Source organism: Cryptomeria japonica, chromosome 2 (assembly GCF_030272615.1).
Source record: "Cryptomeria japonica chromosome 2, Sugi_1.0, whole genome shotgun sequence".
NCBI classification, from domain to species: domain Eukaryota; kingdom Viridiplantae; phylum Streptophyta; class Pinopsida; order Cupressales; family Cupressaceae; genus Cryptomeria; species Cryptomeria japonica.
In genome coordinates, this window is record NC_081406.1 from 77,046,031 (window position 1) to 77,300,485 (window position 254,455).

Sequence of the window (254,455 nt, forward strand, 5' to 3'; positions counted from 1 at the left end):
CGGTTTTCTTGGTGGTGTAGTGTGTTGCGGTTGATCTTGGTGTGATTTTCGGTGTTGATGGAATTTGGATATTTGGTTTAGGACCATGTTATGCCACTTAAATCATTATTTTGGTCCAGTGGTCGATCTTTGTATCATGTGATATAATTTTGTAATTGTGAGTTGAGGGTTTAGCTGACCTTGTTGTCAAGGTTGATGATCGATATATATAGGTGATATTGTCATGTAATTTATGTATAGTGATGGTGTCTGCATTATTAGAGAGTGTTATTTGTGCAAATAAGGATTCATCTTTTGGTGTGGTGCATTGAGTAGAGATTGGTGTTGTAGAGAAGACAATTGTGCTTAACCAGAACTATCATCAGGCATTTGCAGATGCTATTATTGTAGTTCATTCATTCCAGATTATAGTTTGAATCTTGTTGTAATTCAGTGAGACTTCCCTGAGGGTTGTAGCCTTTCGGGTCATTATCTTTTGAGCAGAGAGCTCTAGGTAGTGTTCTTGAATGCATGCACATTCCCCATTGTAATATTTTTGCATACTACTGCAGAGTATCATCTTATTGTGGGTAGGTTCCCATCATGGTTTTTTCCTTAACCGAGTTTTCCATGTCAAAATTTTGGTGTTGTGCTATCAATTTACTTATCTCCGTTATTGCTGCAGTTTATCAGATCTGTTTTTGTGGTTAAGTTTGTTGATTTGGTGAAAACTGATTCACCCCCCCTCTCACTTTTCCCATTGTTGTTGCCAACAGATCCACTCTCTATATTTTTGTTATTCTCTAAAAAACAAGTCATGAAAATTGTCTTAGATTCTCATACTTCTCTTGAACGCCTCAAAAAAGTACCATGCCAATGATCATGCATTTCATATTCTCCTAGTTTACCTTAATGTTTCTCTTGTTATTAGAAAAACTTAAAAGAACATGAAGCAACATGAAATAGAAGTAAAATTGAACAAAAAAGGCCTCCCATTTACCTGTAATATCTTGTCAACATTATTTGCCCTCTTTTTAGGTCTCTGTGGAAGTTTGCTTCCCTTCATAGAAAAAAAAGTCATGTTGTTTCTCCTTTCATGAGTGCGAGATATAAATTCTAGGCCATTCAAACATCTCTTGGTTTACCTTCTCTGTATGAGAAAAGGCCTACATTTCTAAGGGTGTAGACTCGCCAGCCATGCCAACAACAAGTCCACAGTTCATTTGTAGAGATCAAGGAACAACTTTTTCTACTTTATTTGGAGATTTTGGGGCATGTATATCAGCCCTCCAGTTGAAGAAATTACTATCACTTGAAAATCCACTGATTCCTAGATTTACACAATTTCCAAAGGGAGATGGGTCTTTTGAGTTTCAGTAAATCACCAAAGAAAATGATAATTGCAAAATAAATTAGCACTGGATTTAAACAAACATGATTATCTATAGGCCTAAATTGGAACATATGTGCTGACTATGTCTGCAAATAGTTTTGCACATGAGAATCATACCATATGTAAACTTGGACAATGAATGGAACTACATATGGCCACTAGACGATTGAGACTATCCAAGGTAGAAATTGTAGGTGCAAACTGAAACTATCGAAGGGAGAAACAAAGTAACTGCAACACATGGGTATCGATTGGCATGGTGCAATTTTCTACCCCAATAATCACTTGTTGGCCAGATTTGCATACACAAAATTGTACGCGGCTAGACTAGATTCCAACATATTCATAACATTTTAGTCTCTGGATAGTCGTTGCCCTAATCACATAGCTATGTCCACTACCCTAATTAAACAACTATGAAACAAATTTTAAACTAAACCAAAAAAAAAGGCTATATACAAAATCATAACCACAGACCTATGAATAAAACCAAAAGTAGAAGGGTCATGGACAAAAGTACAGGGCCACAATGGTGTGCGCTTTGTGAATGAACTGCCGATGGGTTTTGAGCAGATGCAAAGTGCTTTTCATGCCTCTAACTTTGCCTATCAATGCGAATAATCTTCCTTCACAAACATTGGGGTTGTTGTAAGCCTGCACATGGGGCTCATTATTTTCCATGGTAGCAGGGCACTAGGGCAGAGAGAAATGTGCATATAACATTCATCCCTAACTAGCATGCAAAATACATGACGATAAAATTGAGTGCCACAAGAAAATATCACAAAGGACAAGAAAATTGGGAGAAGCCAATTGTTTGTCTATACCAGCTCCTACAACATACTAACAAAGACCTCATGGGTAATGTGTTCTCTCGCATTGGTATCGACAAACCCATCTACATGCCTCTGCCAGGCGTGTGAAATTCTAATTAGAGATTGCCAAATATATTGCACAAAAATTTTGACTAAAAATGAGCAACTTTTTGATAGCACATAACTGAAAATAAAAGTATTCAAATTTTCGTGCAAGTTGATTGGCTAGAAGGAAATAGATTAATCATTGTTTACTGTTGGAAGCCTCCACTATAGTTTCCTGCATGCAAGAACTAATAAAGATTATGCCTTTTGTAGTGAAAAGTATGCATCACTTAGAGTTGAATGAATTCAAAGGCAAGAGATTATAAAGAAAAAAGTATGCGTCACTTAGAATTGAGTGAATTCAAAGGCAAGAGATTATAAAGAATATCTATTTGTGCATTGGTTTACTCTATTGGTGATGCAAGTTTTCACTCTAGTTTGACTCTCAATTATTTTTTCCTTACAAATGTTGATAAATGATGGAAGGGCTTTAACATGTAGTCAATCCATCTATTGTTATAAAATCACCGCAACTGATATGAAGGAAGTTGTATCAATGGGTGATACATAGGCTAAAGGCTAAAGGTAAAATAGGCTATTGAAATTATATGATGAGAGAAAAGTATGAGTGAAATAGAACATGTTGATGATCTATCAAGTTTTGTAAAATTGAAAACTAGTGATGAGAATTGTGGAGAATTTGAAATGACGACGAGACACATAGTTGAAGTTATCAACAATAACCATCTTGGTATACTCAAAATAAATTATTTATTCCTAAGATTAATAAACAAATTGTAATCTTCTTATTGTAACTATTCACACATATTATGGTAGAGGAATGACCTCCATCGTGTTCCCTTCCAATGGTTTATATCTTTCTAGAAATATATATTTAGCTCTCTAAAAACCAAATTTTTATTCGAGTATTGTCAAAGAAAAAAATAACAACAAATCAAGCAATTGAAGCATGTAGATATAACATACACTCACACAACTACTTTAAATAGATTAACATATAAAATAAGTGAAATATGGAGAAAATATTGAATAACAAAAATTAAGATCTAAAGCAAATATTTTACTAACATAATCTCAAAGCCAAAAGGAAAAACTAAAATCTACTTAAAAAATAGAGAAAATACTCCATCAATACAAACTTTAAGATTCTTTGTTCTTCTATTAATAATCCCTCTTTAAATAAACTTAAACCTCAAATTGACAAACAAGAGCTACACTGCAACATAGTTCCTGCCAACTGCCAAATGCCAGCAGGATAGGTATGGCATGATGTTGTTTGTATGTATCGGATTGTATGAAACTTGAAGCAATATGAGAGGAAACTTGAAACAATGTCAGATACACATGGATTCAACAACCTAATCAATTGTGCCATGCACAAGTCTGTTAAAATAAAAATTCTGAACCCTAAAACATAAAAGGAATTTTTTTAATTTATTTTTTGCATAAATCTAATTGCAAGCAAATATATGCTCTGATGCATTTCCCATTTTCCATGTTTGTTTTTTGTTTTCCCTATTGATTTTAATTTCCATTCTCCCATTCTCAGTAGCCTATAGAAGCCAAAAAAATCTGATGCATATTGTGTCTATACAGGTCGCCCTATTGGTCTAGCTGAATTTCTTATAGCTATTTTGTATTTTATGAAATGTTTCTAAAATGGAACATGAAGCGTTTAATGTTGGGTATATGACTAACTATGTGTAGATATTTCTTGTGCACTCCATAAGCCCTAATTTGGATAAATGTTGTCATCTATATAGCTCCAGGCATTAAAAGGAACTCATCACAAGAATGCAAAATAGTCCATATACCTTTTCGGTGCTTCCAAATTTTTTATACACATCTAACATGGAGAATAGTAATAGTGACTTTACTAATGGAAATTAAAATGCCCAAATGGACACACACAAATTTCAACTATGATTTCGAGTCAAAAGGCAATACACCAAGAAATAAAATTCAAAACAAACAATGCTGGAGAAATGTGATTTCGTTTCTATTAAAACTGAAAAAGACTTTTACAAAAAGACATAAAACTGACTACAAACTAGTCATTACAAATTTTCCTCAACGTAAAAGAAATATTTGAGCTTATGCAACAACCCTTTTTGGATGTAAAAACCTTCATGAATTTGAGAGGAAGCATTTGAAATGGCTATATTTACATATGCATCATTTTTATGCATTTTAACATATATGTTCTAGTCACTAAAGAGTATCTATCTCATAGTAGATTGAAAACAACTGCTCCATTACAAAAGTATAGCTCTTTATATAAGAGTATGCATATGTATGGTTAGCTAAAATTCATTCCATTCATTCACAATATTACAAAATGATTGACCGGCAATACCATAGCATGAAGCTTTTCTGATGTACTTCTTTAGGTCACAATATCAACTCATGCATTGACAACAATTCCACCTGAAACCACAAGAGCTTCATGGTTATTAAAAAAAAGAATTGAGAAAAAGATACCAGTGGTATACAAATCTTTAAAAAAGTGTATCGTTAGGATGAAGCACTGGATAAAATTCAAAACTAAATCATTAAAGAGTGCCCTAATACACCTTCGGAAATGGTTAATGCATTTAGTATTTACAATGAACTGTTCGAGATCCTATTGGACATTGGTGTTGCTAGGATATGTTGTTGTCATTGATGTCAACATATTCCTGCTCCGGTGATTGCAGATTGATTTGTTGGGATTATGGTTTGGTGCATGGAATATTTCTAGTATCATTATATTCTTTTGTATTGGTCTTGGTGATTTGGGAAGCCTAATTGGTCATATCATATGATTCAGTTTTGCAGTTTGTTTTTATGATCAGTGCTTTGTAGAGTTCAGTATTTCCTCTGGTATATTCTGGTGTGATCAGATATTGATCTGAGATTTTGGGATATTGTTTGGGATGGTCTTGTGTATCTTCATCGCAGATGGTTCATGATTTGGTGCTTTGCAAGTTATCTTTCTTCATGATAGTTGTTGTTGTTTGTGTGTTCTTGAGTTTCAGATGTTGATCGATGAAGATTGGATAAGTGGTGTTGGTGCAACTGTTACTGATGATCCTAACATTCTTGCTAGTTTTTCCTAATTGTGTCCTATTTGTTTTGGTGATCCCCATTGATCATTGTGCAAGTTTTTGGTGATTTTGTTGAATCGGTAATGATCTTCGTGTTATGCAGTTTCCGTGGTCGTGTAGCATGTTGCGGTGGATCTTGGTGTGATTTTCGATGGTGATGAGCATTTGGATATTTGGTTTAGAACTATGTTATATCATGTAAATCATTATATTAGTTTGGTGGTCAATCTTTGTATCATGTGATGTAATTTTGTAATTGTGAGTTGAGGGTTTAGCCGACCTTGTTGTCAAGGTTGATGATCGATATATATGTGTGTGTGTGTGTGATATTGTCATGTAATTGATGTATAGTGATAGTGTCTAGATTATCAGAGAGTGTTATATGTGCGAATAAGGATTCATAATTTGGTGTGGTGCATTGAGCAAAGATTGGTGTTGCAGAGCAGACAATTGTGCTTAACCGGAACTGTCATCAAGCATTTGTAGATGCTATTATTGTAGTTCATTCATTTTGGATTGTAGTCTAAATCTTGTTGTAGTTCAGTGAGACTTCCCTGAGGGTTGTAGCCTTCCAAGTCATTATCTTTTGAGCAGTGAGCTCTTGGCAGTGTGCTTGAATGCATGTGCATTCCCCATTGTAATATTTTCACATACTACTGCAGAGTATCATCTTATTATGGGTAGGTTCCCACCATGGTTTTTCCCTTAATCAAGTTTTCCACGTCAAAATCTTGGTGTTGTGTGTTGTGTTATCAATTTACTTATCTTTGTTATTGTTGCAGTTTATCGAATATGTTTTCGTGGTTAAGTTTGTTGATCCGGTGAAAACTAATTCACCCCCCTCTCAGTTTTCCCTTATCGTTGTTGCCAACAAATCCATTCTCTATATTGTTGTTATTATCTAAAAAACAAGTCATGAAAATTGTCATAGATTCCCATACTTTTCTTGAACGCCTCGAAAAGGTACCATGCCAATGATCATGTATTTCATATTCTCCTAGTTTACCTTAATGTTTCTCTTGTTATTAGCAAAACTTTAAAGAACATGAAATAAAAGTAAAATTGAACAAAAAAAGGCCTCCCATTTACCTGTAATATCTTCTCAACATTATTTGCCCTCTTTTTAGATCTCTATTGAAGTTTGCTTCCCTTCATAGCAAAAAAAGTCATGTCGTTTCTCCTTCTGTGAGTGCGAGATATAAATCCTCGACCATTCAAACATCTGCAGGTTTACCTTCTCTGTATGAGAAAAGGCCTTTGTTTCTAAGGGTGTAGACTCGACAGCCATGCCAACAACAAGTCCACAGTTCATTTGTAGAGATCAAGGAACAACTTTTTCTACTTTATTTGGAGATTTTGGGGCATGTATATCAACCCTCCGGTTGAAGAAATGACTATCACTTGAAAATCAATTCATTCCCAGATTTACACAGTTTCCAAGGGGAGATGGGTCTTTTGAGTTTTTGTAAATCACCAAAGAAAATGACAATTTCAAAATAAATTAGCACCGGATTTAAACAAACATGATTATCTATAGGCCTAAATTGGAACAAATGTGTTGACTATGTTCGCAAATAGTTCCACACATGAGAATCATACCATATGTGAACTTGGACAATGAATGGAACTACATATGACCACTAGATGACTGAGACTATCCAAGGTATAAATTGCAAGTGCAGACTAAAACCATCGAAGGGAGAAACAAAGTAACTGCAATACATGGGTATCGATTGGCATGGTTCAATTTTCTACTCCAATAATTACTCCTTGGCCAGATTTGCATACACAAAATTGTATGCGGCTAGACTAGATTCCAACATATTCATAGCATTTAAGTCTTTGGATAATCATTGCCCTAATCACATAGCTATGTCCGCTACCCTAGTTAAATAGCTTTGAAACAAATTTGAAACTAAACAAAAAAATAAGGTTATATACAAAACCATAACCACTGACCTATGAATAAAACCAAAAGTAGAAGGGTCGTGGACAAAAGTGCAAGGCCACAATGGTGTGCGCTTTGTGAATAAACTGTCGATAGGGTTTGAGCAGATGCAAAGTGCTTTTCATGCCTTCAACTTTGCCTATTAATGCGAATAATCTTCCTTCAGGGTACCTGCAAGAAGTTGTGTCCACTTTTTGGCCAAAAAATGGAAGTTTTTTCCCATTTTTTTCAATTTCATCCTGTTTGACCTAAATATTTGAGGCACTTAGATAATGAATCTTGAAAAAATTTAGAAATAGAAAATGTAGTGCTCGAAGTCTACTTTCCAAATATGGAATTTATTTTAATACCCAGATCTTAAAAATGAAGTTTTAATAGGCATTACTAAAACCTATAGTTTAAAAGTCACTTTTCAGGACCATACCATGCCCGTGTACGACAAGCATAATTTGACCTAAATGAAATTATCTTTATAAATCCTTTTGGGAAAAGATCTATAATTCACTCACCTTTGATGAGAATATTTTTTTGTAATTTTTTCTGCATTTTTTTTTTGTTAATTTTTTATTGGGCATAATCATTGTTTTGAAAAATTCTTGTGTACGGCAAGCATAATTTGACCTAAACTTAACATTTTTTGGTTTTTTTTTAAAACTGTATAGAATTGTCTCTAGTTTGATGCCATATTTTTTTTTTTTCAAAAACCTTAGAGACAAAAAAGTTATTAAAAAACTAAAAAACCATGTTATTTTGAGTTTATAGACCTCTTTCATTAGTAATTATTTTAAAAATAAAAATATTGATCAATTTTTTTAAAAAATTACATATTTTGAATCTAGACAGTCTCTACTATAATGGGTTTTCATTGTTTAATTTTTTTTGAAAATTTGGTGTTTAGATATATTTTTGAAGTCATTATTTTATATGAAGATTTATTTGGCCTTCAAGTTGCAGGTCAAACCAGGTTCGAGGCAAAGGGTCGACTCTCCAAGTCATTTGCCAAGCCAAAACCGAAGCTACAACCGAACCAAAGTTTGAAATTTTAAAAAACGGGATCTCGTTTCATTTTTTTAAATAATTAAAAAAATATTTAGCAAACAGGATCTCGTTTCCCTTTCTTTTTTTTAATTTAATTTTTAAAAAAAAAACTATATATACATTCTTTTAAAAAAATTTTTTTTTTTTTTTTTTAAACAAACTATATATACATAAAATATAACATTTAAGTTTAAGTCACATTTCCCTTTGTTTTTTTCCTTTCTTATACTTTAAGTTATATTTCATGTATATATTGGCAGGATGTTTGAGAGTGGTTCCAGATCTCTAGGAGTTATAATACAGATTCTAGATTTTAGAAGATCTTATAAATTATGACGTAATAGGACCTATAATGTCATAATACAATCCATTATGTCATAATAAGTTCCATTGTGACATAATAGGTCCTAATGTGTCTTAATAGGTCTTATTGTGACATAATAGGTCCTATTGTGTCGTAATAGGTCTTGTTGTGTCATAATACGATCTATTGAGTCATAATAGGTCCTAGTATGTCATAAGACCCCTCAAAAGGACCTATTATAACATTATACCTCTTAATAAGAACTATTATGACTTCAGACACCTTAGTAGGACCTATTATGTCATAATAGGTCCTATAATGTCATAAGACCCCTTAAGAGGACATGTCATGTCATAATAGGTCCTGTTGTGTCATAAGACCCTTTGAGAGGACATATTATGACAATATACCCCTTAGTAGGACCTATTGAAGGGTATTATGTCATAATAGAACTGGTTATGACATAATAGGACCTGTGATGGCATAATAGGTTATATTATGTCATCATAGGTTCTATTATGACATCATAGGTCATATTATGTCATAAAATCCCTTAAGAGGACCTATTATGACTTTATACCCCTTAGTAGGTCTTGTTAAGGGGTATTATGTCATAATGCGACCTATTATGTCATAATAGGTCTCATTGTGACATAAAAGGTCCTTTTGTGTCATAATAGGTCTCATTGTGACATAATAGGTCCTTTTGTGTCATAATAGGTCCTTTTGTGTCATAATAGGTCCTTTTGTGTCATAATACCCATTAAGAGGACCTATTGTGACATTATACCTCTTACTAGGACCTATTATGACATGAGACCCCTTAGTAGGACCTATTATGACATAATAGGATCGATTATCATATAATAAGACCTATTATGTCATATAGCTCGTATGATGCCATAAGACCCCTTAAGAGAACTTGTCATGTCATAATTAGTCCTATTATGTTATGAGACCCCTTAAGAGGACCTATTATAACATTATGCCCCTTAGTTGAACCCGTTAAAGGGTATTATGTCATAAAATGACCAATTATGACATAATAGGATCTATGATGATGTAATAGGTCCTATTATGTCATCGTAGGTCCTATTATGACATCATAGGTCACATTATGTCATAAAAAGACCAATTATGACATAATAGGATCTATGATGATGTAATAGGTCCTATTATGTCATCGTAGGTCCTATTGTGACATCATAGGTCATATTATGTCATAAAACCCTTTAAGAGGACCTATTATGACTTTATACCCCTTACTAGGATATGTTAAAGGGTATTATGTCATAATAGGACCTAATGCGACATAATAGGACCTATAATGTCACAATACGACCTATTATGTCATAATAGGTCCCATTGTGACATAACAGGTCCTATTATGTCACAATAGGTGCCATTGTGACATAATGGGTCCTATTATGTCATAATATGACTTATTATGTCATAATACGACCTATTATGTCATAATACAACCTATTATATCATAAGGCCCCTTAAGAGGACCTATTATGACATAAGACCCCTTGGTAGGACCTATTATGACATATGTAGAGAAAGATAAGTTGTTTGGAAGAGAGAGATGGTATGTTTAGAGAGAGTTGAGGGGTATTATGTCATAACAGGACCTATTGTGACATAATGAGACTTATAATGTCATAATATGACCTATTATATAGGTCCTATTATGACATAATAGGTCCTGTTGTGACATAATAGGTCCTGTTATGTCATGATAGGTCCTATTGTGACATAATACGACCTATTATGTCATGAGACCCCTTAAGAGGACCTATTGTGGCATTATAGCTCTTACTAGGACTTATTATGACATAAGACCCCTTAGTAGGACCTATTATGTCATAATAGGTCCTATTATGTCATAAGACCCCTTAAGAGAGCCTATTATGACATTATACCTCTTACTAGGACCTATTGTGACACAAGACAAACCTTAATAGGATCTATTATGACATAATAGGGTTTATTGTCACATAATATAACCTATCATGTCATAACAGGTCCTTTAATGTCATAAGATCCCTTAAGAGGACCTATCATGTCATAATAGGTCCTATTATGTCATAAGACCCCTTAAGAGGACCTATTATGACATTATACCCCTTACTAGGGCCTGTTAAAGGGTATTATGTCATAATAGGACTAATAATGACATAATAGAATCTACAATGATGTAATAGGTCCTATTATGTCATTGTAGGTCCTATTATGACACCATAGGTCCTATTATGTCATAAAACCCCTTAAGAGGACCTATTATGACTTTATACCCCTTACTAGGACTTGTTAAGGGGTATTATGTCATAATAGGACCTATTGTGACATAATAGGACCTATAATGTCATAATATGACCTATTATGTCATAATAGGTCCCATTGTGACATAGTAGGTCCTATTATGACATAATACGACCTATTATGTCATAAGACCCCTTAAGAAGACCTATTATGACATTATACCTCTTACTAGGACCTATTATGACACAAGACCCCTTAGTAGGACCTATTATGACATATGTAGAGAAAGATAAGTTGGTTGAAAGAGATAGATGGTACTTTTAGAGAGAGAGTTAAGGGGTATTATGTCATAACAAGACCTATTATGACATAATAGGACCTATAATGTCATAATACAACCTATTATGTCATAACAGGTCACATTGTGACATAATAGGACCTATAATGTCATAATACATCCTATTATGTAATAATAGGTCACATTGTGACATAATAGGACCTATAATATCATAATACGACCCATTGTGTCACAATAGGTCACATTGTGACATAATAGGACCTATTGTGACATAAAAGGACCTATTGTGACATAATAGGTCCTATTATGTCATAATACGACCTATTATGTCATAATAGTGTCCTATTATGTCATAAGACCCCTTAATAGGACCTATTATGACATAAGACCCCATAGTAGGATTTATTATGACATAATAAGACTGATTATCACATAATAGGTCCTATAATGTCATAAGACCCCTTAAGAGGACCTATTATGACATTATACCCTTTAGTAGGACCTGTTAAAGGGTATTATGTCATAATAAGATTAATAATGACATAATAAGATCTATGATGATGTAATAGGTCCTATTATGACATCATAGGTCATATTATGTCATAAAACCCCTTAAGAAGACCTATTGTGACTTTATACCCCTTACTAGGACTTGTTAAGGGGTATTATGTCATAATAGGACCTATTGTGACATAATAGGACCTATAATGTCATAATGTGACCTATTATGTCATAATAGGCCCCATTGTGACATAATAGGTCCTATTATGACATAATACGACCTATTATGTCACAAGACCCCTTAAGAGGATCTATTAAGACATTATACCTCTTACTAGGACCTATTATGACATAAGACCCCTTAGTAGGACCTATTATGACATATGCAGAGAAAGATAAGTTGGTTGGGAGGGAGAGATGGTATGTTAAGAGAGAGGTAGAGATGTATATATAGAGAAATATAGGTAGGTAGGGGGTAAGGGGAGGTGTATATAGATAGAGAAGATAAAGAGTAAAGAGTTAAGGACGTGAGAGAGATGTAGAGACATAGTTTTAGATTTTGGGAGAGGGGACAAAGTGAGATAGAAAGGAAAAAAAAGACAAAGAGAAATGTGACTTACATATAAAATTTATATTTCATGTATATATAGCTTGTATTTTTTATTAAAAAAATTAAAAATATAAATAAATAAATAAACAAATAAAAATTAAAAAAAAGGAAATAGGATCCCGTTTCTTAGATCTAGGCTCGGGATCCTGTTTCAAATTTTGGCTCGGGATCCCAACATGAAATGGGATCCCGTTTCGTTTCTCATGTGCTCCGTGAGATTTGCCATTTTTTTTCTAAGTGTTAAACTTCCACACTAAGTGGACACAACTTTGTGCACTTACCCTTCACAAACATTGGGATTGTTGTAAGCTTGCACATGAGGCTCATTATTTTCCATGGTAGCAGGGCACTAGGACAGAGAGAAATGTGTAGATAACATTCATCCCTAACCATCATGCAAAAGACATGTCGATAAAATTGAATGCCACAAGAAAAGATCACAAAGGACAAGAAAATCGGGAGAAGCCAACTGTTTGTCTATACCAACTCCTGCAATGTACTGACAGAGACCTCTTGGGTAATGCGTTTTGATGCTCTGCAAAAAGGATTAGAAAATCTGTTTGATGGCAACACACACAAGAGCACAAGAAACAAACATTAGTGTTAGCAACAAAAGATTATCCTAAACAGGCATATCAAGAGAGATATTAAGCATGGAATAGAAATCATATAAACATAGAATAAAATAGCTAATCAAGATGCTCATAGTTGCTCCTCCCTTGTTCCTCTCCTCTCCAAGTCCCAAATGAGTGTAGCTCTCAGCTTTTAGCACTAGCCATGGATGCCATATGGAGATTCAAGATGGTTGAATATGATAAGCAAATGCTATGCAAGTGTAGATAGTGATGCTATGAGAAAGCTCTATGCTAATGCCAGTATAACAACAATACTCTAATGCTTCCCTTTTTTGCTTAAGGAGAAGGGTTCTATTTATAGAAGAAATGGGGAAATGAAGGGTTAAGATTGAGTAATCTTAACAAGGGTTAGGATTGAAAGATATTCAATCCATGTGAGACTTTCAACCCAATCCCATGTTGACAAGTGTCACCATGAGGAGGCTTGAGAGGAGAGATAAGGAGCATTAAAGGCCTGAGAAGACCTCATGGTTATCTAGAGGCTAAGGGTCAAGTCCAAATTAAGATTACCCACTGGATTAAGAGTTAATCCAAGGATAAACCTTTGTGCAAATGTTTAAGAGATAATCATGGTCAAAGCATCAATGGCCTGATGAGACCTTTGGGTTGGGTAGAGGTTGAGTCAAAACAAATGTTTTAACCAAGTGGGAGGGTTTGAGGTAACCATTAATGGTTATTGGAGACTTTGGGGATTAAGTGGTTGAAGGTTGAAAGCCTTCAATGGTTATCAAAGACTTTGAGCCATTTAGTGGTTGAAGGTTGAAAGCCTTTAATGGTTATCAAAGACTTTGAGGGTTTGAGAAGTGACTTCCCTTTTGCTTAGGAATGTGACAAAATTTAGAGAAGGGGTTAGGTTATTTAGAAGTGATTAGAAAATTGTAAAAGGGGTTTAGGCATGCAAGTGGATTTTGTAGGAAAATGCAAGTGGGAGAAATTTTAGTATTTTCAATTAAAATAAAATTATTTATTTCAATTAAATGGTGTAATTTGCATTTGGATAAATATTCAAATAAATATTAATTTATTTAAATGAGAAAAATGAAGATAAAGCATTAAAATGCTTGAAGACTTTGAGGGAAACCATTAAAGGCTTGAAGACTTTAAGGAAAACCATTAAATTCTTAAGAAGACTTTAAGGGAAGCCATTAAGTTTGAAGACTTTAAAGCCATCAAGTTTGAAGACTTTAAGGGAAACCATTAAAGGCTTAAGAAGACTATAGAAGGAAGCCATCAAGTTTGAAGACTTTAAAGCCATCAAGTTTGAATACTTTAAGGGAAACCATTAAAGGTTTCAAGTGGGTGAGGATAAATAGGATTTTAAATAAATAATTTATTTAAAATAGTTGTGCAACTTGCTTTTGTAGGAAAATACAAGTGGGTGGAGGATAAAGGTGATTTAAATAAATTATTTATTTAAAATAATTGTGCAACTTGTTTTTGTAGGAAAATACAAGTGGGTGGAGGATAAAGGTGATTTAAATAAATTATTTATTTAAAATAATTGTGCAACTTGCTTTTGTAGGAAAATACAAGTGGGTGGAGGATAAAGGTGATTTAAATAAATAATTTATTTATTTAAATAAATGGTTGAGAGATGGGACTTTGGGGGAATTTAAATAAATATTAATTTATTTAAATGTGAGAAAAGATTTAATTAAATAAATATGATTTATTTATTTAATTAATGATTTGAATTTGGTTAAGTGAATTAAATCAAATAAATTGAATAATTTATTTAATTAATAGGAGAAGAGGGTTAAGATGAATTAATTAAATATTAATTGATGGTTAAATAATCAAATAAATATTAAATATTCATTTAATTAAGTGGACAGATTTATGTGACTACACGTTCTCTCGCATCGGTATCTACAGACCCATCTACATGCCTTTGCCAACCGTGTGAAATTCTAATAAGAGATTGCCAAAATATATTGCACAAAAATTTCGACTAAAAAATGAGCAACTTTTTGATAGCACATAATTGAAAATAAAAGTATTCAAATTTTTGTGCAAGTTGATTGGCTAGAAGGAAAAAGATTAATCATTGTTTACTGTTGGAAGCCTCCACTATAGTTTCCTGCACACAGGAACTAATAAAGATTATGCCTTTTGCAGTGAAAAGTATGCATCACTTAGAGTTGAATGAATTCAAAGGTAAGAGATTATAAATAAAAAGTATGTGTCACTTAGAGTTGAGTGAATTCAAAGGAAAGAGATTATAAATAATATCTATTTGTGCATTGGTTTACTCTATTGGTGATGTACAAGTTTTCAATCTAGTTCGAATCTTAATTAGTTTTTCCTTACAAATGTTGATGCCTTGATTATGCATTTTTTTCTAAACCTTGATTTCTCCTTTTTTAAGGAAATTCTTCCCCATGTCGTGTAGAACAAATGAGAAGGCTCTGAATCCTTTATGTCCAAAGAATATTGATAATAATCACCATGAAAAACCAAGATTTAGTGAGGAAAATAATTTAAACATTGCACGAGCCTTATTTTGCTTTGTGTACGTCAGGTATTTAAAAAAAATGCAAAATAATGATTAAACACTTTGTGGCAATTCATTCGACATAACCTTAAACAATAAGACATGGATTTATTGATATTATTTATTTCTTCTACCATATTTATTTTACTTCATATCATTTCGGGTGGATATGGATATATTGATATTATTTTATTTTTATCATTGACTTTTGCACCACTCAAATTGATTTGATTTGATTTTTGATAAAGAACATGCTCATTTGCTTTAACTTTAAATATGGTTGATATCAATAATACTTAGATTCACGCAAAGCTTATAATAAAAGGAAAAACTTTAATAAACAATCAATTTGTTTTTCCAACATTCAAAATTATAGAGACGAAAATATTTACCTAAACTCAATAAACAAAATAAACAAAATTGCATACTAAACATTATAATATCACTAAATAAATACTAACAACATGGAAGGAACCTAAATATTAACTAGCACTTGCAACTGTAGGAGGTACAAGGACACACTTTTAAAATATTCAAGGGAATGCCAATCATCATCTTCTCCTAACATCCAACTATTATTATCCCCATCCTTAATTACTCTAATATAAATAGTAATAATGACATGATATAAATAGTGACTTGTAATTTACTTATGATAGTTGCAAAGACATCATTGCCAAGCATGCCATTAAAAAAAGTATTTTTTAGATAATAAAAAATAAATTAAGATACTAATAAAATGTTATAAAAACATCCCTAAGATCAAGGATGAAGTTTTTCATCACACTTAGCAATAGTATAGACGCAATTTGTAAAGGGGCATTCAATGAGGGGATCAATGCATGTAGGAGGAGTGGTTTGGTGCAAAGGATACTCAAACATATTTACTGAGAAGGCAACAAACCATGAAATAAGAATGGGGGATAAAATAAAGAGAGGAATGCTTTTTAATAAGAAAAGTAAATGAAACGTAAAGGAATACATTCGTTGTAAATGCAAACTTTGATTGCAAAAACTCATTGCCTAAGATTTGTAGAAGATGAAAACAAAGGAATACCCAAATAGTGACTTGTAATAACTGTTTGGTTGTGGATATAGGATTCACAAGTTTATGCATGCAAATTGGAATAAGACCTATTTCCAAACGTTACATTAAAGGAAGGATGAACTCAATTGGCTCATCCTCCAATTTGATGGGAAAGGGGCTAAAGCTCAAAGTGACTTAAGTTGTCCTTGATTGAGTTAAAAAGGAACTATAAAAATATTGCGAATTAAATGTAAGATCTAGGGTTAAAGATATGAAATTGATAGAAACCAACACACACAAACAATTTTATATTAGATATGCAGCCCCAATGTATGAATTTAGAAATACAAAGCGAAGAAGAACCTAAGTTTGAAATTTGTACTCAAAAGTGCGAGACAATGTGCACCCTTGTCCATGAGCTTGGATGCAAACACAAATACACTTTCTGGATCAAGATGTTGTTCTAAATCTTTCCTTGAAGTTTCACCAAAAAAGTGTCTGACAATGATGCTAGGGCAACCTTGTCCTCTAATTTTTGCCTCTACAAAAGTTGGTTCTTTATGCATATGTTTTCTCTTCCTAAATCTATGTTTTTTGTCTCCTGGATCTATCACCTACCCACAATAAAGGGAAAATTGTTGTTGAGTTGATAAGAGTTTTCCTAAGTTAGACCTTGGGTTTGGAAATTAATCCCATAATTAAATTAAAATTGAAATAGAAAGTGTGCCTTGAAAGGGCAAAGGCTAGATCTAATTTTGAAGTGCTAAATTAGAATGTTATACATTCGCGGATCTTGCTTTGAAGTCTTCATGGAAAGGTTGATGATGTCATGTAGGAATGCATAGATGTCTTCATTAAAAATTGATCATGGATGCGATCTTGAATGCTTGACCTCTCCTTCATTGCCTCGATAATGCTTGATCGCTTGTTCACTTGAATTCAAATTAATGTAATTGGAAACTTGTGGAGAGATGTAAGATGGATGTGGATGTATCAAACGAGGGGTGAGGCTTACTTTAATACCCCACCTCATGAAAAATATTTGAAATTATGAAGCGGGTTGACACATGAAGGGAATTCTAGATTACATTTTTCAACCATTGAAGGGTCCAAAATTGGGTCCTCTTAGCCTTAACAAGGGTGCTTGGGCACCCTTAGCCAACACATTAAGGCTGAATAAAGGACCAAACAACAAGGTAGAAGATGAGGATCGCCAATTTTAAACTTGTGTGAGAAAAATCAGGCACAATCAATGCATGGAAGGCTGAAATGCTAAGGTGAGGCCTAAGTGAGTATGGAGTTATACAAGGATACAATTTACAATGCTACAAGAACAAAAATCCATTAACTAGATGCAATGATATAGAGTTGTAAATAATTGAATAATTGCTTTATTTATCCTTTTTTATTTTTATTGTAGGAATCAGGTAGCCCCTCTATAACTAGCAATGTTCTTGAAAAACTTTTTATCGTGATCGATGATGTTGGCACAACATGGCCTCTGGTACCACCTAGACTGGGGGAGAATGAAACTCATGATCTCATGCTTTACCACAACTCGATTATTGCTTTATTAAATAGTACGTAATTAACTTATCAAATACTACATATAACAATTGTAAGCCTTAAGATCTATTTGTAGATTAACTCCATTTTTCAATAGTGATCTATCTAATCTAACAAATATCTAGCACTAACTACTTTTGGAATAATCCTTGTCTAGTTATTGCCTCACCCTAAATGGTGCAAAAGTTGAATGCATTAATGAATGACAATTATACAAAGGTAAGCCACCTATGCATATGAGCACTACTATATTTCATGGCAAAAGCAAATTTAGGCAATGGAAAAGACATATTCACGAGCTCATAGCTAAAGTTCATTTTGTTCCTAGATTTACAAAGTTGATAATGTGCAAGAAATCAATATTGTAACTGTTGAAAGATATCATTGAGAAACACTAAATAAAAGGTCAAGAAAATGTCAAACAATAATGACAAAGCATAGGACAATATTGCAAAACAAACAATACATGCTAGAAAACCATGCAATGAAATAGTAATTCAATATGATAACACTACAAAAAAGTTGTATAAACTACATACTCAATGCAAGTCTAGTTTGTAAATTGTACCTATCCTTATCGAGATGTGATATGCATTTGTTGAGATTTCAAATGTTTTTAGTGATATTGGAAAAAGGGTCAGTTATCTAAACATATTAATGTACATGTATAGTTAAATGAAAAATCCTTCCATTTAAAATTTGAATGTTATTGATTTGATTCGTAGCTTTAAAAGATTAAAAATCTACATACTCATCTTCTATGATTTATCTACTTGAACATAAGGACAAATAATTGTAAAAAAGTTGTAAACTCATACTCATCTTCTATGATTTATCGCCTTGAACATAAGGATGAATAATTGTGAAAAAATTGTAAACTCATCTACTGTCCAAAAAATCACTTTTATAATGACCTAAAAATCAGTTAATAGAGAGAAAAAGATATAACAGAAAAACAGATTAAGTAGTCAATCATGAGCTCAAAAAAACAAAAAACATATTGACTAATTAAAAACAAAACAATTATAAAGTTAAAATATTTAAATAAAATTACAAATTCAATTTTATTAAGAACAAAAAATCTTTCTTAAATTGATGGGCTCGCAAATAAAAAAAATTATTGAGACAAAAACAAATATAAACACAAAATACTTAAAGAAAAATACAAATTCAAAACGACTGATCCCAATTTTACTACACCCATAAATGTTGAACGTCAATTTTGTTTGGTGCAGAAGTTCTTTGTTAGACTTAGTTATATGAATCGACGAATAAAATCTTATGATTCTTCTTTCTTGTTCTACGCCTAGACACCTGCCAATTTCTCAGACTCGTGGTCCTGCGCGGGCCCTACAAGCGCGAATCTTCTCTGTTTCCTTTTGAAATTCTTATTTTGTACCACAATATTTTCCCAACACGGAAGTCTTTTCACAAATTTTAAATAAAAAAACGAAAGTTGGGTATTCTGCTTTTAACAGATTTACAATAATCGTTAGAAGCGTAAGCTGATGCAGTCGTTGTCCAGGTTTAACACATTTTCCGCCAAGGCAGTAACAGGAGTCTTTCGTCCTATTGCAAGGCAACCTCTCGTCGCCATTGTAAGTTTTTTTTAATAGATTAATCCTTCTCTGTTTTCCTCAATCCTTTTTAGTGCTTCTGTCTTGCAGATTGAGTAGAGCAGCGAGACCCCAGTTTGAAATGGCTCCATTGTGTATTTCTCTACCTGAAGGCACCGGACGTGTCCTAAGCATTCAGTCTCATACTGTGCAGGTACGCAATTTATGTTTGTAAAATAAATCCAATGCTTTTTTTAGGGTTCATGCTTTTTTTATTGATTTCGTTGACTTTGGGAGAAATCCTACAGATATTGTTTATATTGTTTTGTCAGTTGTATTTCATTGGATTATCTATGCGATATTAGTGTTTATACGTTTATTTGTGTTCTTTTTCAATCCGGGGTTTTAAAATTTCAAGGACGGGTTTTCATGACTCTGGTCTTAATTCCCACAGTAATCAAAAGATCTGTTGAATTTCTCTCTGGACTGTGCATATTGTAGTGGTAAATATTTACTAATTTGATGTGTTTTTTCTTGGCCATTTTTGATTTTTGTTTTATATATTTGCTATTTTGAATATCAGGATTCGTTTTGACTTTTTTTTTTGACTTTCATAACGTTTTAAGTTTATGTAAGACATACATAATCTTCGTGTAACTGAACAATATTTTTGACTAATGCAATTTTGATAATTTATAATTGAAAATGATTAGTCAAGATTTCCGACATTTTGGACAGAGCAATAATTCTAGACTATTGCTAATTAAAAGTTCAAGATTGAAAATCATTAGCCAAGATTTTTTTATATTGACGAAAGAGAGCAACTTTTTTAGATTATTTCTAAATTGAGAATGTAGATTGAAAATGATTATCCAAGATTTCTTATCTCGAGAAAACAGAGCAACAGTAGTAGACTAATTTTAGATATAAGTTGAAAAAATGATTACCATAGATTTCTAATCTTGTGGAAATAGAACAATATTTTTACTTTATTGCTAACTTGAGAGTTTAGAGACTAGAGTTGAAAATTATCAGTCAAGATTTCTGATCTCGAGCAAACAGAAGGATATGTTTTTGATTATTGCTCGTTTGGGAGTTGAAAACATGAAATGATTAGCCAATATTTTTGATCTTGGGAAAATACAACAATATTCTTAGATTTTTCTTGATTTGGAAATTAAAAATCGACAATAACAAGTCAGGTTTTCCGTGAAAACACAGAGCATTAACTTTTAAACTATTGTTTATTTGAGAGTTCAAGATTAAAATTGATTAGCCAAGATTTCTGATATTGATGAAAGTGAGCAACATTTTTAGAAAATTGTGATCTCGAGAAAGCAGAGAAATACTTTCGGAGTATTTACTAAGCAACTTAAAATAACAACTTTTTGAAACAGAAATGGAAATTAAACTTGCAACATCTATATATATTTTCTTACAACAGTGAAACTGAAATCATAAACTTTTGATTGAAACCGTAATCTAATCTAGGAAGATGTATTCTAGAGCATATGAAAACAATACAATTAAAGGAAGAAGAGAGGTTGAGAGATTGCAGTTTTTCTTGAAGTACATTCTGATCTTTTAAATAACTTTACCAATGATTTGGAGGGAAAGTATCATTAGGGTGCTTTTCCGCTCAACCTCGGACTTATTAGTCCCTCGTGCCGTTTCCAATTGGAAAGGCCTGACCCTACGTAGGGAGGTAACGAGAAGTTGAACTCATGCCATCTGAGATTGGTGTTTAACCCTATACAATTTCTAGTTGGTCACACACTATAGGCTACCCCTGACTAGTATGACCTTTGACTGGGTTGTATAACTGGATTAATGAATTGACTGACGCTCATAGATAGAAGCATCGCCTTGGCCAAAGGTTTTAATATAATTGCAATCATGCTAATGCATGAAGTCAATGTTCATCACCCTACTCAGCTGCAACTTGAACTTTTAGGACATAGGTTCTTGTCTAAGAAACTTAATTAACGGATGACCGCTTGACAATCACTTGGTAGCCAATTACAATATACATAATTTGAGTATAAGCACTATTCCTCCACAAAGTTTCATAGCTTATTTTGAAATTTAAGATTCAGCCTTACTGTTTTGAGTGTAACTTTGTCCCTCTTTGGTTCATTACTCCATGGTCTTAGTCTAAAAATATTACCTTAGTATGGAAAAGGTAAGATAGGCAACAGGGCTGCTAGCTCTCAAGTTCGTACTGAGTTTATGCATGCATTATGTGAATATGCTGTCACTGTACCATCCAAGTGAACTGGATGTTTTAATATAAACCAATCTGCATTTAAGGAGCACTAAAGAGCTCCCTTATGTCTATCTAGTCTTTTTCACACTAAGCTTTATTTTGCATTCTCCTCTAGAGGGGTTGCTTATTAATTCATTTAAAGAACAAAATTAAATCAAGAGATGTCACTAATGAATTGTGTCTCTTAGCACTTCTGTGAAATCAATATATATCCTAGCCACACTCTACAAATTTCACTTATTTTTTGAGTTTTGTTTCTACCATAAGCAAACTACCTAAATGTTTCCTTGGTTACAATTCTGCAATTCGTATGAACCATAGCTAATAGGGTAGATACATTTCAAGCTTAGTTCCGCTATACTAAGCTATGCTAGCTGTGTAGATACGTTATATTCCCTTCTTATAGCTATTCAGAGCTTTAACAAGCTACAACTCAACAAGAGACACATACATGATTCAAGAAACGCAAATTCTTTCTTTTCATAATTTAAAAGCAACGTGCAACTAGGATTTAACACTAGAAAACAAAAATAAATATTTGACTTTGATGGCACCAAAAATGGCAAAGATTACATAAATTTCATATGCGGGCATCTGAGATTCTGCAACATGGGCATTTGAGCTATAGGAAAAGTTCAGGTTTCGAGCAGGCAGGAACATGCAACGAGGCAGATGCACAAGATTTGAGGGTTTTGTGGGGCCTTTGCTTGGCTTGGTGGAGCAGTGGGGTCAAAAATAGTGCTGTAGCCAAAAATTTAAAGGGAGTGGGTTGGACCCACAGTTCAAGCCTTTTTCATTCCTTCCAGGTGCTTTTTCTCTAGCTTTTTCTGCATTGTTTTGCATTTTATTTTGAGACTATTTTGTTTGTATCTGCAAATGAAATATGAACTAAAACAGTCAAACTTGCATAAACTGGAGAACTCTTTAAACTCAATATTCTAATGCATGGGAAGTAGACAAGACATAATGGGGGAAAACCTAGTTCTGGCAGGTCAGGGTTTCAAAGCAGAAGGGTCACAGATGGTAGATACGGCTGGTCAGGGTTTCATTACACAAGGATTGCAAATATAAAAAATAGACATACCCCCAAAATATTTGGGAGTAATGGATTACATATTGAACAACAAAATAGCAAATGAATCTCACATACAACTGAAAGATCTGTTAAACTTTCTAAGTAAAGAGGGTTTAGCAGGATTTTGGGACTCTTTGTTAACAGGATCCATTCAAGAAAATGCACCGAGGCACACAAACACAGAGGCAAGTCTGATTTTCGTAAATGCACAACAATACAAGGGGATATTAAGGCGCAGACAATCCTGGAAACTGAGGCCAAATCAAAAGAAAAAATTTACTATGCTTTTGCCAAAGTTAAATATCAGTAATACAGAGATATCTAATAAGATATTGCAAAAAGGTGAACAAGTTGATCGAGCTGAGTATAAAGGAAAGGGAAAGCTTATAGGTGAATTAGATGTTGTCTAGTCAAATATGGGCAAGATGGAAGGGATTGTGGGCAAGATGGAAGGGATTGTGGTCAAAATGGAAGAGCTTATAGCAAGCAAGAAGGGCACCAAAAAGTGCCTTAGGAACTTTATAGTCCTACATCCTCACCACTTATATGGTCATCTGAGTTGTATGTAGAAGAGCTCATAAGGCTGAAAAACAGACTTCAAGTTCTAGAAGCAAAGGGGTTGTATGAAGACAACAAGATAAAAATAGTTATAGAGACCAACAACAATCTTGAAAAATAAAATAAAATATTGAAAGAACAAATTTTAAATCTTCAAATTAACATGGCAAGAGGACAACAAGATTTGGTTACTATAAATCAAGAGATGGAACGACTAAAATCGGCTGGAACCAACAACGGAGGGAGGAGAAAACTTAATGCAAATAAAGGAGATTCAATCAGCATTAGCAGATATGGAGTCAAAAGAAAATCAGTTAAGAGAACGGATAGAAGAGGCCCAAGTCATGGACACAAGTGGTAAGTGGACCATCTAGTGAGCAAAAAGGAATCATTGAAAAACAAATCAAAAGACAACTAAGGGAAGAAAAAGATAAACAAAGCAAGGCTGCAAACATTATAATTAAAGGCTTAAGGGACTTTGGTGAGAAGGAGAGAACTGACGTCCTAACAAGGGACTTCCTTTAAGACAAGTTGAAGTGGACAGGGTTTATCCAGCAAGCCAACAGGATTGGAAAGAAGATAGATGGAGGAAGAGATAGGCATGTAAGAGTCACCTTGAGAAGCTTAGAGGATAAGAACATGACTCTAAAAAATAGAGGGTTACTTAGAGGCACACCCATTTACTTAGATGAAGATTTGACCTTTGATCAACAAGAAGAACAAAGGAAAGAATGGGAGAAAGTGAAGACAACAAGAAATGAGGGAAAGTGGACATGGTTAAAGAATGGGAAAGCCCAAATCAGCGATCGTTTTTCAAACAAGAAATAGGGAATAGGGCCCCCAAAGGAATACTTGCAAATTGTAAGTTGGAATTGTAGAGGATATCCTTGGAGGAGAGAACCTGGATTGGGGCCCATAGCAAAAGGAAAAGACATTATCATTCTTACAGAAACATATGAACATGATGGTTGTAAAGTTCCAGATTTTGAAGGATTTAAGAAAGTTTCAGTTTGGAACAAAGGGGGTGAAACAGGCAAAGGTCATGGGGGAGTTACAGTGCTAATAGATGAGAAATGGCAGGGAATTGTTAAAGTTGAAAAAGAAGACACTAATAAACAATACATATGGCTGCAAATAACAAAGAATGGGGTAACTTTCAGATTGGCTGCTTGCTACTTTGCTCCAAAAAATTCAGAGTTTTATAAGAAGAGAAATTTAGACAGCGAAGACCCGTATGCCTCACTAAAAAAAGATATCTCTATTTTCAGCACACTTGGAGACATAGTGCTAATGGGTGATTTTAATGCAAGGACAACTAATAATCAGTCCCTTCAGTTGAGCAATGAGGAAAGAGGGAAAACAATCCTTTATGGTTGGAGGAAGGTGGAAGTCAATACTGGGAAAGAACTTCTCAAGATGGTAATGGCAATGTGACACAGTTTGGGGCAGAATTACTTGGTCTTTGTAGTTTGTTAGGCATGATCATTTGCAATGGCATGAGAGATTGGCCAAGATCGGGAGGTATCACATGCAATACTTATAATGCTAAAAGTGTGGTGGACTACGTGATTTGTTCACAAAATTTTATTTCTAGATTGGAGGAGTTTGATATTGGGGAATGTCTTATGGAGATGAAATCAGATCACTCACCTCTTCTTGTCAAGATAGACATTTCTTCAAGCAACCAATGCATTGGGCAGGTTCATCACATGCAGAAGAAAATTCTTCCCAAGTGCAAAATCTTCATAAATCAAGAGAATAAAGAAATCTTTAGTGCTAAACTTAAGCAACACTTCAAGATCTAAAGAAGAACAAAGTGGATAATGCATGCAGCCAGATAGGGGTCCACAGTCATAGCGGTTTGCTGATTCCACTCATTCACAAGGCTTTGAATGCATGCAAAAGGTCTCACACCAAGTTGGGGGCTGCAAACACTTTTCCGGCAAACTCATGGTATGACAAGGAATGTAAGGCAGCCAAGAGATCACTAAAAGAGAGAGGTATAGACAAAGAATATAAGAAACAATATGAAAAATTGGTGCAATAAAAAAAAGCAAAATATGTAACAAAAAGAAGGAATGAACTAATCTCTCTTGGAAAGCATAATCCCAAAGTTTTTTGGAAGGAAATGCAGCAAAATAAAAAGAAGACTGAATTGTATCACAAATGCACAATGGTTAGAATATGCCAGGCTTCTTTATGAACGGATTCACGAGAAGGACTACCCACTTGTTGTTAACACATTAATAGAACTCTTCACAATGGATGATATTAAACAAGGAATAAAGAATCTAGCAAGTGATAAATCACAGGACATAGATGGGTTACAAGCTGAATTCTTAAAGTGGGGGATTGAGACTCTTGCTCCTCACATAATGAGAATTTTCAATAACGTCAATCCGAAAGGTTTTTCGGTGGAGTGGACAACTAGTGTGGTCATCCCTCTTTAAAAATGGAGATATCAATAATCCATCTAACTATCGCACGATTATGGTAAATCCTCTCTTTGGGAGCATGGTAGAACGAAGGATCAACAGTTGGGCAGAAAAGGAAGGTAAGAGGGCAAAAGGGCAGGCATGCTTTAGATCAAAGCACTCTACCATTGATCACTGCATCACTCTTAAGACACTTGATTGAAGTTTTTTGGAATACTCAAGGTGAGGAAGCTTATTGTTGTTTTGTGGACTTCAAGAAGGCTTTTGACATGGTCCCTAGAGACAAACTATGGCACAGAATGGAGGAACTGGACATACTAGATGTGTATAGAGCTGCTGTCCATAGACTGTATGAGAAGGTTACAGCTAAAATCGGAACAAGTGAAGGTATGTTAGAATGTTTTTGCAGCGATATTGGAGTTAAGTAGAGCTGCCCTCTATCTCCCACACTTTTTGGTCTATACATTGATAAATTAGAAGCATAGTTAAGCAAGACAGAAGGAGATGGTGTTCAGTTAGCTGGGTATGTGGTGAAACTACTTTTATATGTCGATGATCTTATCCTAATTTCAAAATCAGCTCATAGGTTAAGGGAACATCTCAAAGCCTTAGAGGATTTTTGTGAGGAGGTTGGGATGCAAGTGAACATCACGAAGACCAAAATAATGATTTTCTCATTAAAAAGAAAAGATAAACAAATCACCTTTCTTTTTGAAGGCAATCCATTAGAAATAGTGAAAGAATACAAATATCTTGGGATTGACTTTCACTATAGTCTTAGTTGGGAGACATGCAATACAAAACGGATACAGGGAGGTTGGAAAGCTTCATACTTCAAAATAGGTGCAAAAAAGCAGAACTTTGGGATTGGAAAACATGGAAAACTCTCTTTGGTTTATTGGTCACACTAGTTGTCCTTTATGGGTGTGAAGTGTGGGGAAATAGCATGTCAAATTGCAGGTGGAGACAACTAGAAAGGATCCAAAAACATCTTATAACAAGCAACCTCAAAGTTAAAACCACAGTTCCATATGAAATTTTGTTAGCTGAAATAGGTATTTTCCCATTGGAAGCATTGACGTTAATCCTATTGATATGCTATTTAAAGAAGGTTGATAACATGGACAAACATCGTTGGCCTAAAGTAGTTGTGGGAGAGATGCTAGTCAGGAGGAAGGAAACTTGGATGAATTAGAATAACAATTGGATGAACAAGTGGGACATCAAGTTGCATGAGTATCCTAGCACCAATAGTGAAATAAAAAGTTATGTTATTGAAAGATTTCGAAATGCCATGTGGTCAAAACAAATTGGGCGGAAAAAAGCTTACTACATCAAAGAGTTTAACTCAACAAAGGCCCATGGTGAAAAAACGTATTTAGGGGCTATTAAAGGGAAAGTGAGGATGCTAGTTGCACAATTGAGAACGGGATCGCATCACATTAGATGTGAGACCGGTAGGTGGAAGATACCCAAGGAAACATGGGAAGAAAGAACTTGCATATTTTGCAATAAGGGGGCAGTGGAAATAGAATGACACTTCATCATGGAGTGCACAACGTATGAGGATATCCGCAAAGAGTACGAAAATGGGTTAAAGGTTGACAACATGCATTAGTTATTTGAGGAAGATAGAATTAACCAAACCACTAGCCTCTTGATCAAAATTAATAGTAGGAGATCCGACATCGAAAAGAGTTTGAAGTCAAATTAAGGATGCTATCTTTGGTCCCATAGACTGTTTAGTCTCGTGGATGTTATTAAAATCTTTCATTCATTTAGGACAAGGAATGTACAATGCCATTCTAGAATTAAAAAAACATGACCTGGTTAAGTGGTTGCAAATGCGAATTCCCTGTGGCTCCCTTTACAGATTTCTTGGCACCTACGGTTCTTCCTAGCCAAAGCTACTTTAGCTCACGTTGCAAGAGAACAACCAAACAAAATGTAGTGTATGATTTTGGAAAATGGAAGGCTTTGATATTATTTCCTCCAAAACTACATTCTTCCTGTGAACGAGAAGAATGATATATATCATAGTACCTTTTTCATTTCAAGAAAAGACTCTATATCTCCCGTAGGAAAACAATTTGGCAAATTTGGCTAATTCCAATTCCAATTTCATTTCATTTCATACTAATTTGAGAAACATGCCACAAAATTCACCCAACCACTATGGCGGTGCCCATCTCAAACATAGGTTCGAGTATTGCTTAATCCAGTGAAAAGAATTCTTTCCAACCCATTGGCTTATGCATAATTTAAGCGGTGCTTGATAAAAAGTATTAATTTTATACAAGTCCAATTCACTTGAAAGTAAGGCCAATGCCATATCATGGCTAGTATTAATAATTTTAAAATAACTTTGAGTTGCACGTATATGTATATATATTTATATACATACTGTTGGCCATTTGGAGGAATTGATTATGTGTTGCATTTATGTTTTGTCATTGATGCCAACACTAGCTGTTTGGATGCTTTACCGACACCCTTCTGGTCCCGGTAGGTTGAGTGGTTTCTAGTTGGTTTGGATCCGGCATGATCCGGTAGGCTCCGATATGATTTGGTTATGGAATTGGCTTGTTCATGATACTCATGTTCATATTCAACAAGTTGGTTTTGGTCTGGTAATCGGATGCTATCCTGTTTGCTTCGAAGCTTGGTTTCTGGTTCCGACGAGGGTTTCACCGGCAAAGCTTTTAATGAAGATCTTTGATGAATTACATAAGTGGTGTTGGTGTAGCTTCTAGTGGAGTTTCAGGATTCTGACGGTGATCATGTTCGAGACTTGGCAGATGGAGATCATTGCTTTAGCGTGTGGACCTATATTGGGTCCCGGTTGGTCTAGGTTATGGACCGGTTTAATGAAGCGTGTGGATTGGACATCTCGATACGTTTCCGGGATATCTTATGTGTTGGATATTATTTGTTTGGTCTAAGGCCGACATGTTTTGTAATTATGTAATTGGTTTATTGTCTGGTGGCCAACCTGATTGTTTATGGTCAAGGGTTTGTATATATAATGTAAGATCTTATTGTAGATCAATATGGTAATGGTAATGTTCAAGGTCAAGGAATGTAATGTGCGAATAATGTAATGTCATTCAGGCAGAGGATCTGGTCGATCATTGGAGATCGAATTGGGTTTATGTAAGAGCATTTAGTCCTCCGATATTGAGCTTAACCGGAACTATACTCAGGCATAGGAGATGCTATCTTTTGCAGTTCAACACTTCTCCGGATTGTAGTCTGGATTTCTATGTAGTCAGTGAGACTCCTTTTGTGATGAGCAGTGCGCTCTAGGCTGTTGGCCTTCCTGCAAGTGCAAGCCCCTCAATTGTAATTCACATACTTACTGTAGAAGTATTATCTGACTGTGGGTAGGCTTTCCATCGTGGCTTTTCCCTTTATCGGGTTTTCCACGTATAAATCTTGGTGTCATGTGGATGGTATTTATTCTATGATTATTGTTTATGCTTAATTGGTTTAACTGCTATTTTGGCATTTGGTTTAAGCATTCCGGTATTAATATTTTGGGTTTCGGTATTAAAGTTTTAATTGCTAATGGTTCTGGTAATCTGTGACAACTGATTCACCCCCCCCTCTCAGTTGTCTTCTGGTTATTTGAACTGTCTAACACATACAATATGTATACTTATCTATATACTCATGTATCTCTCAATGTCTTGACTACATACATATACTTACGTGTGTATATATATGTATGCATATAATATATATTTAAACATATATATACATATGCATGAATTGAGTTTTTTTTAAATAAAAATAAATAATTAACACCAAGGAGTTCCATTACTATAGGAACTTAAGGAGTCAAGATTAGGATCTCAAAAAAGTTTGGTCGCAAGAAAAGAATAGCAACTCCAATACTAGGATGGTAAAACCCTAATCATCTATACTGACCAAAATAGAATTACCTGGCACGCACTGGTTAATGGTAACAAGGTTAACGTGAATCAACTCGACTCAACTTGCGGTTAGGGTTACAGATGGCATTGAGCCCTTCTTTTCGTTATCTCCCGACTTGATGATACTTCCCCTCCCTTCTCGGAGAATGACAATCTCCTGCACACACTAGGTCAATTCAAATAGTTAGTCTGAAATCCTGACATATCTCTGTCATTTCATTTATTGATAACAAAAACAAACATCTCATATTCCATCATGATTAATACTAAATCATCAACATATATGTTGCGAATCATCATTCCATTGTATTGAGCACAAGTATCAAAGCATAAACTAACATCAGAATATCTAGGGCACAAGTGGGATGTAACATGCATAATATAGAACCATATCAGGATTAGTTTTGTTCATTGGATTTCAGTGGCAATTTTGTTTACTGTTTTTTAATGAAACAGGGATATGTTGGAAATAAAGCTGCTGTATTTCCTCTGCAACTTCTTGGTTTTGATGTGGACCCTATCAATTCAGTCCAGTTATCCAATCACACAGGCAAGCTACACAAGACTTCCTTTTTTATCCATGCAACTTGAGAGGTTCAATACTTAATGTAGCATTAGGATTTTCACACACTTTAGGAAATTTGAAGTTTTAACAGAGGATTAGGCTTACAGACTGAAGGAGCAGAAGGGGCTTGTAGGGTGCAGGATATCCAACGGTTCGAGGGCAGGTACTAAATGGGGAGCAGCTCTGGACATTGATAGAAGGTCTTGAAGCAAATGACCTTCTGTGTTATACACACCTATTAACAGGTATGGCTTAGAATTTGCATCCTTTATCCGAAGATTGTTGAATTTTGAAACCAGTGAATCTTTTGCTTAATGTGAAACATCTTATGGTTTTCTTTTGTACCATGCATGAAAGGTTCTAGTTTTTAGTTTGAATATTATGTCAGGAAGTAGCAAGAGAACTATCTGGAAAAGAAGATGTCTTGTTTCACTTGTGTAATTTATATGGATTATTTTGTGGTTCTTACATTTTTTTCGTATAGTTCTCATCAAAGCATTATATAATATTTGGAATATAGAAGTTACAAATTCCTTTACTTGGGTTTTCCAGGTTATATTGGTTCTGTTTCGTTTTTGGATACAATCTTGCAGGTTGTTCAGAAGTTGCGTTCTGTTAATCCAGACCTGATATATGGTAAATCATATTAGTAGTACATTTACATGTGAGGAATCACAGTGTTGCAAACTGAAGATGTTGTGTTGTTTTTGAGTTCAATTAATGTGGATAATCACGTCTTACTTTCCTACCCATTCATACTTGATTATTGTCTGGAATTCTAGTCATACTTGTCATGTTTACATATGGATCCGTGTTCACCAGTATGTGATCCAGTTATGGGCGATGAGGGCAAGCTTTACATTCCTCCAGAGCTCGTCTCTGTTTATCGTGAAAAGGTATGCCTATGGAATGTAGTAAATTTGTCATGATTCAGAGTTGAATGCTAAGGCTGTAATTTTATAAAGCAAAGCCTAGTTCGTTTTTGCATTTAGACTTGTGGTATCAATTGCAAAATGCTCTTTTTATGTAATGACTTGATCTGTCCAACTGTTTGTTATATATAAGATCCCTATGCATCACAACTACGTATACAAACACTTATTCATTTATTTATGGCATTAAAATTTAATATTTGTTTTGGAGTATTATTGAAGTATTAAAACTATGCAGCCTTTTAATTTCACAAGTGTTGGGAGTTTTGTCATCTTAGATAATTCAAAATGATATTATGATCCCATCATCCCACCTTGTTGGGCTCCTAGATCACATGCTGTGGGTGTTGTTTAGATGCTTACAACTTTTGTATTTATCCATCGAAACATTAACGTACAGCATTACATGGGCTGTATTATAGTGGACCAAATTAGGTACAAGTATGTGGTACCTTGGGATCCATAATTTATAGACTTGTGTTGCAAACTTGCATGACATTTTCGAGATGGGGATGGTGGGATGTGTTTTGGGAATTAAACTTATGGGAACGACAGGGGAGAACAACATAGCAATTATATAGAAGATTTTTTTTTACAATTTTAGCTGTATATGACTTCAAGATTCATGTTTATTTTTTCACATAAAACACCAAATTGGAGATTGAATGTTTATTCTTCATTTACTTATGCATACTTCAGACCCAAATTTGGTAGGCCAGAATTTTTCAACTTGGCAAAAACCGGCAACTTAAGATAGTACTTAAATTTCTTTTAAAAAACAATTCTTTTTGCAAAATTAAGTTACAAAGTCCAAGGGGTTAAGCTGATGACACACTCCTTCACATCACACGTTCTGATACCAAATTGTTAGGCAAAAATGCTCTCACATAGACTTACTGTCAAAACAGGGGCAGGAACTTCACAGTTCAAAAGACAGCTTTTCAGATTATTGATACACAGTCATAAATCTGCAACAGAAATTACAGTAATTCAACTGAACCATCAATAATCAGCAAACAACATGGACAATCATTAACTCAGACAATGAATACCCAAATGTTTATTTATTCCTTCAACACTTACATTGATGACTACAATTAAATGAAAAGCCTCTTTACTCAGCAATGCTGGCCATAAGCCTGTTCGGTCAATCTTCTTCCTGCCGCTTCTGTCACCACATCATCTACTCTCAATCTCTCCCTTCTTAAACCTCAAACTGCTTACCTCTCTTTTCTTACTTTCTGCTGCTCTCTCTTTGTTCTGTTCTTCTTTATTCGCTCCAAAGCTATATTCATTTTCCGCGCTTCTGGGAGCAATTTCCTTTCTCTTGTCTTCAATCTATATGCTCTATCTTCTGAATCTTTGCCTATGCAAGGTAAACCTCCTTAGCTTTAAGCTTTACCAATTCCTCTTTACCTCATGCCTCAAGGGAGTACCAACCTGTCATGCATTTGGACTGCCCTCTACACCCACGCCTCATTGTTGCATTCTTCTGACCAGCCTCTCTCTGTTCGGCTTCCCCTTGACTGATCGATTCTCTCTTACCGCTCGCCTGGTCTCCTCCCACAGACCTTTCATTAACCTCAACCCTGACATGGCCAATTACTTTCTCTACAGATTCATCTTCTGATCACTAAGGAATCGATTTCTTTCCCTACTCCACCCTGTCCTTCTTCTTCCAACCCTTGAATACTGGTCTTCATCACCTATCTCTCTCTCTCTCTCAGTCTCAACCATTCCACACCAAACTCCCACACTCATAACTGTCAACAAGCCAAACTTTAAACTAATTCACCATACCACACAACAACAAGAAGACCAAAAAAAAAAAATGTTTGAATGATGCTCCTGCATCATGAGCTTATTTTGTTGAAAGTATTGAGTTGTCAATGTGGAGACCCAAGTTCAAATCCCAATGGGACATTTTATATGGAATTTTCAGTTGTGACTCTTGGTCTTCCATGGTTTCTAATGTGGCTGTCATTGCTAAATAAGTAGACATCTAAGTTGTGATTCATGGTCTTCGGTAGGTAGTTTCTAGTGTGGTTGCTCAATAGGAGCTGATATTTATCTAACGGTTGTGTTGCAAGGTCTTGTAATAGTCTCCTATTGATGCTCATATGAGCAAAATATTTGTATCGATTAGCAATATAAAAAAAATTCAGTTACAAAATGTAATAAGTGAGTCTACTAAACCACAGGGAAGTGTTTTCTATTAGATTTGAATAAAAATAGAGTACAAAATTGCATCATCATGCATATAGAATGGTTAGCTGATAACTATTATGAATGTATAATGGTTGTATTTGAAGATCATCATCATAAATTGCATATGTATGCAAGTTAAAAATGACCAATTTTTACAATTTCTTTTCCCTATTCTAGTGTAATTGGGAGGGTAGAGAGGGATTAGTCCTTGCACTCGATTGTGGCTCCCCACTTGGCCTAGAAGTATTTGCTTGTGGCTACACTATGCTACTAGATGGCAATGATTTCTCCTCTATCACATTAATGTTATCCACTGACAATCCAATCTCTCTTTACTTCTATTACAGCCACGCTCTTCATAGCTTGCCTCTTTAAATCAACAATGTAATTCTCTATGAACAAGCATGGCTCGTCACCTTGCACTGTTCGATCATTATAGGAATCGAACTCATCCAAATCAATAAGCTGCACTGATTTGTCCTCCACTTTTCTTGTGCAAAGCCAAAGATTGTATTGCACAAAAACTAGGTCATCAAGGCGTAATTGAGTCAACTTATTATGCTTCTTCGTGTGAATGGTGTCAAACAAACTCCAATTGCCCTCATATCTAGAAGCACTACAAGGTTGAGACAAAATTTGGAGGTCTAGCTTTTGGAGATTTGTGGTATTTCCAACCCAATCTTCCCACCAGGAACTTGCAAATAAGATATTCTAGAGTTTATAAACAAACAATACTTTATTGATAGTTGTAATTTGTAGTTTGCAAGATATGATATCACTTTTTCTTACTTGGTGTTTGGGTGGGTCTTCCTTGGATAGCTAGTGGCAAAGAACAAAGTCTCTCCTTATCTTGCTTATAATTCTGCAACTCTAAAATGGTGAGGTTTCCGTTGTCACAAAAGCTTGCACCCTTGTTGAGCTATCAACTCAACAACCTTGTGAAACATGGAATCAACCCCGAAGTGTGGGACCTTGCGCAAGGGGGTTGAATCTCCGGAGAAGGGCGACTTCCTTCTCAATCCAAGTGCAGGTGTCAAACCAACTTAACACTCCAAATCTTACTTCTAAACCTATCCTAACAACTTGCAGAGGAAAAGGGAAGAGAGAAATGCTTAAAATGAAAGGAGGTGATGCACCAAGATAAGAGATATTTCTCTCCCCACCCGAAATGGCACAAAGAATCAATTGAAATACCCAAGAGATGCACAAACTTCAATTGCATGAATGTCCTCAACACATCTATGGAGGGTAGAACTTGCTGAATGTCAAGAGGTGAGAAGGTTTCCCACAAGTCACACCTAGAAACAGGTTAACACAACATATATGTGAAAGAAAGCCACAAACATACTCTTACAATGAAGGTAAGAACACATACACAACATACATAAGTTGAAGTAAGGCAAGAATGATGATTTCAATTCATTATAAGGCCAATGGCCAAACTTATAGTTGCAAAAATGCAAGATAAATACAAGTCTTTAAGAGAAGTGAAAGAGCATAGAATAACTCAAGCCAACAGGGAGAGAACCCTTTACAATGAGGCTTAACATCCTTTATATAGAAAACTGGTTGCAAAGCAGAGACCATTGGTCAAGGAAGAGAAGCCTTGACCCTTGTGTGTAGGGAAATGTCAGTCAGGGAATGCAGGGAAGTGCATGCACCTGACATTGTGCACATGCAAGCAACCTGACCATACCCTGGCAACGCAATCCCAAGAAGAAAGGGACTTCCAGAAGGTGGATTGTCTGACATTCTAAAGTCAGAGCATGCATGCATGACATAAGAAACCACAAATAAGCATGACCTTGTACTCCACCTGATGGAAATCTTGCAAAAATCATTAAATGCGCCCCTGTAGCTCCACGAAAGAAAGTGTACAAGTCGCAAGAGTTGTTGGAGCATTAAGAGCTTTGAGTGTTGATTACGCCATCTGGAAGTGTTGCAAGCCGGAAGGAAGTCAAAAGACTTGGGAAACCTGGGTTTCCGAAGTTTGGAAGACTTCGGAAACACAGGTTCCCGAAGTTTGGAAGACTTTGGAAACTTGGGTTGCCAAAGTTGGGAAGACTAAGGACTTGGAGATTTCGGGATTCCAGGATTTCGAAGGAGGGAAAGGCAAGGACTTGGCCATTTTGGGATTTCGGGGTCAAGGAAGGGAAGACTTAGGAATTTCGGGGTTCTGGAGTTCCGGGGTCAAGGAAGGGAAGACTTAGGAACTTCCTTCTGACAAGATAACACTTCACACTTCACAATTCCATTGTTTCCTCTTTGATCAAACCTGGGGCAGCGCTGGTCCATGGAACATATCTCTGGTCGGTTCTCACTGATGGACCAAGGGTGTCGTAAAATGACAACAGTTTCTCACCTCAACCTTGGGTGTCATCCTCTTATGCAATTTGAGAGGCCCTCCATAACCTCCCCTTTAGAATTCGTGAAGTTATTGAAGAAGAAAAGTTTGGGGTTGAGGAAGTAATCACTCCACTGATGGGTGGAGTTGATTGTCCACTTCCAATCAATGATCTCCCAAGTAGGGGCAAATATACTTGCACCCCTTGTAATAGTTTTTGGATGGCCTCATAAATGTATCCCATTGGGTTTTGCTCCCCATCCACCAAATACAAAACCCTCACCAACAACTCGGATATCTACAAATTACAAACAATTTAAAATTGCAATGGAACTAAATACTTTAAAGTTGAAAATAAAGAATTCAATTTAAAATCAAAATTGAAGTTTGAAGTTACCTTGACAATTTAAGGCAAATACATCATAAATTTTTTCGTTTGTGGTTCTCTCTCCATCAACATTCTTTGAATATGTTGAGTATAGCCATGCTTGAATCACAAACATCTGTATCAAGGATGTCAATAAATGAGAGATACTTTGCAATGTTAGAAAAAGTAGTTGCATATTTGCGAGCTCTTTCCCCTTTGTGTGATCTCTCATCAAGTTGAGAATCCAAGGGTGATTATAAATAATTTGGTTAAGTTCCTTGCATTTTCTACAATCAGTCTCACCCAAATTGCTTATGTTTTCCAAATAAAGGTCAAGGTAATGTGTTGCAAAAGTGGTCCAAAAGAGTGCCATATGCCTCTCTTGGAACAATCTTCTACCCGCCATGTATGTAGTTGTATTGTTCGTGAAAATTTGGACTTTGTATGCCCACCTCTAAAACAACCTCCCACAACATGAAGCTCAAAGTTTTTGTGTTCTTTATTTTTTTTGGAGGCATCAATTGACTTCAAGAATATCAACTCACAATTTGAAGCCACTAAAAAAATGATGAGGGTGCAGTTCCTTCTATTTGCCTAGGCCTGCCTAGGCATTTGAAAGAATCTTGCATTCCAACTTACTACTTTTGATTTTCCCCAATCGTTTCAATGTTTTTGCATTTGCAATAGCATCTTGGAGGAACCTCCCACTTAACTCTTTTAGAGAGAGTGCTTTGTTCCCTTTCCTTGTAACTATCAATATTGTCACCAAATACTCCCAATATGGATACTTTGCCCCCCTCGAAGGGAATTTGGTTGTAATACCCAACATTTGTGCATGCCTTATTTGCTTCTTTGTGTGCCTCTTTGTTCCACCTTGTACCTTGCAATGAAGGTTGTGTTCCATGTAAGTTTCTAGGCAACAAAGCCCTTGTGATTGACCTCTACTTGAGCTAGATGAGGTGGATGTGCCATGCATTCATGGTTTGTGACTAGAGCCCACAATGCCTATCGTATTTACATCGGATTTTGTTGGTAAATTAGTTGCTTGTGCCTTTGCCCTCTATGATTTCTTCTCATCTAGTAGTGCAAGAAGTGCTATCATATTTCATTTCACCTCTTCTAGGGCCTCTGTTCACATCTTGGAATTGTGATTAGGTATGTGCAAGATGGTTTTTGAAATGATTGATGCTTTCACTAAGCTTTTTTGTGCATTAGGTATGAATCAAAGTCCATCCTACCGCTCCCATTATGGCATGTTTCTAAGAGAGGTCATGTCTTCTAGGGGGTTTAGTTCCAATGGTATGGCTTCCGCTTGTTGAATCTGAACTTGATGTAGAGCTAGATGCCATTGTATATTAACTTGCAACATTAATTAAAAAAAGTGTTTAAAAAAAATTCAGCAATTTGAACACAAATTAAAAAAATAATCATGTAAAATTTAAATGCATTTGGAAATTTGAAATGTAATATGGTGATATGCTAATTGAATTAATGATTTTGACACAAATATAACATGTTTTAATCTTAAAATATAAACCCTATATTCAGAAAAAATGAATTGAAAAATATTGATTCAAATAATTTGTGTAATTGTAAATCAACAAACAAATTTAAATTGAATTCAATGCAATAGTATTTGTAAATTTTTGTTATTAAAAAATTTAGAAATGATATATAAATGTTATGCTTGAAAACAAAGGAAAAAAATAAGGAGATCCCTAATGCTGTTTAGATTGATCACTGGGGGTAACTTCAATGTTTCGACCGTCAGATCATGAATGCAGGATAACTCAACGGTCTGATGTGTTTTGTTGGAAACACAAAGGGGACTTACGATTAGGTAGAATTGGTTTTGTTCGTACGGGTTCTCTAAGACTCTTTTTTATATGAACTGGCGAACCTTCCCTAAGGCTGTCCAATATTGTGTCTCTTACCTCAGCAACCTTCATTAGTTCCGCAAGCGACAAACTAATTTTGACCTTCTTGAATTCTTCTGCGACCAATTGGCTTAGCCTATTGATTTCTGATTTATTGGAGAGCTGGTCTGCTTGAGATGGTTGAGCCCTTGTATTTTGGTTTGGGACAGCAGTTTGCAAGTTTGGGAAGCCTTGTGCTTTAAGGGGAGCCTGTGCTTTCTGAGGTGGGCCTCGGTTCACATATTGCTGTGGCACTTGTGGGTAGCCTGGGTTATTACTTGCATTCTAGTCCGGAGGGACTTGGATGTCTTTTGGAGGTGTGGATGTGGTATACGGGCCACTGTTGTTGTTCTGATTGTTGTTATAATACCCTCGGTTGCCCCGTTGGTACTGTTGGAAGGCATTCACCTCTACGGGCTGACTTGGATTTGCTACTTCATTTTCATCCTGATTGGGGAAAAAGGGAGGAATGTAGGTTTCTAGATTCAAGGCCGTATCATACCTAGGTGACAAAACTATCTCATATACCGTAGGGGGAGGTGTAGACTAAGACGCCGTGTTTTCAACCTCCCGTTGAAATATGTTGGCTGCCACTTGAAATTCATTGCACTATAATTCCGAATGCTGGTTGGTGTTATGCAGCGTGCACCAGTTGGATAGAGTGGCCTCTGCCAGAAATGCCTTGTCTGTTGGCCTATTTTCAGATGCAGGTGGGTTATCTAATGGCGTAGGAACTCCACCATGGTTAGGACGGGTATTCCATGTCCTATTTGGCCGCTGATAATTCTGTTTTTGGTGTTGGCCTTGATGCTGGTTTCTCTGGTTATTCTGCAACTGATTATTCTGGTTGCGCAAATAAGTGACCTCAGAAGAGAGCTTCCTCATCTGGTCAGTTAACTCATGCATTTCATCCTTCTCTTCCTGCGTCCTGGTAGATATTGCAGTATTTTGCAGATAAACAGGCTGGCTAGGAGGTATTTGAGATATGGGTGGTCCAGGGTGGAGCACCAATTGGTTTGCGGGCTGCGGGGGTTCATATGCCGGTTGCGGGATTTGATTCATGACGGGTACTTGGCGAGCTAATGCTTGGCTGATTCCCCGAATCTGGTTGGGCATAGCAGGCAGTCCTAGTTGAAGTAAGGGTCCCACAACACTTTGGTCCAAGTTCTTACTGATCTCCATGGCCTTGGCATAAGATTCTGTCAATGTGGTTGGGGTAGGCTGTGATTGTTGGACAAACATTGTAGTTAGGTAATCTAGGGTAGAATAATAAATTTCCCTTGCTGAAGCGTCACTCACCACATAAGGATCTTGTAACCGGGTAAAGGCCTTGTGGAACCTTTTGTTAAAGGAGCTGATCGGTTCATGTTCCCGCCTTTTTACTTCTACGAACTGTCTGTATAGCTCTGTGGGCATGATGAGGATCCCATATTTGCCGGTGAAGGTTGTTTTCAGCCCTTCCTAGGAGTCATTAGAAGATATGAGTAGATGAATAAACCATTAAAAAGCGTCTTCTCCTAAGGAGTAAGGGAAAAGCCTACATGCAACATCTGCATATTCAATCTGCCTGTTGCGGAGAGCATCCTCAAATATCTTTATATGTTCCTCCGCAGTTCTGTTTAAGTCATTTGGATGAAATACATAACCTAATTTTTCTAGGCTCTTAGGCATATCATGGTAATCTGCGTGAAGACCAATGGGGATGGGTTGTCAACCAACCAAGTCGCACCATTTGAAGCAGGTTGATGTTGGGCCATTTGTGGCTGAATTAGTGGAATTAGAGGGGCTGTCTGAGCGGTAACAACTGGGACTGTGTGAACAACGCTCATTGGGACAAAAAATTGCTGGTTTGACGAACTGGGTTCGTTCGGGTTTGCAACTCTGCGATAATTTTTACGCTTGTAGAACTGAAATCCAGCAAATCTTTCTTGTTCAAGGGTAGATCTTAGAACCCTTTCAAACCTTTATGGAGAGAAGGATCTGATTCTATCTAGCTTGGGCCCTCCTTCTAGCGCCAATTCTGTTGACGTGGCTAAAGTTGTATCGCTACAACTCTATCTGGCCAACATAGAATAGAATTTACTAGCTGAGTATCGTATTCTCTCTTGAAATAAGGAGATCCCTAATGCTATTTAGATTTATCACTGGGGATAACCTCAATGTTTCGACTGTCAGATCATGACTGTAGGATAACTCGATGGTCTAATGTGTTTTTCTGGAAACACAAAGGGGACTTACGATTAGGTAGAATCAGTTCTGTTCGTACGGGTTCTCTAAGACTCTACGGTCTTGATTCCATCAGATTTTATCTTTGACATGATGCTATTTAGGCTTCAACTTTGATAAAAAAAGAAAAAGAAGGAAAGGGAAATAGAGAAAATATCTAATTAATCTACCTAAGATAGCATATTCTAAAAAATAGACAGAAACCTTAAAAAAAACCAGATTTAACATTATCAGCTAATAAAGCACAATGTTGTAAAATCTAGTGCAATCTTCGAAAGGAGTTAGATTTTCATGTTATTAAACATAAATGTAGAATCAAACATCCATTCATTTGATGTTTAACAACTGAACAAAAGCATATAAATTGGTTCAGAGTAACCATGCAGGAGGAAATGGCAATCAGCCAATCCTCAATGGTATGAACACTAAGGTTTCAATCAAATATGATCCTAAAAATACTATCCGAAATCAAAATACATAACAGGAAAATTAAGGGGTGAAGAAGGAGACCATGCACTCACAAGGAAACAAGACAACTTTAATATCCATTAATTTTGCACAAATTTCGCGAGAGTTTCAGCAACAATCTTAAACTTCTTACAAAAGGAGGGAGAAACCATCCCTTATATAGACTTTCAAAAATGGATGAATGACCAAGATTTAATCTTACGAGTGGCCCAGATTCATCCTACAAAGTATGTCTGCCCATACCTATTAATAAGGAACACAATATCCCCTACCAACTACCAACTACCTAATAACTACCAACTACCCAACATAAAGTTGCTCCCAAAAGTGCACCTGCACGAAGCTCAAAATCTGCAATGACTTTGGGTAGTTGAAAAGAAGTTTAACTTGAAAAAGTGCATTTAGAATTTAAAAGAAACAAATACTTTTTTTTTCTAAGAAAGCACTTTTTCCTTTCCCGAGGCAGATTCCTTCACCAAAAATTCATTCTCCTCGCGCAAGTACTCTTTCCAGATGCCACGGTTTGCCACGTGCTCTTCCCGAACATATTCTTGAAACCTCATGCAAACCGGGAACAATTCCTTATTAGAGGGAATAGGAGGATTGTGCATTTTGAACCGCGTGCCCTCCAGATGAGTGTCCACTATCCTCAGCCGCTCGCACCAATCTGATTGATGATCCTCAAAATGCAGTATATTTGCATGTAGCCTACTGATGCATTCTATGTCTTCCGCAGAGTATGTTGTCTTATCAGCCCTCGACCTACTATTCCATCGTGATACTACATCGTCATCTCCCATGCTATCCTTCCATTTAGTAACCAATGCCTTAAGGATATCTTCACTGGTGCTCTCAAAAATAGACAAGTCCTCCTCGCACTCCTCTTGAGTTTTTTTGACGATGTCCGCCATGTCCACCTTCATGTAGATAATCCAATACCATTCCTTGAAAGTGTTGATGTCATGGGGATCCAAGATAGTATGCAGTGTGGGAATCTGAGCGTGAGTCCAGAAGAGAGCCCTCATGAGTGGTTGAGCTATGCCAATTGTCTCTTGGATTTTGGCGTACTCTTTCTCTACCTCCACCATCTTTAGCCGGGTTGAATGTATTTTGAGTGTTACTTCAAATACATCATCAATGACTCTCTTTCCTCTTGCTTTAATGCCCCGGATCCATTCTCTGATGGCTTTGGCGGTGTGACGCACTCTTCGAATTCAGCTGTAGTCTTTTGTGCCAACGCCAATGGAAGAATATGGGACTTAGCAGTGTGTTGCAGTGGTCTTAACAGGTGATCTATGTATCCCTCGGCTTGCTTAGCACAGGTCGATAGATATCCCTTTCACGGGTTCTTTCATCTAGCTTCTTGAGCATATTCTGCACAAAATCCTTGAATTCTTCTCTCTCTTGCTCTTTGGTTGGTCTCCCTATTGGGATGGATGAGATGCTATAGTCGGCTAATGCAACCTGATCTGCTGGTTTGTCTGTAGGTGGGGCAGCAATATGAATCGTCTAATTCTTTTGCTCATCCTTGGTGATCCTGGAGTAAGTTCTTGGCTTTTTCTTTCCTTTAGTTTTTATTTCTCCTATCCGAGAGAAGATGTCCTCCAGGTTAATCGGTGACTTGACAGTCGCTTTCCATTGTGCTCGAGCTATCAACCAGTCATGGGGGATGGTCTGTCCCGACGTGACTACCAAATCCCCATTTTGTTCTTTGGATGCCTCAATTGACTCACTGCCTATCCGTAACTGATCAGACATAGAAGGAGGATTGGGTGCAGTATCCGGTCCTTTACTCACCATTGAGTTTTCTCCCACCTCACCGAGCAACTGATGTGTAGCTTGTAGTAGTGGCTGCTCCTTAGTTCTATTGGGTTCTATCTTTTTCTTTTTCTCCCTCAACCGTGGTGTCATCCTTGTTGCCACCTTCCATTTGTTGCAACTCATGTCTGCTCCCTTGCGTGGGCTCTTGTTTGTCAATCCCTTGATCTGGTGCAATCTCTCCATCTTCGACTTGTTTTTCAGGTCTCTCCAAACCAATGATTCGTGTCTCCATTTCATGCTCACTTTGCGTTTGTGGATCATTCGCGTCTGATGCAATTGGATCATTTTGTGAAGGTGGAGTTGGTAGATGATCAAGCTCGACCAGATCATCATCCGAATTGGGATCCTTGGATGAGGTAGTAAGTTTTGGTTGCCTGATTGGTATCTTTTCCCTTCTTGTCCTTTTTGATGTCCGAGTTCCTCTACTGGCCCTTGCCTTCTTTCTTTTCTTTTCAGGTTTTTCAACCTCCTCCCTCGGCGCGCTTGATGTTCCCTTGTCTTTTGAAGACTGGGAATCTAGACTACCCATCATATTATAGGTAAATTGGGTTCCCTCATGGGTTAGCCTCTCTATTTGCTGGGCTAGCCAGTTGTCTGTGTATCTCCTTGGACCCTCCATGACGGCCTCAAAGTCCGTGATTGGGTCCGGAGCCCAATCAATGGTTGGCAGGAGGTCTTTGATTGCCTCATACTCCTGAAATTGCAAGCAAGCAGTTCCCATAGTTTGTTACGTGATCTAGGACCTGGCGGTACTCATAAAGTTGCATTTGTTGAGCACTCAATCTTGAGTATTCCTGCCGACGGACCTCAAAGTCATTTGAACAATTTCTCCAGTAGTCCTCTATGGGTGCCTTAGCCCCGTAATACCTGCCATAGGCCTTCTTTCCCAATCCAGCAGGATCAAAGTACTTCTTGGGGAAGTGCTCCTCCAAGCAATATGATGCTAGCTCGTCGAATGATTCCTTGACTTGCACAAAATTCTTGAAGTGCACATCAAGGTTGCCTATGATCATTGGGAATGTAAATCCCGACTGCTTTTTGTCCTTGAGTATGTCGCCTACTGGGTGTACCTGTCTTGCAACCTCCATGAGGACCAATCTGTCTGATGAGTAATGGGGAAGCCGATACAGTGTTCCCTCAAAGCCTAATATTCTGATGTAGGAGAATCTGGGGAACTGAATGAACCATGCACCGTACTTCTGAACCAGTGTGGTAGCCTGCTTTGATAATCTTATGTGCAACCCCCCTTGCATTAGTCTGACCATGCGCATTGTAAAAGAGTCATTTACATGCTCATATCGACCAATTGCATATGCAATGTTGTTCTTCTCTCTCTGAGCTATGTTATAGTAATGCAGCTGACGGTAGCAGTCATACACTTTCACTTGACTTGGCCTGTTCCCAATCTCACCCTTTTTGATTATTCCTGGTAGTAGCTGGTGCCGAGCAAACATATAGACTAAGTAGGAGGTCATGGTGAAGTACCTCTTCTCCTCGAGCTCAACTAGCTGTGTATGAATGCTGTCGCTGATGATTTGAGCGTTGTCAAACTTAGCCTTCCCACTGAAGACTTGCTCGGTAAAATAGAACATCCATTCCTCAAATAGGTTGGAGTGGGGAAGTCCCATGACCTGGCTAAGTAAGGTAACCATGTCCTCATATTCGTTATTGAACTCGCTTTTGCAGGTCTTTTTGCCGATCCTAGTGCTCAGGGCTTTTCTTTCTTTAAACCATTCTTCATTTATCAGTGTTTTGCATTGAATAGGATTCATGTCATAAGCGATTTGGGCTTCATCAATGGTTACTGCTGTAGCGCGCTTAGGAAGCGGGATATCAAATGTTTCTCCGATAGCCTGAGATGTGAAGTCGGTCATCACCATCCCTCTTACCACCACTAATCTGGTTTTTGGCTGGTAATGCTTGGTGGCTTCAACCACAAGCTCATAATTTTGCATGGTCGGTGGGAAACCAACAGCCTGAGCAATACCGCTCTCCAACATTCGTCCGGGTTTGCCATATGCATTGGGAAAGCACACCCTGTTTCTGAAGTCCTGAATGTCTATGTACTCGAGGTCGGTATCCCCTATATTGTCCCAAATACTTTGGACTTTTGACTCTTTGATTACTCCTCCCTGATATTGATATTTCATTTTCTTGAGCTTGTGAGGGATGTCAACTTTGGAGGTTTGCGATGCTTCTAGCGTGTCGGGTGCCTTTGAAAACTCTGTTGCCAATTTAGGCATTTATCCTGCACACTCGGACACGGATTAGGAGGCAAGCCTTAATGCGAAAATATGGGTTAGTAGTGCCCGAAGATGACGTTAATAATAACAAATTGTTTAAACAGCCAAACAACTTAATATCCGAAAACGTTTTGAAACAGGCCTTTTAAACAATTTGAATTCTACACTGGAGACTAAATGCAATTTGAATTTGAAAATCAGTCGGTTTGGTTACTTGGTTTGATTAAATTTTCAAAAAGTTGCTCTTTATGCTGCTAAAGGGTGGAAAGTTGCGACGGTTGACCGGTTAGCGCGAATAAGCATGTTTTTTATTTTTTTTTAAATTTTAAATTTTGCTTGTGCTAATCGTTTTGAAGATGATTTTATGCGTGCTTTGCAGTTTCGGACCAGAATTCCTAAATTTTGCCTAAGTCTGAATTTTTTTAGCTAGGGGGCTAATTTGATAGTTAAGGGTTACACTAATGTGAGTTGTGATAATGCTTTATTAAATTATACTCTTAACAATTTCTTGCATTCACGTTTATACTTTAACCGTAGGTTAATTGTCATGATGTTTTGCAATATTTAACCATTTGGAGTGTGGAATTTACAACATACCTGGCAGTGAATTGAAGAAGTTTGCTGATTGCAAATGCTAATGACGCGATTTCGACTGATCGAAGCTCTGTCTAGCTTGAAGTTCAGGCGGACTGGCAAAGGGGGTGCAATTCTATCTCCTGTTTTGACCCATGCTTCAAATTCGGCTTTCTTTCCCTGTCGCTTTCTTTGCACACACGATTTTGGGGAGAAAATGTGGCTTTGCGTAACTTAGGTTTTACCCCCAAACGGCTAGCTCTCAAAAATATGAACCAAAGCCGAGTTTTCCCTAGGAAAATTCGGCTCTATTGATGAGAATAAGAGAACTCTTGCTTCCTGTAACTTCTTGCAATCAGACCGAAACCTACTGACTCTTCCTTAATCATTAATCTTACCAAGCAATTTTGGAATTTTGACCACCAGACTAAGTGATTTTGGCCTCTCTTAAGCTTTGCGTGATTGTATAAGCCGTTATCCCCCTATCTCCAAACTTCGGGTCTCACGATTTAGACTTATTTCTTCATTTTCGGTTTTCTGGAAGCCGATTGTGCGCAATTGTGGCTCTATTAACCCTTTCGGCTTACAAGCTGATTTCGTGAGCCTCTTACTTATGGTATTTTTGGTCAAAACAGGGGTTTTGTGGATTATTTACTTCCGTTCTCGGCTTGTTGAGCCGACTCGCACGATTTGGAGTCTTCGCTTATTCGCCCGACTTAACCAAACTCTGCCATACTAGAGGACTTGCAATTTTCGGGGGGAAGGTCACGTTTTCAAGAGTTTTACCTCACATTTCGGCCTTGCAGGCCGATTTGTGAGCTTTTGGTGATTCTTGGCCTTCCAAGCCGATTTACAAACTTGGGCTCTTGCCTTTCATTCTCGAGTCAATGAAGTAATTCTGTGCGATTTGTTTTGCTTCTATTCCTACCCCTTTTAGTCTCTTAAGTTATTTTGCAAGCTTTATTTAATTTCGGCTTAGGAGGCCGATTTGTGAGATCGTGTTGATTTTTCGGCTTTAAAATACATCTCTCAACTCACATTTTTCCTTTTTAGGCCGATTTGCCTTTATTGTTTGAATTTTGGCTTTAGAGGCCGATATGCGCAATTTGGGTTATTACATTTTCGGCCTAGAAAGATGATTTGCAAGCTTAACTCCCTTTTGGGCCTTTTTGCGAGTTTTTAGAAGTCTTTGTCATTTTCGGTTTTTTAAAGTTATTTTGAATTCTTTGTTAATTTTTGGCCCATGGGCATCTTCGCAAGCCTCATCTCTTAACCGATTTTTCCATTTTTAAGTGTTATTTTGGCTTTAAGGGATGTATTTGCAACTCGCATTTTGGCCTTCTAGGCCGATTTGTGCCTTTATTGTTTGAATTTCGGCCTTAGGGGCCGATTTGCCAACTTTGGGCTCTCATTTTGGCCTTTTAGGCCGAATTTAGCTTTAGAGGCCGAATTTTGAGAGATTGGTTTTAAATAACTTGCTCACAAGTCATGACACTTTGCCAATTTTGGGCATCTTAGAGTTTTGAGAGATTTTGACTTCAAGTTAATTGTTCAACGAATACACTCGGCTAAATTGGTCATTTTGCAAGAAATGTCTTGTTCACTTATCACTCTTTAGTTACTTTGAAATTTGGTCAAAAGGTGCACTTTTGATTTGCCTTAGGCATCCTGGCTTCAGGCTTGAATCTTGCCCATTTTAAAGTTGTCTTGACAATATTTGCGATTTTACTTTAAGGCTCTTTATTCATCTTCCCTTTGCGAACAGAATCACGGTCATCTCTTAAGGTGTGAATTCTCTAGGACTTAGGACTCAGGCTAGGCTCAATCTTAGGCAGGATCACCTCCTTAACGCTTCAACTTCCTCAATGTTGCATCTTCTCTCTGTGAATCTGTAATGACCCTTACTATAAAGGCCACTAATAAACCCCAAATCTGAACTGAGACAATTTGTCAAACACTTGGCATGCACTGAATTGTTTTGTTTGTGATGTAGTGTTTCAATATGAGAGTTGTTTTGAGCATCAAGTACAATTGAGATAACAATACCAATATTGAAATGTAACACAATAAACAATAATGAAACTCTAAATATTCATGCAAGGACTTCAATGCTAATATATCATGAATTTCCCAAATTCTGATTGCATTGTTCAGTAGACTAATTTTCTAAAAATGTATGACTGTTACAAACTCTTACACATGAGCACTGAATTTATGACAAGAGAATGTATAAACTATCACACATGAACAATGACCTTGCAACACACCTTCTCTACTATATCAATCCAACTACAAGATAGCAATGTCTGATTACAATGGACTGTTTTCTGAATACATATATGACTGTTACAACTGTGCACTTCTATCATAAAAATTGACAACAAAAACCATGCAATGGAACCTGGAAATTGCTCCTTGAACTCCGATTATGAAATGCTAATGACAGGAGGACTGGACTGTCCCAAGAATGCCCTGCTGTCACTACCGTACTGTCCCTACTGCAGGCCGTACCTGGGTCGTACTGTGCGGCTGCAGTACCAAATTTTGAGCTAGGATGAATTCAAAACCCTTATTCACCAAATACAAGCCCTCAAATCAACCTTCAATTGAAATCCAACATGAAATGGCTGAGTACCATCTCCAATAACGCAACCCTTCAGAAGATATTTCACTTCCTCAGTTATGCTAATCTAAGGGAGTTATCGTTCCCAAAGATCAATGATATTTGCAGACCTTCAAGCTCCACAAATGCTCAAGTAGATGCACTAGAGAAAATAGACTTCGATACCAAATGAGAGACCCATGGGGTCTATTTATACACATAATAGAATCTTCTAGAAGCCTCTTAGTCTTTCTAGAAGTATCCATAACTTTCTAGAAGTATCCATAATAGAATCTTCTAGAAGCCTCTTAGTCTTTCTAGAAGTATCCATGACTTTCTAGAAGTATCCATAATAGAATCTTCTAGAAGCCTCATTGCACTTTTTAGATAAAAAGTTACTTCATAAAATAAAAAGTGCACCTCAATAACATTTTGGCCCCAAATAAAAAGTAATAATAAATATAATGTCTCCAAGAGCATAATGAGCCATCCAATCACCAAATAAACGCCAAAATGACTCTCTCATCACAACCATCTGCCTACGAGAGTTTGGAATAGGCAAATCCACGTAAAGTGTCATGTCATACTAAAGAGGGGACATGACAGAATCTACCAAAATTTCCCTACTTGGGACCTCAACAAGGACGCGAGAAAAACGAAAAAAGGGGGGACCCTGTTGACAACAGGGAGTGTGTGCAAGGCACAACAGGTGCAAAAATGAAATTCCAAAAACTTGTTTTTCAAATCCGCTAAAAAATCCTTTTAATTTGCTCTAGAAGGCTCTAATGCTATTGTGTGTGTTCAACATGGCTAGATAGGGCTTGTAAAGGAAGAACTTTGTATTTTTCTACTTTTTTCACATTTTTGACACGTTTTAGTTGTGGTATGAGTCAACGGCTTGGAATTGCCAAGTATTTGATGAGTACTCACCAAAAAAATGTGTCCATTTTTGTCAAAAATTGGGTGGTAAACTTTGCAAGTTAAACTCGCAAAAACTTGCTGCAAGAATTTTTTGGTAAGTACTTGGGAACTCATTGAGTCTGTGAACTATGGATTCATGTATAGGAGCAATAAAAATTTAATTGTTTTATTACAGATTTGAAATATATAACACAAAAGGACCAAAGACTACGAAATATCTATTAATAGATACAGTAGTGAGATATAAAAAATATACAACTAGACCTCTTGTGATTGCAAGTCGTCTTGATTCTCTACATTAACTTCGACCTTTGATTTTGAGTCGCTCCCTATATCAAATGGGACCCCATCCAATTTTTGTTGCACCTCTTTCTCATCAAGCTATATAGCATCTTAAAGATCAACATCTTAATTTGTGGTTGTAGTTTGTTGATGCTAAGAAGTTTGTCAATTTGGAAGTTACAAGGCACTATGAACTACAACTAACTTCTTTGCTTGTCTAGAGTTAAATCTATTCCTCTTAATAAAGTGAGTTAGATTGTATGTGGACCAATTTTTCTTAGTAGTAGAGGAACTAGCTACTTCTGAGGGTGGGCTAGTTGCAAGCAATCATGGCTCCATGGTATCTTTTCCATGCCATGGCCACCATTTGATAGTCTTTTTGAGAAAGAGTAGTCCTATTTATGCTAGTCTTTGTCTTATTGAATGTTGGACCTTAAAGTTTGATAATTGCAATCCACTCCTCTTGAAGTCTATATGCCTCCTCATTGTTGAATATCTTCTCAAGGGGCTTTATATACCCTCACCTACCTCATCGTTGTTGGAAGAAGAACTCTAATAGTACTTGAGTCTAAGGGCATAGGTTGCCATTTAAAGTGGAGTGTTTATTGTGTTTCACATTCATGTCACAATAGGTCTATAATGTATTGCAAAAAATTCCAATCTAGGCTCCGTACTACAAATTTCTCACTTCATCTAGCTAAACATGTTAAATGCCTCATAATTCTCTCTGAGGCTAGGTTGGTCTATATCATATTATCAACATATCTAGTTACCTTAATCATAGTTGAGATGTGTTGTGACTTTTTTCACACATCGCTCCATTGAAAATGGGGACCCCTTGTTTTTTTTTGCTTTTTAGGGTTTTGCTTTGGCGTCGCAATTGCTAATCACTAGTCTTTTTGCAAATGAGGAGTTTTGAGTGAGCCAAATAGAGAAATCATGTTCAGAATCATGTTTGAACATTGTCAAAGTGCTTAGTGTTAGCCGCATTATTGTATACGGGAATACGAATAGTTAATTAAGTCGTAATTGGGTTTGTTAGTTGGCAACCGAGGGGTGGCAGTTGCGGTGCGACGGTTGGCGCCCGCACCCCCTCGGTATCTTTATATACTCCTTATTGTAACTTGTAAAGGACACGAACAATGAATGGAACAACATATCTGATACTTGTCTGATATTTATGGCATTGTTCTGCATTACGTACTTTATGCTTTAAGTATTCACCCGAGAGGGCAAACATTTGGTGCCGTTGCCTAGACATACTCGGGAATGGAAGACACGGATGGCGCACAGACACAATGGGCCTACTAGTTGGTGAAATAAACCCGGAGGCGGACGACGCGCAAACGGAACTTTACACAGGAGAAGACACGGCAACGAGAGAATTTTCAATTCTACTCCAGGTAGCCATCCAGACCTACGTCTGACGAGAGGCGGCGAAGGCGGAAATCCCACCAAGTGCCGTGTGGACAGCTCTGGAGGTTAGCTCGGCAGTAAACCGGTTGATGAACCACCTCCCCCGGTTGCTTGCACAAGCATCGCTGGCACAACAGGCTCACTTGGAGGAGATTGCCCAGGAAGAGCGACGCCAACAGATCCTTCGCAACTACGAAGATAACAGCCAACGGGAAACGGAACGGGATGGCGCCAGGCCAGGAGGGAATTGAACATTGAACTTTTATTTTTCAAATAAAAGTGTCATTGACACGAGTTGTATTTGAGCAGATGAATTAATAAAGACATGTTTTGATTTATGAATTGTGAGTTATGAAAATGTGCGACAATTAATGCCAAGCCTATTGAATAAAGATAGAAATAAAAAAGCAGAAACGGACGAGTGGGAGGCCGCGCAGAGGGCCTTGATTCTGGAACAACAAGTAGAACGTAGACGGAGGCTGAGGCAACTTGCCGAAGGACGACCTGCCGAAGGGGGGCCCGAGGGGAACCAAGGAGGTGTCACGGAGGGTGCAGAGGCCGACGAAAATTTCTATGCGTCACCAAATCATCGTAGGACGCGGAGCCACGAAGAGTTTCTGGAAGAAACAAGGTTATGGTGAAATCTAGTTGAGGAGACTCGGGATCAGTTTAGAAACTTATCCCTTACGCCACGGAGTGAAGATCACCAACGGGAACCAGGAGTGGGCGCGTGTGAGAGCGAAGGGGAGGGCAACCGTACAGGTGTAGGTGCCACACACGACAGGCAAAACACCGTACCTCCAGTCGCCCACGTAGGACACACCACCAACGCCACCAGAGGAAGCAGCACAGGGCCACAGACACAGACACAACCGCCCCTAGGAAGACGACCCGGGATGGCGAGTAAACAAAAATTACCAAAGTACACAGGGGATGGCAAGGAAGACCCCTTACGGCATTGTCGTACGTGTGAAACCATTTGGTTTGCCAACGGAGTGACAGACCAAAATGACTGGGTACAACAGTTCTCAACCACGTTACGTGGAGTTGCCATAGATTGGTACTCCGATGTAGATAAGCAAAAAGTGGCCACGTGGGCCAACCTATAGAAGGAATTCACGGAAGAGTTTTGGTTGCTCCGTGATGACAGCGAAATTGTAATAGAGATATATAGTACCAAACAAGGTACCAAGGAGACAGTACGAGCATACAGCAGGAGACTGAAGGAATTGTTGGGTAAAATGGAAAGCCAACCGGCCGAGGGCTTGAAAAAACGATGGTTTGTGGAAGGATTGAAATCCTCCCTACGGAAAAAAATGAAAATTGTACCCCCGACGTCATATGATGACGCCTATAATAGGGCGATGGACTTGGAGAGCGAATACAAAACATCAAGGAAGAAGAAAAGTAATAAATATTCATCTGACGATGATGAAGATTCTGACGGGGAAAGCAGCAGCGGTGGCGAATCGAGTAAAAAGGTGCACGCTCTCCAAAAGGACATGGAACGAATGCTGAAAGAATTCAAAGCCATGAAAGGGAGTACAAGTAAAACGGAAGAAAATGACGTGTGGTGTACCGACTGTAGGAGTGACGGACACACCTTGGGGTCCTGTCCCAAGAAGGCTTTTTGCGACATTTGTCAGATTGCGGGACATTTGACAAAGGAATGTCCCTACAATATGAAAACCAGGAACCAACAAGTTCTCTTCACGCAAGAGCAGCCGGCCGCCGGAACTTCGCAAACCGCCAACAATAATGCATCACCTGGCGGATACCGAAACAACCGGCGAGGGGGGAGGACCAATAATAATAATAGGAGCCGAATCCAATATGATGCAAAGGGACGGCCAATGATCTAGTGCCGAGCCTGCAATCAATGTGGCCACTTTGCTAGAGAATGCACCTCAGAAGAAACTCCACAAAAACTATGCAAATGGTGTGGGCTTGGAGACCACGATGATGGAACTTGCCCAAAGTCTGGAGTGAACCTACTCAACATCGATAGGACGGAGGAACGGGTATTGGCAATCACACGGTCGCAGGCAAAGAAGGCCACATACCCGGACCCTCGCAGAGAGAAGCAGCGGGCGTTGGAGGCCAAGGCGGAAGTGGCGAAGGAAATGTTGGCACAAAGGAGCACCCAGGAAGCGGTAAGTACTTCCCGATTTGAGGCGGAGGAAAATATCCTGAAGCAAATGCTGCAGATTGAAGTGCCGGTGAAAATGAAGGACCTCCTGGAAACGATGCCATAATTACGTACGACACTCCTATGCACGGTCCAGGTAACCCCGCACAGTCAGGCAACCCCAAATACGGATGGTTCCGGCAGAACACCTATAGACCCATTGGTCCTGACACTATACAGTGGCCGACACCCGGGGGTGGTAGAAATAGGAATACTGGGCACCATTCTGACTGACACTATCGTCGACGGCGGGTCCGGAGTGAATGTGCTTCCGAAAGAAACCTGGAAGCAGCTTGGCAAACCAACACTATGGCCGTCAACCTTCAACTTACTGGGAGCGGATCAACATGGTATCAAACCCCTTGGAACGCTCATGGCGCAACAAGTGACCATCGGGACACAACCATTTGTCCTCGACTTCGTGGTGATTCCGCTAGCCAAGAAAGGATACGACGCCATTCTGGGGAGAGGGTGGTTGGTGGCAGCCAGAGTGAATCACAACTGGAAGCGTAACACGTTGTCAATGGAGAAAGCCGGGAGAAAATTTATTATTGACCTGAAAACACAACTTGTGAGTGAAGAACTCGCGTCAGAGTCGGAATCAGACGGCGAAGGCGGAGTTGACGGAGGAAAGTACGGAAGGGAACCGAACGAGGAAGGCGTTCTGGGAATCCAAGGATGTTCTGAGGACGAGACCGATTCCCTTAATGGGCTTTTCCATTGGCAAATGGAGGACTATGAGTTGCTGTATGGGTGTAACATGTTGCAGGTAGATGAGGATCGGGACGAGAACGAATTTCCACCAGCGTACGGGGAATACACCGAAGGGGATGCCCCGGTCAACGAAGTACCAGCACAGGTTTGACATGACAAAACCAATCCGGTATGAAGAATCCGTAAAACCTACAAACCTCGGCACGGAAGCAGAGCCAAGAAACATCCTGGTTGGCGACGACTAGAACCCAGTCCTGAAAGCCGCCTCGTTTAAAATATTCATGTAGTGGAGGATGGCGTGTACGCGTATAATCGAATGCCGTTCGGATTATGCAATGCACCAGCGACCTTTCAAAGGATAATCCTTCACATATTTGAAAAGATGTCAGTAGGGAACTTCAGGGCGTTCCTTGACGACTGGTCCATCTACAGTAACCAAGATACACATTTGGCCGCACTTGGCGAATGCATGGAGAGATGTAGGCGAGCTCGCCTAGCACTCAACCCCAAAAAATGCAAATTCATGGTGCCTCAAGGGAAGCTGTTAGGACACATAGTGTGTAAGGCTGGACTCAAGACTGAACCAGACAAGATTCGGGTGATAGTGGAAATGGAGGCACCCACAGATGTCACGGGAGTCAAATCCTTCCTAGGACACATAGGTTATTACAGGCGATTTATCAAAAATTTTGCTCGAGTATCCTGCCCTTTGGACAAGCTGACAAGGAAAGGTGAACGGTATATATGGGGGACGGCTCAAGAGGAGGCCTTCCAAGTACTGAAGTCATGGTTGGTGGGTGCGCCAATCCTAACATATCCTGACTGGGACAAAGAGTTCCACGTACATGTCGACGCATCCAACTTTGCCATAGGGGCCACATTGGCGCAGGTTGGCGACCATGGGCTAGATCACCCGGTCTACTTTGCAAGCAGACTCCTGTCGAAGGCAGAGAAAAATTATAGCACCACAGAAAGGGAAGCCCTTGGGATGGTGTACTCCGTCCAAAAATTTCGACATTACTTGCTCGCCACCTCGTTCACATTTTATGTGGACCACCAGGCTTTAATGTATCTGGTAAACAAGCCAATTATCCAAGGACGAATCAGCCAATGGCTGCTATTGCTGTAGGAATTTACATTCAACATTATAGTAAGACCTGGGAAGAGCCATGTGATAGGTGACCAGCTGTCGAGAATCCAGTCAGGAGAACCAGCCGAAGGAGTGAACGAAGATTTTCCAGACGCTCACTTATTTCGCATCGCGGTTCCCCCCGCCTGGTACGCAAGCGTGGGGGAATATTTGTCGACATCACGGTTCCCGAGGGAGATGCCACCAGGAGAAAGAAGGAAACTGGTACTGAGGAGCAGGACATTCCAACTCATTAATGGCCTATTGTATAAAATGGGGCCTGATCAGATCCTACGGCGATGCGTCCTAGAAGAGGAAATTCCGGGCGTCCTAAGGGAAGCACATGAAGGTCCCGCAGGTGGACACATGGGGCTCGACACCACGGCCGGCGAATGAAGTTTACTCCTGGGCAGTTGGTATTGAAATTCAATGGAAGGAACGAAATCAAACCTGGGAAATTCAAAGTGCGTTGGCTAGGACCATTCAAGGTATGCGAGGTCAATACCAACGGGGCAATTAAGTTGTGGACGCTGGATGGGGAAGAGATACCAGATGCCGTCAACGGGTCGAAATTAAAAATTTACCACGAACGGAGGGAGCCCAGAGCATGACGGATGCTTAAAAGACAGAATATTAAAAAAAAAAAAAGAAAAAAAAAGTAAAAAAAGTGGGCCCACCGTACGGTGGAACCACCGACATACGGTGGGAACACCGACGGTGGGGCCACCGGCGGTGGATGCCACCGTGCGGTGGTCACCGCCAACCGCACACAATAAAACCCCCGCGGCACAAAATAAAACCCATGCAGCCGCATAACTCATCCGCTCGCACACTCACGCGCCGAATAGCCTGCAGCCGCAACCGCACAACGTGCAGCCGCAGCCGCACAACGTGCAGCCCACAGCCGCACAACGGGCAGCCCGCAGCCGCATAGCGCAACCGACACAAGCCTGCACGCACCAAACCGCACAAGTCTGTGGCATTATCGGTAGGCGGTTTTCATTTTGAAAAAAAAGGGTTATAAAAGAAGAATTGAAGAAGTAATCTGTACTAATGGACACAAACAGGAACAAGGCAGATTGGCGGAAACGGTTGCAGCCGTTAGAAGACAAGTTGCAGGGAGGGCAAAAAGGAACCAGTGCAGACACAGGCAAACGGATTTTACCATCTGGGGTGCGCATTGCAGGTAGTCTCGGTATGAGCACCAGTCAAAAAAGCAAGAAGCATCGTCCCAAACCCTTGGCGACAAAGGACAAAGATGAAATAACGGCAGATAATATTATGTTCGAGGGTTTGAATGGAATTGACTGTCGGAACTGGTGGGCAAAGACACCTCAGGATGATTTAATAAAGAAAAGCCTTCGCCAGGCACAGGTACACTGGGCCGTCCAGATGCCAGTTTTTTCGATAAAGGACTTTGAGGTGGTTTTGCGTGCCATGATTGGCAGCTATGACAGACATCGCCACCAGTCGGTATTTGATTATCAACATCAGAGGATAACAGTGTCATTCATGGTAGGCGAAGTCACTAGGGTATTTGGCATACCAGGGATAAAAGGAAAGAAAATAGACACTTAATAGAAAATATCCCCAGAGAATCGTGCTACATTGCTCCAGTTGATGTTGCGCGATAACCTTACCCAAGGCGAGAAAGATTGCCTCAAGAGTGCAGGCAAGAGTCGGGGAGTGAAGAAACAATTTTTTGCCAAGGGAGTATGGCGATGCCTGTTGTCAATGGTGAAGAGTCGCCTCACAGGTGCCACCCGTGTGTCGGACATAGCCATTGTACAGATAGTGTTGATGAACGGGCTGCACAATGGAGTGGTATACGATTGGGCATCACTATTGGCGGATAGGATGGACGAGTTCATGACACTGCAATACAAGAAGTTCTACATGCCGCATCACGCCATTGGATTATTCTTGGACGTAGTCCGCACGCAGATCACTCCGGGCTCATAGCCATTGGAGCCATAGGGCCGTATTGCACTAGACAAGCCGCCCATATTCTATTGGTCACACTTAGACGTCTTGGCACATGGCACGGAGGCACGTTTGGGCACAAAAAGAAAGAAGGCCGCCATGTCTGATACGAAGTCCGACACGGAAGAGTCCGAGGTTGAGGATGCAGAAAGTGGCAGGGAGGAATCTGCAGACACCTCCCAGGTAAGCGGAGGGAGTTTTCAACTGACAGGGAGAAGGGGCGACTAGTTGCCTGAAGAAGGGGTAGTGGAGTCTGCAGGTACAGTAGGGTCTACTTTTTCCACTCACCTCAAACCACATGGATCATAGAGCCTCCAAGACCTCCAACATCCTCCAATAAAAATGAATTAGCTAGCATAACTGGTATTTACTAGTTTGAGGAATTTTGTTCTCCAAAAAGTGTTGAAGAATGCAAGTGATTTGTGGTGGTTGCATACAAACATTTGTATGTCTCTATCTTTGACCACTGTTGTCTTCACCCAAGCTATCTTCCCATTGTCTTTTAATTGGGTGTACAATGCATAAACACAACATGGGATCCAAAAAATGTGTTTGTAAGCACCCTCCTCTATTAGATTAACTTGTACAATTCAAAACCCCAACCTTATCTATGGGCTCACTGAAAAGTTGAAATTGGAAGTGTGTATCCTTATGCCTTCTTGAGCAATCAACAACTCTAATAAAATATGACAAAGTTGAACACATAACAACGATATTAATGAGTGGTTGATCTCTAATATTATGTCATCCATCCATGATAATGGACTAGTATGACCTTATCTACATTTGTTTCAAGTCGTGCAATGTTCACCGATGAATGTTGTTGATCAAGGGAGGTGGTATGTAATTGATGTTCTCCAAGAGGGATAAAAGGATTCAATTGTGTTTGCGTTTTTTCTGCTTTTTCTTGAAGTATGGAGAATGTGGCACATGGCATTGTGTCATGCCCCTGCTACAGATCACAGCCCTTAAAACACGAGTCAGATAGAGTGAGTTGGTAACTTACAAGTAAACTGATTGAACTGAGTGGTACATGTAATTTCATTAGTATGGAAACCAGCTAATATGTCCTAAGCTGCAAGCTTAAAAAATCTGTTATATTTTATTTGACTTCTAGTAAGACAGTGCAGTGTAGTGTACATTGATGGGCTAATATTTGCCGTAGCTGTTACTACTGTATTTATCTTTCTTTCTATAGATGTGCTTCATTTATTTCAACAGATTGCCTGTGTACTTTGCTTAGGCATCAATCTAAAATAGGTAATTTAGTGGTTTATTTACAATGGTTATCCTTGTGAGTCTCCACTTTTTAAAGTTCTAATTCTTAAATTATTTGTCACAAGAAGGCATTCACTTATCTTATTTTTATATCCAATCATTTGTCATTGTGTAGCTGTATCTGTGGATATTGTATATTTTATTCTAGGGCTTTCACTTTTATTTTCAATATTTAGAAAAGTGCTTACTCTGTTGCACAGTTTACATTTTAGTGATAGCAGTCAGGTTGCTGTCATTTTTCTGCTTCAACAGTCTCATATGTGTGTCTATATGTTATAGGTGGTGCCAGTTGCTTCAATGATCACCCCAAACCATTTTGAAGCAGAGCACTTGACAGGTTTAAGGTAGTCAAGTTCTGCTTATTTGATATTGAACTGATTTGAAAGATTACCCTATGGTTCATTTTTGTTTCTAAACTTTCTTCTCATGGACAAAACAATTTACAATTCATATTATTCAATTTTGAGTTGATAAGAAGTTTACTCATATGTTTTATAGTTGGTTGCTAAGTCCCAAAGTTTGCTAAATTTCTTTGTGCAAAATAGAATTTAGGTTAACTTAACTGAAAAATTAAAAAATTGTTTGAATCAACCAGTGCAGAATGATTTTTGATGTTAGGGCTTTAACTTTATTAAAAAAATTAATTTTTTTTGCATCTGCTATAGTTTCTGCTAAATTTTTTTTTTTTGGTCATATAGAGCCTAACTGCAATCATTCGCTATATTAATATTTTTTTGCTTGATTGCTTGTTAGGGCTTTTTCTGCTTGTCTTTGTATGTTTTCTACCTATGTCAGCTTGTGCAAAAGAAGAAGATTGCAGCCACTTTGTTTTCCACTGTTTGGTGATTGATTGCGCCCATTGTTTTCTATTTGCTGTTTACACTGTGGCAGAGATTTCATCATAAATTGCGGTTGTTTGATTGTAACTTGATAGCTGTTTGACACAGGCAGGGTTGCAAGGTTGCTGCTGATTGATCACAAGTTTGCTTCTGTTTGATTGTGGGCAGGACTATTGTCAAATTGTCATGGCTTTCGTTTCTTTGCCTATTGAGGTTTTTTTATTTCAAATTTAGTTTGAACGTTAGGTTTTGATTTTAGTTTTAGTTTTAGACATAGGAAATGTATATAGGGCCCCATCCTAGCCACATAAAACCATACAACTATAACAACAGCTAAATTACATTAGCAAACCCTAATAGGGCATAGTAGTGCCACAAAACAACCAAAAAGTATACATACAGAAATACAAGATAAAAAATAGATACATATTACCACCTAGACATAAGAAAGTGAACAAACATTTTGCAATCTCCATACACTACCACCTCCCAAGTGACCAAAATGCCAACACTCTGTTGACGTGTATTTTATACACCATCATACACAGAATAAAATACCAATAGGCATCTTATCCTCTCTTGAGAAAATAGTCTCTAACTGCTGAAGATTCGCGTAAAGGATCAGTTAGGAAGACTCCAAGGTTCTGTTAGTAGGGTCTCTACGTGTGGACAAGCTTCCAGCGGTATGATGTGATTTGCTGTTTCCTCCAAGGGGTCTTACGCATTCCGAAAGTTCAAGATTTGCTAAACTAAGGAAACTTTCAAAAATAACAAAAGAGTAGGGTTTGAAAGAGGTCTAATCTAGCCTAACCCTAGGAATGACTTCGTATGGACAAGACTTGGCAAGATTCAACCAACTTCAATTTTGCCATAAGATAACAACTCAATTGAAATTAGTGCGATCTTCTAAGGTAATAAAATGATATTCAATGCATTAAAGATCAAAGATACTACCACGAAGGTACATATCCAAGATACAATAATGATTGAAGATTAAGGGACTCAAAATATTCTCCAGTCGACCATGCAAGGCGTTCCTGCAATCAGCAAGAAGTTAGTGGTTTGGATTACGAATCCTACCAAAGATCAAGTCTCACACAATGTCCTTCAAATTAACACACTACTTTGATTGAGCATGATTCAAGTAGATTAAACAACCATGAAGATAACCAAGAAAGTTGCAACAAAACACCATAACTTCAATATTTTATTGATTTTCAAGTCATCATGTACAACAATTGCTTGAATTCCTCTCTTCAAAACTCAATCTTGCTACAAAATAAAATTGCTTCTAACTTCTAATCTCTTAGCTATCTCTCTTCTCTATTACATCAACTATTGACTATTAACTATTACCAAATGAAATGAAAAATGGGGGGATAAATAGCATCCCCAATTACAATGAAAGGTCCAGATCGAAAGTAGATCAACGGTCAAGATCATGACACCTAAACCCTAATTAGGGTTTGTTACAAATGGCCTCCTTTTTACTGAACAATATTAAATACATAGCCAAATATTAAATTTGGCACAAAAACCTAGGAGACATAAACCAATGACAAATAAGATGCCATGTCATCTATAACAACCTTTCATCTAGAACCTTATTCCCTTTCCAATGTTCTTTTTTGGCATATGCAATGAATCTTGTCACGATTCCTTCGATTTCTGCAATTGGAATCTCGGGAAGATTCTTCATACTCTCTTCCAAGTGGATGACCTGATCGAATGCATCTAGAAGAGCTGCGTCCCAAGTAGATTCAAGTTCCTTTGTTCTTTCAATCAGGAGCATGGTGGCAAACATCTGATCATACTGCTCATCTGTAACATTTGCGTCCTTGCAAAAGATGACCTTGATTCTATCCTCTAACTCCTGCATATCCACATCTGTCTCGACCTCGATCCTTCTGCCAAGAATGGTACGAAGTACCTCAAATACTCTGTCCTGGATCGGATTGATCACCTCCTCAACTTGGCCACATCTAACACTGATGTCCTCGAAGAATACACTCTTCATATGGAGCAAGGTTGACCACTGAAACAAACTGTGAGATTCTCCATCCAAGATCTTCTCTTGCGCTAAAACTTTCCTTGACGTGTGTCTAATTACCTTCAAGACAGGAATGATGACATCTTTGGTATGGGCAAATGCAGCTACTGTTATCATCAAATTGTGGATTATCTCAAGAACTTGGATAGCTTGATGAATAATCTTCATCATCCTTGTTACAAATTCTATGGCCACTGTATGAGATCTATCCATCCAGTTACTTGTACGTTGGACCATGTTCCTGAATCTTTCTGCCTCACTGATTGATTGAAGTGGAAGTGCTTGCACTGGTGATCTAGCTGGATCCTGACGTCCCAAAGGTTCATTGATGTGACTGAAATAAGTCCTCCATGCACCGACCTCTCTCTCAAGCTTTCTGTTTTTCTCCATTTCTTCTCTAAGCTTGTCTTTCAATGCCTCAAATGAATCGGTGGCATCATCTAAAGTCTGCTCTGCTGTATATGGTCCTAGCTCAAATGTCTGTATATCATATTCCTCTGCTAGGATCTCACCTTCATATTTGTCTACTGCCGGTGTAGCTATCTGCAATTTCCTGGATCCAGTCTCATCTCGAATCATCTTGGACATCTTGGTAGCCTTTCTCTTCTCTGTCACTTCCTGGGAATGTCCAACAAGGCTCTCTAAATCAATTGCACTGCCCTCGTCCTCTACTACGATCACCTTGGTTAATCTTTCCTTCAACCAATCTGGGATAATCGATCTTGTCTCTTGAACTTGAATCTCTTTATGCACTATTTCTTCTTGTTTGGGAGGAGATGATATTTCATTGTCTTCTTTGTCTTCATCTAACTCATAGTCTTGGAGAGATCCATCTGGTGACCCTTGTTGTGCTTGTCCTTCTTCCTGCCTGTCATTCTGTACCATAGACTCCATGGATTCTTCCACTTGAATTGTTCTCTTCTCAGGTCTAGAAGAAATACCGGATGATTGATCTCTGTTAGCCTCTTGTTTCTTCTTGGAAGATTCTCTCTTTCCAGGTCTCTCTTTCCTCTTCGAACCTCTTGGATGGAGATTGCCCTCATTGGCACACCGAAGGTTTCCTTCACCCGAATTTCTAAGATTATGATTGCCTTCACTCACACTAGCTCCACCTTCGGCTGGTTTCTCTTCCAAAGTGAAAGTCATAGCTATGCCTTGTTCTCTCAACTTCTGATGTTGTATGTCAACCCATCTGCGAGTACAAGACAAGACTGGTGCCATCAAAGTAGCTAAATCCACGACCTCGGGCTCATTCCAATCTAACCTTATTGTTTTGCTTTCTCGATCATAGGAAGACTGGATATGTCTGCCACTATCCTGAGCTTGGTCGGCCACTCTGTAAATCCTACATTTCCTGATGAAATCCAAAGGCAATCTAGAATGCATTTTTCGTTTCACTTCAAAATCATCTAGGAGATTCATCATAAAATCTTCTATTTGGTACTCATGCCTAAACCTTCTGCCGACTGTCTCCTCTAAATGTCCATGTGGATCAAAGCTTTCTCTCAAAGCAAAAGATGGAAAAGAATACAAGGCTAACTCCTTCTCTGCGTCATCCATGGCTAAAGCATTAGGACATACCTCAACTGAGTTACCCAAAATGATAGGTACTGGAACTCCATTCTGATGTCTGTGTCTGAATGCCTTCACATATGCTGCCAACTATCTCGTTACTTCAAGTAACACAATTCTGTCTGTCGGATATCTCGTCAACATGTATGGAGGTAAAGGACATCCATGCACTCTAATATAAGTGAACTTGGGAAACTGAATGAACCAAGCACCGTACCTCTTTATGAATTCCTGGGCATCCTGAGATAACCTGTTGTGAATCCCACCTTGCAACGTCCTTGTGATGTTCATCGTGAAAGTATCATTAACCAACTTATAGTTGCTCCCTGGCGGATGATGCAAGTAGGCATAGGAATCACAAGCTTTGACCTCGCCGGGTCCTCTTCCAATCATTCCTCTGTGAGGTAGTCCTGCGTACTCAACACTCCTGATCAAAGCATAGATGACGTATGAACTCATGTGGAAGGACTTAGTAGCCTTGAGTCTCCTCAACTGTACGTCTAAGCAATGGCTAATCATCCTAGCCCAATGTATCGTACTTTCCCTTGAACGATCACCTGGATGAAGTAAAACATCCACTTCTCAAAATAGAAGGCATTAGGGGCTCCTGTAACTCGGTTGAGCATGGTAATCAAATCTCTGTACTCCTCCTGGAAATCAATCCTGTGCGGTGTGTTCGGGACCTTGCTTAGACGGGGACGGCTCTTGAGTAGCCAGTTCTTGTTGATAATGCTTAGACAAGCATCTGGATCATCTTCGTACATTGATCTGGCTCCTTCTATGCTCTTGTATATCATGTCCCTGTGCTCTGGAAGATGGAAAGCTTCACTTATAGCTTCCTCTGAAAGGTACGCCAAAGCGTTTCCCTCATTGGACACGATTGTTCTGGACTGTGGATCATAGTGACGAGCACACTCGATCATCAACTCATGGCACTGAATAGCTGGAGGAAAGCCGGCCGCCTTAATGATGCCACTCTCTATTATTCTCTGGGCGACAGGTGATGGCTTGCCAATGTAAGGGACCTCTCGAAACTTCTTCGTTCTGAAATTGCCCAAGTTTGTATCTCCAATGTTGCTCCACTTCGACACGATCTTGGTCTCCACTTCTTCGGTCTTCTGATCTTCTTTCATGAGAGCTGAACGACTGGTGGATGCTCCCGTCTTCGGGGTTGCCATACCTACATAACATTTCATAATGAGAACTAGATTTTGCAGTGAATAACATAGATTAGAGAGATGAATTTTTTAGGAAACCTCTGTAATATCCCTTGGCTAATCTGACCCTGTTTTGCTTATTTGAACACCAAGGAATATTGTCAAACATTTGGCATACAATGTTTGAAGCCGCTGTAATGAATTCTTTATTTGTCTTCTTTGGGTTTGTAGGCTGCAAATGAAGTTATGGAAAGCTTCTAACAATGCAAATTTGTTATAGAAATGATATACTAGCTGTTTTAGACCTTTCCACACATATGTAATGACTGAAATTAACTAGTACAGCTAGTTGACATTAAGACAAACACTTGTCATGCATCCCAAAGTACACCTACAGCCATTAGGCATTTAAGCAAACAATTGGCATGAAAGCTAAATGGCTGATCAATGTTGAATGTGGAATATGCAAATTATATCTCCATTAAACATATGCAACCTCCAAATATTTCATGATATAATCATAATAGAAAATGATGCAATGAAGTAATGATTTTCTAATACAATGACCATAGATAGAAAACCTGGTATTTCAATGGCTGCCTTGATATATTGGTTTGATTCTTCTCATATGCAAATCCCTTGTCACATATATATAGCTGTTCAACCTCTCTAAATCCCCTTCTATAGAACTCCAACTACTGTAGCGCACTGTTCATGCGCACTGTTCACGGCACTGTAGCGCACTATTCACGGCACTGTTCATGCGCACTGTTCACGGCACTGTATCGCACTGTTCACGGCACTGTTCACGCGCACTGTTCATGCGCACTGTAGCAGCAAGAACAAACTTGCAATCTGCTCTTAAAACCTTGAATAATTTGTTGCCAAATAAGGATGATTCACAACCAACTATAAATGTTCTTCAACAATAAACTTCAAACCCTTGTAGAAAACTTCACCAATTTGCACAAATGAAAGAACTGAAGTATTCTTTCCCACAACTGCAATAATTCAGGTGTTATTTCACACCTTCAAAATTGCTATCAATAGGAAGTTTTCGTTTCCTATGATCAAAGAAGAAAATTGCGAAAGCCCTAGGCTCCACAATAAAAATCAATCAAAATACGATTCATCAACTGGATGCCGAGAATGAACTCTTGCCTTTCCTTTTATTCTTTCCTTAAGAGAGCTCAAACACCTTCCTGGCCAATGTGGGATAAAAGATTTATTCCCACATTAAATTATTCACTTAATGCACTTTATTATATTAAAGTGACTTTATTATTATAAAGTTACTTTAAAACTTTATAATAATATTAAAATATTAAATAAATCACTTAAGTCACTTAAACTTTAATATCTCTTGATGTACTTGTCTGATTGCTAAGCCGTCTGAGCCAGGAGTCGACTCTCCCTATTCTCCATGTGATTGGATGCCTGTCTAAAAATAGAAACCCTGAATAGTGACTTACTATAAATAGTAAGTATGTGGAACTGAGTCTAGAAATAGCTGCAAAGGCCCAATCAAGGTTGACACTGCCAATAAGCTCTGCTCAGGTGTCTTTCTATTAATAGGAACCCTGACTCTCCCAAAATAGTAACTTACTATAAATAGTAAGTGTGCCAATCTGAGTCAAAAAACCTGTGCAAAGGCCAAAACCTGAATCCAGCTGAAGAGTAATGTCTCTAATCACCAAGTAACTGCCACACGAGGCCCTCTATCAATAATTATTAGCCTACGAGGGTCAAATGATAGGCTAATTCTTACAAACTCCGATGCTCACAAAATGGGGACATTACAACCTCATGATAAGTCTTTAGAGTTATCATTTCCTAAAAAAAAATAACGATTGAGCTAGGAATTCAAAATTCAAAATTCAAAATTTAAAATATGACGATCAACAATTCAAAATTAAAACAATAAAATCAAATCGCCATACCTCAATAGAGAGCTAACTCTAGAATGCAAATAAAGAAAATTCGCCTAGGCAAAAAGGTCGAAAATATATAGTCTTCGACGTGATCTCCTCAATGCCTTTGACAATTCGCTTCAAATGGAAACTTGGATTCGCACCACCTTAGATGATATTAGCGCCACCTTGCTTTGTAAACTCTAAATCGCACCACCTTGAATACAACTCGCACTTTCCTTTGTCTTCCTCAAATCGCATGTGGAAAGGTAAAAATGATAATGTGAAAATAATGGTTTTCACCTCTACCTTTATAGCGCTCACACCACAATTACCATATAGGCCGACTTGGTGATTAAACAAGGCAATTTAAACGATTTTTTGAATAAATAACAAGGCCGACTCTCACAAACCAAGCGCTCCTTTTGAATTTTATTTAATTAATAAATAATTAATTAAATGCCTTTATTATTTAAATAAATAAATTTCGATTTTTATAAAGGCAAAATAATTAATAAATATTAAGCGCAAATTTTAAATGCCATTTCTAATTAAATATCGATTTTGCTAGCATTTAAATAAATTCAAAAATGTTTGTTTGAGCGCCAAAATATTTTGAAAATGAAGTATACGTACCTCATCGCCTTGGTCCCTGATTGGGGGACAGGAGCGATCCATCAACTTCGTCATGATTCTTGCAATTTCGACGTCCAAAGTCTTCATCTCCATGTTCAAATCGACCATTTTGTCGGGTCCTTCGAGTTTGAGTGTCTTGCTTGTGCGAACAAATGCCTTTATAACCATTATCGCCCTGGTCCCTTGGAAAGGGACAGGAGCGATCTTCATACTTTCACGTTGATCTTGCATCTTCGAACTCCAATTTTCATCATAAGGCAAATAATAACATTGCTTGTTCATTCCATGCTTGTTCCACTTGATTTTCACAAGGCATTTTGACGTTTAAAGGATCATCGCCCTTGTCCCTTGGAGAGGGACAGGAGCGATCCTTATCTTTTCTCCATTTTAAGCTCAAACTGGTAATATTTAACGTCTATCTCCCTTTGTATCGCCTTCCAAATGATGTTTAAAACCTTGTGCAACCTTATTTCAACGTGATCTTTAAAGGATATCATGTGTTTTGGCAAATATCGCCCTGGTCCCTTGGAGAGGGACAGGAGCGATCTCCATGTCCTGGCTCAGATTTGTAAACATTTGATCTTCGTTCTTCGTTCATTGCCTTCCAAAGGACGTCCTTTACTTCGCCAATCCTTGCATTGTCTTGATTTTGAAGGAGCATAAGTGTTTTTGTAAAAATCGCCTTGGTCCTTGTCCAAAGGACAGGAGCGATATAAGTCTTTTAGCTCAATTGATAACACTTCGACGTTCAAAACTTTTGCATATCACCTTCAAAAGACGCCTTGAACCTTTTACAACTTTGTGAAGTCTTGACTTAACGTGATTTTTGCATGAATTGTTCAATACATTCAATATCGCTCTGGTCCCTTCCCAAGGGACAGGAGCGAACTTCAATACTTTGAGGTTATGCTTGCGTTCTCCAACTTGTAATTGCTATCATCGTGTAAAACGTAGTCTTTTGATCCTCGTTGATTGCTTGATGCTTGATAAACTTTCAAGATTTATGCCTTTATGCAACTTTCGCTCTGGTCCCTCCCTGAGGGACAGGAGCGAATTGAGATATTTTAGTGCAAATCTTTCAACTTGGCGACCTTTGTAACTTCGTGCTTGATCGAAATGCCTTGAAATGCCCTTGCCACCTTGTTCTTTGTCTTAGAATGTCTTGAATTTTGAAGGGACGACAATATAACCATTCTATCGCCCTGGTCCCTTGGAGAGGGACAGGAGCGATTCTAGCTCTGTAGGCCTCATTTCACTTTATCATCTTCAAAACTTATATTCAACGGGTTCGTAATGTACCCTTCCATTCATCTATGCCTTGGGATCCATTCAAATTGGGCAAGAAAGTCATCCACAACAAAAATCGCTCTGGTCCCTTGGAGAGGGACAGGAGCGAACTTAAGCATTTTGGTCCTTTGTTGGCATTTGGTGATCTTCAATTTATCTTCAATAAGTTCATTTCACCTCCTTTCTTGCCTTCAAACATAAACTTGACTTGATCTTTGCCTGAATCTCGCCTTATGAAGAATATCGCTCTGGTCCCTTGGAGAGGGACGGGAGCTACAATGTACTTCGCCCTGGTCCCTTCCTGAGGGACAGGAGCGATTTTGGCATTCTGGACCATTCTCCTTCACGATGGCACTTCAAGTTGTATTCATTTGATAAAACATATCTCCTTGGACATCTTCAAATCGTTAGGTCATTAAAATCCTGCAAGGACAAAGCGATATTCGATTTGTAGCTCCGGTCCTTCACTGAGGGACAGGAGCGATTTTGCTCCTACAGGCCAAAATATCATGATTTTACAAGTTTAATCAATTCCCGAGGCAAAAACAAATCATTCCCAACGCCCGGGATCAAAAATCAAAAAAGTCAAAATTTTGGTCAAAATTAGTCAATTGGACAAAAATTCACATTTCATCTTCAACACTTAGACAAATTTAAGCTCTGCACTCAAAATTCCAATTGAAAATAGACCATTTTGGCGAAATCATTGCATTCAAAATTTGCATTCTTACAAAAGAAGCTCAAAAGCTCTCAAAATTGACTGGATTCTGGCCCAAAAAGATGGCAATTAAAACCCTAAGGCTTGACCCTAAATCCAGACAATTGACTGACTAACAAAACCCTAAAAGCGAAGCGAAAAGCGAGCGAAAAAACGAGCAAAAAGAGGGGGTCCCCATTTGCAATGGGGCGATGTGTGAAATGGTCACAACACACTCATATGCTTGGTTATATACCCCTAAACCCAACACTGGGATCAACTCCACTTTGGCTTTAATAGGTTGCTTTGCCATATCAGATAGTCAGTGAAATTTCAATCCTTTCAATACGGAGTTCCTTCGTTCAACCCATGTAAGAAGATACTATTCCAAAAATGGCATGGCATACCCAGTAGTACTTTTTAAAACTCGTTTTTGCACAGAAACAACCATATTACACATCACTCTGTTCATATCCTGCATATAATGTTCTGGTATATCCACATGAATCTGCAGCTCTTTCATATTTGTTTTCATTCTTTGTTGCCAGTACTCCATCTCAGCAACATCCATATTTTGTTTGTCTTTTTTATTGTTTGGCTCTACCCATCCCCAATCTCCATCTTGTATTTCTTCGTTTGTTTCTGGCAAATCTGGTACTGGAAGTTCTTATATACCATTTCTGAATTCTGCTAGTATCGTGGACTGCAAATGAAGCAATCCAATACCCACCAAAATGTCTTGCCCCAGAATGGCCTTCAGAATCCTCAAATTCACCGAAGAGTTATAGTTGAAAATGTTTCGCAGCCTACTGTCCATTATCATGCAATCCCTAAACAGGTCTCGAGGCTTCAAATTGTTGATCATCAAGACATGACACTGGCACTAGATCACAAAAACACTCAAACCCTAGACTTTCCAGCCTTGTCCATACGAAAACACCTATCAATACTGCCAACAAAGAAAACAGAAAGACCTCATGATTTAGCATTCATAAACTACAAACTGTAATAAGTGAAAGGCATGCAAAGAGTACTCAATTTGTATTGCTGCGGTCACCTCAATGCACTGGTCACATAACATACAACTTAACATGACAATATACACACCCTTCATTGATAATTGCACGAAGACATTACTAATCATTCTCATCCATACTTTCTAATAAATAGAAATAAGATTCCATTGCTCTGTTTTGTTCTTGAAAGCAATGAGACAAGTTGAAAGAATCTGATTGCTTTTTCCATAAACGAATTTCTTCCAGAATCGATTTGAGTTGCCAGTTAAGATAAAATCCTTTGTTGACAGCATTAACAACTATCTACGAGTTGCCCTCTATTTCTAATTTTTTGTATCCAGCTACAAAGACCCATACACCTACCAGAAGGACAGTCCAGATTACATTCTGCATATATTGAATTTTTACCCAGAAATTGTGAACCACCTAGGAGAAGCTTCCCATTTGAATCTCTCACCACAAAGCCAGCCCCAAATAACTCGGATTACCTTTGAAGCACCACCAAAGTTAAGTTTTACTTGTGTACAAGATTTTATCCATTTAAATTTTATTTCCCTTACATTTTCTGTTTACTTATATCAAGTTCAACCCTTCAACAGGTAAATTTTAATTTTAGTTAAATTTTTTTAATAGTAAGTAATTTTTTTTAATAAGTTTTAACTTTATTTTGGTTTAAACTTTATCATATTTTATTTTCATTTGCTATTTTAGAACTTAACATTGTTTCATGAAGTTTTAAAATACGGGTATGTGGGGATACGTTTCGGGGAGGGCAGATTAAATCTCAATATTTGGTGATGGTGGCACAAAAAATAATAATATGTTTTATTTATTTTTATATCAGTAGTAAAAGAAATTGCAATTTACCATATTAAATAAATATAAATATATAAACAATTAATTTAATATAAATTAAAAATAAATAAATAAATAAATGATTATATATAAATATATAAAATAATTTATAAATACATTTTAAACCCAACTTAAGAATACATATATTTTTAAAATTTTGATTTATTAAATATATTATGTAAATAATAAATAAAAATATAGTTATATATTTGAGAAGCAATGCGACGAGGCTCAAAGAGCAGTGTGAAATGCCATTTGAGTAGGGAGTTTCCAAGGTAGTGTAGATTGTTTGGGAGACTCTTCAGGTTCTCATCGGGAAATTTGTTGGTTAGTGGGCAGCTTTGTTGGGTTTGGAGATGTGGATCCATAAGAATTGGGCAAAAACCTCTCAATCAAGTCTCTGCCAAGAAAGTATTTTTATGGTGGTTTGCCTGAATGAACAGTTAAGGAATGAGATTCTGAAGGGGGTCTGTGAATGATGGATGGAGTTGGATCCTTTTATGAGAGTGGCAGCCAAAATTTTATCTCACTCTCTATGCATTGGTTAAAACTTTGGTTTGGATAAAGTTATATAATTTGCCTTAAGAAATACTGGGCTATGTCTGTGCTTAGCAAAGTTGGTCTTAGTTTGAGTTTTTCAAACTGATGAAATTTGAAAATAATCAAAGTGGTTGATTGATCATGTATGCTCATATCCGTGTGAAAATGGGTGTCTAAGCGTTTTCCGGGTTATGAAATCTGCAACGAGAGTTAGAAATGTGGATGCAGGAGGAAGAACCATCTAGCAGATAACTTCACAGAAAGGAGTCCAAAACATGGGGTTGAAGGCTTCGGGGAGGATTTACAGATGTCTCCTTCGATCATCTTTCTAAAAACAAGACTTTCATTGGTAATTCTATTTCGAGAATCTGTTTAGCCTACTGTTTACACAGTCCAGGCTATTAATTCTCCCCAATCTTTGCTGCATTGAACAAAATTTATCATGGTAACATCTTAAAAAATCACTTTCATTTTAAAAGGACAATTATTGTCTACAGAGTCCAAAGATGAGGTTTTGATCTTGCCGTGGAGGAACTTGGAAGCAGTTCCCTTACTAGGGAATGCTTAAACAAAAGTTGATAAGCTCAGATAAAGAGTTAAAACTTCTTTTTTCAGAGGTGTTGACAATATCTCAATCAGTGACTTCGAAAGGTAAGCAAATTGTGTGGTGAAAGGGAAGAGAGATGGGAAATATGGAAAAGAGAAAGCATATGATGGTACTCTGAATGCTGACAGGAAAAAAAAATTATAAGTAATCTTTTAGTCTTGGACCTAGAAGGGTGCAACTCCCTACTCCACAACCTTGAAATTGTTTTCATGGAGTTCTAGCATATTAACACCCCTAACAAAAGACAATTAATTGTCAATTTATAGTGCAAAAGACTGATTGATTAAGTAAAAAAGAAGCAAATTTGCTTCTGAAGAAGTTGCAGAGGTGGAGAAGAGAATTAGTAAGTACTGATGGAGCCTCAATTGGGATGGGTTTTTTGGTATCCCTTTTCAGTTGAGTTGTTAGTGCTAGGTTCAGGGACAAATGGGTAGTTTTTGCAATGTAAAGTGCCTGTCCTTATTTTTTACCCTTTTTGACATTTATGTACCTGTTTTTCATTTGCTCATAAGAGAGATTGGAACCAACATTCTCATTTGATTTCTGCTATTCTAAAGGATCTGGTTTTGTAAAGAGATTGCTGTCTCTTGAGCCACAATCACAATTAGGTTTCTCTGCAGTTGTTAGTCACTTGGGAGTTGGACCAAAAAATCTGAACTAAACTTGATACTAATAGAAGTGTGGATTTCAACTATATTGCAGAAAGGCTAGATAGATTTCTTATTTCTCCTTCTTGGTTGCATAAGAATTGGATTGTGGATAGGATGATCCTTCTAGTTATTGGGCTTGCTCATTCTCTCTCTTGAAATTTATGGCAATTGCCCTCCTTAGAATTGGCCTTTTAAGTTTGAAATGATGTGGTTCAGGAGCTCAGGTTTTGAGGACATGATGAAGCAATGGTAGAAAGGTGTGCCTAAAATCGAAGACTCCAAGATGTTTGTCTTGGCCAAAAAGTTAAGTCATATAAAGGGATTCCTTAAGAAGTGGAATTTGAAGCATTCTAAAAATAGCTTTTCAGATAAACTAAAGATTGAATTAGAATTGTGACTTCTGAATGAATGTATTTAATCAGTTGGTATGGATCACAAGTCATACAAGGAAAAAAATTTGGCAGCACTATTGGAATTTCAAAAGGAAGAATATATCATTTGGAAATAGAAATCTAGGGAGCTGTGGCTGAAGGAAAGGGACCTCAATACTAATTTCTTTCATAATTCGATAAGGGCTTGGAGGATTGTAATCCACATGTACTCTGTTTCTTCAAGTTCTGGAATGTTGTTAGAGGGCAATTCTGACATAGAGAGGAGGCTATTGGCTTTTTTGAAGAGCTTCTTGGAAGCAGGGGGCATTTCACTTTTCAGAACAAAACCGAATGTTGCTTAATATTCCTCCTTTGGTCTTAGAAGACTAAAAATAAGGTTCTTTTGGCTTCTTTCTCGAAGGAGGAAATTCAGTTTGCCCTTTTTCAGTTATAGAAGGATAAGGCCCCTAGTGTGGATGGGTTTCCTTACATTTTATTTTAAATTTTTTGCAATATTGTGGGAAGGAGGTTTGGTTGATAGATGAGTAATCTTGAAGAGCAGGATATTTTTGAATAATTTAATTGTAAATTTATAGCACTCATCCCCAAATCAGCTTCTCCATTTTTGTTGAGTTTCAAACAATTCTCTTTGCAATACCATTTACAAGAGCATTTCGAAAACAATGTCCAATAGATTTCAGATGATTCTTCTTGAGCTCATTCATGCGGACATGTGACTTTGTCCTAGATAGAGCTTCATAGAAGGCACATTCTAATTTCCTATGAGGTTATTCACTTGGTTGTCGCTGATTGGATTAAAGATTGCTGGTAAAACTGGATATTAGTAAAGTCTGTGATAGAGTTAATTGGCACTTTTTTATTAAGATTTTAGAAAAGTCTGGCTTAAAGGAATGGATTTTTAGAAGCATTTTGAATCAAGATGTCCAATTCTGCTAAATGGGAGAATTAATGGTAGACAAAAGTCACAGCTTTGAACCACATAATCAATTAAGTGAAATCTGAATTTTTATTTATTAATGCCTCTTTTTTGTTGTAGGGATGTATAGCAAATGTGTTGGGCTGTTAGATTGGATCTCTACATGGTTTTTACTTGGGAGCTCCTTAATTTGCTCAGGTAGGCTGTTCCTTTCTGCGGAAACAATCGCTAAGACTCTTTTTAGGCAAGGTTGAGCTTGTGGAAAGGCAAGGGGCTTTCACTAGCTAGAAGGATTCTTTCGACTAAATTGGCATTGTCTGCTTTGCTAATTTATTTGTTGTCTGTTTGAAAGAATCTAGTGGTATTATTCAGAGGTTGAAAAAAATGAAGGAGATTATTGCTTTTGACAAAGTTTGCTCTTCGAAGGAAGAGGGAGGTGTTGGTATTGGGTGTTTTGAAATGCAAAACAAGGCTTTGAGTGCTAAATTGGTTTGGGGAATGTTTGTACATCCCTAATTTAAATGGAGTGAACTTTTACAAGAAATACTAGTAGGTAATGGTTGAAAGAATCTAGTAAGCATTATTAAGAAGTTGGAAAAAATCACGAGATTATTGCTTTTGATAAAGTTTGCTCTTTGAAGGAAGAGGGAGGTGTTGGTATTGGGTGTTTGGAAATGCAAAACAAGGGCTTTGGGTGCTAAATTGGTGTGGGGATTGTTTGATCATCCCTCATTTAATGGAGTGAACTTTTACAAGAAATACTAGTAGGTAATGGTTGAAAGAATCTAGTAGGTATTATTGAGAGGTTGGAAAAAGTTCGTGACATTTTTGCATTTGACAAAGTTTCCTCTTCAAAGGAAGAGGGAGGTGTTGGCATCGAATGTTTGGAAATACAAAACAAGGCTTTGGGTGCTAAATTGGTGTGGGGAATGTTTGCTTATCCCTCATTTAAATGGAGTGAATTTTTTTCAGAATGATAAATCCCTTTGGAGGCTCACATATATGGAGTTTATGATGGATTGTAGACTAATCATCACAAAGCATCTTGCTTGGGAGATTAAAAAGAGATATTAACAAAGTTTTGGGATGTATTGGAATTGTTCCTTCAACCCCACAGCTCTTGAAGATCACCTTCAATCAAACACCTATCACACACAAATAGAGCTAAACTATGGAGGCCAAAAGATTGATTCAGAAAGATGAATCATATTGATTATGCAAACATCATAATAACTGAATGAACAATAATGTTACAAATAATTCCTTATAAAGGAAACCTAAAAGCTAAATAAAGCATAACCTAAAAAACCTTAGGTGAGGATAAAACTAGGGCATGATGTGTCCTCATCACATGACTCGAGACATCAAAAGGAACATGACCTAAGTAAGCTTATGTAGTAGAGTCCTAATTACTCTTAACATCCCCCTTTAAAGTGCAACTTAGGGAGTAGCTAAAATCTTTAAATGCAAATGCATGAAATGCAAAGGATGGGTCTTAGCAGCTAAGGCTTGATGAAGCACTCATGTACAAATGAAAAGATCTCTCACAATTGAAAAAGAGGACAAAAACTCCGTGGGAGAAACCTCCTCTCCAAAAGAGAGAAAAAAGAATGAAGGACTAAGAAGCCCCAAAAGGATGTCACAAAAAAGAATAGGAACATGAAGAACCTCCTCTGAAGCATGAAGAAGTTGTAGACATTTATCGAAAAAATACTGCTATAGTGCTGAATGGAGAACCTCCTTTGAAATCACGATGATGATCAGGATGAAGAAGACAACAATCTGCACGAGTGCCCCCAATGACACTACAGTTCCCCCAACGACACTACTCGAACAATGATCAAATCGCAAACAAAGGCAAAACATCTATTAGTTGAAGGTAGAAATGGCATAGGTATTAGGAATCTACATGAGAGACCCCAAAGACACTACTCAACCAACAAGGAATACTGCAAGTCACAAATATAGGTGCCAATAGTCTAAAAAACATCGATCAATCGAGGATAGGTCACCTCCAAAAAATTGGAATGCGAGTGTCTCTATGGTAAATGCTCCATCTCACAAATGCATGGGTAACTAGTTGCTGCATCCGCCTAGTACATAGGAGCACATACTATAGAAACTGTAGAACTAGAAGTATGAACACCAACAATAGAAACCCCCCCATAATGCTAACAAGGGAGAGGCATGACAAATCTATTGAAACTGAGTGTCATCATGTAGTGCATGAAGGAGAATTTGAACGTGCACAAAAGAGTGCTTGTATTGAAAAAGAGTATGCAAACTAATGCACACACACATGGGACAAGAATCACTAGGATTCGATGTTGTCGTGGAGGGACACTCACTTGACAAAGGTGTGATGGGAAAACAAAAGGCACTACAAATCCCCTGTGGCACTTTATAATACAATGCGAGTACAACAAGGCGCAACAAGATGCACGAAATCCCCAAAAAAATACTTTATAGTGGCACTTTATCTCAATGTATCTACAAATAGAGAATTGCATGCAAAAGATGCTCAAAATGTTGAATTAGACAAAATGCTGGAAATACATATAGAACAATGCAAGTGAAGTCATCCAACCCAAACAAAAAGTTTTTAGGAGGCAAAACGACCGAGTAATCCTTTAGAGTGTGAAAACACAAAAGATTGAATAAAATGTACCTAACAAAAAATCTGGAAAAAGTGCATGGATAGATGTGAAGAGCTTCGAGAGACTTTTCTAACGTCTCAAGAATTGTGAGAACCAGATGAAATTGCAAAAAGATACCAGCTTGGGAGCGAAAACAGCACATCTAATTTTGATAGGCAATAAAATGTTCTATATTAAAACATTGAGAAAATTGCTTGTACCACCAATAAGAGTATGAAACCAACTTTTTGACGATATATTACTTGCAAAAATTTGACATTGTATGCCCAAGTAATGATCCCCCCACAAACAAAAGAAAAGGGACTAGGGCCAAGGGCACACGCCAGCGGAAAAGGTCCCACCAACTTCCCTTACATGCAAAGAAAAACATCAATCATGGCATGGAGAAAAAAGAACTCCGCACATGTGAATGCGTGGGTGGAAACAATAACTAGAATGCTGGAAAAAGTCACACATTGCATGTAATAACCAGTGCCTAGAGAAAAGCTAGTGTTAAGGGAAACCTATTGTTGATCCAAAAAAGGACTCCACTGTGAAACCCACCAGTGAGCACCTCAAGAAAAAAACATTTTGCAAAAGCTACTTAGAGGGAAAATGCAGGCCGTTAAGAGGTCAACGTGACAATGATTCCCACATGAAAATTGTTGGGTGAAGCTAGCAAAGACATACACTAGGAAAAGTGCAAGTTGCTGGAAAACAGTTGGGTTGTAAAAAAAAACTGGCTTGTAGTAGTTACAAGGGGGCTTGCAGATAAGCATAAAAGAATCTGCAACACCAAAAAACACGCAAGCAAACAATACCGTGACAATGAAGAAAGTTGACATTGTGATGTAAAAGATCTTGCATGCAAAGATGAACACAATGACGCTAAAGGCGAATGCCCAAGAGCATGCAAGTTGAGAACAACAAAATAATCCAAAGATCTTCAACATCAACGAGAGAAAAAATTGCTAGGGCACTTTTCAACACTCGAAAAAGGCACTTGATCATGAATGCAAAATAGGCCTACGCATAGGTGAAAATTACTGCAAATAAGAAATTGCCCACCGCTGATGCAAACTTAAACCATCGAAATTGTTGTGTGCACAAGGAAAGAGGTGCTCATGCATGTGGTAACGAACTATCAAGTCGTTGGGAGAAAACAAAGTAGTCAATGACTAAACGCTGTAGAAAAATATCAAGGTGCTGGAAATGTCATGGAAAAAAAAGGCATGTACGGTGTAATCAAAGACATTGTTCCAAAAAGAACTCATGGTAAAACAAAATTGCCACCTTTGGAAATAATTGCTAGGAATAAACCCATCTCCGCTATGGAATGAGCTTTGAATCTAGGAAAATGAAGAAATAATGCCTTAGATTACGAACATGGCCGGCAAACAAAAATTGAATGCAAGTAAGATAGCACATAGTTTGGAAGAGCATGGCAATCCAAAAAAAGCACAGTCGGCCAAAAATACAAGCCACAAAAAATGGCAAAGTTCGATGTGCATGGGATTGTGGCCACAAGTCTGTGAATTTTACCATCGTTGAAAGTAAAAAAAATTGCGCAACAAATGAAACATCGCTATCTTGGAAAAAACGCAATGGTGGGTAACTAGTTATTCACATATTAAGAGCCACATGTGGGCTCATGCAAAATAAGGCTGCGTGAAAACTTAAAAAGTTGATGCATGAGTTGTTAGGTTATGTAGGTAGCCAAAATGTGAATGCTACCTAAGATAAACGGATTGGAAACTGTAAATTGCAAACCCCACAAAAAATTTGCAAAGAGCTTGCCATGCATGGAGAAAAAACATCTCGTGCATGCAAAATAATACCACCAAAGACACAGCCATGAGCAGGAAAAATAAACATGTGGAGGAATCCTCTTGTAATCTTTATGAATAACGTCGATTTGAACAAAGTAGCTGCAGGCATTAGCAATGGAAAGTTGACCAGCTATCAAAGAGATCAGTTGTTGGCATGGAAGAAGTCTGCCCATGCAAAGTGGAAAAATGTTGCCTCTCTAATATGATGCAACATTGGTGGAGAAGCCCAAGGCCCAACCGGAGACAAAACAAAGGCAATAATATAAACCCCACCAAACAAAGAAGAGGCTGCTTTTGAAAAAAATGCTGGTAGTCTATAAAAATTTGCTGTAGTCAAAGACACCCGCTAAAAAGAGAAGTGACCCCTAGTCAACAAAAAAAGCTCTGCCAAAGAAGAAACAAAAAAATGATTCTGCTATAAAGGACGGTTGCAAAACCACCAAAAATAAAGTAGATTAAAACTTAGATATGTCACCAAATTGCTAGAAATTTCCAGATCTTGCTAAAAATCACCTAGATCTAAACATACCTTCCAACGAATAGAACCATGCACAAACAAAAAACTTGTTCAAAATACAGAGAAAATCTTCAAAAGAAATCTCAAAGTTCCTTGAAAAATACGGATTTCATGTCCCTAATTTTTTTTTCAAAAGTTTCAACTTTCAGATTTTGATGTTTGGAGAGATAATCTTACGGTTTTTGACCCTTCTGAACACATCAGTGAGGTCCGTTTGGGAGTATGGTGCTATGGAGGCCAAGATCACTTGCAATCAAACACCTGTCACACACAAATAGAGCTAAGCTATGGAAGCCAAATGCTTGATTCTGAAAGATCATTCATATTGATTATGCAAACATCACAATAACTCAATGAACAATAATGTTATAGTAAGTCCTTATAAAGGAAACCTAAAAGTTAAATAAGGCATAATCCAAAAAACCCTAGGTGAGGATTAAATTAGATCATGCCATGTGTCCTCATCATATGACTTGTGGAATGGACATTGCTTTTTGATTGAGTGGGAAGAGCTTTAGTAAGCTGGGGAAGTTTTGTTTGTGTCTTGGTGAAAGGAGGTGTGAAATTATTTGGCTATGTAGGGAGAAGATCATATAATTCATCTAAAATGGAGTGATTTGTTAGATTTATGCATTCCAATAGATCAAAATAAATTCTAGAAGCATAGCTGGCAAGAAGACAAAAAACCAATAGGTGTGGATGATAATGTGAATCATTGGGCAAGTAATAAAACTAGAAGGTAAGTAGCCAAGCTTGGTAACTTAATTTTTTGCACCCTTGAGGAGATAGATCGGTCAGGTTCCAAATGTTGGAATAAGTTTTGTTTTCTTCTTGCACATTAGTACATGAGAAAATTCTGTCGCATGACATATTGAAAGGATTTGTGGTTCTATTTGGGTGTGTTGTTTTATTCATTGGCCCTTTGCAAAAAAATGTTTGGTTTGGTTTTGTGCTTAATTTAATGCTTGCTCTAGTTGTTTTTGGGCTAGCTAGTTCTAAAACCCAAGGCAGTTTTTTCTTGCCTCTACATGATCTGCCCATCTTGTCATTGGACATGTTTGGAAAGGAGGGAATAGATGGATATTTTATGAAACACAATTTTAAGTTGTAATGTTGGAGATGTAGCTATTTTGGAAGTGGACATGGCTTAGGTTGTTGAGAATTCATAGAAAAATAAAGTTTAACTTCTTGGAATGAGGTTGATCCTCATGGGTCATAAAAATTGTAATAAAAAATGCATAGACATGGATTTTTGTGAACAATAAAATGGATCCAAAAAACTAAATGCAAGGCTCCAAAGAAAGAAAACATAGAGACTCCCAACTGCAGAATACATTGCATTTGTTGTTGCGTCCATTAAAAGTACATTGCAAGAACTCAGAATCTGAACTGAAGAGGTATTTGTTGAACTTCAGGCGAGTAGAGAAATTCTTTTTGGTCCTTTAAGGACTTTTCTATTGTAAGAACTCTATAAGCAGGGGGCTTGTATCTTTTTGTAAATCATGGGAGGAATTGTATCGAGCAAGTAGGATTTAGTTGTTTATAGGTGTGTTGAAAAAGGTTGAGACAATAGTATTGCTGGTGTAAAGGGGCAAGTGGCAGCTTACATCCAAGCTTGCTGTTGTACTTAGTAAATTGTTATTCTTAATAAAAGGTAGTATGGTGTTTTGCTGCTACCACTTGGTCTGGTTTTCTCTCTTTGGAGAGTTTCCAAGATAAATTCTTGAGTCTAGGTGGGATTCATTTCATTTGCAGTATGTATTTTTGTTCAACAATTTCCACTCTTTAAAACAACTAAAATTTGAATTATAGGTAGCACAGTATATTAGCACATAATTCTTGAGTTGTAGATTCTAAAATCAAAGATTCTTCATAATTGAAAATAACTAAATCTTCCTTTGTTAATGTGATGTTGTGAGTTAATTTAAAGACTTAAGAGAGGAAAGAAGCGAAATGGGCTCCTCCATCATGTGGCTCTTTCAAGTTTACTTCTGATGAAGCTTTAGGGGCAATGTGGGCATTTTAGGAGCCAAGGTTATGATTTGTCATTGCTTAGGGTCTTTAATTCGAGCAAATTCTAGAGAGTTGATGGATGGGACAAATGAAGTGGAGGCTTACTCTTTGGTTTTGCACCTTCAAGTTGTAGCTCTAATGCAATTCAAAATAGAGGATAATCTAATTGGAAAATTTAAAAATATTCTTAGACTTGTTTGGCCATCATTGGGTTTGTTTGAATCTCTCTTTTGGGCATTGTTATAGAGATGAATTGTCATGCCCCGCTTGAGGTTAGGGCTTTATAAGTATGAATCCCAGCACGGAATAAAATTAACATCTGAAGGTTTAGGGCCAACCAAGGGTTTAAGGGAAAACAATAGAGATGATCACTAAATAATTATGGGCCGACCTCCCTGACCTAGGCATTCAAATAGGGCATGCAGACAAAATTAAACAAATTCTAGCTGACCCCCTTGGTTCTAGCACTCATTTTGGTCAAGGAAAAATAAAATTAATTAAAAATAAGTTTGGCTGACCTGATTAGAAGGGTTGCATCTTTTAGTGAAAGGGCACACATGAAGGGTATAAAAGGAAGGTTATTGTAATTCAGTTGGACATGAAATCATTGCAAAAACAATTCCTATTTAAGAGCAGATTCGCAGCAGAAAGAGAGCAGATTTCATGAGGAGTTATTTCAGATTAGTGTGCATACATTAAACAATCAATTGCAGGTTTAATAGTTAAATTGATCAAGAGTGAACTGGAGCAGATCCTATTGCATACAAAGAGCAGATTAATAGAAGTAATCAGGCCATAAGATCATATCAGAGTTTGTTATTCATAGGCAGTAGTATTCTTGTTTCCCTTGTGGTATGCATGAACTTACGTGCTTGATATTTATACTTGATGTATGGCTGTAATATGTGGGTATAATGATAAATTGGACGTATTTGATCTCTAATATATTTGTATAGGTAGTAATGCGAAATGTCTAATCTGTTTGTCAATTTGCTGCAAACAACCATGATAGAGATAGTGAGGGAATACAAGGAGGGGAAATAGTTATGAGGTCCACTTCTAAGCACAACACCTCATGGTGGAAGATTGTTAGTCCCATGAGGCCAAGGAGTGCAAGGAGTGCCCTGTCCTTGGGCTTAGGAGGGAAGGATGTTCCAGACACCCTGTTGTAGTTTTGCCTCAAACCTCTACCATGGTTGACTATTGGATTAAGGAACCCCAATCATAGGGAGGAAATAAGCTAGGGAGATGTGGTTTCCGGCTACCCCGAGCTAAGTAGACCACCCAAAGGGATGAAATTGTTCATAGCTGGACATTCTTGCCACTTGTGGGCTGAGAGGCGAATAGATTACCCTAAGGGGTGGAACTTGTTGATGGGTGTTTTATGACCACACCAACACAAAATAAAAATGCCAAAGACATTGTATCCTCTCTTGAGCAAAATCACCTTATATGCTAAGATTGCAATAGTCCATAAAAGTGATTCCAAGGTTCCTACGCGAACTTGCGACTTTATGATGGATATAGCTTGTTTGATATGATGTGTGTTGGTAATCCAAGGGGGACTTACGCTTTGGTTGTTCTTGGATCACAATGAGGACTTGGAATGATACTCTCCAGGAATATATGATATGAAAGATATAGCAATGAAGGTCTTTTTTCAATTTTGGATCACAAAATTCAAAAAAATGGAATAAAGGATTGGGTTAGGAATTCTACTCTACTAAGAATTCAAGAGACATTGAATGATTGGGTGAAATCATACCACACTTAGGTTTGCCAAAAGAAACAACTAGACAAAGTGGGTGCAATCTTCAAAGGTCGTGCTTATGATTTTCATACCTTGAATAATTACCATAAGAATGAACGATATTTATCTAGGATAGAAGTTAAACATCCACAAAAACAAGCTTAGACTAACCTTACACAATGAAAAGAAATCATTTATTCATCAAAGGTATGAGAAAAAGGATTTCACCTCTAATCAACACTATTAGATCTTTCATTCACTAAACAACTTCGAAAGAAACAAATTGTAGTTGTTTTTGAAGGATAGGAAACCATGCAACTACAAGATAACACAAATATTCACCAAAGAATCAATGAATGAATTATTATTATCTTGGCAGTATCTCAGCAACAGTTTCATAATATCTCTCCTTGTTACAAATGAGGGGGGTAAATTCCTTTATAGAGGCCTTCAAAAGGCAATGAGAGCAAACCCTAATTAGGGTTTCAAAGTAAATGACCACCTTTTATGCAAAAAGAACTAGAATAAAGTACCAATAACTAGATGTCAACTAAGCATCAAACAACTCATCATCTAGAAGTAAGCATCCCTTATCTCTCTCTTTGTTGGCAAAGTCAATGAACCTAGACACCAACTTAGAGTAGTCTCATGCTTGTAATGGCTGTTGTATCCTTTTTACACTGATTGAGAATCTTCTCCCATGTTGGCTTGAGTACCTGAATCTTGTTCATGAAACTGATGAATATGGAAATGTCATCCAAGTGACTCCCCGAGAAAGAATTCATGTCCATGAAAAGGTGTTCCTTGACCTTGCTCTTCAAATTATCTGTGGTCATCTCCTTATCTCCCATTTCTTGCACAAACAATGCCTCTGTTGAGAAGAGGATTTCCATCTGAATTTCTTTATCTTCCTTAGCCGAGATGATTCTTCATTTTGTTGGAGGCTTCCTTTCCTAATATCATTGCGCAATACCATTTGGAGAAGTCATATGCTTCCTTTTTCTTGATTACCCCTCCTTCCATCAATGTGTCTCGAGGAATCTCCATCAATGCTCCTAGGCGTGGGATAGTCTTGTCTTGGTAGATATGAGTGTCTTCCCAAACATGATAAATATCTTGGATTAAATTAAGGTTGGCCAAAATCTTGTTATAATCTGCACTCCTTTGTCTTTGCCTTTGTGGATTCTTCCTGAAGTCCTCAATGAAAATATCTGCCTCTTTGTGAACTTTCTTCAACTAGTCTTTAGTTCCTTGAACTATTATCTTCATTTCTTCAAGGCCTTTAATTGATTCCCTTGGAAGGGCAGTGGGTGGAACGATCTTCCTGTCTAACTAGCTTCATTAGGCACTACACATATCCACCTAAGGCTTTATGGTTAATCTTCAACTTGTTGTACTTTCCTTCCAATTTCTTGATTTGATCTTTCAATGCTTGAGTGGAGTCATCAAATCTTCAATGGCTTGGGCTCTTGAAGTAGGTCCTAAATCAATTTTTGTTACATCATACTCCTCTGAAGTGATCTCATCCCTTGTCTTGTCTACTCTGGGAACTGCAACATGTAGAATTCTCGATCCCGAACCTCCTCTTATCATTAGGGAGAACTTCTGGGCTGTCTTCTTTTCTTTTGAATTGTTTATTCGATTCAGGAGTTCTTCCAATTCTGTCGTTGGATCACCATCCTCTTCTGGATCTTTTCTCATTCGGTCTTTTGGCCACATTGGTACTTCTGACGATTGACTATGCACATCCACTTGTTCTTGCTGTCCTTGCAAAGTTTCATCCTCAAGGAAATTTCCACGAGAAAAGGGAAAATTGGGATTCCCCAAGTCTCCCACATCTGTTGTCATATCATGCTGGTCAAAGAAATCCATGATATTCAAATCTTCATCTTGATGAGATTCCTATTCAACGTTTTCTTCGTGTTCAATGGAATCATTTCCACTTTGCTTGTCAGGTACACTAGACCCAATCTCCATTTGGCTTTCATTTCTAGATTTAGATATCTTTTCTCCTATAAATAGGTCCACTTCTACGCTTGGAGAATTGTTTGGTGATGACTGGGGTATCACTCTCTTCTACTTCTTCGAGTTTGGTCTTGTACTTGGTGTATTTTGCTTCTTTGCCTTCCTTGAACTTGGACTTTCGACAATCTCCTTACCTTTCTTTTGACTATTATTTTCTTGTTGGCCTTGTTCATGCTCAGCCATATCATCTTGTGTTTCCTCAATAATCCCATCCCGGGTGGATCGCGATTTAGGATCGCCCATCAAATCATACGTCAATTGGGTACCTTGGGCCTAGAATCTGCTAACTTGCCTTTCAATCCATATCTTGGTTCTTTTAGTCACTAGTCTTGTCAAGGCGTCGAGATCGGTTATCTCTGGATCTATCCAATTTGGTGGAAAAATGGGCTTGTTCTTTTCCTTCTCAAAGTTTGGGTGCTCTCTATTCTCATCTTCTCCTAACTGATCAGGCACTGGGAAAAGTTCACATGTTCACACTAGCTTCGGCGGCAGTATGGAAAACATTCTTTTTCTAATCTTAAAATCATCTTTGGTATTTGCCCAATAATCTTCCATGTGTGCTTTATGTTGGCATTGATCTTGTTATAAGGATCAAAGTTTACCCTTGCAATGTATGTGGTGAGTTTGTAGAACTGCAACTCCTCAGCTGATTTCTTGGCTGCTGAAAGTAACGGACAAACTTCATACTCATCTCCCATGATGAAGGGAAATTGTAATCCTTGCCTTTTCTTCTTCTTCTGAATTTTGTCATATATCTTCAACTGTCTTGTTACCTCCAGTAGGATTATTTTATCTGTTGTGTATCTTTGTAGTGGAAGAGGATTGCCATCAAACCCTTGGACTCTGATATACGTGACCTGGGAAATTGGATGAGCCTTGCACCATACTTTTCCACCAATTTTCTAGCCTCCGAGGATAACCTCCTTGTAGACTTCAAACAATATGCATTGAAAATGCATTGTTCACTCTCTTGTAATGAATAGTGTTGGTTAATTGTAACCGAGGAAAGCATTCATATATTTTGAACTTTCCTTCACCTAGTCCAATCGGTCCCTGGCATATGAGTCCATCATACTTCTGAATTATGGTGATCAAGTAGACTAAGTATGAACCCATGTAGAAAGAATGAGTTTGCTCCAAGTTCCTTAGCTGCTCATCCAAGTTGTCACTTATCAATCTTGACCAATCTATAACTCTAGTTCCCCGTATAACTTCTGCAATGTAGAAGAACTTCCATGGCTCATAGGCATAGGCATGTTGACTTCCCATGAGTTTGTTCATCAGGACCACTAGATCATTGTATTCTTGCTTGAAGTATTAGAAATATGGACAGAGAAGCTGCAGAAATTTCATGCAAAATAATATGTGCTTCATTTCTCATTCAAATTTATTACATATATATATAGGAGTTCAATCTCCTACAATATAGGAAATTCCTATAACAACATGCTAATGTTATGATTTGTTTTAACAACTCATAAACAAATAACAAATAACCTATGGGAATGCTTTGATATTCCCAACACTCAACAAACCTATCAACTTATTATGTGACTATTAATAATATTAAGTTGTTTTTCAACAACTTAATATTATAATACTTATTTTATACAACTAATTAACACCTATGTGAACACTAATTTCCAAGACCCCCCCTTAGTGTGAAGATGGGGTGAGAGTACATCACAATACTTGATGACCACATATAGTAGGTCATCAAACACTATAAGATAAGAGTAGGGACACACATGCCTACTCATGAGAAGCAATAGTGGAACTAGCCTCACTATGCTTAGTACTTTCATCCAAGGATAGGTACAAACAATTCTATCCAACATCAGTCATGAATAGGGACACACACATTTGCTCACAACTATTATGATTGGGGACAAACACATTCAATCATAACTACCAACTCTTGTGACTGGGGACAAACACATCCATTCACAAACAACCAACAATAGTGATTGGGGACAACATTCACAAACAACCAATGATAGTGATTTGGGACAAACACATCCATTCACAAACAACCAACGATAGTGATTTGGGACAAACACATCCATTCACAAACAACCAACGATAGTGATTGGGGACAAACACATCCAACCACTTACATCATCTTGTGAATGGGGACAAACACATCCATCCACAACTTACAAAGTTTGAGAACCAAGTCTTTGTTGTCGCGTATGCAACCACCATTTGAGATCACTGCCATTCTAATCACAAATGATATGAGACGGTTGCCGTTGCAACTTTTAAACCGATCTTGGCTTTAGTCGTTTTGGCACAAGGTGTTTTGTCACTAATGTAGTTTCACGACCCTGTCGCTAGTGACTGATGAGAGCTCGCTAAATTTCCTCCAGCCTCTGGTGCCTCCATCCTCCAGTGTGTTGGCTACTTAGCAGGTTTGGCTTTTGAGGCTCATTTTGTCACTTATGAAGAAAGAACATATTCTCCCTCCCATAATGTGAATGTTTTACAAGGAGTGTCGGGTACCACCGTGTTAGGGCCGATATAGACAACTAAATTGTCTAATTGGCCTAATCGGCCTTAGACAATTTAGTTATACCAATTTGCTTGTATTCATTAATATGCCGACTTCATATTGAACTGATCTTGTTAACAAATAATGATTAAGACATGTTAATTAAGAAGTGTCTTTTGGGATTGAATCGGTTCTAATAAAGACATGTTCAATATAAATGTAATCATTCCCTATCTAAAGGTCGTGTTGATTAATAAGAAGCCGACACTTGATCAAGTCGTGTTGATCGATCAAGACGTGATTGATATAAAGGTCTATTCTCTCCATCACCTTTAGCAATCAAGTAGCAAGCAGATCACTCTCTATTAGTATCGAATCATTCATACAAGCAGATCAAATTATCTTGTCTTCAGCAGATTCACATTTCTCCTTCAGCGATTCATATTCTAGCAAAGTGTGCATATCTCCATATAGATTATCTTCAGCAGTTCGAGATATCCTACAGCAGTTCGTTGACATTCATCTAGAGCAGATAGAAGACTATCCACAGCTGTTTGAGAACCACTAAGGAAGATCAATTGTATAAATAGATCGTATATTCTCTATAGTGAATTGTTGCCATCCATATATATAGCTTCAAGTGTGAAGCAAAAATCATTGTAAAGTCTTTTGACATAATTAAGATAATAAAGACATTCATTGCTGGGTTTTTCACCTTCAAGAGGAAGGTTTTCCCAGGGTAAATTCTGTGCATTTGTGTTTGATTTAATGTCTATCTAATCTGATCACCAAATTCAACACACCGATCATGCACTCCAAATACAAACTTGTATGAACAACTGATCATTTTATCGAATGGAACTTTTAAAACTTAAATCTAAAAAGAGAATCAATCTACAAACATAAGACTAATCTTAATAGAATTACTAATTTAATGACTCAGTTCAATTATTATGACCCTCTAGTTCAATGCATGCCTCCAACCTTCACTAAAACTAATGTGGTGATGCACATTAACTGCAAGTTCACCATCATTATCATCCAAATTAGCAAAAAAAAACATGGCAATCCTATGGATGGCGTTGAAAACTACACCTTAACCATTTCATCAAAGAAAAAACAGAAACTCCATGCTAAAGGCCAAAACCCAAAGTGGAAGAGGCAAAATTTGATGCCGAGACCTAGTGTGTTCAACAGGAAATGCACTGCTGGCCACATTACAAAGAGCTGAGTGCCTTCCACACTACCGTTTGAGCTTTAAAGTCGCCTTTTGCAATAGACATGCCCAATGACAATAGTTCGATTCCAGATCTGAGTGCACAGTTCCAATGTCCAATGCTAAGGTCAACGATTGCAAATGGCGATGCCAAGGGTTCCAATGCTAAAGTGCCAGAGACAAATTATTAATGCTGAAGTCAAGGGCTTGGGATGATGCCAATTTCAAATCAGCTTGATTACAAATAACTCGTTTTTAGATACCAATTTCGAAATAGAATCTCATTCACCATACCAAATGTCTCAGCCTTATCACCCCTAAATCCAAATGGATTGAATGCTCATTTGTCTCTCAGAATGACCAAGCTTTACAATACTTGTTATTTTGGAAGAATATCATGGGAAAATTGTGATCACTCAAAGTGGAATCAAAGTATACATAATGGTAAATACCAAACATTCAATTATAAGATCTAGCTACTCGACAAGACAAGCACAATCAAGTATGTCACGGTCATTCAGCAGGGGCTCCTACACCATCGAAACAATGAAATTGCTCTTAACATGCAAAGACCACTCGCCATTGCAGAGCTGTTTGAGATCTATAGGTGATCGAAACAATTGAAATCATGTCAAAAGAATAATATTGCTCTAAGAAAGAATTCTCGATCTACAAAACTGAGTGAGTCAAATGCTGCGAAAGATTCGGCCATAGAGGATGGCAGTACGAGTAAAAAGCTCGAGAATAAGATCTATAAGGATCTGAAGTAATTTACATAGCATCAGTTAATGAAGCCCGATCAAATGTATAAACAAATTCACCGCACAATTAGAGATCTTGGCCAAAGCAAATACTTAGCTTGATAAAGAGTAGAGTGCCCTTGCAAAACTTGACAATGTGGGCCGATCAATAAAAATATAGTAATAGAATCCTCTTTAAACCTTTTAATCGTTCTTACTCTGATACCATATCAGAAATATGGACAGAGAAGCTGCAAAAATTTCATGCATAATAATACGTGCTTCATTTCTCATTCAAATTCATTACATATATGTATAGGAGTTCAATCTCCTACAATATAGGAAACTCCTATAACAACATGCTAATGTTATGAGTTGTTTTAACAACTCATAACCAAATAACAAATAACCTATGGGACTGCTTTGATATTCCCAACACTCAACAAACCTATCAACTTATTATGTGATTATTAATAAAATTAAGTTGTTTTTTAACAACTTAATATTATAATACTTATTTTATACAACTAATTAACACCTATGTGAACACTAATTCCCAACATGAAGTTCATTTTGATGAGTTGTTTTGGCAATTGAGAATGATGAGGCTTAGGGTTCTCCATCCTCTTGTGGTTGATAGTAGTTGCACATTCATCTGCTCCTTGCATGGTAGAACTTCAATGCTTTCTCTTTATTCTTATACTCCATAAAATGGTATGTGGTGATTCCAAATGCCTCTGCGATCACTCCTGGAGTGAGATTAGCTAGTAACTTGCCCTCAGGAGTTGAGATTGTTCTTCTCTTTGGATTGTAGTGTTTCATACATTCTATTAGAGTTATCTTTTATTAGCTAATAATTATTTATTTAATTATTAGTCTATTATACTCTATGCTTAAGCTAAACTTAGGAATTTTATAATTCTTTAGGGTTTTTCTCCTTTAGGGTTTCGAGTATCCTCTTATAAGGATTCTCTCTTTGTATTTTCATAACAACGTAATTATTGAATTGCATTCTTGTTGCACAATCAATATGACTCCTTTTTCTAGATCTCTGAATTCTGGCCTCCATAGCTATTTTGCTTCTCTCTTTCTGTGACAGGTTTGCATGCAAGTGATCTTTGGGAGTTGTAGAGTTGATTTTTCCTCAACTCCAATATGGTATCAGAGCTCCAGATGTGGATGCCCCTGTTCTCTTCATGAGAGATTTTGTGCCTTGTTCTTCAGATCTGTGTATTTGGGGGTTTGTGCAGTTGTTTTTTTTCCATTTATGGGGGTAGCTGATTTTTTGGTACATTTTGGTGCCAAAACAACCTCACAATTGGATTCAGAAGGTTGATTCCATGAATTTTGATATATAATTTGCCTATTTTTGGTGACTGGGGCATCATTTTTTATTGGCACATTTTTCGAGGCACAGAAATCCGTATGGCTGTACCTGCAAATGCGTCAGAAAATTTTCGTCAAAAACAAAACAAAACTACAAGAGGGGTTTTTTCCTTTTGGCCGTAACTTGGTCATACGAAGGCGCTTTTTCAAAAATCTTATATCGTCGGATAGCTCTTTCCGAGCTCTATCTAGATCTAGATGTTTGAACTTTAGATTTTGTTTTTTTGATGGCGTTTTTCGCTATCAAAGCCAGAGGTTCTTTTTTGCACTCTGGAAGACATAACTTGAGCATCCGAACTCCATTTTTCGAAAACTTTATATCGTTGGAAAGCTTGTTATGTTTTCTTTCCAGATTCTGCTACAGGTATACTTTATTCAGTTTTTTGCTTTTCTGCACTCTGGTGAATATCTTGGATGTTTCAAGTCCTGGGATCTCTTTCTTTGAGTAGGATGTCTTGTCTTTGGCTGTTCTTTTTGTTTCCATTCTTCTGTCTTTTCTGGTCATTATAGCATTTTATTTATTCAAACGCACCGAGATAAAGTGCCATCATGCATTGTATATTTGGGATCTTGCACATTTTGTGCTTTATTGTACATGCACTACTTATAAAGTGCCATGGGGGGCTTGATGTTTGCCTTTGTTTGCCATCTACCTTTGTCACGTGAGTGTTCCTTCCACGAGATTAGCCTCATGATGTGTGTCAAGTGAGTGATCCTTCCATGACACTATGTACTTTCTCTGCACCTTCGATGTTCCTGGTTCTTCGCCATGCAACTCTTGCTGACCGTTCTTTTCAGTGTACCTGTCCCTCTCCCTTTTCAGCATTATGGAGAGGTTTGTCCTGTTGTTCTAATGCTTCCTTGGTTCAATTGATCAGCTCTTTAGGCTTTGGTGTTTCATTCCATCTGTATCTTCGAGTTCAGTTGTTTGCCTTTGTTTGCCATTTGATTCGAGTAGTGTCATTTGAGGGCACTCATGCAGATTACAGTCTTCTCTACTTGGTCATGTTCTATTTTAGTGGAGGTTCTTTAGATCAGCAGTTACTCTTCGACAGTGTTTGCAGCTATTTCATGCTTCAGCGGTGTTCTTCATTCTCTTCTTTTTGTTCCTATCTTCTGGAACACTCTTGTTTGGAGGCTTCTTAGGCCTTCACTTGAGCTTTCATCTCTTCTTGGACAAGAGTTTTGTTCCCACAGGGTTTTTTCCTTTTTCTCCACTTTACAGAGATTTTATTGTACTTGGGTACCTCATTAGGCCTAGTTGTCGGGACCCATTGTTGCTTTCATGCATTTTTTACATGCTTTTTTAGTCCTTAGTTGTTTTTTAGCTACTCCCTAAGTTCATCTTAAGGGGGGGTGTTAGAGTTATCTTTTATTAGCTAATAATTATTTATTTAATTATTAGTCTATTATACGCTATGTTTAAGCTAAACTTAGGAATCTTATAATTCTTTAAGGTTTTTCTCCTTTAGGGTTTCGAGTATCCTCTTATAAGGATTCTCTCTTTGTATTTTCATAACAACTGTAATTATTGAATTGCATTCTTGTTGCACAATCAATATGACTCCTCTTTTCTAGATCTTTGAATTCTGGCCTCCATAGCTTTTTTGCTTCTTTCTTTCTGTGGCAGGTTTGCATGCAGGTGATCTTTGGGAGTTGTAGAGTTGATTTTTCCTCAACATACATTCAATGATCAATTTTGGACATTGGATGGAAGGAGGAAATCTAGCTACATGGACGATTCCACTCCAAACTATTGTTCGTGCCATTGCTGAAGGAACTATGCCATCATGCTCGAACATCCTTCGCTTGAAATCTTCTAAGTTGAACATCCCGATGTTGATGTCGCCAACATTTTCCCACTTTGATTGGATGTTGGATTTGGAAGAAACCCTTTCATTTCCTTCTTGATCAACGCTTGTCTGGACTCAATTGCGACCTTGACTTCCGCCATTCAATTTCCTGGGATTCCAAGGATAAATAATGTAAAATCATTTCTTTTAAAAATTGGAAATTTTATTAATCCAACCTATGGTATTATCTTTTGTCACAAGGATTAATAAAATATAAATTCATAATTCTTGATTGCAAGGAAAATGAACAAGTCCATAGTGTAATTTTGGTTGGAATGACTGCATACCTGGAATTCCAAACTCGAAAAATAAATAAACAAATAACTAGCCTTGCTAGGAAGTAATTCCAAACTTGAAATAGTGAAGAAGAAAAAATGCCTTGGTCAACTTTGCTCCAAATTTTCCTTCTCTCCAAAGTCGCACTTGCTCTTTTGGCTGTGAATTTCTGAGTTGTGAGGTTAAAATGAATTACCAACTTACTTTTATAGGCAATTTTTTGCCTCTTGAATTTGCACCTCTTCATCTTATTGGTTGAGTAAAGGGGAAAACAACCAGTTTCATTTAGGGTTAATCAATTTTATTTAAAAAATTAATTAATTTTTTCTCCATGTGTGGACCCCTGCTCCAAATCATGAAAAAATGCATTAAAATATTAATTATTTCTTGTTCCATGTTTTATATCTTCCCTGGGGGCACTTTTGCTAGGGAGAAGGATTTTTTCCTCGCAAAAATTTCTTCCTCTGAGTGGATTTTCCACTCTTGGGCGCACTTTTGGCTTGGAGGAGTTTTGCCAAATTCCTCTTGGGATGAGAATTTCCACTGTTGGACGCACTTTTGGCCTGGAGGAGGATTTTTCCTTTTCGCCAAATTCCTCCATCGATGAGAATTTCCACTCTTGGGCACACTTTTGGCTTGGAGGAGGATTTTTCCTTTTCGCCAAATTCCTCCTTTGTAATGTCCCCATTTTGCGAGCATCAGAGTTTGTAAGAATTAGCCTATCATTTGACCCTCGTAGGCTAATAATTATTGATAGAGGGCCTCGTGTGGCAGTTACTTGGTGATTTGAGACATTACTCTTCAACTGGATTCAGGTTTTGGCCTTTGCACAGGTTTTTTGACTCAGATTGGCACACTTACTATTTATAGTAAGTTACTATTTTGGGAGAGTCAGGGTTCCTATTAATAGAAAGACACCTGAGCAGAGCTTATTGGCAGTGTCAACCTTGATTGGGCCTTTGCAGCTATTTCTAGACTCAGTTCCACATACTTACTATTTATAGTAAGTCACTATTCAGGGTTTCTATTTTTAGACAGGCATCCAATCACATGGAGAATAGGGAGAGTCGACTCCTGGCTCAGACGGCTTAACAATCAGACAAGTACATCAAGAGATATTAAAGTTTAAGTGACTTAAGTGATTTATTTAATATTTTAATATTATTATAAAGTTCTAAAGTAACTTTATAATAATAAAGTCACTTTAATATAATAAAGTGCATTAAGTGAATAATTTAATGTGGGAATAAATCTTTTATCCCACATTGGCCAGGAAGGTGTTTGAGCTCTCTTAAGGAAAGAATAAAAGGAAAGGCAAGAGTTCATTCTGGGCATCCAGTTGATGAATTGTATTTTGATTGATTTTTATTGTGGAGCCTAGGGCTTTCGCAATTTTCTTCTTTGATCATAGGAAACGAAAACTTCCTATTGATAGCAATTTTGAAGGTGTGAAATAACACCTGAATTATTGCAGTTGTGGGAAAGAATACTTCAGTTCTTTCATTTGTGCAAATTGGTGAAGTTTTCTACAAGGGTTTGAAGAATATTGAGGACTATCGAGTGCAGACCTGAAGATTCATTGGCAGCCATTAGTAATCGTTCTTTTTAAAGTTTGTTCTTGCTGCTACAGTGCGCATGAACAGTGCGCGTGAACAGTGCCGTGAACAGTGCCGTGAACAGTGCGATACAGTGCCGTGAACAGTGCGCATGAACAGTGCCGTGAATAGTGCACTACAGTGCCGTGAACAGTGCGCATGAACAGTGCGCTACAGTAGTTGGAGTTCTATAGAAGGGGATTTAGAGAGGTTGAACAGCTATATATATGTGACAAGGGATTTGCATATGAGGAGAATCAAACCAATATATCAAGGCAGCCATTGAAATACCAGGTTTTCTATCTATGGTCATTGTATTAGAAAATCATTACTTCATTGCATCATTTTCTATTATGATTATATCATGAAATATTTGGAGGTTGCATATGTTTAATGGAGATATAATTTGCATATTCCACATTCAACATTGATCAGCCATTTAGCTTTCATGCCAATTGTTTGCTTAAATGCCTAATGGCTGTAGGTGTACTTTCGGATGCATGACAAGTGTTTGTCTTAATGTCAACTAGCTGTACTAGTTAATTTAAGTCATTACATATGTGTGGAAAGGTCTAAAACAGCTAGTATATCATTTCTATAACAACTTTGCATTGTTAGAAGCTTTCCATAACTTCATTTGCAGCCTACAAACCCAAAGAAGACAAATAAAGAATTCACTACAGCGGCTTCAAACATTGTATGCCAAATGTTTGACAATATTCCTTGGTGTTCAAATAAGCAAAAACAGGGTCAGATTAGCCAAGGGATATTACATCTTTCGATGAGAATTTCCACTCTCGGGCGCACTTTTGGCTTGGAGGAGGATTTTTCGCTTTTGCCAAATTTCTTCTTTGATGAGAATTTCTACTGTTGGGCGCATTTTTGGCTTGGAGGAGGATTTTTCCTTTTCGCCAAATTCCTTCGTGGATGAGAATTTTCATTGCTGGGCACGCTTTTGACTTGGAGGAGGATTTTTCCTTTTTGTCAAATTCCTCCTTCAATGAGAATTTCCACTCTTGGGCACACTTTTGTCCTGGAGGAGGGTTTTTTGGTTTTGCCAAATTCTTTTACACTTTGCATTTCATCTTTGTTCTACTAGACTTGAATCTAGATACTTGCTCCATTTACAGTCAATGTTCTTATGTTTCTAAAAATAGAAACTACTAAAAATAGAAAGTTTTGTCCAAACGCAAAATTAGACCAATCAGGGCCACAGTGAAACTTTCTAAAATTAGACATTTCTAAAAATAAAAAGTTCTCAAAAATGCTCAAATTTCACTATTAAGCCTTTTGAAATAGGAAGTTTAGTCCAAACCCGAAATTAGGCCAATCGGGGCCACAATGAAACTTTCTAAAAATAGACATTGCTAAAAATAGAACGTTCTCAGAAAACGCTCAAATTTCACTGGTAGGCCCTTTGAAAGATTCTCTTTTCAAATCAAGCCTCTTCTTTCAGAACTGGCCAGATAGAAACCCTAAAAAAATGATGATGCTCTAGACTTGGTGATGTTTAATTTATTTGCATTACCTTGCAACACTTGAAATTGGGAAAGTCAAAGATATTGCCAAGAGACCTAAAGCAAACGATTAGGTGAGCGAAAATGAGGGGGTCTCCATTTGTAATGGGGCAATGTGTGAAAAGGTCACAATAGAACCAATCATAGTTGGATGTTCCTGCCACTTGTGGGACAAGAGGCGAGTTGTCACGATTGGATGTTGCGTGCTTTTAGGCTTAGTTGAGTTGGATAGTTTACTGACGCCCTTTCGAGTTTTCCTACGGAACTAAGTTAGGATTGGTTATAGGATAGATAGCTAGTTATAATGCTTATCATAATCTACTTATTCACTACCTTGTGTATTTGTTCATTTTTTCTCAAATTATTAATGATTAATTGAGTTTGCTCTAGTATGTTATTGTTGGAATTGTTGTTCTTGGACACACAAATTAATCCCAATTTGGTGACATTATAGAAGCTCCATTACAATTGATTCCTAGAAGACACTGGAAAGGGCAAATCCATTTTGTTAGGCTTGTTTGTATTTGGGTTGGTTTATCCCTAGACACCCTACTAATGGGGGGTTAATATAATTTTTTATTATATTTCAACTTATACTACTAATTTAAAATTACAATATTTTGTTTTAGTTAACCTTTATTTTTTATTAGATTTTAATATAAGTTGTTAGTTTTGAATTTATATTTCTTTTATTTTTTAATTGTCCAACCATTTTATTAGATTTTACTATTAGTATTTATAATAACTTTTAGGTTTTTAAAAATAGTTTTTTGATTATACATGATAAGTAATTTAAAGTTATTAATGTTATTTTCATCAGGTTTTATCACTGATATTTTCTAAACTAAACTTTAGTCTGATCTTTTACGATGTTTTAAAGACTTGACTATTGACTTTCACTTCTTGGTAAGAAACTCATCTTCAAAATCATGATTTCTTTTACCCTTCTCTGCACAAATGTCAAAAGTTTGCTTTTTTCTAATCTAGAAAGATTTTGTGTTGATATTGCAAAGTTATCTTTTGTGAGTAAGAAATGTTTTAACAAACAAATTTAAGTGTGGAATTTTACAATCTAAGATTGCCTTTCATCTCAGGAAAATTATGGTATGCAGTGGCATGCACCCTCTTTAGTACACATTTAAAAAAAAGAAAGTCTGATTTATGACTTCCTTTATTATCAATTTATTTGTGATCTATTGCAATTTATGAGGGGCTGTAGTTGTTCCATCTTATCTGAGTACGATACAATCTGGGGAGAAAACCATCCCTGTAATGCTTTTATCGCATTTTACATTTCCAATTAAATCCTTGGACATTCCTCATTTTATAACATTTATAAATCTTTGGGAAAACAGATCACATAATTTATGTGATACTGATGCCTATGAAACATCTAAGAATGAATAGGTAGTGTCATATTTGGTGTCCATGTTTGAAATAATTCTGATCTGAATTTGTGAGGAGCAAATACAATCAATCATGTGTAAAGCCACTTAAAACCTTGATGGTGCTTGCTTACTACTCCCAAATTAAAGGATATAAGCTTTGCCCGATTAAAACCTTATTCCTATTAAAATAATATTATATTTATTTATTTGGCCGCGATTTCTTTTCTTGGTGACAGAGGGTTGTGTTTTTTTGACTGGGTTTGTGTCTAAATTGCATTGCGGGTCTGCAGTATTTTCACGTGTGATTTTTATGAGTGGTATTTGTGATTCGATGCGGTTTCTTGTGCACATGAAGGTATTAGGTAGTGGCGCATCTGCCGGTGTTTTCCCGTGACCGGAACGCATTTTTTGGGCGGCGATTTTTTTCGTTTTTCCCTGGCCATGTCAGGGTTTTCTGCAAGCACCTAGGGTTTGTGTTTGATGGCGATTTTTGTGCGTGATTTTTTTCCCATCCTGTTTCTGCTTTTACCAGCACAGGTTTTTAACTGGTGGGTTTTTTATCAGCACAAGATTTTGTTTGCCGACCAAGGGCACGCATGAGTTTTTATAATTTTTTGTCTTTATTAAAATTATTTGTGGGTTTTTATAATATTCTTTCCTTACAAAAACTATTTCTGGTTTTTTAATAATTTTTCCTTAAAAAAATATTTCTAGGTTTTTTGATTTTTTGCCACAAAAAATCATGGGAGGGTTTTAATAATTTTTTTCTAAAAATTATTTGTGGTTTCATAATTTTTTCCTTAAAAAATCATCTGTAATTCACAAAGTTCATGTGGGATTTTGGTTATTTGGTTTTATAATTTTTTCCTCAAAAATTATGACGGGTCTCGTTTTAGGGTTTTTACCTTTTTTTTGAAAAAAATGATGATTTGTAACTTCAGTTTTCAGGGTTTGACGATTTTTTCCACAAAAATCGTGTGATCTTGTGGTTTGTTTTGGGTCGCCTGGAGTTGTTGGGGCGAACATCTGCAAACGTGGTATCTTTCAGGTTGTTTTGGTGTTGCTGGAGCAAACAGTTCTCAACGCTCATCTGCAAAAGGGTTTGCCGATTTTTCCTCAAAATCAGTTTCAGTTTTTTTTTCAGCTTAGTAATTCGCGTTTTACGATTTTGTAATTTGCATGTTAGGTTTACATTAGGTTGGATGTATTCTGGTATTCTTGATCATTAACATTCTGTAGATCCACAGAGGGTCTCCGTAGCAACAAAGTGTTCTGAAGAGAAGGGGCAGCCTTCTTTGCGTTTGTGATAAAAAAGACCTACAATGTTTTCTGTAGGGTAGTGAGTACGATGACCATTAGGGATAGTATTAAAATAATATTATGTTTATATATTTATTCTATTATGGTCATCTTAGTTGTCATCTTAAGTTCGTTTTATTTATAGTCTAAGAGTTAGTCAGGTAGTCTCTATTTTTAGCATTACTTGTAACTCCTGTAATGATTATTTCATTTTAGAAACATCCTCTTGTAAGCTCTATTTACGGAGCCTTCGCCTCCTTTGTTAATACATCGAATATCATTGATTATTTGAGCAATTAATTTTTCAGCTCCATTTTCCTAGATTTTATGTAGTATAGGCTCCTTATATATTGTGCATGAGCACAATGGTATTTCAAACATTTGTTTGAAAACATTTAATTTTACTTTACTGGTTTAAAGTATCATCGAGTTCATTATTTTCATTGAGGATGTTGTCAATGTTATTTTCTGTGATCCATGTACCCATTCTTGTGTACATTCTAATTCAATGCTGGAAAATTTGTAAATGACATGTAGGTATTGACTTGTTTAATCTGTCACGAGTTGTATCATGGATGTGTCCTTTTGTGAGGAGATACTTGAACATTTATGAAATATAGAAATTGAGCATTTGTGAATGTAGAAAAACTTTATTTCATTCAGTTGCCCTTTCAGAAGAAAGAGTCCGATGAGAGAATCCATATGCTCTACTGGATTAACATTTTTTAAATCTTTTCATTGGCCTGGCATTCTTGATTTAAAAGTAAAGCTTAGAGTAGATGTCATAGTTATGCGTTTTTCAAAGTAAGCACAGTATCTCCTATAGCTGGAGGCTTTGGATTCTGTGGTTGCATTGGGCCTTGCCCAAATGTCTGAATTATTTATTTTTTGTCTTATTCATCATCCATCTATGTTTTTCACAAAACGAACGCAGATCTACAACAAGGCAGCAACTTATATTCACAGAGCTCTGGAGACAAAACAACTTTATCTGAGAATAATAGTGGTGACAAGGAAACTCTGCTAAGTGAAAATATATGTTTATATATTTGGTTAAATAACTTCAATCCCAAAGCACCTCAACTCTTAAAACTCAGTGAAATGTTAGTAAATCTTTGGGGATTTGTCAAAAATATGCTGCATATTGCATTTTACAGAGTTATTTAATTGATGAGATATATTTTCAGCTAAGGATTTAATGTAACATTGTAATGTAATTATTAAGTTGAAACAAGTTTAATGAGTCATGTGGCTCCTCTCGATCTAAATTGATGATGATTGTCACATTGTTAGCCTTGAGAGTAATTAAAACACTTCAGTGGAGTGAGCTGTCACGATATTAAGACAATTGTCTCTACCTCGTGACATCTTGAGCTCACAAGGATACTAATGCTTGAAGTTCTTACTTTGTTTTTTCCTGTTCTGCATGTTTGCAGGATTATGACATTTAAATTCAATGTTATTTTTAATATTTATTCTTTGCAATGTGAATTGAAGATTGAGGGAACATGGGATGCATGTCTTGTCAACTCAATTTCTTCTCTGGTTGAATTTTTTGTTGTTATTTTAAACACTTCGAATTATTGTGGGGCTAAGGGGATTTCTGGGATGGAGAGAAGTGTCTTTATCTGTTATACCCATGGGTTTTACACTGTTTGCTTTTGTTTGTTTAATTTCTTCCAAACTTTGCCATCTACAACAGGTCAATGAGATGCTCACTGTTTGCATTGTCATTTTCCTTATGGACAAAATGTGCTAAGAAAAACTGCAGTTTTTTCAAGCTTAGACAATAACAATTTGCTCGGTAATATTAAGCTCAACTTTGCAGCTTATTAAAAGGAATTCACTTTTAGATGTCATGTAGGGAAATTATAAGATGAACTATATATAAAATTGCAAGGCAAAATATGCACAAAGCAAGTTTAAAAAATAGAACAAAGAATTAGTGAGCATTTTTTTAGACAAGGTTAAATGTTCGCTCAAATTAATGAGATAGTGCTTTATTTGAGAATTTGAATGTTTTGTTGAGAACATGATTTATTGTGAAACAAGTTTGTCTCTTATATTTTTCCTTGTGTATTAACTTGTTGTGTACCAGTTGCATTTTGCTCTTCTGGACTCAATTATTTTGTGTTTGGTTAGTAGATGGTTTATTTGTGATTTGAAAGATCATAGCTCAGTGATAATGTCTGGGCCTTTGGAAGAACTCCACTATAACTCCACCTACATTTTCTTTTTTATTAGTGCTTCATTGAAGAGTCTTTCCCTTAATGGATATTTATGCTTTTACTTAGATCCTATGCTTTGGGGTTCAAACAAATTTGGTTTACCTTCTTTGGTTCTGTTTTGTTGTTTTAGCTCTTATATTTTGGTTACTTTCATAACTTAGTTTCTTTTTATTGTAGTACTTCACCATTGTAACTTAATGTAAATTTGCTAAGTTACCGGGTTCGCCCTTGGACCCCCCTGGTACCGGTCCTGGTTCGAACGGGTTCGTGGTTCGGGTCTGGTTTGCACTGGGTTCGACCAAGGTTCGAAAAACCCAGAGGTGGTTCGTCCTTGGTCGAACCCAGTCGAACCTGGGTCAAACCCAGGTCAGACCCCCTTGGTACCGGTCCTGGTTCGAACGGGTTCGTGGTTCGGGTCTGGTTTGCACTGGGTTCGACCAAGGTTCGAAAAACCCAGAGGTGGTTCGTCCTTGGTCGAACCCAGTCGAACCTGGGTCGAACCCGGGTCGAACCCAGGTCGAACCCAGGCGGACCCAGGTCGAACCCAGGCGGCTGGGCGGCCCAAAAAAGCAAATTATATGCAAAATTTAATTTTTTTTTGAATTCCGCCTACTAAAAAGTGAAACTTATATCCTAAAAGTGACTTCTAAAACATTATATTCACTCATTTCACCTCATCTGTGTTGCAAACATATGTTTTATGAGAGCAGGTTGAAGAAAGGGTGAACAAAATTTGGCTTCCAAGATCAAAGAGGAGTTGAAGACTGATGTTTGTTTTGTTGTTTATATGATGCTATGTGACATGCAAATTTTTAATTCATGCTTATAGGCTTCACAAATATCAATATATATATATATATATAAAGAATTTACATGTTTTTGTACTAACGAACCCAAACGAACCCAAACCCCTTTTCAAAATTTTGCCGTACCGGCGTACCGGGTTCTTCGAACCCGAACCCGTGCTCGAACCCGAACCGGTAACTTAGTAAATTTGAGTTCCATTGACATATTTTAGGCATTTGAGGAGATAAATATCATTTCTTTCTTTCTTTCTTTCTACCTTTTTTAAGATGCTGACCTTGCTGAATAATTGCTGTCTAAGTGCATTTAGTTTTGTTCCTTAAGGATGATAAAATTTAGTCATAGTGAATATCTGTTATAAATTATATTACTCGAGCCATCAAGACTCTGTCAAAATTGCTTTTCTCTCTTTATTGGCCTTTGCATTTGATTTTTTATATTCGTTTGTTATGGAATGATTTACAAAAATTGATACAACAAATGAGCATTAGATGTCTAAAATTCTTCCAAAGTGGTCTTTGTTGTCGACGCCTTGTATCCTAATTATTCTTTATATGTATAAATGCAGAATTTCTTGTGAAGCTGACGGTTTAAGGGCTTGCAATGCCCTTCATGCTGCAGGCCCTTCAAAGGTATGCTTTCAGTTTTGTCAGCAGAAAAAAAGTAGCCCATATGAGAGGCACAATGAATTTTTTAATTATGCAAGTGCATGATTTATATGTTTCTGCTGGTCACGATTCTACACTTCATTTTTCAAATCAACTTTTATAATAGATGTTTTTATGTCAATATGCTGGACTGACAGAACATGTTTATCTATTGGAATTGCAGGTAGTGATAACAAGCCTGGAGATGGATGGTATGCTGTTGCTAATAGGAAGCCATCAGAAAACTGAGGTATTTTTTGTAGTTTCAAATGAACGGGCACTTATAGCTTATTGCTCTAGACATCCCAGATACATAAATGCATGACAAAAGTGTCTGAGATCATTGCAAAATGTTCAGTTCAATTTAACTTCCAAATATTTATGATTGGATTAATTGGTGGAGTTCTATTTTTGCATAAACCTGCTTGGATGTTTAGACTTTTTGAGAGGTTGGAGAAAACTATCTCATAAATATATTACAATAAAGTTGTTTTTCTATTGTTTGGGGAATGATGTACACCTATTGCTCATATGTCTATTGACGAATGAGGGTGAATCCTGCATGTTCAGCTTGCTTGAAAAACTCTTAAAAACAAAAAAATACAAAACATTTGAAGCCAATATATGTATCCCACCATATGGACATAGCCAAATCACCTATCTAAACCAAATACTGAATTGGTGAACAAGTATAATCAAGGTCAAAAATCATTAGAAGGCATGTAGAAAGAAATAGTTCCTGTCTCTGTAATAAGATATGTGGGATCATCACCAAGTTCTACTTGTATATCAGCTTTCTTCATGTGAAGTTTGTTGAAAGTCTTTTTTTTCAAAGTTCATGAGTCTTGATACCTTGTCATCCACATGTAATGTCCCCTTCTCATTAGTTCACAGATATTCACGGGATCGGCCTATCACTTGACCCTCGTAGGCCAAGGAGATTGATTAGGGGGTCGACTTGCAGTGATTTACGGCTTCACATTTTGTGTCTACTTGATTTTATGGCAAAATAAGGAGATTACACATATGCGAGATGTGTGCACTTTAATTATAATGTAATAATATTTTAAAAGTGCAATTAAATTAATGTGTAATAAAATAATAAAGTGTAACAAAAGGATAAGAAGAGAATCTTCTAGAAGGAATCAATTGATTGGATCTGAAAAGCATAAATAGAGGAGGTTGGTTCAATGTTGATCATCAGATGATTTGGCTATCTCTTCTTGTGTAGACTTGTGGAGCCAAGGGTTTCTGCAGACAATCATTTGGGAACGAAAACTCCCCGAGATTAGCATAACTAAGGAGGTGAGAGATCTTCCGAGGGGTTGCTGCTGAGAATGGGAGGCGAATCAGTCTTCCATAATGTGCTTATTGAGTTTGCTACATTTCCATGGTGGATGGGATTCATGATATTTTCAGATTATTAATTTTAATGCCCATAGTGTATCGATTTTAATTGGAGAAGGAGGGCGATCTCATTGAAGAACATTTAGAAGTGATTTTGTGAGCTGCTGATTGAATTACAGGTCTGAAACCAAAATCGTGTTCCTCCACCAAAATCCACGACTTGGTTCATATTTCTTCACTAAGGCCACGAATCATCCTCAAGGAGGCAGCGATAGCATTGAAGAAGGGAGGCGATAATTTTGGAGAAACTTGGAGGGTGTATTTAGAGAGAAATCAGTGTCTAATCAGTCTGAGATAAAATTATAGCAGTCTGCCATTTCCTTCGATTTTTGTTCACAACTATTGGCATCAAACGTCATTAAGAGGGGTAGCGCTACATTGGAGAGGCAAAGGCAATCATTTTTGGTGAAGTGTTGGAGGCTAGTAGCAGTCTATCTATTATTATCAGACCACCTTACTTGCAGCAGGGGTGATTCTGAAGACAATTCAATTTGGCATTGTGTGGGGCTCAAAAACCAAGGATCTTGCTTGCTTCTACAGCTATCAAGGAAGGCGATTCATAATCAGGTTCATTAGCCAACATTTCATGCACTTATTTCTATATAGTTGTAATACCAATGGCTGCCATAAGTCCTCAGAATTTCTGAGTACTAAGTGAATAAGAGTTGATCACTAGTATTGCATTGTAATGTCCTATTTAATCATCATTTGAAATAAGGAAGGAAGGAGTAAGGTTTGCATCTTGATGCATGGTTTTCTGAGGTTGTATGTCAACTGTTTGTTATAATGTCAGCTAGCTGTAAGTTCATAATTGTGGGTCTAATTTAATATAGCACACTATAAAACAGTTGTATATGCATTCTTAGCAATCATTCAATCATTTGTAGTCATTTATAGTTGTGCAATCATGAGAAATATGTGTCTGCTAACATCTACAACAATCTGAAAACTTCTGAGACAACATATCAGCATAACACGCAAAAGACAAAACCGCATAACACGCAGATTGGAAAGTCAGATTGACAGTAATATCCCTTGTATTTCAGTCAATACACTGCAGGGGATATTTCACCACATACCACCCCACACCAAAAAATAATATTAGTGGACAAGCATGAAACCATGGGGAAGGTACTTTCAAGCCCGAATGAAAGTTAAAGTGCTGCTAAAACTTCCAAACTTCTTGCAAACTACTCCTGTTGTTGTTGTTGTTGTTGCTTACTCGTCCACTTCTCCTTGAGACACTAGGAGGCATAGTGGCCAAAATTTTGGCATTTGAAACACTTGATATGGCTCAGATCTTTTTTCCCTTGTTGAGGAGAATTTGTATCATGGTGGTGCCTTCCTTTCTGACCCTTCCTAGGTACTTTATTGTCATTTCTCTTCATTTTCCTGATGAGGGATGGGTTCTGACTATTTTCCTATCTTACTGAAGTAGCTTCAAGTCTGGTTTCTTTTTGGATGAAATTATCCTAAAGCTTCTCAAAGGTGGGAAGCTTTTCATGAGCACAAACACCCTGAACAGATGGTTCCCAGGATGGGGAGAACCCATTTAAGATTAGAGTTACCAATTCTTTATCCTCCACCTGAAATATCCCCTGCAGTAGATTGACTGAAAATGCAAGGAATATTTGCTAACAAATGACTATCCAACTGCGTGTTATGCGATTTGTGTATTTTGCGTGTTATGCTGTTTTGCTGTCTCAGAGTTTTCAGACTTGTTCAAGAGATATGAACCATACATACGTACCAATGAATGACTATCAACAACTTCTAATTGATAGAATGTTCACCTAGGATGATTATGGACTAATGCAAGATGTCATTTCATTCATTTGAACACATAGACATATGCATTCAGCTAGCTGACATTTCATCGAACATTTGACATAAATCCTTGGACAACATTCCACTAAGATTGCAACCTTATTTCTCCTTTTATTCAAAAGATAATGATCATACAAGTTCATACAATATCCTTACTAATGACCAAGCTCTTAGCATACATTACTCAGTAATTCTGAGGATATTAGACAGCCATGAAAATTAACCAACTATCTGAAAAGTACATGAAAAATAGTGCCAAAGAACCTGAAAGAAAATCGCCTAGCTTGATAGTTGAAGAAGCAATCAATATCCAAGTTGTTGAGCCTTCACCAATACCAAATCGAATAGTTCTTCAAAATCGCCACTGCTGCTAATGAAGCTCTGGTAATCATTAATGATCAGCTTCTAAGTCTTCACTCTTTCATAAAAAATGATCGCTATCTCCCTCAAATCAAAACGCCAATGTCAGTTGCCAAATTCAATACAAATATGGATGTCTAGGAGCAAAATCGTGAGACTCAGCAGTCTGATACAGTTTGTCTTGAGAACTGATTTGGGCCTGATTTCCTCTTTAATACTCCTTCAAAATACTCCCAAAGGCATCGCCCTTCATCACCAATACTAGCGCTCACCTCCTATGTATAATGCAATGCTTCAATGATGAAATAAGAACAAAATCGTGGGTTTGGTGGGTAAAACCCGATTTGGATCAGACCTACAATTGGATCAGCATTCACCTAATTTTCACCTCCAAATGATCTTTAATAAAATCTTCTTCCTTCTTCAATGGAAATCGATGCATCTAGGACATCCAATATGATAGGCTGAATATACCATGAACCTCACTACCATGGAAATGTAATCAAAACTCATTAGGCACAATATGGAAGACTGAGTTATCTCCCACTCTTAGCTGCAACCCCTCGGAAGATCTTTCACCTCCTCAGATATGCAAATCATAGGGAATTTTCGTTCCCAAATGATTAGTCTTCAGAAACCCTTGGCTCCACAAGTCTACACAAGAGAAGATATCCAAACAACCGATGATGAACAATGAACCAACCTCGTATATTTATTTATTTTTCCTCCAATCAATTGGTTCCTTCTAGAAGATTCTTCTCATATCCTTTTGTTATACTTTATTATTTTATTACACATTTTAATTAATTTAATTGCACTTAAAAATATTATTATATTATAATTAAAGTGCACACGTCTCATCATATGTGTAATCTCCTTATTTCACCATAGAATCAAGTCGACACAAAATGTGAAGCCACAAATCACTGCCAAATCGACCCCCTAATCAATCTCCTTGCCCTACAAGGGTCAAATGATAGGCCAATCCCGTGAATGTCTGCGGACTAAAGAGAAGGGGACATTACACCACCTTAACTCCAATTGTTGCAAGCTGATCATAAATTTAGTTGTTTTCATTAGGTAGGCAGCTACTCTGTATCACGCATGTGTAGTACTGAGTTTTCTCTTCAATATCTTATGGGAGATTTTCCCACTTTGATAAAGAGTGGTCAAGCATCATACATTTCCTTTGTTTTTTCAGGAATGTGAGGATCAAATGTTTGTTTACAGAATCCAAGATGATACGTTCTTCCTTCTCCATCTTCTTGTAATGTTTAGCTAGTTGAATAGGATTGGCTGGAGGTGTCAACATGGTTTGCACATAGATCTAAAGATCAACTATCTAAAGATCAACTTCTGCCAATAGCTTTGCAATTTGCATTTCTGTCATGTCCCCACCATGGACACTAGACCAAAATAGTGAACCAATGAGATATACCCATCTTTAAACTAATATCAAGAAGCAATAAACAATTATGTGATCAAGGGAGGAAGCCTTGACAACGAAAGTTGAGTAGTTAAGAGTAGAAAATAGTAAAGTGTACATAGTATCAATGGTAGGTTATATAGTTGTATAGTTTGTAATAGGGAAAATCCCCTTGTCCAAGAAATGATAAGGATAACGGCAAGTAAGAAATGGATGCACAAGTCATTTAGACATAAAGACTTGCAGGCATCCACTCTTTTATTGCCATGATGATGACCTTGCTAATTGACCATCTTACACATATATGATTCATGACTCTACCATTAATTTTATTGTTCATCACCTTTCCAAAAGTGATAAGGATCAACATATCGAGCAAGAAGACCATTAAGTCAGTTAGTCCACATGGAGGTCACATATTCCCAAATACAACAAAGACTGATAAAAGCTGACTGCCTAAATAATGGAACATTGATGACAAGCAAGATTAGTAACTGCTCATACAAAGATTGTAGGTCACCAAGCATCGTATATTAATATACTAAGTGCTGCTAAACCATGGAGGACAAAGATCGATTACTGCCATGACAATAGTGAATGGAAATCGATGATGAAGAAGTGGTAGTGATTACACACATTATGTTCATTGATTGATTAGCCATGTTCACAGATCATAATAGAATAAAGAAATCATTTACAATCCACATCCCTTAACTATATTATAATCAATAAATAAAATATCGATTGGACTAACTACACAAGTATAATCGACATTAAGAGTTAATCGGGTAGCAATCATGATAAGCAGATATTGATTATGTACAAATCCGATTTGATTATGGTCATGACTGATAGCTACGAATTAAAAGGTTAATGATATCGGTCAAGTCTTAAAAAACAAAATTACCAAGAGATGCCATCTTTAAAAGAAGGTTAATTATCAGCTAAAGTTGGCAGCAATCACTAAGAGTATTATTAGTATAATGAACTGATGCAAATAAGAAAGATATGACTTATCAAAGAGGTGTGACCTTTAAGAGATAGAAGTATAAATGAAGACTCAAACACATTCAATGGGGTATGAGGAGAAGATAAGAGAGACAGGAAATAATTCACCCAGGTCAGCAAGTTTGGGTTTACACAAAGCAATACTCCAGCAACCCTGTCACATTAACATCATTCTGATTACTTACTAGAATCTTATCTTTATGTTGTTATGATCCACAGTCACAGAATTACAGTCAAGGAACAATATTAAATAACCTCTTCAATCATAAGACAATTGACACAAATAACACAAGTAGGGTAATATACTAATACTGATTTACAATTAATGGTAACTTACACAATCAAATTAATACTATCTCGGCAATCAATAGCAATTTCACACAATGAATACAAGCTTTGTACAGTGATATAAGAGGCTATCTAATGAATCATGAATTCTCAACTCATTAAGAACATATTGATAAAAATATAAACTATTTCAATCAGAATTACAATGCTTACTTGTGAGGGAGGTAATGAAAGTGTAATGGAGAGGTTAGGAGAGACTCGTAAGTTGGCTGTCCTAGAACGACCCTAGAGGCGTCTAGGACCTTGAGAACACTAACCTTGAAGAGTCTAACAACCTGGTTACAGCCTCATCCCTAACCCACAAGGTGAGTAAGCCATGAAGAAGGTTGATATATGAGGAGAACCGTAGAGTCACCAAGTGGAGCAAGAAGGTTGAGAGACTTTACAGCAGTCCTCATAGTATCCTCCTCCCGCACTTCATGTTTACATAAATTGGAATTATATCATAATGTAAAACTTGCTTGCTTATTCGTCAAAGGAATGTATCAATTTGTATATGGTTTTATTATTATGTGTAGAAATCTATATTTAATCTTTTGTTTCTAAGTTGACAATGTATAATCTCTAATCCTAACTTTATAATTTTCTGATTCATAGGATAGAATTTAAAAGGGGACTTTACAATTTCTAAGGTTTAAAGTTGGAAGCATCCTCTAGGCAGTCACACTCTTTGAGACTATGATGGGGAGAATCTATATAAGGTTATGGTTAACAACTCTTTATCTATCAGCCACACGTGTAGTATTGAGGTTATTCTTCAGCAAAATCTTACGGGAGATGTTCACACTGATAAAGAGTGGTCAAGGCATCATACATCTTTTTTGTTGATTTCTTTTAGTTTTCAAGACACCATTGGAATATTGTTTTAACGATTTTTTAGTTAAAACCAGGAGTATGGCTTTTTTTTTTGATGATTTTTGTATAAAATCATGCCTTTGCAGAATGACAAGACTTTTCCAGAATTTTTCAGAATTCTGTTGCAGATTTTTGGGTTTTTGTTTAAAATAAAAAATCGTATGTGGGGTTTTGATTTTTTTTTTCCCTAAAAATTTTTGTGCTCCTCTTTCAAGTCAGCTAAGGTTTCTTTATTTTTTGTAACTTTGGACTGCGGGAGGGATATGCCATTAACTAACATCATGTTGAGGGCTTCATTGGCTAAAATTACGACACCTAGAAACAACACATTCTCATGATGGTTGAGTATAGGTGCCTTGACTAGATCATCCTGGTTACTCACAAATTTTATGAGCGTACTTGTGAAGCTGTAATGCTGATCAACTTATCAGTCAGATGAAATGCTTCCGGAGGTTCTATCAGGCAAAACCTCTATGGAGATTTGGAAGCACTTGTGAGATGTGCATGAGACGTTAAAAAAAGGTAGGGCCTTCTTCCTTAAAATATGCTTTTCTCAATCACAATGGACGAGAAGATCTCTTTGCAGGACCATTTGATGAAGATCAAAGACATTCACGATCAATTGCAAGCAAAATTTTGCACGATGGAAGAAAAAGATTTGGTGGTTATAATGCCGAGGAGCTTACCACAAACGTATGAACATTTTATTGAAACACTCAACATCACATCTACTAGTGTTGACCTGAAGTTTGATGATTTCTGCAACAAATTCTTGCAACAAGATAGATGGAAGAAGCATTTTGGTAGCAGTAGTGATACATAGAGTGTGGAACAAGCCTTTGCAGCCAAGGACAAGTGCAGGCGAGTGGCCTTAGAAGAAAGGTCAAGGGAATAATGATAATACTTCAAAGAATCTGAAAACTATCACATGTCACTATTGTTGTAAACTTGGTCATATGAAGAAGCACTGCAAAAAGAGGTTGGCTGATCAGAAATCCAACTAGGGATGTTGCAAAGCATTCTGCACTGGAGTTCGCCTTCTATGCTTTCATGGCCCAATGATCAACAAATCAGGCAAAGTCTTATGCATGGTACATAAATTTTGGAGCACCTTGACATTTCACTCATAGGGAAAATTGGTTCATTGAGTACACAACTTGTTCAGATTCAGTGATCTTTGGTGTTGGTGAGGACTATGGAGTTGTGTAGTGTGAACGCCTGATTTTTTTTTTGAGTTTTTTGCAAGTTCTGTGATGACAAGAAATTTTCAACAACAGTTTGCTGATAGGTTTGTTTTTCAGATTTCATTCAATTTGTAAACATTGCAAGATACATCACATTGAATAGTTTTGCAAGAGCAAATTGCATTAAGTACACAGCATACTTCAACTTCAACATTCATTTGCATAAATCAGAAAATAAAATGAAACTAACCTTGTGCAGACCTGGAAATGAGTTCACTGAAAATTTTCACTAGCTCAAACCAAGAAATCTCCTTTGACTCATACATTGCTTTCACAGAATAACTCTAAAATTTCCATGACTCACCAAACTGAATATCATATCTGATTTTCTGTGCAAACTCTCCACATAAAATGAAGTTGCATGTCCAGAAAAGAAAGTCAAAGGCATAGAGAAACTCTGAAAATGTACTGCAGCAATCTTGGTGACAACAGGGCAAGGGTGATTTCCAATAATAATTTTGCCAGTCCTGTTAAGCCTCTAATCTGTTGGTTAATGTTCAGGATGATTTCTTAATGCTCCAAGCAGCCAAAAGAGGGAATTTCAGCATCAAAAGGTAGATTAAACTTCAAGGAATCTCCAATATGTGACTCAGGAATGGTACGACCTCCTTCAAGGGCTATCTAGCATAGAAAGATTCAAAGATCAAATGTCTACCCAAAGCTGCAAATAACCCATCAAGACTAATCACCCAGCTGTGGAAAGATGGTAAGTCCAATACCCAGAAGCAAATATGACTTATACATGAAGATATGAATCAAAACTTGGTTCTCAAGGTGTCTGAAAATCTACGGCCAGTACTGGAAAGAGACCCCAGAGCCTGTAAATTCAAACAGCAATCCAAGAAATCCACTATCACACCAATATTTGAAAACCCAATCAGAAAACCTCAAAAATCTTCATTTCCTTCAAAACTACATCATCAATCTCAAGCAAAATCATTGAAACTCTTGCTGAAATTCAACAACCAGCTAGGGTGGATCTTGCATCACCGAAACTAGATCAACTGTAGAGGGTTTTTTGTCCTCAACAATCTCTAAAAGGACTCTCCAGGCTCATTTTAACAACATTTTGTTATGTGTGCATAAGCAGAATGAAAGAATGACGACCAAAATTCCATTATGTAGTCTTGGAGGGAGAAATTAGGGCAAATTTTGAATATTTAAACATAATACTGCCTCGAAAAGACCCCCAAATGACTTTTAAAACACAACTCATGTCGCCCACAGGTAGGTATCCCTTTTTTGAGATACATTATAAAATATTAATCACTTAAGTTGTAAATAAGTCACTCTTTTGATCACTTAAGAGAGAAATATAAAACATTATTTTCCATCACCTTAGATATTTCGGCACAACCCAAAAATTGAGAACACTTAACACAAAAGCAGAGAGGGAATTGAAACTGAGGGTGAGTGTCCAAAATACCACTTACTAAAAACAACATGTGCCAAAAATTGAAATGTTGTCAAAACACATTGAAATTCCAAGGTCGAGCTCTCCATAGCACTTTGAGTTCCCTAACAAACTCCAAATAGCCTACAGGAACCCAAGAATAGGCTAATGAGAAGCACAACTAACTAGGTGCGAGAAGGGGACATTACATGTTGGTAGAAAAAATGTTCAGATAACCTCTGGAGGGAAAAATCCTTTTTTCCTCAATGTATGCTATTTGTTGAGCACGGAGCTCAATTTCCTCTCAGTGAGTTAGATTATGTGCCACTATTCCAAGTTGGACATCGTTTCTAACACACACAAATGTTATATTGTTGACAAGGAGTTTAAGAAAACCATGACAGTTGGCATAGAAGATTATGGGTTGTCTCGATTGGTTGATACAAGTGAAGTTTAGGAGTGCATTGGCAGCCAGGAGTGCATCAGATATCATTACACTATGGAATGAACGATATGAGCACCTCAAGCTAACATACTTCTCTTAGTTAGCTTGGGAGAAGGCTTTACTTGATATATATCAATAAATATAGGTTGTATGCGTAGCTTGCCAAGCAGGGAAGCAACATAGAATTTCGTTTTAGATGGACAGGCTTGGAGAGCCTTGAGAATTCTACAACTGGTTAATGTAGATGTTTGTGGACCAATGAATATGACATCGGTAATTGGTGCCATGTATTTTCTTTTGTTTGTAGATGAATTTAATAGGAAAACGTGGGTGTTTTTCCAAAAAACAGAATTACAAGTGTTTAAGGAATTCCAAAAGTTAAAAGCATTAGTAGAAAGAGTCTTGTTGTTCAATAATCATTCTTAGGTCTGATAATGGAGGTGAATTTTGTTCAAACACATTCATTGGCTTTTTTGCTAAACATGGTATCAAACTTCAATAGACAACACCCTATATGGAGATGGCCCAATGTATGTTGGAGAACATGAGTGTTTCTAAGAAGTTTTGGGCTGAGACAGTTTACAATGCAGTTGGAGAACAATATGTTCCCAAGAAGATTTGGGCTGAGATAGTTTTTCATTGTAGTTTATCTTCTTAATAGGTCTTTGACATAGGCAGCGAAGGAGAAGATCCTAAAGGAAGTATGGTCTAGGAGGAAACCAAAGGTGAGCCATCTTTAGGTCTTCGGTTCTATTACATATGTCTGGATTCCAGATGCAGGGATAACTAAACTTGACTCAAAGAGCTGAAAGCTAATGCTTACAAGGTACATTGACAATTATAAAGCGTACAAGTTGATTGATGTTGACATTGACCGCTTGATATTTAGCAGGGATGGTGTGATCGGTGAAGAAGTTGAGCTCAACTCTCTTCAAAGATCAATTTTAGTGAAGATCAACCTATTAAGGCTAAAGATCTAGTTGTATAGCTTCCATTAGCTACACTTGAAGGAGGGGACTGTAATGATTTTGAACATGTGGAATCTCCTAGTCAGGTACTAGTATCAGCGCCTAAAGATTTTTTCAGGAAATCCTAGATCAACATGTAGATTACATAGAACCAGGGAGCCCAAGTCATGATGGCCATGTTGATTTGGATGGAGAGGTTTCTAAGAAGAGACCAGAGTGGTGTGGAAGTCTTGTTGGTGATGTTCAGGATGATAAAATGATCGAGGGTAGATCTTCTAGAGACAAGAGCAAGTAGAACACAATTAACTTTGTTCTTATGGCTAACATCTAGGAAATTTATGAGCCCTAGGTGTTTGAGGAAGCAAAAGGTAAACTTGAATGGGAGAAGGCCATGGAAACAGAACATTAGTGTCGTATAAAAAATAAGATTTGGGTTCTTTCAAATCTTCCACTAGAGAAGGAACGTATTGGTTGATGGTAGACTTGACAAATGCAAAGCACGACTGGTGGCAAAAGTGTTCTTGCAAACATGAGGTATTGATTATTTGGAGACCTTAGCTCCTACAACAAAGATGTGCAACATTTAGTTAGTTCTGGCCATGACAACACAGTTTGGTTGGAAAGTCCATCAAATGGACATGAAGAGTGCTTTCCTCAATTGTGACCTGGAGGAAGAAGTGTACATGACTCAACCTCAAGGTTTTTAGGTCTAGAAAAGGAGCATCAAGTATGTAGATTGACAAGAGCTCCGTATGGCTTGATGCAGACACCCATGGAATGGTATAAGGGCCTAAATTTGGGGACGGCGGGGGGACGGCGGCGGGGGGGGTGGCGGGGTGGTGGTGCTCATATATATACATATAGTACTTGAAAAACTAGTTTTGAAAAGATGTATAACAGTATAACAGTATAAGAATTAGATTTCAAATGAAACTATAGGAAATACCAAGATTACTTAGATTAGTGATACGTAACTAATTGCTAATTGCTAAAACTAAAAGTAAATAAAATTTGACAAATGAAATTGTCAAATTGGAGATTTCTCATTTCTATCATATGAATATCGAAAAAGGAAAACGAAAAATATGAATATCTGATGCCATTGCAAAGTCTATAATAATAAAGATGATTACATGATTCATCATTACAATGAGTAGCCAAATACAAATACGTGTAGCAATAGCATTACAAAAGAGACGAGTCAAATACAAAATGACAAAACTGAAAAGTGAAAACTCAAACTGTAGCTAATGGAGGCCTCTAATCATCTGCAAACTCCTCCTCACTGGAACTGCTGGACTCCTGAGGATCAAGGTCCCTCAAGCTCACACCAACTAGCCCTGCATCTGAAGTGGTAGGATCATCCTCATCAATCTGTGAAGGCTCCTCTGGCTCTACATCCCATCGTGCCGCTGGACTCTCCTTGTACATAAGTGTCTTGCGGTCAATGAGACACAAAGCACTGTGTACAGCCACAAGCTTCTCTGCTCTCTTAGAGGTAAGTCTGTTCCTCTTAAGAGAGTGGATGAAGCTATATGTAGACTAGTTCCTCTCAGCAGCTGAAGAACTGGAAACCTGGGATAGCAGACGGATGGCTAGAGTGGTGGTCAAAGATTTCGGGCCATGACATTTCCACCACAAAAGTGGGTCCTCCTGTGCCATAATGTCTATATCCATCTTTGCTGCATCTGAATAACCTCTAAGAGTGGCAAATCTTCCCCACTCAGTGCGCATTGTGCCGGCATCTCTGGAATCAAACATCTTCTCTATGCACCTAAAGAAACCTGCCTTCACCTCATCATCCTCAATCGGTGTCGTTCTACCCGGTCTAGCCTTGTACCACTTAGGATTCAAGGCAAAGGCAGCCATATGCAAAGGAGTGTTCAACTTGTCCCATCTACTCTGAATGATAGGCCGGATTTGCTCATTGTAGAATGCTAGAGAGGGGTCCTTCACTCGCACAGCAGCCCTCATCTGGCCAAGCATAGAGTCAATGCACTCATACACCTCTCCAAGGTTAGGTGCATCCCCATCCCCATATCTGATCACCTGGAATACTGGAGAAATGATGGAGACAATGTATTTCGCATCAGTCCAAAACACATCACTCTTCACTATCTCCTTCACCCTTCTCCCCTGCTCTGTCTTGGCCTCAGCCCACCTATTCCACTCATTAGTCATAACCATGAGTTGCAATGCCTCTTGCAACTCAATCATTCTCTCCAAGAGAATGAAATAGGATGCATATCTAGTCTCAACTGGTTTCAAGAACTCCTTCTTCGCGAAGGTCCTGAAGAGTGCATGTGAAATGTGGTGGTTGCAGATAAACATCTGCACATCTCTCGCATCGGTGACCACTCCTCTAATCCAGTCAATCTTCCCCATGTCCTTGAGTGCATTGTTCATGGCATGCACACAACATGGGGTCCACCAAATGTGTCTATAGGCTGCCTCAACGAGTCTCCCTGCTGCTCTACACACATAGGCTGCATCTGTCACTACTTGGACCACATTTTGTGGCCCAACCTCCTCAATAGCCTCCCTGAGGACCTGAAACTGGAAATCAGCATCTTTACGATGCCCTGTACAATCAACTGCTCTAAGGAAGTATGGGCCCTCTGCACATGTGACCATGACGTTGATGAGTGGACGATGGCTAATGTTCGTCCACCCATCCATAACTATGCTGCACCCCGATGCCACCCAACATGCCTTCATCTTCTCCATCAAAATATTGATCTTGGAATAGCTTTTATCCAAGATCGAGGTCCTCATTTTCGTCTCCCCTGGTGGCACATAAGATGGTCCTCCCTTGGCCACCATATCTATCATCTTCCTATAATAAGGAGACCGTGAAACATGAAATGGAATGCCATTGGCAAAGAAGAAATTGCCAATGGATTCATCTATCTCATCTCTCAGCTGCACATTAAACATATCAGCAATGGGGTTGCTCTGTGGTGTATGCAACTTACGTTTCCCAGCCCTGGCAGCAGTAGAAGTGGAAGTAGATGGAGATCCAAACATCATTCCTCCCGCCTGCGAAGCATGATAAGTATGTGGCACTGGCACATTCTGGCTGTCGTGAAGTGATGCCCTAGCAGACAAAGTAGTAGGCATTGAAATATTTGTGTCATCTGGAACCCCCCAAAGCCTGTTAAACTCAATTCTGTAATGTATATTTTTGGGTTCCTCCAAAAACTTACAATGTTTCACGCCTTTTCCTCTCCAAAATAGAAAGTGTGCATTCACCCTGCTAATGCTACCGAACCATTCTCTGTCACAAATATTGCACTTCCACTTCCTTGTTCCCCCACTTGAATGTGATGCAGTGCCTTGTACTGATATTTGTGAAGCAAACTGTTTTAGAGGAGACTTAGGATCAAAATGACCCCTAGCATATGGTGCCAACAACTCTGAAGGGCAACCTGTACTAGCTGCTGCACTTGCCATAGAACTAGATTGGGCTTCAGGATCAGCCCCATGGTCACCCCCCTCATTTTCAGGTTCAAATTCTGAATCATTCTCACTATGAGAATGGATTTCCATGTTATCTTCACTCGTGCCTTGGGAGCTCATTGTGAAATTTTCAAATTGACACTGCATTTCACAAAATAAAAATAAAAATAAAAATAAAATCAGCCTTGTTTAACAATATATTTTAAAATTTTTTTCCTATTCATCTCAAAATGAGATTTGATGTTGAATCTTGAGGGCAAAATGATGAATCATTTTGCCCTCAAGATTCAACATCAAATCTCATTTTGAGTCTTAAGATGAATAGGGAAAAAAAATTAAAAAAACCAAAAATGACATAGAACAATGAAAATCAGAAACTAAAACAAAAAAAAAACAAGAAGTTGAAAAACCCTACCTTGTGCTTGAAAAATCTCTCCAAAATGTAGAAGAATCTTCTTCTTCCTCTTCTTCTTGCTTCTTCTAGCTCCTATCACGCTTGTAGTCACTTTTCTCACCCCTTCAATCAATCTTCTTCAAGCTGTTCCTCCTCTTCAAGCTGCTGGAAAAAAAATCAGTTTTGCATAATGAGAGTGAAATCCAAACTAAATATGTTTTTGTGTTGTTTTGGGGGGTAGGGTGGGGCCCACGTCCAATTAGGGTTACCCCTTAACCCCCCCCAAAAAGCACATGTCATAAAAAACTTAAAAAAAAAATAAAAAATGCGCTTTATTCGCGTGGGAACGCGGGAGATGCCTGGGCGTCCCCCCGTCCCTCGAGAGACGCCTGGACGTCTCTTGAGGGACAGGGAGATGCCCAGGCGTCTCCCACGGAGACGCCCAGACGTCCCCCAAGAGACGCCCAGACGTCTCCGCGTCGGGGACGTCTCCCCGTCCCGGCGGAGTTTGGGTGGCGGTGGCGGGACGGCGGGGGACGTCGCGTCCCCGTCCCCGCGTCCCCGAGACGTCTCTGATGGGGGGACGCGCCCAAAAATGGGGGGGACGCGTCCCCGTGGTTCACTGGGTATTTGGTTCAATAGGAATTCTAGAGAAGTCCTTCAAATCCAAATTTGTACATCAAAAGCATCTAGGCATTGAAATCATCGTACAAGTAATTTATGTGGATCAGATTGTCATTATAGGTAGTGAGGCTCATTTGATCGAACAAATCAAATGTAATTTGAATAAAGCTTTTGACATGGCTGACTTAGTCCTCCTATGTTATGGCCTAGGTGTAGAAGTTTGGAAAATAGGTGGTGGTATTTTTGTTTCTCGATCGAAATATGCTACGAGTTTGCTAGACAAGTTCAGAATGACAGATTGCAAATCTCGTCTACACCTATGGAGAAAGGGCTAAAGCTTTTAGCTAAATCAGACTCAAAAGTAATCAATGCGTCAACAATCATGCAACTAGTGGGCAACCTTATCCATCTTAGAGCCACTAGACTTGTTTTGAGCTATGATGTGAGTTACATTCCTAGATTGATAACAACACCAAAGGCAAAATATTGGGCTGCAGCAAAGTGGGTGTTGAGATATGTGAAAGGGACACTCGTTTTGACATTTTGTACAATAGAAGCACATATCCTAGGTTGGTTGGGTTAAAAAATTCAGATTGGATAGGTTTTGTTGGTGACAAAAAATTCAGTTCTAGATTATGTTTTCAGTCTTGGTACAGGTGTAGGCACATGGACTAGTAAGAAGCAACAAGCATTTACTCTTTCCTTGACAAAAAAAGAGTGTTAGGGAATAGTCAAAACAACATGTGAGACAGTATGGCTTTGAAGGATGCTTTCAGAGGTTGAAATGTCTCAAGCAGGGCCTTCTCCCTTGTTTTGTGACAATCAATGGGTGCTAAAGCTTGCCAAGAATCCAATATTCCATGAGCATACCAAACATGTCGACCTTCAGTGTCACTTCATATGGAAACTTGTAGAAGATCAATGTTTCCATTAGAAGGGTAGTTACAAAGGGTTGGAGAAGTTTAGTCCAGTACAAAAGAAGAGCTAGAAGATAGGAAGAGCATGAGATTGAGAATTTTCTCATAAGTATTGTAATCAGGAAGCTGCATGCTTGTTTGTACCTGTTCATCGTTGTAATTCAAGTTTGAAGTCGATTTTTGATTGTAAATCCTAGCAGCAGAATGTATTAGTGTATTTTGAGATCGTGAAACAATAGAGTATTGCTGTATATAGTTATTGTATGATGTTAAAATAGCGAGTTTATGAATTCTGCTATGTGGATTTTGTGAGTGATTTGTGTAAGGCTGCTGTTGCCAATTGACACTCATCTGGTGATTTCCGATTTTTGATTTATGGTTTAGGGTTGTCATTGATGGCAACACTTCTTGGAGATTCGATAGGGTGGTCATGATTTCTCTTATTCGGAAGCAGGACTTAATTAGTAATTCAGGGCTATCTCAGTGATGCTTTGGTCCGGAAAGATTTCCGGTGATTGCGGCGATCTTGGTGATTGATTTTGTGATCTTGGTGAATGGGAAGATCCTTAGGAAGCGTGTGATTATACTCTTTTGATCTGGTGCTATGTTTTGTTAGAGATTGAAGCCGACTTGAAGCTACACGTTAAACTTTTGATAGCCGACTTGGAGGAGATTATTTTTGATAAGACCGGATATATAAGACCAAATTGTTGATTGGTTTTCGGTGTATTGCTGTTGTGGTGATCTGTTTTGGTGCGATTGAGCGCAGTTTCACGTGCGCATTTGATTCACAAATAATCCGATAGTTGACTGATACAGAAACAAAGTATTTGCAGAGTGAGTACAGTCAGAGATCTAGTGCTTAACCAGAACTCATTCTTGCATTATCAGATGCTATTTCAGAGTTCTTTAAATTGTCTTTCCTCATTATAATCAAATTGTAAGTCAATGTGACTTGCCTGAAGGTTGTAGCCTTCCGGGTCATTGTAATTGAGTAGTGAGCCTGAATGCAAGTGCATTCCCCATCTATGTAATATTTATGTACTCCTAGCCATAGTATATGAATATTGTGGGTTCCAACCCCATCGTGGTTTTTCCCTTTCTGGGTTTTCACTTAAAAATTCCGGTGTTGTGGATCTGTGGTTTATTTATTGCTTGTTTATGTTCTTTATTGTTATACATTGCTAACCGTTGGATAAAGAATAAGTTTGTGAATTTGATTTTCGGCAGATTACTGATTCATCACTGATTCACCCGCCCTCTCAGTGATCCTTGATTCCAACAATTAGTATCAGAGCCTAGTTCCTTTGAAGAAGCTTAACTGCTTGAGGAAGATCCGAGAGATTGATTCAATGGATTTTGGTTTTCAGTGACAACTTAGTGTGGCACTTGAGGATCTTGATGCAGCTAGAAATGAGATCTGTACTTTGAAGAACTTGAATGCTGCTGATGATTTCATTAATGACTTGAAGGATCAAGCAAATGTCTCTAGGGAAAAGAGGAAGGAATTGATGGACAAGTTGAAGGAGAAAGAAGATCAGATCATGGAATACCAGGACAAAGCTGATGAAGTTAACAAGCTTGAGAGAGAGAATGCTGCTTTGAAGAATGAGATGCAATCCATTGTGATGAGGCTGATTAAGGAAATTGAGGACCGAAAGAAGAATGAAGAAAATCTTACACAATCATTGAAGGAAAGAGTTGTTGAGTGCTTCAGGCTTACCTATGAGATTGATCAGTTGAAGCTTTAGTTGACATAATCAAGGAATAATGGTCAAGAACTTGAAAGACAGATTGCTACATTGAGGGATGAACTTGCTACTGCCAATGAGTACAAGGACAAATTCAAAGCTAGCTCAGCAAGGCTTGATGAGATGCTAGAAAGTTAGAGACATGGTAAGGACATGCGAGGCCTAGGATTTGAGAAAGGTGAATCCTCCGGATTTGGACAAGGCAATGCAAAACTTGATCAAAAGAAGATCGAGAATTCTCTGGTAAGACAGCCTAATGCTCATAAATTCAATGGTAGATGCTTTACTTGCAATAAGTTTGGTCATACGGCAAGTCAGTGCAGAAGTCGGATGAATAATGGAATGAGAAACACAAATAATGTTCCTACCTTTACCGGTCAGTGTTTCATATGCAATGATTTTGGACACAAGTCAAATATGTGCAGAGCAGTAGTGAATAACTTCCAAAACAAAAGATGCTATGCTTGTGGAATGTTTGGACATGTTTCTAATCAGTGTAGGACAAGACCAAATCAGATGAATTTCAGACCTATGCAAAATAATGTTGTTTGCAGAGCATGCAATAAAACCGGTCACATTGCAAAGTACTGTAGAAGAAAGAACAGTGCTCCGGTAGACAAGAACAAATCAGATGAAAAGGGAAAGGCAAATGTTGAAGAGATCATAGATCAGCATAAGAAGATGTGGGTAAAGAAAGATGAACCTAGTGGATTTGTACCTAAATTCGGTGCAAAACCCTCATCCGCTAACTAGGGCTTTTGGCATTAGGGGGAGGCAAATTCATGCAAATCTTGCAATACCCCTTGATGGGATATGTAGTCGATGGATTACAGATGGCAGGAATTGAATTTTAGTTGATATCCGGGATTTAGACGGCTGATTTCGGCATCCGGTTGGATATCTAAGGTGCATTTATTTCAAAGTAAAATTAGGGTTTGCAAAGTTAAAAGGGCAAATAAGAGAGTTATTCTTCACTTTGCGAATAGTGTTTTCAAGTTGCAGAACAAGGCAATCAAGACTTCTAGGCGATCAGAGAGCTAGAAGCAATTCGACAAGTGAACTAGGGCATTCGACAGTCAGTTGAGGTATTTCTCAAAGAGCATATCGAGTTTGAATTTCTGAAAATATAAAATGGCATCCTCTTCTTCCATTGCTACACCATTGGTTGTTGAAGTCAAATATAGAACTCGTCCTGTATTTAAGAAGCATCCTTACAAATCCATGGAGGTCGACCTGGTTGGAGCTTTCTCTTCCGTTCCACACGTAGTTCTGCATGTTGATGATATACGGGTGTATATTCACTGTGAGATTGAAGAAACCGGCACTGAAGACATTTTGGATCTCTATACCGACAGTATCATGGACGAAATCGGTAACCCTAAGCCGAAATTTATGCAATTGCAGAGAAAGGGTTTCACATAGTTCGTGAATTTTCTGTCATTTGATGAAAAGGAATGGGTGAGATATGTGTTGAGCAGAATTCATCACGAGTTTATATGGCTAGATCTATCCTACAAGATCACTCCAGAGGCAATTAGGGCAATTACATGCTTGCACCAAATTGGTGAGAAGCCAGGACTGCGGAAGGTCACAAACCCTACGGTCAACAAGTTAACCAGTGCAGAATTTGATGGTAGATCGATGAGGATCAACACAATTAAAGACGATGATGTGAAGTTTGCTGCAATGGTTATTGGATATAAGGTATATCAGTCTAACCGACTGAATTCAGTGTCAGGGACAACCATTCATGCAACCTATAAAATGGTTAAAGAAGATGCACACTACGATATGTGCAGTGTCATATTTGAGGAGTTAAAGATCAATTTGAAGAAGATTAAGCAGGACAAAAAGCATGTTTTCAAATTTAGTTCGTTGATTATATGCTTAGCACTTTTCTTTTTGACTCAGATTTCCAGAATCGGTAGAGTGCAGTGGGCTTTTGACAGACCGGCGGCCTAGCAGATTAAATAGGGTCTTGACAGGTTTAGAAACGGAAAGAACCAAAATGCTGCTTTGTGGGCATTTTTCAAGACTTTTCAGGATAAGATGAAGCAGAGGGTCAAAATCCCTAAGGAGATTGTCAACAAATATGAAGGGACAATCTGTTTCATGGTGAATAAGGATGAATGTCTCATGGAGGCAGTTGAACCCTGAACGGTGTGCATTTTGCCAATGGGCTATGAGGTCGATGCAGGAACTCTAGATGCTTATGCACAACACCTGCTGAATGCTCCGGTAGACACAAAAGAAGAAAGGTTCGGAACTTGTAAAGAAAAATCCATGGAACTTTACACCAAGTTCACTGAACTGGCAAGGAAAAGGAAAGTTGCGAAGATAGTGGAAGAAATCCTCGTGGAGGAAGGTCACCTGAGAGAGAGAGTCAGAGTTGCAAGAGCTGCGAGAGATGCAGTAGAAAAGGCAAAGAAACAAAAGATTGCTCTAGCTCCAACTAAATCTAAGGTGAGGGTCTTCTCCCGCTACGGTGAAGACACCTCTGGCTCAGTTAGAGCCCTGCGGTTCATCTGCTAAGGGCAAGGGTGTTATGAGGAAGAAGCATAAACCTTAGAGGGAATATGTGGCAGTTTCCCCGGTGGCATCTGAAACTGAGTCAGATGCAGAAATTCAAAAGGCCCCTAATAAAGGAGAGTTTGCAAGGGTGATTTGGAAGCCTCAATCCGGTGAAGAGAAGAAAGGGCAGAAAGAGAAGAAAGCAAAATTTGATCCTCTTCCGGCCAACAGGCCTAAGTGAGGAGGGAGAAGCACATCTGACTTGGATGAGGCAATTGAATCCGGTAAGATGGAGACCGCTAAAACCAAGTATCATATTATTCTCCCCTTATCTATTTAAGAGTTAAGAGATGATATCATTAAATATGGAAAATTGAAGAATATTTCTGTATATTATGAGAATTTAGATGATAATGATAAAAGGCAGATTGAGGAAGCTATAGTATTACATTTGGATGTATTTAGTAAAACTTTAATTGAATTAGAAAGATATCTTTCGAAAGATCTGTACAATCTAATTGATGCTAGAAGAAAGTTTGCAAGTTAGATGGATAAGGAAATAAAGGAAAGTGAATTGGCCAATCAGTGCACCAGTATCACCGTTGAAGAAATTGATAGGTTGATTTTGCAAGCAAATAAAAAGGAATTTAGAAGCAAACACAGAGTAAACAACCTGATGGTGGGAAGAGCAGAGGAAATAAGGAGAGAAACTATTGAAATCTGGAAGAAGTCTCTCACTGAGAACCAACCAGTAGAATCCGATTCACATGACGCGGCCACTCAGTCAAAGAATCATCCGGTGCATGATGTAAATAAGATGGAGGACACTCAAGATGTCGCAGAGCAACAAGTTTTGGATTCAGTAGAGGTTGAACTTGACAAGGCAAATGAAAAATCAGTTGAGATAGAGGTTGGTGCACCAAGTGGTGACACCGGTGCACAAGAGGCACCCATAGAGGATAAAAGTTATGCAGGGCAGGAGGCACAGAAAAAAGGAAGAGGAGAAGCAAGAGGATCAGGGCAAGGGGAAAGCTAAAGTAACAGAAACTCCAATCCTTATGGCAATTGACAGTTCCAAAATTCAAAGCCAAGGGAGTTTTCCTCAGTTTAACATCAGTTTTGACAAGCCATTTAACCAAATGTCTCGGGTAGAAAGAATGATTGCTACTGCTGCTCTTCAAGCTCAAGCTAGTCAGGAGTTAGCACAATCCAAATCAAATTAGAAGAATCTTATTGATAAAACAATTAAAGTTTTAAAACAGGTGGTACCGGAATTGCAACTAGATGTTGATACCAGTTCATCCGGTAAGCTCCAACACTTAATAGATCATATATCTACTCAGTTTGATTTTTGACCAAGGCATCAGCCCGATAGGCAATGGAGAAATTCAAAGATGCCAAAGTACAAACATTTTTGCAAATTATTGGAAACAATAAGGCCCAGCTTGACAAAGAACGGAAACTAATTGATGAGGCCTTAATGGAAGGCAGTAAGATTTATAAGTCTTGTCTAATTTTGACAAATTTTTCTACTGAAATAGACAAGCAGATAGAAAATTCCAGAGGTTAGTTAGCTTAAATTTCCCAAGCTTATGACCCTACGGCTAACTTAACCGGCAATATTGAAGGTCAAATTTTGACAATTATGGAACAAGTTAGAAATTTTGAGAAGGAGAAGGAGAAAATGGTAAGGCGGGCAGGTGAACTCCGGAACCTAATTGGTCCCCGGTTAGACACCCTAGTATGCCATAAGGTGGACTGTATTCAAAATATGACTCAGGAGACTCCAATTGAGTTGGCAGTAATTGAATTCCATGCTTACGTTTTGAACGGTTTTGTTTCAATTTTTGAGAAATTGCGGGCAGGGTGGAGCACCTATTTTGGGTTCCTTAAGGTTGCATATGCAGATGTACTTAAGTATGTATAGATCTAGTCATCCGATGTGTATATATGTACACAATATTTTGCTGAACACCCTATCTTTGGCATTGTTATCAAAGGGGGAGAGATAAGGTGAAAAATGTACAGTGTGTATGGAGTGTACAGTTTGGTGATGCAAATTTTTGGGTTGTTGATCTAAGGGGGAGCCTTAGAATTCTTTTATTCTTGATCCGTTGTACAGGTTTCACAGGTTTCAACACTTGGCCTTTTTCACGAGTGTTGCCATCAATGCCAAAGGGGGAGATTGTTGGCAATTGACACTCATCTGGTGATTTCCGATGCTTGATTTATGGTTTAGGGTTGTCATTGATGGCAACTCTTCTTGGAGATTCGATCCGGTGGTCATGATTTCTCTTATCCGGAAGCAGGAGTCAACTGGTAATTCATGGCTATCTTAGTGATGTTTTGGTCCGGAAAGATATCCGGTGATTGCGGCTATCTTGGTGATTGATTTTGTGATCTTGGTGAATGGGAAGATCCTTAGGAAGTGTGTGATCATACTCTTTAGATTCGGTGCTATGTTTTGTTAGAGATTGAAGCCGACTTGAAGCTACACGTTACACTTTTGATAGTCGACTTGGAGGAGATTATTTTTGATAAGACCGGATATATAAGACTAAATTGGCAATTGGTTTTCGGTGTATTGCTGTTGTGGTGATCTGTTTTGGTGTGATTGAGCACAGTTTCACGTGCGCATTTGATTCACAGATAATCCGGTAGCTGACTGATACAGAAACAAAGTATATGCAGAGTGAGTATAGTTAGAGATCTAGTGCTTAACCGGAACTCATTCTTGCATTATCAGATGCTATTGCAGAGTTCTTTAAATTGTATTTCCTCATTATAATCAAATTGTAAGTCAGTGAGACTTCCCTGAAGGTTGTAGCCTTTCGGGTCATTGTAATTGAGCAGTGAGCTCTAGGCAGTGAGCCTGAATGCAAGTGCATTCCCCATCTTTGTAATATTTATGTACTCCTGGCTATAGTATATGAATATTGTGGGTTACAGCCCCACCGTGGTTTTTCCTTTTCCGGGTTTCCACGTAAAAATTCCGATGTTGTGGATCTGTAGTTTATTTATTGCTTGTTTATGTTCTTTACTGTTATACATTGCTAAATGGTGGATAAAGAATAAGTTTGTGCATTTGATTTCTGGCAGATCATTGATTCACCCCCCCTCTCAGTGATCCATGATTCCAACAGTTGCATGGCTGGATAATCCCTAATTGGATCCTCTGACCATTATTGCATCATGTTTGCTTTGGGTGGTAGTGAAAAGATTTCAACAAGTACAAAGATCTGCTTCCTTTCTATCCAGAACTATGTACAAAGAAGTGGAATCGATTGATGAGAGAGGTGCAAAAGATAGTGACAAGAATCGTCTGAAGAAAGTAGCTTCACGAGAAAGCTACATGGAAAAGTTGATACCAAAGAAACGGGACTCGGACTCGGCTCGGACTCGGCAAGGCTGACTCGGCGTCAGACTCGGGACTCGGCGTCAGACTCGGCTCCAGACTCGGCTGGACTCGGGAAAGTGAAAAACTCAAAAAATTTAGAGATTTTTAAAGATTTAAAACTTGTTTCAGACACCCTTTATTGAATACACCTTAAAGACAGAAAAACATCATCAAACTCGGCTCATTTGATTACATACACAAGTATACATCAATCACATAAGCATAAACGCAAATTGTAGCTGAAGAAAATAACAAACATAGATATATAAATATTGTCAAATGTATACAATATTACAAAACTCATGGAATAAAAAATCCATGTCATCATATGATCATCATCAAATGTTTCATACAAATACCAAAGGTAAATAGTAAATACTAAATACAACTACAAGTGTACAAGCCTATGGCTCAGAGGGCCGTGCACCCTCTCGCCCTGGTCCCCTGCGAAGGAGTTTAAAGTAGGTCCTGGATGATTCAGCAGACATAGTCGCTCCCCGTGACACCATGCCATGCTCACCAACATCAGGAACAACTGTGTCATGCTCACCAACATCAGGAACAACTGTGTCACTCTAAGTTTCAGTATTTCCTGTCTCTACTCGTGCTCTCTGCTCCTCCTCTGCCATGGCTACAACCTCAGCCTCTATATCTACCTGGTCAATCCAATCAATGTCATCATCACTAAATACAGCTGTAGGAGTCCCAGGAGCTGTCTGATTCTCATTGGCCCACTCTGCTTCAAGATCAACCTCATCTAGAATGATAGGAGACATGTCAACTAATGCATTCTTTCTCATTCTCAGGCGGAGGTTGTAGTGAACAAAGACGAGATCATTCATCTTCTCCACAGATAATCTATTGCGCCTCTTGGAGTCTATGTGCTCAAACATATTCCAATTGCGCTCACAACCTGATGCGCTGCATGGTTGGCTCAAGATGCGAATGGCCAACTTCTGAATATTTGGTGTCTCTGGGCCAAAAAAGTTCCACCAATGATCTGAGTTTGAAATGAGAAAAATAAATAAAATCAGTCTCACTCATGAATTCATTTAACAAGTTACAATATAGTATTGAATAAAACTAAAATTAAGCCTTACAATTTATTTTTACTTGGCATCATAGTTGTCCTACCGTCTTTGGCGACAGGACGAGAGGTGGTCTCCCCTTGTGCATCTGAGAACAACTGTAGCTCTCGAAAAACGTCTATCTGAGAAGTACCAGCAGGTCCCATCTTCTCCATGATTGCATATAGCCCATTAAGGACCTCCACATCAGCCTTGAAAGAAGGGATAAAACGGAATGCCGGATTCAGATAATAGGTTGCCGCATGGATGGGCCTATGAAGCTGATGATGCCATCTCCTATCAATGATCTCCCAAATGGGACCATACTTGCTCTCATCTCCTCCATAGATGAATCTGATGGCCTCCTTCCCCCTATCCATGCCCTCATATATATATAGCCCATTGCGGGCTTATCTCCATTTGCAACTCGCAACAAAACCACCAAGGGCTTAACAAACTGCAAAATTGAAAATATTGTGTAATTTATAAAAATGAGCAAATAAGAGAATACATATAATAAGTTATAAAACATGAAGTTAAATTGTAGAATTTATAAAAAAATTACCTTCACTATCTTATCACAAGGGACCCAAAAGCCTTGCTCATCAAAAATGTAGTCTGCCATATCTTACCCTGCAGGGGTGGTAGCATAGGATGAGGAAGACCACTTCTCACCAACAATCATACGTCTCAAGGCAGACTTAGACCTAAGCATGGACTGCAATGTGAGGAAGTTTGTGGCAAATCTTGTGATTCCTGGACGAGCTAACTCCTTCTGCTCTGTGTATTGTCTCATAAGAGCCAACACCCATGAATGATTATATTACAAATTTGTAGACATTTCTTGCCCTTTCTACACATCTCTTGACCCATGGGATTTTTCCAATATCCTCCAACATGAGGTCAATGCAATGAGTAGCACATGGAGTCCAAACTATAGATGGGTGCCTCTCCATCAATAGTCTACCTGCAGCAACATAATTTGTTGCATTGTAAATTGTAATTAATGGAGGTACAAACTACAAGATAGTAATTAATTTGCAAACAAAATTAGTTTGTAATCAAAAGTTTACCCGCAGCAACATAATTTGTTGCATTGTCGGTCACCACCTGTACCACGTTCTCCTCACCCACATCTTCAATCACCTCCTCTATCCGCTCACATAGATAGGTGGCATTCTTGCAATGGGCGGAGGCATCAATGGACTTGATGAAAATGGTGCCCCCTAAAATAAAAAAATAAAGCTAGGTCAATGATCATTCAATAAACCATTAGATAAAAAATTAAAAATTAAAGACTATATGAAACTAAAATTAATCAATCACCTGCGGAAGAAACAAGAAAATTAAGGAGAGTTCTATTTCTCCTATCTATCCAACCATCAGTCATGGTGCAACCTTTGGTGCTCCATATCTGGCGTTGTTCATCTAAATCCTTCTTCACATCATCCACCATTTGAGACAAAATGGGTACCCTCAAATCACTCTCACTAGGGGCTTTGAACCCCGCCCCGCATATGGTAATGGCATCAACGATTTGTTGCCAATAAGGAGACCTGTCGCAAAGAAACTCAATGAGATAAGTTAAGTATAAAAATTCAATGAGATAAGTTAAGTATAAAAATTTAAATAATCAAAGTTATCAAACATAAAAGTTAGTAAAACATTCACGTGGCTACAAAGAATGGAATACAACTATAGCTCCAAAACCTGCCAACTGCCATTTTAGCAGCATCATGGACCTCCTTGTTCCAACCCATGCCCTCAAGTGACGATTGGGACCCAGGAGTAGTGTGAGGCACAAAGAAGGAATCCAACCTAGATTTACGAATCCTAGGTCCAATGGTAACACTCCCACTACAACTACTAGTGGTAGGAGCATGAGAAGTGGCGGTGGCACTGCCACTTATAGAAGCAGAAACAGAAACGGAAGCACCGGCAGTAGCAAACTGAGTGGAACGATATGGAGGTAAGGAAGAAGGGCCTCCAACACAACCTAACTATGTCCCTCTTCCAAAAACTGTCTTTCTCCCAATGGCTGCTCGATCCTCCTTTTGTTTCTTTTTCCTTTCAATCTCCTCAACCATTACATAACATTCACGTACGGCCTCAGGGACTACTTTTAGGCATGGTTCAGCATCATGTCCACGCACACCAACAATATGGTATTTCAGCCTATGTATACCTCCATGGAATATTGTTTTGCAAAACATACATTTTGTTTGCCCCTTTCCTTGCCCTGGAAAATCCTCATAATATTTCCAAGCAGGGTCCTTTCTAATGGGGGGTCTAGAAGCTGAAGTAGACATTTTAGGATAGTTTTGTGAAACTTGAAGTTGAGGCAAATAATAAAGTGAAGTTTGCTGCAATAAAACATTACAAATACAAAATAAAATTAATACATACATTAAAAAAAACTAAAGTAGGGTTTGTCAAACCCTACTTAAAAAAAATAAAATTTACAAACCCTACATAGTACAACACTACAACTACATACTACATGCTACATACAAACATACTGTAATGTCCCCTACTTGATCTATTTCAATATATTAAAATTGATTGATATTCTTTAATTAGTTATTATCAAGTGTTTATCTATTTTCCTCATTAGATGATTAATTTCATTATTCATAGTTCTTAATATAGATATCAAACCTTGCTACTACTTCAGTTTTAAGGGAGAACGGTTTACGTATGTTAATAAAGCACTTAGGGACCAACTACAATAGGTTCCCTCAAAGTTTACAGATCCAAGCCCTTACTTATCTTGGGTCTATACCCTCAAGGATTATGGGTCGCTGATCCCCACCCTATCTTGGGACTTAACCTATTGCTTGGATTTAGACTGCCCCTCTTTGGATCATCTCATTCCCATCTTCTTAAACACTGACAGTAACAACATTATTTAGACTATAAGTATAATATTTCTGATGTATTATGAATATATATACGAAATTACGTATGGCTGTCATATATATTGCAGTCCATATTAATATTACTATCAATTCTGCATAAGAACATTATTGGGCTTCATATATTAAGCATACTTATTAAACACATCCCATGCATACCACCAAGAGCAAGGATGTTACTGCCTGTAACTTAATAACAGTTCTGATCTGATCTGATCCATGGTGCTCTTACTAGATGCTTTGATTCCTTTTTCTTTATATCTCTCAATGTGAGGGAGAGGTCACACCTCTTCATCATGTATGCCCTTTGGCAAAAGACACGCCCTTTCACCATTAGCACTCTTTGAAAGAGTGCAACTCTTCATTATTTGTGCCCTTTGAAAGGGACACAACCTCTCATAATCAGATCTGCACTTATTATTTAAATCAGATCTGCACTTCTCATTTCCAAATTATTTTCCCTCTCAAATGAGGTTCTCTTCTCCCTTTTATATCTCATTGTTGAGGGAGTCACAACTTTTCCTTTCATGTCTTTTGATTTTTCATTAACTTAATTAATTATATTTAATTATATTATTTTATATTTTAATTTAATTTAAAATATTTTTAATTTTATTATTAAATTTATTTCAAAGTGGGGACATTACACATACAAAAGATTTTGAAAGAAAATGTAAAACTTTCAAAGTAAATGAATAGAAAATGGAATTTTTGCATACAAGAAACAAAATAATCTTCAAAAAAACAATCTTGCCTCTTACAACAAGCTTGAAATGAGCTGCAAAGTCTTCCTATCCAACTTTTGATGCACCAAATCCAAACCCAATGCAGCTCCAATGTGACAAATTGAAGAAAACTTGAGCTTCCTCCTTGCTGGTTTTTCTTCTATGCACCCTTGTTTTTCTTCCCAACTCGCTTTACTCCTCCTATTTTTGCAAGTGAATGAAATGAAGTTCACTTTTAGGGATAGGAGATAATTAACCAAAAAATACGGATTTGAAAAAGCATTTAAAATTGTTTTTTTTTTGGTCTTTTTCCAACTTAACGCCAGCCGAGTCTGAGGCTCGGGACTCGCTGAGTTTGGCGAGTTTGGGCCAAACTCGCCAACTCGGTGAGTCTACTCGCCAGATTCGGACGAGTCCGAGTCCGAGCCCCTGGGACTCGTCGGGCCCGTCTCATACTCGGACTCGCCAAGTCTGGGCGAGTCCCGTTTCACTGTTGATACAGTCCCAAGAAACCATTGGCAAACAAGAGTTCACATCTAGGAACCAAGCATCCATGGATATGGGCGTTTTGGTCTAAAAAATTGCTATAGGTGATGATGAGCCTATTTAGATGTCGGTTCATGGATGATGAGAAATATGAAATGTAAAATCTAACCATATTTCTTTTAAAAATTGAAACTAAAGTGGAAATGGGGACATTCTAAGGACAAATAGATGCTAAATTACTGGATAAATGAATTAAACAAATGGAATTTACAATGGTGTGCATAATATAAGTGAGAAACAAAAAATCTCTTTTATTGCTCTTCATGGTGTTGAAATTATTGTTCAGTTTTTACAACACAATGGTAGTTCTAGTCTCTAAGCATTTAAGTAAGCATTCTGTGACTGTCTTTACAAGTGAATTCAAGTAGAATGGCAGTTGTGTGATCATCATGAGTGACACTTTTTAACATAATTGTAACAACAAAAACTTGACCTGTAATATTAGATATAATTTGATGATAGACTATATTTTAGTGATATGGTAACATCATTTATTTACGCCTGAAGTTAATGTACCAATAATTTTAGTTAAAACTACCATGTAACTTTCTCATTCAATGATAAATACAAGCCACAATCAATGAAATGTGTGCAATTCAATTCTCTCAATTTCTGTGCATTCATTCCTCTGAGCTAGGAAGACTTAGGAAGAGTATAGTGATTAAAGTTGTTGGTGTTGGAAATAAGCCACACTCGGACTGATGATGGACTGGTCCAAGAGGGGCCAGTAGCTTAGTGGTAGAGCACTCCAGCAGCGTATGGAAGGTCCTAGGTTCGAGTCCTAGCTGGTCCATGTCTCAACATGGTATCAGAGTCAGGTCCAGGCTAGGAGCCCCAAGCACACGAGAGGTGTGGCTTAAGCGGGGGTGTTGGTGTTGGAAATAAGCCACACCCGGACCGATGATGGACTGGTCCAAGAGGGGCCAGTAGCTCAGTGGTAGAGCACTCCAGCAGCGTATGGAAGGTCCTAGGTTCGAGTCCTAGCTGGTCCATGTCTCAACAAAAGTGAGTAAGCCCTTGGAAAGGGTACTTTGATCGAATTCATTTGGAACGGGAAGATTTGAGTAGAGTTACCATGAGCATTTATTTGCATTCGATCTAATTTATTTGCTTGAGTTTGAGCTGATTGATTTAATTACAATTGCTATTTACATATGATTGATGAGCTCTTTAACATTAGTTGGTGCATATATGCATTTTTATGGCCAAATTGATGTTTGAATGCTATTGCACTTGCCAATTTTTATTTATTTTGGTTTTGATATTCACATGATATAAAGTACGCTTTTTTTAGAACAAAAGTCATTGCTAAGTTGTTTGTCATTGGTGGTGGGAACTTTTGGTAATTGCAGGGGCATCCAACAGAACAGTTCAAGATTGTAATGCCGAAAATTCCAGCATATTTCACTGTAAGTTGTTTATTTGTATCTTGAAGATATGTTTTGAGATTGCTAATATTATAATTCTGGAGTTAGGGGAAAGAAGAGTCATATTCTCCGGGCTAGTCTTGTTATTTATTCTAGTCTTCCAGACTAATCCAGTTTGAGCTTGACTGAACTTATCCAACTATACACTTAGAAGTTATAGTTGAACTTATCCAACTATACACTTAGAAGTTATAGTTGTCCGTGTTAATAAGCAATAGTATTTGAGAACTTGATTAATTATTGGATTTCGTGTCTCTATTGTGGCTACTATGTCTTGATCTTATTGTAAGAACTGACTGGGTACAAATGCATCTTTGGGTCAAATTTACAATGTGAGAGCCAAGACCACTGTGTCCAGAAATAGACTAACAACTTTTACCAAAAAAGAAACAAAAAAAAGTAAAGGCAAAACTGTTTGTCAGGGGAACCATGTGGCATTCACATCATGGAGACATGGTTTTGCTTGGATCTGGTAATTTTGCAGTGATCAAAATCAAACTGTCAGAGGTTTGGTTCAAAGAGAATTTTTCTTATTTCCATTGATAACCGACAATAGTAAAAATAAGAAAATTGTGTTACTGTCTCGAATATCAAGAAGAAATATTAAAAGTAATTATATCCCTCTTGCGTGGTCCTTGATATTTTCTTTAATGATTAGAATACATTGGGATGCATGCCAGTGTAGTAGACTCTCAAGTGGTCATGTCAATTTAGAGTCTATGCATTATTAAGAGCAGGTGTATAAATAGAGGACATGCACAGCTATAATCACATTCTAATATTGAGTATATTGTGTTCAGGGATTTCTGAGTGGAATATTGATGCAGGAGCATCTGGGTGGACAAGCAATTGACATCACTCAAAAACATTTTCAGGTCTGGTTTTCAGTTTTGGTGTGATTTGGGTTTCAGTTGGCATCTCTCCTTTAGAGATTCGTTTTCCATGTTCGACTAGCTCTGTGACATCAGTGATTTCTACGACCTTATTATGGCACTTTAAAGGCAAATTTATGAGACGATGATAGAAGCAGATATACATGGAGTTTCATGATTTCAGGATATGCATAAAATGGTTGACGAGGCTGAAATGTTTTTCAGTGTTAACAGTAATGCCTTAGAAAAATGTAGTCTTATAGAGAGCAATGATAGGAAACTTTTAAGAAAATGCAATTGGCTGGTGTAAAACCAGTCTCCTCAACCTTTGACAGCATCCTCGCAACTTGTGTGGGAGTTTTGGAGCAGGGTATGGTTATCTGTCAAAGCATAACTATCTGTCAAAGCATAATGGAACAAAGCTTCATTTTTTTTCGAACAAATGCAATTATCAGATGCTGATGACTTAAAGAAGTTGTAGCTGACTTTCCCATCATATACAATGAAGCAGAGAAATGATGCTTCAGCATACCTTATTCTTGGAAGAAAAATGCCTTATAAGTAATGCCAAAAGGAGAAAGAGCATAAGTTCGAATTACAACTGCCCTGGTGTGTGTATGCAAAATGTGGAAGCATAGACTAGTCTGTGATCTGTTTTGCCTCAAAGAAATGTGGTTTCCATTGCAGCATATGCAAGAATGGATTTGTTGAAAAGGCTTTAGAAAACAAATGCAATTGACAGGTGTCATTCCTCATGTTTTAATGCCAGGATAAGTTTACGGTTAGAGTTGAAAAACTGTTATTGCAATTGAAAGGCTTTTTGTTTTCTTTTCCTATCGATTTGGGGACCAATCAGCTGTGTTTCAAGCAAAGTTTGCATTATCAAAAATGCATGTCTTTCTTTTTGCCTTCTCTATTGATATGGAAGGCCACAGAGAAAAAAGAATGTGAAAGGCATCAATAGAAATATGAATCGATTGTAGAGTATGCAATATAAAAAGCAGGCATTGATGGTGAATATTGGGGGTGCAGAGTGTGGGTAGTGGGGAGTAGAGGAAAATGTTGAACACTACAATGGCATTTTGTTGTGGGTTGTGAGACAAGGAATAGAGCTGCATTGAGAAGATTAAGTAGCAGCATAAGTAGAAGAGAATAAACCTATGCCAAGAAAAGGAATGGGAGTGTGGAGAATAAGGTGAAGTGAGTCGAGAGTTCAGACAGAGAGCAGAGGAGGATTGAGTGGATGATACAGAGCGTAGGGAGTCTACAAAGCCTTGTGAGAAGGGGGTTGCAGAGAAGAATGAGCAGATGGAAGAGTTTAGAGTTGAGTGAGTTTATGCAGAGAGAAAGGCCATTGAAAGGCTATGTCTGTAATAACGTGTTTGCAGATGTGATGGGAATGTAGCTATGTTTCTTTGCTGCAATCTAAATGTTAATTTAGAAGCAGAGAGTCTCTGCATTTTGTTTATTGTTTTTGTATGTTGGAGTTGAAGGCAAGAGGGAGTCCCTCTTGCCTCAAATATACTCCAATATCTGTGTCTATGTATGAAGTCTTGAATGTTGTGGATATTTTATTTATGTTGATCATGGAATAATGGCCCTATGCAACCACACACTCTACAAAGCCTTGGCAGCAATAGATTAGATTTTTGGTTGTGACAAGAATTGAGTTTAACAAGCTTTGGGGCATTCTAGATGACACAAATCTTTCAGTCCCTACTACTTTGTCTGCTAGGGCATCCCTTCAGCAGAGCCAACATGCGCCACATACTTCTCCTCATGCTTCACAGACGAGAGGAATGATGCTTGGATCTCCATCCACTTCCACTTCTAATGCCATGCCTACTAGGGGGACAGGGAAACACAAGTTGCAGACATCGTAGAGTAACCCCATAGCTGATATGTTTAATGTGCAGCTGAGAGATGAGATAGATGAATCCATTGGCAAGTTCTTTGCCAATGGCATCCTGTTTCATGTTACACGCTCTCCTTATTATATGGAGATTATGGCTATGGTGGTGAAGGGAGGAACATCACATGTGCCACCAGGTGAGACGAAAATGAGGACCTTGATCTTGGATAAGTGCTATTCCAAGATCAATATTTTAATGGAGAAGATGAAGGCATGTTGGGTGGCATCTGGGTGCAACATAGTTATGGATGGGTGGACAGGCATTAGCCATCGTCCACTCATCAACATCATGGTCACATGTGCAGAGGGCCCATAGTTCCTTAGAAGAGTTGATTGTACAGGGCATCACAAAGATGCTGATTTTTAGTTTCAGGTCCTTAGGGAGGCCGTTGAGGAGGTTGGGCCACAAAATGTGGTCCAAGTAGTGACAGATGCAACCCATGTGTGTAGAGAAGCAGGGAGACTCATTGAGGCAGCCTATAGACATATTTGGTGGACCCCATGTTGTGTGAATGCCATGAGCAATGCACTCAAGGACATGGGGAAGATTGACTGAATTAGAGGAGTGCTCACGATGTGAGAGATGTGTAGATGTTTGTCTGCAATCACCACACTTCACATGCACTCTTCGGGACCTTCGCGAAGGAGTTCTTGAAACCAGTTGAGACCAGATATGCATCCTATTTCATTCTCTTGGAGAGAATGATTGAGTTGCAAGAGGCATTGCAACTCATGGTTATGAGTGGAATAGGTGGGCGAGGCCAAGACAAGGCAGGGGAGAAGGAGACAGTGAACAGTGATGTGTTTTGGATTGATGCGAAATACATTGTCTCCATCATTTATCCAGTATTCCAGGTCATTAGATGTGGGGATGGGGACACACCTAACCTTAGAGAGTTGTATGAGTGCATTGACTCTATGCTTGACCAGATGAGGGCTGTTGTGCGAGTGAAGGACCCCTCTCAAGCATTCTACAATGACCACATCTGGCCAATCATTCAGCTCAAATGGGACAAGTTGAACACTTCTTTGCATATGGCTGCCTTTGCCTTGAATCCTAAGTGGTACAAGGCTAGATTGAGTAGAGTGACACCGATTTAGGATGATGAGGTGAAGGCGGGTTTCTTTAGGTGCATAGAGAAGATGTATGATTCTAGAGATGTTGGCATAATTCGCACTGAGTGGGAAAGATTTGCCATTCTTAGAGGCTATTCAGATGCGGCAAAGATGGATATAGAAACTATGGCACATGAGGACCCACTTTTGTGGTGGAATTGTCACGGTTTGAAATGTTTGACCACCACTCTAGCTATTCGTTTTCTATCCTAGGTTTCCAATTCTTCAATTGCTGAGAGGAACTGGTCTACATATAGCTTCATCCACTCTCTTAAGAGGAACAAACTTACCTCTAAGAGAGTTGAGAAGCTTGTGGCTGTACACAGTGTTTTGCGTCTCATGGACCGCAAGACATTTGTGTACAAGGAGAGTCCAGTGGCACGATGGGATGTAGAGCTAGAGGAGCCTTCGGAGATTGATGAGGATGATCCTACTACTTCATATGTAGGGCTGGTTGGTATAAGCTTGAGGGATTTTGACCTTGTGGAGTCCAACAGTTCCAATGATGAGGAGTTTGCAGATGATTAGAGGCCTCCCTTCACTACATTTTGGCATTTTGTTTTTTATAATGCTATTGCTATTAGTATCCGTATTTGCTATTCATTGTAATGATGAATCATGTAATCATTTTTATAGACTTTGTGATATCTCATATGACATTAGATATTCATATTTTCGATATAATAGAAATCTCCAATTTGACAATTTCATTTGTCAAATTTTATTAGCAATTAGCATTCAAGAAATCTTCGTATTTAGATTTAGTATTTCAAATTTTGCTATGTTATAATTTTACTAATTTCCTATAGTTTTATTTGAAATGTAATTCTTATACTATTATACATTTTTTCAAAACTAGTTTTTCAAGCACTATAAGTATATGTATAACTATATCAGCAACACCACCCCGCCGCCGTCCCCCCGCCATCCCCTCGCTGTCCCCAAACTTAGGCCCTTTGTCCCCCCTTCCTGAAAACCCATTGTCGCATCCCCGCGTCCCCCTGTCCCCAACGCCCATGGAACACTGGCTTTTTCCTTGGAGCTAAGAACCAGTTGAGTAGACTCGAACCCAAGACCTCCCATGTAGGAGGCTCTCAGCTAACCGCTGCGTTGTGGGGCCATCCCCCAAAGATTTGAAAATATTGCTAGGGGAGCAAATCTCCAAAAAAGTAGACACTGTCATGATCTCATAGAGGCACACTATAGATTGTTTAGTCACAAAGTTATAGGATGATAATTGAGATGATAGATATAAGAAAAATAGGAGCCTAGAAGGGAAAGGCAAAGATGTGAAACAGGCCATGCTGTTTCCACAGTCATATAAGTGATCAAGAGAGCTTCTGGTAATAGTTGTGCAAATCGTTTTGAATTACATTTCAGGTTGCACTCCATGATCCATCTCGATGATGAGGAAAAAACCTCAGTCTTGACCAAGCTCAAGAGTTATACAAACAATAAGAGAATGAGTTGAGGACCAAATCAAGGGTATAGATTATATGGAAAACCTCTGGTCATCAAATAATTATGAATTTGCTAAATCCAATGTACAATGCTTTTAATTTAAGTTAATAAATATTCTGGTAAAAATTAATAAATGCATCCAGAATGCTGGATAGATATTACATTCAGCACAGACTTGGCATTTTTAGAAAAATACTATAAAATATTTTACAAAAAGCATGATTTTATAGCAAAATTGGCCTAGACATGGCCAGATTGAGCTAAACAGGCCTTTTTTAGGCCTGCTCAATCTGGGACTTGTGGGTTTCATTGGGTAACTGGCAAGTCTTGTAAAAATGTTAATAGTCTGAGAAAAGTTTGACAGAAGCATGATTTATATGGCAATCTAGGAAGTTTTTCCTGTCCTTGTCTATTATGTAGATGCTTGAAAACTCTGTAACCGGTAACATTTACGACTGAAGTTAATGTTTCATAGCATTAGGTGCAGATTGGTGTTGAGTACCTTAAGTAAAGTCCAGTATTTGACAGATACATCTGCATGTGTTTGGGATACGTCCCTTGCATTTCTTATTCTTTGGGACAGAGGGAAGTAGGACATGTCCCTGGGAGTCCTCAAGGCAAGAAAGAAACAAAAAAAATCATTTTCTTTCTTCCTGATAGTTATATTTTGGCAGTTTTTGTGTACACTACTTAAGTTTGGATCTTTGTTTCTTGCTATAATTTTCATTTCCTCTCGGCTAGTTTTATGCTGCAAAATTGTGTCAGTTGTTTGCTATTGTAAAGTTGAAATCAGCTTTGTTGCTGAATTGTGGTTTACTTTTATTTGAGAGATTAAATCAATGTGCATAGATTGTTAATAAAATATAGATATATAAATATTTCTGGCAGCAAAAGTGTTGGGTGATTATGCATTGTGTTTTCTTAATTTGTTTAATTTGTTTTGGTTTTTAGTACCTTATGACTTCATGATTTATCAAAGTCCAAAAAACTGTAAACATTTATGTATGTAAAAGGATTTTGGCCTTCCTTGAATTTGTGTTGTTTCTGTATGCTCCCCCATACCTTTCCATTTTTGCATCCTTGTGTCCCTGAAGCTATCTGAGATATTGTGTAACTCTTACAACATTATAGGGTTAGAAATTCAAATGAATAGTTACTGCCAAAAATAAATTTAAATTTTCAATAAATACATATTAAGATTTAAGAACATGAAGTTGAATGAGGTGTTAAAACAACAATTTAAAATACCTCACATCATTGTTAATGCTAAAGATTTCTGTAATATTGCTACAAACTTATGTACCTCTGGATCATAGGGAAGAGCTATCTTGAATTAAACTTGTGATGTAGAACAATTCATTTATTTCTAAAATATTTAGTTTAAAGCTCTATATGTTTTTTCTAAGCCTGGATGTGTTTATGTGCTTGCAATAACTGGGATTTTTTTCAAGGTGGTTGTTAGTTGTTTTAACCCTTAAGTGATTTCATTGTGATTACAGGGCACTGGTGATCTAATGACAGCACTTCTACTAGGTTGGAGCAATGTAAGTAGACAGATTTGGTTTTATTTTTTCCTGATGGAGAACATATTGATTTTTTATACAGAATAAACAGATAGAGTAGAACACAAAGTTGGGACCTTGATAGAGCTTTCCTGGCCCCCTTACCTTTGTGAGGAGGGAAACATATCTGACTAGGCAGTTTTATATTTCCCCTTGTAATTTTATGGAGTCCACCAATCAGAGGCTGGCATCAGCAGGCTGCTGTATTAAAGTGAGCTTGCTTAACCTTTTGTTTATTTGCACTGCAACAGAAATATCCTCAAGAACTTTGGAAAGCAGCTGAGTTGGCAGTAGCAACTGTGCAGGTACTGTTTATTTTTGAGATCTCATTTTATTTAATGCTGATGTTCTTTGGTTGGTATAATATTGACGTTTCTCCAAGTTTTGGGGTTTGGGGAGATGTGGGGGTACAATATTGGGGTCTATTAAAGTAATTATGTAATGTTTATACAATGGTGATTTGGTTAGTTAGTTTAAAATATTTCCCTTTCATAGTTTGTTCTTATTTAGAATGTTTCCTTTCGGTCTTTCCTTTCTATTTGCTTGTAATTGTTTATTTATGGAGCCTTCATCAACTTTGTTAATACAACATTGAATTATCATTTCATGGTATGAAAGCAGGTTAGGTTTTTTGATGAATTTTTTTTATTTTCTTAAAAAAAATTCGTGGGTATTTACCTAAAATTTATTTCCCGAAATTTTTTATGATTTTTTTTGAAAAATCATGGTGTTGTTACCTGAAGTATTTTCAGATGTTTTTGGATGATTTAAAAAAAATAAAATCGTGGTTTTTTCAGATTGAGGGTTTCTCAAGGTTTTTTTGGCGAATTTTTTCAGTAAAATTCGTAGAGATGAAGGGCTTTCTGATTTTTCTCCACAAAAAATCATGGAGGGTATTGCACAGTTTTCTCTTCAAATATTGTGGTTTCTCTGTTTATTTTTTGCACGATTTTGTCACACAAAAATCGTGGGTTCTTTATTTGTTGGAGGGTTTTCTGATTATTTCCAAAAAAAATCATGAAGGATGTTGCTGCTTTGTGGGTTTTATAATTTTTTTCACAAAAAAATCATGGCAGGGTTTTGTATGATTTTTTCCATAAAAATTAGGGAGGATTTTTGCATGATTTTTTCCCTTAAAATAATGGTCATGGGGCTTTACCATTTTTCCACAAAAATGAAGGTGTTTGATTTTAGTATCACATCAAGGGTTTGCTGATTTTTCCACAAAATTGTGGTTTCAACCATGGAAGCAACAATTGGGAAAAAATCGCGATTATACCCGATTAATCAGGAAACGCTGATGTTGCCGATGTTTTCCCCTGATTTTTTTGAAGAAATCGTGGATTTTTGGTCAACGAGTTTCAATGATTTTATCTGCGTTTAATCGCGATTAAACCTCTACAATTAATTGGCTATTAAAATCGCGGAAAAAAAAACCCCCAAATTTGTGCTAATACCCAAAAGAAACTGCGAACCGTGAAAAAACACACGCAAACTATGAAGAAAAACCCTGTGAACTGCCTATTACCTGCTCGAGAAACAAATAAAAATCACGTGAAGGAAGGCGCAACAAGGTGAAACTGTGAAGGAAGGTGTTCGGTGAATTTGGCAAGACCTCTAGATCTCTGCAAATGCCTGGTATGTACGGATTACATATATTAGCCTTGTTTATACTTTATAGTAAGTATTACTTTATTACTGCGATTACATATTAGCCTTGTTTATAGTAATATAGTTAAGTATTACTGTATTACTAATACAATAATACTAATCTGTATTACTGTATTACTATTCAACACGTGTCTACTAGTTCTCCAAACTAGGCACACTGACTTCAAAGACTAACTGTATAAAAATTTAAAGATTGTTTTGAATTAAACTAATTTTTAAACATATTGTATAACAATCTACATGTATAAAAATCTATATTTATAAAAATCTACATAACTGATGCTTTTACAATATAGATACTTTTATACATAATTAAAAATTGTAGATGCTTTTATAATTTTTATACATATGAATCCATAACTAACTTAGATTTAAAAATGTCTACATGTATTAGATTTAATTACAATTTTTAATTACAACTTTTATACAGTCTAATAAAAATTATGTATAGATTTAATCACAAGAATCTTGTATGTACGCTTGTAATTAAATCTAATAAAAATTAAAAAAGTAAATCTAATAAAAATTATTTTTATATATAAATGTTTGTTTATATAATTTTTATACAATCTAATAAAAAATATTTTTATTTATAGATGCTTGTATAGATGCTTGTTATAAAAGTAAATCTAATCGACATTTTGACATCTATCACCATCTAGATATTATTTATGTTTGGTATGTTTTTTGCAATGTAATCGGTGATATGAATATTAACAACAAAAATCTATTTTCTACAATTCATTTGTTGAAGTGTCTATTTTATTTGCTTACAATAGCTCTATGCTATGGAAATGCCCTAAAATATTAAAAAAAAGTGGTTTTTGATTGTTTTTTTGCAATTTTTTTTACATTTTTTTGTAAATCCGATTTTTTCCCAATTTTTTCTCGATTTTTTCCCCATTTTAAAATTTTTTTTTAACTTTTGTCTTGCCGATTAATTCCCCAAACAATTAATGCTTCTTTGGTTTCAACTTTTGTCAACAAAATTGAAGTTTTTGAGAAACTTACCTTGGTGTCTTTGAATAGAGGGAGGGATGGCTGTTGGCATTGAGTTGTCATTGATGTCAACCGGTATTGTAGGCAAACTACTGTTAGAGGTATGTCATCCGGGATGAAGAAGATTGAACCGGTATGGTAAAAGACAAGTAGTTGTTGAAACTATCAGTGACTTCATCGGTATGAGGTGAGATGCATGTGTGGGTGAGCATGTTAAGTGATAACCGGTAGAGCTTATACCGGTCTGAAGTTTGGCTGCCTGTTTATGATGAAGAGGCAGAATGTTAAAGTAATCACAAACCATTGGAGGTGAAGATGTGTTATCGGTGTCGTGTGCACTGTCGGTTAGTAGAAGAAGAAGGTCTTACCGGTAAATAGATGTACCGGTATGAGTTTGCTGAATGATCAGTATGAACCGATTGTGTGTCAGTGAGCTAAGTGATTGACCGTTGTGATGCCATGTGGAGCTGAGGTGGCAAACACATAGAGATCGGTGAAGCCTCTATCAACATGGTTGTTGAAACAGTTAGTCAACATTAATGAAACAGCCAAAAATCATGGAATTGTAATTGACTGATGCGGCTCGAGGAAGAAAGAATGGCAGAGGAAGATTAGGGAGTAGTTGGTGCTTGGATCAATGCAAAGGAGATCCGATTCAAGATGACCTCGAAAAGGAAACAACTGAGCATTTTATGAGTTGACAGATTTCAAGGTAGGAAATCTTGTACTTGATTTCTATCTTTAGCAAGTATGCATTGGATAATGGAAAACGTGTACAGATGCATCCCTGGAATACAGGTGATCGATCCAAGATAGACTGGATTGGATCTCATGCAGATTGTGTCGGGTAAAGAAAACCCTAACTGCTCCAAGTTTGAATGGTTTCTTGGCGGGAAAACTCAAGTTTAAATTTGATGACTTGAGACTGTGATTGTTGCTGCTGCAGTAAGAAGACAAGTGTGATATTGTTGTCTGAGAGCCGAAGAGAAAAGCACTTAAAGTGTTTATGAGCAAAGTATTGATTCACAGGAGAAGTAGAGCAAACCGGTATAAGGAACAACGGGTGAAGAGTGCTTTGAATATAGAGGTGATAAACCGGCAGAAGCTGTGTTTGATTAAGAGTGATTGAGTGTGAGTTAAGAGGAGGAAGACATTGTGAGAGAGGATTGAGAAAGGTGATCAACAAAATCAAGTTGCAGAGTGAGTGGAGAGAATACAGACCGGTAAGGGTGAAACCGACGGAGGAGAATATTGGAAGGTTGCAAAACTTCATTTGCAACAGTGATTCCATTTGTATATCTGAGTTTTATATTGCTTTCACTAAGTTGTAGCTTAGTGCAGGGGTTGTAACTCCTTTAGGTAGTAGCCTATAAATCATGCAGGGGTTGGTGCTCATAAATCAGGGGTTGGTGCTCCTTGGGTTGGTGCCCTAAATTTTGTAATCAGAGTTTCATTGTGAGGATGGATCGGAGCAGAAGATCTCCAGCAGCTATTCTCATCGAGGTTTTTCCCACATTGGGTTTTCCTCGTATATATCTGGTGTTGTGTGTTGCATCTTTGTATATGCGGTATATTACTGGTTTAGCAAATCCTTTCACACACCTTGGTTGCACTATTTGAGATACCGGTTAACACTCAATTTGTTTTATATATTACCGGTATCTTCTTGTTGAAGGAAAAAAGATTAAATCACTGATTCACCCCCTCTCAGTGATCCATTGTGTCCAACAATGGCTTTGTTACCCAATATCAAGTTGCAAGGATTGTGGTAGAAGTATTGCAGTATTCTTGGTTATATCTAGAAGTTATGCAGAAAGCGGTTGGTTGGGCTGCAGTTCAACCATGGAGGGTCTCAATAGCAGGCTCATGTCGCAAAGCGTTTTGAAGAGAAGGGGGCAGGCTTCTATTGTTTTGTGGCCAAATGACCTTCAAATAATGTCAAGTTTTCTATAGGGTAGTTAGTAGAATGACCATTAAGGGAGGGTATTAAAATAATTATGTAATGTTTCTATAATGGTCATTTGGTTAGTTTAAGATATTTCCTTTTCATAGTTTGCTTTTATTTAGAATGCTTTTTTTGGTCTTTCGTTTCTGTTTGCTTATAATTGCTATTTAAAGAGCCTTCGTCTTCTTTGTTAATACAACATCGAATTATCATTTTAGGGTCATCAATTTTTTGCCCTAGATTTTGGGGACAGTGAGAGGATGGCAATATACAGATATTAAAAATTAAAAATAAAATAAAAACAAAAAAGTAACTTAATCAAATGCGCAATTACACCAAGCACCCACATGTTAGATGCTTAAAATACCAATTATAACAATTATCAGTATCATATAGAATATTAATTAAATCCCAACATTGGAGGCACACTATATACCATAGTTGAACTACTCGCGACTCGGCTCGACTCGCCAAGCCCCTGGGAAAAAAACTCGGCGAAAACTCGAGAAAAACTCGGAAAAACTCGGCGAAAAACTCGGCAACTTAAAAACACACTTAAACTTAGTAAAAAATGCATTTTTTTGCAAAATTTAATGAGAAGATGCATCCAATGAATCAATAAATGATAACACAAAAGAAACAAGCCAATTCTAGATATATTTAAATGCAAAGTGTCTACAAAATCACATCCTCATGAGGAATGTTGATGGCTGGAAGCCTGAAAGCAAAATAGTAAATTACTAAATAGTTTTTGTAAAAACAAAAGTAAATACATCATTACAAATTACAATTACAACTTCCTCTTCCCAGCTCTAGCAAAAACTTGGGGAGAGGTAGAACTAGAGGGTCTAGACTGTCTAGTCGTACAAGTCTGCTGTGGGACTGGGCGTGACTGTGCCTCCTTGCTCGGTATGGTTGATTGAGACTCATCCTCCATCCTGGATGAAGCTATGTCTCCACCTGCCTCTGGCATTGGCAATGAATCCTCATCCTCATCCTCCTCAATGTCATCCAGCTTGAAACCAAATCCACCCCCCTCCTCCATAGCCTGCCTCTCCAAATCAGTGATGTCAGTGTCGGAAAACAATGGAGGCTGCTCCTATGATGTCCAATCACTGTAAGGATCTATATCATCCAAGTCAATTGGACCACCTTCTAGTTCTTCTACCTTCTTTACGCGCAATCGAAGATTATATTGCACGTAGACAAGGTCATTGAGCCGTTTCTGTGCTAACTTGCTCCTCTTCTTCGTGTGGATTGCTTCAAACAAGCTCCAATTGCGCTCACAATTGGATGAACTGCAAGGTTGACATAAGACTCTGAGGGCAAATTTTTTGAGATGTGGGGTGTTTCCACCCCAATTTTGCCATCAAGCATCTGCAAAATAAATAAAATGGAAAAGTTAGAAAGCAAAGAGAAAAGAGAAAACATAAATTATCAATTTTTTTAGTCTTTAGATCCCAAAATCCAAATGACAAATGTTATACCTGGGGTTTGAGTGGTTCTTCCTCTACTACCCAGCTCTGAAGAGAATAGCTTACCCCTTCCTCCCTCATAATTTTGGAGCTCACTCACAATGAGGTCTCTCTTCTCAACATCAGGTACCATCCTCTCAATGCATGTACTGAGGCCCTCCATGACTTCTCCATTCGAATCTGAGTAAGAACCCTTGAACCTAAAACGAGGATTGAGGAAGTACCCTGCTGCATGAATGGGTTGGTGGAGCTGATTGTTCCACCTCCTATCAACAATTTCCCAAATGGGATCAAATTTGAGCCTATCCCCCTTGTAGTAATTTTTGATAGACTCCTTGGCCCTATCCATGGCGTCATAAAGATGTCCCTTTTGGGTTTTATCCCCATCCACCAAGCGAAGAACTCGAACCAAGGGCTCTGACACCTACAATTGAAAAATACAAATTACAAAAAGATCAAAATTTAAATAATGGAGTTACAAATTAGTAATGAGAGACTTGAATCAAGAATAACTAAAATTTAAAAATTAAAGTTTTGAAGTAAGTTAGTAACAACCTTCACAATCTCTGCAACCCTTTGTGCAAATTGGCTGTCGAAGACTATGCATGCGACAACCTCTCCTTCAGGCTTCTTTGAATAAGGTGAGTTAAGCCATTCTCCACTCACAAACATTTGTTTCAAAGAAGTCAATGCAGCAAGAATGCTTTGCAACGTCAAGAAAATCGTTGCAAACCTTGTGACACCAACTCTCACCAAATCTTTCCCTTGGGTGTGTTGTCTCATCAAATTTAGGACCCAAGGGTGATTGTAAATATATTTGGTTATCCTCCTTGCATCTTCCACAACTGGAGTCACCCACTCAAGTTTTCCTATGTCCTCCAAAAGAAGGTCAAGGACATGTGCTGCACAAGGTGTCCAAAAAAGAGGGGTGCCTCTCTTGGAGGATTCTTCCTGCAAAAGAAGAATTTATTCTTAAGAAATATGCAACCAAGTAAAACAAAGCCCACAACAAATGAAAATATTGCTAATGCCTAAAGGTGATAATTCAAAAGGATTCTACTTGCTGACACATATGCTGCTGCATTGTCTGTGATGATTTGCTGCACATTCTCTACCCCCACCTCCATGATGACATGCTCCAACATTTCAGCCAATGTTTCTGCATTTTTCACCTTGCTGGAGGCATCAATAGATTTCAAGAACACTACATTGTCCTTGCAAGCGACCAAAAAATTGATGATGGTGCTGTTCTTGCCATCTGTCCACCCATCAGAAAGAATGGTGTAGCCATAATTTGCCCATTCAATTTTTTGATCCTCCATCACTTCTCTTGCCCTAGCAACTGCATTTGTGAGCAACCTGTAAGTGCAAAGTGAAATTAGGTCTTAGTACACAATTTTGATTTAATAAACAAGAAATCTAAAAAATAATTAAAAATGAAATCAAGTGGACTATGTAGTAATTTACTAACCTCCCACTCAAATCCCTGTGAGAAGGGGCCTTGTACCCCTTTCCTGAAACTATCATAGCAGTCACCAAATTCAGCCAATAAGCATTCTCCGCCACATTGAATGCAATGTTGTTGAAGTACCAAAAATCAGCAACTACAATGTCAGTTTTCTCATGTACCTCCTTATTCCATCCAGTGGCCTCTAATGATGGTTGTGCTCCAGGTGTGTTCCTGGGCACAAAATAATCACCTATCGACCCTGATCGTTGTGATTGAAGTGGAACAGTGCCAGGTACTCTACTAGAGGAAGCAGAAGCAATGGGCGAGGTGATGGTGGGTTTGCGGATACGTGGGCCACGCCAAGAGCCCACTATGCCCTCAAGTGCTTCTTCTTCCTCTTCAAGGTCAATAGAAACACCTTGAGATTTAGCTATGGTTGATCTCATGGCTAGCTTTGCCCTCTCCCTTTGCAATTTCTTCTCTTCCTCAGCTGCAAGTAGGGCATTCATTTGTCTTTTTATTTCTTCACTGGTCCCAGGGCATGCTCTAGCATCATGCCTATCTATTTTTGCAAGGTGGTATTTGAGGCGGTTGATGCCTCCATGAAGTATTCTCTCACACTTTATGCATATAATTGACCCAGGATCGGGTCCCTCATAGGCATACCTCCATGCCCCATCTCTAGCACCTCTAGGACGGGTGCCTATATATCCAGATGGGCATGGATCTAGTGGCCATTGCTCGCTTGCCATGATTAATGCTTACTTAACCTACACATACAAAGTAAAAAAAAAAAAAATTAACATTTTAGTTAAACAATTTAGCACTAAGCAAACTATCTTACATTAGTTTAAATAAATTTAGGCATCATTCGAATTTATTTTTAAAAAAAGTAGGGTTTGAATTTTTTTTTGAAAACTAGATTCTTCAAAAAAATTGTGAAAATTCAACAAAACTTGTGTTAAATCTCATGTAAATAACTTAGAAATGATTTAGACTACCTAGGAATCATTTGTAATCAATCTAAATGCAACAAAAAATAAACAAATTGTTTTAAAAAAGCATAGAAAAAAATAAAAAAACTTACTTGGAATCTGATTTTCCCTTCAAATCCACTTGGAATCACTCAATAATCACTCCAAATCACCTTGCAAGCCCTTCTAAGTGAGTTTCCCCCTTCTCAGCCCAAAACTGTTAATGCATGGTAGCTTATGCAAGATAAGATCTTCCTAACCTTCCTTGTTCTGTTATTTATCTACATGCTTCATGTCTGATTTATATTGCATATGATTATCGGATTGTACAAACATTGCTTATCATTATGCTATCGGGCTAACAACCCGATAGCATATTAATGTCAATTGTTAATTGGCATTAATATGCTATCGGGGTATTAACCCGATAGCATATTAAATGCTATAAGTTATCGGGTTAAATTCGCCGATACATACTTGCTATCGGGTGCATAAACATTGGCACCGATTCACATCTGTTATCGGGCTTAATTATATCGGGCATATTTGTTATCGGGTTTAATGAATACACCGCTTCATTTGGCATTAACATTGGTTAACAAATGCACCGGTTGGATTATATACATCGTGCACTTTGGATCATCGGTGTTTATATGAACCGATTCATTATATTATGATATTACAATATGCTATCGGGGGTTTTTGAACCAATAATCAGCATTGTGTTAATGGTATAATTGTAAAGGCACCGATCAATGGGTACATTGATTGGTCATGCCTAAAAGGCATGACCGGTCAATACACCAATTGACCGGTTGCCTAAATGATATATATGCCAATTGAATTCATTTGGAAAATACATAGAAAATATTAAATGATCTCTCTCCTTCAGACCTGCAGATAAAAATCAGAATTATTAGACATCGACATAATTCCTCATATCCATATATAGCATTCATAGTTCATAACTTGTTCTTTAATTGAAATTGAAATAACTTTACAAAAACCATATTGAAAAACAAAAAATGAATGCATTTTTTGCCGTTTTTGGCTGATAAGGGATCGCGGGCGAGTTTTTGGTTAAAACTCGCCGAGTTTTTGGCAAAAACTCGCCAAAAACTTGGCGAGTTTTCCTGGCGAGTAGAAGTCATTACTACTCGCCAGGTCCAAAAACTCGGCGAGTTTTTGTCACTTGCCGAGTTTTCGGCAAGTGTGTCATCTATGCTATATACAATCAAACACACAAATAGCTAGACTGAAAAAGAAAAATATATAGTACACATGGAAGATCAATATCTTCTAAATTAAGCTAGACCTCCATGTTATTGTACCCATATGAATTTTTTTTTGTATATAGTCATCTTTTAAGCAAAAAATCATGTTGTTTCTCATTTGTAATTCAATCTTGAGTCTTTGTTCTCAATGGTTGTCAGAAGTTGCCATTTTTTAGTTAACACCTTTGCAAGGCCAACAAAGAAAGTTATTGAAAATATCAGGCAGGGTGAATACAAAAATTTGGATAACGGAGGAATAGCTAAGGCGTTCTAAGGTAGAGGAAAGGTCATTAGGATTTCTGGGACATGTCTTGACAAATAAAAGGTACTTTTATAACGATTAAAATTAGGGAAAGGGTGCACAAGTGGTCCATTCATAAAGAGATAGAATAGTTGTACTTGGAGGTCATAAACATTCAAACTGACATCTAGGTGCTTCAGCATGCACCCAAGGAGGGAAAATGTTATGTTTTAACTCAAAAACCAGTTAGGTGGAAAAAGTGCTTGGACTTTTCAATGCCAAGGACAAATTAGATCATTTAAGTGTCCCAAAAAGCACTCTACATTAAAATAGATCAAAGATTGACAATACCTTGAGCATGCATCTAGCCACTTGAAGTGTTAAAATTTGACCTGCAAAAAATAAAAAAAATGCATCATACTCTCTAGGGGCACCTAAATTTGCCTAGTGTCAAAATGTGAGAGTAAAAACATAAAATAGTGCTCCCAAGTGTTTAAGCATTCTTAAGAGGTTGGCTGACAAAAGTGAAAGAAAACGCTTTAGTAAAGATTCCTCTTGGAGGCTCAAAAGTGCACCTAGATATAGAAAGACACTTAAGTTACAAAGTGAATGCCAAATTATAACAAAAAGTGGAAGTCTCAAAAGCTCGCTTAGAGAGAAAGTCACTAAGTGACAAATTGAATGTCCAGTTATAACAAAAATTGTAAGGTCTCAAAAGTGCACCATCTACATGAAGAAGTCCAAATTTCACCTTCAAAACACAAAAGGATGCAATCAGAGCATGTTTACTAAGATCTTGTTGGATCTTTATCAATAGATTCTTCAAGTTCCATTGCAATTGTGCAAGGATCAAAATTTGTTTCCATTTTTCAAACCATCTAGTGTAGTCGCTGTGATAGGCCTCATCATTTTCTTCATTCTTCCTCCAAAGCACTTTAAGATGTATGATTTGATGTGTAAAAGGACTTTGCCATGGACAAGGTTTAGAACGCTGAGGTTGGATTTCACAAGGAAGTAGACTAAAGTTACTAAGATTGCTTGGTGAGTCATCAATGGACATTAGGGTTTCATAGCTTATTCAATGTATCTTCATGATTAGAATGAGGAAGCATTGCATGTAGTTGACATTAGATTGGGTATTTTTAGCTTGTGCTATTTATAGTTTGTGTTCTCTTTAGTTGTTACTATTTTTGGAGAACTATTTCAAGATGATCATTTGGAAGATCTATTTACAAATGTTCAATTTTTAGATGGACTTCTAGAAGGTTTATTTATAGAGATTTTTGTTTATATAAGAAGTTTATATCTAATTTTAGTTGATGTATTTCAAGATATTTGTATTTTGGGCTTACTTTGTGTGCAAGATAACTATTTATTGTTTAGGATTGTTAGTCAACTTTTTATTTATTTTTCTTGCAAAGTATTGTAAAATACTAAAAACTTATAAATAAGTGTATTTGGCACTAAGATTTTCCAATTATAATTTTATATGCCTGATTCCTGTTGAGATTACCATTCAAGATTTTATGTTATATTGTGCAAGTAAATCAAATTGCTTTTATTGAAAGGTTCAGGATTTGTATTGTAGATTCCAGTCAAGGATTAATTATAGCTTCGGATTTGATTCCCTCCTTTTAATTTGCTTAACGTGTGTATTAGAATAATATCTTTCTCTCTGTGTTATTAATGGTCATTTAAGTTGTTTCTAATTTCGCCTCTAGTTAATGATTGTTTCTTTTAGAAACATCATCTTTGTAATTCTATTTGAAGGAGCTTTGTCTCCTTGATTAATTGAACAACATCGATTCTTTGAAATCCATATGCTTTTGCATTTGTATTATGGTATCAAAGCAGAAATAAATTTTTTTGTTTTTTCTAAAAATTTTCGAATGAAATTTTTTATCACTGAAAAAACAAAACTAGGGCCTGTGATTTTTTCTGAATTCGAAATTCAAATTTTTTTTTCTAAAGGGTTTTCTTTCAGGCGGTATTTTCTATTGTTCTTCGTGTTTTCTGTGGCGGATTTCTTTTTAACCAGTCCTTCGTTCCGCGGCACTCCTCTGTGCGTGACGCGATTTTTTCCACTTGCAAAATTTTTTTTCTGCCATTTTTGGATGAAAATCTGCATTTTCGATTAGGGTTTTTACAATTCAGATCAAGTCAATTTTTTTTCTGATTGCAGATTCTTGGTGGGTTTTTCGAGAGCTCAATTGGGTTGTTTTCAGAATTTTGTGGGTGCATCGTTTTCCGTGCCTCAAATTTCGTGCCAGCGGATTTCAATTTTGATTTCAGATTCTTTCTGGGTTTTTTGCGAGGATTTCTGGGTTGTCTTCGGTTTTTTTGGGTCAGCCGTAAATTTTCTCGAAATCTGTGCCAGTTGTACTTCATCCGTTTTTTGAAGTCTGTACTTGTATCTGCTTCTATTTTCTGCATTGGAATTTGTGCCTGGACTTGTCTCAGTGCATTGAACCTCGTACCTCAGGTTTTGTGCACTTAGCATCTTCTCAGTACCTCGTTTTTCATGCCTCGAAAAGCGTGAAGATGGCTTATGGGCATCGATGTTTTTTTCGGTTTTTAATATTTTTTTATCGGAAAAAATTCAGATGGGTTTTAATTTTTTTTTCCCTTAAAAAAGTCGTTGGGTTTTTAAATATTTTTTGGCCCTGTAAAAAAAAATCATGGGAGGGTTTATGATTTTTTCCTGAAAAATTGTACTTTGCTGCAGTCTGTTTTTAGTCGCACCTGGAGGAGTTGTGCGAACATCTGCACTAGTCTCTTGTTTGCAGTCTATTTTCTGACATCTTGCTCATCTACAATAATTTGGAGGGTTTGCCGATTTTTCCCTCAAAATCGTGACAACTGTTCTTGGTGTGTCTCTAGTTATAGGGAGTAACAGTTCTCCAACATCAGGTTGGACGGTTGGTGTTGTTTTGGGTATCTTCAGAAGTTCTGCAGTTTCTGGGAGGGTTGGTGGCAAACTCATCTCAAGTGGCAGAGTTAGTGGCAGACTCTTGTCTTCTGTTGCAGTGTGTTCTGAGAAGAAGTGGGCAACCTTCTCTGTTATTTCTCTTGGTAGTTAGAACAATGACCATTAAGGGAGGGTATTAGAAATTAGAATAATATCTTTCTCTGTGTTATTAATGGTCATTTAAGTTGTTTCTAATTTCGCCTCTAGTTAATGATTGTTTCTTTTAAAAACACCATCTTTGTAATTCTATTTAAAGGAGCTTTGTCTCTTTGATTAATTGAACAACATCGATTCTTTGAAATCCATATGCTTTTGCATCTGTATTAGTGTGTGTAATTCAATTCTAAGTTTTGTGTTTTACTCACTCTTTCTAGTCTTTGCATTTAGCTAGAGAATGCAAGCATTTGTTATCTATTATAGGTGTTTACTTTCAAGAAAAGATATGAAAATCTCTCATCTTGAGTAGAAGTGTTGATAAGCCTTGTGCCCTTGAGAACAAAATGCAGGCAATTTCTTTAGCTTGCTTGCAATGCATGTTCAAAACCCCATGGTTAACTTGTACATAATGTAAAAAGCTAGAGGTTGTTTTGGCTAGAAAATGCAACTTTTCCAAGTATGAGTCACCAAACTTTGTTATGGCTTGATTTTGACTTTTTAATCCTTGAAACCTAAATGGCTGTCCCCAAATATGACTGCCATATTATTATACATTTCATGTGTGAAGTCTTGTAGAAACAAAGAAAAATAATTGTGTGTTGTAGTTGGAGTAAATGATGGCTAGGGAAAGGAGAGCAATGAACAAGGAAATGAGCCCACATTTAGCAAAGATGATTCAACAACCACAAACAACCTATGATTGGGATGTGGGTTTCTACAACAAATCTAGGGAAAAATAGGCTATTTGATATTTCTACAGGAGCACACTCCATGGAATGGAGATCAAACTTATAATTCACAAAAATCTAGGGCATATGTTCTACAAGGACTTAAAATTCATTTCTTAAAGTTCTATAATGTTTAAAATTATTTTTTATAATGATTTTATCATTATGTAAATTTATTATGCATGGTAATTTTATAATATAGCATATAAATTAGATTTACATGTTAAATATACAATTTTAAAATCATAGATCATATGATCTATGATTATAAAATTGTATATTGTTTCACTATCCAAACAAGGACAACAAAAATTATAAAATTATAATTTTTTTATTTTCTATATAAATAAAAATCTAATTTATTAGACACAAATTATTTGTCCGTAAACTATTTCATAATTCACTGGTTTGGATTTGAATGTTTTTCTCAATGTTTCTTTTCCAAAGTTGTTGCTTTACGGATTACAATGATAGCCAATCCTTGCATTATAGGTCAACTTCCTTAAAAATTGACAAACCTTTGTGAAGGCATGTAGAAGCAATACAATAAATTCTAGGTGGTGGGACATATGTTTTGATATACAATATGTGTGGTCAGAAGTATACAAGTTCATACAGTAGGATGAAAGCCCATTTGTGTGCCTTTCCTAGCATGGGAATCAAAGCCTATCCAAGGAAGAATGGTGGATTTGTGCCACTTCATAAAATAGCATAATGTATATGAGAAGAGGAAGTGGATGCAAAAGTTGCCCTTAGAGTAAGGTGACCTTTGAGGAGAGGAATGGTTTATGGAGCTTCCTTAGTTCTCTATCTCATAGTGTCCTCTTTGATGTTGTAATAGAGAGCCTCTTGTTTTTGTGTAAGAATGAAGAGCCCACTAATATGAAGAGGATGAAGTAGCCATTAGAGTGGGCATTTCAAAATGATGCTAGAGAGATTGCTGATCAAATCATTGCAAGATTCTACTATACAAATGGTTTGTCCTTTAATGTTGTTCTATCACCATATTGGGAGGATATGTTGAGAAAAACAAATATGTTTCCAAAAGGGTGCATGGGCCCAGGTTATATGAAGGTGTGCAACTTCTTATTGTGAAAGGAGGTTAAGAAAAGAGAAATTCATTGGCTTCACTAGGAATTTGTGGAAATCAGTGTTCCATGGAAACGCATTCTCCCCCCCCCCGTTCCTCGTCCTTGAAGCCCGTCCCCGAAACTTTTTCCCTTTGTCCCCTCGTCCCCAACGGCTGTGGAACAATGGTGGAAGTAGATAGAGGTATTCATCATTTTTGATGTTGATCAATATGATTTTAGTGCGCTGTAAAGGGACAATGCTTTCGAAAGTTGTGGAATTATGTATTGCATTTAGAAAACAAGGTTCTCAAAAAATATTGTTCAAGTCATAATGGAAAATGCAAAGAATTGTAGAGTTTTTGGTATGTTGGTTGAGGCACAATTTGCAGAAATATTTTGGACACCTTGTCTGTCCACTCAATCTCATGCTACAAAAGTTGGGTAGGAGAATAGATTGAATCAAAAAAGTCTATGTTAAGGCCAAAGAGTTCCAACTATTCATCATATGTTGTAGGCCATTTTTAGATAATTCTTGCAACTAGAACTGAGGCAAGGTGAAGGGGATGATAGTTTTGAGGAGGTTGGTTCTCATGAAACTCCCAGCCAAAAGGATGCTCCATATACCTCCAATCAGCAACATAACATTGATTTGGAGGGAAGGCCATAGAAAAAGACCAAAATGTTGGTACATCACTATTGGTGGTAAGCTATTTCACTTTGCAAGACAAATTGAATATTTGTCTCGGGCATATCAGCAGATTTGTATTCCATGCCCAATTTTAATTCTCATTTTAGCACCAAACCAACAACCTAAGAAAGTATCAGCAACTTTGCATGTTCTCTTGGAAATTCCAACGCCCCAGGCAGATTTTGATATCTTTTTAAAAAATAAGATGCAACGCCTTTCTATCAATAGACAAATGGTAGCACCAACGAATGAATTAAATACTTAACTTTGATCTCTCCCAGATTATGAAGTACAACCCCCCTTACATGTGATTTTTAGCAATCCAAATACTATGTTGTTGATAATGTTAGTAAGAAGATAGTTTCTCTTGGTGTTGAAGATTATGGTTGTTTTATGTAGGATGTAGGGGAGGTGAAAGAATATCCTTTGATTGCCAAGAGTGGTCAAGATTGCAACTCGTTTTGGCATAAAATTAAATTCTCTTTTGTTATTTGGCTAATGAAAGTTTGCTGGTTTGTCTTTATGAAATTCAAAATTAATGAAGACGTTGTGGTGCATTACAAGCTGGGAATCAACATTAGGTTCAGTTTGATGATGGACAAGCTTGGAGAGTTAAGGAGGTCCTTTAGTTGATCCATGCTGACATTCGTGGGCCTATAAGTTGACATCTATCTCCTTAGATTAGATAACAAAGTTGAGTGAATGTCAGCACTGAAAGTTGTTGCAAATGAAAGTAAATTGGCTAGAAAATAAGGCTTGTGCATGAGACACAGCAACATGAAGGGGATGATAGTGTTGAGGAGGATGGTTCTCATTAAACTCCCAGCCAAAAAGCTGCTCCAAATACCTCCAATCAGTAAGATGAGATTGATTTGGAGGGGAGGCCATAGAAAAAGACCACAATGTTGGTACGACACTATTAGTTGTAAGCTATTTCACTTTACAAGACATTGAATATTTATCTCAGGCATACCAACAGATTTGTATTTCCATGCCCAATTTTAATTCTCATTTTAACACCAAACCAACAACTTGAGAAAGTTTCAGTAACTTTGAATGTTCTCCTGGACATTCCAACGATCCAGGTAGATTTTGATGTCTTTTTTTAAAATAAGATGCAGCGCTTTTCTATCAATAGACAAATGGTAGCAACAACGAATGACTTAAATGCTTAACTTTGATCTCCCCCAGATTTTAATGCCTCCTCCAGGTAGATAAGCATCCTCCATGTAGATTTAAATGGATAGCAATGCTGCTTAAAAAAATGAAAATTGAAGTAGATACACATCATTCCTCACAGCTCGTCACTTCCTTGCCAATGAACTTTTCATCTCTATTGCTCTAAAGCCACTATTGAGAAACTAAGGTAGATAGAAACTACATCATAAATGATATAAAATGAACATACAGAAAATTTATTCTGTGGGGGATTGTTGATCACATTGATTTCATTGATTTTTACATAGCCATTCCCATGAACTAACATATCAACCACCTATATAGGAATTATCTATCTTTCAAAAAACTAACATATTGACATTAATCTACTTTAAATACTAATAATACCTACTAACAATATTAAACCCAAGGGAGTGTCTCACAAGTGAGATGCATGCTGCATGCAATATTTTATTTAAAACTTATATAAAACAAAAACATTTTTGGATCACATGACCCAACAAACTGGTGAAATTAACATAGAGAGAAACTACATTGCAAATAATATTAAAACACACTCTTAAACTATATTATACAGGATGATTTTGTACATTGATTTCAATGGCTTTAATAAAGAGTCAAGACATTCATTTGAACTACTTCTCAATCAACAACTGACAAAACATCGAGAAACAAAAACTAACAAAGGGGTATCCCATAATGATAAATGAGATACATGCCCCATATAAAGTTTTATTTAAAACCCAAAAGTAATACTATTTTGGATCACAAACTTATAACATAGTTCTACTGTTGGATCAAGGGTTAGGGTTTTCTGTAGATCAATTCAATACTCATATATCATTGTAAGATAATACCATTTTTAAGCCTTAAGAAAGTTGACTTTATAGAAAAAGTTTTGATTCATAGCTTATATACATTTTTTGAATTTTATGTTATATTTATCTAGGTTTACAATTATTAAATTTTTAAGTTTGTATGTCTTGCCCTTTCTTAGGGATGTGTGATGACTGAGAAAGTGGTGTGTTTGTGCATCAACTTAAGAATTACCAAAATCAATGTTGCTTTTGCAGGCAATCCTACATCGAACAATTAGCGATTACAATGCTGCAGCCATTGAAACTCCTAAGCAGTTAGAAATACAATTGATCCAAAGCCACGATGACATCAAATCGCCACAAGTAACATATTTTGCTGAAAAATATTGATTTTTCTATGTCACCCAATATAGCATACTAAAGAGCAAGTTGCAGTTTGTCCTGAAGCCACTAGTAGGATATTTTAGCCAAATCATTCCTAGCAAATCCAATATGAAATTCGAGAAGAAGAATTTCATTAGTAGATTTCTGGAGTGTATTATTCAATTCCTGGAGCTGATTTCAAGAATTTTTTGTCCCAGGTTTATGTCATTTTGATACTTCTGATTATCATTAAAAGCATGCATTACTATTGTGAAATAATATGCTAGGGTACAAAAACTTTATCTTAACAATTTTTCCTAGCATTGAAAATATTAAATTCTTAATTGTTCCAGGAGTGAGTGTTATGTCATGATGTTCATGGTTCAATGATCATTATCTTCACGTATAAACTGGATTCTGGTTATCTGTATTATCATACACCAACTTAAACATTGGATACATCCAAAGATATGAAGGCATTAATTTCATTAATGGGATACAATTTCAGTTAAGTTGTGCATTTGATATGTGAAGCATGTTCATTATAAGTCCACAAAAATATGATGCATGTTTGCAATGTTGTCTGTTTTTTAAGGGAGAGAGTTTGATTTGTTTGGCCTTTCACATCATTGCATTATTTCTTTATGAACATGATCAATTCATCAGATCCCACAACTATGCGAATCTGGACATTTTTGTTTAGTAACGAAGAGGCACCATGAAGTGCAAGATATACTGATATAGTATCTACTATCTCGCTAGCTACTATTATGAGAAACAAATTAAGAAGCTTCAATGTCCATGAATAATGAAAATGTGGTCAGCGACTGAAAGATGCTTAACATAGTACCAGAAAAATCATTAATGGAAAAATAATAGGAAGTAGAGTTGGGATGTGTGTGTGAATCTAGCAAAGCTGGAGGTAAAACAAAAAAGTCCTTAATAGTCAGTTGCATATTCACTGAAAGTTTTAAGTAATTATTTTGGTAAGGATCCCTTATGATCTCAACCTGCACTTAAGGGCCATCAACTTGAAGATAGAAAATACTAGAGAAAACAAATAAGAAACACATTAGATGAGTTGATGAAACTATCAATTCTTATATATAACTGATCATGATTCCATGACTGCACGGTCTATGAAGTTTCCAAGTTTAATAATATAAATATGTATTATTTTTTCCTCCGGGTTGATATGGCACTAATGATAACATTGATTATACATGTACTGTTTATTAATGCTGTGACCGACTAGCTACAAGGTGCATATTTTGATCTTCTGAGTTTAATATATGTTCAAACGATACTAAAGGCCACTCAATATATTACTAGTAGATTTTCTGCGATGTTGAAATGTCAATAAAATTTGCATTTATCTGAATTCCCATTGAGGATATTGAAGTACAACATCGTATGTTCTAGTTGAGTTTCTAGTCCTTTTTCTTTGTATAAAATATTTTTTTAGTAGCATAAATAAAGCAAAGTACATTTTGGTGGCACTCTTATAGTGTTTTGTTGATTCTGTCTAGTCACAGGCTGTGCATACCTGCTTGCCACTCTTTGTTGTACACTTTCTTATGTGCTTTTATTTTTTGATTAATGTGATATGGCAGATATTTTTGATTAAAAAAATTATTGTATTGTTCCTCTAAAGAAGTAAAAAAACCAGCTTCTCTAGCCTCCGAAATAATATTTGCTTGCATTTGGAAATAATTTTTTCAATTCGTTTTCCATCAGCCCTTCCGTCCAATCACGGAAGCTCCCTCCATGGCTAGGTGGAAGAGAGATTGAATTGTAATGCAAAAGAGGTGGGTCGTTGGCCTTTAAACAAACATAAACATTGACTGTTTGAATAAGGGCTTGTTTTCTACCTAACTAGCTAGTTGCTCTTGTAATTTGTCCAACACAACATAGGTGTCATTAAGCATATCGGAAACTAATAATTTGAAATTTTGTAATTATTGGCACTATGCCCTTGCTTCTAAAGCTTCTATGAGTAACCAAAAAAAATTAACTACATTTGGATCTTTCTAGAATAGGGATTGCATGAGGAAATGATCTAATTGTTTCCAAATGCATTGTGTACAATTAAGTCATTTTTATCAATGAATTTGTCATGATTAAGAAGTTAGAATCAAGTTTTTGATGATTGAGAAGGCATCTAAAATATGTCTTTTTAGGTTCAATGTGTGAAGGTTGAAATGAACTTAAAGGTTAAAATGAACTTAAATTTATTAGACTATTTTTTAACAATGCTAGTAAGGTTGTATATTATTGAAAATATTGATAAGGTCTTGAACTATCATTTAGTTGAAACTCCTACCAAAGGAGGCCTTTAACCCATGCAATATATTCCAAATTTTAGTATAAAAGCTTAAGCTAACTGGCAAGGAAAATCCCTCCATGGAGATTTTCAAAATAAACGGTTTTCATACATGAACTGAATCCCTTCTTAAGAAATGGCTTTTCTATCATAAATTATCACACTCAAATATTTGTTTTGTTTAGAAAACCAACTTTTACTTAAAGCCCTTAACCAAGGGCAAGATTTCACAAAGTAGATCTTAAAACATGGCAACAATATTCTTGTCCAAGGAAAAAATCGTCATGCACAATTGTAAGACATTTGGCACACTCCGGTGCTTCCATATTGATTTGGAAATAGTATATATTGAATTGTGGTGCATCTCCTCCTAGTCATACCTCTCCTTTGGAACATCTTACCAAATTTTTTAAGATTCATTACTTGACAAATATCTAATGATCCATTGAACCAAATTGAAGATCCTTCAAACCCATGCCTCCAAATATGGTAGTTGTATTACAAATATATCTAGCATTTGCCTACCCTTTTTTGTTTCCTCTACAAACCAACCTTTAGAAATCCACAATCATTCTATGCAACTTCTCTAATGGATAGGCATAAAGAGAGAAGTTCAATTATATCTCATTTGATTTGAACTTGAGTAAATCATTTTATAAAGATACATTCAGAATTCTATAAATGTTGTATCTGTAGAAATCTAAAAATGAAGAAATCTAAAAATGACTAATGCATTTTCATCAAGCTCATCTCATTACCTTATCATTAATTCTTTTATCCATATTAATTAAATTTTTTTAATTTTTTCTTTTATTATTAATATTATTTTTTACCTTAAGGTGTCCTTATGATCAAGCCACACCTTAAATTGGGCTTACTTTTATCTTTTTCCTTTTGTTATTAATTAAATAATTTTAATCGTTTAATTAATTTGTCACTTTCCTTTCACTATTTATTAAATGTATTATTTAATCAATTCATAGTTTGGTCCACTATAATTAATAGCTCTAAAAAAATATTTAATTAGTTAAGACCTTCCAATATTAAATAAATTTTAAATAATTTATTTACTTTTTCCATCACAAATAAATAAAATAAGTGTTCTATTTATTTCTTCTATGCATTTACACTCTCTTTATCCTTCCACCCCATCAATCCATTTAGTTATACCTCTACCTTCTTAAATTTTCTTGTCCATTGATCTCTTATTAATCTCTTCAATTGATCAAATGCTATGTGAGATAAATAAAAACCTTTACTCATTCATTTTTCCTAACTAGCTTTCTTATGACCAAGTATTCTATGCAATCTATTATCAAGTACACATCTATCATTATCATTATTAAGCTAGCCATATCATCATCCATTATCAAGCATTTAGTCTTCATATTTGTCATTATGATATCAAAGTTATGCTACACATTTTGAGAGAAAATCCACATTAAGCATTCAGGTTTATGAAGTAAACAAAGGAGCAATCTAAGGTCTTTGCTATGGTATTTTGTTTATCATTGATTTATGCATAGATCTTAGACTTTATTGAGTGAGAATGTGGGTTTTGGATCTTGCATTGCAATGTTTCAAGCTTATTTAGATTCACATTTTCATATCTTCACCTTTTGGCATGCTTGATGAGATCCATGTCCTTGAATTTCACAAATTTTTTTCGCAAAAATTGCATTATTTTTGATGTTGTAGGCCAATTTTTTATTTTTGAGTAGACAAAGGTCGTATTTGCTATATATAGCGTTGGATTGTTGTTATTGATGTCTAAGTGAATTTTGAGGCAAATTTGATGGATGTTAATTAATGCCAAATTTATGGCACTATGATCTAGATGTCATCAAGGAGAAGATAAATTTCATATTTAATGATGTTCAAAATTGCACAACAATGTTTATTGATGTGGCAAACCCTCCTCTTTATTAATAGAGAAAGCTAGTGCATCTTAGGGAGAGATGCCAAGATAGATGTGACCTTTGTCAAGCATGTCCTCTAACTACAACTTGAGCTTATTGAACTCATGTGGTCATCCTATATGCTTCATAAGATATTAGCTCATCTTTTGGCATAAGATCTACATGAAATATATTTCATGTTGAGGTAACATACTTTAACTTTGATGGAAATGCATATACAAATTCCCATGGAATAGGGTGGTCATAAAGATAAATTTTTGGTCATCTTTAGATCTATCGCTAATTGTAATAGAAAATTGTTGACACCCTTTCTACATTCTCTATTTAAGCTACATAGTGAAAATCACATGGAGAGAGATGGGTCTCTACAACCTTGTAATCTTACTCTTGTCATTCTCCATCAAAATCCTATTCATGCCTTTCTATAAATTCATGCTATTGATAGGTCTATGACGTTATTTTACGTCTTTCAATGCCATTATATTTCCAAAATCTATCAAACTCAATAGAATAATATTCCCTACTATGAGTGGTCATAGAGACCCAAATCTTTCTACCTATTTGGTTTTCTAAGAGAGCCTTGAACTCCCTAAACTAACTAATGAACTTAGATTCAATTCAAAGAAAACTATTCAAAGAAAACTAACCCTTGCACTCCTAGAATAATCATTAATAAATGATACATAACACAAATATTTTGACAAGGTATGGGTGAGTGTAAGTAAATGATGGGACAAACTAGTCCCTTAAGTGACGATGAAAGTTAAAGAAAATAGAGTTAGACAACTTGACATTAAAATTTGAATAGGTTATCAATATACTTTAAAAAATATGTAAGAATGGATTTTGTAGCAAATTGAATGTAGTTTCTAAGCTACTAGTGGATTTTTGAAATAAAGTAAGTCTATTTGGGGAAAATTTGAAATTTCAATTCAGTAGACTCAATTTTGAAGTAAAAGATAAAAAATAGGTGTATGTTTGACCAAGCTAAGTGCAAGCAAAGCATAATATTTTTTTTATGACTTTAAATATAAGTAGAGGACATGCTCGAATGTGTGAAACATTTTTTAGTTATTTTTTTCCAAGTTAATAATTAGTTATGAATTTTTTACTAGAACTTTTTAAAAACATAAAAACTTGTATATCTGACCACCATAACTTGGTGAAAACTTAATTAAACACAATTTTTTTTTCAATTCTATAGTCGTATACAAAACATAAAATGTGTTACATCTTTCAAATTTGAAATTGGTGAAACTGTTTGAAAGTTTTAAATGTTTTTCAATTAGTCCATCAATTAGGATTATAGTTATAATGCATGTAGAAAATCAATAATAACTAGTCATTAAATTCAAAATAAGGCAACCCCTTGAGTTAGAAACACGACAAACATGAAGTGTATCAAACAAATTCATGCGAAAGAAACTACCATCGAAGCTAACACTTACCATCAAAATTGGCACTTACCAATCAATGACATCAATGACAAAATTCTCTACACATGGTCCTAGCCATCTCCTTTACTGTTATATTTTTCCTTTCTACCACCCCATTTGTTGAGGTGTTCTAGCAGTAGCATACTATCTTTTGATGCCATGTTATTGACAATACTCATCAAACTCTCTTGAAGTATATTCTCCACCTTTATCTGACCTTAAACACTTTATCTTCAAATCTGATTCCTTTTCAACCATCTTTCTAAACACCTTAAATTTGTCAAATGCCTCTGACGTGTGCTTCAAAAATGTCACCCAAGTCATTCTTGTATAGTCATCAACAAAAATCATAAAATATCTTTCTCCACCAATATCCCTTGTCCTAGTAGGGCCACACAAATCTTTATGGACACTGAAATGGTTTAGTAGATGAATGCTCTTTTGATTTAAAACTGATTTTAGTTTGTTTCCCATGTTGACACTCCTTGGAAGTGCTGTTTACTAGCTTGTGAATGAGCGACAAACCTCTAACATTTTGATGTTTGCTTACTTTGACTAGATTGTCAAAGTTTAGATGTCCAAGTCTTTTATGCCACAACCAGATCTATTCAACCTGTCTCATAAGGTAGATATCTTCATGTTTGTCACTGTTTGTGATGTTTTTCAACTTGTATACATTTCCTTTTGTCCTCTTACTTGCTACAATTGTCTTTCCTAATTTTATTTATTTATTTCACATCCTTGATCATTGAACAAAACATTGTAACCATTGTCACAAATATGACTTACACTCAATAAGTTATGTTTCAAATCTTCTGCATAGTAAACAACATGAATATGCATATTCATATCTAACACCAAAGTTCCTAAGCCTTTGATTTGTTTGAAAGTGTTATCTCCAAAACTAACAAACCCTCCCATCATATTCTTCAAGTTTGGTGAATATCTCCTTGTCACTAGTCATGTGGTTTGAACAACCACTATTAATCACCCACAAGTCTTGGGAAAAAGCATGGAGCTATGTCACACTTTGGGCCAACTGAGGGTAGTTCGTCTGGACTAAGTTTGACTGGACTACCCTTGGGCCACGTGGTGTTGAAATGGTGCTGAAAGTCTGGTCGGACTGAGTTTGGCCAGACTCAGTTCGACCGGACTCCCTTAGTTCAAATATTTTCATTCAAAAAAAAAATGATTTTTTTTGTATTATTAGAACTAAGGTTAGTTCGACTGGACTGAGTTCGACCGAACTCAGTCTGACTGAACTCATTCAAGTCAGACTAGCCCATGTGTCATGTGATGTAGCACAAAAAAGGTGAAAAACTATGTATTTCTAAAACTTTTCACTTCTACTCAATTTTTCTTCAAGCATAATATTTTTTTACAAAAATTGAAAAATACCCTTTTGTAGAGCTCAAAGTCACGAATCTAGACATAAATTTTTGTATTTTGATTAATTTTAATATTTTTAATTAATTAAACATTGCAAGTAGCTTTTTAAATTTAAAAAGGAGGTTGATTAGAAATTTAAAAAAAATATTAAATTATATTAATTTTTTATTTCACTAGATGAGAAAAATCTTCTCGAAAAGGGTTTTTTTTTGGTTAATGATAAATTTAGTAGTCAAAAGGTGACGCCAAATGAAAACTATCAAATTTAGCTATGTTGGACTTCAAAATATTATAACAAGAAAAATATACATCAATTTTTTTTAACACTACATATATATGTTCTCTATTTGGAAAAAAAGATCAGAAAAAATAAGGTTCGTTTTCATTTTTTTTTGTTACGCCAACTAGAACCCCTGATTTTTCAACATTTTTTCAGCAATGAAAAATCTGTCTTTGAATTTATTAAAAAAAAAATATCATTTTTTTTTCAAAAATAATTAAAAAATAGCAAACCTATCTTTCATTAATAATTCTACATTTGATCAGTTTACATCATTTCAAAATTCAATTTAGAAATGTCACTTTTATGCGGTCGAAGTTAAAGAGTTTTATTGTGTTGGTTGGTTCCTTTATAAAAGTGTGACACTGGTTTGTGCTTTTACCGATTTCTTTTTAGAATGAAATGCAACTTGAACAAACATTGATTTTTCAATATTTTTAACTTCCTTTGGTCTCCAAACTGATTTATACTTGTTCTTATTTGTATTAGCATTGTATTCCTCATCTTGTCTATCAAGATTAAATCTACAATACTTGACTATATGACCAAGATTGTGACAACTATGACATCTTAGATTATTCATTATATTAAGATAACTTTTACCAACAAAATTTGACCTTCTTCTTGAAGCAACTCTACACTCGTTAATCTTATGGCCATAATGATAACAATAAAAATAATAGCAAAAAAAAAAAGGAACTAAACTTGAGTGGGGACCTTTTGTCTTTAAAAGATGGCCTTTTGAACACATTGTTTCTTCTCTTTGTGTGATCATCTGCATCCAAACCTTTGACTATTTTTTTGTGATCAGACTTTGAGGAAGTTTGTGCTTGATTGGTGTGTGAGATTTTGCCAAGATCAAGAGCTCAATGAAAAGTACAAAATAGAGAGACAAAATATAGGACAAGAATAAATTGTATTCTCATCAATAGATAGATGATCAAATTGTTCAATAGTTGCATACAATGAATATGAGCCTGCTTATATAGGCAAGGCTATATGGATATGTGAGCACATAAACATGGCATGTGGCTCACTAAGAAACAAGGGTAGGTAGGAAATAGGTGTGGTAGGTAGGAGAAACAATATAATATTCTATATGAGGTGGATCACCCACCGAATGTGAAATGTAACAACAAGACCACAAAAGGTGGAAATTCTCCTACACACACTATCCCAATGTGGCACAAACACCCAAGTGTCACATACCCAAACTACTATGAAATACATTATCCTAAGTAAACTTAAGTAAGGTGTAATAATATCCAATATGAATAATTAATAACACCAATACCCCCCCTTAAGTGCAACTTAGGGGAATGCACTTAAGTCTACAATGCATCTAAGCAATGCAAGATGGGTCCTGGCTACGAGGCCATATTAGGTACCAATGTACAAATGCATGCAAACCAATGCAATGAAATCTCTCATAAAGCGGGGAGAGAGAGAAAAAACCAATGGGAAAAAACCCTCCCCCAAAAGAGAGATGAAAACTATACAAGAGAACTTTCATAGAAGTGTGACAGGAACAAAATCCCATGCGAGGAAAATGTCTCTCCCATATGAGAGAAGAAGAGAAGCTAGGTAGCCCCCCCTCAATGTAGAATCTGCACCAATGGTAGAAGCTCGAAGATGAATGAAGAAACTGTTCCATGAATGTCGAACAACGTTCCTCCCCTTGGGAAGAAACAAAACCAAAGGTGTATCCATGAAGTCTCCCCAATCATGAAGGGAAGATGTAGGAAAAAAACTCATGATGAATGGATCTCTGAAAAACTGCTCAAGTGTCCCCATGTCGATGATGAAAGATACCCCCTCCAAAGGTGGTGAACTGCTCCACACTTCTGAAAAACGCACTCCAAGATCTAGTGGAGATGAAAGTGGAATAAGTCCCAAAGACTCACATGTCTCCTCTAAGCATAAAGAGACCTCCTCCAACTGTTGTACATAAGTATCCACAATCATGTTAACCTCGAAAGAATGATCATGTAGAGAATGAACAAGAAGGTCATAGTGTTCCCTCACAACAATCGAAGAAGGATCATCTTCATGAAAGAGAAGATGAATATCATCAATGATGTCTCCCAAATTTGTAATGTAGGACTCCACAAACAAACTTGCAATGTCTATCAAGTAGTCATCCCACTGAATTGAAGCTGGAAGACAAGATATATCCTGGTGCACTGAATCACAAGAAGGCAAAACTGTCATGCTATCCGCATCATCAGGTGCAATAGGTGATGTGATATCAATAGGAGGAGATGTAATACAAGGCTCAAGAATGAGGTCACACATGAGAATCCGCAAGGTCAAGTACCCAAAGTTCTTCTGAAAATCTGAATCATCATGTGAAGAATCATCATATGTGAAATCATCCTCATCAACAAAATTTGAAAAGGAATATAATCGAGATGCATGATCAACCACCCCAGTCACAATGATATCTCTAGTCTCCAAGTCTCTAATTAAAATTGACTCAGGTGTGAACTCCACAATTCTCTTAGTTTCCCATGCATGATTTGATAGATGGAAAGGAGATTGTTTGTCAAATGGGGTACACACAACACATCATCGAAGGAGTTATCCCCAATGGCAATAGTTCCTTTCCCAATCACATCCATGTATGTATAATTTCACATCAAAATCTGTGACATGGTGCAAGGTTCAAAAGTAGAAAACATAGCCTGCGAAGATGCCATATGATGAGAAGCCCCTGAATCTAGAAGCCATCTCCCTAAATCATGACTTGTAGTAGCACAAAGAGCTTTTCCTTTTCTTGTCCCAAAAGAGTGAGTCTTCTCACTTGTTGAAGCCATGAATGCTTGCCCTTTCCCTTTTGAATGTGGGGAAGTGGAAGTTGATGAATCCTCTTTCTTGTAGGCATTAGGCAAATCAATGTTGTGCTTTTTGAGGATGTGTGTGAGCTTATCAATCTTCTTAGAATGGCAATGATGTTCCTAATGACCAACCCTTTTACAATAGGCACATGTAGGTCTCTTCTTCTTTGGTGAATTGTTCTTCTTGGAAGAGGATGAATCTCCTTGTTGTGGAGAAGGTGATGCTTTATCCTTAGGCTTTGATTGCCATTTCTTCTTTTTTGAGTTGTCCTTTCCTTGATTTCCTTTATTCCCTTGATTTGCCACTAATTCTTGAGACTTAGAAGTCTTAAGAATGCCCATGCTTATCAACTTAGTTTGTTCCATCATCAACATTTCGGTGAAAGCATCAAATGTAGGAATTGTGTAGCTTGAACCCATTGTCATCTATGGGTTTGGAAACTAGATACAAATGCTACATATTCTTGTGGAAGCTTTCCCATCAAATTGAAGATCAATTGAGTATCCTTCTTATCAATGCCACAATCCTTGAGTTGTGTCCTCAACTCTTTTGCCTTAGTGACATAATCTTGTATTGTATCAAAGTTCTTGGGATTTAACATGTCGAGATCACTATCAATATGATATCCCCTAATCTCGTCAACTTGACCATACAAGTCTTGAAACTTTTGCCAAGCATCCTTAATTAAGGTACATTTCTCAATATGAAAGATGAGATCCTTTGATACATACTTTCTTAAGGTACCAATTGCCATGATATTATTAGTGAGCCAATCCAAGTGAGCAACAGGATCAGTCATAGGATCAACGGGAACAACAATAGTTCCATCAATGTAATGAGTTAGTCTTTTTTCTATAAGTTTACTCCATGCATCAATTTTCCAAGTAGCATAATTACGAGGAGTTAAGAGAGGAAACTTAGGAGAACCCATAGAAACAAAATGTAAAGAACACAAGATCACAAAGCACAAGAGACACCCCCCAAAATCACTCAATCAAAGTACCCCCCCCCCCCACAAAAAAAAAAAAGAAAAAAGAAAAAGAAAGATGATGATTATGGCACTTTATATGTAGTGCATGTACAATAGGCCTCTTGAAAACAATGGCAAGGTGGAATTTTGATTTTGTTTTACAACTACCCCAATAGGCTAAGAACTACAATGCAAAAGACCAGAAAGATAGATCTATGCAATACAAGTGCCAAATTGGCCAAAAAAGACCATATGCTAAAAGTACAATTTCTACTTAAAATCACTGCAAACTAATGGCATATTATGAAAGTAGATGAAAAATTATGCACTTTCAAATAAAGCGGCATCTGAAAAGGAGTTTGTATGAGCCCAAACGGAGTCCTGAAAGTTGCAAAAAGGGGGATTGGATAGGTACAGTCACCAAAAACTGATATTTTTGAAACATCCGTTCAACAAAATTAGAAAATAGCACCACCACGAGAAAGTACACAAAAAATTAGCCCATTTCAAAAAAAATTGCACCAAAATAGGAGCAAAAATGAGCAAGATATGGCCATTTGAAGTTGAATTGCAAAATCAAAAAGCTCAACAGGAGGGGCCTACCAAAATTTCATAAAAGATGACATCAACAATCCGTGAGGTTAAATTTGACAGTTGTATGATCGTCATGAAAAATTCACTTCCTATTTTTTGATGTCGTCGGGAGTACAAATGATGACATCAGCAAATTTGTGTGGTTGTCTGTACTGTGATGATGTGGCAGTGATTGGGATCCCTACAGTGCTGATGTGGATTGTCTGCGTGTACTACCAACTGTGTAGGTGACATGGTGGTCGTGTGATGATAGGGCAAGCAAGTGGCAGGAAATTGGGCCAACTAGGCACTGTCGTGTTGGATGAGTCAGCCTGTGTAGAGGAATCCTTGGCTGCCACATGGCGGCTTGTAGTAGAAAAAAGAGGGCCCTTAGGGAGGTTGTCGACGGCCAGAAGGAAGCGGTGGCGCGGAGGGCCACTGGTAAAGCGACAAACACAACCGGTGGGATAGCGGGGAGTTAGGAGCCATCGGTGAGGAGCAGGCGACCGACGGAGGACTAGGCGCCAGAGCGGACACGGGAGAGCGGGTCGTCGAGAGAACTCGACTGGAGCGGAGGAGCTGACGACGGAAGTATCGTCGGTGACTGTCGGAAGAAGGAGATACACGGCGAGAAGCGGATCAATAACAACACGCTGATAAGAGATATGGAACAACGATGACCCATGTAGCATGTACGACCCTACAAAATAATATTCTGCAGTACGGTATGCGTGTGGGGGGAAACAACCGACCCCCCCACAAATAATATAATTTTTAATTTTTTTGTTTTGTTTTTGATTTAAAAAAAACTTTTACAACTTGTAATAAAAAACTGCGAATAAAGTATGAAATTTAAAATTTTCGCAGAAAATATATATATATATATATATATATATATATTTTTTTTTTTGAAAATCCGTACCATACAGCCTAACAGGCTGAAATTTTCCTCCAAGCTCCAAATTTGACTTTCACCCAATATAGGCAAATTTATAGTCAAAATTCATGGAAATGGTCACCTGGACGCGATGGCGAAGTCAGATCTGGTCTAGGACGCCTCCAAAAGATGCTTCTCCTCAGATATTTCTCTGGACGTCCTTCAAAATCTCTCCCAAAGACAAATCAATGATTCTCTAATGGCTCTGATACCATGTAAGATTTTGCCAAGATCAAGAGCTCAATTAAAAGTATAAAATATAGAACAAGAATAAACTGTATTCTCATCAAAAGATAGATGAACAAATTGTTCAATAGTTACATAGAATGAATATGAGCCTCCTTATATAGGCATAGCTATATGGATATGTGAGCACACAAACATGACATGTGGCTCAATAAGAAACAAGGGTAGGTAGAAAATAAGTGTGGTAGGTAGGAGAAACAATATAATATTCCACATGAGGTGGATCACCCACCGAATGTGGAATGTAACAACAAGACCACAAAAGGTGGAAATTCTCCTGCACACACTATCCCAATGTGGCACAAACACCCAAATGTCTCATATCCAAACTACTATGAAATGCATTATCCTAAGTAAACTTAAGTAAGGTGTAATAATATCCAACATGAATAATTAATTACACCATCATGGTGTTATTAGTTCTTAAAATCTTTGAACTTTGGCCAACTTCATACCCTTTGAGTTTTTTGTTACTTTCATATTTTGTTAACTTCTTTCTTAATGAGACAATTTCTGCTTCCAATTTTTGACAATCCTCTAACTTGCAAGCTAACTCTACCTTGGTCACTTCATTTTTGTTTCTTTCCTCAAGTTGTGTTTTCAAATCAACAACCAATTGATCTGCACTTATAATCTTACTGATTAGGTTTTCCTTTTCTCTCATGGATTGATCTTTTTGTATGCAACCCTTCTTTTTCAATCTTTTTATCCCTTTTAGGGCATAATTAGTTCACCCTCAAGATCAACATCTACAATATTAGAATTGTTGTTCTCCTCATGAGTATATTTCTAATCTATAGTTGAAATTTGGATAGCCATAAATAAGGCTTCTTCTTCTTCATGAACAAAGTCTTCAGAATTACTATCAGATACATCAACATCTCTAATATATAAACTCCTTTTTCTTATGAAAGAACTTCCTTCTAGGATTAAATGATTTATTTTTGCCCTTCTTTTCAATATTCTCTTCATCACTATTAGATTCATCATAAGGACACTTGGCAGTGAAATGTCCTATTCTGCCATAGTTGAAACATTTAAATGGAAATTTTCTTTTATACTTTCCTAACCCCTTTTTCAACTTCCTAACAAAGATATTTTATATCTACCTTAGAGTTAAAATCAATTTCTTTAACTTTATTAACAGTCTTGAAGGTTGCTTCTCTAATTGAAGACTCTTCTTTACATGTTCTCATTTGATATGTCATGAGAGCACCATGTAAGTCATCCATAGTGTACGTGTTTATATCCTTTTCTTCTTCTATTGTAGATATTTTGGAATCATATTTAGATGACAATGTTGGCAATATGGAGGAATTGATTATGTGTTGCATTGATGTTTTATCATTGATGTCAATACTAGCTGTTATGGTTGGTTACCGACATACAGGTTTTGGTTACTGATAGAAGATCTTGTGTTACCGGTAAGGGTTTAAGGTTTAACCGACAAAGCTTTTACAGAGAATCTTTGACATAATGCATAAGTGGTGTTGGTGTGGCTTCTAGACGGAATTCAAGATGCAGGGTGATCCTTGATCATGGCTCAATTGATTGGAGACATCGCTTTGGTGTGGTGGACCCAGATTAGGTCTGATGCTTTTCTAGGTTATCGACCGGTATCATGTTAATGTGTTCTCTACACATTACTGAGATGATTTATGGATTGGCTAATGTTGTTTTGATCTTAAGCCGACATGGCATATCATTGTAATATGGATGTATGTAATGATCTTATTGTAATATCTTTTAGGTGGCCAACCTAATTGGTTTAGGCCTTAGGGTTTGTATAAATTGATGTAAGATCTCATTGTAGATCGTGGTGGTGGAATATGTTCATGGTGTTGGAATGAAATATCATATACGAAGGAGATTTGGTCGATCATAGGTGATTGAATTGGGTTTAAGTAGAGGTCAAAGGCCTCCAGTATTGAACTTAACCGAAATAGTAATCAAGCATGGTAGATGTTATCTCTGCCAGTTCATTCTTCTGGATTGTTGTCCAATTATCTCGAGGTGGTTATAACCTCTATGTAGTCAGTGAGACTCCTTTGTAATGAGCACTATGCTCTAGGCAGTGTGCCTTCCTGCATGTGCAGGCCCCTTATTATATCACATACTTTCTACAGAAGTATCATCTGACCGTGGGTAGGCTTCCCATCGTGGTTTTTCCCTTTATCGTGTTTTCCACGTAGAAATCATGGTGTTATGTGGTATGGTTGCATTGTGTTGATTCTCTGTTTCATTCTTAAGTTTTATTGCTTACCGATATCTGTTTCTTCTATTCTAGTATTCAATGTTTATGTGCTCCGTTTAAAGGTTATAAAGTGGTTTGATTAATATAATCTGTTGACAACTGATTCAGCCCACCCCCCCCCCCCTCCCTCTCAGTTGTCCACTAGTTCTCCTAACAGACAAAGACCTTATGACCTTTCTAATGACAACTTTATCTTCAACCTCTTCTCCAAGACCACAAATAGCGTTAACTGTCTCATCAATTTTAACAAGGTAATTTGCTTTCTTTGCTTCCTCATTCATTTTTGGTCCTTCAAAATTTTCTCGAAGAGTTTGTATTTTGGCCCGCTTCAATGTATCATTACCATAATAACATTATTCAATTTATCCCAAACCTGTTGTGAAGACATGCATAACCTCGACAAAAAATTCTTTAGACAAACCACAAAGTATAGCATGCTTTGCCTTGGCATCGGTTTCATATTCCTTTTTTCTAGCAATATCAGTGGGTATAGTAGTAGGAGCATTATAACCATTCACAACTGAACTCCATACATAAACTCTTAGAGAAATCAAATATGTTTGCATTCTAACCTTCCAAAGGCATAGTTAGAACCATCAAACAAAGGTGCTTTCATAACTGAGGAACCCTCTTGTGACATGATTACAAGTATTCCCTACCAAGATCAACCTTAGATTGTTAAACCTCTACAAGGAACTTGACTGCTTTGATACCACTTGTTGGAATACTTTAGACCACTGAGAGGGGGAGGGGGCGAATTAGTGGCCAATAAAAATCAATTCATTTAACATATACATGCTTTTAACACAATGACATCATGACACTATAACACATTATAAAAGTTCATAGAACTCAAATCAATAGCATCAAAACTTACATCCACCATCAAAAATCAAGAGTCATCTACGAATACAACATAACACAAGTGTTTGAGTTGAAAACCCTAGAAGGGTAAAAAAATAACTATGAAAATAAACTTTATTGAGCCTCACCAACCACACTTCACTGGTCAAACCTCACTAGTTACAACACATGCCTTAATAACAATAAGAGAACATACTCCATTTACTCCAATCTCAAAACAAATAAAAAACATATACAGAGGGTTACTCCGTTTCAATAGAAATCACTGGTTAAAACTACTCTTTATTTGCAACAAAACTAGGCTTAGATAATCTACTTATATCTCCATTAGTAACATAGAACAAAACTCTGTCATTCAATTCTCTATTCCATCAAATTGTTTTCCAACAATTTTTATCATTCAAGATCATCAAAAATCCTTATCATAACAACTTATATCTGTTACAGTATATGCACGATATACATTTTGCAATATTAAACTATCAACATTCTATTTAGACCTTCATACAGTCTATATAAGAAAACATCCTTTTCTTCAATACATATTTCATAAAAAATTATCGCCAAAATCCTCGAGCAGTTAGTAGAATTTGTTACTCGTAGAACTGAATTGGTAACCACTCATCAAGTTCCTGTAATAGGAACTAACCGCTGGTGTTTTAGGAAAAACTGAACTTCATTCTCGTGTATATTATCAGCTTTAGACATAGCTATAGAGATTACTTTAATGATTAATGTCAAATATTATCATTCGTTATTATGTTGTCTATTGTAATCATTAAAGTTACTATCACTGCAATTGGTTCTTGTCACAAGTTCCTGTCACCATAGAGACAAGATTCAAACATCCTATTGTAGACCCTTAATTACAAACTCTAACTGTCTTTTCTGCATGAATATTTCAAGGGAACACATAATTGATTATGCAATGCGTCTTAACAATCATCAACAAATTGATGGTATGATGAAAGAATAAGTATCCGGTAGAATACTAAGAGCGGGGGGGGGGGGGGGGGGGGGTGAATCAGTATACTGAAAAACTGATACAAAGCTCCCAAACTAATATTCAATCACACAAAGTAAACATATCTCAATCAAGATCAATATTCATAAGAATACTTGACATCAACCAGTTTAACTGTTATGACAACTTAACAGTAAACAACATCAATCTTGTAAACATCAACAATACTTAATCATAACTCAACATATTCATCTCTCAATGCTTCTAGTTGGCATGCCTTTATTAGAAGTTAATCAAATCAACAAATAAGATCATAACCACAAAAACATTCACCACTTGACACAAATGTTTATATGTGGAAAACCCAAATAGATAAAAACCATGGTGAGATAATACTCACAAGGATAGCTATTTGAACTCTTCTGAAGTTCGCCCTATTAGGAGCCAAGCCTGTTAAAGCTTTAAAATAAGTCCTGTTAAGAACTAATTCCAGTTAGGAATCACCCGGTTAAGGGATTTACAAATATGCCTTAATGAAAAGTACAATACCCTGTTAGGAGTAACCTCGCTGGAGGATTTAAGAATCCAAGCTAATGGACCACCTTGTTAGAGGATTTAATGAGTAACCAAGCTTGTCAGAGCTTACTCGGTTAAGGGATTTCACTTCTGCTGTAATTGTTAGAAAACAATAGGTTTTCTTGATTTGTTTGAATAACATTACATTTTCTTGATCAGATCCTTTTAAGCTTCAATCATCCTTCACTCAAAGTGCAGATCCATTCATTGGTTAGGCAACAACACACTCAATAGGTTTCTGCCAATCTTGCCAACAAATTTTACAAACAACTTCATCGACCTTAAATACAAATCAATTAGGTCGGTAACAGAACAAAAAATTATTTCTCATCATCGAGATTACAAAAAATGTGGTACAATCTTGACTGTTAGAAATCATGACAATCTCTTCACATTCTTCAAGAAAATTCCAACCGCTCCATGATCACCGCTCCATCGGACTTTGTAACTCATCACGTGCTGTGTATTAGATGCAATCCACTTTTCTCCTTCCCTAGACAATAAACACACGCGCCAAAACAATTTGAACTTATCCTCATACAATGATCACATGTGTCTCCATCATTACTGCTCATCAACTAATAAACCAACAAACTTGATCGGTTAGGGTTTACCAGTTCAACTCACAAACTTTACATACCATTTTACAACACCTTCCACAAATCTCTTCTTACCGGTTACTAGCCAATATAAAAAACAACAATATCAACAATAACATGAATACTATTAACGGTTCAATTGACATCAATGACAACATATCATTAATGCAATCTATGTGCAAAATGCCAACAATCTCCCCCTTTGGCATTGATGACAATACAAATATCAACGCCTCTGATTGCTGTTGGGATTGGTGAATAGGAATCCTGGTTTACATTACCAAGTATTCACCTTGCTCCGTCTGTCTTCAGTTTGTCGTTGGTTCACCTATCAGACACATAATTCTTCTCCTCAAACACATAATTCTTCTCCCCAATCACATAATTCTTCTCCCCCTTTGACAACAATGCCAAAGCGAAAGTAAAAACATGTAATTCTGCTCTCACTATGCATCAACATCATTCTGCAACTTGATGCTCCCCCTGTGGAAAACATCCACTTCTTCATCAATCCATGTAAGATTCTACAAGTAATTCAGGGACCAATGCAATCAACATCATGCTCAACTAACTTCATGAAGAGGGACAACCCCCAATTGACTTCTAAGATACTTGAAAGTGGTCTTAGGCAGAGGTTTGGTAAAGATATCTGCAAGCTGCTCCTTGGTAGAAACATGCTCCAAGATAACATCTTTACTTTGAAATTTTTTCCTCAAGAAGTGATACTTCAATTCAATGTGCTTAGCCCTTGCGTGCAAAACAAGATTTTTAGAGATGTTTATTGCACTTGTATTATCACACAAAATCTTTATTGGTTATGAGATTTCCATCTTCAAACCTTCCAAAATGTGCCTCATCCACAGGATTTTACTACTCCATGAAACTAGCCTCCCTCCTAGAAAGAATGCTCCACTGATAGTACTCTTCCGATCATCAATATTTCCTGCCCAATCAACATCTGTGTATGCCTTCAAATCAAAATTTCCACCATATCAATACCATAACCCATAGTCAACAGTACCTTTCAGATATCTAAAAATTCTCTTGGTTGCCATCAAATGTGCTTCCTTTGGATTCTTCTGAAATGTAGCAACAATACCAACTGCATGGACAATATCTGCTCGACTGTGAACAACATAGTGTAATTTTCCAATCATTGACCTGTATTCCTTTTCATCTAGAGACTTAGACGCATCTTCCTTGGACAATTTACAACCTGTAACCATTGGGGTTCCAACTGGTTTACAGTCACTCATACCAAAAGTCTTCAAACCTCTTTCACATACTTGGATTGAGTAATGAAAATACCATTCTTCATCTGTTGTATCTGTAAGCCTATGAATTTTTTTATTTCCTCTACCAATGACATCTCAAATTCATTCTTCATTTCATCTACAAAACAATTACTCATGTCATCATTACCTCCAAATATAATGTCATCAACAAATACTTCACTGACCAATATTTCATCTCCTTCAGACTTGAGATAAATGTTGTTGTCATCACTGGTTCTAGCAAAGCCTATCTATATCAGATGAGTATGAAGCCATTCATACCATGCTCTGGGTGCCTGCTTTAATCCATACAAAGATTTATGCAATTTTCATACCATACCTTCCTTATCTGTCAATGCATAACCATCAGGCTGCTCTATATAAACCTCTTCTTCTAGTATCCCATTCAAGAATGCAAACTTAACATCCACCTGGTATACCTTGAACTTCTTATGAGCTACAAATGCAAGTAATGTTCTGACACCTTCCAGTCTTGCTACTGGTGCAAACGTTTCTCCGTAATCTTATCCTTCTTCTGGTGCATAACCTTTTCATACTAGTCTTGCCTTGTTGCGAACTACAACACCATCTTCATTTAACTTGTTTCTGAACACCCATTTAGTACCTATAACATTCTTGTTTACCGGTCGGGGTACCAGGGTCCAAGTGTTGTTCTTCTCAATTTGATCCAACTCCTCCTCCATAGCTTTTACCCAATGATCATCACCAAATGCCTTCTTAGCACTTCTAGGTTCAAAGGTGGAGATCATGCAAGAGTTTTCTCTTATTCTCCTTCTAGTTAGTACACCGACATCCTTATCCCCAATTATCTGTTCAGGACTGTGATTCAGTCTCACATACCTAGGAATAACATGATCATTCTCTTCAGGTTCAACTTCTTCATTATCATCTTCTTCTGAATTTATTTATTTTGGTTGAACAAGTACATTAGGATTTGCTTTACCAGTTTCTGATTTAACAGTTTTAGGTTCCAAAAGCAAAATGCAAGGATCTTCATCCTTCTTCTCCGAACTGGTTCCTTCCGAAACTTCAGGACATTCATCTACATGAATATCAACACTCTCAACAATTCTCTATGTCCAGTTGTTGAAGCATTTTTAGGCCTTACTCTTGGTGGAGTAGCCAAAAAATATGCCTTCATCACTCTTAGCTTCAAACTTGCTTATGTAATCACCTCTTTTAATAAAACATTTGCTTCCAAATATCTTAAAATAGCTAACATCAGGTGATCTCTCATACCAATATTCATATGGGGTCTTGTCCTTACTTCTTTTCACTAGAACTCGGTTCATTGTGTAGACAACTGTACTTACAACTTCTTTCCAAAATGTTTTTGCTACACCTCCATGTATCAACATAGTCCTAGCAGCTTCAACCACTAACTGGTTGTTTCTCTCTGCTATACCATTCTGTTGTGGTGTCCTTGGTGCAGAAAGCTGCCGCTTGATACCATTCTCATCACAGTACTTAGTGAATTCCTCAGAAGTGAATTCACCAACTTGATCTATTCTCATACATATTATCTTTTTGCCACTCTCTTTCTCAGCTAAGGCCCTGAATGCCTTGAATTTACCAAAAGCTTCATTCTTATCCTTCAAGAATGTGACCCACATCATCCTTGAACAATCATCAGTGAAGATCATGAAATATCTGTCACCTTGAATGCTTCTTGTTCTTATTGGTCCACATAGATCTGTATGAACCAAATCTAACAAGTGCTTTGCTGAGAAGGACTTGCTCTTGAAAGTTGAGGAAGTCATCTTTCCTAATTGACATTCTTTACAAAGAGCATTAACCGGTTTGTCTAGCTGAGGCAGACCTCTTACTATCTTAGACTTGCTTACTTTAACAATATTGTCAAAATTTATATGACAAAATCTCCTATGCCAAAGCTAGCTATCATCTATTTTTTCAATCAAACAATTGCTAACTTTAGGATTAAGATGAAATAGATTACCCTTGGTCTGTTTCCCGGTTGCAATCAATTCACCTTTGTTGTCAAATATTTTGCACATACCATTTCTAAACTCCAGTGGGTATCCTTTGTCGTTAAGTTGTGCCACACTTAAAAGATTGTGCTTTAGGCCTTCAACCCAATAGACATCGTCAGCACTGCTCTTCCCATTAAGAGAAATAACTCCCTTACCTTTAACCATATAGGGTGAGTCATTGCCAAATCTGACAACACCGCCATCAAATTCCTTCAGGGAAAGAAATTTGCTCCGATCACCGGTCATGTGATGTGAACAACCACTATCAATGATCCAATCATTAGAGTTATCCATCCTAGATACTAGTGCCTTCTAATATGATATTTCTTCCTTAATAGCTACAAACACTATATCTTCACTAGCATCATCATCAGATTCTTCATCAGTAATACCACTGTCAATAGCTACAAGACAATCTCTCTTGCCTTTACCCTTATACTTCTTAAATTTGTCTTTCTTGTATTCATTTTCACCATTAGGGAAATTAGCTGCTATATGACCAATCTTGTTACATGCAAAACATTTTAAAGGTAGCTTACCTCTATATTTACCAGTGCCTCTAGACAGTCATTTTGCCAACAATGCTTCAAGTTCCACTAAGCTGTCTTCATCATCAACATCTCTGCTGGATCTAGATTCATAGCTATGGCCGGTATCTCTACTTCTTCTCATAGATGGGTTAGAGATAGAAGCTCTGAATGCAAATTCTGATTTCTGTACACTACCATCATAGCCATTTAATTCAAAGGCAGCAAGTTTGCCAATAATAGAGTCAAGAGTTACCTTAGTCTTGTCAATGGATTTCAGCTCCTAAATAGCTGCAACTCAGATAGCATAGAATGGTAGCAGGGTTCTCAGTACCTTACTGATTATTGTGGCACCTTCCACTTTCCCTCCTGCACTTTTTATCTCACCAACTATCTCTTTAATCCTTTGACCATACTACTGGATATTCTCACCTTCAAACATTCTTTGTCATTGAACTTTCCTCTTAAAATCTCCTCTTTAGCAATCTTAACATGTTCATCACCGCTATAGATCTCTTCAAGTTTTTGCCATACTTCATGTGCAGTTTCAAGACCATGAACATCTACATATTCAACATCAGACATGGAACTAATAATAGCCTCTAATGCTTGGTGATTTTCTTGTTGTTATTTCTTCTGATCATCAGTCAGGATTCTAGTAGGTGTAATATACTTAGTTCCTATATTATCCCAATACTGACTACCAAGAGTCTTAATGTAAATCTTCATTCTGTCGCTCCATATTCTATAGTTATCTTTGTTGAACTTCGGACCTTCTTTCTTCATCATGATCTACAAGATCTTTTCCTCAAGCTGTTAGACTTTTAGATTAAGAGGACCTGAGAAGCTTTGATACCAATTGATGGTATGATGAGAGAATAAGTATCTAGTAGAATACTAAGAGGGGGGGGGGGGGGTTTAGGGTTTCAAGCAGATCCGAAGCATATATAAACTAACAATTATATGCAGATTTAAATACAAATGATAAAGAAATAAAATAGGACACAGATAACACAGAGATTTAATGTGGTTCACCCAGAATGGGTTATGTCCACCATACACAGTCGTCCAATCTTTCTTATTATCCAACAAAAACAATACATCAACCTTACAATGCCTTAAGCATCCCAACTGCTTATAACATGCGTTTTTAGGGCAACAAACAAAGTCGGCCTTTTTAGGGTTTTATTACAATGTCGGTTTTCATCAACGAAAAATGGCAAAATTTTTTTTCTCGGGGGCTGCTGCCCTCGAACCCCCGTCCGGGGCCCAACCCGGCCCCGGACCCTGGCGAGGATACGTGTTGAGTGTATAGTACTTTGCTGATCAGTCACCACATTTCAACAGGGGGATCGGGGGAGGTGAATCAGTATACTAAAAAACTGATACAAAGTTCCCAAACTCAAATTCAATCACACAAAGTAAACATATCTCAGTCAAGATCAATATTCATAAGAATACTTGGCATCAACCAATTTAACTGTTATGACAACTTAATAGTAAACAACTTCAATCTTGTAAACATCAACAATACTTAATCATAAGTCAACATATTCATCTCTCAATGCTTCTAGTTATCATGCCTTTATCAGAAGTTAATCAAATCAATAAATAAGATCATAACCACAAAAAAATTCACCACTTGACACAAATGTTTATATGTGGAAAACCCAAATAGGTAAAAACCACGGTGAGACGAGACTCACAAGGATAGCTATCTAAACTCTTCTGAAGTTTGCCCTATTAGGAGCCAAGGTTGTTAAAGCTTTACAATAAGTCTTGTTAAGAACTAATTCCGATTAGGAATCACCCGGTTAAGGGATTTAAAAATATGCCTTGATGAAAAGCACAATACCTAGTTAGGAGTAGCCTCACTGGAGAATTTAAGAATCCAAGCTAATGGACCACCTTGTTAGAGGATTTAATGAGTAGCCAAGCTTGTAAGAGCTTACCCGATTAAGGGATTTCACTTTTGCTGTAATTGTTAGAAAACAATAGGATTTCTTGATCTGTTTGAATAGCACTACATTTGCTTGATCAGATCCTTTTAAGCTTCAATCTGCCTTCACTCAAAGTGCAGATCCATTCACTAGTTAGGCAACAACACACTCAATAGGTTTCTGCCAATCTTGCCAACAACTTTTACAAACAACTTCATCGACCTTAAATATAAATCAATTAGGTCGGTAACACAACAAAAACCTAATTCTCATCATCGAGATTACAAACAAGTTGGTACAATCTTGACCATTAGAAATCATGACAATCTCTTCACATTCTTCAAGAAAATTCCAACCGCTCCATGATCATTGCTCCATCGAACTTTGTAACTCATCACACGTTGTGCATTAGATGCAATCCATTTTCCTCCTTCTCTAGACAATAAACAAACGCGCCGAAACAATTTGAACTTATCCTCATACAATGATCACACGTGTCTCCATCATTACCACTCATCAGATAATAAACCAACAAACTTGATCGGTTAGGGTTTAACAACTGATAGGGTTTACCAGTTACATTGCATAGAAAGGTTTAACCCTTTACACTGGTTTACCGGTTCAACTCACAAACTTTACATACCAGTTTACAACACCTTCCACAAATCTCTTCTTACCGTTTACTAGCCAATATCAAAAACACCAATATCAACAATAACATGAATACTATTACCGGTTCAGTTGACATGAATGACAACATATCATTAATGCAATCTATATGCAAAATGTCTACAAACTAAAAATGCCAACACAAACCTAATTTAAATAACATATGGCTTCAACTTTGTTGTTTTCAAAACTTTAACTCAGCTTGCCTCAAGTGCCGAACTTCCTTTGTACTTGACATCTACCAATGCATAAATGATCCATTTTACATTCAATAGCTTTCAACATTGTTCAAACAAATGACAAGGTTCCTAGCAACCAAACTTACCATATGACATCAATGACAAATGAGGGCAACAATATATATATGCAATTTCGGTTCAATTTTTTATTTTCTTTAAAGCAGATATCCGTTTGTTGATGTTGGTTCTTTTTAAAAATAATTCAGTTTAACTAATATATATTATATAATATATACATTAATATAATTGTATTACAATATCTATTATATATTAATAGATAATATATAATTATATATTATAATATTAATATGTAATGCTATATATTATAAAATTATATTATATTATATTATACTTGTGGTTTTTTAATGATCCAACATTGAACGTATATCAGTTCTAGTCAAATATTTGTTTAGTACTGTTATCCATTTTTCTTTGGTTGTTGCCATGACCGTTGCATGTACTTCTAGCCAACCCAAGTAAAAAAGTCAAAGTAGATTTTTGCATTTTCAAGCAAATGAAAAATGCATTTTTTCACATCGCCACTTTTTGGTCCCTCATTTCTTGCATTCCTATATTTATAGGATCAAATACATTAGAATAAATAATATCCAACAATTGATATAAATATTTATGAAGTTTCTCTTTCTATATATTACAAAAATCAAACTGAAGAGAATAATTAATATTTTTGTAACGTCGTAAATTGCGTCTCGTGTAATTCCATGTCATATAACACCTCCGCTTTAACCTAAATTGGAGATGATGACTCAACTTCCATCTTATCTGCTTTCTTAGCTTGTCTTCTTATTCTCTTTTGGCTAGATTCCCAACTATGTGGACTATTTTATTTTTGGCAGTGTAACACATCCTGCTGCGTGCACAGAAATGGGGACGCTTCTCCAATCCCTTTGTATAATTTTTTTTCTTATTTCCCCCTCTCTTGATCACTATTTTTGCTGCACTTCATCTACTATTGTTGCATTTTCTCATTGCACCTGTATATGGTGAAAATGGATAACAATAATAACAATATTGAAAGGCTAAATGAATCCAACCACAAAACCCTAGCCTAACAATCAACAAAGATCCACCATAACATATGAAGATTACCTAAGACAATGCAAATCAAATGAAATCACAAAGATTATACCATCACATGTCCAATAGGGTTTTTGATCTCCATTCTTCCTATCTCCATTGATCTTGCTTGATATATTTGCTCTCAGATTTTATGTGCACAAGAGCTCAACAAAGAACGGAATGTGGTTGCAAGTAGGATCGTAGTGTAGTCAAGTCCTCCAAATTGTCGATTAGGGTTTGATAATGGAGAAAGCATCTCCTTATATAGAAGACACTATATGAAATGGAGGGATAAGATTGAGAGGTGTAAAAGGAGGTCGGCTATGATTAGAGGGTAGGTAAAAGAAATAATAAAATAATGAAAGGGTAGGTAGTGTATGAATTAAGAGATGAATGACATGTGTCATGGGTAGAAAAGGTTAATGAATTAATTAAATAAATAAAGATTTATTTAATTAATAGAAGAAGTGGGATAAATTAAATAAATAAGAATATTTATTTAATTTAGGAAAAGGATAATTTAAATAAATAAATGTATTTATTTAAATGAGAAATAAGGCTAGAAGAGGATAAATGAATTAATTAAATAAATAAATATTTATTTAATTAATAGAAGAATTAGGCTTAGATAATTAAATAAATAAAATATTTATTTAATTAGACTGGACAATTTTAGGTGTCTACATTTTGCCCCTCTTTGAGACAATGCGGCTTGTCGCGTTGTTTCAAAGAAGATAAGATGAACTGATATAGAGTTGCCCCAGAATGGACAAAATGTAGACACCTAACATTGTCTAGTCTAATTAAATAAATATTTTATTTATTTAATTATCTAAGCCTAATTCTTCTATTAATTAAATAAATATTTATTTATTTAATTAATTCATTTATCCTCTTCTAACCTTATTTCTCATTTAAATAAATACATTTATTTATTTAAATTATCCTTTTCCTAAATTAAATAAATATTCTTATTTATTTAATTTATTCCACTTCTTCTATTAATTAAATAAATCTTTATTTATTTAATTAATTCATTAACCTTTTCTACCCATGACACATGTCATTCATCTCTTAATTCATACACTACCTACCCCTTTCATTATTTTATTATTTCTTTTACCTACCCTCTAATCATAGCCGACCTCCTTTTACACCTCTCAATCTTATCCCTCCATTTCATATAGTGTCTTCTATATAAGGAGATGCTTTCTCCATTATCAAACCCTAATCGACAATTTGGAGGACTTGACTACACTACGATCCTACTTGCAACCACATTCCGTTCTTTGTTGAGCTCTTGTGCACATAAAATCTGAGAGCAAATATATCAAGCAAGATCAATGGAGATAGGAAGAATGGAGATCAAAACCCTATTGGACATGTGATGGTATAATCTTTGTGATTTCATGTGATTTGCATTGTCTTAGGTAATCTTCATATGTTATGGTGGATCTTTGTTGTTGTTAGGCTAGGGTTTTGTGGTTGAATTCATTAAGCCTTTCAATATTGTTATTATTGTTATCCATTTTCACCATATACATTTTGGCACGCCCGGTGGGACACTTGTCCCTTTGCATCTAACCTCCTTGTTGCAGATTTTGCGTTTTTTGAAGTTGCAGATCGAACATTTTTCGATAGCATTTTAGTTTTTTTCCGCGTCTGTGAACTTTCGGATCGCGTCTTTGATTTTCTGGAGCGTTTGTGGTATCTGGAATCGCGTCTGTGTTTTCGACAAATTTTATTTTGCAGGTTTCAGAAAGGAGCGTCTGTGTTTCAAAAACGCGTCTGTGTTATTTCTACCCGCATTTGTGTCAGAAAGGAGCGTCTGTGATTTTTAGGCACGTTTGTGCATCACAGAACCACGTCTGTGTTATCCAGACGCGTCTGTGTTGAGGGTAACAACGTCTGTGTATTTACTGTTTTGGAATTTTGAAGTTTTTCATTGATTCAATTTTCGGATTTTGTACTTAGGGTTTCAGATCTGGTTTATTTTTGGACTAACACTTTCAGATCTAGCTAACTAAATTGGTGCAGCTTGTCTTGGAAGCAAAACATTTTGTTGAAGGCCCCTATGTCACAAAGTCTTTTGGGTTTTTTAAAATGTACCTAACTTGTGTGTTTGCAGGAATGGGTGATTATGTCAAATAACCCAAACTACTAACAACTTTTGTTGCAGGTCCTTGGCTAGGGTTTTGAATTTTTATTGTGTGCCTTGTTTTCATAGACTAGCAAACACTTCCATTGGTGCACTAAAATTGAATCATTGTCTTTTGTGTCTTGAGCAATAGGCTCTTTCTGTTTAATCTTTAGAGGGCCTGTCTTCCCGTGTGGTCATTAGGACTACTAGTGAGAAGAGGACGACCCAAGTGGTAGCGAAGAAAACCCACCTCATCTGAACCACTATAATCAAATGTATTCATGGTGAAAACTATGGATAACGTGTGCTGATTAGTTCATACCAACACTATGTCTCCCCATAAACCCGTTTGATCAAATTTATTTGATCATTTGTAGGGCATAACCCCTACCGGCTGGGAGCCTTCTGTATTTACAGAGCTGAAAGTGCCGCATGTATGGCCACACGAGCGGATGCCCTTACTAGCACCATTTTGTTTTAGAGGCCCAAATCCTTCTAGTTGTTGGGGCAGGAAGTCGGACCTCTGGTAGCGGCCCACACACATATGGTTCTTAGTAGAGATACAAAGTTCGCCATGGGGAGTTTTCATGGGGACTGATGCTTGGCTGACCCGAGAAGTGAGTGCCGAGGGTGGAGCCAGTGAGGTCAAGCATCTAAGTATCCGCTCTGAATAGCATAGCCTCGGGGGTAAAACCCTATGTGGGATCAACAACTATTGTCTTGGCCAGCCATAAGAATTGTGCTTGACTTATGTTAAACATTCAAACAATCAAGACCAAACAACAAAACATTGTGTCTTTTGTGTCTTCAAGTGTATGCAAAACAATTTTACATCAAACAACACACTTTTCTTGGAGTCATTTTGGAGTCTAAACACTTGCAAACATTGAGTCCTCATCAGCATTGTGTCCTCTTGTCACGAAAAACAGTCAAACAGTCAGATTTGGTCACAACAAAATGACTTCACAGATTGGAAAAAATTGCACAAATTTTACAAAAATGCGTTTGTGTCTGTTTTAACTGCGTCTGAGTCATATAAGCGCGTCTGTGAAGGGCAGAATAGCGTCTATGTTTATAACAGCGTCTGTGTTGAATATAAACTCGTCTGTGTCGGATAACAGCGTCTGTGCAGTATACAGTCGCGTCTGTGTCCAGAATTGCAAAAATCTTTACAGTCCAGCAAACATAAACAAGAAAATCGCAGAAGCGCGTCTGGGTTAAACAGAGTAGCGTCTGTGTCTGGAAACCACGTCTGTGAAGTATACAGTCGCGTCTATGTTCAAAATTGCAAGAAAATTTCACAGTCCAACAAACAAAAGAAATCAGTTTCGGAATACTTGAGCTTCCTAGGTTGTTTCTTCAGGTTTCATCTAGCATTCAACCTGTCCTTGGGTCTCACATAGTCCATCATTGCTTCACATCTCATTTTACATTCATACTTGTCTAAACTTGAGTCAAAAGGTCACTTGCTTGTCCTCATCATACTTTGTCAACACACTACATACAACAACACTTTGCTAAGTGGTCCCTCATCAAGGTTTCTTACCTTTGGGTCTCATTTGGTCTTACTTAGGGTCAAGGTCAGCTTACCTCATCAAGAGAAACTATCCTCTCTTTGGAAGTCACACCTACTCTACATACATACTTGGTCTTACACTTTGGACATTGCAAGTACACCTCAGATTCATTTACATTTCATCCAACTCTTGGTCTTCCATACTTTTTCCATTTTCATCTAGTCTCACACATCTTGGTTAATACCTAGTTCATGGTTGAAACCCGTCTTCAAAAATCTAGGAGAGAAACTAAAGAAGCTCAAGAGTCCGCAAACATGAGTTCTTATGAGTATGACAATGATTTATTTTTCAATATTGATCACACTACATTACCTGACATGGAGGCTTATAGAAACATTCCAAATGTTGAGAACATGGACACTCTAAACAACAATGCTACACACAATGACAATTTGGACAACTTATCAATACATTCAGCAGATGTGGAAGAATCCATTATGAATCCCCATTTCAATCGATTGGTTGAGGAAATAATGAGGAGAGATAGACAATACTTCTTACACATGATGGCACAAAGTGGAGCCAAGATACCTCACGATTTTGACATGTCTCAAATAATGGAACATAGACCTTTGCAACAACCTCACTCCAACATGGATCAAAGGAGACCTAATAGTGGAGGAAATAGAGGACCACACATGGTACCTGAATCACCATCAACTTTGCTTCAAAAACCAGAGGTCCCACATACACATGGTCAAACATATGATACTCACCTTCGCAGACCATTATGGAAGTCTTATGGAGAAAAATATGCTCAATCACATACCAATGCTAAGGATCAACCACCAAAGCAATGGGATATTCCAAGGCATGCTCAAAATTTGGACACAAGGAAACCTCATGTCAAATTTGGGGGCAACACAATAGAACATGACATGCCTATAGAATATGGTATACATGCGCAAAATCGATATGGTGTTCCTCAACATGAAACTATACCAAGTGGTCCATATACGCAACATCACTATAGACCACCTCCATATGAACATGTGTATGATCAATATCATCCATATATGCAACATGTACCTCCTCCAATGGGTACCTCAAACATAGGATATGGTCCAAGAAGTCGATCTCCACCTAAGAGCAGTTTGGAGCAACAAATCAGGGACTTACAAAAGAAAATGGACGACATAAATACACCAAAGCCAACTTGCACAATGAGAGACATATGTCCTTATCCATTTGACAAGAGCATTCCAATGCCTCCTTTTCCTACACACTTTGTGACGCCTAAATTTGACAAGTATAGAGGAAAAGGGGATCCTAAGGCACACATAAGACAATTTTTCACAGCTTGCATTGAAGTAGCTTCAGAGGAGACATATTTGATGAGATTATTCCCACAAAGCTTAGGCGATCAAGCTATGGAATGGTTCTCCCAACTCCCACCCGGTATTAAGTCATGGGGTGACTTAGCAGAGGCATTTATTCAAAATTTCTCCTATAACATAGAGACAGACATATCAGTCACTACTTTGTGCAACACCAAGCAAAAAGAGGGAGAATCTTTTGCATCATTTTTACAAAGATGGAGAAATCTAGCCAGCAGATGCTCTTGCGAAATTCCACAAAAACAAATGGTAGAAATGTTCACCTAGAATGTTAACAAAGACATTGGTTATGATCTAAGGAAAGCTTGTTTGTCCACCTTCAAGGATGTCATTGAAAAAGGCTTAGCAACAGAAAAGGTCCTAATTGAACAAGGAGTCATTAAGATATTCAAGGAAAACAAAGATGACTTTAAGGGAAAAGACAAGCCAAGATTTTGGAATAAAAACAAGAACACAGTCAATGATGGTGTTGTTGATGCCAACACGGTGCGACCCAAATTCATCTTTTCAGGATCAAGTTCTACAAACAATCAGGTGAATACTCAAACAACTTCCAGGTCACGAAGGAAGTACACTCCTTTGGGAGAACCACTTGAGTCAGTTTTCAAGAAGTTAGTGGCAAACAAGGTAATCACAGTTCCAGATTTCCCTCCGTATGAACCAAAGGTCAAACCAAATTGGTGGAATGATGATGAGTATTGTGAATTTCATAAGAGCAAGGGTCATAAGACAGGAAATTGTCATCGACTGAAGAACATCATACAAGATCTCATTGATAGAGGTGACATTGAGATTGAGGGACACTCATCCAATCAAGAACATGAGATGTTTAAGGAACCATTCCCAAAACATGACAAAGGAAAAGCTAAAGCCACAGAGGATCAAGCCAACTATACTAGAGCACCTTACAACTATGATTCAACTATCAATAACATCTCGATGGACAATTACGTCTCTACTATTATCATCAAGGACAAAGCATCTGAGAATTCTACTCAGAGACCCAAGATTGTCCTAAAAGGTGTTCGATCTTCTTCCGAACCTACCTCTGAATGTCATGTTACAACCCGTCAAGGTAAGACAACTTTGCAAGGTGCTCCAACTAAAAACACCGCCTCTTCATCAACCAAACCTGAGTATGACCTTGTAGAACAGTTAGGGAAGACACCCACGCTCATTTCAATCCTTGAACTATTACGCATATCTCCCGCACATAAAGCCATTCTTGATAAAATCTTGAGAGATACTGTTGTTCCTACTGATCTAAACGTGGACCAATTTCAAGCCATGGTGGGATACCTTTCCATTCCACACTCCCTTACATTCACAGAAGCCGATGATGCCTCCGTAAGTCAGCCACATAATGCACCATTACACATTGAAGCCTTCATACACAAACATAGAATCAAACGAGTCCTGATAGATGGAGGAGAAGGTCTAAACATTTGTACATTGAGCACTATTAAACAATTGGGATATTCTGACAAAGCTGTGAATTCTACAAACAAAATTACTATCAAGGCATATGATGATGAAGAACGTTCGTCCAAAGGCACAGTCACCTTACCTCTCAGAGTTGGGCCAGTTATGAAGGATGTGGTTTGTCAAGTCCTAGACATCGATCTCACATACAACATACTCTTGGGACGCCCATGGATTCATGAAATGAGCGCAGTCCCATCTACATATCATCGATGTATCAAGTTTCCACACAATGGAGTTGAAGTGACCGTCAAAGTAGATCCAAATCCATTCATATATTGCAACAATCTGCAACCTCAATCAGAAATAACAATCCCAGTCAATCGCAAAGCTGTTCCTTCATCGACATACGTGGATCCTGAATCCTTAAAAGCTTCTACATCCAAACAAGCAGAGCTAAAAGAAAAGTTCAAGATTAAAGACCTAGGATGTGGTGAGTATATATTTCATGTTGACCAACTCCCATTATCTCCTAAGGTATTCTGTCAACAGGAACAACCTACAAGCAGTATGCAAGACTAAGGAATTGGGTATGAACCACCTAGTGTTGTGGCTACTAAGTCTGAATGCAAATCTCCTCTAGTGGTGCAAGCATCTCTTGATATCAATAGTCCTAAGAGTGGTTCCAACAAAGAATCTATTGAGCGTATCGCCAGCCCTCTTGAGAACTCACATAGCTTTACCATATCATCCACTCATTCCATTTCCACTCCACTTCCAGACTTGGATCAACAAGAATTACAAAAGCCCTTACTCATTGGGGATCAAAAATCAAGCTTTGAACAAAAAAATTTAAAAGTAAAAAATAAAGCAAAGTCCTTTAGTCCATATCAAAATCAAAAGCTACTGGACTCTGCAAAAATCAAAGTCAAGGATAAAAATCCTATGCAGCAAAAAGAGCAAGAGTTGATCTCCCCTAATATCAAAATAACTAGGGGCAAAAGTTCTAAAATTTCAAGTCAAAAAGCATACTTGTTGATCCTATGTCTCCATCATGCTATCCTACTTTCACTTCTTTTCGCAATCATAAAACTTCATAACTCATCCACTTGTTCCACACATCCTTTCCCTTCTGGCGATACATCAGGGACCTTTAATGGAGCTTCCTCGAAGGACTTTGTTATCAGGGATGCCCAACCTTCCTTAGGTGACATGCATACGGGCTTGTGTAGTCCACACGCTAGTAATTCTATCTCAGTTCCTTCATCAAGGAAGATAGACACTCAAGCTACACATCATTCAATCAAGGAACAACACAATTACAATCATAAAGTCAAGCCTCGCACATTTGAGGTAGGTGACTTGGTTCTCAGAGAAAACCCCAAGAATCAGCAAGACAAAGAGAAGAAGGGCAAGTTCGAACCAAATTGGCTTGGTCCTTGCATCATTACAACAGCATATGGATCTGGTGCATATCAGCTCTCAACTACAGAAGGTGAACCTTTGGAGGATCCTATCAACAGCATGCACCTTCGTAGGTTCTACAAATAGCTCTTTGGAATATCCTAATTCAAAAAAAAAAAAAAAAATCAAAAAATTCAAAAATACAAAAAAATTATAAAACAAAAAAAATCATTACTTGGTGAAAACCTGGCAAACAGGCACCTTGTGACACAAAAAAATATTGAAAAATAAAAAAAGTAAAGAGAAATAATTTTGTCCAACGGTGAAAACCACTTTGGTGGCGCTCTGGGCAAGTACCATGGTGAAAACTGGGTCACCAACGCCATGCGTAGAGACATTGCTCCTCCCTCCTTCAGGATTCTCTTTCATCATTTCACTTTGCACACACTCACAACCTATTCATCCATAATAAACTTACCCATTCCCATCATGGCTTGTCAATTGATCTACCCAAGATTGGTTAGCCATTCATAATAAACCTTCCTTTTCACTCCCTTTCCATACATAATAAAATCATATCCTATCTGTGGCTAAGGCAAATCCTATGTCTAGTGATGGGTGTGGAACTGAGAACATCACATGTTTCGAGGAGTACAGTTTCTTCCAGCTTTCTTCAGTCTATCCGCACACAATTCACAATAAAGCAACATTTGCATCACAGATCCGCAATAAAGTTTCATCTTCTCCACAATAAAGTATCAGTTTCATGGATTCAGTCAGTTTCAGATGAGACACAACAGCAACAATGGGCTTCAACAAATCAAATCTTTCAACAGACTCAGACAACATTATGGTTCAGTGCTATCTATGCTTTTTGTGAAAGTGAACATTGTGACCACAATCAAATAAGACTTATACAAGTGACAAGAGACACTAAACTTGAGGACTACAGTGGATGTTGGTGTCGAGTCTTGGTTTTCTTTTGATTTCATCTTTTTTGGTGACATGTCTTTTAGCTTTTCCGGGATGTCTTTGACTAGAAAGGCGAGGATGAGGTATCATCACCTATTTGTATTTTCTGTCTGCGGATTGTCTCTTAGTAATGCTATGACTTGTCCAAGGATATGAGGACACTGTGAGTCTAGTATGAATTGGGGCATTCCTTGTTTGTGACTGTCTTATCTCCATGCAAACAGGTACAATGACTTTCTGGGTCGAACATATGCCTCGATTGTCATAACCTATTTTGCCATAATAAAGCTCAATGATGATAACGCACAAGAATCTCTTTCACTTTCATATCTTCTGTCTTCCATCCCCCTTTCTTGATTGACTTCCATCGTCCTTCTCAAGTCCGTGTAGCCTGCTATCACATGACTGAGTATAATGACACAACAAAACATTTGCATTTCATGTAGTTGCACCTACATTACCACATATAAGCATTTCATACATACATATAGATATCACAACTGCATCACATCCTGCACACAACACCTGTTAGCACAATTTACATTTGCATTATCATATTCATCTGCATTACTTACATTCACATTTGCATCATGCGTACACATATAAAACATAAAAAAAAAATAAAAAAATAATAATATTGCATTGCATCATATACATATTTGCATCCATATCATAAGCATCACATAAGAACATCTCATCACATAGGTACACATGCATATAGTTGCCGCAAAGATGCATCATCTCATATATATATATATATATAAAGTGTCATGATACAATGATGTCAAAATCATATGGCTACAATCACCCGCAGGTGTCTACATCATTATACAAAATGGTACAAAACTGATACAGAGGAACTCACTGATCACTCCTGCCAACACTATTGGTAGTGCTAATCCTATCCATGTCATGGTATCCCATGCCACATGTCCCACCCTCATCTCTAGTCTTGGATCCTAGAACACTCATCTAAGGGCATCCCTATCTCCGTCTTGATCGTACGGAATTAGCTCCCCATCAATCAGTATCTGCATAATCCTATATACATCCGCCAGGGTGACTGTCATCTCACCCATCGACAGATGAAACATGCACGTCTCAGAGTGCCATCTCTCAGCCAGCGCAGTCAGCAAACCCATGTTTGCCTGAAACTCAGGCACATACAACACATGTCTCAAACCCATCTCCTCGATGGCAGCTCTGTCCTCGAGCGACAACTCAGGTCGCAACCTCTGCGTCGAGGGGAATCTCTCCCATGACTCTAACATCGGCAAGTACTCCTGCAGTCAAGCAAATCAATCATGTCAGTTATAGTGGCATTCACTGTTTATCACAAAATGCTACTCGCTATCTAAATGCATATGGCTATCTATTCTAGTGACACTCACTGTTCATCACAAAGTGTTACTATCTATCCTAGTAGTACTCCCTGTTCATCACAAAGTACTATGTGTGTGACACTCACTGTTCATCACAAAGTGTTACTCACATTTGCACTCCCTGTTCATCACAAAGTGCTGCTCATACTTTGGGTACTCCCTGTTCATCACAAAGTACTCTATCTTGGTACTCACTGTTCATCACAAAGTGCCTTGATCTATCCTAGTCTTCCTAGAGGACCTGCTTGAGTGTATCCTCTCAGCAGTTTATCCAATCGACAACGTATGTTCATCACAGAACTGCCGATTTGACCTAGAAGATGCAAATTCATACTTTTCAAACGCAAACGCGCTTACATGACATAAACACACTCAAAGACTGCATAGACGCGCCTGAAAAACACAGACGCGCCTTCTTGACATAGACGTGCTTGGACGTTGTTTGACACTTTTTGGACCCTAGTCTAAGTGCATTTATTACCTTATTCGACATGCATTAATGACAAAATTAAATGCATCAAAGTACGAGGAGGTTTGGTGGTACTTACCGGCTCTCCTGCCTCTGCTGGCCTCTAAAATCGGCGAACGCGGTCGAATCTGTGAGTGAAAGTCATCGCTGCTGACTGCTCCTGCTCTATTTTCGCTCTGCAATATGCTCTTGTGAATGTGTAGATGACAATGAGGATGTATTTCCCCCTGTGGTCTATCTTATAGCCTACCCTAGCCCTCGCCTTCATTTTCCGAGTCAGTCTTCATTATCCCGTGACTTTGTCACTTTATCCGGTCAATCCATTCTAGCCTTTCTTTCTTATCGAGAGATTGTCTGCAATCTTTTCAGACATTTTCATCCAATCTCTCGAGGGGGCATATCATTCCCATTCTGGGGCAACTCTGTATCAGTTCATCTTATCTTCTTTGAAACAACGCGACAAGCCGCATTGTCTCAAAGAGGGGCAAAATGTAGACACCTAAAATTGTCTAGTCTAATTAAATAAATATTTTATTTATTTAATTATCTAAGCCTAATTCTTCTATTAATTAAATAGATATTTATTTATTTAATTAATTCATTTATCCTCTTCTAGCCTTATTTCTCATTTAAATAAATACATTTATTTATTTAAATTATCCTTTTCCTAAATTAAATAAATATTCTTATTTATTTAATTTATCCCACTTCTTCTATTAATTAAATAAATCTTTATTTATTTAATTAATTCATTAACCTTTTCTACCCATGACACATGTCATTCATCTCTTAATTCATACACTACCTACCCCTTTCATTATTTTATTATTTCTTTTACCTACCCTCTAATCATAGCCGACCTCCTTTTACACCTCTCAATCTTATCCCTCCATTTCATATAGTGTCTTCTATATAAGGAGATGCTTTCTCCATTATCAAACCCTAATCGACAATTTGGAGGACTTGACTACACTACGATCCTACTTGCAACCACATTCCGTTCTTTGTTGAGCTCTTGTGCACATAAAATCTGAGAGCAAATATATCAAGCAAGATCAATGGAGATAGGAAGAATGGAGATCAAAACCCTATTGGACATGTGATGGTATAATCTTTGTGATTTCATGTGATTTGCATTGTCTTAGGTAATCTTCATATGTTATGGTGGATCTTTGTTGTTGTTAGGCTAGGGTTTTGTGGTTGAATTCATTTAGCCTTTCAATATTGTTATTATTGTTATCCATTTTCACCATATACAACACCATTAACATAATTATAACTTCACACATTTCCTTGAGAGATTTGTGCTCATCTTCTCTCTAGCAAGCTTCAACTTCTTGGTGGTGAAGGGAAGTTCTTTCTCTTTCATCAACTGTATTATCTATTTTCTCATTTCCATTTTAGCATATTGTTTTATATTATTTATTTTGTTGTTCCTTTCATCATCCTTTATCTCTATCTATCCATCTTGGCTGTCCGTGGAAGCAGAAACATTGAAATGGGGATCTATCTATGATAGACCTCTAAATGATAGCCCCGACATTTTCTTCCTCACTTGTTTTGTGTGTAGGTTTGGTGAAATATGGAATAGAATTAACCAGAGGCTTCATTTGTTGGGCTCTTTCTGATTTTCTTTTTCCCATCTTTGTCTTTCTGTTTATTTGCTTTAGTTAGCTTTAGTCCTTTGTTTATATTTTTATCAAATGAAATACTCATAATCTATGTCTAGTCATTTATGCACACTAAGTCATTTGAGGTTAAAATCCGATGAAATTTTCCGACGAAAGTGAATTAATTTATTGTTTCATTGGGTACCTTTCAATTTAATGTGAGATTTTTATTTTTCCTTAAAATTTGTCCCCAACGTTCGTCGAAATTTTGACAAACAAGAATTTTCGTCACTATTTCGATGTTATTCTGACGAATGCTTAAAGCCAACCCGTTTCCAATGGTTTTTTTTATTAGCGCGCTCTTTCTTAATTTGTGGTCGGTCGACGGGTATATAGTTTGATTCTCTAGCCGACTGTTCTAATATGTTTAATTACAGACCTATTTGATGATTCCAATTGGCACTTGAGGTTGACATAATATTGTGATTAATCCAAACATTCTTGCACAGTCACTTGACAAGGAATTTTTATGCTGTTTTAGTCTCTGATTTGAAGGCCACTATCAAATTGTCCCAAAACGAGTGACAATTATAGTTTGGAAGTTTTCTTTTGTTAAGTGCAGTTGTCTCTCACTTTGTATTCATTTTAAAGAACTATGATTGTTATCACAAATGTACTATTACTTACTGTATGGATTTGTCTAATAATGACGAACAAATGATGACTATTTAGGTCTGTCCTCATAGTAAACTTTAAAAGTCTGACTTCTTCCAATTTTTTTATTCTTCCATTGTTTATAGGCCTTAAGGAACTTTTGAATGTTGCCTCAAGTGCATGTAGACATCCATGAAAGTACCTTGAATCCCCTTGTGATCCATGTGGAAGGTGAACAATTGTAATGAGCATACAAAAGTTTGTAAGTCTGATCCTTGATAGTAAGTTCATAAACTTGATGGGGTGTTGCTACAAAACAAAAGCATACTGGAAAAAGGTTGCATTGCAAGGTTTAATGTCTCTTTTCCTAGAGTCCGATCCTTGTGGAAAAATTTTGAATCCAAAGTTCATATATAGTCGTTGTGAAGGTGCATTGATATCATGAGTGTATGTGTAAAGCATCATGTTTGAAGCATGGTTTCATTGTTCCCTATTGTCCTATTGATCAAGAGTATTGTTCCTTTGAAGAACATGTTGTTCCTGATAACTCAATGATGAACCACTAGTACCAAACCGGTACTAAGAGGGGGGGTGAATCAGTACAAGCACAAATACAGTCCAAAACCGGTTTGACAACAAATACTCCAAATGACTGGCAAACAGGGATACCGGTTAAAACAGAGTGCAACCGGTAATGCCCAGAACAACTCAAACAATCATAAACCGGTCACTCACTAAGGTTTCCTCTTAGCTCAATACTATAGTACCATTACACTCTCATGCATGAACAGGTAAACTAACATCAGAACTTCATAACAGTAAGTTCAATATGTTTTATAGACAGGCATAAAACATAGAACCATCATATGCTCAACAAGTAATAACAAAGCACCACAAGATAAAAGCATTACACATGACACATATATTTTTCACTTGGAAACCCAACTGGGAAAAACCACGATGGGGATGATTACCCACAAGTTGCTTTTGAACTCTTTTGAAGTTCGCTCTGTTAGGAGCCTTGTCTGGTTAAAGACATTACAATAGGTTTTGCTAGGAACCGATCCTGTTAGGGATCACCCGGTTAAGGGATGGCTATAATACCTAGTTAAGGGTTAAACCCGGTTAGGGTTACCTTGTTAGAGGATTTCAAGAACTCAATAGCTAAAGGATCTCCAGAGCTCTATAGCTTCTCAGAACTCATTAACCTCAAGTTACCCTGTTAAGGGATTTGAATCAAGCCGGTTAAGACTACCCTGTTAAGGGATTTTGCATCAAGCCCAGTTAAGGCTACCCTATTAAGGGATTTCACAACTGTTGAAGTGGTTAAAGATCAACAGGAATTACAATGATCCGGTAACATCACTCAATGCTAATGCAGATCCGTTTTGGCTCCTCTTCTCCTTTTGCACATTGACTTTGCAGGTATCTCTTCTCTCCTTTGGTCTGGCAAGTATCACGTATCACTTCCCTTGGATACACACTCACAAATGTTGCCAACAACCTTAGAAAGAAATACAACATCGACCTTATAGGAAACAAACAGGTCGGTAGGAAAAACCCTAAACCCTAAACCTATTAGGTTAAGCAATTCAAGCGGTTCAATCCTAACCATTGAATCATACTGCATTAAATGCAACAATCTTGAATCAATCTCAAGACATTCTCCATCATCCATTATCCATCGATTTCATGGCGGCTAATAACCCATCACGCGTTATCACCGTTTGACAAACTTCGCACATTCCCGAGGTAGATAGGAATAGTCTTCTTCATGCAAGATCCTTCACGCGCACAGAGCTTATGTGGCAACGTGATCTATTCTCCATTATACTGCTAACTCATCATACAAAGATCACCGATTGAGTCACACAGGCTTGAGGTACTCCAACCGGAAATCCTGAAGTGAAAAATACCTACAAACCGGTAGTCACACAATGCTTCCATGTGCCGGTTCCCATAACTACATGCCGGTTCATCTTGAACAAAATATGCCGCTTCACTTTGGCATATAAACCGGTTCATACATATGCTGGTTCTCTCTTCTCACCTATCACTCGCCTATCACATGTGCCAGTTCACATTATGTCACATATTGACATCAATGACAATCATACAATGTCATTATGTCTTCATGCCGGTTCACATAATGCCAACAGTTCCTTTGTTCAAGCTTTGTATCCATGAAGTTGGCCTTCTTATGTGTTAAATCCTGATGAGACATTGTGCCAAGAAGGCCTTGTGGGTGGGTTTGTTGATTGGAGCCTTGTTTTGACAATTTATCAAAATATTCAAGCTTGGTAAAGAAAAATCATGTCAGATAATATTAGTGGAGAAGAAAATGAAGAAACACTTGCTAGATTGTGGGCTAGATTGAAAAGAAAGGGTGATGGGAAATGTTATTGTCCTTGCAATAATTTCAAGGGCTTAAAGACAAGAAGACTTTTAATCACAACAATTGAGAAACATTGTAGGCAACATGGTCATGTTGGAGGGAGGCATGATTATCGCCCATTGGTAAGTTATTCATTATATGTCTTTATATTGATTGAATTTGTAAATGTTTATATCGTTTTAACATGATTTTTAATATATATTAAAAATCACTTGATCATGATCATGTTTTATTTGTGTCGATCATTATTATAAAGGTGGGGTGCCCTAGGGCACATGATATGAATTATCATGGCCTAGAGAATGTGGATTTGCAAGCAGGGGAACATGGAGCTATGAATATCGAAGATGAAGTTAGTGATCCTATGGAAGAAGATGATCATGCGCCAAATTACACAGTTGAAGACGATGATACAAATACATTGATCCATGACACATTTAGTGGCGCAACTAATCATGATGATGATCTAGATGACTTTGATGATGCTCATGATTTACCTATACTTGAGAAGGCATACATACCCCTTTATGAAGGATCCCAAACAACTCTTCTCTCTGTTGTATTGTTGCTGGTGAACTTGAAGGTTATGAATGGTTTATCCAACATAGAAATCTCACAGATGTTAAGGTATGTTATATATGTCATCTTTTTTCATCTATTTTTGTTGTTAGTTCATCACTAGTAAATAAAGGATGAAATATGTACCATTAATGTTCGTTATATTAATTAACAAATAATTTTTTTGTTGTAGATTGATAGGTGAATTTTTGTTACCACCATTAAATATTTTACCTTTCTCATACCAAGATTTATCTACCATTATCAAAGATATTGGACTGGAGTATCAAGCAATAGATGCATGTCCCAATGATCATATTTTATATCATAAACAACATAAATTTGCAACAAAATGCCTAGAATGTCATATTAGTAGATATCAAATATATCAACTAACAAAAAAGGTGGCTCGCAAGGTTCTTCCTTATATTCCCATTATTCCACGTATGCAACGATTAATTAAGTGTGAAAGATTAGCGCAATTTATGGATTACCATGCATGAAATAGAAGTGGAGATGACATTCTTTGAATGCCTGTAGATGGTTCAACATTTAGGGACATGGAGGAAAAATGGCCATACTTTGAAGAAGAACCTCGTAATCTCAGGCTTTCATTAGCAGTGGACGATGTCAATCCATTTGGAGAGATGAGATCTATTTACTCGGTTGGCCTGCTTTTGTTATCAACAATAACATTCCTCCATGGATGTCAATAAAGAGGGAGCACATAATGTTGGCAGTGATTGTTTTGTGTATTTGTTTACATTAATTTTCTTTAACATAGTAGCATCTCATTTGACTTATTTGTTGCATGACTTATATCTTTTTCATTTAATAGTCATGTAGATTAATTTATAGATATTGCAGTAAAATGGTTATAATAATTATGTACTATTTATCTTCATTCAACTAAGTAAGTACCAAGTTAAAGATATGAATGTATATATCGAGCCTCTTATTGATGAGTTACAAAAGTTATGGAATGACGTCACTATGTATGACGTCTCTAGACCAATAGGACAAATACAATTTCAATTCCATGCGATGCTTGTATATATGGACAATTCATGATGCACCAAGGCTAACACATTTTTGTGGTATGTTATAACATTCAACTGCACTTTAATGATATTTAATTTTATGAAGTAGATATCATGCATGTTTTTAAAATAATTTATTCTTTATATATAATTATAAAAATTGACATATTTAATCCAATTATATATGATATTGCAAGTCTTCAAACAAAGGGAAAATTTGCATGTCCAGTTTGTGTTCCAAAGATGAAATCTCATCGTTCAACAAGTTTAGGAAAGAAGGTATTTGATGAATATAGGCACTTCCTCCAAAGAAATCATAAGTATCGAACAACTGAAAACCATCTTTTCAATGGGAAATAAGAGACAACATCAAAACCATGAAGAATGACACCTCGCCTATGGAAGTTGGAGTATAATAGAATTAATCATCAAGGTTATACATCGGATCAAATTGTTTATCTATCATATATGATATGTTTCGAATTTATATTTTTATATTGTTTTTTGTTGACTCATGTTGTAATTGAAAATGATTGTCGTTGTTAATTTGTTTAACTTATATGCTTCATGAAGGTCATCAAGGCATTAATGGCCAACTTCCACAGGGACTGAAAAGTTATCCCAAAAAAATTTAGTAGGTTACCCTACTATGAGAAGCTACAAATTGTGCATTTTTTTGTTACAATGCATATCAGAAAGAATTTAACAGAAACATTATGGAAAATATTGGATGGAAGACATGAAAAAAAAAAATATCAAAATTTGTAGTGACATTCAGGAAGCCAATCATGCAATGAAAAATGTTATTCAATTAAATAGTGATGGAGACCAAATTAATATAAGCACCCTTCCTTGGTTATTAATGGAGCAGCAAAACAATGCTATAAAAGAAGTCATACGAAAAATTCGATTTTCCACAGGATTTGCTGCGAACACAAACATTATCATAACAAAGAAAGGTGAATTTGGGTTAGGGATGAAAACACATGATTGGCATACCTTCATTAAGGTAATTATTCTGGTATATTATATATATGTATATGTATACTGTATGTACTTTTTAGTGTATTATGTTTACTACTTTTGGAAAAATAATGAAAAGACCATTTTATAATTGTTTCAGTACGTTCTACCTCTATCTCTCCCAGACAAATTTGACAACAATGTCAAGCAATTCATATATGATCTTGGAAAATACATGAGGTAAGTAGAGATATTTATTCATTTTGTTATATAGATCTTATATTTTTCATTTGTTTTACTTGTTATGTAATATATTGTATATTTTTGTTAAATCTCGTTTATATATTTGCGCCTTGAATCACTTGTAGATGGCTATCATCTAAAGAAATCCATAAAGAAGATATAAATTATTGGAAGAGAAAAATTCCTCATCTAATGTGTGAAATGCAAAAGTGCCTTCCTTTGATATTTTTCAGTGCACAAGAACACTACCTCATACACCAAGTTGAGGAGATTGAATTGTGTGGACCTGTACACACAAGGTCAATGTGGATGGTTGAGAGGCACTTGAATGACGATGATGATGATATGAAAAATCCTTACAATGTCGAATCTGGATTGGATGATACATATAAAGAGTCAGATGAAGAAGAAGATCAATGACTTGTTGTAATTTGCACATGATTTGTTGTAATTTTCTAGATTTACTCCATGATTCTTTTGGTGTTATATCTTGATTGTTGAAGTGCTTTTTAAATTGTTTATTATATTATTCTAAAGTAATCTGAGTTGTTGTGCATTCTATTTGCCATTATCTGCTATGTTGACATCATGTTCCATCTTCTTGTGCTATGACCTGACTATTCATATTGGTTAATTTGTTATCATGTGGTAACAAAAAAAACTAAATAAATAAATGTGAACAAAGTTCTTAATGATTATAGGAGGGAAAGATTTAATATGCATATTTTAGTGTCATGTCCTATTTAAAATCAATTCTCTCTTTCCCCTTCCTCATCTCTTGACATGTGGATGAAAATATTGGTAAAATGAATCTTTATGTGTCAAAATATGTTTGGAAAGCTAACAAAACTTTTATGCCTTGATGTATGAGAAATTAGAAACTTATGAGTAAATAAAGTCAATTATAAGTGTTATATGAAATATGTATGTTTGAAATCTCAAATGTATCTTGATGGTCCACCTATGTAACAACATGCAATATCTTCACATGGTGACTTAGAGTAGAAATTATCAACCATAGATAATTATAACAGAGAACGGATTTGAAAATGAAAAAGTCCACAACACATTTGAAAATAAGATAACTGGCTTTTGTATTGCTTGAAAATAAGTGTCTTTACAACTGATTAATTATCATATCTGTTTTGTATATCTTAATATATTACAAAATGATTTCCCATATATAGGGAAAATAAGAGTTCTTTCAATGAAAAGACATGTCTTTCTAAAAGAGAATAATTTTAACAACTAATTAGCTCTAATGAATATATTAACAAACCCCAAGTGGTCAACATATTCATGAGCTTGGTAAAAATTAATATTTGGAAAGCGATGGCCCATCATGTATTAATAATCACAAAGGAATTCCTTTGCACAAGTTTTCAAAATGGCAATTAATTCCTTGAATTAATAATCACAAAGGACCAGTTTGACAAGAAGGTAATTCCACACCACAAATATATTAATCTTCAAAGCATGAGTGTTAGTCCCAACTGGTATTGAGAGGGGAGGGGTGAATCAGGACATTATAGGTTTTTACTAATTGATACTTTTTCTTTAAATATGAACTAATTAACCATTCGCCAATGTACACATTTACTGCTGAAGATTAAGAATACATGAAAAGATACACAAAGACACAAATTTATCTCGTGGAAACCCAATAGGGAGAAAACCACGGTGTGAGTAGAAAATCACAAAATTTGTACTCTTCTAGAGTATGCCTGGTGAAGAGCCATCCCTGTTAAGAGATTACAAAGACACTGGTTAGGTGCCACCCAGTTAAGGGATTTTGATCAAGGCCGGTTAGTGCCTTTACCCTGTTAAAGGTAGCCCAGTTAAAGGAATTAGAACATCAGTTAAGATGTTACCCGATTAAGGGATTTATACAATGGGACCTATTAAAGTCCACCCAGTTAAGGGATTTATGTTGCAGTTATTTCAAAACAATAGATAAATGATCAGATACAAGAAGCTACACATTAGCCTGATCAAATCACAATTAGGCATCAGTCTTGGCCTGCATCGATTGTTCCTGTCCTTTACAACTCTGCCTTCTGCCAGTTTGCTGGTACTTGAATCCTGCACTATCGGTCCTCTATCACCTAAGTCATTGCTCTGTGAAACCCCCACTCTACTGGTCTTCTGTCACTCCACTCTACACGCTCTAAAACTCCCCCTATTTCCTTTTTCACATTAACTTCATTCACCTTGACAACTAAACATCTCAAGAATGAGATATGTGTATTTATAGACCCTTAAGTCTTTCGCCAACTTTTCCCTCCAAAACATACCTTTCAAAATTCCGTTGTCAAACCTTAAATTGCGCTTCTGAAATCATGCAAGAATCTCTATCAATATTGTCAAACATGCTGATATGTCCATTGGTTGACTGAGAGAAGACTTTTGATTTAGCTAGTTGTAACTAAACGTTACCAGTCTGTCGATTACCGACTTTTCTGGTGAATCAATCAAAACCTTGTCTAGTCGATTTCTTCCTGTGTACCGGTTTAGTATTTGCTTAGTAGGTGGACATCTTCCTTACCAATCTACTCACTGCTACTTGATCGCCTTACTGCTTGCCGGTATACTACTTGCTGATCTACTGGTTGCTGGTATACTTAGTGTCCGCCGGTTTACTCACTGCCCAATTTTCTTGCTCCCTAAGGATTGGGAAGACTAAGGATATGATGTTGCCAGCGATGACAACTATATCATTTACCAGTCATACAAAATTTCATCAGAATGTGAACAAACCATATCATTTACCAGTCATACAAAATTACATCATAATGCCAACAAACTCCCCCTTTGGCATTGATGGCAAATTCTACAAACTACTATGCCGGTCCTATGGCCCCTGTTCCTGACAAGGCTCCATAAAAGCCAAAATTTGCCCTTTTGCCATCAATGGCAAAGAATCCAAGATGATTTGTCAAAATAAACCAAAAATCTCTTTAAAGGTTTCTTGAGGCACTTTTAAAGAAGATTCCCATGAAGATTGAATTTGTTTCATGGTAGTAAAGTGGCCATGTAATACTGCAATGAAGACCTCCATATCATCAACTATCTTGCAATCAAGTGCATGAATTAAGTGGTCTGACTCATTAATGTTTAGTTGCATGAAGTCTATAATTGGTGCTAAATAGCATTGGAGCTCTAACATGCTAAGACTTCTTTTGTCTTCTTCATCAATTTCTTCTTCAACCTTCTTTTGCTGGTCCATAATTTCCTTCCACAAGGCAACACCTTCAACGTGCAATTCTCTAATTTCCCCTACTGCCACTCTTCTAGTTTTGTTCCTTATTTTGAAATGCTGAATGCATGCTTCAACCACCAGTGAAGCTTGATCAAGATCTAATTTATGTTGCACTTCCATGAGTTCTTTTATTCTGAGTTCCTTTTCAGTAGCTAGAGCAGTCTTCCATCTTCCTTCAATATGATCTAAGAAATTTGATGGGATTATGCCATACAATTCACTATGAGTTCTACAAAAGTTGTGCAAGTTCCAAATCAGAGCTTCCTCAATTTTTCTCTTGTCTTCTTCGTTACTGATGGAATATCTCCTTCCAACACCGCCTAGACCTCCAAATTCTTTGATGCCATGCACCATCTCATCAATTGTTGGAGCTTTGTTCCTTTCACTTCTTCTAACCTCCTTTATTTCCACATTTGATACAATGCCACCTTCTTTCTTATCCTCTTTGAGCTTTGGATCACTCTTCCTCTTTCTGGTGTAAGTTACTCTTACCAGTCTATCTTTGCTTGGTGAAGATACCAGAGTATCTAGATTCTTTTCCTTTGTGTATGTTGCCAGTTTAGTTTCTGTAGTCCCTTTTGGTTTTGTTTTTGTCATTTTCTTCTTTCCACTAGTCAGTTCTTCATCTTTGGTAGGTGTGACCCCTATTTTCTCACTCGCACCAGTGGAGGTAGTGGCACCCGATGCTTCACCTTCATATTTCTTGTCAAGGGTATCAAACATTTTCTTTAATTTTCTTTTAATGATAGGCACCTGAAGCTCTTGTTTTATTTTAGAGCTTGCTTCCTCATATGTTCCAAACCTCTTTGCCTTCATGTCTACTGGTTTAGATAGAAGCACATTGATATGATTTTTAACCAAATTTGCTGCAACCTCATACCCCATTGGTGGAACCCAAAAATTTCTGGGTTCAACTGCTTGGATAATACAACAATCTGTATCTATAAGAAATTAAATGTTGTTCTTGTATTTTTTTACTATTCCGCTTGGAATTATTTCCCTCTTGTGCATTCTATTTTGGAATTCTTTGAAATATCCCCACATTTCTTCCCTAAAATTATCTCCTAGATCCCTAGTCATTTCACCTATCTGAACCATGATAGGTTTCTCCTATGACCATGCTACATTACCCTTTCGGGGAAAATATTTTAGCACATAGAAGAATATACATACCAGTAGAGAGCCATATTTGTTAGATTGCTTCTTATCCTTCTTTATTCTTTCCATGTTCACCATGAACTGACTTTCAATCATCTTGCATATATCATATGTTGCATCTTCTTTGATAATCCGATATCCAACATGGATGGTACCGCTCGGCACACTGTTCATCTGGCTTGATTGATATACCCTGTGGTCCAACATTGTAGAGGTAAATCTTACTTCAACATCCTCAATATGAGTGATAGTCATTTCTCTACTATCACACCGGGATTTGGTTAACTGGGTGACTTTAGTTGATGAAATAGTTCTTAGGGTTAATGCTTCACTGGTTGCACTGAACCCTGTCACTCTTCGAATCATCTCCTTTGTGATCTTGATTGGTACATTATCTTCCAGCCACAAAAATTGATCATGAACCCTGTTCAATACATATCTAACCTAGTGACCATGAAACTGATCAGGAAAGTCTACAACATATGCCAAACACTTGGTCTTCAAATGTAGGAACCCTGATTTCAACTGATCATTTTCATAGAACCATTTAAAATCACTTCGAATGAACTTATCTCCAAGTTCTTCAAACTTGCAATGAATATAGGAGTGAATATCTTCTACCAACAATACACCAGAGGGCACAAATGATAAAGCATCGGTCTTGTTGATTTCACTGGCTTTTATCGGGTCCAACTTGAACTTGGGTTGGTGTTCCTTGATAGCTTCAACCAACATGGGAGTCGATAACTGCACTGCCATGATGACCTTCAATCAATATTTTCTCAGATGCAGTTGAAAACCCTTTCCTAGGGAATACCAAACACCACTATCGCTCTGTTTTAATTTCTTTTTCACATAAACAAAGCTTAGCAATTTTCAAATCACCTTGAAACACACAAGAGCTCAAGAAAATTCACAAGTAGTTAGGTAAATGAAAATGCGCTACCATTTCCTTATTCATTCATTGAGATTTATTAGCGCCAGGATCCAACGGTCAGATTTGAAGCTCACAAATTAAAGTACACCGATTTGACTTCACCGGTTATTTATTGCCGATACTGATACTCAAATAAATAACTCACAAGACAAACTTCAATTAAGAAATTTTAGACCAAATTTTGTGCACCACAACTATGTAGATAAACAAATCCTTACATTTGTTGAGGGGTTTCAAGAGTAGTCTTACCATAAGTGCTCCCCATGGGCATCGGTATGCCTAGTTAGAAGTGGAACTGTCATCACCAATGGATGATGACTTCGTTTCAGAATGTCCTTTTCCTTTTTTTCCTTCATCCTTATTGATCCATTTCTTTTTCATTTCATCTCTTATTTCTTCAATTGTGTTCTTTCCTTTCAAGTAATTTTGCTCCTTTTTCTTGCTAAACTGATTCTTGTTTGCAGATCGGTTGTAGGATCGACTTCTGTATTCTCTGGCTAGGTGGCCAATCTTATGGTAGTTAAAGAATGCCATACCATTTGTCCTCCATGGTCCTGGATTTTTTTTCTGACCCTTCCTCATTCTGCATGTTTCAACAACATGACCAAAATTACCACACATGGAATAGGTGGAATTCAACTAATTACTCCTTTTGTTAGGACTAACCGGTTTGACCATTGGTCTTGATACCTTTGTCTTGAACCTATATTATTTTGATCTATGTCCAAACTAATTGCAAGTGAAGCAATGTCCATTAAATCTTTTTTCACTTGACATGATGCTTGATTGAGATCTACACTCATAAGCAGTGTGACCATACTTATGATGATTATGGCAATAATCATCAAAAGTAAAAGTCTTCTTTTGATTAATTGGTTTATTCCTATAGTCTTTGGTCTTATGACCCAATTTTCCACAATGATTACAAGAGAATTTGAAATAATTCATACCTCTTGCTTCTGATTGATTTATTTTATCATCCTTCATTCTTTTGGATTTGGATGATTCTCCAGTTTCCATAGGACTTGAACCAGGGTAACCAAGACCGGTTGTATCCTTTGTTCTTCTCTGAACCTTCAACTGTCTATCTACCTTCTCAGAGCTTTCATTGAATTTTCTCAGCTTCTCATTTCTCTCATTTTTAGTTTTCAACTCACTCTTGAGTTGTTCAATCTATTTCATCTTCCTCTCCCTTTCTTCTATATTGTAATTCAGTTGTTTACGTATGTATTCATTTTCTTGAGTGAGAACTCGAATCTCTTCATCTTTCTCAATCATGATTGCATTATTTTCTCCAAGGGCATCATCAACATGTCTCCTGGCTCTTTCAGCTTTTGACAGATCTTCTTCTGCCTCTCTCTTTCTTTCATCAGTACTTCTGCTAGCTTCCAATATCTCAGTCATTCTCAGGGCCCGACCTTCATGTTCTCTTTTGAGATGTATGATTTATTCGGTCAACTTCTTGTTCTTTTCCATGAGTTCTAAGGCTGCTTCTTTAGCTTCTTCAAATCTGCTTTGTTCAGAGAGTTGATCTATGATATCTTGACTCTCATTTACCTGTTGAGACAATTCCTTCCTTTTAGCAAGATATTTTCTCAGTCTCTCTTTCAATTGAGCAATAATCTCATTGGCTTCATCAATTTGCTTCTGATATCGGTACTCTTCCATGATCTTTATCCTCAAGCTATCAAGATTCACTTCAGAGGAACCGTGCTCTGATACCAATTGTTAGTCCCAACCGGTACTGAGAGGGGGAACCATGCTCTGATACCAATTGTTAGTCCCAACCGGTACTGAGAGGGGAGGGGTGAATCAATAAATTACCAATTTTTACTAATTGATATGTTTGCTTTAAATATGAACTAATTAACCATTCACCAATGTACACATTTACTACTGAAGATTAAGAATACATGAAAAGATACACAAACACACACAAATTTATCTTGTGGAAACCCAATAGGAAGAAAACCATGGTGTGAGTAGAAACTCACAAAATTTGTACTCTTCTGGAGTATGCTTGGTGAAGAGCCATCCCTATTAAGAGATTACAAAGACACTGGTTAGGTGCCACCTAGTTAAGGGATTTTGATCAAGGCCAGTTGGTGCCTTTACCCTGCTAAACGTAGCTTGGTTAAAGGACTTAGAACATCAATTAAGATGTTACCCGGTTAAGGGATTTATACAATGGGACTTGTTAAAGTCCACCCTGTTAAGGGATTTATGTTGGAGTTATTTCAAAACAACAGATGAATGATCAGATGGAAGAAGCTACACATTAGCCTGATTAGATCACAATTAGGCATCTGTCTTGGTTTGCATCGATTGTTCCTATCCTTTAAAACTCTACCTTCTATCGGTTTGCTGGTACTTGAATCCTACACTACCAGTCCTCTGTCACCTGAGTCACTGCTTTGTGAAAACCTCACTCTACTGGTCTTCTGTCACTCGGCTCTGGACGCTCTAAAACTCCCCCTGTGTCCTTTTTCACATTAAACTCATTCACCTTGATAACTAAACATCTCAAGAATGAGATATGTGTATTTATAGACCCTTAAGTCTTTCACCAACTTTTCCCTCCAAAACATACCTTTCAAAATTCCGTTGTCAACCCTTAAATTGCGCTTCTGAAATCATGTAGGAATCTCTATCAATATTGTCGAACATGCCGATATGTCTGTTGGTTGACTGAGAGAAGACTTCCAATTTAGCTGGTTGTAATTGAACATTACTAGTTTGTCGTTTACTGACTTTTCCGGTGAACTGATCAAAACCTTGTCTAGCCAATTTCTTCCTGTGTACCAGTTTAGTCTTTGCTTAGCTGATGGATGTCTTCCTTACCAATCTAATCACCGCTACTCGATCACCTTACTAATTTCTAGTCTACTACTTGCTGATCTATTGCTTGCCGGTATACTTACTGTCTGCCGGTTTACTCATTGTTTGGTTTGCTTATTCCCTAAGGATTGGGAAGACTAAGGAGATGATGTTGCCAACAATGACAACCATATCATTTACTAGTCATACAAAATTGTATCAGAATGCCAACAAACCATATCATTTACCGGTCATTAAAATTGCATCAGAATGCCAACAATGAGTACATGGTATACTACTTCCTCTAATCTAGCTCCTATTCTATTTTCTAATGTCTTTTAGAATTTGGTCTTGGTTTCTCCTTTATACAAAATGAGGAGAAGAGAAAAGCTTCAGACTGTTTACAATTGCATCCTTTCATAACTAACAACTTAAGATATAACATAATAAACTAACACATTATGAAGTTTGTATCTAGGGGTAAATTAAGCGTAAATTGCATAATCAGATATCAAAGAATGAATCACAACTCTAATCTAATTAATATTACTCCTAAATTAAAATGGAATGATGCAAAATCAATTGAAATGAAAGAAAGATCTATTTAAAACTCCCTCAATTGACATAGCAAGGCTTCCATTGCTCTTCTCCATTATTGTTGATGTAGGTGGCTCTCAAGTATTTCACTAATTTCCTGCATAAGATGGACAATAGCTTTGACGACTGTGATTCTAGCTTGAATTGAGAAAATAGTTTGAATTTATAGATTTTTAATACAAAGGGGGTGAGAAATAGAACTCAAGTGTTGATTGATAGATAATTGATTTAAATTGATTAGTTAACATAGTTGATTGATTTGTTAACTCAATAGATTGGAGAGTGAACTAAATAGATTGGCTAGTGAACTCAATTCATTGATCAATAGACTGAATTGACTATCTAGTTGACTGGATTAATTAGGGAGATGATTGATTAGATGGATTAGTCAGAAAAAGGGGATTGAGAGTTAAAAAGGATGATTGATAAGTTAACTGACTAGACAACTGATTTGATCAATTAGTTTTGATTCTAGTATGTGTTGTAGGATTTTGAAATTGAATTTGATTTTCATTTTCAATTTGGATTTGAATTTGGACTTTCAAATGCTGAAATGCACATGAAATTAATTGAAATTTAGATTTGGTGAAATGTGAATTTGGAAGAAATGAAATTAATTGGAATTAGAATTTAGGAGAAATGAAATTAGATGGAATTATAATTTGGGGAATTGAAGGATTTAATTAATTATTTTAAATATAGGAAATTGAATTAATTAAATAATAAAGATTATTTAACTAAGGAAAAGGTCACAATTAATTAAATAATTGATATTTAATTAATAGTTGAGATAGGGTTAATTAATTATAATGATGCAAAAGTTGAAATTGGACAATTAATAATGATTTGAATTGATTATAAGAATAAGTTAGTTTAATTTAATAATTAAATAATTACTAAATTAAATAGATGAATAATTAGTGTAAGATCGATCAGACATTTTTAGGTGTCTACAAAGATAACTATAAAAAAACTTTTTGGAGAATATCGTGCTTGAAACGAGGAAGAAACAACCCCAGGGTCTTGATTCAACATGTGATTTTCCGCCAATTTGCTCCTTTCCTTCGAGTACCCATTTCTTCTTCTGGGAAGACATATTGGTAGGTCTTAAGTACTTGTCTACCCATTCTGAGATTTAAACATGAGTAGGACATTGGTAATAGAGAATATCTGGCATACTAAGCAAATGGTTTTTCCATTTATTGCTAGTAATTGCTCGAACTTCGACCAAAAACTTTGACAATCTATTTTCCAATACAACAACCCTATCTAGGAACATATTAAAACTTTTGACACTGAAGTCTTTATCTTCGTTCAAATGGAAAATGATCTACGAAACCATGTCTTTGTACTCTTTTTTCCATTCTTCCAAACTCTTTACATGACCCTCTTTATCAGTGAATTCAGGGATCATACAATGCTTAATACTATGAAAGGAGGATAATTTTTCTTTTATTCTTCTTTCTTCCTGTTCTATGCAATCTATTTCCTTAATAATAGTATCGATCATTTCCTCTATTTTATTGATTTCACCAGGTGCATTTGGATCCCTCTGAGTAACCTCACGAAGCCTGATCAAATCATAATGAGAGGGCTTCCACCTTCTGGAGAGCTCATCTAATTGTGGCTTATGTTTAGCAAATGTTGCTAACATGTTCAATAGAGTTTGGTATCCAACATATACTTCATCACATTTACTAGTCACCAAATCAACCCTATATGTTAGTACTTGCTCTAAAGCATTTAACACCTACTTAGGGATTTCCTATAAAATAATTTCATTCATACTTCTTAATTGGTGATTTTCCTTTGCATACTTATCCATTTTTTCTTTTGGCACTTCATCACCCTTTAGATCAATTGGTATAGAGGAGGCATCCTTATGTAGTACTAGTGCCTTGGTCTGGTTACTACTCTTTAATCTTTGCAGTTCTTTCTTCAAAGCAACATTCTCGAGGTACAATTAATTGATGGATCGGTTCATTTGTGTCTCCCTAGTTTGTGCTTGCTCTAATTTCTCTTGCATTTGTTTGACCTAGTCTTTATTAAACATTGATCTGCGCATTAATTCTGTAGCTGATACCAAAGGAGAAGTGTTTTCCATTGTTTTCATCGATGTCATTCCATCATTTCCTTTGACAATGTCAAGTAATTTGGGCTTATGATGGCCCTTAAAACTCACCCATGTGGCCAAAACTTCAGTTTTAGGATTGTACCTTGATCCACTTATCTTCTCATCAGTATCAAACTCAACAAAAAATGTAGGGTCCTCTTGTTTTCTAATTTGGTCAAGCAAGAACAAATGTTTGAGATTTAGCCTTGGAACAATGAGAATATCACTTTTTTGCACCATCTCTCTAGCCCCTTCCAACGTACAATTGACCTCATCGAGATGCAACTCCTTGAGTGTTTGCTGAATAACCTCCTCATGTCTAGATTCTTCAATCCCCATTAGTTTCAATTGCTTTATCTCCTCAAAATATTTTATTTTTATTTGAATCCAAAAGTCCTTGAATTCTTGTGTTTTGATAAAGTCTTCATCTTCAACAAATTTGGTTGATATGGCTTCCCTTTCATCCATAAAATCAATAGGTTCTTCAACTTCCGGAACCCGAGCCTTATAGCCATGGACTTCCTTTTGAACTACTGATGTTGATCCAGGTGATCTATCAACCTCTTCACCTTTACCAAGCTATTTGAGTGCACTAGCAACTTCTTCAGTATTCCCCTCTCCTTTGGAATCATCATAATGGACTACGGTTACCTTCTCATCTTGTTTTTTCCTCTTTAGAGGGGGAGAATTTGATGCATTTTTTAAATCTGAATAATGAATAATCAATTTTCTATGTCTTTTTGGAGGATCAAGCTTAACCTCTTGTGATACACTGCTTGTAGCTTTTCCATATAGCTTCTCAAAATCTTTCAAGCACAACTCCATCCCGAGTATTTCATGGGTATGATCATGATGAAAATTTGGTTTCCCCTTCTTCTGTCTATCCTCTTCCAATTTCTTTAATAAGTTCCACTTTTTCCACCTTTGCATAACATCTTGAGGAGTCATGAAATTATGGACAATATCTTCCACCATGTCAATTTGATGTTTAAATTATTTTATAAAATAATTAATATAATCTTCAAGGTCATAGACCCTCTCACTTCCATCCTTCAGACAATGTGCTTTCTTTAAATTGTCCTGAACTTGTTCAAGGGAACCACAACCAATAGACAATCCAGCACACCTGAATACGTGGGGCAACAAAGTACCCTTCTTCCTTGGTCCATTCACTTCCTTCTCAAACCACATCATCTGCCAAATAAATTCTAAAAAGGCAACCCTTTCTGATACAAAGACTAGCAACTGGTGGGGGCTTTCTTGCGTCCATATACCCTAATGAGAGTATGAACATTCTTGAAGATCCAATCAATGAAATTATGAGTGTGACCCTTTTCTGGGTTGTATTCCAATGGCCTGAGAACTGCCCTTATCTTAGAAGGAAGCCTTTCAACTTGAACCCCAAGTGCCTTGAATATACACACAACAAAGGCATCATGAAATTCCTTGTAATCATAGTCTCTACTGTTCTTGTCCCATATCCTACACCATAACTAAATTGGGAGTCCTTTTCCTTGACCATCGACATTAGTTAACTTCATCGTGTCTCTAAACACATTTCTATTTTGGAAGAGTATTAAATGACACAATAGAGAATAATTATTAAAAGTTCTACTAGTATTCCAATAAAATAGTTGATTGTGCATAATTCTTTCAAGCTCACTGGCAATATCAAATTCTAGGTTAATGTTAGGGTTTTGAATCCTCATGAACATATACATTAAATCCACTGACATTCTAGTTCTATGACTATCACCATAAAATTGATACCAACCATGATATGTTTTCTAAAAGAAATCCATAAATTTGAGTGTAGGAAATGGAGCCTTATCATTCACAACCATTGGTCTATTATCCTTGCCTCTTTTCCTAAAATAAGCTACCTCTCGCAGTCCAAAACTCTTTACCATCCTTTCATAATCCACCGGATATCCTTCCCTATCAATCTTGGTAATTGCCTGCCTATTCAAGCCAAAGTATTCCCCAATGCATGATCTTAGGATGACCAAAATAGGGTTTCCATAAATTCCCTTGACTGTTCTGGTTTCTTTTTTATAATTATAGACCGAGACCTCAATAAGTTCTACATCTATAAAAACATTTGGCACTATGACCTTTGCTAATTCAATATTTCAGGGGTTGGACCAAGGCACTTTCTCATCTCTATGACTATAAAACTACCAGGATACCAGTGTGAGGAATGTCGATATCGACATCTCTACATTCTCCGTAGGCATCTTGAAACATTATTTTAGTTCCGATATCTACAGACCCTGGTAATGTATCTAGAAGGGATTTTTGTAAAGGGACCTTGGGCTATTCATTTTTCCCACATCCTCCTTCTTCCTAGGCATTTTTATTTTAAATGCAATTCGAGCAGTGGAGAAGATGGACTTACTTGTTCATCTTTGTCTACAATGCCCAACTCCCTGTGACTTCTTACACTAGCTCGACTCTCACTTCTGCATTTTGATGCTCAATTTTTCACTTGTGATGTGATTTAAATCTAATGTCGGCTCCTTTATTTCAATTTCACAATATTTAATTCTTTTCGGGCCTCCACATGTGTGCACTGTCTGCTTAAATACTGTTGATGCCATTTTGCAAACCCACTTTATTCATCCCTGAGAAATGAAGACCTTTTCGCCAATTCACAAGTGATAGTTGATGCCCTTTGTGAAATAGCATTGAGTTCGCTATTTCACAATTGTCACTTATGTCTTTCACAAAATGGCGATCTCTTCGCTATTTTGCAATCCTCACTTTTGTCTTTCGCGAATTGGAAATGTCTTCTCTATTTCATAATCCTCACTTCTATATTTCATGAAATGGCGATATCTTCCCTATTTTGCAATCCTCACTTTTGTCTTTTGTGAAATGGTGTTGTCTTCCCTATTTCGCAATCCTCACTTTTGTATTTCATGAAAGACGATGTTGTGAATTTTTTTATAAGAAATCTATAGCTTCAACCTTTGTTAGGGTTACAATGAGGGTTAGGGTTTATATCATGGTTAGGGTTAGCATTAGGGTTAGGGTTTCAATGAAGGGTAGGGTTTATATCATGGTCAGGGTTAGTATTAGGGTTAGGGTTTGGTTTAGATTTATTATTATGATTAGGGTTAGGGTTTAGTGTTAAGATTTGAATATTTATAGTCATGGTTAAGGTTTAATGTCATGGATAGAATTATGTACTTAAGGTTAGGGGTAGAATTTTGGTTAGGGTTAGGGTTTGGATTATAATTATATAGGTTTTGAGATAATGAATAGGGTTTTGAGTTTACAAATATGGTTTTGGTTATCATTAAGGGTAGGGCTAGAATTACTATTAGGGTTGGGATCAAAATTATAATTAGGAGTAGGGTGAAGATTTAGATTTGCAAGGGCTAGGGGTAGGGTCAAGGTTAGGACTAAGGTTAAAATTACCATTAGGATTGTGATTTGGTTTAGGTTTATGATTGTGATTGTCAAACCCCAACCATCAAACCAACCTCCAAGCCAATCAACATCATTATCATACCAACCTTTAATCTCTTACAAAACCATATCATCTGAACAGACCTATCAATCATACCAGTCCAACTTATCCATGCCTCAAAGCTATCCAAAATATTCATGAACCTCATACTTATCAAATGTATTTCTCCACTCTGATCTAATCCAATTTACTTCATGAGACTATCATTCATTCCATATGACACCCTCCTCAAAATTGACTTGCATCTTGTTTTAAAAGAAAAAAAAGCATTCTCTCTCTGTCTCTCTATCTTTGTCTCACTCTTTCTTTCTCTCTCTCTCTCTCTCTCTCTCTCTCTCCACTCTTTCTAGTCTCTCCCTTCCCCCTCTATCCCCCTTCCTTTCCCATCCTCTCCAATAGACTTATAAATCACTGAGAGCGGGGGGGTGAATCAATGACAACAAAAACAATACCACTTTAAACACAAACTGGTAAAGACAGTTAACCAATTTACTTAATATTATGCATGCAATTTAAAATGATATTAACGCATCCACAACAAGTAAACCATCCACCATAACACAAGTGTTTATATGTGGAAAACCCAACTTGGAAAAACCACGGTGAGATGAGACTCACAAGTTAACTATCTACAATAATAGGTAACTGACCGGTTAAGGTCTACAAAGTGCCTTGCTAGGAGTGAATCCTGTTAAAGATCCCAAAGCCCTGTTAGGAGTAACCTCGGTAGAGGATTTCAAAACCCAAACTAATGGAGCACCTGGTTAGAGGATTTGTACAATGAATCTTGTTAGAGCTTACTTGGTTAGGGGATTTGACTGTTGTAGTGATTAGAAAACAACAGGTGGTGTGATATAGAAGTAGCACATCTTGCTTGAATAGATTCTCTTCTGCTTACTCAAAACTACATCATCGACTCTGCAACGCCTTCAGTAAATCGCAATAACTTAACTCTTATATCTCACATCATGAAAATAGTTCAACACAATGTCATTATATAGACATTAGATTTCATGTCGGCTCAGGAATCATATCACAATTTCCTAGGTGCAGTGTATTTGGACAATCTAACATAACACATCACAAATTGCCGCTAAATATGTCAATTAGGGATAACTCATCACGACCAATGATAACTCATCACACAATTAGTGAAACCAGTTGGAACACTGATATCGGTTAAGAGTTAACCTCTTCCAACTCATAGATCGATTGTTCTCCATTTGCCTCTTTGATGATCTCCATAGAACTCTAAACTAGTGCAAGTAGAATTGACCATGACCAATGCCATTTCTGCATGTACTGGTTGTCTACATATACCGGTTAGACACCTTCAAAACCGATTGGACTTTTCTATACATATAATATCAGTTTTGCAATACAAAGACTTAGGAGTAGTACCAGTTTGTGTCAACTAAGATGACTAAGACAATGTAAACATATGTGTATGTATACATGTGCCATCAATAACAACACATGAAGTCATTTATTACAAGAATCATCATCAAGCCATCAATCTCCCTCTTTGGCATTGATGGCAACACTTTAAAATTTTTACAACTTTACAACTAAGTGTGCTTACAAAAATTGTACAAACATATTTCTACTCCCCCTTAACAATACATACAATATTTTCACAACACATACATATTTCTACTCCCCCTTTGACAACAATTCCAAATTGAAAAGTAAAATACATATATATTATACAAAAAATTGCATCAAAAACTACATATACAAAAATATAAGAGGTTTTTCAAGGAGTTTTCATTGCAATTTTCAAGAAAATGTCATGGAAATCAATCTTCATCTGAGTAAAATCATGATCCCTTGTTTCCAATAATGTTTCAGTGATCTCAATGGTTGTCATAATTTGTGCAATGAATTCTTCCATTGCATCCACTGTGCTCATCTTTGGAGTCACCAAAACCGCTTATGTATCCTTGTATGTTCGTTGTAAGATATCCACTTTAGGTCTCAACTGGTTCTTGAGTTCTTTCAATGACTGGAGTCTCTTAGCTTGTTCATAATCATAAATATCTAACTGATGTTGCAAATCATCAACTGATTTGCCAAAAGCTAAGGCTGAATCCTATAAAGGTATGTAAGCAATACATATCCTTTCTAGTTCCTGTTTTGTCTCTTCTCTCCTCTTCTTCAAATCAAAATAGAAAAATGAAATGTTAGATGTATATGAAAGTATCCTTCCTCTAGTTTCAATAGTAGTCTTCAAAATATCTTTATCTAGAGATAAAGCAATCTTCCCTGTATCAATATCTTTCATTATTTGCTCTCCTCTCTTCTTTCTGTAATTCTTCTCAGCTAAAGTCTGAGCAGCTTCTTCAAGGGACTTCAGTTGGTCAGAAGCATCAGCAACCATTTGGCCAAGCTTACCGATAGGGGTTGACAAATTCCTAGTGTCACTCTTTGATAGGAGACTTGACAGAATCTGAACAACAGTTTGAATTGTTTCTGCTTCTTTTCTCTTCTCTTTCAATGTTTTCTTTTGAGCTCTAGATTGCATCACTGTAGAAATCTCCATGAGTTCATATGCACTCATATTATCTACATCTATAGGTCCTTTGATGCCTATTAAGTCATCCTCATCATCAGTTTTCTACTTTACCTTTGCTTTTTCCTTTTCATCTATTTTCTCTGCTATCTTCTCCTCTGTTTTCTCTTTCACTTCCTCCTTTTTCTTTTCAGTTTCTCTCTCTTCAACCTCTTTCTCCAGTTTCTCTTTCTCTATTTCTGCCTCTGCTTGTTTCTCCTATGTATATATTGTAATCGGTGGCAGTTGATTTTCCACTTGATGTTCTTTTTTTAGTGGTGGTTGAATATCCACACTAGGTTCATTGACTTGTGCTTCAGCTGCTTCCTGTGTAACAGTAACGACCGGTTGCTGTACAGGTTCCTTAACTAGCTCAATGATATTACCAGTTGTATCAATAATGTCCTATATTTCGTCAATATCATCTACAATGAAAATAACCAGTGGAGAAGTAGTGTCATCCTTGTGCTTAATAGGATAGACACCATCCGATGTAATAGTCTCTTCTTCATCTAGCTCCGGTTGAGCTTCAATCTTTGTTTGATTAGTTTTATGAGACTTCATTTTCTCATGCATCCTTTGAATATTTTTAGCTATCTGGTGAGTATCAACTTCAACAGATTAAACCTTTCCACTCAATAACTTCAATCTTCTTTCCTTATAATGAAACTCTCCTTTGAAATTATCAAGCAATTCTAACAATTGATCTCTAGGTAACTCAGGAAAATATTGAATGAAAACTCTATCAATAATTTTTTGATCTTGTTCTACAACCATTTTCCACTTATTTGCAAGATTATAATACAAAGAATCAGAAATATCCTTTTCAATATCGGGAGTCAACCGATTGTATTGACACAAGTGGTTGATTACATCTTGAATAATTTGTTGCTTCTGATCATCATCAAATGAATCAAAATATTCTTTTACATTATCAAACCTATTCCTCCCTAATTTTTTTATTGTTCTCTCAAAATCAGTCATAGGTTTGTAAGATAAAACATTAATAGGAATACTTTTCTTTGAAGTGTCTCCTACTGGTTTGGCTTTCTTACCAATTGCTTTCATCTTCTTTGGTTCCTCTTCAGTGTCGGTATCCTTAAAGTCTGCTTGAAGAATGAGTTTCCTACCTCTCTTCTTTGTTGCTGTTTGCTTCTTAGCATATACTTTGGGTGCCAGTTCCTTTTTGACTTGAACACTTCTTGTCACCCTTGTACCGGTGGTCACTGAAGGTGCTTGCTCAACTATCTTCTTCTTCTTCTCTTTGGCACTATTGGGTTGAGTAGGTGCATTTATTTCTTGGTAAGTTCCTAGTATTTTCTTCTTCTTGTCCTTGGGAGATGCCAAAAGGTTGTTGGCATAACCGATTAATAAGTCATAGTTGACTTCATAACTCATTTCTTCCATCTCATCGTCCCTGAGTTCAACAGCCTCCATAAGACAAAAGTCTGTGGTAACTATGAAACATATGCCTTTTGCAAAGTATTTCACCACATCTTCAGGTAGCCGTAACCTCATGCTCATCTTCTTTTGGAACTCATTAAAATATTTGTTCATAGCAACAGGAAATGTGTTTTTTACAGCCTTAATGTTGTTCTTGATTTGAGTCGTTACCAATATGTCTTTTGACCATTAAATGTCACCAATTCCTGATAGGAAATTTTGAAAATAGAAGAATAGATCAATCAACAGTTGACCATATTTGAACTTTTGACTATTGTCTTTCTTAATTGATTGTAGGTTCAACATCAATTGGCTCCTTATTTCCTCTCATAAGTCATAATCCGCATTCTCTGCAATCATCCTGTTAGCTGCATGCATAGTAGTAGATGACACACTGTTCATCTTGCTGGAATAAAATATACTATAACCAATGACCATAGTTGCAATTCTAACTGCTGATCTTTAATGTTGCTAACTGAAAACGCACGACCGTCAGAGGTGGTCTGAGTTAGTGCAATCACAATCTCTTTCTAAATTTTCCTCAGCTTTGGAACTTCACCGGTTTGCCAAAAACCAATCATTGCATGAATTACTTCCTTCATGATTGTATGCGACCTATCAAGATACATATTCTCTCTATGCACATGATGAAGAATTATCCTAAAATACTCTTCTTCAAAATATTCAAGAAAATATGCTGGATTATGAAAACTTTTTTCATAAACCCTAATGTACTCTAGTTGATTTTCCTGCTTTTACCACACAAAGATTTGAGCTGTAAATAGATTGATAGTGATCCTAAATCTTCAATTTTACAGTCAATATAAATAGATAAATCACCTTTGATAATAATGCCATCAGTAACTTGAGACAATGCATTATGATACTATTTTTTCTAATTCCATAGACTCCATAGGTTCAACAGTAATCATAAGTCTCTCTGCTTGCTTAGACGACGATGTCATTATGGATAAACTCAATTTGAGAGAGATTAGCAAAAGAATACCTGATTCCTTTCGCACCAACAAGGTTTCTGGTTGATCTCTCGAATGTACACCCATTTTGCCTTTATAAATCTTCAAATCTGATTCAATCTTTCGATCCACAACACAAATCCATTCACAATCAGCTAGCAATTCTCTTTTTCACTTTGCAGGTGCTCGAAAACTATCCTTCGAATGCAATTAGGGTAAAAATAACATAGTAAAACTCGCTTTTATAAACTTACCCACTCTATTAATTTCTCAACAGATAGGGTAACAAACCCTAATATACCGCTTAACAAAACTCACTTATACCGATAGGTATATAACTGGTTGAAAATCCTTTGAAAACTGATAGACAATGATATCAAGAATTATCACAAAAAACTCAAAATGCAAAACTCTCTTACCACACATTCTTCAAGGGGTCCGGAAGTAGATTTACTGCTATGCTCCCCTTAGGCTTGTTTGAAAGGCTTAATTCATCGGTGCAAGATTCTCTACTCTAGGTGAAGGGTTAGATTCTTTTGCAGGCTTATCCTCACTCTTCTTCTTCTAGGTTCTATTCATCTCTGCTTTGGTTTCCTCAACATTGACCTTCTACTTACCTTTCTGATCTTTAGAGTGGTTGACCAGTTTGTTCTTCCTAGTTCTACAGAACTTTGCCATGTGTCCCAGTTTGTGACAATGATAGAAAGCCATCCCATATGATCTCCAAGGTCCTGTATTACCTCTTCCAGTTCTCCTACAATTCATAGCCACATGACCATAATTATTGCAAATGATTCAAATCACATTTGTTTCCTTTTCCATTTCATATGGACTAAACTAGTTGACATAGGGTTTCTGCCAGTTCATGTTTCCCTAGTTGTCATAGGTTCTTTTCAGTCACCATTAGGTCTTGGATTCATTTGAGGTGCTGGATTGTTTGCTCCATATCTGCATTCAATTGATCTATGTCCATACAAATTGCATGTGAAACAATGACCTTCAAATATTCTAGATACATACCTAGAATTTTCATTATACCGTTTGTTCACATTAGGTCTGCTTCTACACACATTAGCAGTATGCCTAGGTTTGTGACAGAGAAAACAAACAGGTTTGAAAGCTTTCTTACTGGTAGGCTTGTTAGCCTTAGGAGCAATTTTACCTTTGTGCATGTTTCTCTTGGTACCATAAGATTATCCTTTCTAAGATGTATTGAAACCAAGTCCAGATGTGTCACCTTTCATCCTCTGAGATTGGATCTGCTCATCTAGAATATAATAAATCTTATTGATTTTTTCAAGCTTCCCATTAGCCTTAGTGAGATCTCTGGTAAGATATTCATTGTGTTTTGTCAGAGTCTCTCTTAGAGATGTTTCCATTTCAAGATCTAGCTACAAAGATTCTTTCTCTTCCTTCTCCTCATGCCAATGTTCATGCAAAGTTGCATTCTCCTATTTGATCTTAGCAATCTCATGATCTGTCTCTTTGATTAGGTCTTCAACTACCCTTCTTGCTTCAAGTTCTTGGCTCATGTGGATTGTTAGGGCTTCTAACTCTCTCCTCAGATTTAGCTTTTCACCATTCAGTTTTTTGACTTCTTCAGCCAATGCATCAATGTTAGCCTCATCTGAAGAACTATTGTCAGATATCTCCAATAGTTTCTCAGTCATCTCTCTCCTTTTAACTTGTGAAACTTTAAATCTGACCCTCAGGGTTTGAAGCTCTTCCTTGGTTGCATCAAGCACTCTAGCCATCTCTAAATAACTCATATCCCCCATGGTGGCTTTAGGGTTTCCTTCCAAGTGATTAAGCCTTAAGGAAGTTTGGCTCTGATACCAATTGATAGACTTATAAAGAACTGAGAGGGGGGGGGGGTGAATCAGTGACAACAAAAACAATACCAGTTTAAATACATACCGGTAAAGATAGTTAACTAGTTTACTTAATACTATGCATGCAATCCAAAATGATATTAAAGCATCCACGACAAGTAAAAAATCCACCATAACACAAGTGTTTATACGTGGAAAACTCAATTGGGAAAAACCACGGTGAGATGAGACTCACAAGTTAACTATCTGCAGTAATAGGTAACTGACCGATTAAGGTCTACAAAGTGCTTTGCTAGGAGCAAATCCTATTAAAGATCCCAAAGCCCTGTTAGGACCTATACCCTGTTAGGATTAGCCTCAGTAGAGGATTTCAAAACCCAAATTAATGGATCACCTGGTTAGAGGATTTGTATAATGAAGCTTGTTAGAGCTTACCCGGTTAGGGGATTTGACTGTTGTAGTGATTAGAAAACAATAGGTGGTGTGATCTAGAAGTAGCACTTCTTTCTTGAATAGATCCTCCTCTGCTTACTCAAAACATCATCACTGCCATACTCTACAATGCCTTCAGTAAATCGCAATAACTTAACACTTCTATCTCACATCATGAAAATAGTCCAACACAATGTCATTATATAGACATTAGATTTCATGTTGGCTCAAGAATCACTTCACAATTGTTGGCAATTGACACTCAATTGGTTGGTTTCACTATGTTGTCATTGATGGCAACATGGTATCTTATTCCGGCTTCATGTTTTGGTTCAGTTGTGTACCAGCAGACACTTCACAGACACTACACTGACACCGGCACTGACACTGGTAGGATAGAAGGATTACTTTGGTTACCGACAATATAGGCCGACATGGTTTAGAATATGGTTATCGATATTGGAGGCCAACATCTCTTGGATCCGACATCGACAATTGTTTTTAATATTTATGCATTCATGTTATCTAGTTGACATGTAATTTGATATTGTAATTATCTTTGTAAGCTAACATAAGGCATGATAAATTGTATAGGGTATATAGGTCAGTTGGATTAGATCATTTTGCAATATAAGAGTAACAGATATGGTGATGGATATGCGAATGTGATATAATGTGAAATATATCAAAGAAATTATGTAGGTGAGGATATTTATGTAAGGGTTATTTTGATAAAGGGTTTAGGGTTTCATATCGGAACAGACAAAGCTTAAACCAGAACTGTATTCTGGCATAGAAGATGCTATCTTAGTAGTTCAACACTTCTCCAGATTGTAGTTTGGATTTATATGTAGTCAGTGAGGCTCCTTTTGTGATTGAGTAGTGTGCTCTAGGCTGTAAGCCTTCCTACAAGTGTAGGCCCCTTATATTTTGTAATATATGTTTATATGGCTAGTGGATTGATATTGTGGGTCACAAATCCCACCATGGTTTTTCCTCTTTGAGGTTTTCCACATATAATTTTGTGTGTTATGATTCTCATTTATGTGATTGGCTTATTGGTTGCTTTACTTATTTCAATTATGTATGTACCGGTATACCGGTTGGTGTATGCATGTTTTAATAATGCTAAAATTGATCATTCCGGTATAACACTGATTCAACCCCCCTCTCAATATCTCCAAACTGCTGAAAGTAGAATTGACCATGACCAATGTCATTCCTGCATGTACCAGTTATCTGCATATACTAGTTAGACACCTTCAAAACCGATTGGACTTTTCTATACATATAATACCAGTTTTTCAATACAAAGACTTAGGAGTAGTACCGGTTTGTCTTAACTAAGATGACTAAGACAATGTGAGCATATATGTGTGTATACATGTGCCATCAATGACAACACATGAAGTCATCCATTACAAGAATCATCATCAAGCCAACACTCTCTTCCTCTCCCTCCCTCCCTCCCTCCCTCCCCACTCTTTCTCTCTCCCCCCTCTATCTTCCTCCCTTTCCCATCCTCTCTCTCTCTCTCTAACATAACCATAATTCTAACCCTCACCCTAACCATATGCTAAACCTAAATCCTAACCCTTATAACTATAATCTCAAAATTAATCCTAAACCCTAACTCTAACCATAATCCAAATCCAAACCCTAACCCAAACCAAACCTAACCTCAAACACTAACCATGATGTAAACGTCAATCATAACCATAATTCCAACCCTATCCTAGGTAACCCTATCCCTAAACCCTAACCCTAACCATAATCATAAACCTAAACCAAATCGTAATCCTAATGCTAATCTGACTATAAACCATGCATTATTATACATAATTCTGACCATGACATTAAATCGTAACCATGACTATAAAAAAAATCTTTACACTAAACCCTAACCCTAATCATAATAAATTACCTATAGCACTAAAATGTCCCTAACAATAATTCTAACTCTAACCCTAATTATAATAAATGAGAATTCCTAGGGCCACCCATTTGTTATAAATTGCTTATAGTACTAAAATGTCCCACTTGTGAAGCATGCATTGAAGATCATAATTCATATATGAAGAGTACATCTTGTTTAAACTATCCATTCTAAAATAGAACCAAAATCATGAATTATTAAAATCCTTCATGGCATAAGAAAAGACTTAATCATATCATCATATCCTTATCTACCACCTAGATACTCTGCACCATCTACTGTTGGTGTAAATAATTATTCATTATGGATATTATTACACCTTATTTAAGTTTAGTTAGAAAATGCATTTCATAGTAGTTTGGGTATGACACACTTGGGTGTTTGTGCCACATTGGGATAGTGTGTGTAGGAGAATTTCCACCTTTTATGGTGTGATCTTGTTACTACTTTATCATATCCGCTTATTGTGGAGTGATAATTCCACCTTCGGTGGGTGATCCACCTCATGTGGAATATTTTATTGTTTCTCCAACCTACCACACTTATTTCCTACCTACCCTTGTTTCTTATTGAGCCACATGTCACGTTTGTGTGCTCACATATCCATATTTCCTTGCCTATATATCCAGACTCATCTACATTGTATGAAACATCTATTAACCATTTTTTATCTATTGATGAGAATACAATTTATTCTTGTCCTATATTTTGTCTCTCTATTTTGTACTTTTCATTGAGCTCTTGATCTTGGGAAAATATCACATGGTATCAGAGCCATTAGAGCATCATTGATTCGTCTTTGAGAGGCAGATCTAAGGAGCAACATATTTTGGAAGTGTCCTAGACCAGATCCGATCTCGCCATTGTGTCTGGGTGGCCGTTTCCATGAATTTTGAGTATAAATTTGAACTATTTTGGTGAAAGTCTAATTTCCGGCTTGGAGGAAATATTTTGTCCAATTTGGGCGGTACGATAAGGATTTTTGAAAAAAAAATTCAAAAAAAATAAAAATCCTTTTTACGGGGGTAACTCCCTTTGCTGACCATCATACTGTAGGTTTTATTTTCTACAGTGCCACCGTATCGAGCTGACCACTGGCTCTGCCTGTCGCTCGACCTCCCTCGCCGATGACCCTGCTATCCTGGCATTCTCCCCATTGCATGACAACCTCGGCCTCCCTTGTCGGCAACCCCATTGCACGACAACCCCAACATTCTCCTTCGACAACCAACTATCGGCATCAGCCTCCCTACCGCCCGCCAACACTGGCCGCTAGCAATCTCCTACACCGGAAATCTTCTGACACCTTGGTCGCCATGCCATCAACAACCCCTACCACGATGACACTGCCATGTGTCCAGACACGTTGACCGCCACATCAACCCCTGCCACACCGACCACCAATTAGCAACCTCTACCACGTGACACATCCGACATGCATAGTCAGTAGCCCAGTTGGCTGCCACATCAACATGCCATGTCAACACCACTTCACCAGTTCCATACAATCCATGTTATCATTCCGTATTGCCATGTCAGCTATTTCAGCCAACCAGATTGCACCACGTGTCTATCCGTACTGTACGGACACCTAGTCAGCAGGGAGGTGAAGTTTTTGTGACGTCTAGATGACCTTCAAATTTTACCTCATTTTTTTCTGACGTCATCATTTTTTGAAAAATTAGCAGGTCCCCTCCGTTGAGCTTTTTGATTTTGCAATTTAACTTCAAATGGCCATATCTTGCTCAATTTTTCTCCTTTTTTGGTGTAATGTTTTTTGAAATGGGCTAGAATTTCGTTTATTTTCTCGTGGTGGATTTATTTTTTAATTTTGATGGACAGATTTTTCAGAAATCTCAGTTTTTGGTGACTGTACTTGTCCAATCCCCATTTCTGCAACTTCTAGGCTCCTTTTTAGGTGCCATTTTTTTGAAACTGCATAATTTTTTTGTATACTCTCATTATATGCTATCAATTTGCAGAGATTTTGGGTAGAAATTGTACTTTCATCGTATGGTCTTTTTTGGCCAATTTGGCACTTGTATTGCATAGATCTATCTTGCTGGTCTTTTACATTGTATTTCTCAGCCTATTGGGGAAGTTGTAAAACAAAATCATAAGTCCACATTTCCATTGTGTGCAAGTGGACTATTGTACATGCACTACATATAAAGTGCCAAAATCATCATTTTGGGGGGGTACTTTGATTAATTGAATTTGGGGGGCTGTCTCTTGTGCTTTTGTGCTCTTGTGTTCCTTCCTTTTTTATGCTATGGGTTCTCCTAAGTTTCCTCTCTTAACTCCTCATAATTATGCTACTTGGAAAATTGATGCATGGAGTAAACTTATGGAAAAATGACTAACTCATTATATTGATGGAACTATTGTTGCTCCTGCTAATCCTAAGGTTGATCCTGTTGGTCACTTTGATTGGCTCACTAAAAATATCATGGCAACTGGTACCTTAAGAATGTATGTATCAAAGGATCTCATTTTTCATAATGAGAAATGTACTCTAATCAAGGATTCTTGACAAACGTTTCAAGACTTGTATGGTCAAGTTGATGAGATTAGGGGATATCAGATTGATAGTGATATCACCATGTTAGATCCCAATAACTTTGATACTATAAAAGATAATGTCACTAAGGAAAAAGAGTTGAGGGCACAACTCAAAGATTGTGGCATTGATAAGAAGGATACTCAATTGATCTTCAATTTGATGGGAAAAATTCCACAAGAATATGCAGCATTTGTTTCTAGTTTCCAAACCCATAGGATGACAATGGGTTCAAGCTACACAATGCCTACATTTGATGCTTTCGCCGAAATGTTGATGATGGAACAAACTAAGTTGATAAGCATAGTCATTCTTAAGGCTTCTAAGTCTCAAGCATCAATGGCAAATCAAGGGAACAAAGGAAATCAAGGAAAGAACAACTCAAACAAGAAGAAATGGCAATCAAAGCCTAAGGACAAAGCATCACCTTCTCCACAACAAGGAGATTCATCCTCTTCCAAGAGGGACAATTCACCAAAGAGGGAGAGACCTACTTGTGCCTATTGTAACAAGGTTGGTCATGAGGAGAGTCGTTGCCATTCTAAGAAGATTGATGAGTTCACACACATCCTCAAAAAACATAACATTGTTTTTCCTAATGTCTACAAGAAGGATGATTCATCAACTTCTACTTCCTCACAATCAAAAGGGAAAGGGAAAGAATTCATGGCATCAACAAGCGGGAAGACTCACTATTTTGGGACAAGAAAAGGAAATTCTCTTTGTGCTACTACAAGTCAAAATTCAGGGAGATGGCTTCTAGATTTAGGGGCTTCTCATCATATGGCATCTTCGCAGTCTATGTTCTCTTCATTTGAGCCTTGCACCATGCCACATATTTTGATGGGAAATCATACATACATGGATGTGATTAGGAAAGTATCTATTGCCATTGGGGACAACTCCTTCAATGATGTGTTGTGTGTACCCCACTTGACAAACAATCTCCTTTCCATCTATCAAATCACACATGGCGCAACTAAGAGAATTGTGGAGTTCACACCTGAGTCAGTTTTCATTAGAGACTTGGAGACTAGAGGTATCATTTCGACTGGGGTGGTTGATCATGCATCTCGACTATACGCCTTTTCAGATTTTGTTGATGAGGATGATTTCACATATGATGATCACACTTCTAATGATGATTTAGATTTTGAGGAGAACTTTGGGTACTTGAACTTGGGGATTCTCACAGGTGACCCTATTCTTGAGCCTTGTGTTTCATCTCCTCTTATTGATATTACATCACCTATTGCACCTGATGATGCAGATAGTGTGACAATTTTGCCTTCTTGTGATTCAGTGCAACATGATATTTCTTGTCTTCCAGCTTTAGATTCATGGGATGAGTACTTGACAGACATTGTAGGTTTGTTTGTGAAATCCTACTTTGTAGATTTGGGAGACATCATTGATGATATTCATCTTCTCTTTGATGAAGATGATCCTTCTTTGATTGTTACGAGGGAACACTCTGACTCTCTTGTTCATTCTCTACATGATCATTCTTTCGAGGTTGATATGATTGTGGATACTTATGTACAACAGTTGGAGGAGGTCTCTTTATCCTTCGGGGAGACATGCGAGTCTTTGGCTATTGTTCTACATTCTTCTCCACTAGATCTTGGAGTACCTTTTTCAGTAGTGTGGAGTAGTTCACCACCTTTGGAGGGGGTATCTTTCATCTTCGACATGGAGACACTTCAATAGTTTTCGGAGATTCCTTTCATCATGATTTTTTTTTCATACATCTTCCCTTCATGATTGGGGAGACTTTATGGATACACCTTTGGTTTTGTTTCTTCCTAAGGGGAGGAATGTTGTTCGACGTTCATGGAGCAGTTTCTTCATACATCATCAAGCTTCTATCATTGGTGCAAATTCTACATTGCGGGGGGGCTACCTAGCTTCTCTTCTTCTCTCATATGGGGGGGAATTTTTCCTCACATGGGGTTTTGTTCCTCACATGCTTCTATGAGAGTTCTCTTGTATAGTTTTCATATCTCTTTTGAGGGAGGGTTTCTTCCCATTGGGTTTTTCTCTCTTTCCCTACTTTGTGAGAGATTTCATTGCATTGGTTTGCATGTATTTGCATTTGTAAATGGGTATCTAACATGGCCATGTAGCCAAGACCCATCTTTCATTACTTAGTTGCATTGTATACTTAAGTGCATTCCCCTAAGTTGCACTTAAGGGGGGGTGTTGGTGTAAATAATTATTCATCATGGATATTATTACACCTTACTTAAGTTTACTTAGGAAATGCATTTCATAGTAGTTTGGGTATGAGACACTTGGGTGTTTGTGCCACATTGGGATAGTGTGTGTAGGAGAATTTCCACCTTTTATTGTGTGATCTTGTTACTACTTTATCATATCCACTTATTGTGGAGTGATAATTCTACCTTCGGTGGGTGATCCACCTCATGTGGAATATTTTAATGTTTCTCCTACCTACCCTTGTTTCTTATTGAGCCACATGTCATTTTTGTGTCCTCACATATCCATATTGCCTTGCCTATATATGCCGGCTCATCTACATTGTATGAAACATCTATTAACCATTTTTTATCTATTGATGAGAATACAATTTATTCTTGTCCTATATTTTGTACTTTTCATTGAGCTCTTGATCTTGGAAAATCTCACATCTACTCTTATTGACTAGATACTTTGCACCATATACTCTTATTGACTTGGCATATATTTACATATTTATATCTATCTTATATTTAAGCTATGAACAAGTTTATTCATGCAAACTAAAGAGATTACCTAGAGAAAATGTTGCATGGTATTAGATGTTAGATCAAACTCTTTAATCAAAAGCCAACTAAAATGGACAAATAATATTACAACACATTAATTTAGTGAAATGTGCATATTATTCTAGAATCTCAGAGCAATTTCTAATGTAGAATTATTATTAAATTATTATTTGTAGGCCTTGATATCTTCTAGGAGGTGTTCAAATAAAGTGTTTTGTAGACATTTTGTGCTTCAAGTTTACATAATAATTAAAATGAAGGAAAATAATTGGACCCAAATTGTATTTGAAATTTGAAATTTGAATTTTTTTTTGAAAAGTATAAAAATGAACTTATAGTCTATTTGGCTCATTATTTGAATCCCACACGTGTAGGAGCGAAGAGTTGGGGCTACAATACACTAGAAGGCATAATATAGTTATGTAAGAAATCCCAACACAACCCCCATTTGCATAATGACTGCAAGGATCAATTGAAATACAAAGCCGCCCACAAAGCATCCAACCAACTGGAAATTGAAAAATATTTCAAGCCGCCCATAAAGCATCCAACCAGCCGGAAATTGAAAAATGGAGGGAGAAAGAGGACGAACAAGTGCAAGTGCTGAAAAATCCATTGTAAGTGTTGCATTCTATATTTTGGTCAACTCCCATTAATCTTCAAATCCACAGTAAAATCCTTCCAATTTACTAAACAGGGTTGAAATGGTAGTGTGATTTTTTACATTGAGTGGGTAGGGCTTATTGGGGCAGAAAATTGTGTTTTTTGAAAAACCTACACCACGTGTTGTGCCTTATGAAACATTCATTATAGAGCCTTTTAATTCATCAATTAAATAACTTGATTCCAATAACTTGATCTCCTGTTAAATAACTTGATCTTGTGGCAAACCTAAAACAAGGAGAAAGTATGCAATCAACCTTAATCAATTTTGGATGATGGGTTTTGACATAAAGTTGTTTAATCTAAACATGGTTGAAGCTCAAAGTGTCCTAGAACATAGCACCAAACTATTCAGTATCCAAAATTAACTCATGGATATAAGGAATAAAGAGTTTGTGTTGGAAGAAGCTAATATGAGCAATCTCATGAGCAAACTATTTTTAGAAGGCTTGAGATTAGAAAGAATAACATATTTTTTTAAGCGAAAGGCTGAGGCCTATAATATATTAATGTAAAACAAGAATAAATTATATAGAGATTACAAGATCCAAACTAAAAACACCTCGACTAATATTGCCCAACTATGGACAATAAGAGATTTCCAATAAAATATACAAAGTATGAACAGGGGGCAATAAAATTGCAGCAGGGAGACAACTAATATCAAACCTAATTCAACACCCTCTCAAGCTCTTCTTATGCAGCAATGTTGGACTCCTGAGATGAGGTGCCATCCATTAGAAGAGGGAATGCAGAATATGTTCCATGCGGATCTAACAAAGCATGCTCTCTAAGAACCCAGACTGCATAAAACTTTGCCATTACTATTGTAGCCAGGGGCTCGCCAATTTGGAGGGTGTACTGTCAGACCCATTGAAGAAAGGGTTGTGGAGAAGCATATCCAAACCCATTAATGAAGGAGATAAAAAATGAACGTGGCACTGATTTTTGGATAAGATATTTACATCTTGTCTCACTAATTTATTGCACAGAAGGTCTTTCCCGTGATCAACAATAATAAAATATAATAGTAAAATGATACTTAAACTTTGTTGAAATCTCTCTTCAAGTGCTCCATTAGAATTCCATCTTCATGGAGCTCCCTTGATGAAAGAGTAATATTTTTCTCTTCTTGTTCACATCCCCTATTTGCCAAAATGTCTACCATCTTGTTGGCTTCTCTATAGCAATGCATAATCTAATATGAATCTAGACAATAGAGAAATTCTCTTGCTTCTTGAATGATATAATCTAACTTCCACTTGGGAGTTTGAGACTTGATCAAAGATGTGATAATGATCTGAGAATCCCCTTCAATTATAAGATTCTTGACCTTATTTTTAATTGCTAATTTAACACCAAATAGAATAGCCCTTGCTTCTGCCAGGTTGTTGGTTCCATTTGGTATCCTCCCATAGCCTGCTACCACCACATGATCTTTTGGATCTCGAATGACACAAGATGACATACGTCTTAGCTTTATCAATGCCTTTTGAAATCACATCAAAGTCCTTGAAAAATAACTAGCCAAGTTGAAGGGTGAGGAAAACTAAGTGCATCTTTTGAGAAACCTCTACTAAGTCCATGATCTCTTGTAGATTCTCTTTGTCACCTTATAGTTACGCTTGCCCACGTCTTGATGGACCATGAAAAACCTCAAGGAATTTTTAGTAACTATCTCTTTCATTCGATGGAGTGTAGGTACCACCAAATAGGTATTTGTCAAATCTGTCTTCCTCAAGAGAGGGAAATTCGGGAAGAGAAGAGGAAAGGGAGACATGTAGTAGGTCTAAAAGAGGGAGATCAACTAGAGGTGAAAAGATTAGAAGAAAATTCTGTAAACGCATGGAATTTTTTCTTGCTGAAGGGGGGTCATGTTATTTGTGATGATGAGAGAATAGGTGACAACAAGGTGCCCTTGAGGTACAAACATCTACGGAAACAATGGGTACCCAAGGAACTTCTTCCAATAAACATTGATTTTTGTGTCAACGAGAGGATATATCACATAGCATCATCGCCATTACATGGTTTGTTCCTATTTTGCATCCAGACGACATAAAGGTTTTTTTATGAAAAAGTTATTGAATTGATGGAGTATGTTGGACCCTAGTACAGTTACAAAGATTGGATGTAGCTAGTTTGATATACATGAAGTATGCGTAGGTATGCACTGTTGGCAAATTATATACAACTAAAAGATAAGGATCAAAATAAAGGAGAGGCTATGTACATTGACAAAAGGCCAAAAACATCAGGGAATATTGTAGGGTTTATAAACAATACATGATTTGAGTCAACAAATAAGCAACCCAATTGCATTTTTGAGGCGCGTGAGGGAATCCGTGTATTTGTATGTGCAATAAAATCAATAACTGCAAGGGAAGAGTTGCTAATTGATTACAATTTGAATCACATAGATACAAACACAGTTACTATGGGGGTGGTACATACTATATACCATTTTACCCAACCTCCAATTAATGACTCCAATATATCATTTTATTATGTTATTTTTCATAAGTCTATTGGTTTCATTTCGCTAATTTTTTTTATATTTAATTTTTATCACAGCGGGACATTGATCATACGGGGAAGGCTCCGACCTAGAGCATAGATCACGATGCATCTTAAGACACTTCCACCTGAAAGGTTTACCTCATTATTTCATGTTACTATCTCCAATTAGGACTGTCAATTCCTTGCTTTCATTACCTGATCACATTCTGATTTTCATCACAATCTTTCATAAAGAAAACATAATTAAGAGTGAATCATATTGTCTTGGAGCCTTCAAGTATTTCATACTACAACTCAATCCACACTCAATGATAATGTTAATTTTGATAATATGTTTAATATTCTTCTCATATTCAGATGATTGGGGAAAAGCACCAACAGTAGAGGAGAGCATCCATAGGGAGGTGCAGTCACTATTATGCGACGATGACATCGGATATTCCACAAACCCTCTAGATATGATAAGGAAGACCCCAAAAAAATGCAATGAAGACATCCTTCAGTTGTTATTCATAGTGCCTCAAACAAATGAGATAAGAGAAAGGGTTAAAATATTGACTGAGAGAGAATGAAACTTGCAAGTAAGATGTCATGAGATCTTTAATTATAACACAAGTTCATTCATGGTTTTATATTTTGTACTGTTTTATGTCATGAACTAAAATATGAGTTGTTTTTACAAGATTTTTGCATCCTAATGATGCTACTGGCCATGATCAGGGTACTACAATTTTTCGTGGGGAGTAGGGGTTGGTTCAAGTGTACATCCTAATCTTCTTGCACATACATCACATCATCTAACCCCATCATTTGTACCTATATTGTTGACTAGAATGTTGTCAACACATAGTATGCAGGCATCGCGTATTGTACCCTCTGGTAGCGAACAAATGCCAAAACATGCATTAGGAAATGTACTTGGGGCTGGAGAGGCTACTAGTATTGGTGATGTTTTAGCAACATTTCCCGAATCTTACCGTATTACTAGTACAGGAAATATGCGGGTCACATTTGTGGTGACTGAGGATTTTGTTCCTATAAAGATAGAGAAGGTCCCAGGTACTTTAAAATGTTTTAATTATTATTATATATAATCCAATTGAAATTTACTTATTGATCACTCTTTTTTAGACTAATGATCCCATGATCTTTTTGTAGGAAATGATGTTTTTTATAAACATATAAAGGATATTATATTGGAGATCTTCAGGCCCACCATACGTACACGATGGAATTCCCAAAATCAAGATTTAAAAGATGAGCTCGTTAATCGTTTAGTTGTGCTGTTCAGTAATAACACATTTAATCGAACCAAGGTCCTTAAGAAAGCTGGTACTTATCTAAAGTATGTGAGGGACCAATATAGGTCATATTTAGATAATAAAAAAAAGTACGAGTGTCCCCTCGTGATTCCAAAGAGGCAGTGGAAGGACCTAGTGTCGGATGGAAAGGAGAAGGTTGAAAAGAAAAAATGAAAGACACCACCGGGCCAAGGAAGGTATGTGATACTATCAACAATGTAATTATATTTTGATCACTCTTTCTTTTTACATAATCTAACGTATTTCAAACTTTTCATAGGCTATATGACACATCAAAGGAAACAAAAGAAAGAGTATAAAAACATGGGCAACACAAACTTGGCTCTGGTGGTTATATGAAATTAACCGCATGAATTGTAAGTATCAATAAATGAAATATAGCATCCAAATAATAAATTGCAAACAATTTTGGTTTTTCACACCATATAAGAAAAATTCATGACTTTATGCAAAAATGTAGGGCTTTGAATTCAAGAGAGTGCCCACATAAGATGACCTGAATATTGCCTTCCAACAAGGCTATGAAGTCGTGGCTGAATGCCTAAGACTCTTAACAGGGCAAACACAAGCTTCCATTGCATCTGACACACAGGTAAATAAATTCAATGAAGTTTATTTAGAATTGAATACTTGTGCAGTCTATTCAATATTAATTTCCACCATAAAGTAATTATGTGCCCATTTGTTTTAAATAGACAAGCATTGATAATATTGCACATGACATTGGAATGCAGCCTAGTGAGGGTGGAACACAATCTGTAGATGACGGTCATGGCCGTATGCATCGTGGTACTGGATGTACTCATGTGCTATACAAAACACATTATAGATTAATACAATTAAACATCTTTAATTTCAATTGGTGTATTAATTAATGTAACCTTTCATGTTTCAACTTTAGAGCATGTAGATCATGATCAACATGTTGAGCGCGATCAGGTTAGACAAGATTAGGAACATGATGTGGCCCCATTAGGTAAAGATAACCACTCTAATGTTATTTTAAATATTTTTAATTGCAATTGGTGTATTAATTAATGTAACCTTTCGTGTTTCAACTCCAGAGGATTTAGAGGGTGTTTAGCATGTTGAGCATGGTGATATAAGACAAGATCAGGAACATGATGTAGCCCCATCTGGTAAAGAGCACCACTCTCATGTTATTTTAAATATTTTTAATTGTAATTGGTGTATTGATTAATATAACCTTTCATGTTTCAACTCCAGAGTATTTAGAGGGTGTTCAACATATTGAGCATGAGGATATAAGACAAGATCAGGAACATGATGTGGCCCCATTAGGTAAAGAGCACCACTCTAATATTATTGTAGTAGAGCCCCCCCTTGCAGCGGCCTCCACATTGTGAGTACACGACTAGAATACATTAAGATCACAAGCAAGTGGCATAACAACTAAAGGGGGATAGATGATTTAAAAGATGATGTTACACTTCATCTATATTTCGCTTCAAAAAAGAAACAAAAAAAAAGTGATTGTAATCATATTATGACAACCCACATATTTTTGATAATATGTAAAAACTGAAATAATGAATGTTATATGTTAATGAATGAATGTGAATATGTTAATGAATGAATGTTATATGTTATTAATGGATGAATGAATGAGTGTTATATGTTATTAATTGATGAACGAATGAATGTTATATGTTATTATTGGGTGAATGAATGATTAATGTTATTTGATCGAGTATGGGGAATTGAGAGTGACGTGAAGGGGAATTGAGAATGAACCCCATTTGTTATGACTATCCTAATTATTTGTGACTATTACATGAAGACATTGTTGTTATTGTAGCAATATGTGGGGTTAGTTCCAAGCAAAGATTAATAGGCAAAGACCCTGACGTAGAAAGCATTATTTTTCTTTCTCTGCATTTGTGTGTCTTTTTGTGAAGATGTTCAAAGGATGTTTTGATTTTCAATAAGGATCTCTATCATAAAAAAATAGTTTTGAATGTCAAACTCAGAGAATATACAGTGAGTAACAGCTCATAGGGCATTATTTTTTATATAGACCAAAGGTGTATGGGACTGTTAAAGCAACACAACTTGTGAAGGCATAACCTCTACACAAAACATTCATCGACAAAGGATAGAGTTTTAAAGCAAATGAAGTAACCTAGACCAAAAGAAGTCATTATAGTTTGTGACAATCATAGGAGCTCTGAAGTCATTTAAATCATTATATTATCAAGGATAATCATCATTATATTGCAAGATTTAAATCTTGCATTATTTTTATTGATAATAATAGCAATTATAATCTGCAGGGGGAAAAGATGTATGTCATGTACTTATATTCATTGAAGTTCCAACAATACATGTGCGAAAGGCCTTTTCTTGTGTAAAGGACGTAATGCACGAAATGATTTCACAAGTATTAATTCGTGCTCCATACCACTTCAAAGCCTACGATGCATGCGAGATTGCCACTTGTGATGTCTTATTTGCTTATGTAATTTATCATATTTTCTCAAGGTTCAAGAAACATGTGGTATCTTTTGCCATACCAACTTCTTAATAAATATACCTAGCTATACTCTGCTTCCTACATTCAGTTCTAAAGAGGAGAAAAAGTGTGAGAATCACTCTGTTTTAAATGCTTTGTTTCAAATGCAACAAATTTAATCTTCTTCACACGAAGGCAAAATTCAAACAACTCATTGGTGCTTAGGCTGTCATTTGGCACATATGGAGTATATGTCGTGCAACTATAGGGTGAATGCTTCAGTTCAATTCTCTCTTATTCCTATTACACCATGATAATGCATACTTTGCCCCTGCTCTGCATAATCTGACTGCTCAAAATCCTCTTGCTCAGGATAGTGTTTCTCCATCCCAAGGTGCTCAAGGTCCTCATGCTCATGACAACATTTAGCCTCCAATCTTGGACCTAAATAACCCTCCAATAATAAGGAATATCGATGATTTACAAACAACCAACAACTTGGAAATGCCGCCTACACAACAAGTTGGGTTCCCTCAAGAGCAGCAGGGTGAAAATAAAGTTGACATGCAAGCCATGGAAGAGTGAGGATAATTATGATAAATGCTTTTTGTGCACGTAATAGGTGAATACTATTTTGTGATTGCATCCTCTACAATTTTATCAACTTTAGCCATTTGATATACTGGCCATTTTGTTTTGTATACAATCACTATGTGATTTTAGCCAATTGAACTATTTGGGTCATGTATGCATAAAAATTTGTATAGGATTAGCTATAGGGAATTTTATAATAGGTATCAACTCGAGCTACAATCAGAGGTTTTCTTTCTGGTTCTTTCCTCCTAGTATGCTCTTTGAACTAGTTTTTGTAATCCATTATATTATATTAATATATTCTATTATATTTTTGCAATAGAATTCATTTGAACGAATATATTTATTAAAAAAAAACAAAGTGTTTTCATCGTAATTTTGATGAACACATACTGACAAACCCCTTAAATCATCCGATGAGGATCCTATATGCACGACAAATTTTTTGTCGAAAAGGCTTGCTACACATCGTCAAAATTGCGATGAACAAACACAAAATTCCAAAGAGTGCTCTATGTGCACGACAACATTTTCGTCACAATGACATGCTCAATATTGTCGTAATTGCAATGATATACTAAAAAATGTCTGATGAAGTTTCTATATGCGCAATGATGTTTACGTTGTAATATACGCTCTACATCATCGAAATTGTGACAAACTCTTGGCACTTTTTCGACGTTCAAAAAGAGTCATTTTGCAATCTTTGTGGTTTTTTTTGTCACAAGATGGATGAAGTTTTTGTCGCTTTTTGATGTAAACCAATTGCATTTTTGGTGGCATTTTCCAATGGCCCTTTGTCGGGGTTTCGACGAATTACAGCATGTTAGCAAAGCGACGAATTTTTTTTGGGCATTTCGTCGGTAATCCGACATTAGTTTGTTGAAGTTTCAACAGACATTCATCAGAAATTAGTGCCAAATACAATAGTGGCACTTTTTGGTATGACCTCTGTGTCTCGTCTGTACTGAACGGTAGCATGTTGTACTGTCACCCTTGACTCAATCTTGCGTCCTTGATAGAGAGCTCACATAGTCTACTAGATGGTCTTTGTGACTAGTACTTTCAAGTCTTGTTGTCAAAATACATTTACCTGTTAGTATTAGGTAGTTTCATTCTTTTCTTTTCATCCTAGTTAATGAACTTAGAGGTCAGAGGAATTCAAAGTTTACTCTGAGTAGAGAGAAGGTTAGTAAGTCCTCGAAGAGTTTGACCACCATTATTAGTACTTTGCTTTTCCTACTTTAGAACTCACCTCTACATTTTTTTAATATTTTCAAGGTCCATATACCCTACTCACAAATATAACCAATGCATTGGTGTCATAACATTGTTTTCTAAATGGGTAACTTACACTCTAAGGTAAAGTTAGGCTTAGGTACACAAAATATACCTAGCCATAAAAAATAGATACAATGGATCTCTTTGTCAAGAAAGCAAGGTGTGGAAACACCTTCCAAAATATCAAATTCTTAGAGGAAAGTAGGAGTGACTTTCAATTTTGAATTACAGTCATTAAGGAACACCACAATGAAATAATAGAGTAGACAAATGAATTCACACAAACATAACAAACACCAAATTATGTGGGAAAATCTTAACGGGCAAAAAACCCACTCACCAAAGCAACAATCACTTGTATTTTAGTAAATAATATTTATAGAAAAGTTATAGATCAATGCTTTGTTTCAGTCTCTATTCTGGCAACATTATAAATATAAGATCAAATTTGATCCATAGACCACAATTAAAAATTTTCTTCAACTTTACTTCATTAAGTATCACATTTCACATCCAGAAGAACACTCCAACTAATTAGTGCTTAGACACTTATATGTCACAGTTAGAAAAGGGTTCGATTTAGTTCCCTATTCAGTCAACTGTCTATCTTACCAGGCATCAAAGAGTCATATTGATCTCTCTCTCCAAACTTTCTAAGATCACTCTAGCTTGGCACAATCACACAGTTCGATCAATCATCATTAGACATCTTAGCAAGGTTAACACGAGTTCAATTATGGTCCCCACCTATTTGTCTTATGGCTCATCGAAGAAAGTCATGACTTTAGAAATCTTCTTGAAACATCTCATCAAACACCAATGTCACACTGATAACGTATCTCATCGCCAAGACCACTCTGAGTCTCCTTTTTAACATTCACAACGTTCACTTGTTACTATCGACTCAATGAGACATTTGGGATTTCTCATTGAAATCCCTTCCACTGTAGACCTCACCCAGATAGATCAAAGTCACATCAAACTGATCATTGCAAAAACTTCAACACAGCCAAATGCCCGTCTACAAGACATCGCAAGGTATCAGACTTGGTCATTTTGAGAGATTTTAACCAATAAGTTTGAGGCATCCTTCCTCAACATTCTCCCACTTGACGAAGAACTTATTGGTATCTCTAGAAAATTCAATACTACTGAGAAAAAATGGCACCAAGACCCATTGAACTAGCACACCATTTGAAATTAGCTATGTTTATAGGCTTTGTCAATACATCTACAACATTCATTAGAGTGTCCACCTTTTCCAGATTAATATTTCCATCTTCCACCATGTCAAGAACATAGTGATACTGTACATCAATGTGTTTCATCCCGGCATGAAAAGTAGGATTTTTTGCCAAACAAATGGCAATCTGACTATCACAATAGATTAAAATCTACCTTGCATTAAACCCAACATCAGAACACAAATGCTTAAGCCAAACAAATTCTTGACAGGCATGAGTCACTGCCATATACTCTTCCTTTGTAGTAGATAAAGTGACTACAACTTTCCGCTTGCTCATCCAACTAATTGCACCACCATTCATTGTGAACATATAGCCACCGGTGGATATTTTGCTGTCAATGTCCCCTGACCAATCAAAATCCACACATCCTTGAATGCTAATTGTGATCTACTTGAGTTGCAATGGTAACACAAATCATATTGAGAAATACCCCTTAGATATCTAAACACTCTTTTCACAATACCCCAATGCGGCCTTTCTGGATTTGCAATAAATCGACTTAGTACTCCCACTTCTTGGGCAATGTCTAGCCTAGTACATACCATTGCATACATTAAATTGCCAACTGCACATGCATAAGGTACCTTGGTCATGTTCTCCATCTTGGTAGAAGATTTTGGATAATCTCCAACAGAAAGTTTCGTTCCTAGGAATACTAGAGCAACTAACTACTTGTAATCTATCATATTGAATGTCTGAAGGACAATATTAATATACTTACTCTAAATAAGACAAAGTTTTCTACACTTCCTATCCCTTTTGATTTCCATCCTTAGAATGTACCTAGCTTCACCTAAATCTTTCATTTCAAATCATGTTGACAACTGAAATTTTATATCAAAAATCATACCCTTATCATTTCCAATGAATACCATGTCATCCACATACAAGGAAATAATAAGTAAGCGACCATTTTCAGTTTTAAAATACACACGATGATCTAATTTTGACATCACAAAACCCAGTGACAACACAAATGTGTCAAGCTTCTGGTACCACATTCTAGGCAATTGTTTTAAACCATAGAGAAATTTCTTTAACTTGCAAACCAACGATTCTTTACCTTTTTCAACAAATTGCTCAGGATAGGACATATAAATTTCTTCCTCGAAATCACCATGAAGGAACGTTGTCTTCACATCCATATTCTTGATCTTGAAGTCATATGCAACTGCAAGTGACAAAATAAATTTGATAGACATTGGCTTAGCTATAGTAGAGAATATTTCTCCATAATCAATTCCATCTACCTAGGAATAACCTTTTGCACCAACCTAGCTTTATAATTTTCCACACTGCCATCTAGACCAATTTTCTTCTTAAACACCCATTTACAGCCAACTGGTTTTTGACCTTCTGGAAAAGGCATTAGATCCTAGGTTTCATTTTTCTATAATGATGCCATTTCTTCATGCATGGCCTCTAACTAGGAATTTGAATCAGACATCTTAACTGCCTCTTTTATAGTCCTAGGATCATCAACATTAGTAATCAAAGCATAGGCACAATTTGAATCCAAGATCAAATATCCAAACCTTTTAGGTGAATAACCATATCTATCACGTCGCTACCTCTTATGTGTAGACCTCCTCAATGGCTGAGGTGGAGGTTCTTGTTCTTCTTCTTGTTTTGAACACTCAGAGTTGCTTGAGATCTCCTCAATTTTAGGTACACATGGAGTAAAAAGTTCCTCCTTTTTTGGAGTTAAAGAAATTTTAACATCTTCCCCTTTCTCTTTCTTTTTTGACTGCAGATCTACTGAGGAAGGTTTCAGCTCACAAAAGATAAAATTTCTATTGTACATTACCTTCTCAGTGACTGGATTCCAAATCTTGTATCCTTTCACACCAATGCCATAACCAATGGAGATATACTTAACAACTTTGTTTTCCAATTTAGATCTATTTAGACACATGTGCATATGTACAACTAAAGACACAAATATTTCTTAGAGAGGGCTTCTTACCAGATCATGCTTCCATAGGAATTTTGTCTACTAGAAGTGAAGCGGGAGATCTATTTAATAAATAACATGTTGTAGGTACAACCTCAGACCAAAACTTCTACTCTAGACCAACACCACTCAACATGCTTCTCACCTTTTCCATCAGTGCTATATTCAATCTTTCAACAACTCCATTTTGTTGTGGAGTGTAAGGTGAATTTTTATGCCTCTTAATTCCATTATCTTTATAATATTGTTCAAAATTTGCAGAACAAAACTCATTGCCATTACCCATCCTTAAGCATTTATTTTTTCTACAAGTCTGATTTTCAACCAAGTTTTTAAACTCTTTAAACTGATTGAACACTTCTAATTTACTTTTTAGAAAGTATACAAATGCTCTTCTCAAATAATCATCTATAAAAGAAACAAAATATCTAAATTTCGATAATGAAGGAACATTCACTGGACAAAATACATCAAAGTGAACATAATCCAACAAACTAGAAGATTTATGAGGACTAGAATAAAATGAAATATGGTGTTGCTTTCCATATATTCAATGTTCGCAAAAATTGAATTCAAAATTACAATCATCAAGCTCGTCAACTAGGTTTTTATTCTTGAGAGCTTTTAAGCCTTTTTCTCCTATGTGACCGAGTCTCTGATGCCACAACATAGTTTTATCTGTAGGAAGTTTTACCTCCATAGAGTTTGTAACATTCTCCTTACAAGAAGCTTTATTTGACTTTGCAAAGACACTATTACATTGAACAACTCGTGCATCTAGCTTGTACAGAGTGACATTTTACACAACCTTGACCAACACCATCAAGCCTCTAGTCATTTTACAATCACCACTTGAGAATTTAACTTGCAGGCCAACATCATTCAACTTACTAACATAAAGAACATTTTGAGCCAAACCTGGTATGTGCATTACGCCATCAATTCCCTTAATTATTCCATTAGGAAACTGAATTTTGACTCTACCACAAGTCAACCAACAATTTCAAGAGTTGAATCACTTGCTAGGTACACCTTTCCACCATCATAGTTTTCATACTTCATGAACCACTCTCTGTGAGATGTCATGTGAAAAGATGCGGGTGAATCAATTAACCAAACATTGTCCGATGCCTAAGTTGCCAAGGCTACAATGAAGGCATCTGCGTTGCTTTTAAAAGAATGGGTGTTAGAAGTATTATTCTTTTTCTCCTCATTGCAATCCTTTCAGATATGGCCAGTCTGCCCACAATTCTAGCATTTCACCTTGGACTTCCTTCCATGAGACTTTGGTCCCTCTTGTGACTTGGATTTGGACTTCTTGTCCTCCTTCTTGCCTTTTTCCTTTGATCTACCTCAAACAAAAAGAGCCTCCTTGGCCATCTTATAAGATTTCCTTCATGCTTCTTTTTACAACAATGAAGCAACCACATCTTCCATTTTGAAAGTGGTTGTTGTACTTCAAATAGCCATCACCAGATGATCCCACATGCCAGGAAAGGAACGTAGCAAAATCATACAACAATCCTCATTATCAATTTTTACACCCATTGAAGTCAATTGTGCAACAATCATATTAAAAGCATTCAGATGATCTACTACAAATGTACCTTCAGTCATCTTCAAAGAGTACAATTTTTTCCTCAGGAACAACTTATTTACTAGGGACTTTCCCTAATAAACATCACCAAGTTTCATCCAGAGAGAAGCTATTGTCTTCTCCTCATGAACATTCAAAAGAACAAAATCTACAAGACAAAGTCTAATCAACCCTTTGTCTTTCCTATTTGTGAGATCCCAATCTTGTTGTTTCATGCCTGATGGTTTAGTTCCAGATACTGCAACCTAAATTGAAGAAGATATCATTATCATACTCATAAGAACTCATGTTTGCGGACTCTTGAGCCTCTTTAGTTTCTCTCCTAGATTTTTTAAGACGGGTTTCAACCATGAACTAGGTATTTACCAAGATGTGAGAGACTAGATGAAAAATGGAAAGAGTATGGAAGACCAAGAGTTGGATGTAATGTAAATGAATCTAAAGTGTACTTGCAATGTCCAAAGTGTAAGACCAAGTATGTATGTAGTAGAGTAGGTGTGACTTCCAAAGAGAGGATAGTTTCTCTTGATGAGGTAAGTTGACCTTGACTCTAAGTAAGACCAAATGAAACCCAAAGGTAAGAAACCTTGATGAGGGACCACTTAGCAAAGTGTTGTTGTATGTAGTGTGTTGACAAAGTATAATGAGGACAAACAAGTGACCTTTTGACTCAAGTTTAGACAAGTGTGACTGTAAAGTGAGATGTGAAGCAATGATGGATTTTGTGAGACCCAAGGACAGGTTGAATGCTAAATGAAACCCTGGAGAAATGACCTAGGAAGCTCAAGAATTCCAAAACTGACTGTGTTTGTTTGCTGGACTGTAACAGTTTTTCAATTCTGAACACAGACGTGCCTGTATACTTCACAGACGCGGTTTCCTGACGCAGACGCGACTCTGTTTAACACAGATGCGTTTCTGAGATTTTTTTTTTTTTTTGCAAAGTGTAATGTTGACTGTTGGAACACAGACGCGATTCTGCCCTTCACAGATGCGGTTATACAACACAGACGCTATTATGTCCGACACAGACGCGTTTCTGTAAAATTTGTGCAATTTTTTCCAATCTGTGAAGTCGTTTTGTTGTGACCAAATCTGACTGTTTGACTGTTTTTCGTGACAAGAGGACACAATGTTGATGAACACCCAATGTTTGCAAGTGTCTAGACTCAAAATGACTCCAAGAAAAGTGTGTTGTTTGATGTAAAAATATTTTGCATACACTTGAAGACACAAAAGACACAATGTTTTGCTGTTTGGTCTTGAATGTTTTGAATGTTTAAAATAAGTCAAGCACAATTCTTATGGCTGGCCAAGACAATAGTTGTTGATCCCACATGGGGTTTTACCCCCGAGGCTACGCTATTCAGAGCGGATACTTAGATGCTTGACCTCACTGGCTCCACCCTTGGCACTCACTTCTCGAGTCAGCCAAGCATCAGTCCCCACGAAAAACTCCCCGTGGCGAACTTTGTATCTCTACTAAGAACCGTATGTGTGTGGGCCGCTACCAGAGGTCCAACCTCCTGCCCCAACAACTAGAAGGATTTGGGCTTCTAAAACAAAAAGGTGCTAGTAAGGGCATCCGCTCATGTGGCCATACATGCGGCACTTTCAGCTTTGTAAATACAGAAGGCTCCCAGCCGGTAGGGGTTACGCCCTACAACTGATCAAATAAATTTGATCAAACGGGTTTATGGGGAGACATAGTGTCGGTATGAACTAATCAGCACACGTTATTCATAGTTTTCACCATGAATACATTTGTTTATAGTGGTTCGGAAGAGGTGCGTTTTCCTCGCTACCACTTGGGTTGTTCTCTTCTCACTGGTAGTCCTAATGACCACACGGGAAGACAGGCCCTCTAAAGATTAAACAAAAAGAGTCTATTGCTCAAGACACAAAAGACAATGATTCAATTTTAGTGCACCAATTGAAGTGTTTGCTAGTCTATGAAAACAAGGCACACAATAAAAATCTAAAAACCCTTGCCAAGGACCTACTACAAAGATTCATTAGTAGTTTGGATTGTTTCAAATAATCACCCCTTCTTGCAAGCACACAAATTAGGTAAATTTTAAACCCAAAAGACTTTGTGAAAATAGGGGCCTTCAACCAAACGATTTAGCCTTCAAGACAAGCTGCACCAATTTTGTTAGCTAGATCTGAAAATGTTAGCTCAAAATAAACCAGATCTGAAACCCTAAATGCAAAATCCAAAAAACTAAATCAATGAAAACCCAAAATTTGAAACTGGTGAACACAGACGCGGTTACCCTCAACACAGATGTGACTGGGTGACACAGACGCGGTTCTGTGAAACACAGACGCGACTACAGAACACATACGGATCTTCTGGACACAGACGCGGCTAAAAACATCGCAGACGCGACTTTATAACACAGACGCGCTTTCCTGGAACCTGCAAAATAAAATATTGCCAATAACACGGACGCGACTCCAGATGTCGCAGACGCGCCCGAAAATAAAAAATGCGATCCAAAAGTACGTAGATGCGGAAATATCAAAATGCTACCGAAAATGTCGGATCTGCAACTTCAAAATACAAAATCTGCAACAAAGAAGTTAAATGCAAAAGGGACAAGAGTCCCACTGAGCGTGCCAAAATGTATATAGTGAAAATGGATAACAATAATAATGATATTGAAAGGCTAAATGAATTCAACCACAAAACCCTAGCCTAACAACAACAAAGATCCACCATAACATATGAAGATTACCTAAGACAATGCAAATCAAACGAAATCATAAAGATTATACCATCACATGTCCAATAGGGTTTGGATCTCCATTCTTCCTATCTCCATTGATCTTGTTTGATATATTTGCTCTCAGATTTCATGTGCACAAGAGCTCAACAAAGAACGGAATGTGGTTGCTAGTAGGATCGTAGTGTAGTCAAGTGCATAAAAGATGATTAGAAGGCATAGAACGATTAGGGTTTGATAATGAAGGAAGCATCTCCTTATATAGAAGACACTATATGAAATGGAGGGATAAGATTGAGAGGTGTAAAAAGGAGGTCGGCTATGATTAGAGGGTAGGTAAAAGAAATAATAAAATAATGAAAGGGGTAGGTAGTGTATGAATTAAGAGATGAATGACATGTGTCATGGGTAGAAAAGGTTAATGAATTAATTAAATAAATAAAGATTTATTTAATTAATAGAAGAAGTGGGATAATTAAATAAATAAAAATATTTATTTAATTTAGGAAAAGGATAATTTAAATAAATAAATGTATTTATTTAAATGAGAAATAAGGCTAGAAGAGGATAAATGAATTAATTAAATAAATAAAGATTTATTTAATTAATAGAAGAATTAGGCGTAGATAATTAAATAAATAAAATATTTATTTAATTAGACATGACAATTTTGGGTGTCTACATTATCTATGTTGCACTTTGGAGATATCATCTTCAAAATTGGTAAAGTGTCATCTATAGCCTTATAAGCTTGTGCATTACACTCTGTTATTTTCTTTATTGAATCTAAGAGTACCTCTGTTATATTTGTTGGCCTAAATTTAGTCATTGATGTACCAGATGACTATCCAACTGTTCTCACAATATGTAGACCACTGATTGTATTGATAGCTTTGCTTTCCTCTTTCTCTGAAGGATCTGTTTGAGTTTGCATTTCCACTACCAAAGGCTTAGGCTTGTCAGATGTAGCCGGTGGCACTGTCTGAGAAGGGGCTTGCTGCTCTTCCTGTTTCTCAATGTTTTCCTCAGTATGAACCTGTTGTTCTACTGGTTTCTTAGTGTCCTTTCCTGAAGGTGTCTCTGTCTGTGCCTCTGAAGATTTCACTATAGTGTCCACTATCGGTTTTTCTTTGTTTAACCTCTGTGCTGTCTACTATCAGTGACTCAGTAGATATTCCAGTTTCAATGGTTTCCGGTGGTTCAGTAGATGCATCAATATGCACACTTGCGGAATCTGCCTTTCCAGTAACCAGGGGTTCATTTGATTTTTTAGTTTATTGTTGTTCCCCAATTCCAATGTTTCCAACTTCAACATTTTCAGCCGGTGGCTCTGTTGCCACATCTATCTTCTTAGTTGATTCCTTACCCACCACAATATTGACTTCTTGAGTGTCAATGTTCATTGTGTATAACACCTCAAAATCAGGATTTGTATCCTCATGTGGTGTTTCCATATTCTCTATTTCTGGCTGTGTGTCATTACTTTGTACCGGTGGAGTATCAGAGAGAGGTGGGGGCAAGTTATCAGTTATCTTTAGGCTCAGAGGTCCACCTACCTTACCTTTCCCCCTATCCTTCTGGAAGACTTTGATAGTCTTTGGTCTCTTAATTTCTTCCTGTTTTTCTTTCTCTACAAAATATATGTTCCACTTATCTGCTGTTTCCTCTGATATCTCATTTAATCTTCCTGTCATTAATGATACATGCCGGTGTCCAGTTGAGAATACTGTCTAGTTAGCTTCACTGACCAGCTCATCAATTTCTTGTGTGGAGTTCACTGGGTGAACTACAAGTAGCTTTTCTATTTTGATTTTCTTATCTAACTCCACAATGGCTACCCTTCTAGCTTCTAGTCTTCTGTACAGATCATTCGGTATGTCATCTACAATCTCCATCAAAAATTTCTTATAAATGTCTAAGAGTAATATTACACTATTTTCTATGCTCTCCTTTTCATCATTTGATAGTGTGTTATACAACTTGCTGATATTTGTCAGTTTTCCATCTTCAGTGATCTCTTCCAAAAGTTTGTCAAAAGTAGGAATAACCTATTTCCTCTTCTTTGGTGTCATCTTTTTAGCTGGGGGCCTCACTGCCTGTTGTTTTTGTCTTGTCTTTCTGGGTGTAGGAGAGGGTGCCAGTGAGGGTTTTCTTTTTCTTTCTACCCTTTTGAATACAATCGGTATCTCACTGTCAGAAGAAGTTGCAATCGGTGAAAGATGTGCTTCTGGTTGAAGTCCTTCCAGTTCAGTTTCCTTAATACCAATTTTCTTTAATAAATCTTCTTTTATTGCTTTCGCCTATCTCGTTCCCTTCCTCACTATCTGTTTAGTTTTCTAAACTCTTTTATGAGATTGAATGCCACTTTCAATTGTTTTAGCATTGCCAAATACTTTTTCTGTTGGTTCCTTAGGGGCTTCTAAGAGGGCTTTTTCATAAGTTTCAATTATGTTGTCATCTATCTCATATCCCATCTCAGTAACCCAAATAGTTCTAGGGACAACTGCCTCCATCCAGATTTCATCTTTCTTGATCACAAAGCATATCTCTTTTTGATACTTATCAACAATTTCTTGAGATAGCCTTATTCTTGTCTTCATTCTTGCTTTCAAAGTTTGAATATATTCATTTATGTTTTTCTCTCTGTCATCTCCCATGTTGTTTAGTATGTCTAACAGTTACTTTCCTACCAGGATATCAAAACCAAAGTCTTTCCTACCAATACCGGGTACTTCCTTGGTAATGTATAACATTAAGCACACAAGCAAGTTACCAAATCTAAAAGTTCCCTTCTTATCACCTTTGATTTTATTCAAGTTGTCTATCGGTTCATCTTTAAGCCATTCACTTATATTAATTCTTTCATTGTCATTCACCATATCATATGCACTTTTAATACATAAACTGGAAATTGAGTTTAGTCTGTTTGCATGTGTATCCTTATAACCAAGAATCATACTGACAAATATAACATTGATGTCCTTCACATCATTGACTCTTAGGGATCGTTTGTCAAATTTTGCGCCGGTTAAGTTCATCACAGTGTCATTTGAAACTTTCTTAGTTCTGTCAGGCCTGCTACCGGTGGAAGGTAAGCCTGTCACTGCCCTAACTGCCTCTTTAGTAATCATATGGATGGAATCCAAACAAAAGAACTCTCCATGAACTCTGCTCAAGACTATTCTTATCACATCTTTAGGAAAATCAAGGATACTAAGAATGTCCACAAAGCCTAGGGTTTCCACTATCTTGTGTTCCGATTTAACATTACCATTTTCATTTTAAATTACAGTCCTATACATGTTCATTATTTCTTTAGCTCCTAGTTCCTCAATATGACAATGTATATACATTCTAGGATCCTCTGCATAAACTACTCCCTTAGGTATTTTCGAAAATGCTCCTAGGGTATCATCTTTCTTCACAATTTCGGGAATAAGTTTGAACATAGGTCTAGGGCGCTTGATAACTTCAATCACAGTAGGGTTTGCAATAAATTCAGGTGCAGATGAAGAAGCCATAGTTATAAATACCTTAATCTGCCTTTAGGATGAGTGCTTGAATGAATTGCTTCACTTTTCACTGTGGATGCCTTCGCTTGGGATTTTCGCGCTCTCTGGAGATTTGAATGCTCGGTGAATAAAAAAGGAGCCAAAACACTTGCTTTATAATGTTATTACTTTCAACTGCCACATTTAATGCCTGCCGGTTAAGTCAAAAACTTAACTCATCTGCTGGTAAAGAAGTAATCCAACTTCTCACCATCAACTGAGGGTTAATTAGCATGTTTTCAATTTGTTGCCATACCCCCAAAGGATTATTTCTCAGTTAGATGAAGGATATCCTGCCGGTGGAGTGATACTCTGTTCTACCAGTGAAGGAATAGCTTCACTAAAATTCATGTCAGACTTTTTAATCAATTGTTTTGAAAATTATTGCTTTACCTCTTCAACCTTTTCTTTACCTTTCAAACTGGGTCCTTTGTTATTTGCCGGTGATGCCTTATTTCTACAGAATTTTGCAATATGTCCAATTTTGTTGCAAGCATAACAAGTCACATTATTTTTTTGAATATCTTTCCCATATCCTATGCGGGTATGTATTGTGCATTGATTAGATAGATGTCCAAATCTTCCACAAATATAACATATTACATTCATTCTGCAATTTTCTAAATTATGACCAACTTTATTGCATTTAGAACATTGACTGATGGGTGTATTAGTGTTCTGATAATTTCTAGATCTACACTGATTTTCTCTATGACCGTACTTGTTATAGTTGAAGAATTTTCCATTGAATTTATAAGCATTAGGTTGTCTTACCGGTTTGCTATGATCATGATTGTTTGCAGTACCAGAGCTTTCACCAACTTCAAAGCCAAGGCCATTTGTATCACCATTAGGTTTCTGATTCTTCAGCATGTCATCAAGTTCTTCTGAACTTTTCTTGAATTTATCATTGTGTTGATTTGCATTAGCCAACTCATTTTTCAAGAAATCTTTCTGTCTCATGAGTTCAGTTCTGTCATTTTGTGTATGCATCAAATCTGTCTTTAACATATCATTTTCATGACTGAGTCTTGTATTTTCATTTTCATCATCATTTAGTCTTCTAACCAAGTCATCTTCATTCTTCTTTCTATCTTCAATGTCTTTACTAAATCTCATAGCAATATCTTGCATCTCATTCTTCATTGTATCGTTTTCTTGTCTCAGCTTGTTCACAAGGTCATTAAGAGTTTCTTTCTCATCATCATCATGCTGCATCTTCTTAGAAAGTTCTCTTCTTTTGTTCCTAGCAATAGTGAGATTTTTCTGAAGTCCTTGAATGATTTCCTGTGCAGCCTTCAGATCATCTTCAAGTTTGATATTCTTCACTTTTTTTGCATCATAGTCTGCAAGAGATGTTTCAAGTTGCTTCCTCAAGTTTTCCATCTCTACTGGTGTCAGAATCTTCCTCAAGCTATTAGGATTTTGAAAATAGAGGACCAAGCTCTGATACCAATTGTTAGGATTCCCAAAGATACTGAGAGGGGGGGGGGGTGAATTAGTATCTGACCGGTTAAAGAATTTTCTGAACTTATTATATGAAAAACATTCCAAAACTGTGTACCGGTGAACCAAAATTAATGAAGTAAATAAGAGAAACAACCACAACATGAAATACACACCATAACACAATATTTTTAAGGAGGAAATCCGGTGTGGGAAAAACCTCGGTGGGATTTGTGACCCACAATATTCTCTTATTGGCCAATAAGAGAATATCACTGTTACAATAGGGGCCTGCACATGCAGGAAGGCCAACTGCCTAAAGCTCACTGCTTACATACAAAAAGAGAAGTCTCACTGACTTACAAATAGATTATATAAATCCAATGTCATGTACTGCTTTAGATCAACATTTTCTATGCCAGGTTCAATACCGGTTTAATCTCTGTAATAATCATAAACCCTTATCCAAAATCTGCCTTATAATTCGCACATTAGGTCTGTAATAATCTAACCACATCCACATCCTAAATGATCTACAAGATCTCATACTTATATGAGTCTTATTACAATCTGCCATGTTGGCTTACAAAAAGATTTTACAATTAAATACAAAATATAATTAAACAAAATTCCTATCGGCCATGGTGCTGGTAATCAATCTTTTTGGTGCCGGTGAACTGTATGCCGGTGTAGAGTCTGCTGGTGCTGGTGCCTGCCGGTATCATATGATTGTAAGGTTGCCATCAATGACAATACCTTCAATCACCTATAATTTCTCATTGGAGTATGCATTTGCCAACATTCTTACCATCATCTGAGGGTAAATGCATGATTTTCAATTTGTTGCCTTACCCCTAAAGATTAATCCTTAGTTGGATGAAGAATCTCCTGCCGGTGCAGGATTACCCTATTTTGCCGGTGCAGTGACAGACTCATCACTTCTTTGATCTCTCTTTCTAATCCATTATTTAGAAAATTATTGCTTGATTTCAATCACCTTTTCTTTGCCTTTGTTATTGGATCCTTTATTGTTCGCTGGTATAGTCTTGCTTCTACAAAATTTTGCAATATGCCCAATCTTGTTCAATGTATAACAAGTTACATTGTTTCTTTAAATAGCCTTTCCATAACCTTGATCGGTTGGAGTTATGCATTGATTAGATAAATGTCCAAATCTACCACAAACATAGCATTTCACATTCATTCTGCAATTTTCTAAGTTATGACCATTTTTATTGCATTTGGAACATTAACCGATGAGTAAGTTTGTATTCTGAGTATTCCTAAATCTACATTGATTTTCTCTATGACCAAATTTGTTGCAATTAAAACGTTTCCCATTGAATTTATAAGCATTAGGTTGCCTTACCAGTTTGTTGGGATCATGATTGTTTGCAGTCCCGAAACTTTCTCCATGTTCAAATCCAAGTCCAGTAGTTTCTCCATCAGGTTTCTGACTTTTCAGCATATCATCAAGATTATCTGAACTCTTCTTGAATTTGTCTTTGTATTCATTTGCAGTGACCAATTCACCTTCCAAAGTGCTAACTTGTCTCAAAAGTTCCTCTTTGTCATGTTGCATATGAATCAAATCTGTTTTAAGCATATCATTTTCATAACTAAGCCTTTGAGATTCATCTGATCTTTCATTAAGTCTTCTGGCCAAATCTTCCTCATTCCTCTTTCTATCTTCAATATCCTTGCATAATCTCATGGTTAAATCTTGCATCTCATTCTTCATGTTACTTTCTTTTGTCTCAATTTTTCTGCAATATCTCTAAGAGTTTCTTTTTCTTCATCATCTTGATTTTGCAATTGCACATGTAATTCTTTTCTCTTATTCTTTGCTATAACCAGGTTATCTTGAAGTGCTTTGATAAATTCCCAAGCAGTTCTGAGTTCATCTTCCAGTTTGATATTCTTCAATTTTTCTACATCAAAATCTTCAGGAGCTCCTTCCAACTATTGTCTCAAACTTTCCATTGGTACTAGTTTCAGAATCTTCCTCAAGTTGTTAGGCTTCTACAAATAGAGGACTAAGCTCTGATACCAATTGTTAGATACTTGATTAGTCCCAAAGACACTGAGAGGGGGGGGGGGGGGGTGAATCAATGTCTAACTGGTAAACAAAAGATTTAAACTTGTTTGCTACTTTATAACCCAAATTAATATACCGATAAACAAGTAAGAATGCAATAAAGAGAAATAACAGTATAACCATCAATGCACACCATAACACAAATATTTTTTGCGAGGAAACTTGGTAGGGGAAAAACCTCGGTGGGATTTGTGACCCACAATATTTACTCACTGGCCAATATGAATAAATATTACTAATACAATAGGGGCCTGCACATGCAGGAAGGCCAACGGCCTAGAGCTCACTGCTCAATACAAAATAGGAGTCCCATTGACTACAAAATTGGATGATTAAATCCAATGACAATGTACTGCTCAAAATAGCATCTGCAATGCTAGATTCAGTACCAGTTTAAGCTCTGTCAGATACCCCTGCCATAAACCTTGCTTCGCTCTTCTCTTCTCTTATTCGCTCATAAAATTATTACATCATAATGCATATACAGATATTCTCTCTCATGTACCGCTTACATTCATTACCTATACACATTTTCTTAATTACAAAATGACCTACAAGATCTCATACATATATGAGTCTTTACAATTCATCATGTCAGCTATACAATATAATTTCCATGTTGGCTAGAGTGCCGGTGTGATCTTCTGTCGGTGTAGACTGGATGCCAGTGTGAATAACTTGTAGTGCTTGTCGGTTCCAGTAGATGATGTCTATTGCCGGTGTAACCTGTGAACCATGTTACCAGTTGGTTGCCATC

At 36.9% G+C, this 254,455-nt stretch overlaps 2 protein-coding genes across 5 annotated transcripts; one reads left to right on the plus strand and one right to left on the minus strand.

The window, feature by feature from the left end:
• The first annotated feature begins 19,298 nt into the window (after nucleotides 1-19,298).
• Nucleotides 19,299-157,808, plus strand: LOC131070748 (pyridoxal kinase). 4 transcript variants are annotated; one of them, XM_058006371.2, is made up of 14 exons: nucleotides 19,299-19,604; nucleotides 19,693-19,795; nucleotides 30,307-30,400; nucleotides 30,556-30,660; nucleotides 30,968-31,051; nucleotides 31,238-31,311; nucleotides 58,306-58,370; nucleotides 101,282-101,345; nucleotides 101,545-101,610; nucleotides 132,300-132,356; nucleotides 133,175-133,249; nucleotides 139,235-139,279; nucleotides 139,549-139,602; nucleotides 157,189-157,808. In XM_058006371.2, exons 1-14 carry the CDS (start codon nucleotides 19,534-19,536, stop codon nucleotides 157,321-157,323), a joined length of 1,092 nt encoding a protein of 363 aa, XP_057862354.2. In that variant the 5' UTR covers nucleotides 19,299-19,533; the 3' UTR covers nucleotides 157,324-157,808. The 4 variants fall into 4 exon arrangements, with proteins under 4 accessions (XP_057862354.2, XP_057862356.2, XP_057862355.2 ...); XM_058006374.2 differs by having other exon boundaries at nucleotides 19,571-19,604; nucleotides 30,549-30,660; XM_058006372.2 differs by lacking the exon at nucleotides 133,175-133,249 and having other exon boundaries at nucleotides 19,306-19,604.
• On the minus strand, nucleotides 114,117-116,787 carry LOC131870218 (uncharacterized). Its single transcript, XM_059215837.1, has 2 exons — nucleotides 116,516-116,787; nucleotides 114,117-116,241 (listed from the first exon to the last, which is right to left on the minus strand). The coding sequence occupies exon 2, from the start codon at nucleotides 116,218-116,220 to the stop codon at nucleotides 114,184-114,186; it is 2,037 nt and encodes a 678-aa protein (XP_059071820.1). The 5' UTR covers nucleotides 116,221-116,241; nucleotides 116,516-116,787; the 3' UTR covers nucleotides 114,117-114,183.
• Nucleotides 157,809-254,455: the final 96,647 nt, after the last annotated feature.

What these genes read in the sequence shown, in the direction of transcription:
- LOC131870218 (XM_059215837.1), bottom strand. Translation starts at nt 116,220, where the DNA reads ATGAGCTCCCAAGGCACGAGTGAAGATAACATGGAAATCCATTCTCAT.
- LOC131070748 (XM_058006371.2), top strand. Translation starts at nt 19,534, where the DNA reads ATGCAGTCGTTGTCCAGGTTTAACACATTTTCCGCCAAGGCAGTAACA. An exon ending in GAGCACTTGACAGGTTTAAG is followed by an intron (nt 58,371 to 101,281) that starts GTAGTCAAGTTC and finishes GTATAAATGCAG; the next exon opens with AATTTCTTGTGAAGCTGACG. An exon ending in TTCTACTAGGTTGGAGCAAT is followed by an intron (nt 139,280 to 139,548) that starts GTAAGTAGACAG and finishes GCACTGCAACAG; the next exon opens with AAATATCCTCAAGAACTTTG.